Source organism: Opisthocomus hoazin, chromosome 9, assembly GCF_030867145.1.
Source record: "Opisthocomus hoazin isolate bOpiHoa1 chromosome 9, bOpiHoa1.hap1, whole genome shotgun sequence".
Taxonomy (NCBI): Eukaryota; Metazoa; Chordata; class Aves; order Opisthocomiformes; family Opisthocomidae; genus Opisthocomus; species Opisthocomus hoazin.
In genome coordinates, this window is record NC_134422.1 from 28,976,053 (window position 1) to 29,264,410 (window position 288,358).

At 42.4% G+C, this 288,358-nt stretch overlaps 3 protein-coding genes across 18 annotated transcripts; 2 read left to right on the forward strand and 1 right to left on the reverse strand.

Moving 5' to 3' along the window:
- The first annotated feature begins 17,371 nt into the window (after positions 1-17,371).
- Positions 17,372-97,413, forward strand: ABI2 (abl interactor 2). 8 transcript variants are annotated; one of them, XM_075429650.1, is made up of 12 exons: positions 17,373-17,615; positions 52,073-52,240; positions 62,642-62,818; positions 66,632-66,649; positions 73,575-73,672; positions 74,425-74,571; positions 75,590-75,714; positions 76,677-76,853; positions 79,368-79,526; positions 84,691-84,777; positions 85,097-85,270; positions 90,046-97,413. In XM_075429650.1, the coding sequence occupies exons 1-12, from the start codon at positions 17,499-17,501 to the stop codon at positions 90,219-90,221; spliced, it is 1,623 nt and encodes a 540-aa protein (XP_075285765.1). In that variant the 5' UTR covers positions 17,373-17,498; the 3' UTR covers positions 90,222-97,413. The 8 variants fall into 8 exon arrangements, with proteins under 8 accessions (XP_075285768.1, XP_075285765.1, XP_075285767.1 ...); XM_075429652.1 differs by lacking the exon at positions 84,691-84,777; XM_075429651.1 differs by lacking the exon at positions 66,632-66,649.
- A 569-nt stretch (positions 97,414-97,982) lies between these two features.
- Positions 97,983-205,336, reverse strand: RAPH1 (Ras association (RalGDS/AF-6) and pleckstrin homology domains 1). 7 transcript variants are annotated; one of them, XM_075429649.1, is made up of 15 exons: positions 169,593-169,638; positions 163,151-163,270; positions 158,543-158,648; positions 157,143-157,660; positions 139,395-139,469; positions 128,285-128,362; positions 126,937-127,096; positions 123,048-123,169; positions 121,340-121,405; positions 119,742-119,885; positions 118,390-118,500; positions 113,529-113,627; positions 112,771-112,891; positions 111,003-111,145; positions 107,018-108,813 (listed from the first exon to the last, which is right to left on the reverse strand). In XM_075429649.1, exons 1-15 carry the CDS (start codon positions 169,632-169,634, stop codon positions 108,613-108,615), a joined length of 2,106 nt encoding a protein of 701 aa, XP_075285764.1. In that variant the 5' UTR covers positions 169,635-169,638; the 3' UTR covers positions 107,018-108,612. The 7 variants fall into 7 exon arrangements, with proteins under 7 accessions (XP_075285760.1, XP_075285761.1, XP_075285759.1 ...); XM_075429645.1 differs by lacking the exons at positions 107,018-108,813; positions 139,395-139,469; positions 169,593-169,638 and adding exons at positions 97,983-105,995; positions 205,252-205,336; XM_075429646.1 differs by lacking the exons at positions 107,018-108,813; positions 139,395-139,469; positions 169,593-169,638 and adding exons at positions 97,983-105,995; positions 205,229-205,313.
- A 35,640-nt stretch (positions 205,337-240,976) lies between these two features.
- CD28 (CD28 molecule) lies at positions 240,977-274,293 on the forward strand. 3 transcript variants are annotated; one of them, XM_075430354.1, is made up of 4 exons: positions 240,977-241,048; positions 267,970-268,323; positions 268,587-268,705; positions 272,515-274,293. In XM_075430354.1, exons 1-4 carry the CDS (start codon positions 241,021-241,023, stop codon positions 272,653-272,655), a joined length of 642 nt encoding a protein of 213 aa, XP_075286469.1. In that variant the 5' UTR covers positions 240,977-241,020; the 3' UTR covers positions 272,656-274,293. The 3 variants fall into 3 exon arrangements, with proteins under 3 accessions (XP_075286469.1, XP_009944152.2, XP_075286468.1); XM_009945850.2 differs by lacking the exon at positions 240,977-241,048 and adding an exon at positions 261,536-261,659; XM_075430353.1 differs by lacking the exon at positions 240,977-241,048 and adding an exon at positions 261,536-261,659 and having other exon boundaries at positions 272,518-274,293.
- Positions 274,294-288,358: the final 14,065 nt, after the last annotated feature.

Below are 288,358 nucleotides of genomic sequence, written 5' to 3' on the forward strand. Positions count from 1 at the left end.
GCATCAGAAATTGATGACAGATGCTTGCAATTCATTCAACACTGGGTCAGCATGAGACTGGTCATGCAAATACTGGAAAGGGAGAGTGCTGATTTTATAGGGCTCTGGATTAACATTGTACTTAATAACTTAAAAGCCTTTCAAAGAATCCTTTTCCTCCTCCAAAATGGGTGCCAGCCAAAGCAGCATCACATGCCACATGTTCATGTGCTTTTCCCTGCTTCTTTCTTTCTCGTTTGGCCATCAAAGGCCAGCTCCTGAGAGGTTTTTGAGAAGCCCACTGAACAGCTTGTGAGCCAGGAAGCTCTTACCCTGTTGTCTCATTGGAATAATTCCCATATGACTTCCTTTTCAGGGAGTGTTTCTCTTTTTTTTTTTTTTTTTTTTTTTCCCTCTTACACAGGATCACCCTTTACCTGATCTTAGTCTTTTCCCCATATCCCTGACTTCTTTGTTGGCTCCAGTTCCTAGCGCCCTTCCTGCCCGAAAGCTCTGTGGTGGTAGGGGAGGTGTTGCTCGGCCTGCAGCTGTGTGTGCCTGAGCTGCTTTTGCATGCAGCTACCGGCACATCACAGTGCAGGTCGGGAGCGTTGGGCTCCCATTAGAGCTACTTTCTACTGCCTCTGCAGTAAGGGCACACTTTACATAGGGATACATACCTGGTAGCTGCAATTCCCATTTCCACAGACACTGTTCCTTTCACTGGCACCTTCCAGGTCAGGAAATCTGCTGCTCTTATAAAAATGTTTGGGCGCTTGTATTGCTGCCAGGTGCCAGCCTGAATGCTATCCTGTCAGCTCTTACGGGGTTAACATCTGATGCCAGCCTCTGTGGGCACCAGACAGAGAAAATTCTGCTCTTGGGTTTAATGTGTCAGCCCTGCTTTTGGTGGAGCTGTAGAGATTTAGATCCCCTTCAGTGCAGTTTGTGCCGGGGGAGAGGTGAGGTAGAGGTGCTGTTCTACTGCTTTTTGTCTGCTGGGCAGAAAAAGGAAGGTTGTATAGTTCAGCTTGCTTCCTCTCTTGCATTGATTTTATAATGAACTGCAAGAAAGCTCTTGCTAATCTGACCTCCATTTAACTGAAGGTTGGTTGTGTCCCCAGATGGCAATTCTTGTTAGGCTTTGCTTCACTGCTGATGCAGAAAGGCCTGTTTTTTGTGAGGGTTGCAGATGTTTCCTAAACCTTCTGGAGAAATCAGATTTTACTTTAAAGTATCCCTGTTATGCAGAGGAGGCTAAGTTATTGCCTTCTGGGGAAAAAATGGTAGGACAGCACTGTCCTTGGTAAGAACTGGACAAGGAATAGCTGACTGTCATATAATTGAGTGGTTAAGGTCTGCTTTCTTGCAGCCGTGTGGTAGGAGTGAAGCTTTCAGACACCAGAAAAGCTTCCCAAGAATAATTGTCCAGACTTCTGTAGAGCATTTCTCTGCCTTGCTGGGGCTGTATGGGCCAACTGCCTTGCAACAACCCTTCCTCAGTTACAGGAATCAAAAAAGGAAGTAATTCCATATAATTTGTTATTAATTTTCTGTCAGTCTGCATGGGTATCGCGTCCCATAAGACTGTGCTCTCAGTCTGGGCCAGTAACCAAGCATGCTACAGGAGTCTGTGACTGATATAAGGAAAGAATGTGGCCCAAAGTGCTGGAGAAAGCCAACGATTAGTTTGTGTTTGCTCAAAACTGCTGTCAAAAAACCACCCTGACTCATCAGTTAGGGAAATGTGTGGCAGGAAAGGAGGGGGGTAAGGTGCTCTCAACCATTTGTTATGCACTGCTCAGAGTAACACTGAGGTCACGGCCACATTGTTTGCTGAAGCCTGTACGTTTCCATTCCTCACTCTATGTTGGTCGTTTCAAACAGCTTGTCAAGATCTAGTGCAACACTCGTCAGCCCAGCTGTGGGTCCTTTTATTGTGCAGCAAACCCCCTTTTCTGCATGGAAATGTTCATGGATCAGAGCTTTCTCATGAAGTTTTAATCTGTTTTGATTGGAAGCTTGAAATATCAGTTTTGTCCCATTTCTCCTCTCACCCTTTGTCCGGCATGCACTGTCAGCTGGTTTTTTGGCCTGTTTTCCTAAGGAATACTTGTGTTTGTAGAGCGTGCCCCCCTCCCCACTTACGTTTTGCCATTTTCCCCTTTCTTCTCTTCTCACAAGAAGTGACTTCTGAGACCGTGGGCCAAACCAGCTGCATTTGACAGGGATCTGGGTTTGAAATCTCAACACTATTATGTTCTTACAAATTTTGTGGGGGGAAAAAAAAAAAGATGACTGGGCATAGGGAGCCTATGCTCGACGTGTCACAAGATTGCAGCCAAAGGCGAAGCATTGTTCGATGCCAGCCTGGGGAAGAGCCTGAGTCAGCACCTGCACTGTAGCAGAGAGCCAATCTCAGGAGTCCAATCAACAGAGAATAGGGTTTTGTCACTCCTGCCGCTCAGACCCATGCACTAAGGACACATCTGAGGCCTACAGATTCCTGCTGGCTGTAATATGGGAATGCAGGCAAGCATTGCACCTGTGGGAAAAAATGCCTTAGTTTAGGAACAAAGCCACGAGGGGGAGGTTGCTTCTGTAATAAAGGGACTTGCTGCTTTTTATGCTTCATATTCCTGCTCTGCACCAGAAAGCTGCTTCACAAATTCCACAGGATGGTTTTGAAACGCATACAGAAAAGCTGTCATTTCATTCCTTGGACTCCTACTGTAGAACAAGGTTCTGCAGAGGACCTCAAACTCATGGAAGGTAAGAGGCTAAATATATCTCTGTGCCTATGCGACCTGTTGCTCTCGGAAGCAGGCAGCCAGCACAGGTGCCGGGAGCAGTCAGGCCATCGCTAAGCAATTGTCGTGGCTCTTTCTGGCTGACAAAGCCTTATACTTTTGCCACTTGTACTGGTGGCAACTGGTGAGACAGTTGTTAACATAACTTTGAGCAGAGCAGACAGCTTATTGAGGTAGCCTCCCACTACCTCCAAAATATCCATGAATAGTGTTACTTCTAGATTTTAATTAACTTGGGCTGCGTACAGAGCCATTATTGCAAATCAGTAATATCCTCCTGTTCCCAGCAGTTGAAGGACTTACTGGTAATGGCTGTGGCATGCAGCACAGAGTTGAGGGCTGTATGTTTTATTTTCCATCCTTAAATGCAAAGGATGGTCTTGGCAACTTCTGTCCTACTTGCTGCAAAAGTGAATGTTGGTTGTTGGGCAGAGTGGACATTTGCTGATTTAAAATACCTTGGGCAGCTGTCGTGCCAGCTCCCCCATTAGCTGTGCAGTTACCTGAAACTGGGGCTGCTGGCAATCCAAACTGGGAAAACAATGTATCTATCTCACCTGCATAGTTTGTTGGTGAACATTTTGATACTGCTTAACTCACAGGTTAGTAGCATTGCCTTCTCACTCTTTCTGTCTCGGGTGCTGTGCACGTGTTTTTCACTGGCGCGAGGCAATACCTGTAGAGTCTCACCCCTCAGCAGAGCCGTGTATGATCCTCCCAAGGTTTCTGCTGATGCTACAGAAGAGGCTCCCTGGCATTGACCCTTGGATGTGTGACCCCTAGGTATATCCTCAGCAGCAGAGCGGAGTCTACTATTGACTTCCTTTTTGTGCTCAGATCCTCTTGTAGCTTTGGGGCAAAAGGAATGGGGTAGAGCAGTACCTTCATGAAAGCACTGAGCATACAGGACTTCACCCACTTCCCTACCCCCTTCTATCAAGAGTGACAGGGAAGGGGAAAAAAGGCTTCTAGTGAGAAGGAAAATCTTATGCTGCTGGGAAGTGGAACTACTGTAATTACTGTGGCATCTCTTGCTGCTTCTTTCCACTTGTCCAAAGCAGGAATTGCTGGAAATTATTCCAGGCATCTTTCTCTGGAGCCTGAGAGTATGTACCCATCTCTCTCTAGTTGAGCTCAGGACTGTTTTTCAGCAATCACTTTTCAGCTAAACAAAAGGCCTGTTTGACATCTCTTAGGATTCAGTGCCAGGTTTTTGGCGGTAGCAGACGGGGAAGAGGAACTACCACATGCAAGAAAAGAAAAGACAAAAATGTTCTTCACATATGGAGGGTGGGGAAGGAGAGAAGATAAGGGTTTCCATGGCAACATTCCTTGAACATAAGTATTTTTAAATCTGTGTGAATTTTAGCATTCAAAACACAGTTGCGTTTCCCACAAAAAAATTTGGGGGAGGGCTGGAGTGGAAAGAATTTTTTCCCCTACTTTTCAGGTCATTCCTATTTCTTTTACAGAGCAGCCTGAACCTGAGATAAATGAAGAGAGTGCGATTGCTCTGATGTTAATGCTCCTGTAAAGAAAAGCCTTGCTTCCAGGAGGTGAGAAGCATCAGTCACAGTTCTGTATCTGCACCAACATCTCTGGCGCTAGTGCTTGATCATGTCTTTAATGGGAAAAGTAGTTTAAATAGATCAATGCAAGGCCTGTAAAAAGTCAAAGACAAATCGTGCAGGATTCCATATTAAAACTGGTGTAACTTGGAGCAAAATCTTGATTATAATTGACATACAGATAAGCGATAGTAGTGGTGATAAGGTAGCTGAGGCCTTCGCCTTGGCCAAAGAGGAGAGGATGCAGAACTGAAAGGGCAGAGGAACCAGGTAAAATGTGTCCCTGGTGAGTGTCGGGGTTACCCCGATGACAGTGAAACATCGCTGCAGGTGGGCAAATGATGCTCCAGTGACACTGCTAGGCGGGAAATGTTTGCTCTTTATATGGCGTGTCAGTGCTAGGGCCACCTCTGAAGCTTCTCTGCTCCAGTCTCTGCAGTGCTGAGCAACTCATGGGCACTGGCATGCTCTGCTCCCACCTCCCTGTTGGCACCCAGACAGGTCATCGCTGTCACACGCCTGGCAGTGAGACATCCAATGCTGTGCCTGCTTGGCTGCCAACTCTCTAGTCTCACCAAAAAAGGCTTTTTTCTTTTTTTTAAACAGTCGCTTCCAACTCAGTAATGACTCAGACACTGCAGCAAGGGTAAAGCGATCATCTTCCCCTTCAGAGCTTCATGGCAGAAGGCCCTGGGTATCCTCACTAAAAGAGAGCTTGTGGGGCCCTGCCATCAGCTGGGTTCGGTTCTTTAATTTAACTGATGGAACGAGATGCTCCAGCAGTGCTGTGTACCTGCTGGCTCAGGGGCTGTGTTTCAGCAATAGACTAAAAGATTCCCACAAGTACTTTGTGTTCAGAAGCCTTGGGAAGGGGAGCCTAAGAGGGAATGAATAGTCATATATAAAAGAGAAGGTGCTATTCACACAGTAAGGCTCTTGCCCTGACCAAATTTCCCTAGGCCGTGAATCCAGGAAAGGAACAAAAATCCATTGGAACAGTAAGAGAAAAACAGCAAGTCGTATTTGGCCATTTATCTTTTGGGGTGAGGGAGGGGAAGCAAATAAGGGTGTCTGAAAAAACAAAGTTCACATTGTCAAATTGTGGAAATTGGCACTTGGTGGCATTGTTTCATATTGGCTGAGACCCCGGTACAGACTAAGCAAGGCTCAGTTCTAGCTATGGTGACTTTATTACCCTTATCAACTTCCCTACGTCTTCATTGATAAAGCCTACCAGCAGCATGGAAGAAAGCTGCACTTATTGTGTCACTGTTGGACCCTCTGTTGGAATTCGCTGTTGTCAGATATGTTACTTTTCATTCTGGGAATAATAATCATGCCCTGATGTCAGCACTAGCATCAAAATGCATACTCTGGCTTTGTAGTTTCTTGGACTGAAAAGGCACTGACTTGCTCATGCAAGGCTTGTTAGCTGTGAGCTATTGATTATATATGTCATGTTTATTGCATCCTTCCTTTCAGCCCACTGTGGTATTTTGTGCTGCATGCTGGTGCTCTAGCTCCATGCATTTGCCTTACAGCTGAACCCCGGGAGACGCAGGAACTCTGCAGTACCTAAATAACAGAAATGCAGTGACTTCAATACCTGCTCTCAGTATCCAGTATGTCACTAGCTCTTACTCTTGCTCCCTCCTTCTGGGGTGCTTGTAAGTCAGCCTGGTCCAGTGGCGGGGTTCGGGGCTCCCTGGGCATTAGACAGCAGTAACTGGATTGCTGCTGTGTGGGGGCGTGAAGAACTGCTGCCCTGGTGCAACATCTATGAGCATTCTCACATAGCTCTAAGCTTCCACAAATACAGTTTCCAGGCCAAAAGCCCTACCTTCTGGTGGCGTGGCTACCACCTGCCACTGGCCTGCTTTGGGAGAAAGGAGGTTGCCCACTGCGTGGCAGATCAGCTTCTGAACGTGCCCTGGTTCTGAGGTGGCTGTCCTGCTTTTGCAAGCTCTTCCAGGAGCCTCAATGGGGGAAAGGTGCCTTGGGAGGAGGGGAGCGAGCCATGCGAGTTAATGGGAGCTGACAGGGATGCTTGCGAGAATACACCGTTGCGTGTGATGGGAAACCAACTGGACTGATGGTTGCAGCTGCCCCACGTTCATTGGTGAGCAAGATGTTTGGGAACAGGGAGGGTGTTTGAAGCGCTGAGTCCTTCCGCTGTGCAGAATTCATATTAAATGTGCCAGAGCCTGCACCTTGATTTGATGGTATTGTTTTTGTAAAAGGAAGGAGCAAATTGATTGCTTGCTAACAGGCTGCTCTAAATTAACCTCAAACGTGGGCCTGGGCTGGCAAACCTTTGTGTCACTGACTATTATTTATGCTGTGTGCTTGCATTAAATACTGCTGACTATTCATATATTGGCCTAGCGCAGTTGCACTTACATCTTAGTTGTGCCTTTCAGTCATTAGAAACCAAATTTTTGAAGCTGTTTCATGTGTTTGGATTTTGAATATCCCATTAAGCACCTACTTGACTATTTAAATGCCTAGGTGTCTTTCTAAGTCTAGTATTGCCATAACACAAAGGAAAAGGAAATGATATAGAGGGTTTGCTGGATCGGGCCTCCAGTTTCATATCCCAGCAGTGATAACTAGGTAGGGCCTGTAGCTATACATCTACACTATAGTTCATAGTGCACCCCTCTCGTGTTTGAGGAAGCTTGATGGTGACTTTTACAGAGTAAAGGTAAAAATACTGCAAACATACATCCTGTATTAGCCTTTATATATTTTATAGCTGTACTGTTCCAGTGTGGTAAACTGAGCTGAGCAATCACATTTTCTCAATTACCTTCAAGAACTGGAAATTCCTTATCACCTCTATGTTTCTTTCTCCCACTACCTGCAGCACTGGTCTTGAAATCTTCACCACAGCTAAAAATCCTCATTCTGTAAATTAAACTGTGATTTAAAAAAATTTGCAGTGCAGCCTCCTCATGAAACTCCACCAAGTCTTTTGCTGATGTGACTCACTGAATTACTCATGTGGGCAGACATTCAGATAATAAAAGTAGTTAATGGAAAGCTGTGAGAAATACTGCTGGTTCCTGAGGAGGCAGGGGAGGGGGAAGGCTACTGCGGGTGTTTTATCCTAAGAGCTGCTGAATTCACTGAGCTCCCAGGCATTTTTTTAACATAAAGATTTCTCCATTCTGCCTTTTTCTTTGTATAAAACCAACTTGAAAAATCAGATTGGCAGTAGAGGGACAAAAGTACACCAGCTGTATATGTTTGCTCCTCTGCTCCTCTTCCTACATATTAGAGATGATAGCCAGTGTCTGTGCCCCGAAATAATCTCTTTATCCTAGTGATGTATACACTTAAACAACGCTCAATACTCTAATGAGCTCTGGATTCCTGAATCAAGGAGTACAGCTAGCAAGTGGCTAAGTGAGCCCTTTGGTTGGAGGTGTCACACATACTGACAAGGACCAGATTCTTCTGGGATAAATAACAGGCCCCTGAGATCTGGTGTGCAGTCGGTCAGGTAATGCAACTAGGAGGCAGATTTCAATGACATTTCAGTGAGTGCACACTGGAGGAATATGGCACTTCTTGAAGTTTGTGAGGCAGAAAGTTATTCAAGAGTAGTAAGATACTACTTGGATGTGAGAGCCCCTTTATGCAACATGTATGATGGCTTCAAAGAGACCTAGAATTAAGCCAAAACTCGAAGTAGTGGAAGTGGACAAACTGATCCGAGCTGAGGGCTAGCTGGCATTTGCAAAACAACCAGAAGAGTTATCTCTTGGTTCCATGGCTTTAAGGCTGCTAGGTTTTTGAGGGATATGCTGCCGCAAATGGTTGTGTGAGCCCCTTCCAGCAACAGCGATGAGTGTGGAAAGGGAGAGGACACGTGGATGTGCTCATTCCTCATGCAAGATGAGCTGAGAGGGAGACTACGGCTTGACTTGTAAAACAGAGCTGCTGGCACAGAGAAGCAAGGCATGGGTGTTGAGGCTGTGGACCCGAGAAAGTAAGCTGTCAGATTATATTTAGCGAATACATGCTGCAGAAAAGCGCAGAGAAGGAAGGAGGGGAACTAGTGTGTAGCTGGGCCCCATGGGTGGTGAGCACACAGAGCAGGGAATGAGGCTGTTTAGAAAGGATGAATTGCCTTGGTGTTCCCGATTCAAATAAATCTCTGTGTGAGGCCAGTCTGCGCAGACTTGTATAATCACTTTGAACAGCAGAGCTCAGCTTTATTTATCCTTCAGTAATGGCTCAACCCCAGACTCCACTAGGTGAAGGGTGAGCAACCTGTGGCCTTCCAGCCATCCACCTCTGGCCCCACGCGAGGGGTGTCTCCTGCAGCATTCCCACTCCCTATCTGGGGAAGCAGTAGTCTCCTTGAAACCAAGGTCACGAGCTGCTGTACGCCCCAGTTGTACACCCAGCTTGGCCCCAACCCACCAGAAGCTTGTTAGCTAAGGTCGGCATCTGCAAAACAGGTTAAATACCCTGCCCCATTTGAATTCAGGGGTGTGAACACTTTGCTCCATCGTGCTCCCTGGAAAGCTCAGTCCTAATGAGACAAAGATGGAGGAAAAAAAGACCCTATACCTGTATGAGACAGATCAAACCTTGTGTGCTGACACGACAGTCAGTCATTTGGGTCCTGTCTTACATTCCAGAGTTGTGACTTTGACTAGTTTGTAGCAGGATGCATACAGCTTAGGCTCTTAACTCTGTCCTGCTAAAAGCTCACTCGTATGATTCAGAGATGTCTTTGCCTTTGAAATAAATAAGTCCTTTAAGCTCCCTCTCAGAGGAGACAGTGCGGGGAGGCCTGGCTGCCTTCTGTGCATAAATATTCTGTCAAACCAGATTCAGGCTGAGGTGGGTGAGGCTGCTGCGACTGATGGGGAGCCATCAGTCTCCATCTCCTGTTAGGCAGTACTGCATCACTGAGATTTGTGCTGTTACCATACTGTCAAAAATAGCTGTGGGTGAGAGAAAGGGCTGAAATGCTCCTGTGTGGTAGCCAAGTGGGAGGACAGAGCAGTTAGGAGAAGGAGAGAGATGCAGACTGTGATAGTGAAGCTGTGCAAAGAGGAGCTGCCTTCACAGCCTCGTGAAAGGGGATTAGTTGACCAGATGCATGATGGAAGGAGGAAATAATAGAATCATAGAAACATAGAATGCTTTGTGTTGGAAGGGACCTTTAGAGATATCTAGTCCAACCCCCCTCCAGTGAGCAGGGACAACTTGAACTAGACCAGGTTTCTCAGAGCCCCGTCCAGCCTGGCGTTGAATGTTTCCAGGGATGGGGCCTCCACTGCCTCTCTGGGCAACCTGTGCCAGTGTTTCACCACCCTCACTATAAAAAAATTCTCTTATATCGAGTCTAAATCTACCCTCGCTTAGTTTAAAGCCGTTACTCCTTGTCCTATCACAACAGGCCTTGCTAAAAAGATTTTTCCCATCTTTCCTGTAGGCCCCCTTTGGGTACTGGAAGGCTGTTATAAGGTGTCCCCAGAACCTTCTCTTCTCCAGGCTGAACAGCCCCAAGTCTTTCAGCCATTCTTCACAGGAGCAGTGCTCCAGCTCTTGGATCAGTTTTGTGGCCCTCCTCTGGCCCCGTTCCAACAGGTCCATGTCTTTGCTGTGCTGGGGGCTCCAGAGCTGGATGCAGGACTCCAGGTGGGCTCTCACCAGAGCAGAGCAGAGGGGCAGAATCCCCTCCCTCGCCCTGCTGGCCATGCTGCTTCTGATGCAGCCCAGCATGCGGTTGGCCTTGTGGGCTGCAAGCACATAGTGTCGGCTCATGTCCAGCTTTTCATCCACCAGTATCCCCAAGTCCTTCTCGGCAGGGCTGCTCTCCATCCCTTCATCCCCCAGCCTGTATTGATAGCGGGGGTTGCCCTGACCCAGATGTAGGACATTGCACTTGGCCTTGTTGAACCTCATGAGGTTCACACAGGCCCACTTCTCCAGCTTCCCCATGTCCCTCTGGATGGCATCCCATCCTTCTGTCATGTCAACTGCACCACTCAGCTTGGTGTCATCTGCAAACTTGCTGAGGGTGCACTCGATCTTGCTAAGTCACTGATGGAAATGTTAAACAGTACTGGTCCCAGTGTGGACCCCTGAGGGACACCACTTGTCACCGGCGTCCATTTGGACATCAAGCTGCTAACCACTACCATCTGGCTGCGACCTTCCAACCGATTCCTTAGCCACCAAACAGTCCACCCATCAAATCCTTATCTCTCCAATTTAGAGAGAAGGATGTTGTGAGGGACTGTGTCAAAGGCTTTACAGAAGTCCAGATAGATGATACCCATAGCTCTTCACTTGTCTACTGATGTAATCACACCATCGCAGAAAGCCACTAGGTTGGTGAGGCAGGACTTGCCCTTGGTGAAGCCGTGCTGGCTGTCTCGAATCACCTCCCTGGCCTCCATGTGCCTTAGCATATCTTGTAGGAGGATCTGTTCCATGATCTTCCCAGGCACAGAGGTGAGGCTGACAGGTCGGTAGTTCCCAGGGTCCTCCTTCGTGCCCTTGTTAAAAATGAGCACCATGTTTCCCTTTTTCCGGTCACTGGGGACTTCCCCTGACTGCCATGGCCTGTCAGCTATCAAGGAGAGTGGCTTGGCAATGACATCAGCCAATTCCCTCAGGACTCTGGGATGCATCTCGTCAGGTCCCATAGGCTTATGTACGTTCAGGTTCCTCAGGTGGTCACAAACCTGGTCTTCCCTTACAGTGGGAGGGGCTTTGCTCCTCTGGCCTCCGTCTTGCAGTCCATCAACTCGCGAGGGGCAAGGAGAGAGGTTGCCAGTGAAGACAGGCAAAAAAGCTGTTGAGTACCTCAGCTTTCTCCTCGTCTGTTGATACGAGGTCACCATTCTAGTTCGTTGGGGGGCACGCTTTCTTTAACCTTCCTTTTCTGGCTGACATACCTGCAGAAGCCCTTCTTGTTATTCTTAGCATCCCTCGCCAAGTTCAGCTCCAGCCACACTTTGGTCCTCCTGACCCCATCCCTACACAACTGGGCAGCGTCCCTATACTCTGCCCAAGACACCTGTCCCTGCTTCCACTGCCTGTGCAGTTCCCTCTTGCCCTTTAGTTTGACCAGCAGACCTCAACTCAGCCATGCCAGTCTCTCCCCTTTCTTGCCTGACATCTTACACCTGGGGACTGAGAGCTCCTGCACTCTCTGGAAAGCATCCTTAAAGATCTGCCAGCTCTGTTCTGCTCCCTGTCCCTAAGGACCGTTTCGCAGGGGGGTGCTACTAACTCCTTGAAGAGCTGGAATTTGGCTCTTCTAAAATTTAGGGTCCCGACTATACTCCTCGCCTTTCCTATATCCATCCCATATCCATGGAAGATGACTTCACAGATTGATTTGTTATCCTTCCCATGGAAGGGAGTTATGCTAATTCCCGGAACAACACACATTTGTTTGGTGGCTCCTAAGAATGTGCAAGGCCATAAAAAAAACTTTTTAAAATGGTTTATGTGGTTAAAGCATGATTACAAACAGGACAGGATTAAAAAGCTCCAGGGGGCAAGTTCCTGGAGTTACGCAAGTACTGAAAAATCTGAACTTTAGTTACATATAGGAAGAAACAAAGACCTCAGAGAATGGTTCTAACAGTTGTAGCTGCAGAGCAAACTTCCAAATGTGAAAAAAACATAAGTAGGCCAGTAACATCTGCTCCAGTCTGTAGTGAGCTGGAATCAATAGTTGAGAGAGGATTAATTTCCCCATGTGATACTGAAGCACAGGAAGTTCCATCTGAACATGAGGAAGAATTTCTTCCCTTTGAGGGTGACGGAGCCCTGGCACAGGCTGCCCAGGGAGCTTGTGGAGTCTCCTTCTCTGGAGATATTCAAGACCCGCCTGGACAAGGTCCTGTGCAGCCTGCTGTAGGTGACCCTGCTTCGGCAGGAGGGTTGGACTAGATGATCCACAGAGGTCCCTTCCAGCCCCTACCATTCTGTGATTCTGTGATTCTGTGATTCTATGTGCTGTAGTGGAGCATTAATTCCACTATCTACCCTTTAGGGCCTGTCTCCTCAGCAGCCATGGGGGATGCCACAAGGGTCAGGACAGGGTGGGAAAGGACTGGCAGTTGGTCTGGGTTGGCATCTTTGAGGAGGAATACTGGCAGGAAAGAAAAACAAATTAGAGCGGTTCTTTCCTTCCCCCCCTCCCTGAGTGCTTTGTCGTTTGAACCCTTGGACGGAAACTGATGAGCAACTATGCTTTGTGCTGGCTTCTCTTTGAGACCATTTGTTGCCTGTTTTCTTTTATAGTCTGAAATGTTAGAAAGAGATCATTATTTTTCCTATTTAGCTTGACCTCTTCCTCCCTTGGAGAGTTTCTCCCCTTGTACTGGCTCTGTCCTTCTCACACAGTGCTGTGTTGAAATAAAGAGAAAACTTGAAATCCTAGGAAAAAAACCTTGGTGTTTGGAATGAGACGTGTCTAGAACAGACAGTCTGAATCTCTGCAACATGTCCTGTCCCTCCTGGAGGTGCTGTGAGGTATCAGGTGTCAATCATGTGCTGGTTCTGTCTGAGGTGGTTCTGAAAGAGTGATGTTAGGGCAAACACTGCCATGAGATGTACCGGTCCCATCTCCTACCCTTTGGGCAGCAAGCGCTTTACTAAGCTGCAGTTTCTCATAAGCAGAGAGGTCATCTGTGGTTACAGTCTTGATTGCCCAGCAAATTGCTGCGTGCCCGAGGAAGCAGGAGGAGAATGTGCAGCTGCAGGGTGCGTGGGTTTTTGATTCTGTTTTACAGCAAGGACTGGAGGTGGAGTGTTTAAGATGCCTCGGGATCCTGACACCATTCTTCACAGTACTGGATGTGTATGAGCTGCATTCTGTACCATAAGGCCACCCTTGGCATCCTGGAATAGCCTGGGAGTTAAATAAGGTGCTGTTCGCTTCAGGTGCTGTGGATTGTGAGACTGGCAAAGACCTGCCAGCCAGCCAGAGGAAGATCCAGACACTATGTGAGGCGAGCAGGATGGCATAACTTTGTTGAGGGAATGAAGGTACATCAGTTTGTGATTCAGCCCTCCAGTTTTTCCTCCCTTCCCCACCCCTCCAGTAAATGTTACCTACCGGCTAAAGGGCATGGGCCTACGTACCCGGTCAGGAGACATGACCGCATGTCTGGTGTCAGAGTCCTTTGTCCTTTATCCAGCTGCAAATCTGCTCAGCTCCATGTGATGCAGCAAGCACAGGGATTTTTGGCTTTTGTTTCTGCCGTTTACAAAATGTGAAAAAAAAAAAAATAAGGGAAAAATGCTCAGAAATGGGAACCTCATAAAACTAGAGCAGAGTTATTTACACAAGTGAACCGAAAACCTGCAGCAGGATGTGTCAGAGATCTGACCCGGTCATCTGTCTAAGCGGGATGTTTGCTCACGTACCCCGGATGTGGTGATTGTGCTGTTCGCTTTTCCATGTAGCAAAGAAAATGGAAGAGTATTTTGATTGTGATTTCTTACTATGGTGCCAAAAATAGGTGGCCTTTGAGCTATCCCATTATTACTTTTCTCTAATTAAGAACTGGTAATTCAAACTGTGGTATGTGGGACACGCACACAAAGTGCCCAGCTGCAGGATTGCACATGACCAAAGGCTCTGCTTGTCTGTGCAAGTTTTTGTGAGCAGGGGACTCCCTTGGGTGACTGGCAGAGGCAAAAACCTAATACATGCGAGAGAACTTGGAGGAATAGTGGCCTCCCTGTGTTTTTGGATCTTGACCTCCAGTTTGGAGTCTCCAGCTAGATGCTTGCCCTTCTATTTTGTCGTGACTGAACAGCATGTTTAGGTGGAAAATACATTTGCTTCTAAGTCTTGAAGATACTGATCTAAGGGAAAATCTTGCACAAAAGGATTAAAAAAAAGTTGGAAAACTTAAAGTGTGCAATACTGTAATTAGGGCTGAGGGAGCACAAAAACTTAAAATTAGTTTAGCACACCACTTGACAGATGGGAAGTCATTTCTGTAAATTTAGGGAAGTGGTAGTTGGATTCAGTTGGTCTAATTTAAACACTATTTCTAATTATTTTTGGTATGTGTACAGAGGATTATAGGATGGCCATTATTCTGACAGGAGGGCTCTTCATATTTAAATCTAAATCCACAAAAGAGTACCCTATTAAAATGTAAACATGCTGTGATAACAAGCACCTAATTATGCAGACAGGTTAGTCCAGCTAGGCTGCTGAGCTGCTGTGTGCACATATTTCAGATAATGCTTTGTCTTACACCCTAAAAATTGCCGGCAGGGCCACTGAGAGGTCAAGAGGTGCCTGACCCGCAGGTGGAGCTCCCTGTAAGAATGTTTGCTGATGCTGAGTGCAAATCCGAGAGCAGATGAGCTCTCGCAGGTTTCCACTGAAAGCAGGCCTTGATGGCACCCAACAGCACAGAGAGAAGATGACACAATTAGCAGTTCCTCCTCCCTACAGTCTGGTACTGCTAATCCAAGTTAAAACTCCTAACAGCAGCTTCGGAGAACCTTCCTCTTTACATCTTGACAGCTTTCTCCTTTTGCCAAGAGAAAGATCGTGCAAGTTTGCAGGGGAGCGCTGCCAAATGACAGCTTGGCTTCACACCTGAGAAGCAAATGCACGAAGAGGGAAGGGAAGCCTCAGCCTGCCTCCAGCCTGGGAGCGTGAGCGCGAGCAACCCCTGGAGCTGCAGCGGCAGCAGATGTGACACGAGCAGAGTCCAAGCTGAAGCTAGCCATGGAGGAGGGAGCGTGGGGCCCCTGAGCAGAGAGCGAAGGTGTTATTTGTCAGCTGCAGGCCCTTGGGTGAGGTGGAAGGCTGGCTACGGCTGATCCTTGGCGGGGTGGGACAAGGCTCGGAGCTCCATACTGTACAGCAGCCCTTTGTGAGTTGATTTTTTTGGCTTTTCTTCCTGCAGCCCTTGACAAAGGACTTGACAAAGCCCTCGAGCTAAGGCTCAGATCAGCTCTCTCAAAAGGCGCAGTAACAATCAGCAGGGGGGGTGACAACCAGGATTTATTCTTTAACTACAGCAAAATCAATATTTTTGGATGTATAACTCATGGTTTATAAACTCTGGGGGTAGTGGGCAGCAAGAGCGAGGCTACGTGACACTCACTTCTTCAGTCCTTGCTAATTTTCAGGCAGGGAGCACTGGAATCTGTTGCGGGGAGCTGCAGGCAGCCTGACGCTGTGCTAGCATGGCTCTGCGCTGGAGCGTGGCTGCTGGGTGACAGGGTACGGGTGCGCTTCAGCAGTCACCCCTCTTCTCCCTGCACACGTTGTGGTGGGGGGTCTCTAGCAGAGTGCTTTGTGATTCTTAAGCCTTTTTGTGAAATTAAGACTAATACAGCTGTAAAATATGAATTACCCTTGGCACTTTAATTGCCTGTAGTGAAATTAAAACACACAATCAAGTAGCTGAAGTTATGGATTTTAGCCCACATTTAAAAATGGGAGAAAAGTGCTTTGCACAAGAGGGTTTATAAAGCAGTATAATGAACACTGTGCCTGACTCATCCTTCACATGGGAGAACTAAGCAAGCTATGAGGAAATGTCTCCAGGCAGACACCCCTCAGGGCAGGGATTTCTATCTCATTTTTCTTCTAAGGGAAGAAACTTAAAAGGGACTGGCCCAAAGACTACATGTTTGCTGCCTGACCCCACCAGGTGTCTGCAATCTGTTTGTGAGTCCAGCCGTCACCTGGAGGCCAGGCATATCCAGCTGGATGCCTTTGCAGCAGCTTTCAAGGCATGAGAACAACTGTTCCTATAGTTCCAGGTTGGTGTACACAGGCTGCAGCCCTGGATCTCCTCTAGCTGGTGAGTACCATGGAAGAGTCTGTGACATGAAGGCAGGGACAACATCAGGCTGCCGCATCAGAGTATGTAAGGGATGCCAGATAACCCAGGGCTGCGCTACAGAGGCAGCAGGAGCTCTGTGGAGCCCCATGGGAACATGCAGAGTAATTGCAGCTGCAAATCATTCTGGAGAGACACATGAGCTCCCCTGGAGAAAGTTGGGACACTTCTCCCAAGGTGGCTGATCACTTTTTAGGGGTTTTTGTTGTAGGAGAAAGGCTACTTGTATGTTCAGGTGAAGGAATTCAGTGGGAAAGCCTTCCACATTCCTCTGCGGGTGGGCAGTTCCATCACAATTGCAGAGATACCAGGGGACTGGCCTGGGACACAAGGAAGTCAGCGTGAAAGGCAAGAACTGACCGAGCAGACCTCGTAACTCACAGCTTCAGCATTGTGCCTCAGCCACGAGGCTGTCCTTCCTCTTGCTTCTGCTGACCCTTCGTTATATGCTTCTCCCTGTTGAAGTTGAAAAGCTGACTCCTTGGCAGCTGAGATTTCACCCTTCCTCTCGCCCCTGCACCGCAGCAGCTTTTCAGACACAACCCGCACAGAAGAAACACTTTGTTCTCTCTCCGCCGGTGAGAAGAGCTGAGCAGCAGCTCCAGGAGAGGCCGGAGGGCCTGGCCCTTGCCCGCACCGCGGGCAGAGGCCAAGCTTCCAGCGGCACCAGCAGACCTGGCGGCAGACCCACGCTCCGCGACGAGCGCCCACAGCAAGCTGCCGCTGAAGGGAATCAACGCAAAACGATGAGGAAACCGCCGAGGCTTCCTCAAACGCAATCCCCCGTTACTCCGTGGTGTCGGCCCTCCGGACCGGCGCGGCGGCCGGTGCCAGCTCTGGTGCGGGGGCGGCCCTCAGGGCAGCAGCTCGGTGCGGGGCTGCGGGCCGGGCCCCCACCGGCACACGGCCCCTGGGAAAACCACCAACAACCAAGCGGCGGAGGAGCGGCTCGCTCCGGCGGCTCCCGGTGAAGCAGCCGCCCCGGACCCCCGCCGCACAGACCGGAAGTGGGCGCACGGGGGGGGAGGGGGGCTGGGGGGCGGCGGGCGCATGCGCCGAGGAGTCGCCCGGCCGCGCCCCGCCCCCGCCGCGGTGGGGGTCTGGCGCGTTCCCTGCCCGCGGCGCGAGGCCGGGCCCCGGCAGCCGGTAGCGCCCTGGGGTGGGGGGGGGCGGGGGGCGGCGCGCGCGCGCGCGGAGGGGGCAGGGGGCGGAGGGGGACGAGGAGGAGGGACGGACGGACGGACGGACGGACGGAGCGGTGAGAGGATGTGAAGATGGCGGAGCTGCAGATGCTGCTGGAGGAAGAGATCCCGGGGGGGCGCCGGGCCCTGTTCGACAGCTACACGAACCTGGAGCGGGTGGCCGAGTACTGCGAGACCAACTACATCCAGGTGCGGCGGGGCGTGGGCGGGGGGCCGGGCCGCGTCCTTCCCCGCCGCGGGGCCGGCGGGCGGGTGAGGGGAGGGGGGTCGCGTCCCCCGCGGTCCCCTCAGCGGTGGGAGGGTGGCAGCGGCGGCTGCAGCCCGGGGAGGAGGAGGAGGAGGAGGGGGAAGGCTGGTTCACCCCCGGCGTGAACTGCCCCGGCGTGACGAGGCGTTTAAATATTTAAACGGTTTCTAAATTAAACTCCTTCCACTTTGTGAGCGCGTTGGACCTTTATTTCGGGTCGTGTCTCTGTCGCTGCGTCTCGTGCCCGCCTTCCACCCTCCTGACAGGAAGAGTCCGGAACGAACGCGGCGCACCGCGGAGCTGCCTGGGTGCTGTACGAGCAGTGTTGGCGCCTGGTGATCTGGAGCCCCGTGGCATGGGTTTTAATTTAATATAAGCCCGTCGGTGCGGGTTTCCCTTGGCAGGGTGGGCAGCTCCCCAGCGGTGGGTGCGGGGTGAAAGCCCGGTGTGGCAGCGGTGATGCGGGACTGGGGAGAAAGGGGTGAAGCACAAGTTGGTACCGCAGCGCGCGGTTTTCGCGGTGACCGCTCTGAAGCCAGGCTGGCGTTAGGACTTTGGTTTTTACCTTTATTTCTCTTTTTAGTAGAATGAGGTCCCGTGCAACGTGCTCTAGGTGACCCTGCTTCGGCAGGGGGGTTGGACTAGATGATCCCCAGAGCTCCCTTCCAGCCCCTAACATTCTGTGATTTTGTGAAGCCAGGCTGGCGTTAGGACTTTGGTTTTTTGACTTTCTTTCTCTTTTCAGTAGGAAGAGAGGCAAAATATAGTTGGTTTACTTTGATAGTAATTGTAGGGCCAAATAAAAGAGTTCCCTCCAAAACAAACACAAAAAAAAGGGAAAAAAAAAAAAGAGAAAAAAGCCCTTTTAGTTGTGGGTCATTCCTAAGAAGGGTCTGAGGGTGTAGGAAAGAAAGGAGGGGGACAGGGTTGTGGTGTCAGTGTTCAGAGAAGCACAGAGGGTCCCGGTTTTATTTTTGCTTTCAGTCCCCTAAGCGGAGAGTGTTTGTGTGTTTCAAGAGGGCAAGCAGGAATGAGATCTGTGGGGAGGTATTTCTTCCAGTGAAAATGGGAGAGAATATTTAACCAGTGACAGAGGATACTTAAAATGTCCCTGTAAAAAAGCTCTGATGGTTTCTTTCGAATTGTTGAATGACCAGCTGTCCTTTAGAGAGAAGACTTTGCATGTTTTGGGTTGTTTACAAAACATGTCAATTACAGTGAAATTATATAGATGTCTTTTATTATGTAATGACTTTTCCTACATTGAATTAGTATGACTTATGTTCTTTAGGAGACATATATTGAAATATTTTCTTAGAGTCATAACCTGACATATGTGTATTTAAACTTAGGCCTTTTTTGGAAACTGGGAAACTGATTTTTCTGGAATAGGGGAGAGGAGTCTTGGAAGGCAGAACCAGATAGGAAGAAGTAGATGTAGTTTGGTTTTTTTTTTGTTCTTTCCTTGACCTTTTTTTGTGTGCTTCCTATAAACCAAAGTTTATAAAATCTGTATTGGACAGCTCCACTTTTACTGTTTTAATAAAAACTACAGATGAGGACTCTATGCTGTTTTGTACAAATAGAGAACGAAAAAAAGATGGTTATTGCCCCAGACAGCATACAGTCCATAAGGACAGCCTAAGATAATGGGAGATGGATACAGACAGATGGTGAGAGAAGGGGAAGAATGAGGCACTCTTGGTCAGCCTGATGGATTCTGGCCACTGCACAGCAATACCCCAACTGTTGGCAGTTTATCCAAGCATCGTGACAACTGAGAGCTCTAAGGGGGAGGTGAGAATGAAAGAATGGAATTGTGAGTGTTGACTGTGAGGTGCAGTGCGGGTCACAGCATGAACATGTTTAAATTTTAAACAAGTGGGGAATGGAGGACATCAGCTAGGCCATAGGCTCCGGCCTTTGGAGTTGGCTGAGAGACCATGGAGTGGGATTATTGTAGAGAAGAGGTCCCGTGTGAGGGGATTATGGATTTAGTGATGCCAGTGTCCTAGCAACAGATCTGTCAGCAAACCCACCCCACCTTCACAGTGCCAGAGCTGCATAAACTCCGGCACAGGATATGTATACAAAGCTGATTTTTTTTTTTTCTTCTCTGCAAGAGGGGGAATAGGTAAATGGAGATAATTATTGGCTAGTTTGATATTGGTGATTTTGCTTCTAATAATAATTATTATTCCAAAGCTATTATGCCTAGTGAGGTCCAAATCATATTCAAAAACAGTAGCCTTGGATTTTGTGGCGAAGATGGGCTTGCGATTGCTCGGAAGCATGTGGAAGAGTAATCATCCAGAAAGTCATGTAGTGAAGATGGACTAATTTTACTTTGATCCTTTAGTGCTGCATTGTTGACAGAAAGTTTTGTCATGGATATTCTTAAGATCTCCTAGAGGAGGCTCAGAACATGACTGAGATCTGAACTTGATCTGCAGGATGGTGGGCAGTGTGGTGATGGGGGCACTGAAGGCATTACATTGGCCTGTATTTGTCAGTAGACAAGTCGCCCACTTTTCTCTTTGTGCCAGTTGATGCTTTGAGGTTTTATTGTCAAGTACAAAAATTGTTGCAAAAGTCAGTGGAGGCCTAGGTCAGCTTAATAGAGAATTTGAAGTTGAGTCCTACAGTGAATGTGTTTTTTCTCTTTCCCCCATTAGCAACATTGCAGCAGCTTTGAAATAATTGAGCATGTAATGTCTTACATGTGGAAATTGCTAGTTCATGGTAGTAGAGTTGTGGCAGTTGCAACTCATTTGACTTCGCTTATGAAATGAGAAGTCCAGTCTTTAAAGTTTTGGCAGTGTTTATCCAAATTACGATTGAGCTCCATTACTTTAGCAATGGGGAATGTTACATAAATTGTAACCCTTCCCTTGAGTCCAATACAGTAGTGTATCAGAGCACATCAGCTGAAAATTTTGTGGAAAATGATAGGAAATACAGCAAATATATAATAAATGGATCTGCAGCAATGAAAGATGAAAAGCTACTGTTTAGGCAAAAAAAGCTTTTTTCGTTCATTGTTCTTCACCAGTGATTGTCTTTTTAAATTTTCTCACTGGGTAAGTCGGTCTCCCAGCCCTCCGGCCAATCAATTACCTAGTAAGGTCATGTATTTTTCAAGAGACACTACTCTGTTAAATAGGAAAATAAAGTGGTAGAAGAAAAGCTTAAAGTATAATTTCAACTTGCATACTAATTGCTGTAGTTTAACAAATTTTCTGTGATGATGATTCTACTTCAAATAATAATAATGATAATTCATTTTTAAGCATAAATGCATAAAGTGCTCACTTTAATCAAATAAATTTTCTTGCTTAAAAGGTCTTATTCTTCTGATAACTTGGAGAAATCATACAGTTATTTCTACATACTTAAAGAGGAGGGGAAGATAGGCATTTTTATTTGGGAGGATGTTTTTTGTCACAATGTCAGTGATAGGTTAAATTTTATACTGTCTGTTGAGTGCTTTATGTACTACTGCTGTGTCCTCTGTTACCAAGTTCAATCTCAGTCTAAACTGAGCAACAGAGTAATTCTATAAAATTTGATTATCTTTCTGTCATAAAAAAAGTATTTGCAGTCTGCATTGATTTATCTGGGTCTTTCATAAAAAAGCCGAGAACAGTTATACTGAACAGTGTGCCACGCTTACAAAATTTTCATATTCCTGCATTATTTTTCTTCAGGAATATCCTAAAGAAAATTTCTTGTTATCATGGTGTAAATAACAAAACCAAACACTTAAGCTATTTGCACATCTTGTTACTGGTATACTAATATAAATTCCAACACTGTCTTGGCCTGTCAGGTTTCTTTGAGCTTGTGCTGTATAAGTCTATTCTGGAATAGTCTTTTGTTTGTTTCTCATGATCATCACTCTTTTAAAAAATCAGCTTTTCATTTTGTGCAGTGCATGGAGCTTTCTAGAGTAACTGAATGCTTGTGTCTGTTAACTGATTGTTGAAAGAATCAGAAAAAAATTACCAGATGGAGACGTTTCAGCCAGTAAATATCTATCGGGAACAGATTTGGGAGTGGGGGGGGAAGTCCCCCCACCAAAGTTAGCATGCGGAATTGAGTGGAAAGCCAAGCCTCTGTGCCCTGCTCAGCTTTCAGAAGGAGCATAGGATTTCTCTGTGCCGTGTTGTCCAGATTCTTCTAAAAGGCTCTGTATTTCTCAGTTTGTCAAGCTTATTATGCTTCGCTTGTCAGCTCTAGAGACTGAAAAGGAAGAGTGAGCTTCTGATTTTCCTCTCTTCATAGTCCTCAGGTTGCCATGACTGTATTGCATTTTATATACGGAAACAGCCTTCTGGTGTTTGTGAGGGGAAGGATGGGAAGGGGATTTTTATTCCTGTTCTTAATATTCCATCCTTCTGGTTATTAGAAGTACCTGCTTTCAGCTCCTGCAGATAGCTTTACTGAAATAGACATAACTGAAAACTACTTGTTTCTCAGTAATTTTACTACAGTCCCTAGACTGATGAGTTTCGTAGTTGTTTTGCACATATCTGTTAATTTTACTTAGACCTTCTAATCAAAGCCAAGTAGCTGCACATTTGCAAGCATCTTCCAGTAGGCTGAACAAGAGAATAAGGCATATATTAGCAGACTAGTTCTAAATTACAGAAATGGTGGTCCTTTACAAATAGTAACTTAGTGGTTACAGCTTTAGTAATATAATGTGAAATTTCTGTGGGATTGCTTGTAATGACCGGTACCAGTATATAACTTGCATAAGTATATAGGGAATTGCAGGTGTTATGGTTTATAAACAAGTTGAAGAAAGATCTCTAGTCTCTTTACTGAATATGCGTATCACCTTAACAGAGGTGGCTGAGTTAGATTTGTAAAATTTATTTAACCATCAGAAATGTGAGTATCGGGGGAAAGTTGTTTTCAACCTTTCCGTTCCTTAAACTTGTTTCTTTTATAATCCAACTTCAGTGAAGAGGTGATTAAGCTTAACGTTGATGGAACGCTTGTTCTGCAGGCATGAAAGTGGATATTGATTAGCTCCAGTGAATATTAGTGCAGAACTTCAGGAAGATGCTGACAAGTTGAAACTCTTTAAAAATACTAGGAAACTAGAAAACAGCAATAATGGATATATGGACAATACATTTTAGTATCTTACTCCCAAGTGCAATAAATGAATACAAAGGTATATCTGGCCCACCAGGCTATGGTAGGATTTCATCTATGTGATTTGAAGTAGTATGCTGTGGTGGGTTAGCCTTGACTGTCTGCCAGGTGCCCATCAAGCCGCTCTCTCACTCTCTGTCCTCAGCAGAACAACAGGAGAAAGTAAGAAAAAGCAGCTCATGGGTTGAGATGAGGACAGGGAGATCACTCACCAATTACTGTCATGGGTAAAACAGACTCAACTTGGGGAATATTAATTTAATTTATTGACAGTTAGAAACAGAGTAGGATAATGAGAAACAAAACCAAAACTAAAACCACCTTCCCACTCCCCCCCATCTCTTCTTTCTAGGCTCAACTTCACTCCTTCATTTGCAACTCTTCTACCTCCTCCTCCCGAGTGGTGCAAGGGAATGGGGAATGGGGGTTGCGGTCAGTTCATAACACTTTGCTGCTCCTTCCTCCTCACCCTCTTCCCCTGCTCCAGTGTGCTGTCCCTCCCATGGGATACAGTCCTTCACGAAGTGCTCCAACAGGGGTCCTTCCTATGGGCTGCGGTTCTTTCAGAACTGCTCCAGCATGGGTCTTTCCCAAGAGAGTACAGGCCTACAGGAACAGACTGCTCGAGTGTGGGTCTTCCATGGGTCATAGTTCCTGCCAGAAACTTGCTCCTGCATGACTTCTCTCCATAAGCCACAGCTCCTGCCAGGAGCCTGCTCTGGCATGGGCTCTCCACAGGCTGCAGCTTCTTTCAGGGCATATCCACCTGCTCCGATGTGGGGTCCTCCCTGGGCTGCAGGTGGCTATCTGCTCCACTGTGGTCCTACATGGGCTGCAAGGAGACAACCTGTGCCATTGTGGTCTTCTCCACAGGCTGCAGGGGAATCTTGGCTCCAGTTCCTGGAGCATCTCGTTCCCGTCCTCCTTCTCTGACCTTGGTGTCTGCAGGGTTGTTACTCTCACATTTTTCTCACTCACAGCTGCTTCACCATGTTCTTTACCCTTTCTTAATGTGCTGTCACAGAGGTGCCACCAGCACCACTGACTGGCTCAACTTTGGCCAGTGGTGGGTCAGTTTTGGAGCTGGCTAGAACTGGCTCTGTCTGACATGGGGGCATCTCCTGATCTCTTCTCACAGCGTCCACCCCTGCAGCCACCCTGCTAGCAAAACCTTGCCACGTAAACCCAATACACAGGTCGGGGGGGGGGGTGTTACTTCAGTACACTCCATTTCCATTAACCTTTACTTGTGTTTGTCATTATCACTCAATTTCCAACAATCAAGAGAAAATAAGCTTAGTGATTAAGAAGACTGTATGTGGTCACTGTTGTTTTGATTTCAAGAAGTGATGCTTTCTGCAAATTTGAAATAGCTGGCTAAGTAAAAGTCCTACTACTTACTTCAGTGTCTCTCCTCTGGTGCTCTCGTGTTCAGCTTGCAAGTGGTTTCACAATCCACTTTTCTCCATGTTCCCTTTAGGCAGAAGGTGGAAGTAACTAGAAGGTGGACTCTGGTGCTACTATATAGGAACCAGTAGAATCACAGAATGGTTTGGGTTGGAAGGGACCTTTAGAGGTCATCTGGTTCCAACTCCCCTGCCATGGGCAGGGACACCTTCCACTACACCAGGTTGCTCGAAGCCCCATCCAACCTGGCCTTGAACACTGCCAGGGAGGGGGCAGCCACAGCTTCTCTGGGCAACTTGTGCCAGTGCCTCACCACCCTCAGAGTGAAGAATTTCTTTCTTATGTCTAAACCTACCCTCTTTCAGTTTAAAGCCATTGCCCCTTGTCCTGTCACTCCAGGCCCTTGTAAAAAGTCACTATCCAGTAATAACACTAATGATCTTTTTGGGTTCTTTGCTTTTTATTTTTCTCCTTTCCTTTTAGTTACTGTATCTGCGAGTGCCTAAGCTTTAAGGACCTGATAATTTAAAGGAAGGTTGGCAGATACTGTTGCTTGAAGGAGAGAGTTACATAGTCTCCCTTGCATTGTCAGGATGTATAAAAAGAGAAATCTTCTCAAGTGATACCAAATGTTTTCAATATTTGTGACAAAATTAGAAAGAAATACTGAAAGGATGTTGTTTATGTGTCTGATTCTAATTTTCTGAAATAAAATTCCATGGTTCAGTCACAGTATATGCCTTTTGTAGTTGTAACTATATGAAATGATTGCCCATATTGTTATTGCACATCTCTGTACTCAAGGTTTACAGAGAGCTGTTTGTTAGGCTGGTAAGTTTAGTGAGGATAATCTAGATATGGGACCATCTTGTCTGTTTCTTGTTAAGTGAGTGAATGTAGCTGGTAAAGTTGGTGAAGTATTTATCATTCGACCAGTCATCTACTTTTCCTGTGCATTGACTGTGCTGTGTTTTGCCAGGAAAACTAGTTTAATGCATTTAACAGTGACACAAGTTAAACGTGGAGTTCAGGAAGAGCCGGACTGATTCTCTATTGTGTGGAAGTGGAAACAGCATGAGCCATTTTATTAGTGGTAATGGGAGTTGCTGGTGGTAATACTGTATATGTAAGTGTGACAATAAAATTTGTGAATATGCAAGTTGCTAATATAAAGTAAGTGTTGTAACCCTAAACGTTAGTTTAAAGTCGCATTCTGGTTTTTCCCTTCCATAGTTTATTTTCAGATAATGGTTATCGAATAATATTGATCAAGAATTGTAATTCAGAGTAGCAAGCTTCTGCGTCGTACAGTTAATAAGCTCTCTAAAATTTATTGCCTGTTGCTCGTGTTTTACTTGCATTTGCAGCCATTAATCTTTGTGGGTTAGCGCTGTAGGTTTTAAGGCAGGAAGTGGTGCACCGCCATGGTGCACTGTGTTAAGACAAGAACTTCTCCAGTCAGTGCTTTAAGCAAGTGAAATCTTACTCTGTTATGTTCAGCAGAATATTTTATTGGAGAAGAAAACACTGATTTAAGTACAGTGTTTTGCTGCAGATTTTCAGTAGGATCTGTGTCTGGAGTCTGCTGGCCCATTTTTCTTAGATTTTATTTTCAAATATTATGTTTTCACACTTAATCATGCACCTGAAAATAACCTCTTGCTTGGAGATCAAAGTTCTGTAGGTTTGGTTTGATGCCCATACCTGGAACTTTAGTCATTGGGCTTACTCATACTTTATGAAGCAAAACTGCATGTCAGTAGACGAAGTATGTAATCAGCACATTGAATTTAGGTGAATTTCCTCTCTTCAGGGTTCTCACAGGCTAGGTTGGCAATTTTTTCTTGAAGTGAATGAACTAATATGTTCTTACAAATGAGTTGTGCCTATTTCAGTGAGAAATCTTAATTTTCTGGTTCCCAGGTGCAATGAACGAGTTGCTCTGACAAATTTATAGTGATGTGCTGTGAACTATGCACTCTATATATGCTATTCACTTTTTCTGTAGCTTATTTCCCAGTAGATGTCATTTTAATATCTATTTTTAATGATCTTTGTTTGAAACACAAGTGTTTGATATATTATTATTGTTAGTGTTACTGTAGTGAGGTTGTTTTATGCTCAGTGTATTGCAGGGTGAGGAACAAATGCTTGGTTTCGGGTTTTGGTAGCCTATATGTGTTGGTTATATACATAGCCAAAGTCAGTTTTGTGCTGAACTCATAAATTCAGTATTTCTTCTTAAAGTTAAACAATTTTCTAGGTAAATGTGAATGTTTTTATTAGGATATTTTGTAACTTTGCTGTGAATTTGCTGCTTTAATATACAGGAACTCTGTCAAAAGTCTTGAGAATAACTTTTGAGTCTCTTGTCTATTTTTGAGCTGGCTGTGGTTTTGTCAAAGTTGACTTATACCATAGGTCACACCAGGTTTTTAAAAGCATGCTCGTAGAAGATCAGATTATGCCTATTAAAATGCTATTATTAACAGATACTAGCGAAGCCTGAGATGCTTTTGTTTGAAGATGCTTATTTCAGCCTGCATGCCATCATTATCAAACTTATTTTAATTCTTTTCAGTTTTCAAACTGATATTTACAGGAACAAATAGATAAGCTTCAGAAGAACTGTTTCCTGTATTGTGAACTACTGTTCTTTTATGTTTTTATGACTGTGTCATATTACGAATTGTGTTGGAAATAAATAATAAAACAAGCTGATGATCCTGATTTTTGGCGTTTTATTGAAAACATTTTATGGGCAAATTATTGGCAGGTTGATAAATGTTGTTAGAAAGTGGATACTAATTTCTGTTTTTCTTTTTGGTGAATCTTTTTAGTAAAGGATTAGGATAAACCTTGCAAGAATTTCTGTGAGGTTTTGTTTTTTAGTGTTAGTATAAGCACTTTCACTGAGTTCAAGGAAGAAGAAAGTGGTTTAAAGTTGAGTTTTAGAGTTAAAGGAAATCTTTCTATCATAGCTATGTAGAATAAAAATCAGGAATTTTTGCTTTTGAACAGCTTATATGAGGAAGGTTTGAAAAACGTATTTACCTGCTTGTCAGTGTTAAAAAGTTTCACTGAGGGGATTGAGGGTTTCAGAAGACTGCCCCAGTCTTTCCAGCAGTGGAGGGCAGATCGCAATTTTCTCTTTGTCCAGTGCATTACCAGCTGGGTGGTTCTGGCAGCGGCTCTAAATTTTGGTTGGGTGCAGGAACAGTAAGAGGCATTCAGATTATGGTTTACGAAGGCCTGCCCTAGCAGCTTTATGCAGTGTTGAAGTGTTGAGATGGAATGGGCTGCCTGCTGGACCATCCTGAAAAAGGCTGGGTTTTGTAGATTTGAAAACTTGCATTTAAAATCGCTAAGTGCATAAATTCTTCCTGTTGCCCACCTAGAAACCTTTGAAATATAAGATGGCTAGAAGTTAAAGCAGTGCCTGTCAAAACCTGCAAGTATTAGGCTTTGCTGCTGTTTAGGGACAAGATTGCTGAGCTGATCTAACATCTTTCTGCTTCTAGTTCTACCTGTGCGCTTGTCCTGGGTCTGGTCCTTATCTGATCATTTGTGAGCCAGTTCAGTTAGCTAAACTAACAGGAAACTATCTAGGGACAAGAAAAGCATCGTTGCCTTTGCTCAGTGATGGTGGGAGTGTGAAGCGAGGGAGGAGAGGGGAGTGCAATAAGGAAGGAGTGGGACCATCCCTGCTGAGGGCAGTGAACTGTTAGATCGACTGTTCCAGGGTAAGAGAGAAGTTCTTTGAGATACCAGTCATCAAACTTTGTGCAGCAGCAATGCTGTTCGTTAGGCCTGAAAGTTAGTAGTGACAGTGTCAGGTGGTGTTTCTGCCCCCCCCAGTGAAAACTGAGCGGAAAGGGCTGACACTTACTAAACGTGAAGGAGTCATGACAGATAACCTTTAGGTAATATGTGACTTTTGAAAGCAGAATTAGTGCTTGTTTTTCTGTATTGTCTGTCTGCTAGAACTGTGAAAGTCTGTTCCTGGTACTGCTGTTCTTAGCAGACAGGGATATATAAACATAGCTGAAACAGTATTTTTGAGTCTGATCTCTGTATATTTTGTTTCTTAAAGAGACAAAAATTTTCTCTTTAAAAAAAGACATTTATTACTAGAATAGTTAGTATGAATGCAAAGCACACTAATATGTCTTGATTTGCTTTCATAATAATCATTAAATAGTATGTGTTTACTGAATATACAGTGCAAATTCTCAGAACGATTTCAGAGAATGTCCTTTTAAAGTGTACGTTTGATTAGTGCTGGATATTGCAAAGTTCGTAATTCACTCTGATTTTTTAACTAGGTGATAAGTTTGTAAGTTGGCATGAGAAGTGGAGCTTGTTTATAGCTTTATTTGTGAAGCAGAATGTTTGCTGCAGAGTGCACAAGTTTGATGTTTACCTACTCTTTTTATTGTGTAAACAACACAGGAGTGCTGCAACTTGGGGGGAATGTAAATATGTTAAATATCCCAAATTAAATGGTTACCTTGAATCAGTTAACATACATTTATCAGTCTGAAGAGTGTGTGTAGGGGGACAAGCACGAAGTATTTAGCTCAAAGGAGAAAAAACCTTATATAATAGAATACTAAAGATACCATGCCATTAGAGAAAATTTACAGTAATTTTCACTATTTATAAATATATCTAAAAGGAGAAATAATAACCTCTTATTCCTCACACTGCTAACAGCAAAATAGGAGGCTGATGTGGATGACAGATGTTGAGAAAGGTTGAAAAATGCTGTGTGAGCAGAACATCAAAAAAGAAGCTGCTATGTTTGACAGAGAGATCATAAGAATATGCATATAAAGTTGTGAGGAGTGTGAATTATGTACACTGGTTTTCTACTTTTTCTAAGGTAAAGCACATTGATACTAAATTTAATTCGATAATTAATTTGTTAGTTTGGTGGCCTTCTACAATGGAGTTACAGTGTTGGTGGATAAGGGAAGAGCAACTGATGTCATCTGCCTGAACTTGTGCAAAGCATTTGACACTGCCCTTTGTGACATCCTTGTCTCTACACTGCAGAGACATGGATTTGACAGACGGACCACTCGTTGGATAAGGAACTGGCTGGATGGTTGCACTCAAACTGTTGCGATCAATGGCTCAATGTCCAAATGCAGACCAGGGACGAGTGGTTTTTGTCAGGGGTCAGTATAAGGACCCGCGTTGCTGAACATCTTTGTCGGCGACATGGACAGTGGGATTGAGCGCACCCTCAGCAAGTTTGCCAGTCACACCAAGCGGTGTGGTGCGTTTGACACGCTGGAGGGAAGGGATGGCATCAGAGTGACCTTGACAGGCTTGAGAGGTGGGCCTGTGCGAACTTCATGAGGTTCAACAAGGCCAAGTACAAGGTCCTGCATATGAGTTGGGGCAATCCTGAGCCCAAATATAGACTTGGTGGAGAATGGATTGAGAGCAGCCATGAGGAGAAGGACTTGGGGATGTTAGTTGATGAGAAGCTGAACATGACCCGACAATGTGCACACAAAGGCCAACCGCATCCTGGGCTGGATCAGAAGCAGCGTGGCCAGCAGGGTGAGGGAGGGGATTCTGCCCCTCCGCTCTGCTCTGGTGAGAGCCCACCTGGAGTCCTGTGTCCATGTCTGGAGCCCTCAGCACAGGAAAGACATGGAGCTGTTGGAGCAGGTCCAGAGGAGGGCCACAACAATGATCAGAGAGCTGGAGCACCTCTCCTGTGAGGAAAGGCTCAGAGAGTTGGGGCTGTTCAGTCTGGAGAAGAGAAGGCTGCAGGGAGACCTTAGTGTGGCCTTTCACTACCTGAAGGGGCCTACAAGAGAGCTGGAGAGGCACTCTTTACAAGGGCTTGGAGTGATAGGACAAGGGGTAATGGCTTTAAACTGAAAGAGGGTAGGTTTAGACTGGATATAAGAGAGAAATTCTTTACTATGAGGCACTGGCACAGGTTTCCCAGAGCAGCTGTGGCTGCCTCCTCCCTGGCAGTGTTCAAGGCCAGGCTGGATGGGGCTTCGAGCAACCTGGTGTAGTGGAAGGTATCCCTGCCCATGGCAGGGGAGTTGGAACCAGATGACCTCTAAAGGTCCCTTCCAACCCAAACCATTCTATGATTGATTCTATGATAGGTAATGCTATTTAACATTATCTATGGAATTATTACTATGAGTTAAGGTTTAGGATTTAATGGTATTCTAAAAAATGCTAAACAGTTGAAATAAATAATGAGAATATAAGCAGTTCTGTCTTTTTCTTTTGTATGTCTTATCCTTACATTTGTTCTGAATTTGTCCGTGATGGAGTTTTGTGCCCATTATAGGCAGAATTTTGTATAGTCCACTGTAACCCCTTTCACTGGATTGTTTGGGATATTGCTTCTGTTTAATATCATAGTTTCCACATATCTTGTATCCTTTGAAATAGTTATTGCACAAGTTGGTGTTGATTTGGCATTACAAGGAGAGGGAATTAATGTGTCAAGTTGCTCATGTCAGTTAAATAAGATCTGGATAAATTTCATTTGTGGGAAGGCACTAAAGATTTTTATGTGGTGGAGTATGTATGGGGGTGCTGAAATGGTGCTACTGAAAGTAATTGGGTTTTCCCACCATGGCTAATAACTAGAGAACTGGGAGTGGATGGAGTTGTAGAGAAGCATAAAACTGTGAGGTTTCATTTATTTGTTAGTTACAATAAACTAGTGTGCAGTGTTTTCTGACATACTTCTCAGTTTTCTCATTTTATTCAGCTGTTGGTGATCTCAGAAATTATCTTCAAAGATGTAGTCCTGTTTGTCTTCATGTGCTTGGGGAAATGATGCGCATGAGGTACTCTCTCTCAGAAGGGGCAGAATGATTGAGCATGCAGAAGCTCCGAGGAGGAAACTCTGGATAAAGAGAGTAGTGTGTAGTCAGCCTAAACTAGTGAGGATATTGGTTTTGCAGCCTTTTTTGTCAAATTCTCAATGCATTGTCATATGAGCAGTCCTTTCCTAAAAGAAACCAGAAATTCTTTCTGACTATATGTGCATCTGTATATATCAGTCAGTTTGGACAGCAGAAGGTAAGAAGTTATCTGTAGGCTCCGAATCTCTGTTCTAGTTGTCTGGTGGTGGTAATAGTTAATTTAAACCCTCTCCAAACTGAGGACACTTCTATAACCACTTGATGGGATGAGTTCATAGAACTATTGTAAATCGTTACGAAGTTGTGCTTTTAACTTAAATTTTAGGTATTTTTAATACATACACAGTCTTTACATTTGTTTTAGTTAATAATTTGTCATTTAATACAAATACAATAGAGTAAATCCAGTTCTGATGACTGGAGCAAGAGGGAGGGGTAAAAGTCAAATTTTTGTTTTTCTCATTTCTGTGCATAAGTCTATAATAATACGTACCAAATGCAGAGATCCATGAAAACAAAAATTTTCACTCTAATGAGCCTGTTGTAAACAATTGTAGCATTTTAAGACCCCTCATTTAAGTAAGGTTTATAAATTATATGTATTATGCAAGACAGGCTCTTGTGAATTGTCTCACTTGATCAACAGATGGGTAGTTAATGCTGAGGTATATATTATTTAACCATTTATACTTATATAAAAAAAGGTATTTTTCATGAAATGAGCAAGTAGGGAGTACAATGCCAGTGATCAGCTTGTCCTCTGGAACGTCTGTGCTTAAAAGTACTATAAAGAGCAGGGGATTTTGCCTTTGCTTGTTTTCGTGTGATGAACAAAGATTAGTATTTTTCTCGTATTTCACCTTCCATGAAATTTTCTTACCTTTTCTTTAGTGGTGTCTTGTGTTAGGGATCCAGAGAAGAATGGGAGGTTTCTTTGGCCCTGCTGAAGGTTCAAAGCATTGTATTTTACGAACTTTAGCTTCTTTCGTAAGCAGCATGCTCATCTTTTTTAATATTCAGTGTATAATCTCAATCAGATCTTCTGTGTGACATCTTAAAAATGAAAAACAAACTTAAGGAAATTCTTTCTTTTTAGTTTTGAGTTGATTGTAGAAGAAAGCCCCCAAACCAAACCCTAAAACCAAGCCGCATTTCCTTCCATTTTCTGTGCCACCCTTGAGGCTGCTTAATGAGACTGGGAACAGTAGGAGTTTTCCATAAGCAGTATGATGTGTTTTATCATTTGAGGAAGAGAGGTCTTCTGGAGATAAAGCACCAATTTTAGATCTGAAGTTTGTTCTTGGGGTCTACTGCAGAGTTACTATACGTGTGTGACTTCAATTCCCCTGCTGATAAAGGGAACCAAGAATGCTTTTTTTTGTTTTTTTTGGAGGAAGAGAAATGATAGTCATCTTATGGTATTTTTTTGAACTGATGTGACCTTAGTTTTCAGGCCTCTTGGCATTCCCCCGTGGTAAGTGCTATATTCAATGAAACTCCCAGGTCAGCTCTGAAAGGCCAAAATTCTGAGAATGGTACCTGTTGTTTAGGTTCTGCTGGAGGTGCCATTAAGCGAAGTAAAGTCAAGGGACCTGCACAAGAGATCCAGTTTTTAAGAATAAAATGGCAGCATGGGTGCCATCACATCCCAATGGATGTCATCAACAAAACAGCAGCTATGTCTCCACCAACCAGCAAAAAGGAAGCACAGGCCTTCTTAGGTGTTGTGGGTTTTTGTAGGATACACATCCCAAATTACAGCCAGGTTGTAAGTCCTCTGTACCTCGTGACCCGGAAGAAGAATGATTTTGAATGGGGCCCTGAGCAACGACAGGCATTTGAACAGATTAAACGGGAGATAGCTCATGCTGTAGCCTTTGGTCCAGTCCGGTCAGGGCAAGATGTTAAAAACGTGCTCTACACCGCAGCCGGGGAGAATGGCCCAACCTGGAGTCTCTGGCAGAAAACACCAGGGGAGGCTCGAGGTCGACCCCTGGGGTTTTGGAGCCGGGGATACAAAGGATCCGAGGCCCGCTATACTCCCACTGAAAAAGAGATTCTGGCAGCATATGAAGGCGTTCGAGCTGCTTCAGAAGTGGTTGGCACTGAAGCACAGCTCCTCCTAGCTCCACGATTGCCGGTCCTGGGCTGGATGCTCAAAGAGAGGGTCCCCTCTACTCATCATGCCACCGATGCTACGTGGAGTAAGTGAGTCGCGCTGATCACCCAGCGTGCCCGAATGGGAAACCCCAGTCGCCCAGGAATTCTGGAGGTAATCATGGACTGGCCAGAAGGCAAAGATTTTGGAGCATCGCCAGAGGAGGAGGTGACACGTGCTGAAGAGGCCCCACTGTATAACCAGCTGCCAGAAGATAAGAAACAGTATGCCCTGTTCACGGATGGGTCCTGTGGCATTGTGGGGAAGCAGCGGAGGTGGAAGGCTGCTGTATGGAGCCCTACACGACAAGTCGCGGAAACTGCCGAGGGAGAAGGTGAGTCCAGCCAGTTTGCAGAGGTGAAAGCCATCCAGCTGGCTTTAGACATTGCCAGTCGAGAGAAGTGGCCAGTGCTCTATCTTTGCACTGACTCCTGGATGGTGGCCAGTGCTTTATGGGGGTGGCTGCAGCAATGGAAGAAGAACAACTGGCAGCGCAGAGGCAAACCTATCTGGGCTGCCCCATTGTGGCAAGATATTGCTGCCTGGCTAGAGCAGTTGGCTGTAAAAGTCCGTCACATGGATGCCCATGTCCCTAAGAGTCGGGCCACTGAAGAACATCAAAACAACCACCAGGTAGATCAGGCTGCCAAGATTGAAGTGGCTCAGGTGGATCTGGACTGGCAACGTAAGGGTGAATTCTTTATAGCTCGGTGGGCCCATGACACCTCGGGCCACCAAGGAAGAGATGCGACATACAGATGGGGTCGTGACCGAGGGGTGGACTTGACCATGGATACCATGGCACAGGTTATCCATGAATGTGAAACATGCGCTGCAGTCAAGCAAGCCAAGCGGGTAAAGCCTCAGTGGTATGGAGGACAATGGCTAAAATATAAATATGGGGAGGCTTGGCAGATTGACTACATCACACTGCCACAAACCCGTCAAGGCAAGCGCTATGTGCTCACAGTGGTGGAGGCCACCACCGGATGGCTGGAAACCTACCCTGTGCCCCATGCCACCACCCGGAATACCATCCTGGGCCTGGAAAAACAAGTCCTGTGGCGACATGGCACTCCCGAAAGAATTGAGTCGGACAACGGGACCCACTTTTGCAACAGCCTCATAGACACCTGGGCCAAAGAACACAGTATTGAGTGGGTGTATCACATCCCCTACCATGCACCAGCCTCGGGAAAGATCGAGCGGTACAATGGGCTGCTAAAAACCACCTTGAGAGCAATGGGGGGTGGGACTTTCAAAAACTGGGATACTCATTTAGCAAAAGCCACCTGGTTGGTTAACACCAGGGGATCCACCAACCGGGCTGGTCCTGCCCAGTCAAAACCTCAGCACCCCGTAGAAGGGGATAAAGTTCCTGTAGTGCACATGCGGAACATGTTAGGGAAGACAGTTTGGGTTAGTCCTGCCTCGGGCAAAGGCAAGCCCGTCCGCGGGATTGCTTTTGCTCAAGGACCTGGGTGTACCTGGTGGGTAATGCGAAGGGATGGGGAAGTCCGATGTGTACCTCATGGGGATTTGAATTTGGGCGAGAATAGTCCATAAATAAATTGTATAAAGTTAATTGTTAAATAACCCTGACACTGTCTGTTATCACTGTTATAATTGTTATGTGTTGTACCAGTAGTATCATAGTAAGAATCGTCCAGATTAAAGAAGGATGGACTTTTTTGATGAACCTTAGCAGAGCACAGAGATGATGGGACTGGACCTGGTTTGTCAACAACTGGCACCCAGCAACTTCATCAAGATCAACATCTCCTGCAGACTGTGGGCACGGGCTGCACCAGATACATCAGCCGCGAGCTCCAGATGCAGTAAGTGACCGCCCATCACCACACATCACCTCTCCTGCCACGGAAGACCGTTGTGACAGATGGAGCCTGAAGTCATGGATTAAATGAACTCAGTGGACACTTTAGAGTGATGATCCATAGACTAAGGGAATGATATCTGGAGACAGGAGAAGTGGTGGTGATCAACTGGACAATGGGGGACCTGGGCATGACGTAAATGGTATGGAATAAGGGGTGGATAATGTCCTGGGTTCAGCTGGGACAGGGTTAATTTTTCATCAGAAGCCAGGAGGGAAAATAGCCGGGCGGGCTGACCCCACCTGGCCAAACAGAGCTGGGTATTCCCTACCATGTGCCGTCATGCTGGTTCCGGTTAGGGGGAGCTGGGCAGAGGGAAGGCAGTTGTGGCTCGGGAGTGCGAGGTGACGGACGGTGAGAGTTGCTCTCTGTGTTCTGCTATTTTGTGTTGTGTATCCTCCTTATCTGTATCGCTGTTGTTCCTGTTCCCTCTGTTTGCTGTTCTGTTAAACTGCCCTTATCCCGACCCACCAGTTTCTGCCTCTTTCTTTCCATTCTCCTCCGCACGCCGGCGGGGGGAGGGGCGGCCGCGTGGCGCTTTTGTTGCCGGCCGCAGCCAAACTATAACATGGTGGGTTTTTTCTTTTTTGCTGAACAAATAGATGCTGTTCTTTTCATTACATACCTCTGCACAAACCAAATCACAACTTGAGCAGTCATCTGCTTCTACCTAAACAGCTCTTAGGTGATGCTTTTTATCTTGAGATCTCATACTTTACAAATCAGGGTACGTACTGCTCTTGTTTACAAACAGGATGGAAGGCGCTTTTTTTTCCCAAGGACACTTTGTTCTGGATTTGATATGCACTTAAGGCTGTGTTTGAACATAGTCCTTAAAGAATTGTTTGCATATGTTTCTTCTGATGAATATAGGGGGTATTTCCTGTGTTTAGGGACAAGCTGTTGAGTAAGATGACTGGAAGATGGTGAGTGTTACAAAAAAGCCGGTAGCCTGTGTCTGGGAAGATGAGGCATTCTGAAAAATGAAGGAGAGACTTGCTTGTCTGAAAAGCAGCTTGAAAATTCCTGCTTTCTTTGCCTCTCTGTCTTAAAGCCACTCTATCAATTGTGAAACTCTTTCCAGGATAGTTTTTGTTTATTGCCTTAGCTAGATAGATAGAGAGGTGATATTATTTAAACATGTCATGTCAAATGAAAAGGTCATTTGTGCAGTACTTGAATTCATTAGGGTACAGAGAAAAGCCCTTTTTTCTGATAGTAGTAGAACTTGCTGAATATACAGTTGTAACAACCTGTTAGGACAACTTGAAAAGAAATGAATTCACATTAAAGAAACCCTGAAAGAATGTGAGGCAAGAGAACCTTTTGTGACACAGATAAGACACTTGGTGTTTGAAATGTTATTTTGTTGTTGCGTCTCTCTAATGTTTCAATTCTTGTGACAATGAAGAGCTCAGAATTGTCAGAACAAGAACGTTGTTGAAATTGGGTGAATAAGTGAAGTTTGAGACTCATTCTGTGTCCTAATTATGGTAAACACAACGGTGGGGATTCTTCGTACCATGTAATGCAGCACAGAGCTGTTGTGAGAGGAATCTTGTGTTCTTTCACAAGTTTGCAGTGTCATTTTCTGTTTTTGTCCTATAAGCTTTGATTTCCATAACTTCAATGTAACAGTATTGTGTGTTCTAAGCATAATGACGTGAGCAGTCACTATATCACAACATAATGCTTGCAGGTATGCTTGCAAGTTGCAGGCATGCTGCAGTTCGAGTAGGCTGGCTTCAAGACTGCATGTAATACTTGCATCCTTAGTGATGTATTTTATGGTTGAGAGTTCTTCCTATTGTGAGAGTTACCACAGTGCATAAATCTATCTGGTATTGCTGCTTTAGTTGATTATGATGAAATTTGGCCCATATGGGGAACAGCGTTATACTTCATAACTATGAGATTAAAGTTACTGTTTTACTGAAATATACTAATTTAGATTGTATAGCAGGAAGGAATTGTTTTCCTTGTTTGAGACAACCATAGTCTGTACATGACTGTTGAAAATCATGTGTAAAAATTGACCTTTAAGACTATTGAATCTGAAAGTTCATTAGTAGGAATTTTGTCAGGTGAGGATAATAATGGATTTTTTTACTTCATCGAAGTTCTGAATTTAAGTTTTATTGGGCTACTCTGGATGTGGCTGTTGTAGGGGAAAAACGCAGTACTTTCTTAGCTTCTGCCAAGATCTCTGTGACAGATGGTGTCTCGTCTGTCCAATATGAATTCTTCCTGCTCTATAAATATTGATTGGAGAGAAAAAATGGTGTTCCATAGCTTTAAAAAAAATGTATCCTGATTGATATAGGAGTGACTAAGGAATATTTATACAGATCTTGGGCAGAACAGCACCAGTATGTGCAGAAATCAGTATCTGAACAAATCTAAAAGGGCCTGGTAGAAATCTGGCTGACGTTAGACAAATGGAGAAAAGAAAAAATATGCATGTTTTAGGGAAATAATATTAAAATAGTCCCTGCAAGTGCTTTTGTGGTAAAAAATGTTCTTTAGTGGAAGCTGAGGGCTGGAATCTGATTAATACATGTGCAGAGATGGGCAGCTGCTAATTTCTGGGCATTGCAGATGCTCTATATTACTTTCAGAGGCCTTGTCTGATTCATTCGTGTGTGCTTTTCTGAAGCACTCTTTCAGCTTTTGTGATAACCAACTTTTTCGGGACAGACTTGGTAGAACTTCTTGTGAAATTGTATATGCTGCTTATCTTCTTTTTATAATTGCTGTCACTTTTACAGAGCTCTGTCTTGTGTTGGATCCCAAATAACACTGTTGTCAGCTCCTTTGCAAGGTATGCCGATAGAACTGTGCCCTTGGCTGCTGCCTCTACAAGGTCCTGCACAGAGATGTGCTTCTGGGTGTTGGCTGGGATATTGCTGAAGCTGTGTCTTTCAAAGAGTCTTAGCGTGTCATTTTGTGTGGCATTCGCATGAGTTATAATTAAGTGCTGTCTTCAACTGATGTTTAAATGTTAGAACAAAGGAACTTAAACTTTTTAGAAATAGAAACTCTTGTTTGGTGTTGCTGTCATTCTCATGGGGTTAGTCATGTTCATTTAAGTTTATTAACTTCCTATGTTCTTGATTCAAAGAAGGTATTTGGTTCATAATCTATTTTCTTGGGGTTAAAACAACCATATAGAATTCATAGAACTTCTGCTGAGGTGTCCAGTTCCATTATTTTGGCTATCAGGTAATGCCAATGCTTTGCTTGAAGACAACAGTCTCAAACATTCACTGTATGAAATCCTGAATACTATTCTGAAGGGAGTTTCAGAAAAAATGCAGTCTCTTCAGGCTCATCCTGACTTGATGTTCTGAACCATGATCTGTTGTAGCTAAGTAAGAAGACCCTTGCTGCTGGGAGATTATGGGTGTCAAATTCTGGCTTTTCTTTAGCAGATGGAAAACTCTTCATATTGCTAGAGAGAAATTCTGAAATGGCTCTATGTCCTGCAATACAATCATAGTGTTTTCCAGTCTGGGAATGTAACAATTACTGTATGTGGAGAAAAACTTTGCCCAAGTTGGATTTGTTTATCAAGTATATTTTTTTTTATACCTCAGTGTCATACTTCTTAATTCTTAAAAGAAGTAATTGGCTAATTTGCAGAAGTAGTGTTTAAATTGTGGGGAGATGACTGCATTACAGTTTCAGTGTAGTTAATATGGGAGATTAAATGCACATCCTTTTATGCATATAAAATGTTCTTATATTGCTTTAGAAAAAATTGAGTTGCTGCTGGCATGGAACAGTCTCTTTCTGGGCAAAAAGCACTACAATTAGTGTGAAAGTAGGTCATGCTTATGAAAAAGTGTGTGTAAAATACAGATCTCACTGGAAATAATTACAGAAAACTTGATGGTGTGGTGTGAAGTTATATGCTGCAGGTTGAATATAGCAACTTTGCTTGCTGTTCTTGAGCTACATAGCAGTTGACAGAAGGTTTACTTCTAATTTTGGAGTAAATGGACCAAAACTGCTGGTTAAACTGGGAAAAAAAGAGTAACTGCTAATTACAGTGCCTGCGCAAAAGGGGTTTTTTCTGCTTATTTTCTGAGCTTCTTAAATTGTAGCAGCATAGCAAAGTTTGAGTCGAGTTAAAATGAAAAGCCTTCTTCAGCCTTCTGTTTTTTATGTCTTGACAACTCCAAACATGAACAAAATTGATAAACTTTTGAAAACCCCTTATTTCTAGCAGTCTACCCTTGTGAATTAGGCTGGGAGTCCTCTCCTGAGGACATGACTTTTACGTTTATAAAATGCTCGCTAGTTACTCAAGGAGTGCAGAATAGATCTGGAGTTTGGCTAACAGTCTCTGCATATGAGGCTAGAATCCCATTCTCACTCTGCCAATGTTGTGTTTTGTCCAGCACTATGGTAACGGGAGCAAAAGGTTGCAAAAACATTCTTTGCCAGAGAAGTGAGCAGATATGTCTCTCAGGGTGCATAGAGAACAAACCTGTTGAATAAGAAGGAGCTGGTTTTGTTTAGCAGTTTTCAGAGTGAACTTTTACTAACTTTTTTTCACTTCTTTTTGTGACCATAATAGTTTGTTTAGTTAGATTTCATCCTTGGTTCAGTTATGGCTGGGTATCCATTGAGTGTTACCACCACCTTCAGCAGATGGGTAGTATGACAGAGGTCAGCTTTCAGCAGTCTGAACGCGGATATCAAGAACAAATCAACCTGTCATCTGCTCGTTTCTGCTCTCTTTCTGCCAAGTCCTTCCAGTGTGGGCAAGGAAAAAGGCCTGTGAGTTGTGTGGACTGTTGTGATTTATCGGAGTCAGACAAGAGTAAATTTGTGTCTGGCCATGTAATGGGGGTGCAAATATCTGTTTTGGGCAATAGGACTCTGGCATGTAGCATTGGAGGAGCTGGAGACTTTGGCCTTTAGATGGTTCTACATAGGCAAGGAAAGCTGTCCTGTTTGTTTAAAAGCAAAAAAAGAAAGCAGGAGAGATTGGGGAACCTTTCATGGAGAAATGCAGGGAAGCCTCTTTGATTTTTTACTTCTGCGCTTTAGAGCTCATCAGCTGCCACTGCAGCTCTCCCAGGCTCTGCTAATTTGAGCATAAATCTCTAGGTTTAAGTGTTCTAGTATGCTGCCGAGGGTTCTGTTGCCTCCTAGAGGAGTATTGTATGTTGCAGCTGTTGTGTGAGAGTTGCTTATTTTGATCTCTACTTTCTTATACAAAAGAAAAGAATTTTTGTTGTTGTTCTGTCAGATTGCGGGCATGTATCTGAAAACAGTTTGCAGCACCAAATTGGCAGCACCTTTAAAAAGTGCCAATTAAGAATAATTTGAAATTTAACTGGTCACTGTGAAGGTATTTGTATAATCCAAGTGGGGCTGTTTCCTAGAAATGGAAGAGTGATTATGCAGATTCCTGTCCCCAGTTAGTTTAAGCCCTCGCCTCTATCTGCCGTCTTTGAAATGGCGTACTCCTGTTACCTGGTAGCTATGCCAATTTCTATCTCTTAAAGCTTTTTTTGTAGCCTTAATTGTCAAAGGTAGCTATTTAAAATGTAAGAACTTCTAGAATGATAAAATTTTGGGGCATGCTTATGTGAGGAAGTAGGGACAGTGAATGGCAATCGAAAGTCTTGTGTTAATTGACTTGACAATGTGGGAAGAGTTCTGAGGATAACAGGGTTGTATTTGTTGTGGACAGACCGCCGAGGCTTTCCAGCAGCTTGTGTTCCTTGGGCTACCTTACTCCTTTTTACAGTGCCTGGTGAAGTGGGACTCTGCAACACAGCTGAACGGCAGCCTGATGTAGCTGTGGTAACTGATGTGCGTGTCATTCTCAATGTTTGCCTGCCTCTCATTAGGGAGCTATTGGCTGAACAGGGTGTATATCTTCCCCTTATATGCTGCAATTACACTCTGGCAATTACAAGCTGTCCTGCCATCTGACTAATTACATTAGTACATTAGGCTATAAACTGTGATGGTGGATGACATGGCTGCGTGTCCTACTTAGCTTTTCTTGCTAAGAGATTGTAATGTCTGGCAGTGGACACTTGGAAGCAGAACCTCCTGCTGCTGCCACAGATAACTCTGCTTGTGATTGTGAATTAAAGCCATTAGTTGGCCTCAGTCATTGCTATGTAATGAATTGAGAATTTATAGTGGAAGGAAGAAACTGGCAAAGCTGGGAAATAACTCAGATGTTACATCAATCCCTGTAACTAGATAATGTTTTGGGAAGCTGAAATAGATGTCCTTTCTTAGAAATGGTAGATTTTGTCAGTTTTCTTGAGAGAGGTAAAATCTGTTCATCTGATATTGCTAAGGAGAAAACAAGTGATGCAAATAACATTTTTTGTACAGCAGAATGTAATTACTGTATGATTGTAGTTTGTTCTAACTTCTGAATGCCACTTTGCATCTGAAAAGTAACTTTTTCAAATGCTACAATGACTTCTTTTATTTTTATCAAGTAGCTGTAAAATCAAATTTGAGTTGAATTGAATTAATCAATGATTTTTACTTGTACACTCAATGAAAACTAAAGCGTCCTTGGTGAATGAAGAATTGTAGAGCAGCAGATACATGAGATTACGTAGCGTTAAGTCTGCGGATCTTTGCTCTTTCTGAAGGTCTTCGTTCAGCACATTTGCATCGGCATAGTCTCTTATGGCCACAAATATGTTGATTTTGTACTGGTATTGAAGCCAAAATTAGCCTTGTATTTGGAAATCTAATAATAATTATGTTGTTGTATGAACTAGAAAATGATCTACTTTTCTCAGCTCTGTTACTGCAGAAGAGCTAACAGAGTAAGGTGAAGTCTGCATTGATTAACACAGTGAGCAGTGAGTCTTAAATGCACATGGGGAATAGATTTCTCACTGCTGCTTGCTCCTCAAGCAAGAGCTACATCTGATGCTCTAAAGCACTGATGAATAGCTATTAATATAACTACATATTAACTACATTTCACATGCAAATACATTCAAATGCTATCACGCTGTTCCGTTTCTTGTGATCTATCATTTTACCATAACCTTGTCTGGTAGGTTTATATGAATGCAGCATGGGCTGTTTTTTTTCGTTTTTTTTTTTTTTTTGCATAAGCAGGACTTCGGCTCTACTTTCAAAGAATAGGAACTTGCCGGCTTTGGAGAGCAGGACATTTGCATGTGAAAACTGGTTGTCTTTGCTTGTGAGTGTATGGAAATAAATACTAAGTTTGATCCTGACAGTTAAGGGAAACAGATGACAGATTTGTTGCAATGATTCTGACAGCATGAAAATAATGGTGCAAGTCATTACACATGTGCTCGTTCACAGCTATCATTAGTTACCTTTTTCTTTTGGGTGCGGTAGACTGATGCTCTTGTCATAGATTTCAAACCAGTGAGTTAGTTTTGCCCTCACTGGCAGCCTTGAATGCAGTATGTATTTTAAAAAGTTGCTTTTCCATTTAGGAGGTTAGGCTTCATGTGTATTTCTTTGAAAGGTAGCTTTCCTAGCTGTTAATCAAACCTACATTTTGAGGCTCAGCACAGAAATGAAAATATCAAATAAATCAACTGCAATGAAAACAAAAGACTTCAAGTTAATGCTAATGACCTGTTATCAACTGCAGCAGATTACTGATGCTGAGTTTCAGCTGGCTTAAAAATTAGGAAGTCACACTTAAGATCAAGAAATTCTAGTGACATTTATTGTATCATTACAGTTCGAGGGTTTCTGAGAAATTTCCCTTTTGGATGTGCGCTCGCAGTCCAGAAGGCCAACCGCATCCTGGGCTGCATCAGAAGCAGCGTGGGCAGCAGGGTGAGGGAGGGGATCCTGCCACTCTCTTCCAATCTGGTGAGACCCCACCTGGAGTCCTCCATCCAGTTCTGGAGCCCCCAGCACAGGAGAGACATGGACCTGTTGGAGCAGGGCCAGAGGAGGCCACAATAATGATCAGAGAGATGAAACACCTCTGCTGTGAGGAAAGGCTGAGAGAGTTGGGGTTGTTCAGCCTGGAGAAGAGCAGGCTCTGGGGAGACCTTATGGTAGCCTTCCGGTACTTAAAGGGGGCCTACAAGAAAGCTGGAGAGGAACTTTTTACAAGGGCTTGGAGTGATAGGACAAGGGGTAATGGCTACAAACTGAAATAGGGTAGATTTAAATTAGATGTAGGGAAGAAATTCTTTACTCTGAGGTTGGTGAGGCACTGGCACAGGTTGCCCAGAGAAGTTGTGGCTGCCCCCTCCCTGGAAGCGTTCAAGGCCAGGCTGGACGGGGCATTGGGCAACCTGGTCTAGTTGAAGCTGTCCCTGCCTATTGCAGGGAGTTGAACTAGATGCCCTTTAAAGGTCGCTTCCAACCCAAACTATTCTATGTTCCTGTGAATAGTTTATACATTGTAATATTAACAATGGACAGAGAACACAAAAATTTACCCCCAACTCCAAGCACTTTGGAGCTCTGATTATACTAAAGAACATGTAGACTGGGTTTTGCCCTGTGTTCAATATATTAATAGAATACATGGATCCTCCTTCACATTCAAAAGGGAAATTTTGAGGTGTTATGGTAGTTCTATGGCATTTATTGTTTCAGGAGCTCGGTTCTAACATGTCGGTGATTGCTTCTGCTTTTTCATGCTTGTTGACTTGCATGTTACAGACCAACTGCTTACAAATTGCATGGTATATGTTTTTCATGCCGGGAGTGAACGTTTCTGGTAGTGAAGGAGGAGTAAGGAATTTTGTTTAGCAAGTAAGTATTTAATGAGGTAGTTTGTTAAAACAGAAAGCTGTTGTATTTTTCACTGGCGGTTATGTAACTTTTTGGCATGATTTTGGCATAATTATTGGATTAATGATGCTCAGTTTTCTTCTCAGTCATTTTTTTTCTAGCTTACGAAAGGACCTCAGAAACCACTTGGATGGGCTAAGCAAATACCATCTGTGCAGTTGAATAAATGTGTGTAAAATATTTAATTATGGATGAGGCTTTCAGTAACTTCAAGGAATTCAGCAACAATTAAAATGGAGAGGATGATATAAGAGCTCAATCTTCTATTTTTCACAGGAAAACTGAAGTGTGCTTTGTCAGTGTTTCAGTCAGGCACATTCCGTATTTTGTGAATAACACAAGCTTGCTGAACTCTGTGACGTGCAGCTTTTGTTCTTCAGGCTTCTTGAAGCTGATGCAACCTCAACAAAAATCTGAGGGGTTTTGCTTGTTGGTGTTAAGACAAATTCCTGCTTGGGTTTGTATTGACAGTAATCAAAAGAAACAACTGTTATATTGATTAAATGAAACTAATCTTTTGTCTCATTCCTAAAATTCCATTGTTATTTAATGTATGTAACAAAAAAGTATGAATTTTGTTTCACTAAACAGTACTGTTTTGAACAACAGCAAGGGATACTGTACACGTTGGGGAAGTGATTATTAGATTCTGGACACACCTTTCAGTGTAGTTAGTCCCATGTTGAACTGTTTAATCTTAGCTTCCACTTTGACACCTAAATATTACTGCATAAATGTGCTATACACTGAAGAGTTGATTTAAGTATGAATTGAGATTTTTTTGGTTCGGAATTCTTTTTTCTAAGAGATTTTTAGGTTTAGGCCAGTTGTAAGTGATAGTAGCCTCAGGAATGAAAAGCTCTTTTTTTTTTTTACCTTCTCAATTCAACACTAAGTATTGATCTTGGAAGAATTTTTATTATTTTTTGTCATACTGATACTAAACGCAACAACTTGTGTTAATCTCCTGTAATAGGAAACACAATTTCTTTATCATCTCATAGGTCCAGGCTTTTTGGCTCACCTAGTATAATTTGTTGTATAAGTCTTGTTAGCCCAACTGAAAATGTTGAACTTCCAAGATGATGATGACTAGTGGTTAAATAACAATTTTTTTTAGAACTAGAGCAGGAGAGAAATCGAGCTACAATAACCAACTAAAGTGCCAGCAGCTTGTAGCGCTTCCTCTCATGCACCACTTTCAGACCTCTTAGTTAGCTCTTTCCAATTCATAAGAGCTGTATTTTTCTTTTTTAACATGTTGCTGTCTTTGAAGTCTTTCCTCTTTTTCTAATTTGGAAGCATTTGTCACATTTGGTTGCATTTCTTCTTCCATCTAGCAGATGGATATTCTGTAAGTCTTACTATAGTGCTCATGTTGCCTTCATCATTTGTTTCCTTGTAGAATTATTTTCTGCATAAATAGCTGTCTTTTTGTACAAGGTTGTTCAAGTTCTTAACAGTGGCAGAACAGACTTTGTCAATATGTTTTGGCTGATCTCATTTTGGGGTGGGAGAATGAATTAAATTCTCGGTTCCTTTCTAGCCCTGCTTCTTGTGCTCCATATGCATGTAAGATTTCCTTTTACCGTTCATATACCTAAATTATTTTGGCATTTTGCATACCTTACTGAATGTTTTATTCTCTCATCTGCCCCATGCTCTCCATTCCATATAATTTTTCCTTTTTTATAATTTGTTTTTATATTGCATGTATAAGTACAAAAGATGGTTTTTCCCTAGGCAGAAGGAAAAACATGGAGACGTTTAATTCCTAAAGTAAAAGGATATCTTACATGGTCAGAAGTCTAGACCATTTCTTATTCAAATCTGGTAATGTAATTGTGCTGTATAAATTGAACTTTCAGAGTGACTAGAAAAAGTGATGCCTGGGCTCTGCATCCCGACATGAAAAGTAGTCATCTTTGCACTCAGTGCAGGTAGAATTCCACATCCTTTCTAATGCTAGCAATTTGGGTTAGACAGTCCAATATAAAAATGGGAAATATTTTCAGGTGAACATTTGTAGTATCATTCCTGAGCTGTGTTATCCTTAGTGCCCATCTTTGTTTGGATTGGCATGTGGAAGTAGAAACTGTTAACAATTCTCCGGTGTCTGAAAGTGAGCACATTCTTTTGCACTGTGTGTGTAATACATGCCTTTTTGACTGAGTTTGAGGTCTCTGCATTCGTAGCTCACTTAGATAACAGGAGAAGATCAAAGTCATTCAAAAGCCCCAGCTTTGTAGAGAGTAGTCACTGTAGTCTATGTTGTAGTTCTCAGACTGGATCCATCCCATGAAATATTTCCATCTGGTCTATGGTTTTGTTTCTTTTTGTTTTCTGGAGGAGGCAAAACAACTGTTTTAGTAGTGGGTGCTTCCTACAAATGGAGCACATTCTCCAGGGGAGAGCTGGGCAGAGCAACGGCTGCTGCTGTGTCTAGGTGCATGGGGTACCACTTCCAGCTGGAGCAGAGGTAGCCTCTCCCAGCAGTAGCTCACACCACCTTTGCCCCATACGTGGCTGGCAGGAGCATCAGATGAACTCTCTGTGGCAAGTTAGAATGGTGCTCTTACTGCTGAGAGCGGGAGAAAAGGATGCTGCTTTGTCACACATCATGGACCGCCAGATGTGTGCTTTGTGTGGAGAAAAATGGTAAACAGAATAGGTGAGAAGCTGCTGCATGTAAATTGGATAACATAGGCACAGAAGACATGAACGATCCAAACATTTTATCTTTTTGAGGCTGTGAAGATGGTCCATCTGTGATGTTCAAGTATCTTAACATTGGTTGCAAAGTAGAAGCTGGAAGTTTAAGAGGTGGACACACAGCAGCATTCTTAACACAGTTAATGGATAAATATTGAGGGAAACACAAGAGGCACTGTGCACAGGTCTCGTGGAAAAAAAAAAAAAATTGTAGGTAGTGGAGGGCTGGCAAAACCGCCGTGATGCCTGCTTTCCAGCTCTTGTTGCTTTTCTCTAACCAGCAGAGCAACTCGGGACAGTTCTTTCCCTCTTTATTCTTGATTGTGGTCTTCCTTGTGTTTCTGTGGCTATGCAGCGGTTTGGAGGAGGGAAAATTCATCATCTGATTTATGGATCAGATAATTTTCGTTTGAGACTTGCCTCCTGGTCTAATTCACTACAGTGAAGGGAGGGTGCAGTTTGTGTTGGGGACCTCTACTTCCACAGGTACTGCTGAGGGAACTAGAACCTGAGCCTCCATAATATCATAAATAGTTGCTGAAACCGTAATTCAGTAAACACGATTTGTTCTTCCGTTGTGGCATCTATGTGGTTTTGCTAGGGCAAATGTGTGCAAGTTTGCATGGCATAGAAGATACTGGAATTGACTGAAGGGCAATATAACCATTTGTTTCTTAGGTTATTTGTAAACTAGACTAAGTACTCAGTCCTCCATGTGGGCCTACAAATATAATACTGTCACAACTGAATTGGATGTGTTAGGACTAGGAATGAGAGACTGCCTATGTGAGCAGTGTTGTAGAAGACGTATTTGTCAAACAAATGGCTTTGATTTCTTAAATTTAATATCCTTTAAAAAAAAAAAGTACTGATCAAGCTGATGGAACAGTTGGAAGCATTGCTTCCCTAAGAGTGGTGTCTGTTTGGAAGTTATGATGTCCATTTTTTTCATAGGCGTGCAGAATTTTATGTGCTGAGTGTTGAAGATATTTAAAAACTTAAACATGGAGAAGTGTTAATTGGTCCGTTTCACGGCATTTAATTTAGGTCAGGGCACTGAAAATATACTTCCTACCAGTTCTTGATCATACTGACTGCAACATTTCTGAGAACTGAAGGGCTTCAAGGACTTGGGTTAATATCTTTTAAGTGTTCATGTTAACAAGTCTTCATCTTGTTATAATCAACATAGCAGAATATGTTTCTCTTGTTTCCAATATTTACATAGAAACAGTATTCCATCAGTTACTGAAACTACTGTAAAGAGGCTATTAGTTTGATGAGGGCCAAATTAGTATTTTTATCATCTCTAGAGAATTCTGGTAGGTGTGGATGTTGGAGTAACTTTCTGCCTGCCTTACAGTCAAGTATGAAGCATGCTGGCTGGTATTTTGGTGTTAGGAAGATTAGAATATCAGATCATAGTCTGATGAGTGTTATGTTTACTTTACTGATAACTTGAAATCATTATCTTACTTGCAAAAATCCCTGTAGTTACAGAATCACAGAATGGTAGGGGTTGGAAGGGACCTCTGTGGGTCATCTAGTCCAACCCCCCTGCCGAAGCAGGGTCTCCTACAGCAGGCTGCACAGGACCTTGTCCAGGCGGGTCTTGAATATCTCCAGAGAAGGAGACTCCACAAGCTCCCTGGGCAGCCTGTTCCAGTGCTCTGTCACCCTCAGAGGGAAGAAGTTCTTCCTCATGTTCAGACGGAACTTCCTATGCTTCAGTTTGTGCCCATTGCCCCTTATCCTGTCGCTGGGCACCACTGAAAAGAGCTTGGCCCCATCCTCCTGACACCCACCCTGAAGATATTTACAAGCATTTATAAGGTCCCCTCGCAGCCTTCTCTTCTTCAGGCTGAACAAGCCCAGCTCCCTCAGCCTTTCCTCATAGGGGAGATGTTCCAGTCCCCTCACCATCCTTGTAGCCCTCCACTGGACTCTCTCCAGTAGCTCCTCATCTTTCTTGAACTGGGGAGCCCAGAACTGGACAGGGTACTCCAGATGGGGCCTCACTAGGGCAGTGTAGAGGGGAAGGAGAACCTCCCTCGTCCTGCTGGCCGCACTCCTCCTAATGCCCCCCAGGATCCTATTGGCCTTCTTGGCAACCAGGGCACACTGCTGGCTCATGGTTAACCTGTCGTCCACCAGGACACCCAGATCCCTCTCCACAGAGCTGCTCTCCAGCAGGTCCACCCCAAGCCTGTACTGATGGATGGGGTTGTTCCTCCCCAGGTGCAGGACCCTGCATTTGCCTTTGTTGAACCTCATCAGGTTCCTCTCTGCCCAACTCTTCAGCCTATCCAGGTTTTGCTGAATGGCAGCACAGCCTTCTGGTGTATCCACCACTCCTCCCAGTTTGGTGTCATAGTTACATACTCAGTTATTAGTGTACCATTGCCTAAATCCGTTGCTAAGTTTGAGCATGGTAGCAGTTGTAAGCAATATAATTTAATGTCTATCAGGGGTATACATGGAGAGCTTGTTACATAGGAGCATATGATAAGATACCATGTCTGGAGATCTACTTTCCAAGTTAAAAGTTAGAATTTGTGCTGAACATAACTTACTGTTTCAAGTTACATTTGAACTGTCATTTATTATTACATCTCCACAGGGGAACTTTAGATTTGCTATAATGATTCCAGATTCTTTTTCCCAGTCGTTGCGTGAGACTCTAGTTTCCTCTCTCGAAAGTGTTTAGGGCAAACTTCATTGTTTTAAAATGCTGTAATTAATTATTTCTTACTGTTGTGAAATGGCTTAACAACAGTAGGTTCAAATAGTCATTTTAATTTGAAAATTCAACACATTCTGCATCTTTCAGTATACAGGGAGAAAGTTCAAACTTTAATTTTCCTGTGCCAAGTGTGACTGGAGTTTGCTTCAGAGAATTTTGGGCTCTGTATAAAGGCATGCAGAGCACATACTAGTTGTTCAGGTTATCAGCCAAATACACAAACTAGACCTCTCAATCAAAAGAGTTTTTGTGCTAATAACAGTTCTAAATGTGTTCATATGATTGTTGTTTTATAAAATATTTGAAGTGTTTGAACATGCAGTAGCCAGTTCCTTGTTGGTTTGAACTGGTGTGAATGGGGGTGACTTGAATTTAGCTACTGGGTTACATCTTTGGAAGGACTAGCTCTGAACACATGTTCATATTTGTGCTTCTTTAAGCAGTAAAATGATAGCAGAGGCTCATAATTTAAAAAATGATAGATTGTTTTCCTTTTGTTCTGAAACACTTTCACTATTAATGAACAAATTACGGTGTTTGCTGGCTTCTACTCAGCTATTCTGGATGTACAGTGTGCTAATGTAAATCAGCAGTTTCTGCTTCTATAAATAGACTTCACCAGCAGCTGCAGAGCAAAACTGACAAGCTTCTGGTCATTTTTATTACTGCCATTCAGAAATTGTTTGAATAGCTGTGAAAGTGTCTGCTGGTACGTATGCCTGCTGTAGTGGAATTTGCAGACTGAGCTGAGGTTATGAGTAGGGTGAGGGAAAGAAAGAGTGCTTTGATAAGCCAACAGTGTGAGAGCAGAGGCAGAGAGTTCTGTATTCCTTCATTTCGGAGTCCTTAAGATGAGTTTGGAGCTCTTCCCCGTGAAAGATGTTCTATCCAGCTGGCTAAAAGTCATGAGTTCTTAAATGGGGTCTGGGGATAGCATTTATCCAACTTGTTTATAGCTGGGTATAAGGCAGTTTTTACAAGCATGCTCTGTTGGGGAACATCATCACACTGTGCCCTGAGAAGCTGTCTCCTAAAATTTTGGTTCCTTCTGCTGCTGCGTCTGATTTTGTCTGCTGTGTGGGAAAGAAACAGCCAGGCAAGACTGCTTACCTGCCACAGCATTCCTCCCCTCCTGCACCGTTGCCAGAGCTCTTGTATGGCCGAACAGCAACCGCTGCTGCCCTCCTTTCTAGGAGCAGGCTAAGAAGTGGTCCCAGCATGGTCTGCAAGCAGAAGGAATGCTAACAGGCCAAGCAAGTAACCGTTGTTGTTTGTGGACATAGGAGAGGTTGCTAGGAGAGAAAAAGTATTGAATATCTTTCACATGAGTGTTTACTTGAAGTCCTGTGTCTGTGTTTACATGTTTGTTTGGTTTTTATCTTGAAAGCTAGCAGTCGTCTTTTAAGCGTCTTACTACAAGGTCTCAGGAAATGTCTTGGGCTGTAAGAATTATTTTCCTGAAATAGAGATATGCTTACTTTCAGTGTTTCCCAAAGTACATATAATAAAATGGATGGTAGATTCAGCTTGTGCTGAAAGATGTAGAATGTCTTTATATTCCCCCTCTAATAAAGACGCATTTCTTGAATCTTGATACCCAACCTATGTGAATAATATATAAAGGAAAGAAAATCGTGAAATATAGTACTATAATGGCAGGTGGGAGTAGAGAGCATTTGTCAGCTGTTGCTTTAGAAACAGCAACATCAGCCTGTGAGGTGGCTAAAGATCACCCAAAAGTGAAATTCATTGTATTCCAAAGCCTTGGAAACTGGAAAGTTTCTTAACATCTTAATTGTATGTTTTACCAGTGCTTTAATCTGTATTGTTTGTACTGAATTAGATCTTAGCGATGTTAACTATTATTCAAGGAGAAACACAGAACCCTGACAACTAGACTCTTAGCCTATAATTTTTAATGTTGTTTGACAGGTATGTATGTTTTTAAACTTCTAATGGATGTCTTCTGGCTTGATAGCCTAAATAATTTCAGGTGCTCTACTACTAGAAAAGTCGATCACACTAATTCTTCATAGAAGAAACTACTCACAACGTAAAAAGCACAAAACATGTTTAAAAAGAAAACATGGACTTGTTCTTTTTAAAAATGATTCCTCTCACATTTTATTCAGCTACCATTTTAAGGGAGTAATTATAGTTAATTCACTGTGTGTGACCATTTGTGGCATAAATGAGGTCTGAATAATTGGCAGAGATGAGGAATATGGTATTTGGCAGATCCTTGCAGGCTGTTAGGAGATCTAATTGAAGTGCAAAGTTTAGAACAACTAAAGAATAAGTATCTCAGAGGGCTTTTAAAGTTTATTGCTAAAATACAGTATAAAAAGTTGCACTTCAGGTATTTCAAGGAAAGATGAGCATGTTGTATACTAGCTGAATTCCTTTTATAAAGTACAGAAGCTCTTAAAATACAAAGTTAGTATCTTTTGTGGAATGAATTGAAAGGAGGAAAAATGGTAACTTTGATGTAGAATTAGTTTGACTTGTATAATTCTTTGTCCTTTAAAGACAGGCAAAGGGAATTCGTTCCAAGAATCTTTGCGTGAGAGACTTTACTGAATAAATCTTTTATTTCTGCTTTTAGTCAGCAGATAAGCAGCGAGCCCTGGAAGAAACCAAAGCCTACACAACCCAGTCATTAGCAAGCGTAGCCTATCTGATCAACACTTTGGCCAACAATGTTCTCCAAATGCTGGATATCCAGGCATCTCAACTTCGACGCATGGAATCTTCAATCAACCATATTTCACAAGTGAGACTTTTTTCCTGATTTGTTTTCTTTTTTAGTTTTCTGTTTGTTCTTGAAATTACACAGCAAGTGGAACTCTCACCTGACATTTTGTGAATAAGAAAAATAATCACATTCAAAACAGAAGGATGCATTTCTTCTCATAATGTACTTGGTATTTATTGACTACAGGCACTTAAAAGAAAGAAATATGAGATGGATGGTAGAAAACAATACTTATAATCTTTTTACTTTTTCTGTTGTGGTAATACTGACATCTAATGACAAAAGCATAGATGACAAAAATGGTTTGCTCCTGGCTTTTCTTAGTAAAATGTACTTTTCCATGACAGGAACAGAAGGCAAAATTAATGTTTTGAGTTTGTGTGCGGCTGCAGAACTCCTGCCATTGTTTGCAGGTTTTTTGAGCAGCAATAAACTAAGTTACCTTTATCAGGAACCCGTGTCCCATCACCACATTGATGAGAGAATTTTGACTGCCAGGAAGAGCTGAGGATGGCTGATAGATTTATTGGGTGTTTACATGCCAATGATGTATTAAAAGAGAAATTAAGACAATGATAAAGCACTTTCTGTTTTTCTGTTGCTGGAGAGTTGGTTGGCATCCTTACTGAATATTGTGTGTCTAATTTGGCCAATACATTTTGGCTGCTAGGGTTTCTTGGTCTGCATGTGATAATGTCATAAATTAAAATAAAGAATATTGTGATATTTAGAAGGACATTTGGAAGTAGGAGATGTAAAGTAGGAAGTAAGCAGTTTGAGCTGATCTGTTAACTTGCTGGTGCTGAAACGGTTGCTAAACTAGCAGAGGTTTGAACCAGCAAAAAAAGTGAATAATTTTATGCTAGCTTAGTGGGCTGAATTGGCTCACTGAAGGGTCAGATGAATTCCACAGCAGGTGCAAAGGGAAAGGTTGGGGAGGATTTTCCCTTCTGGTAGTAGTACACTATTAGATTGCCTTAGTTGTCTCATGCAACTGCATCCTCAAAAATAAACTGAGAAGTTTGATTTCTTCTGCAACGTGCTTCTTGTTACTCCATGGACAAATTGATTCATTTTTTTTCCCAGAAAATGTCAAAAATTACTCTGTGTATGTGTGCACATATATGTGCTATATATATGCATATAGATATGCTGTGTATGTGTGTATACTTCTATGTGTGTATATGTGTGTGTGCACTTGTGTGTGTATGTATGTGCTTCTTGACATGCTAGTGCCAGCTGACAAGTATTTCAGCTACTTGAGAGCCTCATGCAAAAGTCAGTATATGAATAAAAGGATTCAGAGTTCACTGGATTTTGCATTCTGTAGATGTGGAAAGTTCATTTTGTCATACAGTTTCTATACAGTAGCTTTTGGGGAAAGAGCCGTAGCATTTTAAATTTTTTCCTCCTGAGAAGCTGAGATTTATGCAGATTGAGATGCTAGGTTAGATTGTCTTTGGCATTTATACAAAATGGCTAGTTATTTAAAATGGAGCACTAAATTACCAGCGCCCAACACCTAATGTAGATGTATCTGCCAAAACTTACAGGCTGTACTTGAACAACCAAAAAAAAAAAATTAATTTTTGTTTTTTTAATATTGCTGTAAAACTGAAAATTGAGTTTGGTGTTTTTTAGTTTTGTTTTAGTTTTTTTTGAGTCAGCATCGCAGCATCATCGTAGGACGCTCCCCAAATCTTTATGTAGGATAGGATACCAGAGGAGCAAACAGTATTTGAGTTTCAGATATTACATACACGAAGTGTGTTGATCCAAGGAACTTAATAAAGTTGAATTTAGTATGTTCAGAAATGTTTTCATCCTGTGATATTAATGTTGTAGATGGTTATGTTATCTTTCTTAATTTCACTGGTTATTTTTCTTTTAAAAATGAATTTATTTTGTCACAGTTTCTGTGAAGTAGTTTCTTTTCAGGAAATTTGATTATAGTTCTTCTGGAACAAGCCTCACCTGCAGAAGACTTCCTTGGTCTTTTTTATGTTAGGTGTAAAGTTCAGTGGACTGTTTCTAGTACCACTTAAAATGCCTCATGGTATAGTACGTCATGTCCAAATTATGATTTCAGTCAGTCTGACTTGATATGATGTTGGTAACATAGAACAGAAAAAAGGTTGGTAATTACCCTCTGCTCACAGTGCATTATTGCATTAATGCTTTGGTCAGTATGTGTGGATATTTAAGTTTAGAAAACACTCATGCAAATTATGATACCTGAATGTGTAATCCTGCTTTTAATTCTGATGTGGATTTCCACATATTCTCCAATGAAGGGAGCAAAATCATTTGGCTCTTAGAAAAAAAACTTTTTCAAAAGTGCTTATTTTGTTGAAGTGTATCTCAAACTGGAGGAGACGCAATTAACTTCAGAAGATAAAATATTATAGTTCTCTGTTCATTTATAGAATGCCGATTTATATCACTTGCTATGTTTCCTTCTAAGTGCCAACTTAATAAAAGAACTGAAAAGGAAGCTGATAGTCATTTGTGTTTTTTCAGATTATATGTAGGTCCTGAATAAGGAAATCATTACTATTGAAACTATTTTTATGCAAGTGATTAAATCCTATTGGTTTAATATTTAGGATTACTTTGGTCTGAAAGCTGATGAATCTATTCTTACTTGCCTTCTTGAACCTTGTCCAGAACTAGATGATATGCAGGGTTTCATATTTGGCTGAAAATTTAAATCCTAAATACAGATCATCTGTATAAATATTTATACTTGTTAAAAAAAATGTGTTAAAGTTTTCAATTTAGCAGACACTGCAAAATGTTGCTAACATCCAAAATCTTTAAATTAATCTGGCAGATTTTCAGATTTTAATATTTGTATGCTGAGAAATATTTTTTCAGGTTTAGTTGTAGAATACTCTTAGTTAGCAAGGTCATCTTTAAAACTCTGCTGCTAATTATATAAACAAGCATTTTATCACAAAGGTTAGTGATAATGACGAGTTATCTCCAATAGCACAGCATGATGAAGAAATCTGTTTCATCCTCTTCTTACGGAATCTAACTCACATGATATTGGCTGTGAGAATAGGTATTGAACTGACTGCAGACTTGAACTTCTCTGTAGTCAGCCTGTGGTGCTTAGCTGAACTGTAGCAACATGTGTGAGCTGGCTGGTCCTTGCAGGGAAGTTGACTTGGACCTTCCACTGATAGGTCAGTAAAGCCTTGTAACCATTTTCAGTTGTCTTACTCTTACATGAATAGTTAAACTCTTTCAAAAATGGTAATGCAAGTCTAATTTTCCACAGCATGTATTACCCATTTGTGGAGCAAATAACTTTTCAGCATTTTTGTATCATTATGACCTCTTTCTTTGTGTATAAATCACATGCAGCTTGAGTTGGGGCAATTAAAGTCACATTTCTAACATGTCAAAATCAGACAGTTGCTCATTTTAAAGTAATAATCCGGTTTTCAAGGTAATTTGAAATTAGTTTGTTTAAATTCTATCAATTTAGATTTAAAACAAATAAAAGCCTAGCAACAATATATTTAAGCAACGTTTTCTTCTAAGATTTTTTTAAGCTGAATTTTAATAGCCTAAACTAACAGACTGACATTACAAATTGATAAATTAGAATTTTTTTGACAAGAGGAAGAAATCAAGGCTTCTGGAGATGTTTGCTTCTAAAATTTCACTGCAGTTTAGGCTCTCAAAGTGCTGTTGTGGTTTAACCCCAGCTGGCAACTGAGCACCACACAGCCACTGACTCACTCCCCCCCAGCAGGTTGTGGGGAGAGAATTAAAAGGGTAAAAGTGAGAAAACTTTTGAGCTGAGATAAAAACAATTTAATAATTAAAATAATGATGATGATTATGATGATAAATTGTAATGAAGAGGAAAATAACAAAGAGAGAGAAATCACAGAATCACAGAATGTTAGGGGTTGGAAGGGACCTCTGTGGGTCATCTAGTCCAACCCCCCTGCCGAAGCAGGGTCACCTACAGCAGGCTGCACAGGACCTCGTCCAGGCGGGTTTTGGATATCTCCAGAGAAGGAGACTCCACAAGCTCCCTGGGCAGCCTGTTCCAGTGCTCCGTCACCCTCAGAGGGAAGAAGTTCTTCCTCATGTTCAGATGGAACTTCCTGTGCCTCAGTTTGTGCCCATTGCCCCTTGTCCTGTCGCTGGGCACCACTGAAAAGAGTTTGGCCCCATCCTCCTGACACCCACCCTTCAGATATTTGTAGGCATATCCAGGTCACGCTGAATGGCAGCACAGCCTGCTGGTGTATCCACCACACCTCCCAGTTTGGTGTCATCAGCAAACTTGCTGAGGATACATTCTAACTCTTTATCCAGGTTGTTGATGGAGAAGTTAAACAAGACTGGGCCCAGTACTGACCCCTGGGGGACACCACTAGTTACCGGCCTCCAGCTAGACTCAGCGCCACTGATGACAACCCTCTGAGCTCTGCCATTCAGCCAGTTCCCAATCCACCTCACTGACCACTCATCCAGCCCACACTTCCTGAGCTTCCCTAGGAGGATGTTATGGGAGACAGTGTCAAAAGCCTTGCTGAAGTCTAGGTAGACAACATCCACGGCTCTCCCCTCATCTACCCAGCCAGTCATGCCATCGTAGAAAGCTGTCAGATTGGTCAGGCATGATTTCCCCTTGGTGAATACATGCTGACTACTCCTGATAACCTTATTTTCCTCCACTTGCTTGTTGATGACCTCCAGGATAAGCTGCTCCATCACCTTTCCCGGGATGGAGGTGAGGCTGACCGGCCTGTAGTTCCCTGGGTCCTCTTTCTTGCCCTTTTTGAAGATTGGAGTGACATTGGCCTTTCTCCAGTCCTCGGGCACCTCTCCTGTCGTCCAGGACCTCTCAAAGATGATGGAGAGTGGCTCAGCAATGACATTCACCAGCTCCCTCAGCACTCGTGGGTGTGTTCCATCGAGACCCATGGATTTGTGGGCGTTCAGATCGCTTAAGCGATCCCTCACACAGTCCTCCGCGACCAAGGGAAAGTCATCCTCTCTGTGGGCTTCTTCTCCTACCTCCGGGGCCTGGGATTCTTGAGGGCCTGCCTTGGCACAAAGACTGAAGCAAAGACGACATTCATTAGCTCTGCCTTCTCTGCATCCTCCGTCACCAGGACACCCGCCTCATTCAGCAGCGGCCCCACGTTGTCCCTAGCCTTCCTTTTGCTACTGATGTAGTTGAAGAAGCCCTTCTTGTTGTTTTTGACATCCCTTGTCAGCTTCAATTCCTCGTTGCATCCCTGCACACTCTCACCACATTCCTGTACTCTTCCCAAGTGGCCTGCCCCTCTTTCCACATGCCATGGACCTTTTTCTTCCACCTGATCTGTGCTAGAAGCTCCTTGTTCAACCATGCAGGTCTCCTGCCTCCTTTGCTAGATTTCTTTCTCAGGGGGATGCACCGCTCCTGAGCATGGAGAAAGTAATGTTTAAACAGCGACCAGCACTCTTGGACCCCCCTGCCTTCCAGAGCCCTGGCCCACGGGATTCCTCCCAGTAGCTCCTTGAAGAGGCCAAAGTTAGCCCTCCTGAGGTCCAAGGTTTTGATCCTGCTTATCGCCCTGCTTCCTCCATGCAGGATCCTGAACTCGAGCATTTCATGGTCACTGCAGCCGAGTCTACCTCCAGCCTTCACATCCTCTATCAGTCCCTCCTTGTTTGTTAATACAAGGTCCAGCAGAGCGCCTTTCCTTGTTGGTTCCTCCACCACTTGCATCAGAAAGTTATCATCGATGCTCTGTAGGAACCTCCTGGATTGCGGCTGCCTAGCTGTGTGGTCTTCCCAGCTGATGTCAGGGTGGTTGAAGTCCCCCATGAGAAGCAGGGCCTGTGACTGTGAGGCTGCTTGCAGCTGCCTGTAGAAGGCTTCATCAACTTCCTCCTCCTGGTCAGGTGGCCTGTAGTATACACCCACCATAATGTCACCCATATGAGCCTGTCCCTTAATTCTAACCCATAAGCTCTCAACTCGTTCTTCATCTGCCCCCAGGCCAAGCTCAATGCATTCCAGCTGCTCCTTCGCATATAGAGCAACTCCCCCACCTCTCCGTGTTGGCCTGTCTTTCCTAAAGAGTCTGTAGCCATCCATGACAGCATGCCAGTCATGCGAGTTGTCCCACCACGTTTCTGTGATGGCGACCAAGTTGTAGCTGTCCTGCTGTATACAGGCTTCCAGCTCCTCCCGTTTATTGCCCATGCTATGTGTGTTGGTATAGACAAAGCAAGAGAAGCAAAGCAAGAGAAGTGATGTGAATGAATGCGATTGCTCACCGCCAGCCAGTCCCTGGGCAGCAGTTCCCCGCCATGCTCTCCCCGAGCTTTATATGCTGAGCATGATGTCATATGGGATGGAATATCCCTTTGGTCCGTTGGGGTCAGCTGTCCCGGCTGTGTCACCTCCCAACTTCTTGTGCACCCCCAGCCCATTTGCTGGTTGGGTGGTGGGAGAAGCAGAAGAGGCCTTGACTGTGTAAGTACTGCTCAGCAGTAATGAAAACATCTCTCTATTATCAACGCAGTTTTCAGCACAAAGCCAACACATAGCCCCATACTAGCTACTATGAAGAAAAATAACTCTATCCCAGCCAAAACCAGCACAAGTGCTAACAATACTTCAAGAAATTTCACTTACAGGTAGAAGAGAATATTTGTCAAAACTCTGAGTTCTGTGACTTCTAAGTGAAGTGGTAGATAGTGTTAACTTTGGAATAGTAGAAATGATTTAATGTTTTTTCTATTTTAATCTTTAAAGATCTTGAAGCTGTTTTTATCGAATTCATTATGGAAACTTGATGTTTCAAAATTCAGAAAATTCCTGACTAAAAAAAATGCAATGGTTTGTGCTTTATTTTTCCCCTTAAGCTATCCCTTGCCTTATTGCTGGCATCGTGGAAAGCATATGAAAAGATGATAGTAATGAGCCTAACCTCTAACAAACTGTCATTTAAAAGCTTTTGCCAAAGGTCATGGAGCTGTGAGGAAAAAAAAAAAAGTGTGATAATGCTGTCAGGAGTCTGAAATTTTTTATTAGAAAACAGTGTTTTAAGTTATAGAAGGGCACAGTGTATCCCATCTGCTTTTCTTGACAGACTTTCCAAGCCAGGTGTTTCGTTAGTCCAGCTCTAACCCCCAAAACTTCTCAATAGAAGTTTCTAAACTGCTAAATAAACATTCTGCTAGCATCCTCCCGTCTCACTTAAGGGATTTATGCTAGTACTGGAGGCAATAATTACCTGAATGTTGAGGATAAATGTTTTCATTTTCTTTAGTAGCAGATTAATATTTGTTCCTTTCTCTACTAATCAAATAATTCAGTGTTCCTTTCTGCTGTTTTAGAGATGTGTTAGGATCTTGTGACTCCAGTAGTCTACTAAGCAAGACAGTGAAAATTTCGAAAAACCTGCCAGCAGAGTGCTTTTCAATAAAATTTTATGAGTATATACCAAAATTAGGTGCTGTTTTTATACTCTTAGTCATTCCATAGTGGTTCAAGGTAAAAGAAATGTTCCAAATCATCGTGCAAGAGAATTCTCATTAGATGAGCTTCAGGTTTTAATTGGGTTTTATGCATTTCTCTGTTTTTACTGTAGTCATGCCTCACTGATCACCATAGTCCTAAAGGAAACCAGTTGTACTCACAACTCCTATGAATAATTCAAAAATCATGCTTTTCATTCATGGAAATGGGTTTCCACAGTGCCAAGATACCATCGCAACAGTAACATGTGCATTAAGTATCTGTACTCACATTGTATTTATAGATAATTGCATAAGAAAATACTGAAAGAACATCTTTAAAGTTGCAGAGGTCAAGCACTTGAAATGCAGAGAGAAGAAGAAATCATTTTGCCAGCACAGAACTAATTACTTCTTTCTTTCTGATTTGTAGAAATTAAGGCTCTGAGAGTGTAGTGTCCAACGCATAGACTAGTTTTGAATGACAAGATGCAGACCCATAAGATTTTGATGTTTCAGTACATTGGAAACATCATATAGTATTTGAGGTACAGCTGCAGTAGGAGGTTGTTTAACATCCTAGCAGATGGTTTCAGAGGCCTGTGAGACAAAGAACATACCAAAGTCAGTGTAATGTTTCTGCAGTTCTCTAGTGACATGTCTAGACTACAGGTGAAGTCTGAGAGAATCGTAGAGATTGAATTCTTTAGTGGTATTAAACATGAGACTGTCCTTCAAATTCACATACCATTAGCTTATCAAGAAAGTAAGAAACCTCAACAGATGAGGTGAGGATTCTGTAGACAGTCTCTTTGGTATGACTCCTACTTGTTCCAGAACTTCTCCTTCCACTATGCTGCAAAACCTGTGATGGAAGATAAAATATTGAATCTTACCCTGATGCAGGATGGTACACCTCTGGTACTCTTGCCTGGAACATGTTTATGTGCTGTGTTTGCACTGGTGCTTGTATCATCAATAATGTCATGAGAGCTGTGGAGATCTGATCTGCACTATTGTATTGAGGGATATAGACCTGATCATCACAGGGAGCTTTCAGGAAGGACTTTGGCAAGTTGGCTGGAGAGTGGTTTAGTTGTTAAGCAGTCGTAGAAATATATGTGTTTCTGTTAAGCTTGTATGAACTGTGAATTTCTGCAGAGTTTATATATTGGCCAAATTTGGGTGGGGTTTTGTGAGGGTGATGGAGGATGTGTCCCAGATAGTTTAACTACCCCTGTTAAATTTCAAATCATTGCTCAACAAACTGGAGTTTTCCAAAGAAGAGGGCTGCCAACATATTTTGACCTTGAATAATCTGTTTTTCTGTAGCTCTGTTTTAAGAAATAGCTGCGCAGCTTTACTAGAAGCTATACAGTTCTAGGCAGGTGGTACTAGAGGTGGCAGAAATGTACATGACAAAGCTGTATTCAGTGCTTAATTTTAGCAAAGTTGCAAGATCTTGAAAATACATTTTTGGGAAATGCTACGTAATCTTGATAGGTAGTAATTTAAGCTTCCATATAATGCTCCGGGTATTTGTGGAAGTTCTTCTCTGGAAAGAATGTGAAGAAACAACTTCTTGGAAGTGGGGTTGGGGTTGGGTTTTTTTGGTGGTTTTTTTTTTGTTGTTGTTTTTTTGTTGTTTTGGTTTTTTTTGAGTTTTAAGGGTTTCAGTGGTCACACAAGGTAATACAGGGACTATTTTGCTTGTGTTGCTATCATTAGCGCAAACAAAGGGGTAAAACAGTGTAACCAATCCCACCGCCCCAATGCCTGCCCACAGGAAAAAAAAAAATAAGAAGAGTGTGTTATGAAAATAAGTACTTGTTTGTGTCTGTTCCTTAGTTACTACAGAGCCTGTCTCCTAACTGTGAAAAGTCTTTCTGGTACCATTTGTAATCAATAAAATGGTAACAAGAAATCCTCTGAATGCTTAGAAATCTTAATGGTGATGATTATGGCTGTTCTCTTACTTTTTTTTTTTATCCTGTAGCTACAGTGTTTGTTTGCAACTCTGGCAATTTTGCTATAATGAAAGCTGTTTTGTGAGCAAGGAGTTATTTTTGTTTTAAATGATGCAAGCAACTCTGTGCACCACGATTTAAGAGCTTTTCCTGGAAGGGATAGATAGACTTTTTGGTAACTTTTTCCTAGTCTTGTCACCAAACAAGATTCAAGTACATATTTTGAGGCAATGAATTCTCAGCAAGGCTTTGACTTACACTGGAGTTTCTCCTGTGGTACTCATTGTAATATGAGGAGGGAGGGATTTTCAGTGTTGGCCTTAAGCATTCAAAGTGAAGGCACTGGGCTTAATCACTGGCTTCACTGTGGATAAATCGGTACTGAGCACCTTCTAAAATCTAATCGTTGCTTTGTGATGAGTGATTTGTAATGACTGAAATACCTTGTCGATTTGTCTGAGTGAAATTTTATTCTATCATATGACTACCAGTCCTTGTTTAGCAAACTGGTTTACAGTGTAAGAGAATCTGTTTATAGTTTGTTTTTCACGTCATAAAAGATAAGGTTTGGGAAGGTATCCTTACACTTCATCTAGTTGCAGACTATTTCAAAGATAAGCTTAGAGACCAAATGTAAAATTCAAAAGGATAATTCAAAGAATTGTATAAACCAGTGTCAGTAAATTAATGGGAACTGCTAAGAATGGAACGGAGAAGGAATTTTGCTGAACTGTAAAGAATGAGAGCAACAGAAAACCCAAAGAACCTGTGGCTATTAGTGTGGGTTTAGGGGTTGCAAGTTCAACAGTAAATTGAACAAAGATGATATAATCAAGTCTATGTAGTGATATATTTAGCACAGTATACAGAGATCTTCAAAACGTTGGAACTGATTCAATTTTTTCTTTATACTGACTCTGTATTCAAATGCATACCACTGTTAGTAAATACACTGCGTCTTTTGTAGACGGTGGACATTCACAAAGAGAAAGTTGCTAGAAGAGAAATTGGTATCTTGACTACAAACAAAAACACCTCAAGAACTCACAAAATCATTGCACCAGCTAACTTGGAGCGACCAGTTCGCTACATCAGGAAACCTATTGATTATACAATTCTAGATGATATTGGACATGGAGTGAAGGTAGGTGATATTGTTAAAACAGCCAAACTTGCAAATACATTGTCTTTGTATATTTTCAGAATAACCTGATGCTTTTCATGGTAATATACCAACTTCTCCTTGCCTGGATAGCGTGTCTATAAATGAAAGAGTCCTGTCCAACTTGCAGTTGCCCCTTCCTGTTCCCTAGTGCCAGTGTTTCTAAACCTTGCAAACCCACTGAATCTTATTTCTGAGGCTATTTGGGACTATGGGTCTTACTTTTTAAAATGCTTCTGAATATCTGCTTGTGTGATGCTGCTATTATTGTTTGAATCAGTTGCCAGGGATGTAGCTGGGGACTGAAAGGCTAATGACCGTCACTTTTCTGCCTGAATTAGCACCACAAAGTACGATCCAGCTGTAATGGCCACTGGTTTACTTTGAAGCTCACCCGAAGAAAGGATTTTCATAAGAAGTATTATGTGCTCCTCCTTCTTATCTCAGAGTCAGTTATACCCGTATCCTGTGACGTGCTTTGTTAAAGTGAGCTCTCTACAACTTTTGTGCCATACGGGGTTTCAGAATGGGAATATTGCTGCCAAGTTCGAAGTCAGCTGGTTCTCCCTTTTAAGACTAGGAAAAAAGGAGGAATTTCAGAGCAAAGATCAGACTGAAACACAATTGGTGGCTGTTGCATACATTAGATCAGTGTACACAACAGCCGTCATATCATGTGTGAGATTAGAGATGTAATTTTTAAAAGCACATCCTGAATGTAAGCACAGTCTCAGCAGGTGTGAGCTCATTGTTAACTTGTGCTGCCAGGAAAACAAATACGGAAATGAGAACACTGATGGTGTTAAAGTTCCAGGAGAAGAAAGGTAAATACCACAAAGCGGTGTCATTTTTACGTGACAAACTAACAAATCTGTAAACCTGCCAAGTAGGAGTAATGTAAGATGCTTCTTCCAGTCAAAGTACAACAGAATTTCTTTTGCTTGACACCTAACTTCATTAGGTTATCTGTGTTGTTCAATTTGAACTGTTTGGATAGTCATTTAAATGGCAATAGGTTGTTTAACCAAACTCTTAAAATTCAAATTCTGAACAATGTTATTTAAATGTCTTTCCCAAGCAATTTGAGTCAAGGTGTCCTCAACATCCTGTTCATTAACGTTAAACAGAAGTCTTTTTTCCCCATTTCTTACCAAAAGAGTCAACTTCAGTTTGTAACCCTAAACAGATTTAAGAGACGAGTGACTCTTTAAGCTTGATTTGAAAACCAAACAAAACCAAACAAAAAAACCCCAGCATTAATAACCACATTTTTTACCAGGAAATTACTGTCTGTCTTGTGTTAAAATCTACTGCCTATTCTTACAAATCTTGAATTTATGCAGGTCAGCAGAACTCCTTCTGGATATGGATGGAGCATATTAACCTGTAGGATTACTGTTGCTAATATTTTAATGATTACTTCTGTTCTAATGAGATTGTTTTAGAACTCATTAAAGAATAGTTTTTAATTGCTCTGCAGCACAATCTTGTTTAGCACTGGCTCTAAACCATTTTAATTGGTATCCCACTTGCCTCAATGTAGCAGAATCATATTTTGATGCAATGAATTACGTTCTTCTGAAAGAACATAGTTCATCAAATGGATGATGACTCAAATGTGTATTTGCATCCATTTGTTATGCTTGTGATATGCTTGAAACATCTTATAAATGATATTTACAATGTACTATATTTATCTAGAAAATGAAAAAATATTGTGTACTTGTGAAACAGTAAGCGGAGAACTTGATGTCATGCTATCCATAACGTGAAGATCCATAAATCTATTCCAATCAGGTTAATCCTGTGTTCAGCACAGAAGGAAGAACCACACTCTTGCTGATGGGGAGAAAGTGGCCAGTAGTGCTTGTGAACCTGTTGGTTTTGTTCTGCTTGAGTAACTACAAAATAGTTTACTAGATCTGTGGCTGGAGAACACAGAGAAAAAGAGAAAAAGGGTAGGAGCTTTAAATTTGCCTGTTTATAGCTCTTTATTGCTTGCACTGTGGCATTTTTCCCTTCAAAGAAGTATTCAGAAGGAGTTACTGGCTAAATAGCATTGAAGTTCTAGTTAGCATCAGGGTGCCTCAGTCTGCATTCTTTGTCCTCTTTCTGCTTTTTCTGCTATAGGGCTTCTCCTCTAGCACTTGGACCAGAATGATGCATTGTCAGGATAATCAGAGCTAGGGCAGCAAGCATTCATTGCAACCGCTGAAAAAGATGGCAAACTGTCTGGACAGAGAATCATACAGAAGAAAAAGGGAACATCCTTGGCCAAGAAATCCAGTATGCCATGTTGGCAGAAGTAGTAGTATAGGCACTTGAGCACCTATTCCTTCCATTCAGAAATCCAAAGCATCAGTGGATACCATCTTCAGGAAACGGTGCACTACAATATGTTTTCTTAATAGGTGAGAGAGAATTTAAGTGCCACTGTATCATTCCAGTGGTCTCTCCTCATCTTCCCTCCCTGAGGCTACAATGCTGCAAAAATCTGAAGAACTTTTTGTCTGAAACAGAGTTGCTTTCAATTTTTTCAAATGTTTGCTGAGTTACAAAGTCGTCCAATCTGTTCTTCCCTCCAAAGAGTTCTTTAGTCTAGAAGATGGGGAAAAAAAAAAGTTTGATCCATTCAAAGTGGTGTGTACTAAGGCCCTGTAATGATCAGGCAGTGCTGCTGAGGAAAAGGTCTCAGCTCACGGACGCTCTGATGTAGCTGGGCACTATGTCTGGCCAGTAGAGAAGGACCTGGTTTTCCAGTGTAGCTGCGTGAAGCAGAGACTGTTTAGGTTAATAGATCCGTGGAACTTTAAACTCAAAGACAGGAGATTTTCTAGTAAATCAGATTATGTTTGTTTTTTAATACGTTAGGGTCTATTTATGATCTAAATGGATGAAATGGAGTAGTCGCTCTGGATGCTCCACTGTTGAGAATCTGCATATTTAATATTCAGTGTTACAAAAAGTGTAGGAAATGTAATGATACGTTTAGATAAGCAGAACTGAAAACAGGTCAAACGATATTCAAATGGAAAGACTAGTATTTTTGAAAAAATTATTATGGGGAAAGAAGATACATGGTATTGTGCCAGTAAGATGTAGGACTTTTTGTCAAAAAGCTGTCACTTCGGCTTTAAAGCAAGATTTTGCTGTTGGTTAACGTGTTAATATAGAGTTTAGAAAATACTGCTGTGTGGTGCAGTATCCATATAAAGTGCTGTACTTCCTACAAGACATAATGATTTGCTCTTGATCTTTGTTCAAGACATATCTCATGGCATCAGGTTAAGAGTTAACTAACAGCATTGTCTAGAAAAGAACATGTATTAGCTTAATATTCTAGAGGCTTCTGTTTCAATGAGTTGTAAATATGCTAATGCATGTAACAGCTTAAATGAGTTCAAGGTATTGATATAGGTATTCTTTGACAGCTCAAATAAATTAATCTCTGAAGTTAATCCATCTAGATCTCATGATTTTTTCTAAAAGAAGCTGACTGTTACCACTGTAAGAACTTGAGTAAACAGTGTGCAAGCATTTGAGCATTAATTTTAAGGTGTTGATCTAAAGGCTTTGTGGTTAGTGTATATTAAAAGTCTCAGCTTGAAAGTCTTTTGTTCATGACACATTCTGCTTTAACCACTCTTCCTATGATCTACTGATACATTATTTTGTTAATGCTGAATGCTTAACTTTTTTCTTTCTTTTTCCTTTCTCTTCATATCCTGAAGTTCCAACTAACCTTTCAATGCTTTTTTTCCTTACCTCTTTTATTTGCTCCATTTATGCATTAAGTGGTTGCTTAGATTTAAGGTAAGAAACCACAGGGCTGGATTTCCATTCTTATTCTTCTGAGACTATTACACACGGGGAGATGATTAATATGAATGTTTCTGAATTAAAACAACACCTGCTCTCCCTCCTGTGTATCAGACCTTCTGTTGAATGATTTCATTGCAGATAAACATTTTGTGATATAAATTGATGTATTTATGTAACAGAGCTAACACAGTTCATTTTAAAAGCATTGTGGCAAAATATTGACTGCCTTCAGCGCATCTACCAGATCATTTACAAGGGAGGAATGTTGTGCTAACCTTGTGTAGACAAAAAGATACAGTGAGTAGATAGCAGCTGAATGAGCCTCCCCCTGTGTAATATTCTTTTTATCCTATATACGGTGTAAGTTATGATTTGATTGGGATTAATGTTTCAGTGTGAGATTGTCCAGATAATGGGCTCCAAAGGTGTGTAAAAAATTCAAATCTGTATATTATTTTTTAAAGTTGCAGTATCCATAATTTTTTCAGAAACTGGTAACACTATTGAAATGCTGTGAGGCACTCATGGAAATTTTCACAAATTTGATAGTTGTGTAATATATTTAATAACCCTTAAACAACAAGCTAAGTGATTTATTCAGCTGAATATTAAATAAACAGTGCACAAAGAACTCAGCCTGAAGTATGTCAGATTTTCAAGGATCTTACAGGTTTAAATGTTAGTAGCCTTAGCGGCTGCAGAAGTAGCAATAAAAAGCATCAAATCAATTAGACAAGCAGTTAAATGAAGTTACATGATACTATGCTGGAGTTCATAGCACATCACTTAATAGACAGGTTATAGCCTTTATTGAGTATTGTGGTATCATCATCCTCCTGAAGTGCAGCTGGTTCGGGGAAAGAGGGAACGAAATTTTATTAGTAGCAGCCACAACAGTTTGAGAGGGAACGGTATTTTAGACCATAGAATACTAATATGTAGTGTGAGTATATTAATTAAATGAAGGTCCAAGTTGATGTGAAATATGGAAAATACTTAGTCATGAAAAATGACTGGAAAAAGCTAAAACAAAATCCTGCACATTCCTGTAAAGATCACCTGTAAAACCAGGTATTACTGTAGACATCCCAATGATGTCCCTTTGGGATTGGCCAGATGGTAGTTTTAGTAAGGTATTTAAGTGTATGTAGCACATCTGATCACAATGGAAAATGTTTAATAAATGAGAGATTTCTCGCATGTAATTTGAAATTTATTGTTACATAAGTGTGTGGGGTACAGTATTTCAAGTCACATAGTGTTTAAATGCTTTTTATTTGAGAATTGCAAAATATATCCCTGGCTCGCTCTTTCTGTCCACACAAAGTGGATACTTCTAATGTTGGATATGCCCTATACAGGTTCATGTTGGATGATGTTTTTCACAGTGACCTTAAAAAAAACAGTTTGGAAGCTCCATTTGCCTTGTTGTTCTCTGCAGTTGCAGTTATAAACAAGTAATGACCATCCTAAAAAAGTTGTTTAAATTGTATAATTATAGATTATGTGTAAACTGCCATATCTTTGGCATCATCTGCAGCAATGGTAAGAGTCTCTTCAGCTTTTTAGAGAAAAATTTTTTTTTCTATTTATAAGTTTGGAATGAAAATAACTTTTTTTTTTTATAATGCCAGTTAAAATATTTTTACTAGACTGAACCTAATCAGAAACTTGATTTGGGAAATCACAATATACCAATTAATTTCTCATTGTCACAACACAAGGATTTAAAAAAAAAAAAGAAAGGTAAAAAGCTGTGCAGCACCTCTCAGTGGACACAAGTTATTCTTTAAGTCTCACTATAGTCACTGTGCATCAGCCTGAAAGAAGTAAAAGGTGGTACTAACCCTAGTTCTGTGCAAATAATAATTTTACTTCACTTAGGAGAGATTGGATATGAAGTGTTTAGCCTGCATTTATTTTTCATGGCTGCAGAGAAACCTTAGTCTTAGCTAACAGTTTACAATATTTGACTGACTGTAGCAGGGTAGTGCTTGTGTCTGGGTAGCTTAAATTTAAATTTTAAACAGATTTTTAAAAATTTCTAATTACAAGTCAGAGGAATATCTGTAGCATCTCCCATCAGCAGATCAATTGAATATGACATTGTTAAGCCTTTTTGTATTTACCAGACTTGGTTCTTCAGTTACTTCATGTAGGTGGATGTGGTAAAAACAAGTAAAGTCACTGCTGAAGCTTCTGCTTGTGGTCATTTGCCAAGATAGGGTTGAAATCTAGACATTTCACTTCCATATGAACTGGTTAATCAACTGACAAATGTATGGTTAAATCAGACACGCAGAGCAAGTATTCGAGTGGCTGAACGTTATCTGAAAAGGAATTTACTTTGAGGTAGCAGATGATGGGCCAAAAATCTGTTCATCCCCTGTGTAGTGTTAATAAGATGAAGCAAGGTGTGGGATGGTAGTTTTCGTTCAGTCTGAGGTTGTTTTTTCTGGAATCAGGTATAAAATTGCTCAAGAAGGTTGGGTAGCTGCTTGAAGTTTCTAAATGTTTCTAATTCCATGGAACATCACTGATGGGACACTCTCTCTTACTAGATTTAGGGCAAAAGATGACTCTTTTGACATCCTGAAAGTTCTAGAAAATCTGATGTGACCATAAAGCACCACTGAAAAATTTCTGGGCTGAATCCAACATTGGCTTTAGAAAGTAGCTTCTCCTGAGGTTTGATTGTGTGGAATATCTGATATTCAGGATTTTTGGAAAAAAACCCCACTTTGTTTTGGTAATTGAACTGATAATGAGATGTTCTTCAGAAAAGTAAAAATGAGGATTGAAAACTTTGTTGCGGGGCTGTTTAATCTGGAGAAGAGGAGGCTGAGGGGGGACCTTATTGCTCTCTACAACTACCTGAAAGGAGGTTGTAGTGAGGCAGGTGTTGGTCTCTTCTCCCAGGTAACTAGCGATAGGACGAGAGGCAATGGCCTCAAGTTGCATCAGGGGAGGTTTAGGTTAGATATTAGGAAAAATTTTTTTACTGAAAGAGTGGTCAGGCATTGGAACAGGCTGCCCAGGGAGGTGGTGGAGTCACCGTCCCTGGCGGTGTTTGAAAAACGTGTAGATGTGGCACTTCAGGACATGGTTTAGTAGGCATGGTGGTGCTGGGTGGATGGTTGGATCTGATGATCTTAGAGGTCTTTTCCAACCTATGATTCTAAGTGCCTTACAACTGCGTAAATACACAGTGCATTGTTGCAAATAGCTTTTGCAAGTCTGATGACCAGCTCTTATACGTGACCAGCTATGTATTTCTGCACTCTTCTTCGGTGAATTTTTTTGCTCATGAAGACATTCCCAAGAATTGAATTGAATAAACTTTCTCAGTTTTAACCAGTTTATTTCACTACAAATTTCTTATACAGTGGAGTGCTAAAGAAGCTCAATCTGTTAAATCTTTATAAAAATGTAACTATGAAGGAAATTCAGTCATATATGGGACTGTAAGAGGTGGTGTAATCACTGGGATCTATGAAAAGCTAGTTGCCAAAACTAGAAATTGGACCAATTATTCAAAAAATTAAAATGATCGTTTTCTAAGGACGCTAGTCAGTCGCATATTGTCTTGAAGCTACCACATGTTACCTTTCTAATACTGACACTGTCGCTCAGTATAGAAAATACTGGATGAAATACCATTGTACCCTTTTTAAACAGAATGGTCCATTGTGGTCCATTTCTTTACAGTTCATTTTACGGTTGTTACTGTGGAGTTGGATCTTGGAGCGTCCTCCAGGATGTGTTACTTACCAAGGTTCTCCTTATTTTGTTTATGCAGTTTCTTCCTCAGCAAAACTTCCAATTTCAGCTCCAGTGCTGACAGACTTACAGCTTTGGTAGAATACATTTGCTTTTGTAGTGCAGGTGCTTGCTAATTCACATACAAAAAGCTTCTGCAAGGTATCCAGTTAAAAAAAAAAAAAAAAAAGCATATGCAGCATCTCCCTAGAACTATTCAGTATTCGTCCGTGTAATTTCAGTAGGTAATATTTTCTACTTTTTTACTTCTGTGGGAAGAGGCAAGAAAAAATTGGAAAAATCCCTGCATAAGTTCTGCGTAGACCCTGTGCACTGCTTGTCTGTTCACCGGGTGGTCTTCCTGCTTTTAGAACAGTCAGCTGGGTTTTGGGTTTGTGTTGTTTTGTTTTTTTGTTTTCCCTGAGCTTTGTGCCCAAATCATTACTGCCTCTCTTAATATCTTTCTTTTTTTCAGCACAGTGGTTAGCTGTTTTGGCAGTTGTGAGCAAAGGCAGAGATACTCCTTTGTGTTTCTTGTTGCAGGCTCTGTTTTGCCACAGTTTCCTAAAAGAATCTGCAAGCTCTTAACTACAAACCGACCACAGAGCTGTGGGGTCCTGCAGCCCGCAGTCAAACCAACCAGCACCAGACAGATGCATTCCATGCTTTCACCCTCTAATTAAACCAGGTGCACCTGGATAGTTCCAGCTGTGCGGAGCTAGGGGAGCCATCATCAGAAACAGTGCAACTTCTGGCACATTCCAGTTTACTCCAGAAAACGGATTTTTGAATGTAAATGTGACCTTGAGTTCTAGTGGTTGCTTCGGATTTTAGGAGTTTGTAAGAGGGATGTGTGTGGATGAGGATTTGTGAGTGGAAACTATCTTTACAACCATATGTGCAAAATGGAAAAGGCAACAGAGTAAAGTTTTGCAAGTGGGGGGCATTAATGGGTTTCCTTTTTTTAAATTTTTTTTACTTCTCCTAGTAGAAGTCATCCTAGAAGGGGACAGTTGGAAATATTACAGTGTTTGTATCTCAGCTGAAGTTGCAATTTGTATAGTTTCAAATTTTCTTTTTTTTTTTTTTTCTTTCCTCAAGGCAGTCTCTAAACATTTTTAGTGTCTTGCATGATATTATTTCCACAGATCTGTCCATTTTGATCAGAACTGTTGGAATAATTTTATATTCTTCATTTCTCTTCTGTGATTATATGGCCATAAGTCAAAGGGGAAGTTACTCAGATAGGGTTGTTTAACTTGCAGTAGCCGATCCTAAAGCCATCGATCCTGTCAGATTTGAAGACAGCCCTGTAAACTTTAATTACTTGCTCTTTCAACATTTCAATTTCTTGTTGAAAAGTCCGTTTGAAATACAGCCAGTGACAGTGCAGTGAGTGTTTAATTAAGGTGGGCAGGTTTTGTTTGTTTGTGGTTTTTTTGACAACTCAGATAGGAAGGTGGGTGAAATAGGCGTCTTTAATGAAAAGAGAAAATACAGGGGGTGCTGCAACTTTAAAAAAAATGTCAGATTTTGTGCTATTTCTTAATGTTCCGTGTATAGAATAAAATAAACTTCATTTTACGCTTTCCCTTTTCCCTTCAAGTAGTTGTAGTTCAGTGTTTACCTCATCCCTCATTTGAATTAACTTTAGATTTCTTCTTGCTTAGAGTTGGCTTAAAGGACTTTATAGTGCTGTGCAAATAAATTTTGTCTTAAATTGATATTACAAAGTACTCTTGCACAACTAAATCTAAACATCTATTTTTGAATCTGACAAAAACCAACCTTCCAACGATTGGTTTTGTTTTCCTCCCAGCAGACTGAAAATGTGGTAGCACTGGGATTTTTAGAGCCAGTGGATCAAGTTTCAGTGGATTAAGATACTGTATATGTTACTCTTTACACTGTTCTCAATATTTATAAATTCACAGATCTAAACATTGCCAGGGTTTTAGGCGAGCTGTTATAGTCAAATTTTAAAGGAGTAATTTACCTTTAATGATGTTTGCAAATACTCTTAATGCCTTGATCGCTGTGCCTTTTTTACATGGGAGGTGCGGGCAGTCGGCAAGATTTACATTTTGGAAATAAGAAACACTGTGAAATAGAGCATGACAGGAGCAACAGAAAAAGGAATGTAAGAATACTTATTTAGGTTTGTTGAATATCTCTGTATCTAAGCAGTAGTTTTAGCATTTATAAATCCAAGCTGTTTAACAGAGTCTTGTAAGACCACCACGTACTGATTCCTGTAAGGGTGCATGCATTGAGAGAATTATGCTTGGCTGGCAGTACAGATAAGCAAAATGCCTATATTGGTAACAATTGTTTATGATTCCTAGATTGATCAGTCAGGAATGCAGATGAGTTTTTTAAAGAAGTTAGAGTACATTCTTTTATATAAATGTTACTTCGTTAGTATTTTAACTTGAAAGAGGGGGAGGGGACAATTGCCATTACATCACATCACGTCACTGCTATATATTTTTCTCCCCATCCATTTATTTATTAATTCTTACAGATTAAATTGCCACAGATTTGGTGAGGGAAAGAAAGTACATCTTTGTATTTTTCTCCAGATAGCTTTCTCTCTATGTTTACAGATACATAAATAATATTTACTATAAATATGATCTTAAAAATTTTTGATATTGTAATGTGAAAACATTAAAACATTAATGGATCATATTTGGAGATTACTTTGACTTCTCATTATTTGTATGAATTACATTCAATTGTGGCCTATTAGATAAACCTTAGTATTTTTAAAGAATATTAAAAATTTTTTTTGTAAATTTCCCATTCATTAGTGCAACCAGTAATAACTGCCTTTATCTCAAAAGGTGACTGGGAGGTTTAACAAAGTTAGATACAGTGTCTGTGTTGCCAGTGATTTAATGTTTATGTGATAGCCTAAAGGCAAATTCACTTTTTGTGCATACAATTTTTACAAACCCTATGTAATAAAGAGTCCTTTGAGCGCAACTCTTGACTTCTAGCAGAGTGGAAATTGGATATAAAATGCATGGCCTCTCAATTTTTTTGTTTGTTTAAAGCTTCCCCTACTTAGAGTTAATTGCTAAAGGCTTCTCAGTGTCTCTCCCCCTAGAAACTGAGCTTAGAAGGCCATTTTTCTCCCCGTTCTTTCATGCAGGTCAGCACACAGAATATGAAGATGGGTGGGCTGCCTCGTACAACACCACCCACCCAGAAGCCGCCAAGTCCACCGATGTCAGGAAAAGGAACTATTGGGTAAGTGCAGTTACCGAGTGTGTAAATGGCTTTGGTGAACAAAACAGCAAAAAGGAAAGGTACGTTCTTTTTCTGTAGTGTGGGTTTGGGGGGTTTTCTTTTGTGTTTTTTGTTTTAACCATTCACAAAGATCAAGAGGTGTAATACCCACATCCTCTTTCACTGATTGTGTTTATATACCAGTTAGCACATTTATGCCAGAAGACAGTGGGCATCATCAGCCTTTCCCAACAGGAACCTTTTTATCATTACAGAACACTTACAACTACATGCTTTAGAGTAAAAAGTCATTAACTGTGTGGCTTTGACAGGTGGTGCTAAACAACTGGAAAATTAGTATGTGGCACTGTTAATTATTTGTGCTGTGTGTGATAAAAATACTTAAGTCTATGAAATTGACTTTGACCTTAGGAAAATGTGTTATAACTGGGCTGAATGCTGTTTGTTGATATGTGATTATGTATAGATATACAGACCATGGTGCTTTATTTTAAAACAAGATATTTAACACAAGAAGGGGATGTGCAACACAGAGTTTATGAACAAGAAAAGCATCTGGAGATTGAAAGTACATGAAGAACATCCTTAATTGTTTTTTTTCTCATCCTACAAAATATACTGCAAACTTATAGAATTTTTTTTTTTAGCTCTCTTTACTGATTAGTATGTAGTTAACTTTTAAAGAATGAAAAATCTTTGGTTTTATCTGTATTATCTTAATTTGCTTCTGAAATATGCTTGTCCTTGTGCAGGCGTCACTCTCCCTATCGTACATTGGAGCCAGTACGTCCTCCAGTGGTACCAAATGACTACGTGCCTAGCCCAACACGCAATATGGCTCCCTCACAGCAGAGCCCTGTTAGAACAGCTTCTGTGAATCAGAGGAATCGCACATACAGGTATTCAGTGTAGTCCTGTACAAAGTGGGTTAGTATTGTATAAGCATATGGACAAAAAATGCTATAATAAATATCAGATCCTTCTGCACTTCTACAGCAAAGCTTGCTAATTCATGACATGGACTAGGAACATCATTTGGCATGACAAGAACGTGCTCTAATAAAACCAGAACAGTGAATCATGTTAAGATTGTTCACTTCATCCCCCAGTCACTTTAGTGCTATCAGTTACAAGACTTAATGAATTACTAAAATTGTGAAGTCTTTCAAGTAGGTACATCATGATATTATTTTACAAAATGCTTACAAAACTAGGAAAAGACTTTGTATGTGACTTCTACACGTTGAAGGACTGCATAGTATGCTTATAGGTCACATTTTTGTTTGCACAGTCTTTCATGTTCATAGATGGAATAGCTGAAAAAGAGCATTGTATTTTAAGGATACTGATAACTTCAAACACAGAATAAAGCTGAACTGTGTTACTAAAGGTTCTGCAGAAGGCTAGCCTTTTCTCTAGGATAATAATAGTTTCATGATGTGAGAGGTCTAAATACGTCCCTTGAAATCTTTACTTTTTAAACATCAGGATGGCTAAACAGATGGGCTTAAAATGTAAGAAAATCTGACTTTTACTTTACTATATTACAATTTCCAGATTTCAGTAGTCTGATGTGAAAGCATATAAATCAGAGTCTAAATAGTCTATGCATTTTATAAGTTATAGGAAAAAGGTCTGTATTTGCTCAGTAGGAGTTGTAACAATATTGGAGTAATATGCTGTGGAACAAGGTTCTGGGAGTGTTTCATTTTTGGGCGAGAACTTAAAAACCTGTTGTGTTGTGATCAAAGTGAAGAGTTTTAGGAACACTAAGCTTCATGTAGGCTTATATCATCCTCGTTTCTTTCTTTGGTTCCCTGTTACTTCTCTGAATTAGTAAGGTGCTCCATGAGCGATCTTACGTCTCAGCATGCACGGCAGCATATTCATACCCTGGGTTATTTTGGTTTCTTACAGCAGCAGTGGGAGTAGCGGAGGAAGCCACCCAAGTAGTCGGAGCAGCAGTCGAGAGAACAGTGGAAGTGGAAGTGTGGGTGTTCCTATTGCTGTTCCCACACCATCTCCTCCCAGCGTCTATCCAGGTAAATGGAAACTTGCTGTTCCCCTTTCTGACTCAGCATTAAGCTTTAACACGTGCAAGTCTCCTAAACACAGTGCGGAGTAAACCCCAAGAGAAGTCTCAAAGGTTGTTATCCAGAAATATGCAAGCCTTGAAAATTGCTTGCTGTTGATAGTATGAGCTTGAATCAAGTACTGTCTTTTCTGGGAGTGCCTGATGTGCTCTAATGCTTCTTTTATGTATCAATTTATCATGATTTTTTGCCTGGCTGCCTGCATGTGACTAGGTAGGACACAACAGCCGTTTCAGTGGGCTGGCAGAAACTTTTCCATTGTCCTTCTAAGCAAATAAATATTTTTTCATTGCCTGTTCATGCAGATACATAGAAGCACGCTTTCAGAAAATGAGATGGAATGAGGCAGGCTCAGAGTAGACCTTTAGTACATTAATGCAAGCCTGAGTTGTCACAAAAAGACACTTTTTCAGTGTAATCACCCCAGTCTTTCCAGAAATGGGAAGTGATATTAGCGCTCCTCCTTCCTTTGCTCAGCCCTCTCAGTGAGGAAGAGCGCGTAGTTGGCTTGCAGCGTGGTCTGAAACGCACGATGCTTCTGAACCAAAGAACGCGAAAGTTTTGGCTTTCCTCCTGTGTCTGTGTTACAATTCGTACAACAGCTGAAGGCAGCCGTGCTACAGATAGAAGCGTAAATAACAGGGAGTAAAGACGTCTTTCAAAAGTAACGGCTTGCAGTGAGCAGCTCTGGGTTTTTCCCTTCAGAGCTGGAAGCGGAGCATTTGCCTGACCCGCCCTTACCGGCTGTGCAGGAAGGAGCCTTCCTCGCGCAGCGTCCGTGTCCTCTCTCCTCCCGCCTCCCGGCGGACCGCGCGTCTAACCAGCAGCTAACACCGGGGCGCGGGAGGCTTTCTCTGACCCTCGCTAACGAACCGCCTTATTAACCCCCTCTCCCTCCTCTCTCCGCTCAGCCCCCGCCGGCCCGGCCGGCGCCTCTCCCCTCCCCGCCGCCTCCGCTCCTGCCCCCGCTCCTCCCGCCTCCGCCCCCGCCGCCGCCGCCGCCCCCGACGCTGCTGCCGCGGGCGCGGGGGCTCCGCCCCTCGCTGACGGCTTCGCCTCGCCGCCCCCCCACGCCGTTCCCGCCGCAGGTGAGTGTCCGCTCCGCCGCCGGGCGGGGCTCTGCGTGCGCCAGCGCTGCCGAACGGAGGGAGAGCGCCCGCCGGGAGGGCGGCGGTGGCCGCGGGCAGCCCCCGCTGTGCTGGCTTCGCGAGCAGCGATCGGCTCGTGGGGTTGCGTTCCTGTCGTTACCGATGTTAGTTCATTAGTTACTAGTTGTGATTTTATTGCGGCCTGGATACTGCTCATCTCGTGGAATAATCGGGTTTGGGGGGAGCCAGCACTGATGGTTCTGGGTCTGATTTGTTCTCTTTCAGTAATGGAATAAAAGTGCGTGTAGCAAAGTGTAATTTATATCACTTGTCTCTTCAGTGCTTTCAAATGATGAGTCGCCTTTCAATGAACTGATAAAAAGGGCAATTTTTTTGTGTTCACCGTCAGGTAAAATACAAGTTTTTGTTATGCAGAACAGTACTAAACCCTTTAGGTTTAGTAGGTGGTACTTATGGTGTATATTGCAACTTGCTTTTTTGTTAATGCTAATGAAATCACCCTACATTTTGCATTTTCTCATATGCTGAAGTTGCAGCATATATAGTACTTACTAACCACAACACTTCTCTGCATCAGCTTTTGATGAGGAGTTGCACCTGCGTTGTAAAGGTCTCCTTTAGACTGCCAGTTTCATACATAGCTACCTACACGCTTTGTTACTTTTCATTGCAGCGGAGGCTGGTCACAGTGGTGTGAATCGGTTTGTGCGTTTATTAGTGTTGATCTCGCTTGGTAAAACTTCACCAGGTGCCTGAAGCATTCTTGAAATTGTGTTTAGTTTAAGGTCTTGTGGCTCATATAAAATTAGAAAATCCTAAACACTAGAATCCGTGACTATGACTAGAAGCTTCCAAGCTGTGATTTTGGTGCCAGATGATCCTGATGTTGAAACTACTTTCATGTTTAGAAGATGAACTGTGTCATAAGGGGCCTCAATCGGTTTTCCCTTTTTGATGCACTCAGTTCTTAAGCCATATTGCTTCTGTATTTTTGACAAGTCAAAATCAAGCAGAGATTAATATTTTAATGGCTATAAAGTCACATTCACAATTCCCTAAGAGAAGTGTAAGGTTTTTTAAGATCTTGTGTTTCCCTGTACTGTTAGTTAGGTTGCTAGCATGGCTTCTCTGAAATAAGGATTTGAAGAGACTGGATAATTTACTGCTTATGAGGTTATAGTTTTGGTTCTTAAGGATCTCCCTGTTGCTTCTCTCCTCCCTTCTTTCCAATCACCACCAATATCTACGATTGCATTAAGTAACAAGGAGACAGACACATTGGAAAGAGCTATTAGCAAAAATGTGAAAAAGCCTGTATACTAGATGGATTGCTTCTTAACTGTTCTTCTTCCTCATCTGTAAAAAGTGCATTTTTTAGAATGTACACATCTGTACAAAGCAGGAGGAATGTGAATCTCTAGTTTCGTGCTTTTGCTCTTAAAGGCAAGTAACAGCAAGCAGTTTGCACTTTATTTACTCACCTAGTGTGAAGTACTGCAAAACAATCAAAACATAGTGGAGAGCAATGCAGATTTTTAAAAAATTGGACATTCATTTGTTCTGTTTCCCTATTTACTTCCCTGCATGCATATCTCCTCAACCACAGTGACCACCCCTTCTTCCCTGGTTTTCTTGTAAACTCTGAAATTTACCTCTAGCACAAATGGTGGAGGCAGAATGGTTAGGGAGGGTAATAACCCATATGGGTATAATAAATCCAGTTTACTGTTATATACAGTATATAAGCCGGAGAACTTTATGCGAGCACAGAAGATAGCTTCATGGTCTTGCTTTGTTTATTGCTTGCTTAGTTTCAGGGTCAGTTACTTTGATACAGGAAATGATTAAAATGGAGAACAAGTTTTTAAGGAGTTGTTTCAATTGACAGCTCCCTGAAAGAGTCTTTGAGTATGATTTCATTTGTTCCATCCTTCAAGCAGTTTCTAACATTCTGTTCTCCCCAGGTGATTCTCTGCGTATTTCCTGAACAGCGCTGCGGTAGATGGTACTGTCTTTTTCAGTTGTAGAAAGTAACAGCTGTGAATCTTGGAAATGGCATACAGTTAGTTGGTGTGTGTATGTTGCTTAATCGCTGGACTGTGAACTGTGAAGGTTATTTTTTTGCAGGTTTATAAATAACTAAATTTTCAAGAAGTTTTTATTATACATTATATAAAATGGATAACCAGGCATTATTTTCTTTCGTTTTGAAGCTTTGTAACTTAGACACCTTTGTCCTTTCATACTGGTTTCTGCGAGCAGTGCTGAGTACAGGCAGCTGGGAGAGTTGTTTTTTGTGTTGCTGTTGAGATATCCAGTGTCCTGCCAGCCTGGCAGCTGAACTGGCTGACTGCTCCTAGGATGCAGGCTGGCTTAAAAAAACCAAAATCCTTTCCAAGCCTTTGAGTCTTGAGTGCGGATATAAAAAAGGCAGACACCATTCTTCTCTTTGCTAACAATTTCTCTTTCTATCCATTTCTCTTTCTAACCTAGGTCACCCAGTTCAGTTCTACAGCATGAACAGGCCTGCATCTCGACACACCCCCCCAACAATAGGGGGATCTTTGCCATATCGGCGTCCTCCTTCGATCACATCACAGACAAGCCTTCAGAACCAGATGAACGGAGGACCATTTTATAACCAGAACCCAGGTAGGAAAGTTTTTCTGCTCTGTTGAATTCAACACAGTGGTGAATGGAGTGGCATTCAGATCTCTGAAATCTTATGTTCTGTCCCCATTGCAGATCTTGCAGTTAGTCTCAGGTAGCTTCCAGTGTGTTGCTGGTAGCCATGCTAAAGCTGCAGTCCAAGCACAGAGTGTTCAGCTTCCCTTATGGCAAGCAGCTTGAAACAATACTGGCTTTCTTGCCACATGAATTAGTTTTAATCTCACTGTCCCTGTTAGACAAGCTTTAATCTTTTACTACACCGTGTGTCGTGTATCTTTTTTGGTGTGGAATGAGTATTTGATTTTGCACTAGAACACTGATTCTTCATTAATCAGTCTTTTATGCTTTTTCCTTCTGATTAATGGACAGTTCAAGAAATTGCACTTGTTATACAAGGCATTAGACACCTTAGAGACATGAGTGGTGTTTGGTATTGGATGCAAGGGAGCTCTGTCATCTGCTAAGTCCACAGGTGATGTTATTTTAATCAGAGAATCATAGAGTGGTTTGGAAGGGACCTTATAGACCATCTGGTTCCAACCCCCTGCCATGGGCAGGGACACCTTCCACCAGACCAGAGTTCTCAAAGCCTCATCCAACGTGGCCTTGAACACTTCCAGGGAGAGGGCAGCCGCAGCTTCTCTGGGAAACCTGTGCCAGTGCCTCACCACCCTCAGAGTAAAGCACTTCTTTCCATATCCAATCTAAATCTACCCTCTTTCAGTTTAAAGCCATTACCCCTTGTCCTATCACTCCAAGTTCTTGTAAAAAGTCCCTCTCCAGCTTTCTTGTAAGCCCCCTTTAATTATTGGAAGGCTGCAATAACGTCTTCCCGCAGCCTTCTCTTCTCTAGGCTGAACAGTCCAAACTCTCTCAGCTTTTCCTCACAGGAGAGGTGCTCCAGCCCTCTCTGATCATTGTTGTGTCCCTCCTCTGGCCCTGCTCCAACAGCTCCATGTCTCTCTTGTGCTGAGGGCTCCAGAGCTGGACGGAGGACTCCAGGTGGGCTCTCACCAGAGCAGAGCGGAGGGGCAGAATCCCCTCCCTCACCCTGCTAGCCACGCTGCTTCTGATGCAGCCCAGGATGCGGCTGGCCTTTGTGTGCACATTGTCGGGTCATGTTCAGCTTCTTCTCATCAACCAGCACCCACAAGTCCTTCTCAGCAGGGCTACTCTCAATCCGTTCTCCACTCATCTTATATTTGGGTTTGGGATTGCTTCAACCCATGTCCAGGACCTAATACTTGGCCTCATGAGGTTTGCACAGGCCCACCTCTCAAACCTGTCAAGGTCCTTCTGGATGCCATCCCTTCCTCCAGTGTGCTGACCACACCACACAGCTTGGTGTCATTGGCAAACTTGCTGAGGATGTGCTCAATCCCACTGTCCCCGTCACTGACAAAGATGTTAAACAGCACTGGTCCCCTCACTGATCCCTGAGGAACACCACTCGTCACTGGTCTCCACCTGAACATCAAGCCATTGACTGCAGTTCTTTGAGTGTGACCATTGGTCCATCCATCAAATACATGTCTTTAGTGACAAGGATGTCACGCGTGACAGTGTGAAATGCTTTGCTCCAGTCCAGGTGGGACCATGAATGATGTGTCTTAAAAAGCAGGGTGAGATACCAACAAGGAGTGGCATGTCCTGTGTGTCAGGCAGAGTGCAGTAGCCTTTTATTAAAGGAGTCTTTTTCCCTATGCTTCTGATGTAACATGAAGGTTTTGATACCAGAGTAGAGGAGACTTTATTTTGACAAAGCTCCAGAAAGATGCAGGGGACTTACTGAAGGTTCCTTGTTAGGCAATGCCCTCTTACCAGCAAGACTGAATGTTGACTTGCAGCCACTACAGTGTGTTTATGTTTTGTGGTTGTTGTCATGGTGGTTTTTGGTGTGTTTTTTATTAATTGAACACTGAACTTGGAACTAGGCCAAGTGCTGGAATCTGCATTTAATAGATTTGAACAGGTTCAAATATTACTGCTTGTGAGCTACCCTGCAAAGAGATGTGTGTGCTAAATGTGAGAAGGACATTTATGAATGTCCTTCTGGGGACAGGGTTGTGGAGGAGCTTGTATAACTAAATTGCAGCCCAGTTGCCTGAAATATGTGGTGTTTGTTAAGCACGTTATATGCATATTGAAAGCTGGAGGGGAACAGGCAAGAAGGAAATGGTAATAGCAATAAAAGAAACCTTTCAGGGTTACCTTGGCAGTAAAGAGGGTTTTCAGTATATCCAAAGAGTTTCTGACAACGGTTGCGCATTTCTGCTTTAGCGAAGGGAGAATTCTCTGCAAGCTGCCATTGCATTGTTAATAGGTAATCATAGAAGATGCCAAATAGACTTTAAGTAAGTTACATAACCACAGTTCAGTCTGTGTACCCAAAAAGATGATGATGATTAAGATAATTACTTACTTGAGATGTAAATCACAAACAAAATACTTCAATTATACTGGCATACTTGATACAACATAAATAAGCACTTGTAGTAAGAGACTTTTTTAAATACACCTAGCAGAATACAGAATTTAGTAGCTTTGCGGTTATACTAAACCAAGTTTTTTTTGGCCTGTACCTTGAAAGGAGAAGATGCTCAAGCATGCATAATTGATGAAGACCCTAAGAATGGAGGGACTGCTGTGTCTGTAAGGAGCGGGGTTAGTAGTGACAGGACAGGGGCCGCAATTGCTTCTCAGCATTCCTGAAGAGGGGGAGAAAATGCAAACTTCAGAGGTGAAAAAGAGACTGTGCAACAGGCAGAGGAGTGTGCCAGCTGTAGCTTGTTCTTCTTTGCAGGCTGTTTGGCAACAAAGCAGTACATTTTTTTCACTTCCATTTTTTAGTATGGCGGCCCTGTTCTTTTGAATGACACTTGTAAAATAATTTCTCCACTTCATGGTGAGACCTTTTTAACAACTGAAAAGAAAATATTAAGAAATGCGGACCCTGAATGATCCCAGCATGTCTGTCCCAAAGCCACTCTTGCCAGCTGTGCCACCTAACAAGTGTTTGAACTTTGCAGCCTTAGATACCAATATCTAAGCAGTATAGAGCTCAGCACAGGCTAAAAACCCCGTGGAAGAAACGGCGCAAGTCCTGAGGTGACGGTCTGCACTGCACACTGTTGTATGGCGGAATTCTTCCCAGGCTGAAGCAATCTAGTGGAAGGTGCTCTTGAGCATTTCTGAATTAATTCACAGCAACTGTATAGATGAACTCTTACTCTACCAATGGTCTGTATGGAAGGAGGCTGTGAGGGAACATTTAAGCTGGTGTTCTTCTCATCTTTTGAGGCGGCAGAGATACAGTAAAGTTCTTCTGATGCACTTTATAAACAAAGTCATTATTAATAAATATTTATCAGCTCCTAAAGGTCAAAACTAGCTTAGAGTCATTATATGTCATATAGAGACAGTATAATATGATAGTTGCTGCACTGTGCATAGACTGAAGCACAAACAAAATGGTTAAGATAAACACGGAATGATGTCAGCTAGTGTAAGCTTCACCATTTTGATTAAACTACACAACCCAAACTAAGGGATTTTTTTTTGTATTTGCTTGGAGTGCTTGTGTAGAGTGGTTTATTTTTCTGTCTGGAAAGCCTCATTATTTCTTTCAGAGAAATATAGATAGCACATGAACAAAGTACACTGAAGGGACCTAGGCAGCTGAAGCTAGTCTCATATGATAGATATGAATTGTATGAATCTGTATGACATTGAACAGAGGAGACATTTTGAAACTGAATATTTTTGTAGCATATAGAATTAAAAAGGCAAGGAATGCTGAATTCATGAATATTACTGCATTTCAATGGGACTTCAAGATTCCTTTTCTTGCTTTGAAAAAATGCAAGCCCAAATTTGTTTCCAGCTACTGTGGTTACACTTGAAGGAGTAAATACTCTCAGAAGTCACATCATTCAAGTCAAAGAAGCTGTAATTACAAATGTATTTCATTTTTTCTGAAGAAATATCAATTAAATGGTGAGATAATTGAGCTTGCTTTCTATGGAGGTACAAGGATATTTTTACATCAGAAAGGATGGTTGCTCTATTGTTTTTTTTTTTGTTTGGGGTTTGTGGTTGTGAAAGGAATGTGAATTTGAGTGACAGAAGAAATTCAGAGCACTTCAGATAATAGTTACTGAAATAAGCAAACAGAAGAAATTTTGAGACATAAATTTTAAATGCCCTGGAGTTCTTCTCATTTGCTATGATGATGCGAATTAGTTCTGAAAAATACTACATCATATCTGACAGTTTTCTTACTGGCTCTGGAATTAATCTGAAATTTATTTAGTTCTGTTCTGCAAGCTAAATAAATGTACTGGTACATGAATTGTAGACCTCTTTCCCTCATTCATTTGGACATGACTAAATGTTTTTATATGCCACTACTAACAAAATTATTTAGTTTTGCTTTCCTGAGGTGTGCTTTCTGAAAAATAATCTTGTAACTTGCTTAAAGAATATTACTGCATTACTCTTGCAAAGTGATACTAAAACTAGATAAAATTAGTTAACTATTTTTTTTAATTTAACTAGATAACTGAAACTTTCATTCCTGGCTTAAACCCCAGTTCAGCAGCAGCACAGTGCAGTTTATTCTGCCAGTAAGGTCAGAAGTCCCGTGTTTTCCAAGTATGCTCAGTTCTCAAAGATGTCTTTTTCTGTTTTGTCTAAAATAACTATCTTATTTGGTAGGGGTTTTTTGGCCTGCATCTTGGAGACAACTGGTTGTATCTGTTTTCATTACTAAGGATTCTTGGATGCTGTTACAGAAGTCACCTCTATAAATATCAATTCAATCTGAAAGGTGGAGGATTATGTCAAGAGAGTCCTTTTGATATATTTGTTAGTTAGGTCTGTTCATAAAGAAATATACTTCAGCATGGATTCTTAACCTTATGGAAAAGGGTTGGGTTGGAAATTTTAAAAAGAGAGAAATCTCCTTGAAGTAAGGATTAGGAATATGCTTAAACCACCTGAGCCATTTTTCTTTGAATGTCAGCCTTTTGTCCCAGGTCCTTGGCAGATTGCTACACTGTCTGAGTGGTGATGATGTCTACTTTCCTGTTTGCTGCTTTGTTGTGTGTCTAACTGAATGCTTCTCTCTTTTTAATTTCTGTGGCAGCATCCCTTGCTCCTCCTCCCCCCTCCATCCTACAGGTAACTCCACAGTTACCGCTAATGGGATTTGTGGCCAGAGTTCAAGAAAACAGTAAGTTTGCTGCTCCGTTGTGCTGTGATTTATTACTGGATGTGGCTTTTGTTCTGAGTGGATGGAAGATTTGTCTGTATATAGTCAGAATTCTGCCTTCACTACTGCCTCTGCAAGTTTGTCTGAAATTGTGAAGGGAGGGAAGAGGAAACAATTTTATTGGAGGAACCTGATCCTGCCTTCTCTGAATGTTATTGTGTCTAGTGTATTTCCACAAGTGCTAACTATTGGTGCAACTAAATGGGATAGGGAGTGATACTTCAGCCTGCTACTATGGTTCTAGAGACGTTTTCATAGTTATACTACTGCTTATTTTCAGTTTCAGATACTCCTCCCCCACCACCACCTGTGGATGAGACAGTGTTTGATGAATCTCCACCTCCACCCCCACCTCCAGAGGATTACGAGGAGGAGGAAGCAGCTGTGGTGGAGTACAGTGATCCATATGCTGAGGAGGACCCTCCTTGGGCACCAAGGACCTACTTAGAAAAGGGTAGGTTTAGAGCTGGTAGAGATCATAGAATGCTTTGGGTTGGAAGGGACCTTTAAAGCTCATCTAGCCCAACACCCCTGCAGTGAGCAGAGACATCTTCAACTAGACCAGGTCGCTCAGAGCCCCGTCCAACCTGGCCTTGAATGTTTCCAGGGATGGGGCATCTACCACCTCTCTGGGAAACCTGTGGCAGTGTTTCACCACCCTCACTGTAAAAAATTTCTTCCTTATATCCAGTCTGCAACAGGCCCTGCGAAAAAGTTGTCCCCATCTTTCCTTTGAGGGGGAACAAAAAAGTAAAAAATAACATGGAAGGGGCACTTTCTGCCAAGTCCAGCCCAAAGGAAATATTACTGTTCCTGAAGGAGATGGAGGAATATGTGGAAGGCTTTTTGCTATTCCCCCACCCTCCGTCTTGCTGGTGTGTTTAGTGCAAGGAGTATCCAGGCTTTGCTGACAAGCTGAGACCATTTGTCAAACAAAGTGGCTGACGTACAGGGTGTTTCCATGACTTGCTTTATCTTTTGACCTTTCCGTACCCCTGATTGACAGTAAGTGTCGCTATTATTCTGTTGAGCACACAGACTTGGTGTTTGATTAAAAGCTTGCTTCAGCTTACTTGTGTCAGGGAAGCTTATTTCCATGAGGGAGAATAGGGAATAGAGGGATCTCATATACAAAGTACTCTTCTTGCTATGCAGTTGGGAGGTTATTCCTGATTATTGATGCTAGTTACCTGGCTTCACAAAACCAGGTTTTGGAGTGGAGTTCCTGGTGTTGCATTTCTTTCTTTGGGGGACGATGGCAAACTTCTTGAGGTTGGGACCAGTACATGTCACTTCATCCACTACTGGATGTGCTACATTATTTAATGAACTCCCTCCTGTCAGGCAGTTCTGAGAGTGCACAATATCTGCTCACTTTCATTGTGGTTGATGTATTTTCTGCTTGATGAAGATTGCAGGCATGTTACTTTTTGAGAGGAGAGTGAGTCTCAAGATTTTTCTCTGTATTTTTCCAGGCATAAGACACTCTTTAGCCTAATTCTACATTCGTATCACTGTTTTGTTATGTTTCTGTTATTCCTGCCACCTGGCCCTCAGCAAATCCTTAGTGGCATTTCAGCTAGGAGCAAAAGAGAAGAAAGAGCACCCTGATGCGCATTGCCTGTTCATAGTATCTCATGTGCATGCAAAGAGGGGGGAGGTGTTTGTGGGGAAGAGAAGCCACGAAATCATGTGGCACATGGCCTGGGAAAACAACTTTCTATTTGAAGAAATAATGACATTTGAATTATAGCATACTGTTCTGATCTGCTTTTTCATCTGAATTCTGTGAGGTTGTGAACTAAAATAATTTATATAGGTGCATATATATGCACAGATCTGTTCCATCTCAGCAGGCAGTCCAGGCACTTGTAGTTTGATATTTACAGGGAGAAACACGTGGGATAGCAAAACTGTAACGGGAGATAAGCTGGAGAAAGTCAGGCTTTTAGTAAGAACATTTTTCCTGTAGAAAAGCAAAAGTATACAAAACTAAACATTCTCTCATATTGATGTAGAGTCCAATGCAAAAAACATAATTTTGATCCGTATTTTGAAAACTAGATGACTAAAACATCTAAAAAGTTGGTCTGTTCTCAGAAACACCCACGAAAGTAATAAGAAATTAAAGTGCTTACAGCGTAGGAAGAATTGTTAAATAGTAGTTTTACAATACCAGAAAAAATGAGATATTGACGTAAGTGTGGATTCTGTTGTAGTTGCATGAATAGCCCTACTGATCTTCCGCCCAGGTCTTGAGATTTGACTGCTTTGCTGGAGTTGGGAGAGAAGTGCTTGGCTGTGACTTTTTTTTGTAGCAAACAAGCTTTAAAGTTAAAGAAAAGCCCCATGCTGAAAGAGGACGTTCATACTCAATGCAAATACTTAGCCTGCTGTGAACTAGTTATGCTTTGTCTTCTGCAAAAGAATTATTCCTATAGCAACTCCTTAAGTTCCTGTAAACAGTATTCCATGCCACATGATTGAAAGCGGATACAACTGATGGAAGGAAATGGCTGTTGAAACACTGTTACCCCCAATGAGTAGAGTAGCAATTCCTAGGATTTGTGCTTGTTCTTTTGGTATGACTATTCACTATTTAAGTTCATATGAAAGCATTTCTAATATGATTAGTGCAGATAACCTTTGCAGAAGTGAGAATGTAGAAGCTGGGACACCAAGAAAGGGTCAAATACAGAGGGTTGCTACGTATTGAGATGGGATTCAGTATGATGCTGTTCTGTAGAGGGGGTCATGCAGTGTGGGAGGTATATTTAACATTGAGACATGCTCTAACCTACAGCTGAGGAAGGAAGTGATAGCAGATCCATTCTGAACAGATGGAGAAACTCTTAGGTAGGATGCAGTTACTGGGGAAGTTGAACTTGGGGATGCTACCACATGGCTGTAATGGCAACAGCCAACCAGCAGCGGCCAGGAACGCACACTGGACTTTCCATTGAGCTGTGTGTCTGGGTGTGTGGCGTGAAAAGGTAGGAAAATGTCCCAGCTTTGCAAATCGGGTGAACAAAATGGGTAGCCAGAAGGAAAAATTGCCCTCATTCCACACAGAGAAAGTGTGTGGTCACCGCCATGAGGTGTCAGCTGGATAAGCAGTCTGGCCTATGTTTGTGGTCAGTTTGATGTAACAGAGTTCAGCCAAACTCTGTGTAATTGTCAGAGAACCAAAGATCACTGACTGGAATAATATCAATTTAAATGAATATTTTTCATATCTGCATTGAAATGTGTTCAGCTAGAAACTGGGAGCAGTCGTGGCTCGGTCGCACAGGGAAGGAGCCCACCTCCTGAGTCGATACTGCTGCCTCCTGGTGCAGCTGGAGCCATTTTGCAGTACTTGCTTGGGCTCCTGGTAACTCGTGGTACGTGTGACAAGCTGACAGCGTGAACTGGTGGGACTACAGACAGAAGGATTAAACAGTCCTTTAGAGAGAGGAACGTTGCTAGTACGAAAGTGACAGGCAGGAGGAAGCAAGAGTGATGTAAACACAAAACCAGGCTTCAGCTAATTTTGTGAGAGGCTTAACAAGAAGCAAATTTTCATCACAAACTTAGGTAAGAGTTTCCTATGTGTGGTCATGAAATAATGAAACCATTCAGTATCAGAAGGGACTAGAGTACACTCAAAAATGAGGAAGAAAGGAGTTGGAAGTTACTGTGATCCTTGGATTATTATTGTCAAGAGTGTGAAGAACAGCAGCACAGTGACTCTAGGAAGAAATGTTTTAAAGTGAACAGGTACAGAAGTTAAAAAGGAATTTTGAAGGACTTAATTTCAATGTATCACGTGCTCATATAATGACTTCTGGTTTTCAAGTTAAAGATTTACTCATGTCTCCACTTGTGTTTTGCTTCCTTAGAATGATATGTTTAAAACTAGTTAGAATGAGTTACTTAACAACTGTGCTGGCACAAGTGTAGAGCCAGCAACATGTGTTTTTTAAATATGCTCTGGTCAAATGATACAAATCTCCTGTTTGGGAGATTTATTTAGGAAAAAAAAATCTCTGTACATACTCTGATTCTCCATTGGGATTGATTTGTATATTTTACTTTATAATCTCTTCAGGATCCAGGTTTCTCTAGTAAATATTTGTAGCGATTCCTTTGCTCCCTCAAAAGGAAATGACCTCTTTTTCTTTAGAAAAGAATGATGAGTTTAGTAGGACACTGTGCTCATGAACACATGCTGTTAATTTTTTCACCTTGCTTTGGTTTACAGTATCTTCCCTTCTATCGTCAGTACAAGATTTTCGGATTCTGTTTCAATGTTTTTGTTTTCCATTTTGATTCAATGGCAGCACTGCACGTTTTGTTGCCAAGTGCTGAAAGCGGTGATCGGTGCTATTTGTTAAAGTATTCAGAGTCCGGCATAGCTAGTTTTCCGTATGGAACACATACTGCTAGGACTGAGAATGGAAGAACATATCAGATTGATGTCTATTTTCTGCCATTTCAGGACAGTGCTCTCTCTAATATTTGCCAGCGCTTTATCCAATTTCTTTGACTTTCCTAACAGCTTTTGTGCCTTCAGTAAAATACTCTGCAGCTGTAAGAAAAATGCCCTGATGTAGTAGGCACACATTTTGTTTCAGAGAATTGCCTTACTTCTTCCTAGCTCCAAACTGGGATTTGCCCTCCTTGTCACTGTATACCCTGGGAGTGACTTCTAGCTACTGGGACTGCACATACGCATTGTACAGATTTTACAGCTAAGGTAGATGGCAGTCTGGGATGTTAGCATTGGCTCATTCTTCCTGTGATCCGAAGAGAGGTCTTACTGCTCTCCCTCGTCCGTGTTTTCCTGCTGACTGTTAGTTGTGCAGAGGTCTGGTGTAGCACATACATCTAATACATGGATCTTGCAGTAGGTTTGAGTGGTTGTAGCCATGGGGAGTTACATCCACTTCCTCGTGTCATTCCACACCAAAAGTTTATCATACATTTGTAAACTTTTCCTATGGTGGGTCTGGAAATTGTAGGGATAGAAGAGTTAAAGTAGTCCCGGCTCTCGTGCTTCAAAGTCTGAGCTCTGATGAAAGGGGTTGGAAGAAGCTGCCCCTCTCAGCAGGTCATTCTGCACACACAGAGGTGCCGCAGTGCAGTTCTCTGAGATTGCCTTGAATGTGGAGAACTTTGTACAAGGTAGGTTGATCTTCCTCCTCCTCCCTGTACGTCTCCTAACAGTCACGCTCTGTTCTTTCCTAGTGGTGGCGATCTATGACTACACGAAGGACAAAGAAGATGAGCTCTCATTTCAGGAAGGTGCCATCATTTATGTCATCAAGAAAAATGATGACGGCTGGTATGAGGGGGTCATGAATGGCGTCACGGGGCTCTTCCCAGGGAACTATGTGGAGTCAATCATGCATTACTCGGAGTGAAGACTAGAGGACAGAACACTGCATCTCCTGCTGCAGGAGCTGTCAGGGCTTCCCAGATCTCCACCAGCCTCTGGGGGCCCATCCAGTATAACTGAATGAAGGATAATTGTAACAACCACTCTTTTGGTTTTATTTCTTTTTTTCCCCCTCATTATAAAACAATAGTGATTTGTTTGAACAAATGGCTCTTCTGGCTGCCAGCAGAGGCTATCCTGAACCGTCTGATGTTGAATTTAGCTGACCCATTCATATGTAACAAACTCATTGAGTAGCTGATGCTTCACTCGAATTCTGACTTCTGACAGGCTTTGGGATCTGTCTCAGGAATCCTGTGTGCCCTCGTGGTCCTACCCTTGGCAGCAGCACCTGGCGCTTGGGATGTCCTGGATGCTTGCGGTGAAGGGTTACTGGCCAGTGGACGTCCCTCCTGTTTCTACACTACACTCCGTGCAGCTGGAAGAACAGTCGTGTGCTAGCAAACACTGGGATTTCTGCACAGAGCTCTTCCTGTAACTGACTGCCAGATAGCTGGGCACCTCTTTAGCGTAAACACTTCTGCAGCTGCTCTGCACACGTAGGCTGACACAGGGGCACACGGAGCTGGCGTTCAGTCACTCACCTTTCAGTTTAGACAATTAAGGTGGCTGCAGCCCAGAGGACCCCCACCCCATTTCCTCATCTTCTGAATGCCACAGATTTGTTTTGTGTTCTGCACTGATGTAAATGTGCTCCTCTCCGCAGCGAGCTACTCACCACGGGTGCTGTCGGTTTAAACAGAACGCACAGCTGCCGTTGACGGTGGAGGCAAAACAAAGTTTACAGGTCCTCCTGGGGTCAGAGGATAAACTCTAGGGGCTGTGATCTGAGGTTCAAATCTACTCACGCCTGCTTGCACTAGAGAAACTTACCCCCAACTTCAGTCTTGTGCACAATATTACCATAAAATCCAATCAGGTATTGTAAATTGGCTATTTTGTACTTGATGACTAGATTTGCATATGTACTGTGAGAGCCCTGTGCAGAGGCAGGACAAACGGCAATTGTCGTCTTCGTGTCTGTTGCCAAAATCTCTTCAGTGGAAGTAAAAAGGGCTGTTGTGTGTACTGGTTTCCCATGGAAATCCAAGCAGTAACTAGTAGTAGTCCTAGCTCTTCCCCCAGCCCTCTCCATTGTTTATTATAACGAAATAGATATTTTGAGCTGTACTGGTGGATCTGGGGTGGAGTAATACCAAGTGAAGGCTCTGTAGCCCCTTGTGTTGATAGTTTGCTTTTTCATCTAGTCTCGGTCAAAATGCTGCTCAGTGATTCTGCCTAGCAGATCAGTGTAAGGCGGTGGCTGTACTATTCTGCCCTTAGGAAGGACTAACTGTGATCTTTGGGTAAGCCTCCTGTTGTGGTCCTGTTAGCCTGGAGATTGAGCTGACTGCTGTACCATGAGAGCCTCCTGGGCCAGGGCATCTTGGTGAACAACCTGAGTGTCACCTGGCCAAATTCCAGCTGGTACCAGCAGCAGCTTGTCGAAGGCGAGACAGTTCTGCAGGTGTCTCTGAGACCTGTGTGTAAAACAGAGCAGCGCACAAGAGAGCGCTGCCAGGGCTGGGTTTGTGATGGTGTTGGCCACGATACAGCTAGTTGACCCAGTCCCCTTGCTTGGTAATTAGTGCAATATCAGGATGGAGGTGTGGGCCTGGTGCACACCTGGGCAGGGAGGCACCATGGGTGCTCAGGGGGAAAGAAAGAGGAAACAAACAGGGGAGGTGTGTTTGTGGGGCATGGATGGATGTGATCACCTGCTGTGAGCTTGCAGAAGACTGCGGTAACTCCTGTGACAGTGCGTGAGGAGCTAGTTTGGTTGAAGCCTACAGGAGGTACAACTTTGAAGAAACTGGTGAGAAGATGGAGGTTGCTTTCTCCCCTGCTGAATTGACAGCCGTGTAGCCAAGACACTGTTGTCTTCTTTCTGAAAGCTGACGGTGTTATTGTTTGGGATGAGTGTTAGCCAAAAGAGATACCCTTCTGCCTTCCTGTGTGAAAACTTGTGTCTTGCAGGAAGACTAACAGAAGCCACCATGTTCAGTTCCCTCAGCCCATCCTTTCGCTGGGAGCAAGCCTGGAAATGCCAGCTGCGCAGTCACTGGAATGACTGTTTGTAGTGGCATAGGGCAGGACTACTTTTTGCGCAGCAAGGTGGTGGGTGCAGCCTGGCTAGCGGCCCTGGTGACTGACCAGCGGTACTGCACAAGCCTTTGGTGCTCACAGGGGGGCTGTGTTTTCCCGGCCTGTTGGAGCTTTCCTGGTTTCCCTTGCCCTGGTTGCATTCATGGTAAAGACTGAGCACACGGTGCTGAAATGCATCAAGTTATGGCCCTTAGTGAGTTTGTAAATGAGAGCTGAACCTGATCTCCTTCTATGACCAGGTGACCCGCCTAGTGGATGAAGGAGAGGCTGTGGATGTTGTCTACCTGGACTTTCGTAAGGCCTTTGACACTGTTCCCCACAGCATCCTCCTGGAGAAACTGGCTGCCCATGGTTTGGATGGGTGTACTCTTCACTGGATAAAGAACTGGCTGAATGGCCGAGCGCAGAGAGTGGTGGTGAATGGAATTAAATCCCGCTGGTGGCCGGTCACGAGTGGTGTCCCTCAGGGCTCAGTTTTGGGTCTGGTCTTGTTTAATATCTTTATCAGTGATCTGGATGAGGGGATTGAATGCTCCCTCAGAAAGAGGTATGACACCAAGTTGGGCAGCAGTGTCGGTCTGCTTGAGCGTAGGAAGGCTCTGCAGACGGATGTGGACAGGCTGGATCGATGGGCCGAGGCCAACTCTTTGAGTTTCATCAAGGCCAAATGTCGGGTCCTGCACTATGGTCACAGCAACCCCATGCAACGCTACAGGCTTGGGGGGGAGTGGCTGGAAAGCTGCCTGGTGGAAAAGGACCTTGGGGTGCTGGTCGACAGCCAGCTGAACATGAGCCAGCAGTGTGCCCAGGTGGCCAAGAAGGCCAACGGCATCCTGGCTTGGATCAGGAATAGTGTGGCCAGCAGGAGTAGGGAGGTGATCGTTCCCCTGTACTCGGCGCTGGTGAGGCTGCACCTTGAGCACTGTGTTCAGCTTTGGGTACCTCACTACAAGAAGGACATTGAGGTGCTGGAGCGTGTCCAGAGCAGGGCAATGAGGCTGGTGAGGGGTCTGGAGAACAAGTCTTAGGAGGAGCGGCAGAGGGAGCTGGGGCTGTTTAGTCTGGAGAAGAGGAGGCTGAGGGGGGGGACCTTATTGGTCTCTGCAACTGCCTGAAAGGAGGTTGTAGTGAGGCAGGTGTTGGTCTCTTCTCCCAAGTAACTAGTGATAGGACGAGAGGCAATGGCCTCAAATTGCATCAGGGGAGGTTTAGATTGGATATTAGGAAAATATTTTTTACTGGAAGAGTGGTCAGGCATTGGAACAGGCTGCCCAGGGAGGTGGTGGAGTCCCCATCCCTGGAGGCGTTCAAAAAACATGCAGATGTGGCACTTCAGGACATGGTTTAGTAGGCATGGTGGTGTTGGGTGGATGGTTGGACTTGATGATCTTAGAGGTCTTTTCCAACCTATGATTCTATGATTCTCTCTCCCTGTGCACCCGTGCTCCAGCTGGGAGGTCACGCGTTAGTGAAATCTGTATAAGAGCACATGCTTGAATACTTCTGACAGGTGGGCGGTGATAATGTGGTGCTTCCACCATGTGTGATTGATGCACCCCCCTGTCCTTAGCCTTCATTCAGGTGGTTGGTCATCTTGCACATTTTCTGTCTTGTGAGAGCAGAGTGGTGTGAACGCTGGGATGTGCTGAATGCTTGCTGGAGCTCAGCATGGAAGATGAGGCTGCAAAACCTTGGAAGTGGAATGTGTGAAGCTCCTGAAAGAACTGGCTCTGGTGTGATGGGCCAGGGGTTAGTCTGGTCCCTTGCTGAGAGCATATGGAATTGTTTATCCTGCAGGAGCTGCTGTGGATGGAATTTTTGGGTCACCTCCTGCTGGTTTTATGCTTTATTATGCAGTACTAATGTAAAGAAATCTGTTGAGTTTTATGCATATTTTTTATTTTGTACAGATTTTAATTCTGTGGATTGTTTGGGGATGATGCTATGTAATGGTCATAGACCAGGCCAAGGTAAACAGGCTTTGTATATTAATGTTACATAGATTGCATGTGAGCAAAGTCAGTGAGGGTTGTGTTTCCAGTTTTGTCCCTTGTACTTCTCCTCCTCCAAAACCTTCTCCCCCGCCCCTTTTTAATTTACACATTTACTTTAAAAGGGGATGGAGAACGGAGGGCGGGGGAGAAACACCTCAGTATTTCAAACGGGTGCAGAACATCTCTGCCCTGAGTCCTGCCGCCGCAGCTGAAGGTGCTCAGCACCACCCGCTGTCGCATCAGAAGTGGGTGTACATGCAGGAGAGAGGTGGGGGCAGGAGATGCTCCAGAGGAGCCCAAAGGGTCTGATGCAGCCAAATGCATGTGCTTCTCCCCTCGTGAGAGCTGCCGCGGCGCACAGCAGTCGGCCGGCAGCCCCGGCCCTGCGCTCTGCTGTGCTGTGTCAGATTCCTGCCTTGCTCTGGGGACAGAGCTGTCCGCTGCAGCTGCCTCTCCGCCGTGGGCCTGCTGGAGAGCGGCTCTGTCCCCACATACTGCCCAAGCAGGTTATTTTGGTGCCTTCATTCCAGCCTGAGAGAGATGGCCGAGGTTGCATGTTGTCTCACCTATATTTTTTTTTCCACCTCCCTCTTTTCTCTTTTGCTCCCTCCTTCCCGCCATGATGGAGTCATGTTCTTTGTTTCTCTCCCCGGCGATCGCAGCAGAGGGCTGAGAGGGGCAGGCGAGGCAAGCAGCACCTTCTGTGCTGGAGCACCCCGATGGTGTGCCCATGCCCACTGTCTGGAGTGGGCACCAGGGAGCTGAGGCAATGCCTGGAGACTCGCTGGCCTGACGGGTGAGACGCGGGCGGGCAGCGAGGTGCTGAGGAGCCACTGCTCTCACGGGAGGCCACGGGGTGCGGCAGAGCCACGGGGCTGAGGGCAGATCTTGGTGGGTGTTACCAGCAGCTGATGCCGTGTTCCTTGGCCTTGATGTGTCCTTGCACTTGGTGAGAAGAGGAACAAGTTCAATGGGTTGTTCCTGAAAGCGGTTGGAGATTGCTGCTGGTTTGAACCACAGCTCCCCACAGTACCATTGGGCGCCTGGAAGGCTTAGACCCGCTAGTTCTTGCTAGAGCAGTTTGTTTTCCTTTCACAGCTCCTGGGCATTTTCTTTCTTTGCTGCTGAGGGTTCTTGGTGACAGCCAAAGTTGACATTTGCAGGGATGCAGCTTCTGAAAGGTGGCACTTTTCTCTGGCGTGTTTCAGTTTCTCATGAGCAGAAAGTGAGGCGGCAGGAGGGCTGGTGCTCCTGTGGTGGCAGAGGGTGGGCTGCCTGCCCGGGCTGCGCGCCTGCCCGTGACGCCAGGGGCAGGAGGGCTGCGCGCTGACGCAAACGGTAGAGCTTCTGTGGCCTGTCCCCCCGGCGCTTGATGGCGACTTCGTGCTGCGCCCTTCCCAGCCAGCTCCGCCACATCCTAGCAGGTGCTGCAGAGCTGCCTCTGCTGGAAATGAGCGCTCTTTTTATTAGTTCTGTCTCTGGGCTTCAGGCATAAAGCAAAAGCAAAACTTCCATGTTTTCCTTTCTGGAAAGGATGGGACTTTATGCAAGTTAGTAAAGTGGGAGCATTTACAGGGCTTCTCCTCCCAGAGGTGGGACAGGCCACCCTGCGAAAGAAACGGCAGCTGTGTTCTCGGCAGGGCAGCTTGTTGGGACACTGCTGGAAAGGCCATGGTGCCGTGCCTCCTCCTGGGAGCAGTACTTGCGTTGGGAGCATGGAGTCACTGATGGAGCACTGCGGCATTGCAGGGAGCATTGCAAACCCCACGCAGAGACATCAGTTCCTGCGCTGGCAACAGTGGCAGGAGAAGTGTACAGCACTATTGCGTTCCCTAAGGCCTGTCTTCACAGCCCTCATCTCTAGCGCAGATGGTGGTGTACGCTGAGCACCAGCAGGCAGGTGATGGGCTAGCGCTTATGGGGTGCCACGGGCAAGAATTTGCTGCGCTTACCGGTGCATTCACCTTCCTCACCTTTTGGCATCTCTCAGAGACACTGCCGCATTGTGTGGATAAAGTGGTATTACACAGAGGTCAGACCAGTGCAAGAGGGGCACACTCTGTGGTTGGGCTGCCCCCCAGGAGCTGAAGTCAGTGTGTAGTAACAGTCCTGTTGATCTGCTTTTGATTTTGAAACTGCCAGAATAGCGAGACCCCCACCTCCTGTCCATGGGAGGGCTGCTGAAAGCTTGATGCAGCGAAGATTTGCCAACTGCTGTTACAAAGACTAATTCACAGACCTAATTCACATGGTTGCTGCTGCTTTCATTCAAAAAAACCCACCTGTGTTTGTGCAATCTCCTGCCCCTGCAGGAAGTGTTTTTTTTTCTTTGGTACTCCAAACATATTAATTTTATTAGCACCTTTGCTTATTACAAGAAGTATTACAGAACAGTAAAGTCAGCAGCAGCCTGTCCCCAGCATCCTGCTGAGCACCAGCGTGGTGACTGCTGAAATGTGTGCAGTACCTTTGCTCCCGTTTCTCTTAAAACCTCAGAAGAATCCTACCACTGTTGACTGAGGAGGAAGAGCTGTGTACAAATTCATTTCCATTACAGCGCCTTGCTAAAGTGCTGACACGTCTGAGATTTTTTTGTAAAGAACAAGTGCTTCTTTTCACATTTGAAAAAGTGTCTTTTGCAACTTGCATGGACAAGTAGTTTCTATGAATTCTCTGGAAATGTCAGTGTCTAACATGGATTTTGTCCATGCACTTTTTCTGCAAGCAGATCCCCCACCCCCACCCTGTTTGCGGTCAGAGGAGAAGCAGCACGCTGTGCTTTTGCTGCTGGCACTGCCGACGCAGTGGAGGAGTGCAGAGCCCACTGTCAGTGACCAAGCCTGCAGGACTCTGGGGAGCTGTGCGCCGCCAGTAACGTTTTATTGTGTGTGCCATTTGAACCACCTTCCAGTGAGTGCAAAACCCAATTTTTAAATTTTTTTAATTGTACTTGGAATTAACTGTTGCTGTGTACTAAACCCTCTTGTTACGAGCCCTAAATAAAAAGAACAAAGCACACACCCTGTGTTCCGTGAGCGTGCCCTGCTGCATCACGTTCCTTGACTTTGGCTACAGCCTGTCCAACACGGCGAGGACAGGGCCAGTTGCGCCTGCGGGAGCCCCGTCCCAGAGCAGCTCTGAGCACAGCACTACCCACAGCAAAGGCACCATCACCACTGGTGCAGCGCCTCAAATCTCTCAAATCAGTGGTGCGGGGCCAGCCTGCAAGCACACCCCAGGAGGGGGCGAGCCGAGCTGAACCCCCTCCGCAGCAGCACTTCCCAGCCGTCGGCTGTGCAGGACCCTGCCTGCCTGAGGGAGGAGGCAGATGGAAAAGGTGAGCCTTCACACTGGGTCCTCGTTAGACTGGTGTGCACCGTGTGACTGGTACAGCCAGCTCTGACCCACGGGAAAGGACTGTGCAAAGGAACAAAAAGCAGTTTTATGGAGAGTGAGCATATAAATGGTAACCGGTAGGCCCTCGGATACCTGATCCCTGCAGAGGGGAACCACCAATGTCCTGAGAACACAGTGTGGGTTCTGAACCCGAGAAAAAGGAAAACGGCAAGACAGAGGATTAAAACAGATTATTAAATTTAACTACATCTTTATTGAATTGTGCATATTCCATTGTATAATGATCTATATTGGGTACTCTATAATGTAGTATTTCTTTTGTCCTCTCCCATGCTTAAAAAAGTATATTTATACATATATTTATATATATTTATAATATGGCAAAGCTCCCCCTAACCTGAAGCTATCAGTCTAAAAGAGCTTTGATTTTTCTTTTTGGAAAGGGAAGAAGAGGGGAGGCAATCCCATTGAAAGATAAAATGTGCAATTTTCTTTTTAAAGCAGTAAACATGAATGTATTTACAGCACTCGGCACAAGTTTGCTGCACAGACAAACTATCATTGCAATGACACTTTTTTCTTACATTTGCATCCCTAGCATTATACAGAATATCACCACTGGCTGCTAACAATTGCTGTAAGCCCTAAAACAAACTGCTGCTCCAGTAAATTTCTGGTCCACTGCAGTCCCCTAGAAGGAGACCTAAGATTTGCAATTACAACTCCTGACAAAGCATTTCGTTTTACTTTCAGAAGTACAAGCTCCATAGCGCTGCACCGAATCGGCAGCAGGGAGCCCTGGGCCCAGGTTCATTTGCCAAACGGTCCCTGGCCCCTGCCCCTCGCAGCTGGGCGCTCCGCTGGCAGCCGTGGCTGCAGGCCAGAGGTGCGCAGCCTCCAGCAGCAGCAGCCCTGCTCTGGCCAAACAGCTGCGGCAGAGCGGCAGCACTCAGCGCCCGGCAGCTTCGCCTCTGGAGAGGCTGGGGCAGGCACCTCTGCGCAGCACCTGGACTTTAGCTCTGAATGCATCTTTGGTGCCTTGGGAACCGTGGGACGAAACCACTAGGGGGGTGGTTCAGTTCCCGAGTCTCCTCAGACAAGTTGCCGTGAAGCACTGAATAAGGGAGGGCTTCAAAATCTGTAACTCAAGTCCCTTCTGGCTCATTTCCCTCACTAAATCCCTGCCATGGGGGATTGTTCCTGTAGCACTAGTTCCTGTTCCTCCTTCCAAATGCTCTAGCTCTCGGCACCAAAGCTCCACACTTCTGATGAACAGAGCTGACCCAGTCCCTGCCCTGCCGAGTGCCTCAGAGCACCAAACAGCCATCAACCCAAAGCGCTGTTTTTCCCGTTAGTGGCAATTACTTTAATTTACAGTGTGCGGGACAAGCAGGTGTTGTCACCTCACTTGCAGTTTAGTGTCTTAAACATTTCAAAACTAGACAAAGCCCGTGACTCACTGGAGCACAGGTTAGTGAGTGCTGACCCCTGCAACATAATGCTGCTTTTGTCAGTCTTCATGGGCGGTTTTTTTAAATTGAAGAAGAAAAAATTCAGAAAGGAAAATTACACAGCTTCAGACAAACCTACCATTCCAAAAGAAAAGCTTAAAACCCATCAGCACATGACGAAACCATCTAGGAGCACCAATCCCTGTAGTATTAAATCCTCTCTGGTTTGGAGTCCACCCCAACTGTGTGAGGGAATGCGAAGCATCTCGACTCCCCCCACCTCCAAATGAGGAGCACTGTTTGAAAAAGTATGTAACGCACACCCAGCAATGAAAAAGGGACAAAAACCCCCCAAAACAAATGCACGCACATGTTCTGGCTGCATCCTCACTACCTTCTGTCAGGCATTTATATTGCTTTCCTGGAGCGCAACTGACCTCTAACAGGACTCTGTATTTGTAGTAATACTCGTAAGTAAGACCCACTTATAATCTTTGAAAAGAAACAAATTTCCCTGCAGTGGTACCACTGAAGTACAATTTAGTTCTATACAGTTTTCTGTAATATGCATAAATTGTCTCTTTTGCCCTTCTGCTGTTGAAACGGCACTTTAGGTTCCTGTAACTGTGGGAAAAATAATTTTAGCTCAGAAAACTGGCCACACTTTACCTCTGAGCCGATTTGAGTTACCTGGTTGCCTAAGGGCACAGAAAGAAGAAATCAGAAAACCTTTACATGTGCAAGTCCAGAACAGTAAATCTTAAAATGCACTTGTTGAAGAAACTGCTCGCTCTCCCCCCAGACCTGAAACCAAAGCGATCCAGGGAGCCTGGCTTTGCTTCCCTGCTGTCAGTCACTGCTGCCCTGCAGGAAGCTGCAGAGCAGGTTCAGGAGAGGAGCTCTTTGGCTTTGAGGTTGTGCACCAAGTCAGAGCAAGCAGTGGTGGTTTGCCACAGGAGAAAACCACGGCACAGGGTGAAGCAGGAGCTTTCCTCTTCCACAGAAAGTAACAGGGTTATTTTATTGAGAGCCTTGTGCCTAACCTCCCCCAAGCACAGGTTCTGAAAGCTTAGACAGGAGCCCTGGCCTATCCCCCTCAAACATGTTGCCTATGGTTTGTTTAGAACCTGTGGTTTTTCATTTTTTTAAAGGATTTCTTCTCTTAGTGCTGCTCTAAATCTTAGTTTTCCGTTCCAAAGCAACTCCCGAGACCCCACATTAGAATGAAAGCGCTGGAGAAGACCAGCTCCCTGCTTTCTGCACCTGTGCTGCAGGCACAGAGAAACCTGGCTGAGCAGGAGGACCCTGCTGCTCCCAGAGGTGGATGCTACCGCTGCTTGGCCGAGGAAATGACCACCAGATGGGGACCAGGGTAACAAATGCAGCGGTCAGGCTCTCAGCTGCCCCTGCAGCAGCGGGGCGTTTCCCCAGCACCCACCCTAACAACTGTCAAGGCCACACACTTCATCAGGTAACAACCGTACTCTCAGTATTTTAGGATCAAAGCAGCTGCTGTCTTTGCGTCCAGAGCATGAAAGCTCAGCTCTCCCCTGTTCCTTTTCATAGCGCTGAAAGGATGACAGCCCGTGTTTGTAGCAGGAAGCTTCTTGCTGTGTGTCTGAGATCTGGCCCCTTTGTCTTCTGATTTAAATAAATATAATGGTGGAATTATGAGACCCGTGCACATGGGGAAAAAATAACTTACTTGCAAATAAGGCATAAATACTGACTGTCACAAAACCAGTACACATACTGGAGAAGCAAGTTACAGTAGGGGTTCTCTTAAGCTGAAAAGGCAGCCAGGCTGTCTGAACCACCCTGCAGCCAAATTCCAGTGCTCAGCTGAGAGAAAGCAAGCTGCCGCCACTTGCTGTATTTCTGTATCCCTCCTGGCGTAGGAAGTAAGGAGGAATACGGGGTGCCACCTTTGCTGACTCTCAAGTCTTTTTGCTGCAAACTTAAAGAGCTAAACTTGTGTCTCCCAACAAGCCGCGCAGCGTCCCGCAGTAGGGAGCGTGGATTCATCGTCTAGCGAGAGAGACTGGGCAAATGAGCCTGGGCGCAGGAAAACGCGAACAAAGCTCAAATGCCTCTGACGGAATTGCACTCAGAACACTGCGCTGCCGAGCCCCAAGCCCAGAGGTACCCGCACTGACTGAACCAAAGAGAAGGGACTGGAGCTGACACACACCAGCGGAGCTGTCTTGGGGGAAAGAAGAACAGACGGGGCAAGCGGGATTCCCTGCCGGCTCCCCCGTGGGAGCACCGGACGCACCAGCCCCGGTGCACCTTGCCAGGGCGCAGGACGTCGTCTCCGCTCGCCTGTCTCCAGTGACGTCTGGGGAGTGACGCCTCCAGCCGCGCTCCCGTGGCTGCGGGTGGGTGCGAGCCCCCAGGGCGGCACAGCACCGCGCTGCAGGAGGGCCCACGGCGCCAGTTACGCACCCATGAACCGCAGCGTAGCGTAACAACCCTCCTCTGAAGCTCTTCGCCAGCTACACCGAGCGTGCTTAAAATCAACAATGCAAATGCTTTTAAGGACACTTTATAAGCACAAAAATAGTAGAAATAAAACTGTGAACGATCTGAAAGATACAAAAAAGTGCCTTTCAATAGCAGTGCTTTACAAATGCACACAATGGTATTATACTCTTATTGCTCAAAAAAACTAGTCTGAAATATTAAAACAATTTCCAGAGGTGCTGAAACAGATTTTTAAAAAATCATATGAAACAGGTCAGCAGAGACAGCACCATTAATTTTTCTCTTTTCATGATGCACTTATTTAAAACTATATAGTTATAGATGTGTCATTTTCCCCCTCTAATTAGCAAAGCTTTTTTCCTATTCATAAATTATTCACAAAGATATTTACTATTTGGACTTTTAAAAAAGCACTTTATAAAAAAAAATAGGGAATGTGGGACACTGTCATAATATTTCTTAAATCTATCAGCCTGAATCACTCTAATGAGAGATTCGTTTACATCTTCCTTACATGCTCGAGGATACCGTCAGCTCGGGCTGCCTCCCTTGCTTCATTCTTTGGGGGAAGGAAAGCATATTGCATTTCATTTGGAGAAAAGGTAAGCAAACTGTAGACTCCTCTGCCACCGAGCCATGACAGTATCCCCACGGTGACGAGGGAAGTCGCAACACCCGAGGATGGGGTAGGTACAGTCCGAGCACTTCAGTTCCTTCCCAAAGGCTGCGTACCGCTGCCCTGCAACGAGCAGCACGATACACACCACCACGTACGCGAACGACACTGCCTTATCGCAACGCCCAGACGCGCGGGCAAGACCGCACTACCAAGCTACGCAAGTACAAGAAAAAGGACTCTGGTACTTGATCGGGTGATTGGCTGCGACTCGGTGGCAAACAAAAAAACCAAAGCAAATACGATAGTCTATTTCCTATGCATAAGGGCCCTTAAATTAAATTATTAGCACATGTTATTGCCTCTCAAGGTTGGGGTTTTTTTTCCAGTCTTCTCCCTTGACTGCTAGAAGTGCAACTTTGTAATTAACAGGTTTATGCATTGGTCACAGCGTCTCTGGCGGCTCAAAGAAATGAGAGGGAATTCCCGCTGTGCTTGGCCTGAAATTTCCACACCCTTCTCTCTTTCCAGCAGGGAAAGTTTCCCGACAGTTTCCAATGAACTACAAACAATACTTTCTTTACAGGTTTCCGGACGCTTGTTTTCGTAAAGATAACACATCCTGCCAGGCACAGGTGAGACCTACGCTGTGCATGTCTGCGGAAGAACACAACGCGCTCTGCACAAACCTACCTGTTCGTTCAGGGAAAGAACTGCACGTACAAGCCATGTATCGGCGCGGGTCAGCCGTGGGGTCGCCACCGGCTGCAGGAGTCCTGGCAGCTTTCAGCAGGGGTTGACACAAATGTATTCATCTTGAGCCACGGAAACAAACGATCAAGCCTACTATAAAGTCAGAATGCATAATGGATTGGAATAATGTATATTTATCCTACTTACTGCATGGACAAATAACTTTGAAATAATTTGTAGCAATGTATATTTTTAAACTATTTGGAAGGGAGGGGGAGGCTCTTTATAGTATAAATATATTTCACTCCAGCCCACTATATATAAAATCTATTTTCTTCCTCAGAACATACTCGTTTTCAGTAGTATTACGACCAGAATGTTTTGGTATGTTGCATCTGTCCTTCTCAATCAGTGGACAAGGTACAGTTACTGGCAGAACACCTCAGCTCTGCGCCGTTTACCCACCGCAAACTGCCACCAGGCTTGGAGGGGGGTGTTTGTGTTTTGGGGTTTTTGTCCTTCGTTGCTTTAAAGTGCCCCCTCCATCTTCATCTTTGTGGTAAGATCTGACCAGTTACAGAGTCTGATTCCAGATAATATAGTGACCGAAACAATAAATACGGTTCTACAAAAACATTCTGGTTATCTTCTATAATTGCGACGAAATATATCACAATATATTATATACCTACACTTATAATACATGCACAAACATGTCTCACGTGGACAGACACTACAAAAAAATTCTCTCCCCCCCCTCCCCTAAATGCAGAAAAAGTAAGAAAACGGGGTTTTGGTCCAATCCACAAGAACGGTAAAAGAAACTGGAAGGGTACGTCAATGCCTTGCTACCCACCTTTCCCAATAAAGTATCAACACCCCAAGCCCCCGGCCTTCTCGGCCTAGCCGTGAGGAGAAGGTCTTTACGTTCAGCCTCAGCTGCAGTTGGAGGTCACCTCCTTTGGTGGGGCGACCACTCGCGTCCCCACATCCTCCCCAGGTGGCTGGCCGGTCACGGAGTGGCCCGCAAGTCACAGAGAGCACCGGCCCCTGGTCGCTGACTACCAGTCCCGCGACAGCTTGGTGTTCTGATCCCTTTTGGGAGGCGCTGGGGGTGGCCCCCGCCGTAACGTTGCATAGCCGGATATATGACCGCCCCCGAAGCTGCTCATCTTCTGCTGGTCAGCCAGCAGCTCCGGCGGCGGCGGCGGCAGGGCCATGTCATCCATGGTGGCTGCGGGCTCTGTTCTGGACATCCGCGCGGAGGAGAGGGAGCCATGCCGGGTGATGGACTTCCGCTGCAGTGTCCGGTTGAGGTCTGCCAGGAATCCCGGCTGAACGCTAAGGCTGGACTTGGGCGAAGTGGGCACTTGAGGGCCAGCTGAGCCCGCTGGCTCTGCGACCTCCACCTGCGTCAGCCGAGTGCTGTCATTCCGCTTGGGACGTGTGGGTGGCGGGGCTTTTTTCACAGATGGTTTTGACCACACTTGAGGCTGGGGATTGACAACAGCGACTTTCGGGGAGGTGCTGCCTGAAAACACGGATGGGATCTCAACTGGCGGGAGAGGAAGGTCTATTTCAGGTGGTGGTGGTGGGAAGTCCGAATCAGACGGTGGCGAAGGGAATTCGACCACGGGTTCTTTCCCAGACAGACCCAGAGCCGGCGCCTTGGCTGGGATCCCTCCTTGCGGAAGAACAATGGGCAGGCTCACCCCGGAAAGGTTGAGCTTTCCCGGCTTCGGAGGGGCTGCAGGAGGCGACGACTCCTTGGAAGGAGACCCCGACGGCTCTGGCGGGTGTGCAAATTTGCTGACCAGGCGGTCCACGGAAGGTCTCTTGGACTCATGGTACTCGGTGGAGCTGGAGGACTTGATGCTGGAGTTGCGCTGAGGTGTCGGAGGCGGTTTCTTCCCTCCGGGGCTTGACGTCTTGCCGGTCTTTTTGCCCGGAGACCCCGATTTGTCAGGGGGGGGAGAACCTGCAGAGGAAGCCGGGGAAGGAGGTGGAGGAGGAAACACTAAGCTGCTCTCTGGGGGAGGAGGGGGGAAGTCTGGCGAGGGAGCGGCAGAGGGCTGCCATTTGGGCTTCGCCTTCACGGCCGGCGGTGACTGAGGAGCCCCGCTCAGCGGAAGGGGCTTCAGAGGCGGCGGCTCGGCGGCGGGTGGGGCGGGAGGAGGCGGGAACTGGCTGAGGATCTGCTTCACCACCGACGGCACCGGGGACTGAGGGGACGGAGGAGGCTTCGCGGAGAAGCCCTGCTGCTTTGGGAGCGCGGGCGGGGCGGCGGGCGGCGGGGGCGCCTGCGGGGAGGTGCCGCTGGGCGGTCTCTTCCCCGCCAGGGCCGCGGGAGCCGGCGGGGGGGCGGGGACGTGCGCGGCCCCCGGTGACGGGGCCTTCCCGCCGGGCTGCGGGGGCAGCGCCGCCGCGACGGGCTTCGGGGGTGCCTGGGGCGGCGGGGGCGCGGGCACCGGGGGCGGCGGCGGCGGCGGGGCGGCCGCGGCCTGGCTGGCGGCCGGCGGGACCGGGTGGATCTTGGGGGGGGGCGGCGGCGGCGCGAACTGCGGCACCGCGGGGGCACAGGGCGCCGGCTTCAGCTGCGCCATGGCCGAGCCCGGCGTAGGGGGCGGCGGCGGCGGCGGGGGCGGCGGCACGGCCCCGGCGGGGGGCACCGGCAGCTGCGGCTTTCCCGGGGGCGGGGGAGGCTGCTGCGCGGCGGGGGCCCTGGCGAAGGGCCCGCCGTGCTGGGCAGCGCTCTGCAGCCTGGCGATGGTGCTGTACTTGACGAACAGGGTGGCGGGCGAGGCGGCGGGCGGGGCGGCCTGGCTGGGGAGGGGGGGCGGGGGCGGCGGCGGCGGGGGCGGCGGCGGGGGCGGCGGCGGGGGCGGGGGGGGCAGCGGCGGGGACGGCTGGGACGCTGCGTAGGGGATCGGCACTTTCGTCTGCGGGGACAGCGGGGGGGCGGCGGGCACGAGGGGCCGACCTGCAGGCTCCCCTCGGGCCTACGGGAAGGGGATTTCAGTGGAAGTGGAAAGGGAGAAAAAGGCAGAGAGGGAGGGAGGGAGAGAGGAAGGGAGGGAGAGAGACAGACAAAGAGATTATAAAGTCAAGGTCTAAACGTGCCTGTCATTAAACATTAGATTACAGCATGCAGGAAGTACCCGCAAAACACCGCCGGACCAGGCCTCTCCCGGCCGGGGCCAGCGCAGCACCCTGGCCAGGGCTGGGGCCGGCGGCCGCGCTCAGGGCTGGGCCTGGCCCGGGCCAGCGCAGTGACCCCGACAGAGCACCCCAGAGCCCGACAGGCCGCTACGGGGGGCCAGGCAGAGCCGGAGACTCTGGGCCATCGCCCCGGCTCGGTCAGACCAGAGCTGAAGCACCCGTGGCCGCCCGGAGCGCCTGCCAGGCTTCACGCTGGTTAGCTCGGGCCTTACGCAGCCCGGTGTTACAAACTGCAGAAACCCCCGGCTGCTCCACAACAGGGGAAGAGCAGGCCCTGCGCAGGAATTCCGCTCTGGTATCCAAGACTGGCAAGGAAAAAAATGAGGTCCACGAGGGAGAACTGAGGCTTCCTAGAAAAACTTCCCCAGAAGAAAACGTTTTGAGATCTGCAAAAGACAGTGATCTTGGGCAAGAAGAGCTACACATGCAACTGTTCTGTGAAGCAGAAGAAGACAGGAAAGACAGGGAAAAGCTGACGAAGAGCAGGAGCAAGGGGAAAGCAGCAGGCAATGTTTTAGTCCACTCATCGTGTTTAGCTCAAATTAAATTGTTTCTCTGAAATAGTAAGCCTACATTCCTGTTAAAAATTAAATAGGTAATTGCATTACTCAAGTTTACAAACATCCTCCTAATACAAAGCGTTGTGGCTACAAGCCAAGCTGTGAATTTGACAGCGCACAGCACAGAAACAGGCATTAGAAACGCAATATCGACACGGCAACTGACCACGCTGGGTATCTACACTGCATCAGCAGACACCCTGCCACAAGTTAGCCCAGTTATGCTCGTCTGCACTGTATGAGCAAGCCTGCATATTGCTTTGGTCTGAACACAAGTGCACACAGTTTCTATATGCGCGGAAGAACATCAAAAGGATTAGTCAGAAACAGCAAACAGTGACTTACAACACACGTGGGGGTGTCTCTACCTGTCACATTAGGTGTGGAAGGCAAGAGCGTAACAGTTCTGGAGCTAAATCAAGGTGTTCACATAACAAAACAGGAGAGAATTCTTGAGCTCTTGCATGTGTTAGTCTGTAAATCACCATTCTCCCAATCACCCAGGTTAATGAATTTTCAAGTAGCACCACCTGACCTTAACTGGGCCCTGTATAAGGCACCACGGGTGTGCTGAGCTTCACTTTTGACACCTGAGACAGCAAAAGGCAACAGGAAAAATAAAAGCGGCATAAAATAGACAGAGAGGGAGACCAAGGCACAACAGAACAGCTATCCCTGAATGGCGAGACCTTGGAGAAGCCTGAGTTTGTCACTTCAAACACAAATACTGAGCACACATTTTGATGACTGCTGTAGCATCTATTTGAAATAACGTGTTCAAAATGTAACAAGCAAAACGAGACATAATGAGGTCTTCACTGACCAACTGTGAAGAATGTGAACAGATGAATAAAGTATTCTTAGGGCAAACAGCAATTTTTCAAAAATACGAAGTGGCCAGATCACCTGCACTTTGGGAAAGGTGTTTTTTTAATCTTAGATATATTTGAAACAGACAGGAATTTTCCTCATATCCATTGAAGACAGTAATTTTCACAGTGGGCAAATTAAACACTCAGGACAGGGAAAAATAGTATTGTGCATCTCAGGAAGGGAGCACCTCACATTTCCACAGACTCAGATTAAACTTCCACAACCAGAAACATATTAAGTGATACTTTGTTTATAGAAGAACCTTGAAACAGATCATTGTCCTGCTTCATCCTTTTCACTATGTGATACCCTTCTGTGTATCCTGAAAAACTACTTGTTGCATACTATCAATCCGTATTTGTAACACGCATCTTCATGACTATCTGGAACTCTCAGAAATGCTATAAAAAGAGTAGTATCTATTTTTTAAAATAACTGTGCGCCTTTTTTTTTAAGCTGTTTTTCCTAAGAAGACAATCTTTTGCGATTGATCTGTTTGTCATCTCTTTTGCTATGCCAGTTGCTTTTGGATTGGTTAGCACATTTCAGTCAAACATGTCAGACTGCTAGAAATCTCAATATACTTTCAACTTCAAGAAATTGTTGTGAGGTTACTGGCACCTAGTATATCAGGGAAAAGCAGGCAGAACTGACCCATTTTTAATTTCTTGAGCAGTTAGCCACTGGCCAACCAGTACAAGATCCTGGCTGGCTGGCCAGCATCAGTGTCACCTCCTCACTGAGCCAAGGCATGCTCTGTTCTGCCATGCCTGCTGAAGGGGGTGAGACAAGGGCATCGAGGTGGGAGAGAGCTCTTGCAGAAGGGGAAGGGACATGCTGGACAAGTCTCCCCTAATTCTGCCACTTGCAGCAATCTGCCCGTATGAACTTCTTAAGCCAGCTTTGTCACCAAAGCATTGTGGAGTAACTACCTCTGAAATAACTGTCTGGAGACCAATCTGCCTTAAGTAGTCCAGCTCTGGAGCACTGAGCACAGGAAAGATGTGGACCTGTTGGAGCGGGTCCAGAGGAGGGCCACAAAGATGATCAGAGGGCTGGAGCACTGCTCCTGTGAGGACAGTCTGAGAGAGTTGGGGCTGTTCAGCCTGGAGAAGAGAAGGCTCCGGGGACACCTTATAGCAGCCTTCCAGTACCTAAAGGGGGCCTATAGGAAAGATGGGAAAATCTTTTTATCAAGGCCTGTTGTGATAGGACAAGGAGTAACGGCTAATACAAGGAAGAAATTTTTTACCATGAGGGTGGTGAAACACTGGCACAGGTTGCCCAGAGAGGTGGTAGATGCCCCATCCCTGGAAACATTCAAGGCCAGGCTGGACGGGGCTCTGATCAACCTGGTTTAGTTGCAGGTGCTCATTGCAGGGGGGTTGGGCTAGATGACCTCTAAAGGTCCCTTCCAACCCAAAGCATTCTATGATTCTATGATTCTAAACCAGCATGTCTCAGTACCACTGCAACTGCAACCACCTTTTCATGTAAATTACAATTTCTTTCAACACTGTTGTTTCCTTTCTTGCCACATAGTTAAACATTTTCCACTGCCGGTCTCATTTATGAGTTATTTAGGTTCCTTGGGCCAGACCTGTACAGGATAAAACAGCATGTACTGTAGTTTCACTGAAGGTAAATTTGTCACCAATTGACCCAGAATTATTTAACATGGCTTTGAAAGATAATTTTACACAGTTCATTTCATTTGGATTCTTGAAAGTTTTAGGGCAATCCATTCACCTGTGTTATGCACGAGGAAGAGAAATATACCTTTTCTTGGATTTGTGCATAGAAAGGAATTCAAAATGATGAAATTTTGAAACATGGATGGCCCTCAACAGGGAGCAGCCTGAATATTTTTATAATGGCTTTACTCAGGTAACGTAAAAATTCTTGGGGTTTATTTAAGTGACCAATTGCCAGCAGCACTATGGACTCGATAAGAACAGTAACCCCATTGTCGTAGACTTCAAACTTTTCTTGAATAGCTCACAGAGAGCGCAGCAGCAAGATTTCACATTAAAACCAAAGCTTTAGGAAACAACAACATTACACTTCTCATAGCAGTACTCTTTCACCTCTGTCAGGTACATGCTAGACAAGACTCCAGTGCCCTACCTTTTCCACCTACCCTGCTCCTGCAGAAATGATGCATCCTGTACACATACACAAGGCATCTGCTGATGAACATGCACCAGGTGTTGCACTCATGCAGTAGAAAAATTTGTATCACAATTTAGCAAGATACATTCCTGGGCCGAGTACTACATTGCTATTACAACCAGACAATTTCCAAGCCAGCAGGCACTGCAGAAAAGTTCTGAATTCCAAAGAATACAGCCACATCAGTTTTCACATTGTGCCACGTGTGCTTTCTTATTTGAAAATGTGATGTTGTGTCTTTTTTTTAGTTATTTATCTCATGCACCAATGTCAGGCGTAGTGACCCATGGTTTTAGTCTTAAAAAGCTTGCTTCTCTAGCTTGAACCTGGGGTCTGGGGAAAACTGAAAATTGACAGGAGTGAAGATAGCTTCTCACAGCATCCTGCCAACGTACTTCCACATGTACTGCTGCAGTTAATACTGATTGCACAGCTCTTCAGAAACACGGAAATTCCCTTGAGGCTGACAACAAACCAGTCTAAGTGGCAATTGCGCTGTGTTTGGAAGTATTCTACAGGAACTACACCAGTCAGCTACCACAGAAATGACACAAAAATAACCAAACCTCAACAGACCTGAGCCCCAGGCTTCAATGGGTTAAAAACCCTTTGTAACTCTTGACCAGCAACAGGAGATACCAAATCTGCCTCAGTCCAGAATTGCTCTCAATTTTAGTACTTTTGCTTTGACCATATCTATCTATGGTTACTGTTTCCATTTCAACCAAGTAGAACAGAAAACATTTCACTAAAAACTACTGAAGCTTCTTAAATAGAAATACCTGCCTTCGGGTCTCAGTTATTCACATCTTTACAATGGAAAGATGTGGCTAGTTAACTGGAGGAAGATCTTGGTGAAAGAACTACATTCAACTTGGTAACAGCTGATCTTTTTATTTTGTCTTTATTCAACATTAGTTAATAGGATTCTATGGGAAGGGCTGTATCATGCCTTCAACGAACACAGGGCCTCTGTGCACACCAATAAAAGCAAGAACAGAAGGTTCCAGCATGAATTCCCTGAAAAAGTGATTCCTGAGAAAATAACTGTATGGCAGTGTATGTCAGTAACATTGAGAATAAAAGAGAAGAAATCCCACTCGAGACAGAGGTGGAACAGGTATCACACTGTCTCATACATTTTGTTGGGTGTTGGCTCTCAAACTAAAGTCTTCTTGTTACCTTGCTGGATTCCTCCAGTTGAGTGCCTCGCTTCCAGGCCTCGGAGAACATGGAGCTGACAATACTTTGGGAACGGACATGTCCAGCTGGCTGGGTGTCAGAAACTCCACTGTCAGACTGATTAGAATGATTTGATTGAGATTCTGTTTAGAAGAAAGTTAAGAAACAGTTATGTATGCTTCTGCATGCAAGAGTAAAGTCAGTGTGTTTATAATGCAACTCTGTGTGACATTTATTGGTCACACTCCTTAAATATATTATTAAAGGACATTGTTCCCACTAACTACTGCATAAGCTCTAGCTCGCATCCAGGCCATTGCTGCCTGGCAAACAAAACAGAGCAACAGATCCCTGGTATTAACCAAATCTGAAGCACCACAAAGACCACAGCATGTCAGATATGCTGCAAAGTAAAAATATATGGCAGTTGTGTAGGTTCTGAAACACTCAACAGCTCCCACACTTTGGGAATAGCCCTGTTTCATGCAAGGCATGCAGCCTGCTCTCTCCAGCACTCCTTCCCAGCACAACCTTAGACACAGACACCGGACATAAGGTGAGGACAGGCAAACTACGCCGAGGCAGCAGTCTGCTTCTGATAGCTCCATTCCTCCAGGGAAGAGAAGGAATGATGTGCATCCTGCAACTAACAAACGCGGATGATGCTCTGAGTCCACAGGATATCTTGAGCAGCAGCCACTGCCAGAGCAATCTATCCAGCCTGGCACCTGCTTTCTGTGTAGTCCCAAGCTGTCCTGGGGAAAATGACAATCTAGGCACAGGCTGGACTGTAGCTCTAGCAGAACACTCATGGCTGGTGAGCTGTGGCTCAACTCCCCACAAGAGGAATTTTATCAGAAAACCACCCAGCTTGGATGGAGAAATTGTCAGTAACTGAAAGTTTATCGCTACACCTGGCAAGCTGTTCCAGACAGTTGAAAAAACACGGTGCCTTCCCTGTTAGGCTGCATTTGCTTAGCTCACTCTCACAAGCTACTTTCTGAACCCTTCCCATGAAGTAGCTTTACTTCCTGACCTGTATCTGCGATGGAAAAAACACTTCCCCACAATAACCTGTCTTCAATAATGGAACTTGCCCCTGAGGGTTCAGAGTAACCTGTCAGAGTGTCAGTCAGCTCTGAAGAGTGAAATGAGACTATATAAACCATTCATCAATATTGAAACTGCTATGTGCTACAGAAAAACAGCCCCAGTCCTGCTGAGAGGTAAACAGCAGCGTATTACTGCTGGCACACGCAGTTTGACATGGGAACAGAAACAGTATTTTCAAAGTTTGTCTCTAAAGAGATTGTTTGGATCTTCGCCTTTGGGCAGGGACTATTTCTCGTTTTCCAATTTCAAATATTTCAGTCAACAAAAGCAGTTTAACAGCCACACACACAAGTCTCTATGCATCATTAAAACATAGATTTGATTTCTTTTTTCAGATAGGTGAAGACAGAGGCATCAGGAATTTGAAAGGAAGTTTCCTCTTCTCAGTATCAGAAAAACATTCTTTTTTGGAGCTGAACAAGAAAGCACTGTATGTTCCAAATACATACACCACTGCAAGTACAATAAAATAGGTTTTTATGCGTTTTTGTACATATATATGTTAAACATAAAGTCTGTGTTTTAGACTAAACATAGCATAAAGACTTTGGAGAAACAGTCCATTTCCTTCAATAGTCTCTCCTGAGGTGTCCTGATACCAGCGGATAGAAAAGGTAATTAAATCTTTCTATTATGAGACAGATCACATTATTACCTGGCAAACTAGATGAGCTGGAGCCTGACTTGATACTGGAGCTAGACAAGGAAGTCCAGTCATATGCCGATTCTGTTCTCTTCAGCGCTTCCTGATAGTTCATGTATAGCTGCTTCCCATACTAAGCAAAATGACAGACAAATTTAACACCTGTAGAGGCTGTGTACACTTTTCAGACTGTTGAGCTCCACCTCCGGCTTCTCTATTCCACCTTTTTTCCTCACAGAGAGAAACAACTGTCTCTTTGTTAAGGAGCTCAGGCAACATTAATTCAGTGCAAATCTAGTTTTGTTTTATTTAACCGAAGTGGCAACTCCCTTCCCCCAACCTTTTGCCTTTTTATTCGTGAATTGCTGAAAGAAAGAAAACCAGTTCACTTATGCAAGAAATGGGCCAATGAATAAACTAAGCCAACCTGGGGATCTTAGAAAATAATTGTTTTCTCAATTCCCTTCTTTTCCCGTAAGTCTTCTTTTTAAAATCTGTAAGGGAGCTGGCTAAAATCTAGCCATGATGTCAGTTAGAGAGGTGCATCAGAAACAAGGAAAAAGGGCCCAATTACTGAATTACCACAACAACAAAGTCTAACAATTTTGCTAGGGACTGAAATATGCAAGAAGATTGTGTATTCACCTTCAGAATAGTTAAACAGAGGAAAGTTAGATTTAGCGCATATTTTGCTAAGTAACTGTAAATGGTTTTAAACAGATAACGACAACAACTCATGGAAACAGTGCAGACTGCCTAGAGGAGGTTACCTTAGCAATGCGGATGCCATTGATCCATTGGTGTAGAGTTCTTACATCATCACAGCAAAGGTACTTTATATACTGGGACTTCTTCTGGATCTGAGGATGCTGCAGAAAAATTATTAATCATCATCAATATTTTAATAGCTAGGAATGCAAGTAAAGCCTTTTACCTGTTGAGATCTATACAGACAAACTTAATGCTGGAAGCTCTTCAATAGTATTTCGAGCCCACCTGAAAATGTTAGAGAGTATTTCAGGAGGTGGCAGTGGGGACCGCTTCACACAAAGATTGGCAGTGTGTCCAGTGTGCACTGATTTCAGGTTTGAAACACTAAGAAAGGGTGAATCTTTCAGTATTTTAGTGCTGTACCTTCTATCTACCAACAGTCATCTGTACCTGTAAGGGTCTTTAGAAATCTTTATACACTCGACCCAAATGCTCAGAACAGTCTCAGCTTTTAAAAACCCTTCCAAAACACAAGCAAGGGACTGCCAAAGAGTAGAGCTGTCTCCTTTTACTGCTCTATGGATTAACTCACCACCTGAGGGAGACAACTAATATTTCGCCTTCCTCTCACATTAAAACAAATTGGAGGAAAACACACACACTGGTCTTTGCTTTTGTATGTCTCAAGTGAAACACTACACAAATGACACACTGTTAAGCACAATTCCATTTTCAGCTTTTATAGCCTGCAAGGTACCCACCCTACTGACACCGGGCTATCATCTAAAATACTTGCTGCTCCCACATGCATGTATAAAAAAGAAAAGGTGCTGTATTTATGAATTCAGCAGTCAAGAAAGAAATGTCTATTTTTCAAAAATCAGACACTGGAAATCATTCTGGATGGATTATTCAGTTGTTTCCTGCCCATGCTGTAGAAGTTACATGTCTCACAACTGTCAGGGCAACTTTGAATACTCAAGTTCTTATCATTTCCTCTGTTAGCTTACAGTTCAGTGACACAGAGTTTTGCTAGGTGACCACAGGTATTAACGTTTTACTGCAGACTACCTGAAACACATATCAAAGAACGTTTAGTGTCTTTTCAGAATATTTTCTCCTGTTGTCTTCCAAACATAATTATTTCAAAATGAACACAAACATGTTTATCTCCATAAACAGAATATATATAACTAACTTCATTATGATATCAGATAACTGTTTTCATCTTTCACTACCAGCCTCTTTCACATACATGTTGTATAACAAAGAAGAGTTCTATAGAAGCACACAAAAAATAATTTGCTAACAAGCCATCTTTTTCCTGGACTTGTTAAAAAATTTGGCTACACAGAAGTAAAAGAACCTCTCAGAAATCTAACATTTAGGACCAAGGAGCTAATATTACATACTAGCATACAAACATCATATTTAACAATAGCACAGCACCTGTCTTTCAAGATAAACAAAGGAAGCAAGCATGTAAAGACAAATCCATTCTGGACTTTAGTGACAATCGGCCTTTGAGTTTGTATTTGCCATTCACCTCTCCAAAAACATGTTCACGCTTTGGAGATCTTTCCCAGCTTTGTGAATCTTTGTGGTGGAAAACTCAGTTTCTATTTAAAAAAATACTGTATGGTTTCAATACACTGGTAGTAATAAAAACGACTAATGTAACATTTTAAGAACTGAGGAAGGCAGAACTCAATCCTGCTCAATATCATAATTTGGTGATTCATCAGTTCCACAATGAAAACACAGCTTCACTTTGTCCAAGTTACCTGACTAACTCTTGTGGTGGTGCAGTCCCCTCTCCCCCACCACCTGGCAATCCCAGAACCAGCCAGCATTGTATTCTTGCTTGCACTGCAAGAGCAGTTAGCTGGTGTGACTGGCCACTTTTCTTGCCTTTGAACGCGAGCACTGAGTTGGGATGATCAGGACTCCCTGACTGTACCTGACACCTCTGCTACCTGTTTGGTAAAGGACAGAACGACATGGTCTGAGGAACACCAAAATTACCCTATTGTCGGCACGAATTGCTTCACATGGCCAGGATGGAAACTTACCGACCAAAGTCAATCATCTTGAGACCCTATAAGCAGCGGTACCAAGGAAAGCCCTTTGAGCTCTCCTGGAGCATGGCAGGCTGTGCCCAGTACCCTCTCTCTGGGTGGGATGTCTCTCAGAGCACTTTGAACTTCAAGGTTACCTGGCCTGAACTACAGGGATCCCTCACTCCTTGAGGCTCGACCTTCGCCCATTGAGAAAATCATCTGAAGTGAGTATTTCACTGAACTCGAGGGGCATTTTAACAGGTACCCGTAGCTATGCATATTGTCTCTGTGCGTGTGTGTGTAATTCAAAGCATGATATCCCACTACTGTGACTGCAGTAGTGAATTCTTCTTAATAACTCTGCAGATACTAAATTAACCAGTGATTTATTGCTGCTAAATTTCTGTGATTTTCTCTCTCTAACTGCAAACACACCTTGAATTGCTACTAGATATACCGTTTAGACAGAAAGTGTTGTGGGCTGAGGCTGAGTCTGGATCTAGCTGCACCTAGGCTCCTCTCTGAGAAGGAGTTTAGAAAGCAAGTGGGTCTGTTCTGAACCTTGTGACTCAACGGGGGGGGGGTGTGTGTGTGTGTCTCCCTTACATCTTTCTTCAATCTCTGTATAAATCATTCTATCGCAATCCTACTTCGATTTTGTATTCCATTCATTTGATAAGCAATAGAGTGAACCTTGCCAACGAACTCTGTAAAATCACATTTTAGAAATTTTTGGTAAAATCTTTTCTTCCACATACCTTTGACGGTGATTCTTGAAGCGATCTAACCACCCATCTGCAACAACTCTACCCCATTAATTTACTTAAATAAGCCAATAAGGGACAATTTAGACACATTAAAATTTGACTTTAACATTTTCATGTCTTCATTTGTGCTCAGAATGGCAATACTTTAAAAAAACAAATCTACTTAGAAAAGACTTAGTCGGGTTTACTCTGTGTGGTCAACAAGGCTGAAAAAATAATTCACTCCTGTCCAAATGATGTGCACAGAAAGTGACTTGTAAGCAGAAGAAATCAATTTACTTCAAAGAATTTATAAATACCTACAAACACTGACATTTTTGCTTCTAATTGCATTCAATTAACTGCATCAATAACCTATAAGAACATGGAAAGTATTTCCACTTTCAGCTGTATGCTTTCTCCCTTAACATCATGTTCCATATTTGATATTCAGTGTCTGCCTCTCCGTGGGCCTATTTGCATGTTGCCCTGTCTACTGGAAGATGAAATCATTTTTTTCACACAGTGGATAGGCAGCCACCCACTCCAGCTACATAAAACATTCTAACATACTGACATATGCAACACCACATGAGCTACAAATCCGGCAAGGTAAGAGGTCAAAGGAAAACTGTAAGTGCAACTATAACCATCTCTTGCAACCTGCACCATTTTCAAATCTGCAAAGACACTTTCTACGAACATACTGTGAAAACATGTTTTAAAATAGCTTTGTAGCTAGCTATCTTGCAGGAACCTACACCATTTTGAACACTGCGTGGGAGTCAAGAGAGACTGGGAGATGAGTTAATGCAATTTAAAATAATTTGAAGTACTCAAGTTACTAGCCTCACAGTTTAAGGTCAGGTCACTGCTTTCATAACATTTTTTCTACTTGTTCTTTCTACCTGTCCTTTATACTCAGAAGTTTCTTCCTTTACAGAATGCCCTTTCCCACAGGTTGGGCAATATGGGTAGACATGATTTCCTAATACCAATTTCTGCACAACTCCTACACTCTGAGAAGATGACAGCTCCCTGAAGTTAGCGTTTTAAGGAGTATTATCTCACTGAACCTGGATTGTTGTAAGGTACAGAGTTGCCAAGGGGTAAAAAGGGTCTAGTGTTATGTTTTAGAGTATGATGAACAATTAAATAGACTGGGACTCAGCAGTCTGGAAGTAAGACAATTCAAGGCATTATGAAAGCATTTACAAAGTCATGAGGAGCCTGGAGAACAGGCAACAACCGTTCACTAACTGTTCACTTCCTATACAAGAACTAGGGGGAAACAAAACGGAAAGCAACTGATGGCTCAGAACAAGTAAAAGAGCATACAAGGTGCACCTAACTGCTGCAGCATTCTAAAAGTTTCATGGAATCCCAAAAGAGACAGAGCATATTCAGAGTAAGAATGCACCTAGGGCTACTGAACAGCCAAGATTCACTCTCTGGCTCCCTAAATTTCTAAAGGCTGAAAAAGTACTCTCTGGAAGTACCTCCGCAAGACTGCCCTGGACTCTAATTTTCCCCCTAAGCACCTTATGAAGAAAGGCCACTGTCAGAGAAACCGAGAGTGCTAGATGAATCCAGTAAAGCCATTTTTCTGCCGCTCTCTATGATCTTTTTTCCTCCCCCATCGTAAAAATCCAGAGATCTTCTCTCAAGAGGAGAAAATCTGTCAGCTTCATGAGGAAGAAAGTGATTCATAGCCATTTCTTCCCTCTGCACTAGTCCCCGCATGGCATTTTCTCATTTTTTTACTGTATTTCTGTCAAAAAGGCTCATTGCAACAACTGTGCAGAAAACGTAGTTAAAAATAGCTATGTCATTGCCACTGTAACTTACAGCTATTTAGATTTCTCATGTGCAGAATTAAAATAATTCAGAAATTCGCCCTGAAAACTGACAGGCAGAGTTTTTCAACTGTTATATTAGTATAGGAAGTGTATTCTAAATTATAATCTCTCCCAAGATTAATATTGTGTTAATCAGCTCTTGCTCACAATTAGGAAGTGTAGTTATTGTAAGGGACTAAGATTAGTGTGGAAATGTTTCAAGCTCTTTAATCATACTTTTCAGCATGAGAATTTTTAAAACAACAAAGAACTTACCTTTAGCACTAAACAATAGTCTGTGGGTGCTTTGTACTTGTTCCGATAGTCCTGTCCATAGTAAACATTGACATGATCTAGCTGTAGAAAGCACACGAGATCCCGCGAGACCTATTAAATACAAAAATAATAATTTACAAAGTATTTTTTTAAGAAAACCACATGCACTGACAAAAATCAGTCTAGTGTTAAGATACAATACTAATATAAGGTCTAGTTAAAGTCTAGCATTAGTCTCAATCTGATTCGAAAACTACCAATACAAGAAGGAGATACAGCCATGCATCAACTCTTGCATCAGATGTTCATTTTTAACCGGCATATCCTTTTCCAAATCCAGTCTGGTTTTTTGTGTTTTCTCTGCATTTTGCCTTTTGACAACATTTTACACTGAACTACTAAAGTTTATTCAGAGCTGGTATCAGAAGAAAGTAAGTAAGATTGGTTGACCGGGAACTTTTTAACAGCTACTGGTTACATTTCACCCTGGTAATAATTATAAGGTGTCCAAATTCCAGTGTGACTGTGAGTATAATTCTAATAATGTTTGGCAGTGGTTGTAGAGCACAGAATTTCATCAGGCTATCTTGCACATAGGTTGTTTTAACAAAGCAAAAGGCTGTGGGAAGAACATCTGAGATGTCTTCAACTCTAACAAGAGCTGATGTGCTGACAGAGACTTCTCTTCATTGCCAGCTGTGTGGGAAGTGGACTTTCTGTACTGGGGATCACTTCATGCTGTCAAGACTGATTGATTCACAGACAACTTGAACTCACAGTAGTTCAGCCTTGAAGTTATAATGCATTTGTATCAGCTTTCTATTTACTTTTCCTTATTGATATACACAGAACAGCAGCAAGTGACACTAAAGAAATGGTATTATATTTACCAGTTTCAAGAAACACAGCACAAATTGGTCCAAAAAGAATCTCATTTATATGAACTAACTAAACCAAATAAAATTATGCAGACTGATTGTGGAGTTGATCTGATGTTTTATGATTAGCATTTGCAGTGAAATTTGGTCCTTCATCTGAATTCTGCTTAAGAAGAGACAGCCTCTTAACTCCACCATTTTTCCATTTTTCCTCAAGTGTTTCTGAACATGTAACCCTGAGCTCACTCAAAAAAGCAAACCCTTGTCTTCTTGTATATTTGAAATTGAGGTTACACTCTTCACATCAAGTGCTACCACAGTAATTTACACGATATTTCCATGATCAAGCTGCACTTTTAATTAAGGGATGTGGCACTACGCAAGCCAAAGCCAAGCCAAAAATTGAGGCTGACTCTTGTGCACACAATTTACCAGCAATAAACAGTTCAGGGAAATTGCTTTAAAATAGCATACCTTTGCCTTCCCTTTAGGGACATAGTAGATTCCAGAAGCTCGAAGAAGAAAGTAACGTTTCTTCCAAGACTTCTTACCATCCTCTTTGAGCCACAAAACTCCCTCAATCTCTGGCACAGTTACAGAACTTCCACAGAAACATTCCTGCCAATGAACACAGTGGTTTGGGAAGAGAGAAAGAGACAGAACATACAGCATGCAGTGGTTTGTTTTTAACAACCGAAAATCTGAAATTCTTTATCTAAGGAACACACACGTAACAGGGACAGCTCTTTTTTTCATGCAGTGATACAAATTAGAGATTAGCTGTAGAAGCTGTAAGGTAATTCAGACACATATAATAGTGGAGCTTAGGATTTTCTCAGTGCAAGACCGACAACAAAAATATTAGCAGCTACTGTAAAGATTTTCTAGCCACTGCTTATCAGTAATAGATCCTCCAATGGCTTTACTGGCTTTAAAGTCACGAGGTCACCTCATAGATATAGCCTCGTAAGTCTAAGTATACACAAAACCTAATTACATATCCATCAGATACTGCTATAATTCATTCCATGAGTACTTTGTTGCTACTAACTGCCAACACTACAACTTCTGTTAAGGTTCTATTTATAAAGAGCTAACAGAGGAAAACAAATGCTTTAAATACACTCTAGATTAATATGCAGTATAGAGATTTATGAGTCATCCTAGAAGACAGAAAGACTTAGATAGAATTACAATCCTCTGCATGTCATGGCTTCAAGCATCTTTTTGATCCACAGTAGTCACACAACCACTTATTAAAACTCATATTAATAATATACTAAGAGCATGCACATGCTACTTCTAAGTTAAATTGTACTAAGTATAACTCAAAATTAAATACCCAAAATATTTACTTCTGTGTAAGTACCAAAATCATAATCATTATTCTGGAAATCAAGCAGAAGCTATGACACTTCAGCATGGGTATGTCTCTATAAAAATGTCACAAAACCATTCAGTTTTCAGCTTATGGAGGCTGTGTTTACTGTTTGCTTTATTTGCTCCACACATTTTTTTTGTTGTCCTTAGTTCTCTAAACTATTTAATGTGTTTGATACTAATTGACTTCCTTTTCTGTCACCCACCTTTTAATATTTGGTTGCTTGTTTTAAAATGCAATTGAAGCAATTTTTAACTACTTTGCTTACAAACAAAATTTAAGATACTAACATCAACCAGTCACTGAACAAATGCTATAGAATTTTGTAGAGAATAACAACTTGGCGATTACTAGTAAAAAAAATCTCTACCACCCCAGGTCAAAAAAACAAGAGACAGTTCCGCAAATTTCAACTGTTCTTAGCCATAGTTATAGGTAACCTCGTTTTGATTATCACTGTGTATGGTATTTTAGTTATTAAACAAAATAAAGACACATTTTTATTACCTGATTGTATCTGAAACAGGCTAACACTAAAGTAGCCATTTATCTCGAATGTAACACATTCCATTCACAGTTGTTCCAGAATTACATTCAGCTCCACCCATCAATTTCAATCACTACAACCTTTTAGAGTTTAGCTTCATGCTCTGAAATGACCACTATGCCCTTTTTGTTTTGGCAGTCTTACCTCTAGCAGCACCTCTTTATTTCTGTCTGCCATCTCAGAGGTTTCTTTCTTCCCCAGAAGATAGTTCTGTAACAAGAGAAAGCTTAATATTTCTACAGGCGTCCTAGAATCAAGCCAAATAACATTTCACATTTACATTTCTGTAGCAGTAAGAAAAACCCCAGCTATTATCTAAGGACAACACATTAATTAAACAGAACTTTGTAGTCTAACTGAAACTATTTGTCAGACTGCTAAATAATATATGGAACTAAGTTCTAACCACCTTTTCCAGAAATATCAATCAGTCCATACGCTCATCTTAAGTAACTGCCTCATAACAACATTGTCCCGGCTTTCCACAAAACAAACAGCTGCCTGGTACAATGCATCCATAAATAAAAATACTATGAACTTGAAAATCCCACAATAAAGATATTTTAAAAACTCAGAGATCTTTAAACTTGTTACATACTGCCATTATTTACGTGTTCAAAGAAGCACACACAGAAGCAATGTACTTCTTTCCACCTTGCCCTGACAGTTTTGCTGAATAAAAGTATCTTTGTTTCATGAGGAATTACTACTCCTTCTCTTCTTAAAAGGAGTCTAACCATACACAGGTACTGTATCTTATTAAACAAGAAGTCTTGTACTGTTCTTCAGCTTGGAAAGGACTTGGACAATGAAAATCTTCCTCCTCTTAAGCCCTAGCTCTTGTACTGGAAAAAATTCACAAAGTTTAGACAGTCCAATATTTTAAACCAAGGACAAATACTGGTTTTATGCTGCTACCTCCTTTTTGTTGACTGTGCCTACTGTACGTACTGATAGTAAACGTATCAATTACATGCTTTTAAAAAGAACTTCAGAGTTTTGCTGCAAAGCACTTGAATAAGACCTGGTTTTCAGTTTTCAAAAATCAAGTACACTGATGGTGTCCCAAAGAATGAGCATGCAAAACTGATACTCAGTTTAAAACCAAGAACATACCACATAGATGCCATACAGATATAATCTATGATCCTAAAAGGGAGATCAAGTGGTAATATATCCAGGTTTTTTTCAATTCAAATTCTTCAAAGAGCCATCTTCTGCTTTTCTTTTGTTTTTTCCCTCCACTCTCTTACAGTACTGAAGTGAACATCAAATCCATAGCTGCCATTTGAGAGATGAGAGGCCTCTGAAGCCATCTGAGAGAAGAGGGGCCTTTGGTTTCCTCGCCAGGGAACATGAAACCCAGGTGAACAGAGGCAGGTCCCTGCTCCCACAGAGAGGGACTTATGCTCTATTCTCTTCACCTGCCATTTGACCATGGAGTAGCTATTCTCTCTGATTTTCTCACCCCCTTCTTGCCAGGAACATAAGAATGCACAATGGAGTGGCAATACCTGTCAGCAACTTTCTTGCATATCTACATATTTGAACAGCACTAAGTATTGGTGTAAATATCATGAAACTGTTTGCCTTGATCTCCATTAAAATTATCCACAAACATGTTAGCAAACAGATTGCTTCAGATCATGGTTTTCTGCTAGGGACTTCATTTTGCGCCAACCACAATGTGGATGTACACAGTGCCGAAATGTAAAGTTGCCTATCATTTCAATACATACACAACTATCAAAATAAACGTATAGAAATGAATGCTATCAAAAAAAGTAGGAAACTGCAATCAGGCGTGCATGTGTACACACACACATGCATTCAACATGAACCTCAGGCTTACCTGGGGATTCTTGAAAAGTGCGTATTTCTCTATACGTTCCACAAACATCAGCTTGTTTTGACTATCTCTTGTCCAGTTCAGAAGATTTTCAACTAAATTTTCATGATCCTCAAAGATCCTTTCTGCAGCAACAACAAGACAGCAAATACATTTGAATTTGTCATAATTTGTGACAAAAAGTACTCTGTAATCATATCTGGGAGATAAGGCATATATGGACAGAAAACAGAGTTCAAGGTCTACTAAAATGGGCAAGAAGCTTACACTAAGAAACTGCAAGAACTTAGTCAACTTTCAGACGTGCCTGGTTTAATTTCACTCATACACTCACCCAACACTCTCACTTCTGTCTCTTCAGGCCTATAGTTCCACCAACAGATGAAGTGCTTTGGTTTTTTTTTACCTGACAAAGTCTGCCATCCCAAATGAACACAGCAGACTCAAATGACGACATTTTAAATGTTATGTGTACAAATAAAAAGGTTATCACATTTATACGTACTCTGGCCCACACAATCCCTGGAGGCATTTGTTAGGCATTTTTTTCAGCACAAAATTTGTTTCTACATCCCTGATCGCGACCTCACTCATAAAGTATCAGAAAAAGTAATAGACAATGATCAGCAGGAAAACAAAATGCTTCTGAAATGAAGAACACCCATGGTTAGGGGGGGTGTGGTAGAAGAAATCTGAAAACTGATACTGTCTATTTCTTACAATAAATGATGTATCAGCAATGGCTTCTGAGAACTCTGAGCTTTGACCCTCTGTTGAAACAGCTATCACTAGTACAAGATATTGAACACAGGCAAAAGAGAAGAGAGGAAGAAAAAAGAGGAAAATTTACTGAAATGGTAGAGAAATCTCTGAAAACCCTTATTCTAAAATAAATAAGGAAGAATATATCTTTGGGAAACCACTAGATCAACTTCCTCCTCCTTCCCAAGACACTGAAGTAGAATCTTGCTTTCTGCAATTTGTTCCCTCTTCACGTAGGCCACACAGTGGCATTTCAGCAAATTATTTATTTCAGAATCCTTTGGGATTTGCTTGACCTTTCAATTGCGTCTGAAAGCAGAACATATTTTTTCCCACAAAATCAACTACACCCCATTTTTACAGAGGGTATATGGCACTGATCACATCCAGAGCTTGGAACTATCACTAATGAAGACTGAGATGACAGATGACATCTCAACATATTTGGTAATTAAGAATACTAAGCAGAATGAATGCTACAAAATGTCATCTGCAGGGAATGAACTTAGGTTTGAGATGACAACACAACATTAGTGAGGTCTTGGTGAGATCTTTCTAAGAAGCTTTCAAGTTGCAACTCATGACTTCCATCAAGCTCTATCAGCAACACAGCAATACTGTCTTCCAAGAAAGTAAAAAAGGTGTCGCCTAGCAGAAGAATAAAACAAAAAAACTTCAGAGGACTGTGATACAAAAGCTTAAGTCTCACTGCAGCCTCACTAGTGAAACGGCATAGCTTTCAAAACAGATCAACTGCTGTTACACGAAGAACAGTAACTGAACTCAAACATGAAACAACTTACCGAGTATAATGTACCTATAGTATGTAAAACTGCGCATAGTGCAATGTTCCTATTATTAAACATACTTTCTAAAATTAAAACATTGTAACTCAGATAATTCCTAGACATACTCTGCTCTAACTAAAAAAATGAAAATAACCTTTGTCCCAAGCAAAAGAAATCTTCCAGAGTTATTTCTGTTACAAACTTGCAGGGTAAAAATGGGCAAAGCATTTCATTCTGCATTCTGGAAATAACGTCACTGGGTTCTTCTGGAAGTACATATAAAGCTTCTGGTTAAATCATTAGATAGCAACAGGTGGTCTTCTACTTCAAGTACATGGACCTAAAACAGACTCCTCAAAGAATAGCTAACCACACACATCTGAAGCAGACCACATAAAATGCAACGACAGACTGGAACTCCACAGGCCTCATGCCTTTCTCCGCAGTTTGTCAGCTGAAAGCTTTTACTGCATTTTATTGAACTGTGCAATTAATGAGCAATGAACTGACAAGACAACATGGTAAAATACACTGTGAAGGTAAACAGGCGTTCTGTGTTTCGCTAAAGGAAAATATTATAATAAAGGAGTTCCCTTCTCTTTCATAGGCATTGCCAAAAAAATGTTTCAAAAGATGAGCCACTGTCAAAATAACACAATACAATACACAATAGTACATGTGGCGAGGGCTTTGTTGTAGTATTTTTTCATTTGTTTTTCAAGTTCCAGTATAAAATCTATGAACCAAACAGGCTGCATTTTGGATACTCTTTAAAAGATAAAAAAAAACCTGAAATCTATGAAAAACTACCTAACGGTTGCCCTGCCAAGGACCAAGGAAAGCCAAACTAAAAAATGAAAGAGGAAACTGAATTCTACCCTCTTGCATCTCTCTTAGGTTTATTATGTTGTAGCCTGAATTTGAAATTCTGTAATCATAACAGATGTTGTTCTATAGCTTGAAACTCTTTCAATTCCGCAGTTAAATTCTGTCATTCATATACTTCATGTCATGCATATACTTGCAGAACACCCAACAGAGATTAAGTAACCGTGGTTCCATTTCAAAATAATCTTAATTCAGCCACACTGCTAAATTTAGCTAAACAGAAGTTTATCTTTCTGTCTGCAGTTTAGCCCTTTGTTTCTAACAGAATTTGAAAATATTTTTTCCAGTATTTTTTTGCTTTATTCTTTCCAGGCTGCACAGTGAATAGAAGTGTCTTATGAAAGCAGATCTAGGATGGGGAAGATGTCTGATTCAGCTTTGAGTCCAGGATCCTGCTACCTACACATTCAAAGATTTTTCGGTGACAGAAACATACGACGACTGCAGAACTAGTAAGGTTATTTATTCATACTGTTCTCATGCGTAAAATGTTACAGAATTACACCTCTGCTTTTTATATACCTAATATGGATTTACAAAGAATTTGTACAAATTCATTCTGGTTTCAAAATTGGGCAACTTTAAATTTATTAAAATTTTAAGGTTTTGAGCCTAGTAAGATGATGGTTTTCATATGAAAAGTAGAATATTCAAAGGATACCTCACCCTACAACAGCTTTTTCTGTTTAACAATAAGCAAAGTTAATATGCTATATTGCCTGAAATAGAAAAGGTTTCACCAAAAGAGAGAAGAAATATTAATTTGCATTTTAATTTCAAATCTAATTTGAAATTTAATTAGAAGATATTTGGGTTCATTTCTGGGCTTCTCTTTAGTTAGCAGGTAAGGTGCTTAACAGCTCTCTGATGCAATTCTTCTCTGATAACAGAGATTAATAATATTGTTTTTCTATAATTTTTCCCCTTCTTTTCCATTCAGATGCTATACGCTTCGGCTAAATGAACAACTTACACTGTGGAATGCGCAATGCAGCGCAAAGGAGCTTTAACTGCCCTTAGAGCCATATTGCCAATTGCATTAAAATATTTAACAGAAAAAGAAATGTAGACAACTTTTTGTAATAAGAGCTATTAGGGTCAGCACAAAATACTATTTACAAAGAGGAAAATGGACAGTAAGTTTTTTATCCCTTACCTCTTTCTTCTGTGAGGAACACTCAAAACTAATACGCTCAGTGACTAGACATGAGTAAAATTCCTATATCACATCTTAGAATTTAGACATGCTTTTAATACGAAAGAAGAAAACATTTCCGGATCATTCTGAAACAATATCATTCATGAGCTTTACTACTTTAACGAACATTTACTACATGAATGAATGGGATGATGAACATTACACAAACAAGAATTTACATCATTCGGATGACATAGATATAGACAAGTATTACATCAACAGATAAGAATTATAAATGTTTACAATTATTACTTACCCATTTGCAATTCAGAGATGGTTTCCACCAATGACCAGTCTAAACTGTAACCGCAATGCGATTTGTCCATCAGATTGTCTAACACCTGTCTCACTGTCTGCCTCTCATCCACCATCATTGTTTTTGAGCTGTCATCAGACATATGGACTCTGATCACCAACTATGATGCAGAAAATCAGGGAAACAAGAAGGATTAAATTTCCCACATTTCAAATAAAAACATGTTTTCTAAGGTCTTGTTTCTTCTTCTAAGATCTTGTTAAAATAGCATAAAACAGTAAGTTCATTCAAAACACTCCCTAAAAATGTAAAGTCATAAATCATCGTTAGATATCTGTATCGCGGGCACTTCACAAGATACTGTTCTTCTTCCGTATAAGAGAGCAAATATAAAGGTCTTCCCAATACAATGACAATGTGCTTTAGTTGTGTGTTAAGGAGAAAAAAAATCCCTCCTGCCCAAGTGTCCTGTTCTGATTAATAAAGTGTCTTCATCACAATTTTTCTCACATACTCAGGTGGAACAAACACAGACATAGAGTTCTGCACAACCTTTATACAGAGTCAGAATTTTTCAGATTTGTAATTCAAGCTTTCTGCCTGCTTCCTCCCTATTTTCTGAAAATGTTGATTATGCAAACAATATACCTATACTAAATCTTCTTTTTCTGGAGAGTACGAAGCATTATTGTGAAAGAAATCTGCTTTTAAAACACAATGGCTTTTCATAGGCACTTTAAAGAAGTCACTGTCCAGACAGAAAAATGCAGCCATTTTTTTAACCAACAAAAAACCTGAAGACAACAGATTGTTCTTGCCAATCATCATGCTTCTTTTTTTACACCTTGTTCAGCTGGAAAAGTTAAAACGTACTAGCTGTAATACACTGGTTGGATTGTTAATTCCCATCTTCCAGCCAGGACAGTTTTTCAGCTTTTGATATATAAACACTGAATGTGAAAAAGGCAATTTAAGCTACTGAAAAACTCCAAACATAAAACAAGAATGCTAAATTTCGAGGGAACAATTTATATTCTTTGATAGTGCACCGAGTAATGTCAGTAGACTTTCTCCACTTGGTAACCCCTGTCTGTAGTCTGGAATACTTGTATTCCATTTATCACTGGAAAATCCTATTACGCATAATGAGAAGGGGTCTGTAAAGAAAACAGACCCACATTTTGAATGTGTGACTGCTTAATACACAATCTCAGGAGAACACTGTAGTGTTCCTATTTTATTTAGGTCAACTTACGGGTAGTAGACACAAACGAGAAGAATTTCACTTGCATTTTCCAGCTAAATAAGTACAAAATAAAGATCTTATAAACCAGTATAAATAACTTACCTTTTTCACTTGTGCCTCTTTAATCTTCTCTAATGCAACTCTAATCTTCTCAGCTTTGAGTTTAGCAGCCTGTTCTTCCTAGGGGGACACAACACATAGAATTCCAGTGAACACAAACTTGAGTCTGGTTTTAGCTGGTTTAATTTTGAGACTACCACACTTCAAAACATGAACTGAAATGCTGATTGACCCACCTATAAATCCTCAATTATTTCTTAGTGATGACGAAGACCACTACTTTTTAAGACGAAAAGCATTACTATATATATATATAACGTTCAGAGATACAATTGCCATTATCTCCAAAAGAACATACTGGAGGTATGTATTTTGTACAGACACACCTGGCATTTCTCTCTTCTTCCATCTTGTAAGTAGTCTTGTGCATTGCTACCAAATTTTTTAGCATATCATGTATTTACAGTAATAGATTTGGACAATACATATTCAAGAGTGTACAGTTGAGTACACCCAACACATTCTTGGTTGACCAACATAAAACATAAATAGCACACTGAGAAGTATCAGAATTTAACAGCACACAGCAAGTATGGAAAACAAATCCTACAAATAGGATGCCACACTATGTGCATTGGTTTGGAAGATTTTAAACTATTAAATCCGTTTGCAATAAGTCAGTAGCTTGAACACACGCTTTATCTGATCCAGGCTGTATTTCTCCTTGCTTTATGTATTTTAAGACACATAAAGGAAACAAGCAATATTTTCTTTGATGCTCTTCTAAGTAATCTATTTTTGTTGCAACTGGAAGTGCATTAAAAATGCAGATAATTTAAATATATCTGCTGATGATGAAGAAAACTGTATACTGTAAGACTAGCAATACTGTTTTTTCATTTCCAGAGATTATTAATATTTCTGTTGAAAGTGGATTTCAAATATGCAGCTAAACAAGCAACCAGTCTTTTTAAGATGCCATGTGCAGGTTTCAGACTTCAGAAATCTGAAATTGTGGATGTTCATTGTGGCTCATATCTAAAAGCATCATAATTATTTTAAAATCAACAAACATATTAAATAAGTAAACAAACAAATCCCCTTTAAAATATTCAATCTTCTTTGCAAAGAAAAATTTAGATTTTTCTCAGATCAAAAGTAGCACAGACCATCACAACAACACTCAGCAAGCCACGGACATTTATTTCTGCATTGCTTTCTTGTATGAATGTAAATCATGGTTTCTTTACCATGTGTTTAGATGGTTGTTTTTCTTGTAAACATCAAGATTCAGCTATCCTGAAGGCCACAGAGTTTAAGTTTTCCAGTTCTCAGTGAAGTACTAATATTCCTATCAACTGCTAAAGGGCATTCCCTACGATACTTATTGCACTCTTACTTCACAGCTTTTGCTCCCTCTTGCTTGTGACCATACTAAGCCCCAGAAAAAACATCAGCTAGACGGGACAACAGGCTGCCTTGTGAGAAACATTATACTTTTTAATAAAATGAACCAGTAAGTTGACACGAGCAGAAATAATGTGAGCTTCAAACATTATCTGGGAACTCAATTACCTCAGAACATAGATTTTCACTAGTCTGTAGGGAACTATGGCTTTTTATTCACCACAAAGATGGTGTCATATAGCTTAGAAAGGTTAAATCATATTAGCATTCTACTAAAAACAAACAAACAGTGCCATGATACCTAGAATCATTTAAATGTAAAATACACCCAGAATTCTAAAATATGCTTCCTCTTCCTTAACAATAACCAGTCCCATCTGTAGAAATAAAATATTATTAAACACTGTTTTAAATGCTTCTAAGTTTGTAACAGTGATGCTCACTAGGGATAAGCATAGGCTTGGCGTGCCAAGGCCAGGGGTGAGATTGACAGCCCAGCTCAAGTGTGTTTACAGCAACACACGTAGCATGGGCAATAAACAGGAGGAGCTGGAAGCCATTATACAGCAGGACGGCTACGACTTGGTCGCCATCACAGAAACGTGGTGGGACAACTCCATGACTGGCATGCTGTCATGGATGGCTACAGACTCTTTAGGAAAGACAGGCCAACACGGAGAGGTGGGGGAGTTGCTCTATATGTGACGGAGCAAGTAGAATGCATTGAGCTTGGCCTGGGGGCAAATGAGGAACAAGTTGAAAGCTTGTGGGTTAGAATTAAGGGACAGGCTCATAACGGTGACATTACTGTGGGTGTGTACTACAGGCCACCTGACCAGGAGGAGGAAGTTGATGATGCCTTCTACAGGCAGCTGCAAGCAGCCTCACAGTCACAGGCCCTGGTTCTCATGGGGGACTTCAACCACCCTGACATCAGCTGGGAAGACCATACAGCTAGGCAGCCGCAATCCAGGAGGTTCCTACAGAGCATCGATGATAACTTTCTGATGCAAGTGGTGGAGGAACCAACAAGGAAAGGCGCGCTGCTGGACCTTGTGTTAACAAACAAGGAGGGACTGATAGAGGATGTGAAGGTCGGAGGTAGACTGGGCTGCAGTGACCATGAAATGCTCGAGTTCAGGATCCTGCATGGAGGAAGCAGGGCAATAAGCAGGATCAAAACCCTGGACCTCAGGAGGGCTAACTTTGGCCTCTTCAAGGAGCTACTGGGAGGAATCCCGTGGGCCAGGGCTCTGGAAGGCAGGGGGGTCCAAGAGTGCTGGTCGCTGTTTAAACAACACTTCTTCCATGCACAGGAGCAATGCATCCCCCTGAGAAAGAAATCTAGCAAAGGAGGCAGGAGACCTGCATGGTTAAACAAGGAGCTTCTAGCGGAGATCAGGTGGAAGAAAAAGGTCCATGGAATGTGGAAAGAGGGGCAGGCCACTTGGGAAGAGTACAGAAACGTGGTGAGAGCATGCAGGGATGCGACGAGGAATTGAAGCTGACAAGGGATGTCAAAAACAACAAGAAGGGCTTCTTCAACCACATCAGCAGCAAAAGGAAGGCTAGGGACAACGTGGGGCCGCTGCTGAATGAGGCGGGTGTCCTGGTGATGGAGGATGCAGAGAAGGCAGAGCTACTGAATGCCTTCTTTGCTTCAGTCTTCAGTGCTAAGACTGGCCCTCAGGAATCCCAGGCCCCGGAGGTAAGAGAAGAAGCCTACAAAGAGGACGACTTTCCCTTGGTCGAGGAGGACTGTGTGAGGGATTGCTTAAGCGATCTGGATGTCCACAAATCCATGGGCCCCGATGGAATGCACCCACGAGTGCTGAGGGAGCTGGCGGATGTCATTGCTGAGCCACTCTCCATCATCTTTGAGAGGTCCTGGAGGACAGGAGAGGTGCCCGAGGACTGGAGAAAGGCCAATGTCACTCCAATCTTCAAAAAGGGCAAGAAGGAGGACCCAGGGAACTACAGGCCGGTCAGCCTCACCTCCATCCCGGGAAAGGTGATGGAGCAGCTTATCCTGGAGGCCATCATCAAACAAGTGGAAGAAAAGCAGGTTATCAGGAGTAGTCAGCATGGATTCACCAAGGGGAAATCATACCTGACCAATCTGATAGCTTTCTACGATGACATGACTGGCTGGGTAGACGAAGGGAGAGCCGTGGATGTTGTCCACCTTGACTTCAGCAAGGCTTTCGACACAGTCTCCCATGATATCCTCCTAGGGAAGATGAGGAAGCGTGGGCTGGATGAGTGGTCGGTGAAGTGGATAGAGAACTGGCTGAATGGCAGAACTCAGAGGGTTGTCATCAGCGGCGCTGAGTCTAGTTGGAGGCTGGTGACAAGTGGTGTCCCCCAGGGGTCAGTACTGGGCCCAGTCTTGTTTAACTTCTTCATCAACGACCTGGATGAAGAGTTAGAATGTACCCTCAGCAAGTTTGCTGATGACACCAAACTGGGAGGTGTGGTAGATACACCAGAAGGCTGTGCTGCCATTCAGCGTGACCTGGATAGGCTGGAAAGCTGGGCAGAGAGGAACCTGATGAGGTTCAACAAAGGCAAGTGCAGGGTCCTGCACCTGGGGAGGAACAACCTCATGCACCAGTACAGGCTTGGGGTGGACCTGCTGGAGAGCAGCTCTGCGGAGAGGGACCTGGGCGTCCTGGTGGACAACAGGTTAACCATGAGCCAGCAGTGTGCCCTGGCTGCCAAGAAAGCCAATGGAATCCTGGGGTGCATCAACAAGAGTGTGGCCAGCAGGTCGAGGGAGGTTCTCCTCCCCCTCTACACTGCCCTGGTGAGGCCTCATCTGGAGTACTCTGTCCAGTTCTGGGCTCCCCAGTTCAAGAAAGATGAGGAGCTACTGGAGAGAGTCCAGCGGAGGGCTACAAGGATGATGAGGGGACTGGAACATCTCCCCTACGAGGAGAGGCTTGAGGGAGCTGGGGTTGTTCAGCCTGAAGAAGAGAAGGCTGAGAGGGGACCTAATAAATGCTTATAAATATCTGAAGGGTGGGTGTCAGGAGGATGGGGCCAAGCTCTTTTCAGTGGTGCCCAGTGACAGGACAAGGGCCAATGGGCACAAACTGAGGCACAGGAAGTTCCATCTGAACATGAGGAAGAACTTCTTTCCTCTGAGGGTAACGGAGCACTGGAACAGGCTGCCCAGGGAGGTTGTGGAGTCTCCTCCTCTGGAGATATTCAAGACCCGCCTGGACAAGGTCCTGTGCAGCCTGCTCTAGGTGACCCTGCTTTGGCAGGAGGGTTGGACTAGATGACCCACAGAGGTCCCTTCCAACCCCTACTATTCTGTGATTCTGTGATTAGAGATAAGAAAGAAATTCTTCACTATGAGGCTGGTGAAACACTGGCAGAGGTTGCCCAGAGAAGCTGTGGCTGCCCCCTCCCTGGCAGTGATCAAGGCCAGGTTGGATGGGGCTTCAAGCAACCTGGTCCAGTGGAAGGTGTCCCTGCCCATGGCAGGGGGGTTGGAACTAGATGGTCTATAAGGTCCCTTCCAAACCATTCTTTCTATGCTAAAGGAGACACAAACATACACCCCCTGCATAAAAATACAAAACATAAAGGAGTGCTGTTTCCACCTCTGACAGGAAGAGAATGTTCTCTTTTAGTAGCAGTACACATCACTGTAAAACTGCAACAAATTCCTCACTTTAATGGGACGACTTCTGGAATCATTTTAAAGCTTTGAGTGAGATTACTTTTGGTTATGGAAAACATCACACCTAATTTAAAGAATGTGTATAAAGAATAAGTATAACATACTTCTGTTAAGAACTTGTTCATCCAAAATATCCTAACATATTGTGAACTAAAATTGAAAGAGTACAGGTCTGCAAAGCAGTGGTCTTCAATTCATGACTTTTTCTTCATATTTTTATACCAAAACTCAGTTTTCAATAATTTTAGTCTATACTGGAATATTGGACAGAATAACCCCAAAAAATCCGAAGTTAAGATTTCCTTAATATAATCACAATCACAGTCTCCTGCCCAGTTTCCAGTTGAATGTACAGTTCAAGATATTCCAGCTGTGTTTTAACATTAAATAGGCAAGACAGGTGCTACGACAGAGCTGACCTTGCTGAAATGACTTTATGCCTCATGTTTCTAGGTTGGAGTTTTATTTTTTGTTTCGTTGTACATTTTTAGTGTTATTAACCGACACCTTTTTTACAGAGATCACAAGCAGAATGGAAAAAAGGAGGAAAATTAATTAAGAAAAGTTAGTGTTTAGGAAAGTCAGTAATTAACTTATAAGAGGTACGTAACAAAGTCCACATTTCACTTAAATTAGCAGGGTAGACAGATCACAAGATGCATAAAGAAGTTTCTTTTATATTTAATATTTGAAATTGTTCTCTGAAGTCTTTCTTTGAATGCAGATAAGAAGATAACTAAATACACTTCTGAAGGACTAGAAGTAGGTATCGAGTGTTTATTTTCTCAGCTACAGTCTAGCCTCAGGTAGAAAGGCAATCACCTGATTTGCAAGAACTCTCCTTCCTGCAGAGTTTTTATTGAAACAGATTCCTGTTGCCCGAGAACACCATATTAACATATCAATTTGTACCTAATTCCCCAAAACTTCAAGACATCTTTATTAGCTCCATGTACAATGTATCAATCAGAACATCAACCACATCAGTGAAGTGTCTTCTGTTGGTTGTTTTCATTTACTATATTAAAAAAAAGGAACACTTGAACAAATGTGTATGCGATTAGCACTGGAAGGGGAAAGCTGAGTGAGTGAATATTAACGGCAGTTCTTCTGTATTTCTTGACAAACTCTTTAAAACAGGCATAACACCCCAACCCTAAAAAACAACGTGTGGCAATGGTGGCACAGCCCATTTGCAAACAGTGAACTTGTGTTCACAGTACTAGTTCATGACCACTCTCAAAGCATACGTTTTAGAGCATTTCTTCTCACAATAATGCAGACTATATGTGAGTAAAGCAGGAAAGGAAACAAGACATCACTCCCTTTCAAGGCTCACTAAATGTGAACGTATAGCAGCCACTTTCCTGGTGAGTGGTCCATCCTTCCTCATATAGATTCATCTCATATTTCCTCCTTCTTCCCTCCCAGTACAGAGTTTTCTATACCTCTGGCACATTCATGACTTCTTGTCACCATACAGTATTATGTTAATAAATATGGAAATGCATGTAAAGCAGTAGTATTGTTTGGGGTGTTGTGTCTGAGAATTATTCACCTGAAAAATTTTTAAATATTACAATGACGTTACACTGGGGTAGTGCTGTATTTTTCCTTTGTTCTACTTCTGTGTGCCATTCACAAGCTTTTGGTATTAGAAGCCTAACTCCAACACAGAAGACGGCTTCTGAATGGAAGTTGGAAAGCAGCAGTTATATTTTAAATGCATCTCAAAGTCACACTGGCCCCTGCCACAAGTTCCTACAGAAGAAGTATTTCCCCCCCCCAAGTCTATTAGAGCAAAGAAGGAAGGCCAAGAGATAGATGGCAGTTGCTTATGAACTTGAATGCCTAATGCCGTCTGTGAATCTCTCCAGAACCTCCCTTGTGCTTGATCAAAATTACCCAGTTCTTAAACCTTCCATACTCTCTCCAATGATCTTGGGACATACTACAGCAACATATACTATTTGGCAAAGCCTTAATGCTGCAAGTGTGATGCAAAGAAATTTTCACAGACAAACCTGGCAGAGAGAACCACTGCACAACTTTAACAAGATCAGACTGGAGCCAGTATTGACCCCTGGGGTACACCACTAGTTACTGCCCTCCAAATAGACTTCGTGCCACTGATCACCACCCTCTGGGCCCACTCATTCCGCCAGTTTTCAGTCCACCTCACTGCTTATCCAACCCATACATCAACAGCTTGGCTTTGAGGGTTAGCGCTGAGTGAAAGAGAGCTCCTAGAGGGACCACTGGAGTGACACAGCAATTGGGCAGCCAAAGGCAAACTGGAACAAAAAGATCAGTGCTGCGAAGTAGTTTTTGGTGTGGGCCAGAGGCAGGGGAATTAGTCCAATCTTGAGCCAGAAATTCTGGTTAGTGTTTGCCCCACCATCCAGATTATTAATGAAGATGTTGAAAAATACTGGACCCAGTATTGACCTCTGGGATGCACCATTGGTTAATGGCCTTCAATTAGACTTCATGCCTTTTTGAAGGTATGCTTTAAGGTACGGCAGAATGGAGTCTTATTCAACGTGACATACATTATGCTGCGCCCCCCTGAAAGAATATTCGAACTAGATTTGACAAAGCTAGTAGCGATGAAGAAAAAAACCAAAACACATATGCAAGGAATTTCACTGGCACTTTATCCTCTGAAACATCCATCTGCACTAGATTATCTTCCTGTTGCTTTGTGAATAGGACCAGTCTTCTAAAAGCTCTAGGCCAGGCTTCTCACTGGGACCACCTAAGGCAAAGAGTTATAGGAGACATCGTACTAGATCTGGGACCAAGAAGCAGCAAGAAATGGGAGAGGGGAAAACAAACCAGGAGGAAGAACGGGCCTTAGAAACCACGGTAAGGAAGTTTAAATGGTAGAAAGAAGAATACAACATAACCGATTAGGCACTAGGACTGATTGGTAAGGAGTTTTAGGTGGACAAAAAGCTTGCCTGGTATGCGGAACAGGGTAGAATCACAGATTTGAGAACACAGGCTGCTTGTCTAACAAAGTATCCACAGGAGTTTATTATAATTCCTTTCAAGACAAAGGTGAAGTTAAAACTACACAGGAACGTCACAACCACAGCAGACTAGTACAAAGCAGCTTGCTGAATAAAAATTTCACATAATTATTTTCAGCACTGCACAAAACCCTGCTACTAACCACCTACATGCTTTTTATGCTTTCCAGGTGTGGCCATCACAACTTCCTCAAAAACTGGCTTCAAGATGTTGGAGTTTTAGGATTGTGCTTACATCCTTTGCAGATTAGAAATTAATTGCTGCATTAAACTGCATTAAAAAAAAAACTCAGACAGATGTTTCATTCAAGAATGAGCACATCTGAATCAGACTGACCTAAGATGCACGAAACCAACTTCACAACTGATTTATCCAAATGTCTGAAGGGATTACAGAGTGTAGTAACTAAAATCTACAAAACAGGGGAATTAACATTCATAAGCAGAGTATTTGCCATTCAGGTCAACAACAAAACAAGAATGAAATACTAGATATTTGGAAAGAGAAGGCAGAACACAATTCCTTTTCTCCAGATGCTGACATACATATCTGAAGCATCACATCATTAAATCACTGTCATCTGGCTTCCTGAATATAGTTTCAGCTTCACATGCATCTGAATGGTAGAAGAAATAACTTCAAAATCCAGCACATTACATTTCGATTTCCTATTTTCATGTCCTAAACTGGGATATATTTGAGCCCTATTTAAATATTCACTCAAAATTATTTGCATGTGCTCTGTATTTCACAGCCATAAGCTTAGTTTTCAGTATTCATTTGATTGCTTAATTCCAACTCTATAGGGAAACAAGCTTGCAGACTGACAATAAAGATGCATTGCTTTATTTTCAATATCCAGTAACTTCACTGATATGCTTTCACTTCTTTCTGTTTTCAAAAAAAGGGTTTGAATGCTGTGTGAACAATAACACATAGAACTACGTTTAAAAATGAAGAGACTACCACAATGTATAGACCATTTTCTGTGCTGAGATCTGCCCTACACTGTGACAGGAACTGTGTTTGTGCATGGCTGCAATGCAAAAGGAATCTAGTCCATGACTAGAATTTTTACAATTAGTTCTATTACCAGAGGACAAAAATGGTCTTACCATCCCTCCAAAGTGTCTCCAATCTCAATATAAGAGGTACACAGACCAAAGAAGGGGAAGAACACAAGAAACAATAAGACAGTAAGAAACAGTTGACACACCAGCTTGGAGCTGCAACAAGATCCTACAGCTAACTGATCTAACGCCTTGCTGCAATTGCAAGGAAAAGCCCCATTGATTGGGACTGCTTCTCTCATATTGGGGCTTATCTAATGTTACAGCAAGCTGAAGAGATCTAAGCAGCAAAGTGACTTCCATTTCATCATTTTACTAAAGATATTTCTCTCTGCAGGAGGTCAGAAGAGAACCAGTAAGTATCCACGTCAGGACTGTGTGCTCAGTAGTCAGAAGCAGAGGGCACAGCCGGACTGAGACAGTCCTAAACTGAGCTAACGGCAAACATTACGCGCAGAACATCAGCAATCTCACCACAGGCACCTGATTCAAAGGGCTACGAAGTCTAATACGCCAAGACAAAGATACCTAAATCCAAACATTTAACTTCAGGGGCTTATTAGAATCACTGATATGAGGTAGTCCGTGGTCATATGACACAATGGGCTTCATATTTTATGCATTTTTTTTAATTGAAGTTCCATATGCTAACCAACACTCATCCTGTATATAAATGACCAGAAGAGAGGATACGAAAACACATGGAGATGAAAGAAAATTATGGTTTCTGTTTGTGCCACAGCCGTTGTTAATCTATTTGCAATCAATCAAGGTTTGCTGGTTTGGTGGCTGTTTGCTTTGTTGGGGGTGTGGGAGCAAAGAGCTGATGAGGGGGGAAGGGAAACAGGTATGGAGTTAAATTTTAAGCAAAATAATCACAAGAGCAGAGAATTACTTGGTTTGGGCTGTTTATAGTCCTCTAGAAGACAGCCTGAAAATTTATTGTCAAGATGCATGCTGAGCATTTTGAAAAGAATGTTCAGGTATTTAAGAAGCAGCAGTAAAATAGTTCTACGCTTTTACTGGAAGACAGACTACTTATGCCCAGCAAACTTTACCCTTATTGTTTTGAAGTCAAGGTATATTTTGTCACTTCAGGCTTAACTAAGGTTACTCCTCTGGAGTGTCTATTTTAGAAAAACAACCCAAGGAGTGGTTTGCAGTATGTAGTAGCATCAGACGTATCTGACACCTCAGCTACTGAACATTCAAAGTTTTCTCAACAACGTGAAGCTGTATGTTCTCCATCCCAGCTTGTTTTTTTCATCAATGAGAAGTACAGCTTGCTGCATCCCTCCTACGCGAATTTCAAAAGGAAATACATATAGAAAATGTAATTCTTAAACTGAACCAGAGAAAGCGAACGGCAATTTGAGCTCTCTTAGTACATTACTGACCTCTTTCCTGTAAAGAAAATTAATTTACAGTCAGGATTTGTACATACCTGGCTCATTAGACCACTATCTTACCAAGATATTCTCCCCACATTATATCGAGACAGCATTCAAAATGTTAAAAAAAAAAACCCCTATTACTTACTACAGTTTATCTTCAATACAGCAAGTGAACTTATTTTAAGGATACTACTGCCTTTTACCAGTACTGAATACTCCCACATTTTCCACAGTTGTGATCTTTTTTATTTTTTTAAACTAGCGAATGGGAATAGGAACAAAAGAACTTCTAGCTCAGTACATTTCCTTTTCAGCTAAGGTAGTTTACCTGCTGACATGGCCATTAAGTATTTGCCAAGAACTTGAACACTGATAAATCTGCAGAAACAAACAATAAAATTCAGCCTTTAAAAGCACCTCGGACAATCACGAAAATCACGTAACTAAACGCACTAGTTCCTGGAAAGGGCAGGGGTGGGAGGAGCATAGCACACACCAAAATCATTCTTTCTACATAGAAATAGTCACATACAGGTGGAAAGAAGAAGCATCACCTTGGTCAGCAAATGAGAAGGCTTTCCTGCAATGTTTCTCAGAAGGAGGGAGGTTTCCCTGTCCAAATAGGAGTGCTTGTGCAGAAAGAAAGAGAAAGAACATAAGTCAAAAGAAGTCAGTATAGTAATTTTATAGCGTCTTGATTACAGAAGATAAAGTAGAGTTTAAGGAAAAAAACCCCTACATCTCCACTTTATTTCCCTCCCACAAAAAAACATTAACATGCCCAAATACTACAAGTCTAGCACACTAGTATAAAAGCAGTTGTGCTAATAGAGGACGCTGTTTTAATCTTCTCCTGTACAAAATGTCACCTAATAGAATTAAGAAAAATTTTGCTTACCTGCTACTCGTTTCTTTTCTGCAAGAGACAACTTATTTTTAAAGATATTTAGAACTACAAAAATAAGAAAACATGCACTTACAATGCTTTTCAAAATGCTGTCCAGTCTTCTAAAAAACTGAACACTCTACTTCCCTCAAGCAAATATAAAGCCACTAAAAACTGGTCATCCTGGAGACAAGGAACTGGTTTCATGCTTTCTACACTGGCTGCTGCTTCCATAGTTAAAGAAAAAAAGATGTTACCATAATAATAATTCAAACCTAACTGACAATTTTTTTCTTTTTTTTTTTTTCCGAAAGAACTTCAGTCTCTCTTGCACAGTCCAAATTATATAATCCAAGAAGTTAGAAACAAATGCCCATATTTCTTTTATAAGAGAAATTAGCAGAAAATATTTTTTTATCTGTTTAAAAAGAGGAAGCAAAATCAGTAACAACCAGTAGAGAAGGACTGCTCAAAAGGCAAAAATCAGTTAATGACAGTTAACAGCGTGATTGTCTTCTCCAGCACCTGATACAGAGGAACAACAAAGCCATCAACCCACAGGAATTTGCAGAACCACAATGTCACAAGTCTGCTATGGAAATTAGGCTAATACTGTAGCCCTTCACAGGAGCGTGAAGTATATCTCCTGTGCACCAGCACTGTACTGCAAATTTTGTCCCATGTGGCTGCATCTGTCTCAGTCTTATTTGTGTCGGTCCAACACTATATAGAACAAGGCATGACAACCAAGCAGCCTACTATACTCTTGTTTAATAATTAGCAGCACAGAATCTCCATCTTTTCAGAGCCACAACAAGGTACAGTCTCCTGAAACAAATGAAGAGGCCATGTCTACAACTTCATGCAAGGCAATACCAAGTAGTTTGGTGAATACAGTTCCTGCAGGGGGAGTTTACTTGATGTGACTGCCACATGCTGGGATAAGTAACTAAGCATCTTAATCTGGCCTTAGAAGTTACAGCTCAGAAAAGACTCCACACAGCATCTGAAGTAAAACCTAGGCTCCATCTCAAGCTCCACCTGGTACTTGGCCACTAATACAGACGCCGGTTATGCTACAGACTGAATGAAGATTTTTCTGCCTGCAGATGAATTACCGTCTGTGTCTACACCATAAATTTTAGAAGCACAGCAGTGCTGCCTAGTGACAAATTTTTCACACCTCAAGCACACACTGATGAGAGCTCTGTAATGCAGGACTTGGTATAAATAAAGGGTCTCGTGCATTGCTTCCAGTCATATGGAATTCTCAGATTAGACTTCCAGACATACATAATCATATCATTTGGGACTGATGAACTAGCACATTCCGCTTTTTCTACATACACAGGATTTCCAGGAACTTCAATGATACTCAAGAAATGCTGCCATTTAAAGAACAGTTCATTTACTCAGCCTGAGCAAGCCTGATGCTATGTCAACATTGGTGGTGAATAATACCGCCTTGCCTGACATGAAGGCTCACTGATCATGTCTTTTTATGATTTCTGTTACATGCATTTTTACTCTGAACTGCATCCTTTCCTACACAGAAGCTCTAACTTCACACCAAGCCATTCTAGAATAGTGTCATTACAATGCATTACTACAGAACTTCTGGAATAAATTGGTTTGCTCAATGTAATGCTCAAAAATACACGTAAAAATCCAAAGACAATTTCAAGGAAATTCTTTTAAAGAGTTTCTTGACAGAGTTCTTGTCAGAAAACATGAATTCCAATTAATATAGATCCCTTTTTCTTGGTGAATGGAGCACTGCAGAGAAACAACACTACAATGTACATGTGTAGCGCCTTCCTTAGGGTTTAGCCACCCTCCCTCCTAGGCCTATCAGTCAACAATAGCATCAGGATAAAGAGGGGATACTGAATATCTCCTTAAAGGAAATACTGTTTGCTGGAGCATATTTCTCCTACAAAGGAGTTCAAGGCAAATCGTTTAACCTTCTTCCTATCATTGGTCATTTTGGCTGTTGCCATCTTGCATTTAAGTACAGTGGAACTTTTCTCCACTAAAGAACTTTTATGCTATCCAGAAATGGGAGTGCCATACATTTGTTACAAAGTAATAACCACTGTGGACTTTGCTAATAGTGCTTTCCAGACCTGTAGCAAAACGTAGAAACAGATAACCACAGGACTCGTCTTCTGGAAATCAGGAACAATGGTATTTTGTTGCAACAGGTGTTGGCCATTAAAATGTGAAATAACAGTATGATGACAACTGCCTATGTGAATTTGAGCTGAGGAGACATGTCTAGAAACAGGAAGTCAACAGGTCTTTGCCAGACACCTTTTGTGCATGGCTCCTTCCTACTGCGTAACACGTTCTGCAGTACTGCAGGTACCCAGAAGTTAGAATGAGCAGCAGCAGCAAAGCAACAGGAAAGCCCAAGTTCTAGTAATTCTAGCTTGGCTAAACAACAACTACTTGCACATAACATTTTTAAAATATTTGACCTGCACAAACCATTAGAGAAAGAAAACCAGTTTCACTTTAGAACAACGTGTTACTCTTTCACAGTCCACAGGTCTAAAACATTTAACCTATTTCAAAGGAAAGACTTCAGCTCAAACACAAAGCTTTGAGGTGAACAGATGCTGCCCTTTAATACAGGCTCCTAGGAATATTCCATTGTACAGGGCAAAATAAATACTGTTATTTTTTTCTTAAGAAACTATGATCATGTTGGACCACACAGAGGATCTAAACAGCCCACTCTTCCTCTTTACTTCTGGAGTTCAAATATATATCAAAGCTCTGACAATATAAATGCCTGATCTTTCCAAATAAATTAACCTACTTTTCTGTCCCAAGTATTTTCCCAGATTAAAAATAAACCAATGAAATCTAGAAAACAAAACCAACACATTAACTACTTCTAGGCAGACACTTCTAGTCTTCCACCACGAAAAGTATCTGTTCTTCCACCTGCTCCCATCACAACAAAGAGAACTCATGGCAACAAAGTCCTCTCTCCTCAGGTGCATTATCTTCGGTTCACTTAGGACACAAATCCAATTCCAATTACACAAAGTAGTATGCCCCATCCTGCACACCCCTCCCAATGCAATGATGATTGTTTTGGACCGCTTTCTATCATAACTCCCAGCAGCAATTATTCTAAGTCACACTGAAAACTATGGATGTTAAAATTAATAGTAATTAAAAAATCCTCAAAATACTAAAAAAAGATACGCTGAGGCTGTGGGTTTGTGTGACAAGGTTTTGGTAGTGGGGGTAATACAGGGGTGGCTTCTGTGAGAAGCTGCAAGAAGCTTTCCCCATGTCTGACACAGCCAATGCCAGCCAGCTCTTAGATGGACCCGCTGCTCGCCAAGGCAATCAGCAACAGTGGTAGCACCACTGTGATAACATATTTAAGAAGGGGAGAAACCTGCGGTGAAACAGCAGTCGAAAGAGAGAAGTGAGACTATGTGAGAGAAACAACTCTGCAGACACCTAGGTCGATGAAGGAGGGGGGGAGGAGGTGCGCCAGGCGCCGGAGCAGGGATTTTTCCCCTGCAGCTCATGAAGATGACCATGATGAGGCAGGCTGTGCCCCTGCAGCCCATGAAAGTCCACAGTGGAGCAGATATCCACCTGCCGCCCGTGGAAGACCCCACGCCAGATCAGGGGAATGCCCAAAGGAGGTTGTGACCCTGTGGGGAGCCCGTGCTGGAGCAGGCTCCTGGCAGGACCTATGGACCCATGGGGAGAGGAGCCCACACTGGAGCTGGTTTGCTGGCAGGGCTTGTGACCCTGTGGGGGACCCACCCTGGAGCAGTTTGTGAAAGACTGTTCTCCATGGGAAGGACTCACATAGGAGAGGTTTGTGGAGAACCGTGTGACGTGGGAGGAACTTCACGTCTAGAGCAGGGAAGACTATGAGGAGTCCCCTCCCGAGCAGGAAGGATCAGCATCGTGTGATAAACTGACCACAACCCCATTCCTAGGCATTTATCTAGGCTAAACCAAAACAGCTGATTAGAACATTAACATTCTATAAAATAAAATGTATACCTTTCTCAAGGGATGACAAAACAACCATCCACAGAAGTATGAAGTCCAGAAACATTTTTACGTTAAAAAAATGGTGTATGATGATCAAAAGTATCAGAACTAACAAAAAAGCATATAAATAAGTCTACTAATGTCTCTGTAACAAACTAACTGGTATGGATAACCACAACATAAAAAACTAGATTTGAGTCAAATTAACGTTAACATTTAAAAGTTCTAGATGCTGTTAAGACAAAAAAAAATTTAAATAGTTTTAATGTGTAGTTCATTCAGCAAAGACAGCTAGACGCATGTTTATAAAAACATGGAATATTGTCTTGTTCCAAATTATGTTTTGGACTTCAAAGATTTCCTATATATTTTCTTTGAAGACAGGAATGCAACATCTATTGTCTTGAGGCCTAAATACCAGAAGTTCACGGATCAACTGTTGAATACTGCATTTCACAGTGTTTTCAGAGAACTCAACACCATACTCCTCTTAAATACAAAGTAGCTGTTTATGTCAGAAAGTTTTTTCAATGCTGAAACTTTTTTAAATCCATCACCAACACTACACTTACAAAACACGTTTGCTAAACATGACAGAACAGATGGACTACCAGGAAAATCAAAATCCCTTTCAGATTTTCAGAATATAATGGCTGCACTACATTGAAAGACAAGTAATCCTCTACAGGGCCAAAAGCTGAAGATTTTCTCCCCTATTATCCTTGTTAGCTCCTTTATGAAAAGTTCAGTGGGTTGCTTCAATTTTTGAGGTTCTGAGGTCCTGGGATGAACGTCTGTTTCAAAAAAAAAAAAAAATTCTAAACTAACACTGAATTACTGAGCATTTTATAATTTTTTTTTGCAGACAGTAGCTGATGGGTGGATTTTAAGAAGCACAGATCCTTTTAGAAGAGGTGATAACCTGCGTGGCCTAAGCCAGGTTCTGAAGGATGCAGGCTGTGTAGCCCATTGTGCAGCTGCCACAGGCCAGCAGTTCACAGGTAACACACTATATACATTGCCTCACTACCTCATTTCTTCAATTCCACTTGCACGTTTTTGCAAAATGTGGACAATCATGTTGATATTGAACACTGACTCATTTTCTTGTTACACACCTGATTATCACTTAGTACAGAAGTCGTACAAATTTAGAAAGATTCAATCTCATCACCAAGAGACAGAGTAGTATCAAATTCCTCTAATTTTAAGTTAAGGGCTCAGAATTCACACATGCAAGGTTTAAAAACACTACAATATAGTATGAAAGGTGCCAAATATGTTCTTTACACTGTTAATTTCCAAATAATGAACAAAAACAGGGTGGGAAGCATAAGACAAAAAGATGATCTGGAAATATTATAAGGTATTGTATCTTCTTGTTCTAATGCCTTAAATACGTTAAACAGAAAAACTCCTTTCTGGATAAATATCATCTGTAGGTTCAAAGACATCATTCACTCAAGGTGAGTACAACAGAATAACTTACCTCAGTACATCAAAAAAATCCGCAATGAGAAGACACTGAGGACTTGTGTACATAAATATCTTGCCATGTTTCATTCAAGACTAAAAAATTAACATTAACACACACATCTAATTAAACCAGCTGGTGGCACTCTTGTGCCACTGTTTTGGATTTAATATGACAGTTGAGAAACACTACATAAATCTTTTTTAAAAGCCTCCTTCTGTCCCTAAGCAACAAACTAAAACGAGGGAAACTGAGTAAGCAGTATCCAACAGAGAGCTATACGCTTGCAACACTTTGTTGAAAAGATAACTACTATAGCTTGCATTTCCATTACATCAGTACGTTGAATTCTTCAGACTCCAACTTAAAGAACTAGAATCCATTACTTTCAAAAGAGAACTCAAAAATTAAACACAGTTTAAACATAATTTTTGTAATTTTGTCCCAAAGGAGGACAAAGATGCGAAAGAAGAACCGAAATTTTTCTTTGCAAACTCTTTGAGATGATGTATTCATATGGAATGAGTAAGAGCACACAATATAGAATGATGAACACCTCATTACAAAAAAAAAATAATCAATTTTCTGCTTTCCTTTGCAATGGGTTTTTTTTTACTCTGGAGAAAAGGAGGCTGAGGGGACACCTTATCACTCTCTAGAACTATCTGAAAGGAGGTTGTAGCAAGTCTACAACCAAGAGTGGTGGTCTCCTTTCCCAAGTAACATGTGATTGGACAAGAGGAAATGGCCTCATGTTGCACCAGCGGAGGTTTAGATTGGATATCAGGAAAAATTTCTTCACTGAAAGGAGTATCAAGAATTAGAACAGGTTGCCCAAGGAAGCGGCTGAGTCACCATCCCTGGAGGTATTTAAAATTATGTAGATATGGCGCTTGGGGACATGGTTTAGTGGTGGACTCGGTAATGTTAGGTTAACAGTTGGGCTCAATGATCAAATGGTCTTTTCCAAACTAAATGATTCTACGATTCTATTCTATTCTTTGATTCTATGACTGCCAAGAGCAAAAGAAAAAACGTTAAGTGTATTTTAAGTAGCCTTGCTCAATTAATAACTAGAAAATAGGCAATGATCAGCTTAAGACTAAGAAGTTTGACTGTAATGATACACATGTTACCTTATCGCATTGTTGGGATACTAATGAATTAAACTCAAGTCCGTGATGTGATTTTTTTGTCACAGGCAAATTGATGCAACTATTGACATAAACAGAAGCCATATAAACATGTCATAATAACTTACAGGAGTCAATTCAGCTTCCTCTTCTGGAAAGTTAAATGGGATGCTTGGACTGATTCATGGAATGTCCCACAGAAACAGTAAAAACATAGGAAAATGGACAGGGAAGGATGCAAAAGGGAAAGAGGGGAAAGGAAGAGAGGAGAAAGGGTTTATTACTGCTCAAAAGAAGGAATAAGCAAGCAGTGATCACATTTAAGCAAAGGAAACAAAACTAGATTAAGAAGTTGCAGTGTCCCTCATCCAAATTTCTTAGGCACAAATGATCAATGTCTTGAAGACAAGAGGAGATTCAGGCTCTCTCCTATGGCAAGGGAGAAGATGATAGGATACAAGTATGTTTTCAACCACAGTAAGCGGGGATACAATCAATCTCAGATAAAAGCACTGCAGTAAAACATCTGCAGGCACACACACCACACTTTTTCTACCTGTGTTGAAACCAATGAGAAAATAAACCCAGGAAACAGTCTCTTTGCACACCCACTTGCTCACCAAGACAACAACCGAGAGTTAAATACTCTAAATGCTACAAACAGAAAAAACCATACATTCACTTTATGCAAGTTTATCTACTTCCCATGTCAGTTCCTCCACACCAGTAAATAACAAAATACACTCTGGTGACCATTACTCAGTACATATAAGAAGAATATCCATTTAGTAGAGATTTTTCTTATTTCTAGTTGGTTATACTATTTTAGATCTCTGAGCGCCCTCATACTGTAGTTCACTTAAAAAGAAACGAAGAGGAAGCATTTCTGTAGTTCCATAGTCTTCAGCAGGAGAAGGAATAAAAAAAAGGACTTCCTGTGGCTTAGGACAAAATGTTCATAGTAGTGACAAGCTTCTTTGTGTGAAGTTAAGGGATCAAAAATTGAATATTATGCTACTAAAAAGCAGAGTGCCTAAGTGTCATCCAATGCTTGCTCCTTCTCCTTCAAAAGGTACAGAAGTATTTGTTTCAGGCACGTTAATTTTGGTAACTGAGTTACACAGTTCAGGTTTGACAGATGCAAAAGCGGTTACAGTTATTCTTATCAAAACTTCAGAAAAGGAAAATATACACTTAGAAACGGAAGCAGCAGCATTAGATAATGGAGTTGCCTGACACTTCCACATACAAGATGTGCTTTCAATTGCTTATAAAAATTTTGCCAAGCTACAACCACTCAGGCAGAAATTTTCCATGATTGGTTACTGTTATAGGATGGTTACTAGTCATTCACATTAGATGAAGTATTTCCAAGAGAGGAAGAGAAGGTGCACCTCATTTAAAACACAGGTGTTTTTAAAGATCTCTGCACATCCAACCATGAAACAGATTATTGGCAGTGGTATCCTCAAAGACTTGCTTTGTGCTATCCCATGGGAAGTTACCCAGATTTGTCTGGGCATAAGCTTTTAGAATTGGAGTTGTAGTCCATAAAGTCTCAGTGAAGTCTGAAACATCACAATTAAAAAAACCTCAAGGCTGCATCCTCTCACAGAGCACTGCCCAGCCCTTCAACTGCACACTACTAACCTTGAACAAAAGGTTGGCCAAGTTTGAGAACGCTTGGGTCCATGGTGGGACAGTACAGCAGCCTTCTTGAAATTGCAATGCCTGGCTGCTGCACAGCATATTGGAGCCAGACACGGGAAGCGAGAATCTGGAGCTATTACTCTGTGCTCTCAAGTGGCCAATCCTCCTCCTGGAACTTGTGCAACTCCATTTCACTGCAGGCAACTGGAATTTCCTAACTCTAAATGTTCAACTTTGTAACTTTAAAAAAAAAAGGCAACCAACCAATCAGGACTAAAAACAGTAAATATATATACACTAATTTAGAGTAAGTATTTCTTAACTATTAGGGAACCCAGTTCTGGGAGTTAAAAGTCTAAACCTATCAAAATTCACTGCAATTTAAGAAACATGTCTGTGGACGTTTCAAATTAAGAAACTACTGCACCATGTGTATGAGGTGCACTATTTGCTAGTCCATACACCTCCCAGGTCAGGTTGTGACAGTTCCCTGTCGAACACAAGTTCCTTGGGACACAGCAGGACAGAAATAATTACACAAGCTAGTAAACATTTCAGTTGAAGCTTAGTTTCACTACTGGTTTTAAGAAATTTAAGACTCAGCTGCCACAACAAAGAGGCAGTCCTGACCTTCCCCCAACCATGTGCTCTCACATCTACTGCTTGGACAGCAGTAATTTTAACCATGTGGTCCAGTGGATCAATGAACAACTAATTCAGAAGGATTATTTTTCAGGGAGAACACAAGCTGATTCAAATCACTAGGCAGCTGCACAGATCACTAGTGCCGATACAACATGGGGCAAGACTGCCCAATTCAGCAGTAGCATGGACCTAAATTAGCATAACTCAAATATGAAATCCCAGACAAAGTTTGTTTGGAGGGAGGAGGTATCAAGCAGCAGAGTTTTCAAAAAAGAAACAAAACAGGAAAAAAAATAAGCTGGAGTATAATTTCATGGAAAATGGTTGTCTGATAGATCTAAAAAGAGATGCATTAAGTGGAAGACTGAAAGAATGAAGGGGAAAAAACTCCCCAAACTTTAGTTAAGATTAATTCATGCATAATTGCATCAGAGAAAGACTATCAGATACTTCATCCTGTGAAGGGCTCTACCTGCAGCACAGAAAACAAGACAAAGCAGCCAAGAAACTTAAGGAATAAAAGTACACATAGCTTTAATTGGCTTTGTTTGAATCTGCTGCTTTTTACCCTAAGTACTAACTCTTATTCAAGTAACATTTGCTTATATGTCTGTTGACTACTAAACTATGAATCAGTCCTCAAAAAAAAAGACCACAGACATCAAATCATCCAAAGATCAATCACTAGAAGAAAAAGGTTATACACAGCTGGGCAGTTAAAAGTCACAAATTCACCCTTCTGGTTAAAAGCAGATAAACCATATGAAAAAAATCAAACCTGCATTCATAAAGCAAACCACTGATGTGGCTGGTCTAAAATACTGAATAACTTTTACAAACATGAGACTAATAAATGTCCAACACAGGAAACTAACCAAGGCCGTAAATTTGGTTAACTAAAAATTAAGACTTTTCTTTGTATTTGCAGACAACTTTTATTATACTGTAACAGACTAAACACTAACCAGCATGTGTAGAACTGACAACTAAAAGGCCAGTTCACAGTTGTTTCTTCAGAACATGAAGTCTCATTTTTTGGGTTCAAACTCCTTTACAAACCTCACAAACCCCAGTTTTCATCCTATAAGTCAGAAGTATATGCAACTGAAGGAAACCACATAAATTCTTTTCTCCTCTTTTAAGTTTAATGTTCCACAATTGGCTGCTGTGTTCTTAATTTTTGTCATCTGTTCCAAATTTGATTTTTGGCAATCTGAAGTAAGGACAAACAAGTAATCTGTTGCTAATTTCCTACAGATGTAGTATTTCTTTAATTTAATTAGATGCTGCAGAAAAAGTAAAAGAATTTGTCTTGGTTTTAAGTGGACTGGTATATCTACAAAGAAACTGGCTGTCTTAAAAGCTCCATTAATTAATCACAACTTGTGGAGTAATATCTTCACTAGAAACTGCCACCAAAACATATAACTCCCTGCAGTGCTTTTGAAAAAATTTGGTAACTTTACAAGGCAAGAATTCTCCTTTCTCAACCCAGGTCTAGTGATTTGGTCCAAGACTGCTTCTTCCGAGAGGTACATTGCCTAGATTTACTTGGTCATTGACCTATGGTATTTTGTCTCTTGCAGATGAATCTGGTATGAGTTCCAATCTCTGAGCAACAACCGTTTTCTTAGCTTGTCTGTATCAATGATATAATTTTTTCCTCAATAAATCCTACCATAAACACAAGTATTTTTCTAACATGCTGTGAAGCCGACATGAAAGCAGTGAGATTTATTTTAAAATGTGGTTATTTACACAGCACCCATTCAAACTGTTTTACAACTGATGATTAGAATTCTCTATCACAGACTTCAACATGTATAAAGACGCAGGAGGAGAAGCTAAAAGGACAAGAAAGGTCCCCGGACTGCAGACAGCTTCCATCAGCCACAGCAGCTGCTCTGCTGTTAGCATTACTAATCAAAACGGCACATGTACATACACACACAGAAGTCTAACCATTTTAACAGGGTACGAGCTCAGATGACTACCACTGTCACCAGCTAACATTCTCTTTCTTGTAATAGGCAAGAGTCTACTGCAACTGGAAAGCAAAGGCTGATGAACCTTGAACTGTGTGCCTTCATCTCAGAAGAACAGCTGGGGAACAGAAACTATCAAGTGTTTGGTATCTCCAGAACACCACAATCGAAGAAAGGACAAGCACACTACAGGCAAATTTTAACTGATGTAGTGTGACTCTGCTGGAGACAAGTCATCTCACTACTGCCACACGCAAGGGGCTACCAGGAAAGTTTCTGGAGAAGCAGTTTTAACTGCAGATAAATGCATTTGGCATAGCAGAGTTTAAGTCATTCAATTGCCTGTCCACAAAAGACTCCAACATCACAGAACAACCAGAAAGAACAGAATTCAGGCATAGACAATGCCTTTTGTGTTCATATTTAAGGTAACAAAAAATACCCTAACTGCAATTTCTGAGTTGATACGAGCTTTGCCAGCCAGCTGTGTCAAACAAGACACGAATCATACTGTCCAGCTTCCTGTTCCTTCCAGAGAGGGAATTTTTAAGCTTATTCATCAGTGTGAGGCAAAATTGACAGGCAATCTCAGAAGATAAACATATTCTTACATGTTTTATAGTTCCTGCTACACTTTAATTAGTGTCCTTCTATGTGGAAAGAAGTTACAGGGTAAATTTTAAATTCATGGCTATGAAAAACTGTATTCACTCATCGGAGAATCAAGATTTACCAATACAAGGAAAATGTTTAGGTTCTCATTTCCCTTTCACCTATTTTAAATGTACATACCCCAATTATTAAAAGCTACCATTCCATGCATGTATTTTAAACTTTTAGAATGTCTCCCTTGGATTCAAATTCAAAATTCTTAAAAAAAAAAAAAAAAAAAATCCTTTCCCATCACTTCCTTTGTAGATTTCACAAGTATAACGGGGAAAAAAAATATTAGATGCTAGTTTTGCAAACATTGGGGAGAGTGTATTAGTAATCTTTGGGTTCTAGTGCATCATATGACAAAAATTGTTTTACTATCATGTATAAACTTCATGATGAATAGCCAAGCACATTTGGTTACCAAAATACATAAGTATTGTTTATAATTCATAAACTGATATGTTTATCTCAGAGGATGTTTTGAAAGCCTCCAAAAATCTGGCAAGTGAAGAGTCATTTTGCATGTATTTCAAGAACATCTGAAAACTGGACGGCTCACACTTCTTATGGCAACAAAATTGGAAGCCAAAGTAATGCTTCAAGATGATAGATATGCATAGTTTTCTTTTATTGTTGACTTATTAAAAAACACTTTGTGATTAATAATTGGAAAAAAAGAAAGAGGAAGATATGGTCTAATTTTGTTTCAGATTAAGTCTTTCCATTACCTGTTTTCAGCTTAGGAAAAGGATAACTGGAAACACTCCAGAATACAGTTTGTGTACAAAACTAAAGACATACTAGAACTGGCAGAAAATGAAAATACTTTTATTTTTTAAGAGTCTTTAGAAGAAACTCAAAACAAACGTCTGTCACACCTTGTTTGTTGCGTATCTGTGACTACTCTCACAAATCAGAGACTTAACGTCCTTAGCATCTGCTAACCATACAAAACATGGAACATACGGAAAACTACTCAAATCTTAAGCTCCCAAAATACAAGAGCCAATAACGCTCTATTCCTCCAAGACCTAAAATAGACCACAACTGTTATTTAAATCACCTAGAAATAGTATGTGAGGTTCAGCAATCCAACCCTATTTTAAGACACTGTTGCCCATCAATGGGTTGATTTCTCCACATACAGGAACAGTTAACTGCATTTTCATACGGTGTAACACTTGGTAATCACACATAAAACATGACCTACAATAATCATCTATGGGTAGAAAAGCTTCTGCCACTGCGTAGGAAGTATTATTTTAGTGATAGCATGTCCATACAAGAACCAAAGCAAAATTGCTACGGAACACAAACTTTGTCTTTCCTGACATCCACTTCAAGTTTTCCACTTTATCCCCCAGGAGTTATTAGCCAATACAGATTTGTCTATGTATGCTGAGCTTACATTACAACCACTACTAATTGTCAGGCCCAAAGCACCCTTGTTTTCCCTGAAAGAAATGTTAATGTTTACTGTATTACTGCTGCCTTCTCTGCCAAGTGAAGCAAAGAACCTGCAGTTTTAATGCACTGGCAAGTCCACGTCATGATTTTCACCTCTTATACATCAGGTCTAAAACTACAATGAATTTAAATAAAAGCTAAAAAAAACCCCAAAACAACAACTGCTGTAGCATTACCAACTGCTAAATTATGCATCACTTTCATATGTAAGTCAGAATCTCTCAGTTGTGCAAACTGGGTTACAAACTTAAAAAACTCCACCATGCTAGGGTGGGGGGGCTGGCGGTGTTGTACTGTGCCAGACCAGATGGCAGACTTCCAACTTACCTGCAGCCTCTTCACTGACTATATGCAAGGCAGTAACAATGTCCGTGAATGGTCCCTTTCACCGGTCAGGCATAACTAGCTACGCTACCACGATCAGCACAGTTCTCTATTCTCTCCCCACTACTTTCTTCTTCTATCGCTCTAGCACAGCTCACTGAAAATAGAGACAATTTCTTGGTGGCAGAGGGACTGAAGGAAGAAGGAAAAAAATAACATGGGTGGGTGGAGGGAACAAGTTAGTCATATAGTCATCACTTCCCCTGTAACTCATGCTATTGCATCACTCCTTCGGTCTACATTCAAGTAAAGTAAAGAAACCAAGATGTAAAATGTATGCCACCCATTACACAACTAAAAGCACAGAGGACACGTAACCTACCAATTCAAGGAACTGGAACCTGTTCAAGCAAGGATTTGAGAAATAATTTTGTGAAAGACAAATTTCAATTTAGCAAAAATTATAGGGGGCTGGCGTGGTGTGGAAACAACTTTTCGTATTCAACAATGCTTAGAGGAGACTGAAGACAATAACGTAAGTGCAGACAGACAACACCTATCACCAATACAAGATCTCGAGATTGCAAAGCAATAGTCTTTGAAGACACTCATGTTCACAGCATCCAAAGAGACAATGTTAAGAATTGTTATGATAGGGAGAAAAATATACAAATCACAATGACAACTAATAAAACCATGATTTTAGACAATCCAGGGAATTCCAGGCAACTCTCCTGAAACTGGCATAGAGACGAATTCAGAATGAGAACAAGGATGGTCCTGGCCAACAGGACCACAAAGACTTATCTTCTGTCATGATGCTGATCTATCTTCAGCCCCAGGAAGTTCCTACAACACTGACTGCTAGGAGGAAGAGAAAGACAATGACACTAAGGTGCCTGTCCAATTCCTCAAGCAAAAATCTTTGATTAATCTACTACTACCAATGGGCGTATTCCTGCTCTTCCTTCCAGCCTCCATTTCTTGGCTCCAATCTCCCTACTGCACACCAGCACACATCCGATCCCTCTGAGCCTGTGCTATTCACGCAAGTAACAGAATGAGTCCCAAATAGAAGTGGGAAGTTTTGGTATGTCAAGTACTACTAAAAGCCAAAAAAAATTTCTTTTACAGGATTTCCCTACATTTCCAGGCCAGAGAGCTCTTCAACAGACAGCAGAATTATTCTTATAAGACAGAATACTGAAGTTAGTAATTGCAAAGATTAATTTCCTTTTTCAGACAAGCATTTCCTCATACCAAAACAGTCCTCTGTTTTACTTAGTTTTATTGGAATCACAAGAGGAAGCGCATAACATCAAGCTGCTGAAGAAAGGATGACTTTTTAAAGTACCTATACTGCCTGGAGAGGAGAGAAAGGATCGGTCAAAAGGGCAGTGCTGCCAAGTCACTGACCTCTTTTGTGAGAGTCACAGCAGCAAAGAAAAATTTTAAAGGTCAGCTCAACTACAGAGAGTCTCAATGAAGACAGGTAAAAAGAAAAGAGCTAACCTGAAGCACTATGAGAATATCAAATCTCAAAACAGGTCTGCTACAGCCGTGAAGTAATAGCCTCTCCCACTTTCTGCACTAAAAAAAACTGGGTTTATTTCCCTAAATGGGCACTCGGTCTTCTTCAAACGCTACTTCATCAGAGGGATGTCTGCTATTAGAAACAGCATCGAGTCAACTCTGTGGGTGGAAGGGTAGAATTCAGCCCTACTATGAAGAGGTGTTTTGGTTCATAACCTGGTCATAAAGACTAATAAGCCCCTAAACAGTAATTTTCAGGCACTAAATCAATGAAAAAGAAAATACGCCTCTTTGTTAGTATCCAATGATTCTACCAATGTCAGTATCCAATGATTCTACCAAAGAATCTTGGAGTTTCTGCCCATTTATAAGGTGAATTTCATTGAAAAACCACCACCACAGAATCTGTCAAAGTCCACAGAAAGGTGATTTTCCCCTTTTCCATTCACCAGTGATGAGGAAAAAAAAAAAAGCTGCTTCACAGTAAGAAGTCCCATCACTTAAGAGTTATAATACTGAAAAGTCGAATACTGATTCTGTAAACTTGGGGAAATTTTCTCAGAGTTGGAACCCCTCCCTCAGACTATTGACATTAAAGATAAAGCAAAACCAAAGCAACACTTAATGAGTCTAGAGTTTCTGCTCTCAAATTACCAACACTTTCTGATTACCTCCTTCAAAGGAATCATTCTCATCAACTTATCTGCGCAGAGAAACAATAGCCACATTGTTATGAGAAGCAATCACCGGGTTTACAAAGGCAGCTTTCGCATGTCTTTGTGAGGAAAGCTTTCGGGGGTGATTTTGAGCCTTGCAATCAGTGGCCAAGAGCTGAGAAAGCAACTGAGAAAGCAACTGCAACACTTGCAGCAACATAGATTAGCTTCCTGTGAAGACAAAGCAACTTCTTGACCTCTGTCTCTTGATTCACCAACGTCAAATCACTTAAGCGCAGCAGGTGGTTTGTGATTACTCATGCCATGGGAAGAACTGAAAAATCTGGGAGACAAGCAGGACAATCTTACTGACACCTCAAGCATATCACTCCTGAAATCAGAGCCTAAGATCTAGAGGGAGACCAGCAAAATCAACTGCAGAAAACATCCTGCATTTTTAAAAAATAAGAAATGCAAAATTAAAGTTTTTCTTGTGCTATGCAAGTTACACGAGCAATTCTGATGAAGAAGATTCAAGTAAATCATCTTTGTAGCCTGAGGTGAGACAAAAATGCAATACTGCCTTTCTACATAAAAAAGATATCAGCATGCGTAACAGTCAGAGATCCAAAAAACTAAAAATAAGTCTTGTCATACCACAGCAAGAAAATGATTGACAAAACCAACAATATAACCAATGCTTGTCATAGGCTGACTCCAACACTTAGGCCCAACGCAAAGGTTTGCATTTTCACTTTCTAAAGAGAAAAAGACACATTTCTACCTACCTCTGGTTTGCTTCGCTCCATACAAATCTCCAACAAAAATATACTGAACACCAACTTTTTACACAGTTTACCTAAACTGTCACTCATACATTTCTCAGCATTTTAAATAAAGATTTCAATCTAAGCGTGACCTTGATGAGCTGATCATTAGACTGACCAGCCCGCATCATTCACTCTTTCCATCAGATACACTTTTGCTGCAGATGAGTAGAGGCATGCTTTCAGTGCAGCTCATTCAAAATAGTATTGATTTAGAATAAACTTAGCTTGTTCCAGTTTTCTCATATAAAAGAGAACATGCATATTAGTACAACTGACTTCTGAACAGCCAAGATTTCTGTTTCAGAGAATATTTCTACAAGACAGCTTACAGTTTAAGTTCTCTAAATTCACCGGAACATTTTCCCCATTTCCAGTACTTTCAACATTCCCCAAACTGGCTGTGTTTTTACTGAAAAGTTTCCTCTCTGGCTAAGCGACACCGAGGCACCAAAATCCCAAAGGAAGATCAGCTATTGCTCTGTCCCAGCCCAGTTGTTTTTCTGTGTTGTGCGCTGCTTCAAAAAGTTCTCCCTGTCATACATCAAACAAGATTAAGTAGCAGCAAATTACTGGCATAGTATAGCTCCAGATAGGCACTCATAAACTGCTCCATGTGTTTCAGGTCTTAAGTGTACTGTAACAGGAATGTAGTCTTGTCAGTTCTACTTTCTTTCTTCCACAGTTGTGAGCTCCTCAGATTTAAATTAAAGGGAATACATGAGATTTACTTAGAATAAAAACATTAACTATAACACATTAAAATCCATGACTGGTTTAGGAGGAGGAGGAAGAGATTGGGAAAGCCCTTAAAAAAAACAAAACTAGTACACATTCTTAAAAAAGATACCTTGCAGACAGAACAAAAACAGGGAAAGATGTAGCCATGCAGTCCATGCAAAAGCAATCTTTAATCAACCCACCACTCTGAAGATGTTCAGCTAGGAGTGTGAGCATGGGGGGTAGGGGGGTGGGGGGAGGAGTCTGAAGAAAAAAAGCCCAAACCAAAATCTTGAATTAATGACACTACCTCAGTGACTGGTTGCCCCTGCGATGTCAAGTCCAGCTCCTGAGGTCTTGTCACCTTATCGATATCCAAGGAGTCCATGCTGGAAGCTGCAGAGGTTATGCTGGAACAGGAGGAGTTACTGATTGAGCGCACCTCGGCATCACTCACTGTGCCAGCAGATGCTGTCCTCCTGTGCTGAGCAGTAACTACTGGTTTGGTGTCTTCTGCAACAGACTGTTGGGCTGCCTCATCCATGCTCAAAGAAGCCTTCTCTAACTGTGCAGTGATGTCGTCCAAAGATACGTTGCCATGTGATAGTTTAGTCACCTTACCAGATGAGGAGGATAATCCTTTCATGGTGCTGTGCTTAGTAGAAGGTCGGCTAGCAGGTGGTTTCTGAGCTTTGGATTCTGTGGCAAGGCATTTCACTGCAGCATTGTTTGCTGAATGAGACCCAATGCTGCTGAGCTCCTGCTCTATGGAACAGAGATCAGCCATGAGGGCATCCAGATCCACAGTCTCCCCCTGATTCAGGGCTTCTGCAACAAACAAGAGTTTTCAGTATGTGCAGAGTTACTTCATTTGTCTGCGTAACTCTTCACTTTGTGTTATCAAATTTTACAGTTATTGTAAGGGAGCAAAGGAAGCTGTATTTTCTTTTCCGTATGTATTGCAAAATCTCTGCTTACTGCTAAGCAGAAATTTATTTGCACTACTACTCTTGACCAGTCTAAGAGCAACTAAAAAAAACCAATTATGTAGGTCAAATCCATTTGCTGACAGAAGAAACCTATTAATGCTCAGTTGCATTCTGAAAAGTTTAAACTGCTGTCCTGTGAACAGAATCTAAAAACACATTTGTATAATATCATGCCTCAATTTATAAAAGAAGTGTAGGTGTTTTGCTAAGCATTTTCTACTAAAGCAATGCAAGGTATGTAACACTGCTTTAAAAAACCCCACAAAACACTATACACATACTCAAGTCTTTAAATTTATGCTTCCTGTATTACAACCTGGGGAAGCTAATTTAAGACAAGGAAAAATATGATTTTTTGTTTAACATGAAAGCATTCTATAGCTATATTCCTGCATCCTGTCCCATGAAGCAAGATGCATTTTCTTCCCGTTTAACAGACATATGAATTCATTCTTTCATGAGATCAGATCCCAGAACGTGTCTTTCTGTACAAATGCTAGACTACAATTCTCAGATACTATGTGCTGCAAAACAATACTGCTTTATGACACTCGAAATTCCATGCCATCAAACCGCAATGCCTTCAGCAAACATGTCCTCATTTCAGTTAGAAGTGTATTTAAGTGTTCTTGTATTTTACAATGTGTTCATTTATAGCTGGAACAGGTTTTTTCCAAATAATAATAAACTAATACTTGAGGGGGTAAATAATTCAACAAACCATTTAAATTGTACATGGAGAAGCGATACGAGAAGTTGGCAAGATTGGTTTCCTGACGGAGAGGTGATCTCTTCACCGGTGCCACAGGCTTGTCTGTATCCAAACTCTGAAAAAGACAAAAAAAAGCAGCTTTTTTCAGGTTTTAGACTGAAAAAATACGTCACCATAACACAGAGATTTAGCTTCAGATATTCAGCGGAGAAAACATCTTAAACACATTCTGGGTTTTTTTAGAATCAAAAGGACCAAATCATATTCCAAATGCATTTTTAAGTGGTCTTACAATACTAGCTCATTCTGCAACACAGACAGCTGGCTTAATTGTAACAACTCCTCCACAGCAAATTACAAAAGTATCTAATGCATTCAAACTGTGTAACCCTCTCTAAGAAATGCATCATTAGCTTATGAGTGTAATCATGACATAAGCACACAAAAGCATTCAATGAAGAATTCTATTTTATTAAAAGAGATTTTAAATTGGCTAAATTCAGACATTTTTCTCAATAAAACTTTCTGTGAAAAATTTTGAAGTCTGAAAGCAAATCCCACCCAGTTTATGTAGGATAAATTTTTTTAGAAATAACTAAAATAGGTTTAAAAAAAAAGGAAAAGAGACAAGACATTTTTCTACCCAATAAATTGAATTTTTCTGTTACGAAGGCTAATATGGGCATATTATAATAAGTATCAGCTTTTTTGTAAGTAGCAAGCAGTAGGGCAGTATGATCCAGCTGGTGACCCAAGAGGTGCATGACAGCGTCTGGGGCTGCTGCCCCCGGAATGATAAGTATTATACGGGGAATCTAGCTCTTGCTGTCGCTGAGGCTTGGCAGGCATGTAGAGGGTTTGAATTTAAGCAATGCTTGTACTGATAAAGCTTTCCTGAAGATATGCTTCTCTGAAAGAAAAGCATCTTCTAGCTCCAACAGAACAAAATTTCTCACCTAAGGTTTTTACTTCCATTTTCTACACCTTTACCCAAGCCTTTGCTAAAATTCAAATGCACTATTCCCCCCCCACCTCCAATATTTATTTTTGCTGAACTTCCTTCCCTCCTCAATTTGGCTTGAATGCCAAAAAAAAAAAAAAAAAAAAAAAAAACAAAAAAACCAACACTTTAATAGAAAGTCAAACACCACTTAATGAGGAGAAGGCACTGATGCAGCTTTGTCTTCTGTCAGGTGGAAAAAACCTCACGTCTAGCACCTCTGATGGAGCATTGTCCCACACAGAATAGCTGAACATCCTCCCCTCCTCTCCCCCCCCCAATCTATCTATAACCCTACAGGCAGCAGTGAAACTGGAGACAGAAGAGGCAAGTTAGGGCTCATTCCTTCAGACTGAGCCCATAGACTGCCACAAAAGGCTTCTTGTAAAGCAAAAATATTCTGGTTAAAAGCATCTAAAATGTGTTACTGAGTTTCATAATCATTAGGTTATTTCACATCCTTGGAAACACATGTGATATCCCCTCACGATTATCAGAGCACATTCTCCATAAGACATTAGGACATCAAACTAGCAGTTTGGGGAACTGCTGAAAACTGCAACAGCACCAAACAGCTTAGTTCTGAATGACATGAGAAGCAAGGTAAGACTTTCTTCATTTGACTTGCACTATACAGCAGGATAACTACAACAGGATAAATGTTAATGCATTCTGCATCAGCACCAAACACTGCTCATGTGTGCTGCAAATTTTGTGACTACATTTTCTAATGCTTTTATTAGACCAACAGTTAAAGAGGGCAAAGGGAATTCAAATCATCTCATGGGCATCTTAACAATTACAAATCTTTTAAAGAGCACTTCCATCTGGAAAGGAATCTGGGTCTTACTTTCATTCCCCCCCAAAATGAACATTTAGGAGACCTAAAAAGGAAGTTAAAAGTTCCAGGAACTTAGGGACCAAAAACCTTTCCTCCTATCCAACTGACAAATAGCAACAAATGCTGAGACTACCGGAGAACGCATGTTGGAGCTCATTAGCTCTAATCACTCCCCTTTACTGGGACTTTATTGGGACAGCTGCATCAAGACATAATTATTTTCCAAACAAATGAACTGAGACATGACTAACTGTGTTAACTGTATGAAGTCATTCAAAGTTTTAGGGGAAATGTCATTTCCCAGTAGTGGCAAAAGACAGAAGGGCAACTGCCAGGCCATGTTGCAGACTGCATTGTTGTACAACAATATGACAGTGAGACACAAATAATGTGGACACTCCCCCTAACATCTGTTCGTAGGTTTTAAGAATTTTGTATGGATCAGCACACAAATTGAGACATCACCTAAAAATCTGTATGTCAATAATGTAGCTGTAAGCCCCAAGCAAAGTATGCTTATATCTCTAAGCTGCTCATACCTGAAAAAAACAAGGCAGCGAACAAAAGGTCTAAGACCAATTACCCATTGTGCTCCTCTGTGAAGATCTTCACTTGAGGTAATTTGCAGAGCCCATGCCTTCAAAAAGGCTCCCAATTACCACTAAAAATCCTTCACAGGAAGTTAAAAAAACAACAAGAATTACGATATACAGATTTATTTCACACTGTCTTCCATTCATCTCAAAAGGCAAGATTCTTTATTGCCCTGCATGCACAAGTTCAGGAAAAAAAAAATCATTTTCCCCTAGAGTGCTATCTACATGTAGATCTTGCAGGCAGAGATTTAACCAGAAGATAACAGAGATAAGCCTGAAATTTAAATGCTGTCACGTGATCGGGGAGAGCAGTGGATGTCGTCTAAATGTGGGCTAGATGAGTGGTCAGCGAGGTGGATAGAGAACTGGCTGAATGGCCGAGCTCAGAGGGCTGTGGTCAGCAGCGCAGAGTCTGGTTGGAGACCTGTAGCTCGTGGTGTTGCCTAGGGGTCAGCACTCAGCCCAGTCTTGTTCAACCTACTGATCAACGACCTGGCAGAAGGGACAGAGTGTATTCTCAGCAAGTTCGCTGATGACATCAAACTGGGAGGAGTGGTGGATACACCAGAAGGCTGTGCTGCCTGCCATTCAGTGAGACCTGGACAGGCTGGAGAGTTAGGCAGAGAGGAACCTGATGAAGTTCAACAAAGACAAGTGCAGGGTCCTGCACCTGGGGAGGAACAACCCCATGCACCAGTACAGGCTTGGGGCAGACCTGCTGGAGAGCAGCTCTGTGGAGAGGGACCTGGGTGTCCTGGTGGATGACAGGTTAACCATGAGCCAGCAGTGTGCCCTGGTTGCCAAGAAAGCTAATAGGATCCTGGGGTGCATTAAGAGGAGTGTAGCCAGCAGGTCAAGGGAGGTTCTCCTCCCCCTCTACACTGCCCTGGTGAGGCCTCATCTGGAGTACTCTGACCAGTTCTGGGCTCCCCAGTTCAAGAAAGATGAGGAGCTACTGGAGAGAGTCCAGCGGAGGGCTACGAGGATGATGAGGGGACTGGAGCATCTCTCCTACGAGGAAAGGCTGAGGGAGCTGGGCTTGTTCAGCCTGAAGAAGAGAAGGCTGAGAGGGACCTTATAAATGCTTATAAATATCTTCAGGGTGGGTGTTAAGAGGATGGGGCCAGACTCTTTTCAGTGGTGCCCAGTGACAGGACAAGGGCCAATGGGCACAAATTGAAGCATAGAAGTTCCATCTGAACATGAAGAAGAATTTCTTCACTCTGAGGGTGATAGAGCACTGAAATAGGTTGCCCAGATGGGCTGCGGAGTCTCCTTCTCTGGAGATACTCAAAACCTGCCTGGATGAGGTCCTGTGCAGCCTGCTGTAGGTGACCCTACTTTGGCAGGGGGGTTGGACTAGATGATCTCCAGAGGTCCCTTCCAACCCCTACCATTCTGTGATTAGCTCAATTTTCCTTCAGTCTTTGGGTAAGATGAAGATGAGAAAAGCTGCCTCTTCTCTAGCTTACTGAAACTTGAAGTATCATAGCTTTGCTTAAGTCTAAGTGACAGAGAGGGAGAAGATTAAACAGGTTATTCAGGAGACCCAACTCACACAGCTGAAAAACAACCATAGCAGGCAGTCACAGAGAAATGGCTTATCACCCCAGGAGTCTGGCATACCATGCAAAACACAAGATCTGCTTGTGAAGAAAAGGAAAAGCACTAGAAGGAAGGAAGTGAGAAATGTCCTATCAGCTGCCTCTGATGCAGGAAGAGTACACTGGAATAATGGTGAGTTCTCTAGAATGTATCAGGGCACCTCACCACGTCATCAGCAGCAACATTCACAATTTCTTGCTCCTTATTGCTGTTCAGGTGCAAGAAATAAGTGCTGTCATAGCTGCACAATGTCGAACCATATGTTTGGAGATACAGCCTACCTCTAGCCAGCTAAAGTCAGTGTTTCTCTATGTATGAGGACAAAATACCAATGTCATAGTTGTCAGAAGGAATCATACCCTTTGGGAAAGGTGAAACTCAAAGGCTGTGAAAAATGAATTTACTAACTTTGAGATGGGGAAAACAAGCCAATTTAGAAACCTTTAAAGAATACTGAGCTGGTCACGTGTTACAGTCTATCTTGCTGCAAGTGGACACGATAAGCAGTTGGCATCCAACTGAAAACAAACATGTAATAAAGAATTATTCTGTGAGATGGTCGAAACCTTCCTAACCTGTGTGAGTTTGTCCAGTTCCCCCAGCCAGGCCCCAAACATCTTGTCCAGATCCTGATCTTCCTTATCACTATCTTCTTCTGCACCATGGTCAAGTTCTTCATCTGATAATTGCTCCATCTGAAAAAAATAGAAGTTTGATACTCAAACTGTATCAGTATCTAAGAAAACCAGTGTCAGCTACTAAGTTTCTGAAAAAGTGTTCTGAAGTCAAAGCACATGTCTGTCCATAAGCTTTATAAAAACTGCATACATTCACAGTTTATTACCCTGCTCACAAGTAAAGAGTTAGTGTGAAAGCTGCAATGGATAATTACAAAGCCATTCTTGCAGCTCACTCTCGTCAGAACCATGCAGAAAAAGATAAAGAACAGAGTCCACAATATTTATTACACCATTAGGTATTATTTCATGGTAGCTTTGCACGTGCATTCATTACTAGCTATTGACAACAAAGTCTATTGACTTTACATTACACAATTCAACTCTTGTCCAAGGAATTCAGCTGACCATAGTTAAGCAACACCATTCAACCCACAGGAAGTGCAGTCTCACTGCACTCCAAATAGCTGACTCCACACATCTGTAAACAGAAATGCTTAAACAGGCCACAGAGAATGCCAGCAATACGTCCCATGAGACAGTTTAAATCTTGGACACTGTCCAGATGACTTCAGTGATACTGCACAATTTTTACCCAACAAAGAAACTTCTCCCTGGAAGCAAAGAGTCACCATTACAGCTATCAGACCCTCCTTCATTCAACAAATTTGAGTGACCAAGATAAACACTAAAGGTTCTCCAAAGGTTATCTGTTATCACCTCAAAGGAAATTAACTTTTTGTTAAACAAGCCTCTGTTCTCTTCCCCAAACAAGTCCTCCAAGCCCCTTATACGGAGGTAAGACATACATGCCTACCTTGGTACATCCACACTGTTAAACCCAGCATCTGGATCAGAAAGAGAACTTACAGACTTGGGGGGAAAACAACATAGGCAACAATTTGAGAGTGACTAGGCACTACAGAAGAATAAATCCCAGAGATACGCTATAGAACGTTCAGCGAAATGTGAGAACAGATCACCACCAAGAGCTACACAAAAAATTAACTGTGTGCTGTACAGCTTGATCTGGTTGAGCCATGGGTTACGTAACAATTTGCTACACAGCTTTCTGCAAGCACCAGTTTGAGTTTCGTAGATTTAAAAGCAAACTTGCTAAATGCTAGTCTTCAGAAAAAGACATCTTGGTCTGAAAGATGTTGCAGAGTTGAACTCATGAAAGATGTTACAAAAAATGATAAAGGTGATCTTGGAGAAAAACTGTTCAATCTGGTTTTGATTTTATATGACAACACTTTATGCAAAAAATCTCTATGATTTAAAAATAGCCTTTTGTTCTACTTATATATTGCTTATATTATACTTTGTCGCGAAAAAATAATCAGGTAATAAGAGACTTCAGGAGTGATATACAATTCTGAGGTCATTAGAAGCCAGTGCCTCCCACCAATGCAAGATACTGCCATCGAGGTGCTCCAGGCAAAGGTTCTTCAGTCTCCTACTGCGATTTTTACTTTTGTGGGAGAGCACAATGCTCACCTTAAAAGGGGCAGTAATATTAAAGCTAAACTGCCGTGGCATACTGCACCGAGCAATCATTGCACAGATTAAATTCATCATCTGAATCTCATTTCTTCCAACGCTGTTCTGAATCCTGTAAAGTACTTCCAGCACTCCAGGGAAGGGAAGGAAGCTCTTCCTAAAATTTGAAAGTGAAGCCGAAATCCAAAAAATGCCAATATGCTTATGTAATAGAGCTGCATCCTTCCACCAAGACCACACTGGTTTTTACATTCTGCAAGTCAAACACACATGCCTTTCCCTGCAAGATTCCTCTCCATGATGTCACCTGAAAGCCCTCCGACATACAGAAATGGAGACAGCAGGGTAGCAGCAACTCATACTCTACCTGAACTTCTGCAAAATAAACAGAAGCTGGATTCCACTTTCACACCCCTTCAAAGCTTTGCTTTACTACTCCTTAGGCTTTTACATGGACCAGAAATACTGTAAATTCAAGGCAAAACACACTATACTCACAGTGACATGGTCAGGCTGCTGTATCAGTGTTTGCATTTGACAACATAGCATTCCTCAATGTCTCCATACACTTGAAGACACTTCAATTTTTATTTGAAGGCTAAGGGAAGCTATTAAAAGCATGCCTTAGGAAATGTAACTATGAACTGGCAAATTAAATAAATAGAAACTGTGATATAAAACAGACAGAGCTCGGTATTTACAGATACTTCACACTGCTAGCCCTTCCCTCTTTGAGCTGTTTTGCCACTTTACAGTTAGACAGGACTTGTTTCGCAGTGCGTTCATTCTATGGCACTGTTCATAACATCCTTTCACTAAGAGAGAAGCTTGTTCTTTTTACTTGTATTTCTGAGGATCTAAGCTATGGAAAGAAAGCAGCATTCTCAATTTCCTATAAACTGTTGCTTCAGCTATTTTAACTTGGCATCAGAGACACTGCTTTAGTTCCAGTTATGCTGAAGACAGAATTAGCAGCCTAAAGAAAAATTTAACAAGTAAAGCACTGTTGTGTCAGTAAGTCTGGCACTAAACCCTGGAGCATTTGCCAGCTCCCTGCAGTCCCCACCCAAGCTTCCTAACGTCAGCTGCATTCCCTATGAGCCTGTCAACGTTTGCTTGCAAACGGCACACAGAGGATAGTGTCTCACTTCAGAAACGGCTAATATTAACTTGCTAGCTCTGTAAAAGCAATCTCTCTTAGCACAAGCTCCAATACTGGAAGAAGATATCCCAAAGGACATTAATTAAAGGATTAATTCAATAAATTAAGTCAGAGACAAAATGCTCAGATAACAGTTTCTGAACTTTTTGACATAAGAACTCCAAACAGGAACAACTAAAAAAGACGGCACGTTCTAATTAAAAAGCTTGAAATTTTCCTTTTTACAGCCGTTTTCTTTCTCAGTGTTGTTGATCACAGCAAATATGAACCATACTTTAGCAAATCATGACCTAACTAGGAGATATCACAACCTTTCCAGAGATATGACATTTTTATTTATAACAAGAAAGAAAAATGGCGTAAGTTTAAGGGGGGAGGGTTTGGTGGTTTTTGTGTATATTCTGTTTTGTTGGGTTTATTTTTTTTTTTTTAGAAGAAGTCATTTAGAACTAAATTAGATCTAAGAAATGGGAAAGGAGTAACTGTTCCAGTGTGACAACATGAAGTAAGCCACTTACATTCCTAACGCTTTTGCAGGCAGCAGAGTTTAAGTAGCTGTTGCTTCTGCTTAGCTCATACCAGGTGAAGTGCCAAAGTAATTTTAGGATTCAAGTTATTTTTCAACACTTCACATTCTATTCTGTTCAAGTGTATGTCAGAAGAGAACTTTACAAAAATGAGCAGCATCATTCTGGGATACCTAGATAAAACAGGGTACCAACACGGTATAGTCTTCCATACGCAAGTAAGGCTTCCTGCATGAAAGTGTGGTCTATGCACTATTTCATTATCCACTATGGACTGCAGTAGTCAACTTTATCTGTTTGAAATGCTATTTAAACAGGCAGACCCATAATCGCTGTAAGTCAACTGTCTAGTTTCCAGAACAGTTTATTAGGTTTGTTCACCATTAAGTGCATGAAGTATTTGAATACTGTTTTACAAAAAACTACCTAGGCTGTCATTAGAAGTCACCAGTCACAACATTTAATCGTAACCTACTATTTTAATTACACTGTGAGGAAAAAACCTTGCCAATAATTCAAAAAGAAAAAAGAAACATTTACTGTTTCAAGTTGATTCTTATGCAAGCCATTGTACCTTTTAGTAAGCCAGGACAAGCAAGAGATGATGTGGTATCAAAACACATAAGGAAACATGAAAAGCCCAAGAACAATGCTTAAAAAATACCATTTTCACATTTTAAAGAAAGGACACCATCGCAGAATTCTGAAACTAACAAACTGCTGTCATCAGAAAGTAACAGCTGATCTTTGGACAGAGGTGAGCTATAATCGAAAGTGTCTCTCACTGAGACCCCACTCTGCAGAATTGCACTTTGAGACTGTAGTTCCTATTTTAAACCAACCCAGTGCAAGACAACAGGAAATTTTATTATATTAACACTATTTCCTTGCAATGGAAACACTCAGTACTGAAAAAAAGGAGTTGTACAAGAATCAGACTGCAGGATTTGTCTACACCACACTTAAGTAACGATAGAAAGATTATCAGAGAAACAAAAATAGATTTCTGAGTCCAACTGCAAATGCCAATGTGCTTAAAGGGTCAGCAACAAGAATGTGTTTATTCACTATAATTTCAGAAGCACTGTAATAAGCATTTTGAACTAGAGTTGCTTAAGTATGTTCAAAGACAACCAACAGCATAAAACCCCAAAATGAAAACAAACTATCTCTTTCAGGCAACTGATGTTTCCACCCCCAACCTTTCCTACTGTTTAAACACAAGCTTGTACAAGCTCATGTTTGTTACTGAACTAAGGAGTCTCCTCTTAAAAACAACTATGGAATTTGTTAAAGATCTGTTATAGGGATGCAGCAGACAATACACAAACATTCAAAACACCATCAGAACAAGTAACTGGATTTCTGCATTTTAAAATCTAGCCTCGGCAACCAAAAGGAACTACATGGCATACTCTGGTTTGGAAAACATACTCTGTTTGGAAATCAGAGTTTTTCTTCTATTTGTGACCATCCACATGTCATCATGCCAGTATCCATTTCTGTTTAAGAAGCTGTATATGACAGAACACTACAGTAGTATACTGTACAAGCACACCAGCATAGTGTGCACACGTAAATACAGGAGTAAGATTCTAGCAGATTTTCACCTATAATACTTGTTCACCTGACTGCTTAAAGAAATAAGGTTACTTACACAGAAAAAAATTGAAATGCTTTCACAAAACTGACAGCCAAAGCTCACATCTACATTTCTACATATCTTGAATTTCTGGTAAACAACGAAAGGCAGTCTGAGCACATAAATTATTTGTTTCATATCAATACTCTGTCCACATGACAGGGACCAATCAAATCCAGCATGCTTTTCAGTAAAAAATTAGAAAGTCTTCTGCTATAGCTGACACTAACATCCCTCCTTTGAATTAAATACTGCAGCACACTAAGCCAATGATACAGTGCAGATAATTTGCTTATAGTATTTCCATGTTTCTTCTTAATAAGCATAAAGTATTCTGAAATTAACTACTCCTGGAAGAAAGATTTGGAGGGGGATTAGAAAGTTACGGGAAATTCTTTGTGCATTATTCAGTGTCCTATAACTCAGTTTACATTAAGAGTAATCTAGATGAAAACCTGAACAAAAGAGCATTTGTTTTCTTTAGCTTCAAACAGCACAGGTACTAGCTGAATACCTCCCAAGGCCCCTACAGCACACAGACATTCCAACGCCTCTCAAATTCAAACACCGAGGTACAAATCTGTCAGCCAAAAAATTCAAATTCAAAATATTCCAAATAAAAATCTCATCTCAAGTGAAATCCTCCCTCAATGTACTATTTTGAGCCAACTTTGAGGGTTTTTTTTCTTATTTTAAACCATGCTTCAGGCAATAGTTTTCCAGGTTTGTGGTCAGGCAATGCGGTGAAAACACACTGAATGCTTGATAAAAGATAAAGCTTCAGCCGCTTCAGTAAAAGCAAAGAGACCTTTTATAACAAATAACATCACATGTTTCTGAAATTACTCAGGCAATAATTTTAATAAAATTCTGCATTTATGCATTATACAAAGATAACACCTGCTGCCAAATTTAAAAAGCCAAATAATGTCTGTGCACTCTTTTGTACCAGTTTAACAGGCAAACCTATTTATACAATGCAGCTTTAAAATGGAAAATATCGAATCTATACTTTGCACCCATGAAGAGATTCACATACTAGAAGTACTGTGAGTGACCTGATGAGGTTCTGGACAGCAATATCTACCTGCCTCAGTGTAAGATCCAAGAAAGAAATAGTCGCACCTAATCACACACCAACAGATTCAAGATACAATTAAAGTTTATAAAGCATTCATAGTTACTAATGTATTACAAAACTGGGTCACTGGATTATTAAGGAATGTGACAACCTTTGATTCAAGTCTACTACCTGTTTCCTGCCCTTCTTTCCCTCCCTCCCCAATTTACTAAGGATGTTTTCTTTATATGAACACATTTCTGTCAAAATTCAATTGATTTATCCTGTCAAACTCAACTGCATTCCAACGATCAAAGAAGCAAGGGACTCATCATTACTTTAGAAAATTGACTTTATTTAATGCCTTACTTCTTTCTTAAAATTAATTAATTAGTAGCAATTTGGAAATTGGGTTGGCAAAAAGGAACGAACTAATGTTTACGCACATGGTATTCTTTAAGCTGTTCTTCAAAATTAAAACATGGCATTGGGCTTTATCAATGAATCCTCTTCAAACACAGGAAGTCAAGAGCAGAGCATGAAATCTATAAGACCTGTTCAAAGCAACTGGGAGAAGGGAGACAAATAATTACAGAATACATAAAAAAGTTTAAAAACAATGTGCAGTTTGAGCATGTTTCATTTTCAAGTCTTTTACTTCATGTCAGGCAGCTGGTGTGGACTGCAGAATTCTAGTAAGTATGAAAACCAGGCACCCTCACTGTACGGCCTTATTCTTAGGTTTAGCTGGGAGGTGCAACACTGGACAGCCCACAGTATTCCCTCCGGTAGCCACGGATCTGTGCAACATGCAAGAATGTATCTTTGAAACCACAGGAAAGAAATCTTCATGTCAGAAAACGCATGTTTTGAATTGAGGACAGGCTAGAGTTTCAATAAAATATCAAGATCGAGTTTCAACAGAAGATCAATTAAAGCTGCTGAAAGTTATCCAGTCAAACATATGCAGTGTAATTTCTAAAACTCTGACTAAAATTAAGCACATGCCTGTACAAGAACTTGCCTTTGCCTCTAGCTGTTTGTATTTTAAGCCCAGTTATAACAACCACCTTTTCACCAAGCTCTTAAAAAGCTTTCTTTACATTATCTCTAAGTTTGTAACATAAATATTTTTAGCAACACAACTGAACACAAAAAGCTTACATACACTTTAGCAACTGCTAATGAAACAACTGTTTGAAAAAGCAACCAGAAGAAGAAAAAAGTCTTAATCAGGTATCAGATGATAACATCAAAGCAAACTGGATCACTGTTCCTGGAATCCCCCAAAATACATCAGCGCTGTCGCTGTAAATACAGGTCTTCTGAAACTCAGTGCTGTTCATGAAAGCACTGTTATGCTTTTCAGATTATAACAGGCTATTCAACTACTACCCCCAGAGATTCTAACCAGGAAAATCAAACACACCACAGTTACTCCCTGGGCTTCCACAGATTCAGCACCAAACCTTTAGACGAAGCAGACAGTATGTTGAGCGGGGATATGACAACACAGTACAGTTCACACACAATACAAATATCAAAGAATAAAGCTCTCTTTAGCTAGCAGCATGAAGAAACAGAAAAACATAACTCTCCATATTCACACCCACTGAAGCTACCGACTCCCTGTGTCTTTCATCATTAGTTGTACACTCCCCCTCCAACTTTAGTTGACAAAACATCCTGGTTTAGCTTGGCTGGACACCAGGTGCCCACCAAAGCTGCTCAGTCACTGCCCCTCCTCAGCTGGACAGGGGAGGAAAAATACGAGAAAAGGCTCATGGGTCGAGACACACAGAGAGAGAGATCACTCACCAATTACCATCACAGCCAAAACAGGCTCGACTTGGGGAAATGAGTTTAATTTATCACCAATCAGATCAGCGTAGGATAATGAGAAATAAATCGAAATCTTAAAAACACCTTCCCCCCATCCCTCCCCTCTTCCCAGGCTCAACTTTACTCCCGAATTCTCTGCCTCCTCCCCTCAAGCAACACAGGGGGACAGGGAAGGGAGGCTGCAGTCAGGCCATCACAAATTCTCTCTGTCAATCCTTCCGCCTCACACTCTTCCCCTGATCCCACATGGGTCCTTCCCACAGGCTGCAGCCCTTCACAAACTGCTCCAGTGTGGATCCCTTCAGGAAGAGGCTGCTCTAGCGTGGGTCCCCCATGGGGTCACAAGCCCTGCCAGCAAACCTGCTCCAGCGTGAGCTCCTCTCCCCATGGGTCCACAGGTCCTGCCAGGAGCCTGCTCCAGTGCGGGCTCCCCATGGGGTCACAGGGTCCTTCAGGCACCCCCCTGCCCCGGCATGGGGTCCTCCCCAGGCTGCAGGTGGAGATCTGCTCCACCATGAACCTCCATGGGCTGCAGGGGCACAGCCTGCCTCATCAATGTCTTCATCTGGCTGCAGGGGAATCTCTGCTCCAGTGCCTGGAGCAACTCCTCCTCCTCCTTCTTCACTGACCTTGGTGTTTGCAGAATTGGTTCTCTCACAGTCTCATTCCTCTCTTCTGCTGCAACTTGCCATTAGAAAGGGGTTCCCCCCCCCCCCCCCTTCTCAAATATGCTATCCCGGAGGCTCTACCACAATCGCTGATGGGCTCAGCCTTGGCCAGCAGTGGGTCCATCTTGGAGCCAGCTGGCATTGGCTCCACTGGACATAGTGGAAGCTTCTTCCAGAAGCCATTCCTGTAGCCTCCCCCACTACCAAAACCTTGCCATGCAAAGCCAATACACACAAGCACCCAAAATTTCACAAAACAAATTGAAGATACTAGAATGTTTACTTCATCATCTTGATTTCTAACAAACAACGGGAAATACTTCTGATGTGCCACAGCAAAACCACCTACAAAATACACACCCACCCCTTCTGTGTTTGAAAGATTGAACAGAGAAGTAAAATGCAAAGTGGATGAAGCAGAAATCTACCCTATATTTCACAGGATTGATTTCTCATTATCACTTAAACTATCTTTGTATTATTAATACTATTTATATTGACTCTAGCTTTCGACAAATGCACCCCAGAATTTTAAATTAGTCTCCATAGGGTGACCCCTTGTATACTGCAACACATTTAAAAGATCTTTCTTCCTGCAAGAGAGGGGACACATCAAAATTACTGAAACGTCCACTGAAGAATCTAATTGCATCTGAAATTTGCGCTGCTGAGAAGGCACACAGTAAAACCTTTATTCCCTCCAATATATTTCAGTGCCCGTCTCACATCTAGCCAAACAGATGTTGCCTTGAAAAGAAGGGGCTTTATCAATCATTGTGTCCTATTTCCTGAACCAAGATTCCAGCCAGAGCACCAAAGTGGACACTGAATTAATTCCCATAAAAAGAGCGTCCTAGATTACATCATGTCTCACAGCAGAATCTTTATGGAGACAACCTGAAGACAGCTCTAAAAAACTGCTTAGCCAGAGAGCATAAAAACAAAAGCTGCCTCAGCTAAAATATTTTTCAAGCAGAGGATAAAATATAAGTGTTCTCTAAAACAACGACACTCACTAGTTGCAGCGGTCAGCATCTTAATCTCATCAGCTAAGACTAGAGAATTTTCAGTTTGAAAACAGAGTGAGCTTATGAAAGCTAAGAAAATGTATTATATATTACTTTATATATATTATTATATTGATATATTATAGCTTTAAATCTATATTCTAGTCTGCCTTCAGTAGGCAGAGATGTACTTAAAAACATACATTAGCTCCAATTTTCCAGAATCTTCATTATCCAGTTATCGTAAGACAAACACTATTGTAGCAGCTCTTCCCATTCAGTTTTAGCTTTGGAACAATGTCCAAAAAAAAAAAAGACTAATAAACATTATCAAGTTGATGCAGAGAGAGAGGTATAAATAAGTTCAATACAGTAACTTGAAGATGTGAATGTCAGTGACGTTAAAAAAAAATTTACAAATCTTTTTAAAACATTAGTAAGTAGACAGAGGATGCATTTTGTATTATAAATGAAACAAAAATACCTCATAGCATCCACAACTTTGACAAAAGACAGTTAAATGTCCGGAAAATGTTTCATAGTGTAGTTAAGCTTTATTACACAATTTGACAATGTACAAATACAAAGTTTTAAGGGGGTTATGCATGCTTGACTCCAGACAACACATACTTTGAACATGCTCATGACAGTATTTGAAGAGGACAAACACACAATCAGGTCAATCCGTCTTAGAAGTTTTTAGAAAAATGGCAAATTTTGCTCGACTAAGTGATCATTAAAAAAGCACCTCTTATCCACTAAAGAACCCCAAGTGACTCAACAAGTTCTGCTATTTCAGCCCCGAGTTTTACTTTTAGAAGAATCCTTCGTACAAATCCTCAAGATCACACTTTCTGTATGTCGCAGGCCATGAAACTTCCCCCAGGTTGAAGGTTGATGAAGCCTCTACAATAAGTGAAAAATTAAGCAAAATAAATTTCAGATGCCTCTACCAGGTGATTCTCAGTCCATTCGTATTAGGAAAAAGATAAGCCCTCAGACATTTCTTGCCAATTTGATCAGACGGATAGAGGCGGAACAGATTTCAGCCAACTCTAGACACTAGTCTGCGTACACAGCAAGACAGACCATGCAAGCATCTCAGAATGAGGATTCCCTACCTCAGATCACTGGGCTCCTTGCTCCGATTTCCCAATTTCAGCTCTGGCCACACATTTCAGGAAAATGTAACACTCCTAAATATTTCATTAATTGTGAAGCAGGGAGGAGACGTGCAGCAGCATGGGAAGAAGACAAACGTTCCTGATCACAGTAAGCAACTCACTTCAGTCCTGAAGCATCATATTCAATTCAATTACAGTTATTATCCTAATACACAGCTGCAAATGATATGAGAACACTAAGGGCAATGTAGGCAATCCTTCTGTCCCCAGAGTACACAAAGGAAGTGGATGAGAGATCTAGAAGTGCACGTCTCCTAATGACGTAGTAGGCTCACACATACCAATCGGCCAGCCTGAAGCTCCACTAAAGCTCATATAGAATCACAGAATGGTAGGGGTTGGAAGGGACCTCTGTGGGTCATCTAGTCCAACCCCCCTGCCGAAGCAGGGTCATCTACGGCAGGCTGCAAAGGACCGTGTCCAGGCAGGGCCTGAATATCTCCAGAGAAGGAGACTCCACAGCCTCCCTGGGCAGCCTGTGCCAGGGCTCCGTCACCCTCAGAGGGAAGAAGTTCTTCCTCATGTTCAGATGGAACTTCCTATGCTTCAGTTTGTGCCCGTTGCCCCTTGTCCTGTCGCTGGGCACCACCGAAAAAGAGTTTGGTCCCATCCTCCTGACACCCACCCTGAAGATATTTATAAGCGTATATTAGGTCCCCTCGCTGCCTTCTCTTCTCCAGGCTGAACAAGCCCAACTCCCTCAGACTCTCCTCGTAGGAGAGATGCTCCAGTCCCCTCACCATCCTCGTAGCCCTCCGCTGGACACTCTCCAGTAGCTCTTCATCTTTCTTGAACTGGGGAGCCCAGAACTGGACAGAGTACTCCAGATGGGGCCTCACTAGGGCAGTGTAGAACCTTTAGAAAAGGAAATACAGAACTTAGATGTCTGAACTTTCACTGAAACTTCCCAAGGGCTTAATGATTCAAGTAAAAATGCAAGCCTTTAACATTTTTGTATGCATTTATCATCAAAACTACACCAGACATATTGGAAGAATGAAGGAAGGAAGATTTCCATGTTACAGATAGGGGCCAATGCAAGGAATACAAAGCAAAGTGCTCATGGTTTGGGAAGACAGAACAAGGAAAATTGCCTACATGCATAACTATCTTCAGCTACATTCTGCATATAAGAACAGAACATAAAATCTGACTAAAAAAGCACAGAAATATGCATGGTATTTTACACAACCAGTTAAAGGACTACTTTGCAATGAGGACAACATTTCAAGACGTACTACTAGCAACAGTCCAAATGATGATCCAAATGTCTAACAGTTTTCTAATAAAATGGTACCTAATTCTGCTATGTCTCATTTGGCCTTCTCTTCCCTCTATACCTGCTAATGTTGACTGAATTGTAACAGAAGAAAAAAAAAATCAAAACTAAGCAATAACAGACAACAAAATCAAGGCTGTCTTACTCTGTAGGAGTGCCACACAACAGCCTTCAAAAGAAGGATCCAACCCAGACATGAGCAAACCATCTTGTTGTGATGCAGATCTACCTTCATCCTTCTCCCTCTCGGGCAGCATACAGTACCGCCCCTGGCCTGGCTGTTCAAAATGCAGGTTGCATTGACTATTCTATTTGCAGGCAAAGGAAAAAGAGGTACTTCTATGTGAGTGCAATTGGTAAGGAAGCCTAGTGAATGGGAAACTTATTTCAGGATCAGCACGTGACTGAACCAAGATGCATGAAACTGCATGAAGGGATGTGCACTCTGTAGGAGGGGATGTCTCAAACAATACATGAAAAGAGACACAGCAGGAAAGAATGGCTTTGTATACATCCATAGTTAAACTTCATAGACACTGAAAAACACTTGTGAGCTGGAAACTACTACCAACACTAAACTAACCACTAATTTAATAACTCAACAGAAGAAGGTGAGACCAGCCTGCGCGCAGGTGCTGTACATTCATGCCATTCTGGCCACTCCCTGAATGATAGCTCCACAGGTATCCCATCTACCACGCTGCCCTATAGAACTTCAATCCAGAAAAGCACTAAAAGGCATCAGGTAAACTAATTTACTTGAGCTTACTTGCCTCTTGCAAATTCATCCACTCCAGAAAAGATTATGTAGTCTCTCTTCTCCATCAGTAGACTAAGAATGGTGATAAAGTTTGTTACAATATTTGGCCTTACACATAGATCCCAGGAAACACCCAAATATTCTTGTAGCTGTGGCCCAGTAATAATAATCGCCAGGCTGACAGCAGCACTTTCAGGCTCACCCTACACTTGTTAAGAGAAGAACTACTTGCCAACCAATCACTACAAAATTCACACCCCTTCACAGACCGGTCTATCCTGCCCTGTGTACAGGGTCTTTTTCCACCAGGAATAAATACTCAAAGAAATTAGTTTTTACACATATACCAGACTATCTTGCAACTACAAGAAAGCAAAATAAAGCAAGTAACTGCCAACTACCTGTAAAAGCTGGACATCTTAACAGTGCTTACAGAAGATAGTAAATATAAAGGATCAAATCAACCATGAGGAGGTAGGTGTAAGAAAATCATTTAGGTTTCAGGTCAAATTACAATGCAGGTGAGAATATTTCCTCATAAGACTCTGAGCCACACTATATTTCAGTACAGTTAACTAATTTTTACTCAAGGGACCCTCTCAGAGGTTAAAAATAATCACTATGCCAATGCTCACTTAAGATACCACACTAGACACTGGCAACCTGTATGATGTGGGTGCTATCTAGACTCAGAAGCAGTAGCCAAATCCCTTTCAACAAGAACCTAGCAACAGCCTATAAACCACGGTTCAAAAAAAAAGGAAGAGTAGTGTTTTCGCTATGATAAATAAACAGCAGTCTTTACAGCTTGCTTTATACAAACTTTTGTAACAGGGTATATATTCTTTACACTAACCTCAGCTGCAATAGTCTGGAAGTTGATTTAGGATTTCTGATATGAATTAAGATTACATTGTGAAGAGCTGCATGTCACTATAGCTGGAACTACCATCTCCAGGAAAAAAAAAAAAAAAATAAACCCCCCCCCAACTATGTATTTTTCAGAAAACCCACAAATAAATGTTTGATACACCTTAAATACATAGGTATTTCATTCCTGGCATGTATGAGTCAACACATTTTGATGGTTATAGTTAGTGATCACAAAACTGCATAACCTTAAGAAAGGGCACTTGGGGAAAAAAAAGTGCTTAGGGAAATAATCTTTTGGCTGAAACATCATCAAAGGAGGAAAAAGTATATGCAATTTAGAAGACATCCGATTTACTTTAAACCCACTCCTCACAAGCTGAGCAAAAGAATAAAAACAACAGCAGTGGCTTAAACAAAAAACAAACATATCTAAAGAACAGGCTACTCCATCCTAATTACATATTTTAAGCCACTAGTAAAACCATATTTAAGTACTTAAATTGGCAGTCAATTTTCATCCTCCAACTTCATTGCAAACTGCAAGCAGGGACATAAAACCCCTCTCTATTCCCATCCCTCTTTTTCATCACCAACCTCTGCGCAGAGGATGTCAGTCTACTGAGGTGTGAGGCAGATGACGGCAGCCACTCCAATGAAGGAAAAAAATGGATGTACGGTACTGCAACATGATGTACCAGAAAAGAAGAAAATACTATGTAAAGAGAGGTTTTTCCATGGAAAAGCTGTGCCTTGTGGGAGGCTTGGAAGGACTGCACAGAGGAGGGCCTTGGGAGTCCAGGAAAAAGACTGATGTGGGGCATGGACAGAGGTAAGTCCTAGCAGTCAAGACTGGAAAGAAAGGCTGGAAGTTAGCAGGAATGGGGCAGTTTTCTGACAGGAAAGGGGAGGCGATCATGTGGCAGTAAACCAATCCTGCTCATTCGATAATGATGTGAGGCACCTAGGCTGATGGGGCCCTTGCCACACAATGCCATTTGAGAGCAACTCTGTAGCATGAAAAGGAGAAAGTACAGACAACTCCTGCACAATATGGATGTAGGTGGAAAAACATGTTTATGAATCTCGCAACCGTCGGAGACCACTGCTTCGAGAGAGAGTACTTTATCAGCATCATCCCTTTGGTCGCTGCTGAACAAGACTGGTGTCCTGTTGATGGAGGATGCAGAGCTACTGAATGCCGCCTTTGCTTCAATCTTCAGTGCCAAGGCAGGCCCTCAGGAATCCCAGGCCCCGGAGGTAGGAGAAGCAGCCCACAGAGAGGATGACTTTCCCTTGCTCGAGGAGGACTGCGTGAGGGATCACTTAAGCAATCTGAATGCCCACAAATCCATTAGCCCAGATGGAATGCACCCATGAGTGCTGAGGGAGCTGGCGGATGTCATTGCTGAGCCACTCGCCATCATCTTTGAAAGGTCCTGGAGGACAGGAGAGGTGCCCAAGGACAGCAGAAAAGCCAATGTCACTCCAGTCTTCAAAAAGGGCAAGAAGGAGGACCCAGGGAACTACAGCCCAGTCAGCCTCACCTCCATCCTGGGAAAGATGATGGAGCAGCTTATCCTGGAGGTCATCATCAAGGAAGTGGAGGAAAAGAAGGTTATCAGTAGTAGACAATACGGATTCACAAAGGGGAAATCATGCCTGACCAATCTGATAGCTTTCTACGATGAAATGACTGGCTGGTAGATGAGGGGAGAGCCGTGGATGTTGTCTACCTAGACTTCAGCAAGGCTTTTGACACTGTCTCCCATAACATCCTCCTAGGGAAGCTCAGGAAGTGTGGGCTGGATGAGTGGTCAGTGAGGTGGATTGAGAACTGGCTGAATGGCAGAGCTCAGAGGGTTGACATCAGCGGCGTGGAGTCTAGTTGGAGGCCTGTAACTAGTGGTGTTCCCCAGGGCTCAGTACTCGGCCCAGTCTTGTTCAACTTCTTCATCAATGACCTGGATGAAGAGTTAAGAGTGAACAAGAAAATATCTGAAGGGTGGGTGTCAGGAGGATGGGGCCAAACTCTTTTCAGTGGTGCCCAGTGACAGGACAAGGGGCAACGGGCACAAACTGAAGCATACGAAGTTCCGTCTGAACATGAGGAAGAACTTCTTCACTCTGAGGGTGACGGAGCACTGGCACAGGTTGCCCAGGGAGGCTGTGGAGTCTCCTTCTCTGGAGATATTCAGGCCCTTCCTGGACGCGGTCCTGTGCAGTCTGCTGTAGGTGACCCTGCTTTGGCAGGAGGGTTGGACTAGATGACCCACAGAGGTCCCTTCCAAACCCTAACATTCTGTGATTCTGTGGGTCTTGAAGGTGACCAGGTACAATTTCAGATCCCCATAAACCTGACACGCAACAAGATGACAGAAAGCCAACTTCCTGCTGCATAAACTGCAACTCATCATTTTCCTTGTTGATACTGGAAGAATCTAAATACAAATTTTGACAACCCCACCAGGAAAAAAAAAAAAAAAACCACCAACAACAAAAATTCCCTTGAAGGAAGTCCTACACTTGCACCACTCTTTCTTAGCACTTGCTCTTTTCCTCAAAATGTGAGAAGCCATTCCAGAAGTGATTTTAGTCCACAAAGCAACTTTTGAGAGACATCTGGTTGAGCACGGTGCCAAAGCCTGTAACAATTCCACCACCACTATTCTCTGGTAAAGCCTGCACAAATTACTCGCAAGGAGAAAGTCTGTGAGCAGATGTAGAAAGGCATGTTCCTCATCGATAAAGGCTGAAAGTAGAACTTGGTCCTTTTTTGCCATTTTATCAGAATGTCACTGAAACATACTCCAAAGTTGCTTAAAAAAAAAAATATATATATATATTTTCTTCATCTGAGATTTTGCTCCTACTATCAATTCAATATCCTTTCCATGGAAGGATGGTTTAACTATCTTAAACCAGGAAGTCCACATAATAACTCAAACCAGTATCAGCAATTTGAGGTATAAAGCTATGACATTAGTCACAGGTTGCTAACAGGAATCTAAGCATTGCATACTGAGCACTGACCTTAATCTCTATCTTACAAGCCTCATGAAACTCAAAAATTTTGTTTTTAAATTAATTTTGTATACTTAAGATGTGGCCTAAAGATATATGTTCATACTGAAAAGCTGCATTACTTCAGTTTCTAAACAAATCTTGGTAGCAGAGAGTGAGGGAGGGAACCGGAGGAAAACACCTGTTCTGGACTGTACTCCCTGGAAAAAAGCACCTAAAGCAAGAAAGCAGACTCAACATAAAAAAGCTTTGTTATGTCAAAGGTTAGAGCAGTCTAAAAGCCAGTTAAGCAACAACTGATGCATGCCAAAAGAACTTTATCTAGAATTTAATTGTAGAGATAAAGACCAAATGTATATATTTAACACAGAATCAATGCTTTAAAGCACACTTTCTTGAAAGAGTAAGAAAATCAGCTTCCATAGCAAAAAGGAAGAAAGGAACTGTAAGTCATGCCACTGAGGAAGTGAACATGAAACTTCTATGCAGTAGGACAACCATGGAAGGTGGGGCTGACAGCTGGGCCTTGTTAAAGTAGGACTTTAAACAGCAGGATTTAAATTAATGGGATTAGTCCAGAATTCCTAAGAAACACTGATCACATCCTAAGCTGCAGAGGCCTTGTCTAAACAGCTCAGCACCTGAGTGACATGAACAACTACTGTAATGTCTGCTGCCACCACACTTGGTAGCTTTGCGAAAGGAACTTTTCTTACGTATGAAAACTAAAGACAGTAGGGTGCGTTGCTACTGCAACTGTGGGGAATAAAACAAAACAAATTAAGTGTGTCAGACTCCATACTGCCACTCATAAGCATAACTTTCATGACTTCTTCCAAAAGGTTTATTGATTAAAACTAATCCCCCCACAACTTTTAAACTAATGAGTGTTGTCTTCAGCAAAGAATAATCCTAAGCAGGTGGCTAACCACAGCTATTATACACACAGACATACGTATACACAGTGTATCTCACATTACATGTTGCTTATAAACACACTTGGAAGTCGTACCACTCAGTATTCAATTATTCACAGAACCATAGAATGGTTGGGATTGGAAGGGACCTCAAAGCTCATCTAGTTCTAGTCTCCCTGCCATGGGCAGGGACACCTTCCACCAGACCAGGCTGCTCAAAGCCCGGTCCAACCTGGCCTTGAACACTGCCAGGCAGTGGGCAGGCACAGCTTCTCTGGGCAGCCTGTGCCAGGGCCTCATCAACCTCAGAGTAAAGAACTTCTCTCTTATATCCAGTCTAAACCTACCCGCTTTCAGTTTAAAGCCATTACCTCTTGTCAAAAGTCCCTCTCCAGATCCCTTGTAGGCCTCCTTTAAGTACTGGAAGGCTGTGATGAGGTCTCCCCAGAACCTTCTCTTCTCCAGGCTGAACAGCCCCAACTCTCTGAGCCTTTCCTCACAGGAGAGGTGCTCCAGTCCTCTGATCATTTTTTGTGGCCCTCCTCTGGACCCGCTCCAACAGCTCCATGTCTCTCCTGTGCTGAGGGCTCCAGAGCTGGACGCAGGACTCCAGGTGGGCTCTCACCAGAGCAGAGCGGAGGGGCAGAATCCCCTCCCTCGCCCTGCTGCCCACGCTGCCTCTGATGCAGCCCAGGATGCGGTTGGCCTTCTGGGCTGTGAGTGCACACTGTCAGATCACGTCTGGAGTACCCTGTCCAGTTCTGGGCTCCCCAGTTCAAGAAAGATGAGGAGCTACTGGAGAGAGTCCAGCGGAGGGCTACGAGGATGGTGAGGGGACTGGAGCATCTCTCCTAGAAGGAGAGGCTGAGGGAGCTGGGCTTGTTCAGCCTGAAGAAGAAAAGGCAGAGAGGGGACCTTAGAAATACTTATAAATATCTCAAGGCTGGGTGTCAGGAGGATGGGGCCAAGCTCTTTTCAGTAGTGCCCAGCGACAGGACAAGGGGCAATGGGCACAAACTGAAGCATAGGAAGTTCCATCTGAACATGAGGAAGAACTTCTTCACTCTGAGGGTGACGGAGCACTGGCACAGGCTGCCCAGGGAGGTTGTGGAGTCTCCTCCTCTGGAGATATTCAAGACCCGCCTGGACAAGGTCCTGTGCAGCCTGCTGTGGGTGACCCTGCTTCGGCAGGAGGGTTGGACTAGATGACCCACAGAGGTCCCTTCCAAACCCTACTACTACTATTCTGTGATTCTCGTCAATCAGCTCCCCCAAGTCCTTCTCAGGGCTGCTCTCAATCCATTCTCCACCCAGCCTGTATTTGGGCTCGGGATTGCCCCGACCCATGTGCAGGACCTTGCACTTGGCGTTGCTGAACTTCAGGAGGTTTGCATGGGCCCACCCCTCAAGCCTGTCAAAGTCCATTTGGATGGCAATTATTCTTGTCTCTCATCTAAATTTGATGCTGTGGTAAGTCGATAAACCAAGATAATACAGATTTAGATGATGAGAAAAAATGAACACCAAAAGCTGATTAAAATAAATTTGAAGGTTAAAAAAAGCATTTGTTAAAGTTACAATTTTTAGATCAGACTAATAGAATTTATGGCTTGTTTTAAAGCCATCTGAACATAACATGCGTATTTGTTTTCCGTGCAACTTTTTTTTTTTTTAAATACAGAAAGTGAATGAATCTTTTTGAACACCAAGGCTTCTTAGCAAGGGTCACACTGACTGAAAAGTACCGTACAACAGTCATTTCCATGCTAAGAAACACAAGTTCATAGGGATAGTAATGAGATACTCTATGGCATTCCTGAGTCTGGGGGACAGCTACCCTCCTGTCACAACTGAATCGTGAACAGCAAGAGTCCCTGTAGCTTTCAAGAAGTTAAGAATGGTACTCTACAGGATGGCTCATGGGCTTCACCACGCAACACTGTCCTACAGAACCCTGAGCAGCAAAATGCAGGATTACTTCTTTTGATAGCAACTACCCTTTGACTGCCATGCTTCCCAGCAGTCACAGAGCCTCTCCTCCATAACACTGGATTTATTTGGAACATGCTACTTAGTAAAAAGTCATAGGTGAATTCAGCTTGTCTGTATCACAAGACAGAGAGGGGCACAACTTTAAAAATAGTTGACAGACTACATTCAAGTTGCCCAGGAAAACCAAAGCTGGGAGCAAGCTGTGCGATATGCTAAAGGTAGTAGATCATTTGCACTTGCTCCTTCAGAAAGAAATTCACCTACAAGCACACATTGGGCTGTGCATACCCAACCATTCCAGTCACATAGGAAAGGAGGGGCTGCAGCACACGCTTCCTCCGTCTTCCTTCCTATCCGCTCCTGGGATAAATATACCTACTGCCTGTTCAGATAAAGAAGCTGAGCATCAAGATGTTAAGATACTTCCAACACCAATTCCTCCATTTTGTTCTACTCTCAGGAACACACTATTGTGAAAGGGACAGCCTACCTCCTAGCTGCATTACTCTACAAGATCAACTCATTCACCAAACACACCTACAACTATCTCAGCTGGGTAAATCTACAAACACTTATTTTTAGCAAAGTATTTGAGACATTCAGGCAATTTATTATTGTTATTGGCATTTAAGAGCTGCAGGATATTAAAAAAAAAAATAAAACCAACACAGTTTGGATGGATGTTTTCTTCGCATTTAGAGAACACTGACAACTGGCTCGGAGGCAACAAAGCTTTCTGTTCCAGAGCCAGTTTTCTACAGCCCTTTCCAAAGGAGTTTTTGAAAAGATGTTTCTACCACTACCTGATGTCTTTTGCCTTTAAGTTCCTGTTCTTACAGTTTAAAACAACAGCTCACATGTTTAAGCTTGAGCCAGCCTAAAACCTCACTGCTGTCAAGAAGAGGAGTCCCCTTCCCCTCCATCCACTAGCACTTTGCTCCAGAACATCACTGAGCCTGCTCAACCTTCTAAACCACCAGAAAATTCACTCAACACTCCAAACACCAAAATAATCTTTCCGCTGAGTTAGCAAGCAGAAACAGATTACGCTTTGAATGGACAAATACTAGAGCCAACACATTCTTTTCAGTTGATCCTAGACAGTTGGGAGAAGGGACAGAAAGGACCAAGGGGACTTGCCCTTTCTGGCAGCAGCAAGTTCACCTGCAACAGGCTTACCTGCAACTCCATGTCTAGCTCAGAGTGTACCAGAAAAAAAATCAGTCACTTGGCTTATGATCTTGAGTTCATAATAAAAAAGGCTACATTTCCAATTAATACAGAGAAAATTTCAAATGCTACCTACTATAGGGCATATGCAAACACACATGCATGACACTGAAAAAGTTATAATTTCACTGCATTTGCATTTATTTGTATTGAAATTGGATCAGTTTTACCAAATCAGTAAAGACAAGTTTTATTACTCTAGCTACAAACATATTTAAAGTTTGTACTTTTCATCACAAGCATTTAACACTTTAGTACTTTTCAGATATAAAGTTAACCCCTAGAGAAGACTACATTTAAACAGAAGTTGGAACAATTTTAAAAAAATAGAGCATTACTATCCATAACTACACTAACAATTCTGAATTCAGAAAACTTCCAGCACTAACTCTGCAGCACTGAGGCACTGATACAAAAACACAGCATGCACGTGCCATTACAGAGAACTTTCAAATTAAGAGGATAAATACAGAAATGGTGTTTTCCCTGTTACACTTTTTTATTTAATACTTACAAGCATTGGTCAGACATTTCTAAAATCTAAAAAACTTCTTTCACAAGCACAGGACCTTGCATATACCTGTGGAATTGGTGGTCCCAGAACAAGCCCAAAGGCAACACATGTAAGCATGTCTGTGCTTGTAAATATGTGTGTATACATATAAAGTTTAAAAGTACACTATTTATAAAATAATGAAAGAAAATAAAACTATCTTGCCAATGTAAGTTACTTCTTCACTAGTCTGTAACATTTGTGCATGAGTAAAGTCACAGCTCTGTTAAAATGCATCACAGAACTGACTACATAAATGTACAAATGAATACTTGTTGCAACACAAATTCCACTAAACAGTAAAATTTGAAAGGAAGGGCTGACATTTTAACAGGATTGTAACTGTTGCACAGTTTTCTCAAATTGTCAGGAACAAACAAGACATTCTTTTTCTAGATGTAAACACTCCTTTGCCACATGAAATGGTATGAAGAAATGGCATGAGTCTGCATCAAGGGAAGCTGGACATTAGAAAAAGGTTCTTCACTGAGAGGGTGGTCGGTCACTGGAACAGGCTCAACAGGGAAGTGGTCACGCCATCAAGCCTGTCAGAATTCAAGGAGCATCTGGATGATGCTCTTAAGTCATATGATTTAGTTTCAGGTAGTCCTGCGAGGAGCAGGGAGTTGCAAGGAGATTCTATGAATACCTCATTTGGGTACGGCTATAACTGTGCAGTTTTCTACCAATTCCATGAAGTTAAAGTCACTTTGATTTTTCATTATCTGAAGCACACATTAGCTAGGTGATATAGGTTGCCTCTCCTGCCAGTGTAAGAAACATTCTGTAGTCTTCATACAAAAATTAAGCCATGATACACAAGCTGACATTTGTTTCAAAGTTCATATATGGCTTTATTCAGATGGGTATGCACAATCTGCTGGCACCACCAGCACGTAGCTGACTGCCTCCAACTCTGCTGTGAGTAATGGGAAGTGGGGTGACCAGCCTCAGGCATACAACACAGTACCCTTCCTCCTGCCTCCCTTCACAGCCTTCCGGACTACAGTACGTGCTTTCTAAACTATTATGTGCCAATAACCGCACCTGTGTTTTGGGGTTTGTTGTTTTTTTTTCAAAAGCCAAAAAGATATAAGCATGAACGGTTAATGTCAAACCATAATATTTTCAGAGACATCTAAATTCAGTTCTTTCATAAGAATACTTCAGAAAGAAAAAAAACACCACTCATAATTCCAAGCAACGAATATTAAGGGCTCACAAAAATGTGTGATGACCAGATATTAACAGTGCCAAGCTAAGTCTGAAGTATCTCAGGCAAAGTATGAATTTTCTAATCTTCTCCCCACATTGTCTAAGTCAAGACTGCAAAATTCCTTCAGAATAACACTTTTAAAATATCTTCTGCTAGACCTTTACTTAGTGTAAAGAGTACTTACAAGAACACTCTGCTGTAGATCCCTGAACACCTTAACTCTAAGCTTTTAAATAGAACCCTAACTGCAACTACAGACACTTTTTGTTTTTCAGTGTTTGAAATGATCTTTCTCTTATGGAAAGATGAAGGGGGACCCTGTATTCTGTTTCCTGGAGAAGGAAGTACGACCACTTCCCATTGTCCTTCTCCAGCACAGACACAGCTCACTAGCACACGTTCCTTTCCCTAAACCAAGTAACACCTTGGAAATGTTTGGTTTTAACACGTGTACACAGCTCAGTACTTAAAACAAGGGTACCAGCCACCTACACACTGGGCTAAGGCTATGGTTTTTCATGATACACTGTGCAAACAGCTTGTTGCCATTGAAAGCAAAGTCTTTGTCTTCTGAATATCTGGCTCTAAAGGCGATTATGGAACATATTTATTATGTTGGAGCGGGTCCAGAGGAGGGCCACAAAAATGATCAGAGAGCTGGAGCACCTCTCCTGTGAGGGAAGTCTGAGAGAGTTGGGGCTGTTCAGCCTGGAGAAGAGAAGGCTCTGGGGAGACCTTATGGTAGCCTTCCAGTCCTTAAAGGAGGCCTACAAGAGAGCTGGAGAGGGACTTTTTACAAGAACTTGGGAGTGATAGAACAAGGGGTAATGGCTTTAAACTGAAAGAGGGTAGATTTAGACTGGATATGGAAAGAAGTTCTTTAGTCTGAGGTTGGTGAGGCACTGGCACGGTTTGCTCAGAGCAGCTGTGGCTGCCTCCTCCCTGGAAGTGTTCAAGGCCAGGTTGGACGGGGCTCTGAGCACCCCAGTCTAGTGGAAGGTGTCACTGCCCATGGCAGAGGGGTTGGAACCAGATGGTCTAGAAGGTCCCCTCCAACCCAAATCATTCTATGATTATTCTTTTGTTATATAACCAATAATAAAACCCACAAACTCCAGAAAACTTCAAGTAATCAACGGTTCATCAAGAAACAAATGTTTCTGTCTCTTCTTCCCATCACATCTTAATATCAAAAGCCATCAAGGCTCATTCTTTCCTGAAGTCAATGGAAAAATGGAAAACTTTGCAAGAAGACTGACTTACAGATCACTCTTCTCCACTAGTCAGATATTTTTATTTCTTCAGCTTTCCCTGCTACGAATGTGTTGATACCACCAAAATATTGTTTGAACAAAGAAAAACAACCAAATAACAAAAAACCCACCTTTTACAGACATATTGATACTATATTATTGTTAAAAAACCCAACCCTTTTACAGATGTATTATTTTATTCTCAATACACACTACCTGTTTTCCCCTGCAGAACATAAAAATTCATGTCTTCATACGCAAACAATTACGTGCAATTTCTAACCATTAAAAATTACTTAGAAAAACAGGGCTAAAAACAAGCTTATACTGTAATGCATACTGAATTTGCATCATGGTCTAAGAGCCATGCCCTTCCTAAGGCAAAATACTACCTCGATTTACAGTATGACTGCAGCCAGTCTCAGTTCCTTTCCAAAATCCTCAAGCCTGTGTCCATAAGGCTGATCACCAGTGCTGTCATTTCTTTCGGTACAATTTGGAAAGCAGCCGGAAACAGGGCTCGCAACAAATAAAGAAATACTTGACATACACAAACAAAACAGAACCTACTGTCCACTCTCAGCCCATTTTTGAAGTCCGACTAAGTACGGTCTATCACCACTTAACCATAGTGAACTCCTCCCAGGATTAAGGGTATTCCGGTCAAGAACTCTCACAGATGAGTGTTTTTCTGCTACATAAAACCAGGACAAACTCTTATTCTAGACATACATTCTTCTGGCAGGACTAGGGGAGGAGGTTACATCTAGTTCACAGAGAATTAGGTCACTCATTTCATAAGCAAATACAAACTGCACATTGAATTTTATAAGCATTTCATAGGTACTCTCCCTCAACAGAAATTTGGAAGAGATTTATCACAAATTCTGCATACAGCTAGACTAATTATAAATGCAGGAGGAAGGAAGTTCGTATTTACAACCTCAGTCAAACAAAAAAACATTATATCATTTTAACAGCTGTGTAACAATTTGGCAAGCCTCAGAATGAAGTTTTTTCCTGAACATCCCAAAAGAACAATTATTTTTGCTTCCTCAAAAATATCATTTTGTTTGATATAAAGACCTCTCTAAGGATTGAGCCAGATGAATAAACTACAGAATACAACACTACAAGTGGAACGTGTACCACACTGACTACTTTTTACTGCTAAAGCAGCTGTACCGAGTTGACCACACGGTATAAGGAATGTCATTTGTGACACTAGAAATGGTAATTACTTGGACCACATTCACATCTTGTTAAGGACAAGGGCTAGCAAGAAAGAACTGATCTGCATCAATTTGCTGTAGCCAAAATGAGACACAAAGCAGCAAAAGTAGCTGTTTAAAATGTACGTGACAGCTACCAGTTCAAAAGCCACATTACAGTAAGTCTCTTAAATCATTAGCACCTCAATATTTAAAAGCAAAATAATTTCCAAGTTGTGTTTGTCTGTTGGACTATGAAAAATCTGATGCATATGTTTGTGGAACATTTCAGTAGTCTACAGTCTCATTTCCTCGGATTGCTAGCAGTGAGGTGTGAATTGGCTGGAAGATTTCTTTAGTTTCATTTTTTCTAGAAAAGATTATTACGCTTGAATCCTAGCTCTCTATCTCACACAGAATTAAATCAAAAGAGCAGCACCGTGAAAGGATTTACAATGAAGTTTAAAAATACATTATTTCATGGCTTTTATTGGTTTTCTATCTTCTTCACACCTCTAAACACCCATTCAGGTCGAAGTCTTGCTGGCAACTTCTTCCTATTATCTTTCCAAAGGATTTATAAAGTTTTGCTGATAGGAGCTACAGCCTAGCATACCTTAAAGAGTCAGCTTGTGACAAATCAGAACATGTTTACAAGCCAAAAAGAGAAATCATATTTGTAGTGTTATAAATTTCATTCCACTGGGAGCTTTCTGCACATTCTCCCTGCATCCAAACACATCTCTGCAGTAAGGGTAGCTTGTAATTACTAACATATATAATTAAATCCCTATGTATACTTATTTATTAACAACTTCTGCCAGTGACCAAGTCCAGACTGTAAAGGAACGTTGCATTTGATAATGCCACATATTTGTTTCCATCAGCAGGAGGGGCACACTGGAATGAAATGGAACTTCTTCTTTGGAGGTCCTGAAATCTATACAGGTGATGGATCACATCCATCTTCACCCTTCAGAATTAGAGAAGTCATTTCCATCTCAAAGATGAGGTATTGCAGCTCTTACTGTTACATCACTACCTCTGCTTTTTCTTTCTCTTTTGCATTCACAGGAAGCATGTTAAAGTGCATTCATACAGGTCAGGGCATTCATGTTCACTTACACCACAACAGGTAGTTCACTAATTCTAAAGCATGCGGAGGGATGGGTAGAGAACATGGTCCTGTAGCTAAAAATGCAGCCCTTTTGTCAAGGTATGCGCTGACCTCCTTCTCAACAGTAAGAGCAGACCTAAAACTGTAAGGAAACTGTTTGGTTCCTGATCATCAAAAGAAACAAGGGACTTCTTAAAAGCTGGAAAATTAGGGCAAGGTAGAATTCCAGCTTTACAACTAGTATAACACATCAGTAAAACCAACAAACACAATGAAATCTAATTTTAAAATGGATAGTCTAACTTTAGTAAAACATTTTCACAACGCGATCAGTGCTTTTTTATTTTAAGCCTAGCATCCAAGAACACTTTCATCAATGCTCTTCAGGAGAGCTACTAGCAGTGTAACAGGGCTTGTGCCACACTAGACTTCAGATGAAAATGTTTCATGAGGAAAACGGGTTTTCACACTGCAGCCTGACAAAAGACAAGCTGGTTGGTTCTACGCATAAACAAGGGAAGCTGACTTTGGGCCTTTAAGATAAAGTAATAGAGTCCATCCTAAGACGGACAAGGCATTCGAATTTTCATAGCACATAGATGTAATCAGGAGAGGAAGAAGAGATCAAATTATGTTATTTGTGACTCAGCAGCTGAAAGGATTTGACCTAATTCAAAGCAACAGTTTTTAAACAGGTTGAACGATAACAAACCATTTCATAAAAAAATAAAATATCCACCAACACCTAGGCTTAACAATCCCTGAGCATTTCTGGTGCATTTAATCTCTATATACTTTTGTATAAATTGGAACATTGAGAAGTTGATTGCCAAATTGATTTTGCAAGTTGGGGTGGGACAAAAATCAGACTTTAAATCAGGTCAAGGACAACCCAAACATTTAATAAAGTATACAAGAAAAGTTTAGAAAAATCCTCTATTCTTGTTGACGCTACTATGTAAAATATTTCACATGCTGTGTCCAAAATAACCTCAGGATATAAGTAAATATATTAAAAAAAAAACACTAGTTAACAATGTCATGTCTAAACACAGAAATCATCCAAAATTCAGTTCATAGGTCGTGCTGTATAAGAATTAGATGAAAGGTATAAACACAGTTTTAAAACTCTACTAATTTTTATTACAAATAAAATTAATGTTCATAAATTAGGCTTTTTCCACTGTCAAGTCCTGCAAAAGCTTCTAGGACTGCTGAAGTGACTAATTCCAGTCACTTCATTATGGCACTGGAGATTTCTTGATGCAGAACTCCCACATAAGTATAAACACATCATCACTCTCCCCCTCCATAATCAAGTACTGAAAGGAGCCAGAAGACCTCTACTTCGCATTGTAAGAACACGGTTAAGGCTCAACTATTTGCAGGGTACAGCAGAAAATCCAAGCAATTTGTATGTGCAAAGTCAGAAAATCCAAGTTTCTCTACATAAGTCCTCTGATTTGTCTAAAACAAATGATGTTGTCTTTCTCCAAGAGGAAGTGATAGCAGAAAGAAGAAACATAGTGTTAAAAAGTGAAGAAATATTAGGCTTCTAATAGCGTATTTGGGATTGGCATTACACACATACAAAAGACAGTATGAAGTTTAAAATTTAATTTTGCAAGTCAAAGACCAGAACATCGAAAAGTTTTTTCTTAAAAAAAGAAAAAAACCAACCAAACAAAAAAACAGAAACAACAACAACAAAATCAACCACGAGACTTTGTAAGAAAGAAAAGTAAAGAAAAACAAATGAGAAAAGCCCACCTTCTGCAGGAAAAAGAAAAGCAAGCCCAAAAGTCAGTGGAAGAAAGTGGAGAAAGATTTCCACACATTGCTGTTGTTGCAGTGCTAAGCATTGCTAGTCACATGGACCCAGGATCGATTGCTGGTACTCACTGCTATCACTATCTAGCTGCAACTGTAGCAACTGTATTAGAGAGGCCAGAAAGCCAGACAGGAAAAAAACTTTACTTTTATTTACACCTGTATACTTTTTGCACACTTGCTCATAAAAAGCACTGGACAAGAGGCAGGTAGTATTACCAAGGTAATGCATTACTAAAAGCCCTCATATACTTGCGTCTCAATAAAGAAGTCTTTAGAACATTTCCACACAGAACACAGTCAGGTTTTGGGGCTGGGTTTTTTTTGATTAAACGACTTATACCCAAGCTAGGTTTTAAATTGTGGTGGTGAAGCTGAAGCAACTTCTGTTCTCATACAGCTGGATCTGCCATTCTGTTGAAAATGCTGCTCTGCATTTGACAGAAATTCTGCAACACACATTGAAGGATGATACACGTAAATAGAATAAATAAGGAAGCAACTATCTGGGCAATTTTCCCATCATATTGAAGGAAGTCGCACAAATAACTCAGTCTTACTGAACTTTGAGAAAGCTGAAGATATAGGTCATGTTGCTTTGCTCTCCTCCTACTGGTCAGCAGTATTCTAAAATCTTAACCTCACATTCTGACATTGCCTGAATACACAGCAGTGCAGCAAAAGCCTGACAGAACTGTAACCAGTGCAAGGCTAGTGTAATAACCACTCTTCGAAAGACTGGTCATCAAGCCGCACGTGGAAATTTTAGTCAAGAAACTGGTTCAAGTTCATTATTTACTGGACAGTAGCTAGAACCATCAGCAGTGAATAACTCAACAACTAGGTGTTAGTATGCTGTAACATCAGATGCAGCTGTTCTGTCAAAGCTGCCAGCAGACCTTCACACTTAAGGGAACCGACTGGCTATGGTCCCATGGCAATCCCGCTGAGAATGACTATCAGGAATCCTCGCCTGGCTGCTAGCACTATTACTTTGTCACTGTCTCTACCCATTCAGTGCAATCACTTACGAGATCTGAAGATGAAACAGCTCAATCCCACACCAGAGCGTGCCCCACAACATTATTTATGAAGAAATACCTCTACAAATATGGGGTGCATCCTAAGACTTTATCTATTCCTGGTCTCCACGTTTCGTCTGATGTTACAGCCTTCTCTCAGAAGAACACAGTCAAGATAATACATCTGTGGAATCATCCATAGCCTTCTGTGCTAAGTAGTAAGTAAATTCTTACAGTACCTCTAAACCTGACAGTTTATATTTTTTTAAAATGCAGCAAAGGCACAGAACACAAATTCTCAGCCACTTTTTCAATTCCTGTGCATCATCTAAAGAATTTCTCCCAGCTGAGGAGAATATGCACAAAGCATAGGACTAGCACAGCTAATCACACTATCCAACCTCCCCCCACATGCATTTTGAGACAGCGAACACCAAGAACAATATTCTGTCCAGTTCTCTACAGATGTAGTATCTATCTCCTGTGAGACAATTCTAGCCAGTAAAACTTCAGAGCACACATGCAAACACAAGCCAAAGTACAGGCCAGAACTGAGCACAGAAAAAAGGATTTTTCTACCTATCCAGTTTGAAATCAAGCAGTACTTCAGCAGCAAACGTTCCAAGACGAATACCCAAAAAGAGGACAAGAGAGCTACACATACAACTTTCAGAACTACTCATTGTCTGCAACTCTGCTGGAGAACTGGGAGACTCTATAAAGAAAAAACCATGCATGTAACAAGACAGCAGAAAAAGTGTGGCTCAAAGATGACAAGGACAGCATTTAATCCATAATATAATGCTTCCTCTGTGGTAGACCTAACTTCCTCTTTTCAAATAATGTCCTATTCCTCAAGATAGAGGAATATAAAAGATCAGCAATACACTGAGGGCACAAATCAATTTTTTACAGAATGCAGAGTCATGGATAGCATTTCAGTGCTTATTCTGCTCATCTTTGGAAAGAAAAAGATCAGAGTTAGTTACAAACAGATTTTCTGAACATGAGCGATAAAATATATTAAGCATAGTGGCAAGAAAAGTATGAAAACTACATAGTTACCAAACCCCATTCCATTAAATACTAGGCTACCCCATGCACAGGAAGATCATTGGTGTTTACCTGTGTTGAAATACAAGATTCAAACTGAATGTTCAAACTAGTTCCATGTAACTACACAGACAATTCTTGATGCACAAGGACCAGACTGCTGCTGCCCCTCCGCCCCCCAGTGAAATGTTACTAATCATATTATAGATGCAAGCAAAAATTCAGAAATTACTAAAGAAATATTAAGTAAACTCAGGACTTCTTTTACTAGACCTTCAATTCCCCCACCAAGTAGTGTTCTTTAGTTTAACAGATGACTCCATCACAGCACTACAGTTATCCACAATGAGTCATGCCAGGCAAAATTTCAAATTTTCTTTTCAAAAAGGAACTAATAACATAACATTTTAATTGGTTAACCATCTACATATTCCAAATTCTATTTAAGAAAAACCAAACAACTTCATACCCTATATACTACTGTTTTGAAGAATGGTTGTCATTACACTCCAAAAAGTTCTCTACTTCAGTCTGCATATCTTCGAATAAACAGACACGATAAAAGGCGATGTCTGAAGATGCATACTTTATATACAGTATCCAGATAAAAAAACGATATATGAATATATTGAATATATGTTAGTTCCATATTCCTGTTAATAATAACGCCTGAATCACGCTAAAATACCAACATTTTACAGAAGGCAACCCAGCAAAAGTCATTTTAGGAATGAAGAAGCAGCTGCTGATTTTATCAGTAGGCTATGCCTTCTCAACTCTTATGGCACATTGTTACATAGTGAAAGCATGCGCAGTTGTAAACCCAAACATTTAAATCCATACTGGAAAGCAAAAAGAATGCAGACAATGTAAGGTCAGCTGTAATTTTTAACATTTTCATAAGAGAACAACTGGCCCTTTATCTTGCTTTTCAACTCATTCTAAAGTAGAAAAATAAAGATTTAGGCAGCTTTAACTGAAACAATGTACTACACAAGACATATTGGTATCCTGTAACATTTTATCATGATTCATCAGACCAGGTATATAGAAGTGTTGTTCTCAAATGCTCACAGCCTGTCAAGAGTTCTATCAGAGTATGCCAGACTAACCTTATCTCAGAAAGTTAATAATGAGCATAAATACAGAAAACTAAAAAGTTCTGGCCTTCTAGTTTGAGGTGAGCTACATTTTAAACAAAAGGAAGAACATCTACCTTCAAGACAGAAAAAAACTGGAGAGGTGGAATCCAAGCTCAGAAGGTAAGGGTTTTGTTATGCTCTACAAAATTGAGAAACTAAAAATTGTAGGAAGACATGCCTTCAAAGCACATTCTCCTCTTTTACAAACACTTTATACCTATTTTACTACTCTTTTCAGGTTCACTTCTCACCTCTCAAATATTAATGCACCTTTTATTTTACAGTGTATGAAGTCATGAGGTTGGCCCATGGTCACATTACACAGGGACATAACAAATTATGTTGTCATCTTCAAAATAAGAAAGTATACACTTGACAAGAATTAGTGTAAAACATTAACCATCAGAAGGTACTACATATGTGGAATAATACAATAACATGCTTTATGTACTGCACTCACATCAGTCTTTAGGCCAGAAAGCAAGAGTAGTTCAATTTAAATCCCTTTCGTGACAATGATAGCAGACAGCCTGTACATTAAATCAAAGTAATTTGTGTCAAGTGACAATGTTTTTTTTCCTACATTACGTGTATTTTAAATTTAAAGGCCACACAAACCTAATATACTTTTGAAGGATCTAGGCCCAGGAAAAAAAAAAAAACCCACATAAAGTCACTCCCCAAACTTTTGGGCGTAACAATCTATCCAAGCTAACTTCCTACACGACACCTGTAAATATATTAAATACCTGGTATTTGGTTGTGGAGAATGAAGATTAAGTGATACCTCTTTTCAAAAAGAGATGCCCAAGTTACCACATTTCAGAAAGGAAACCACTGAAGTTGAAAGTGCACAGTCTGAAAATACTTTGTTTGCTCTACACTGGACTTTCAACCCCACAAAGGACGCTCGTCGTTCCAGGAATATTCCATTCCAGTTGATAAAAGATAATTTAAGATTTATCATTACAAAGTAGTAATAACTAATTCCAAGGGCTTTTTTTTTTATTTAAAATTGTTGGTGGTGACCTTCTGGAGTTTCTGCACAGATTCAAGTTAATAGGAATAAGCAGTATCAAAATAAAAAGTTTCATTCAAGCTAATAACAAGCACTTGAGTGAGGTTTTTTGGGGGGGTTGTTTTCTATTTTATTTTTAACAAGAAAGTCTCTGACCTGCATTAATCATGACAGCAACCACAAAAGGTTAAGCTGTACGCTGCACTATCAACTGGAGTTCAGTTAATACAGAGCACCCTTCATAAAGACACTGTATGTTTCACTTTAAGACCTGTGACGCAGATATGTGGTTCCTCCAAAAAATTTCACCCATTACCCTACTGCATCATTTTTCTGTTCTGCCAACTGCCAGAAGGGAAGACAACACTCATACTTTTCTATGGGGCCCTCCTTCTCCTTCCACATAACTGCTGAAAATGAGACTTCTCACTTCTGCTTTGCTTCTTAGAAAGAACCTCCGAGGTCTCTAATCCAGAACACCTGAACATTTCTTTAGGAAAAGAATTCCCTTCCTTCCTCCCCGGGCAGTACTTTACTGTTGGTGCTCACATCAATCTCACAAACAGCCTTTCAGCTTCACAGAACTGATCATAAGATCCTCCCTAATTTACTTATTGATAGACATACCTGAGTGGAGGTGAAAGAAAAAGTGATCTTCTGTTACCCAGCTTCAGGCAGAGTTGCCTTCCTGACCTGTGGCATGCTCAGAGATGGCCAAAGGAATTCACAAGTTTTAGTCTGTAATACTACCTTGCAAAGTTACCAGTGAGTGAAAACTATTGGCTTTCCCCCTTTCTGCCCCTAAATAAAATGCCACTAGATACAAGTGCTTTTGTTAAGCCGTCAGACACAACTACTGTTAACTAAAATCCAAACTACTATAAATGTTGATTAAATACACACAACAAACTCACAGACTGGTTTTCCAGGAATAGAGTGCAATCATTCATGTTTCTATCAAAGCCACTCAGAACTACACGTCCAAGTAAAAGGTCATTTTCTTAAGTCATGCATTAAAGAGGTAAGTGACAACTTCCTTGGAGAACAGAGGTCTGTAAGGTATTTTTCTTTAAAGCTCAGAACAACTTAAAGAGGTTTTTCACTATGGGGATATATTTTTTTTAAATGCACTGTAAAACACATTTGTGTAAAAGGTCTTTAGTCACCTGTGAAGAAGAACGATTACAGGCACCTGGGAAGTCCAAACTTGCATTGGTATATCAAAACAAAACAGATTTCAACAATGATTAACTCAATTTTAAATGGTGCAACAAGATCACTGTGATCCTTCCAGCAAGGAGAAAAGCAGGAAGCAAAATTACTAAGGACAAATAAATAGAGGTTGGAATGTTTGGCTTCTGGCATGGAATCAAAAATCCTATGCAAGATGCCTCATCACTATACAGGCACGAACTAGGCAAGTCAGAATGAAACCAAAACCAACCATACATGAGCAGGACACTGCCTAGGAGCAGCCAACAGTGCAATACCAAAGACTGACGCTTTATTTTAAGTCTACACACAATCCATCAGTAATGCACCTCCCGCAGAACAACTGGGAGGAACCTCCCTGGGCGGTGAACGTTGCCCTCGCTTCTGTTGGAAGCTAGAGAAGATATGCCAATTATTTCACACAGGGCGCCTTGTCCTTGAAGACAGTTTCAGAGTTAACACAAATTTAAGAACTTTGGATCTTCGCTTATCTTTGTATATTCCCAGCCAATGATATGAGAAAGCCTGAGGGAACACTGCCACAGTCACAATGAAATGGTTTCACATTTGTTAGAGTACTTCCCACCTAACTCAACACTTCTTGTTCTAAACCATGAAGAGAAGGAGTAACAAGCAATGAGCTCAGACCCAAAATAGAAAAAACACACAACTAAAATTAAGGCAATCAGTATGCAAGTACAGTATTTCTGCAACACTAATAAGCTTCCCACGCCAATTTCACCTTTGGAAGATCATCATTAAGCTGCAAAAAATCAGTCTCATTCATGAGATGTTTGAAAACATCTTGAAAACTTACTGTTTTCAATATTGAGCTAGAACCCATCCCAGTTTTGTAAACAAGCTCGCCTAAATAAGTAAAGATAACATTTGTCATTTAGACATGAAAACAAATTCTTTTACAAAATCATAGTGCAGAGTATTTCCTACAACAGATTCTGAAACCCTGGATAGATGTCTTTTAATACTCTGAACATGCAAATAGCAGCCTGGAAGGGAGTTTGTCTTTATTTTTAAAAATCCTTTTACATCCCAGAGATGAAAGAACCTTTAATTTTGCAAAACTATATAATCATGGTCTAAGAAGATGTATGCAAGGATGTAGCTTCTTCCTCTCTCAACAGCTCCCCAAAGGTAGAACCTTTCACTGCAACTCATCACGCCTCTTACCAATTAGGCATGCTGTGGATCATGCTGTAAACGGGATCACAGAACTTCTGTGCATTAAATCTCACCAGTGGCTCTTCAAGAGTATTTTTTACACACAACAGATTAGTGATCACTAAAGCTAAATTACACCTAAGGATATTTCTGCAAGGGAAAAGCATGTTGGGGGGGGGGGAAGTGTGTTGTCTGTAATCTTAATTGCTTCTCTTTCACTCTTTTTAAAACAATTTCATTAAGAGACCTACTAGAAAAAACTCTGAGCAGAACATACAGTTCTTGAGACTGGGTCAGCACTGTCAGAGATGCAAGCAGGGAGAACTGCAAACCTTTGGCTATTCCAGGCATAGCAAACGCATCTGTACAGAGATTAATAAGTGGAAAAAGTTTATAAACAACTCATGGAGCAGTTATACTTCCTTCAAAGAACCTGCACATTTGTTTTGCTAATGCTATCTTCAGTAACATCTACAACAAAGTCTCAGTGACATCTCATCATGAAGAGATGGCAAGAGGAAAGACAGAAAGCCAACAAGCGTGTACAGAAGCTGTTTCTTTCTGAACGTTTGTCTTTTCACTAATGGTGTATCACAAGGAAGCAACCTGAGTTAAAGGTAAGCGTACCACTACAAATCTACAAGCCCTTTAACAGAGAAGAAAATCTGTCAAACAGTTTCAGTATACTTTCTCAGTGATTACACCAATCAAACAGGCGTTTTAGACAAAGAGATATTTCATCATAATAATCAATGAAATTATTTAAAAGAAATCCAGAGACATTAAAAAAAACCACTAATTTATTTTCATCACTGATTGAAACAACGCAGTTGGGGCAAAACTATCTTAGCACCATCTGTAAGTTCCAAAAGAATGAAATTCCATACCAAAGAACCCCTTATGAATTCTATGTTGTAAAGGTAGCATTTTTCACAGTATGCAGTAACTCACTCAACTTTTAATGGTGCACTTAGCAGGAAATTTTATGATATATATTGAAGGGATTTAACTGCAAAGGTGATATGAGAGCAAGAATTCAACCCTTTGAGACGTGATTATTTTATCATCAATGCTACATATTCATTATATACACTTCTAACACTAACAACATAGCCTTCAAAATCCAATTTTACAAGCAAATGATGCAAATGTACCAATTACAGTTTCAGTGAGGCTAGTAATTAAGTCTTTTGGACACTTCTGAAAATACTTTTCCTTTTACAATGACTAACTGGATTTCAGAAAATATAGTAAAATTTTGCATGGAGTAATCCTTGAGGAGGAGTTTGCAGTGCTTCCTCAACGAACCTGCAGAGGTTTCCACAAGTCACTGATCCACGATGGAAGGATAGCAGAGGCAGAAACTACTTGCTTGACAACAGTTTTAGTTTAGGGGAGCACTTTTACCAGGACTCTGTAACCAAATTCAGACATTAAGACTATGATGACATAGAATGAACTACCTGTTCTGTGCTAAAGATGGCTGTTCTTCATGCAGAAAAGTGGTAACAACTGACAAAATTTGCATCAAGATGAAGTCTATCCATGTATCATCGGAAAGCAACAAGCTCTACTTGGAGCTTTTCTTTAGGGAGCAAACTACTAAGCCATTCCTTCCTAGTGGAAGAGTCAGAGAGGCAACAATTAAAAAAACCAAAACCGACTACAAGAAGTGACCGTACTGCACAGTGCAGTTATACCTTTTTTTAGTTGTCTTTAACCCAATATTAAGGACAAAAAGATACGCCAGGAATACTACAGGTCCTATAAAACAGCAAACTGGTAAGTCTTTGGGGAAAGGGAAGGAGAAGATGAGATAATCACAGCACTGGCAGTAACAAAGGCAAAAGCCACAGGCAGTGGACTTCAGCTCTCACACAAACAGAAGTTTCTGTCATTCTCTATGCAACAGCTCCCAAAGCTTTTGGAAGGGTAAGGTTATCGAAGAGGATGAAGGATGCCAATTAGTCCCCTCCAGCTCCTTTCTGTATATAAGTTTTATTTAGCATATTTTTCCACTTCATATATGCATTTGAGAGAAATGATCAGGTTCTCTCATTCAACTTCTCCAAGACTTTAGATGAAAGTGCAATACTGACAAAAGGAATAAACTGATCAGAGCCATGAAAGTGTAGAGTGGTGCCACTTCTTGCTCCTGTTTCTCTCTAATCCTGATCTGCTAGAAATCAGCTACTGTGCCATAATTAACAGCAGGAAACAGTACAGTGGTGTGACAGCTGAAGCAAAAGAGCGCTCTGTTTTAGTACATGAACACAACTTGCCATTCTAAACACACTGACAGAGTACTGACACCCTTACACAGTACAAGACCATTTCAGCAGATGTCAAATACTACAATTAAAACAATACGTTAACATTCCAATAAGGGATGAGATTTAAGATAATTTCACACAAGATAAAAACAATCCTCATTCAGTTTACCATTTGCTCTATGCAACATAGTGCATTTTTTATCAGCAACAACTTGAGTTATTCAACACTTTAAAATATTTACTCAAGAAAAGTAAATATATCATAACAGTTTTGCTACTGAGTATAGTAATTCCCTCACCAGACTCACTATAATATTTTTGCATTAAAACTTTCATCTAGACACTGCTCTCCTTAAAAAGAAAGGCCAGAGGCAATGAAGATTCAATCACGTTTCTGATTACATCAATTTAAATTAATCTGATTAATTTCTGAGACTAGAAAGTCAGTAACAGCTAAAAAATATGCTCTGTGACTAAAAAATTTAAGAACTATTTCTATAGTAGCTCTGGAATTCCTCCTCTCCCCCAGTCCTGTCTACAGAACTCAACAAACTCAATATGAAATAAGACAACAAGAAGTAATTTTCCTAATATTGAACCTCAGGCTAGTTCCAAATCCTCATGCACATCATCTTCCTCCATACAATTCCTAACAAATAAAGTGACAGCTCACAGAACAACACATTTCAAGTGCTCTTCATTAACAGATGTACTAAAAAAAAGCAAGCTCAACAAAAATATTATTCTATGTAATATCTTGCATTGAACACTTCAACCAAAGCCTGTCCTAGCAAATAATTAAAATTACTACTTAGGACAAAATAGAGAAGTGACTTTAACTCGTTGAAAAGTAAAAAAAAAAAAAAAAAAAAAAAAAAATCAGCCAATGTATCTGGATCAAGTTGCATAAAAAGTATGCTGCAGCTACTTTTCTTTGTTGTTGGAAGATTTTTGACTACGAGGATGATTATTAGCAACCTGAACCTTCAAGGAATTTTACTCATCTTTCTCACAGGGACTGACGTGCTTAATTGGAGAGTTATTACTAATTTCTAATATTAGCCTCTTGAAAATAACATGCCTTTTTCAACGAACACAGTTTTTAAGTGATGATAATGCTTGCAGATTAACAAGAAGAAACTTAAATCCCTTGCCAATCTGAAAAACAATTATAAAAGGCAATTATAGCGCAAATTTCTTCACTGGCATTCCCTAACCTTGTAGGCATTCCTAAAGGTGAAGAGCATTCAAGCTGTGTACTCACTCCAAATCTGTGACTGCCAATCATGATAGAGATATTTATTGAATAGAAGGACAACTTTGTTTTTCTAAGTTACATTTCCTTAAACAAAATTAACCTTCCACATAGAAATACATTAAACATGACTACTCAGCAGTCTGCTGTCATTTCTGCATATTATTAAACCTTAGCAATAAAATGGATCTGGATTGCCCCTTTTTATAAGGCTTGTTTATCCAAGATTGCCCGATTCAGCTGTAAATCAACATATGTTTTCTTCCAGCAGTTGCAGAGAAGTGGTGTGAAACATCAGAAAATAAGCATCCAGCAGTGTCTGGTTTATCGTTGGGGGCTGAAATACAAGCTGGACATTCTTGGCTTTGGTAAGTGCCTGTAACAAGTTCTAGATTTAATCAGCAGGGTCCTCGGTAGGAACAGATGTTAACGGAAAGCTGTGAAGCACATTATTTCAGTTCTACTTGAAAATGAAGTAACAAAACTATTGTTTAACATAACAGAAAAGGCGGTGTGATTATTTTGCAACCTTTGGCTTCATTTGTAATGCAAGGATTTTGGATTTTTCTGCTATTAAGAATGTGATCTAAATTACTTAACGGCTGGGATCTTCAGCACTATTCTTCTTAGTATTTACCTAACTGGCTTAGTCACTCAGATTTAACTCTGTCCCAGTTTGATAGATTTTTTTTTTTTTTTGCCCTCCCTCCAGTGGCTGAAAGACATTTGAAGAAGTAAGGCAACTTAAACAATCAGTAAAGATCAGATTAATACAACATAAAGACATTGAATTAAGACACAAAGAAATAACTATTTCTGGCTAGAAAAGCGGGCTGATTTTATCAAAAATCTTGATGCTGAAGGAAGAGATAAAGGAGCACATGTCCATATTCTTGCAAATTCAAATAAGGAAGCAACACACCATATCTTTACAGCTAAAAAATTACTCAGTGGTTTGGGGGAAGGGAGAAATGAGGCAATGTCCACACATTCTGACACTCAGAAGACTGAGACAACTTCTTGAAAAATAAAGCCTCTTAAGATCAATCATATTGAACCATTACGTACAGAAGTTACCACAGCAGTCTCACACACTCCTTTAAACCAACAGGTGTTCTCTGTGCCATGGCTTGCCTTAAGAAAGGAACTCGCTGCAATACGCAGGAAGTTCAAACCAGTTTATGCCAAGGCACAACTCCCCTGGAAAAAAACTATTTTAAATTCAAATCTGAAGGCAGTGGTCTCAAGATATTACACAAGCGAGCCAGACTGAAGATTTCATAAAATGTGTCAGCGTCCCTTTCCACATTATTTTCTATATTCTTTTGAGAGATTAACAGCTGGTAAACTACACTGCTTTCCTGAACTGTGGCTTATCTCTTAGCAATACTTATCTCTCTGCCATCCCATGCCAAATCAGATAAACAGTGGCAGAAGGACTTTTCATTGCATGTCATAGGAGTCTAAAAACCAAGTCATTTTAAGGAAGTATCTATCTGAAAATTAAATTTGTGGGAGAGAAATTCCTTAGTGCCACTTACCTCCTTGCTCTAAGAAAGCAAAAAGCCTCCCTAATGTGGATTCCGGTAAGGTAATTTGAGCGTCACCCACTGATACAAAAAACCATGTACCAACTTAGGTGCAAAAAAAACGTTCTATATTCCACTGTTCGCCACACCCACCCAAGAAGTACACAAGCGTATTAAATATGGACACATCTATATCTTTTATGTGACTTATGTGCAAAGTATTCCCTAGAACTGGAATTTATGACCTATAATTCCATCCTTCGAGATGATTAGCAAGTGATTTTTCTGTTCCTCTATTTTCATAGGAAACTTCTCAGCAGAGAAAAGCTGATTACATAGACGGTAAAATACGAAGATTTCATGTTTTAGACACATTGTGTAAATAAACATCTAAGTTCATTCATCAATAAACATCTAAATTAATTTTTCTGCTCAAAGGTGTTTTACAAGCTAATCTGTCCCTGCCTGGAGGACAGGGGAGACAGTGGCAACAGTCGAACAGAGGCAATTTGATTAAGGTGGAGCGGGTGTGATTCCACAGCCTCAGAAACAGCAGTTCCCCATTCCTCCATCATGTGAATGGCAATATAAAGATATCAGCCATATGAAACTTGCGCCAATCCGAGTGCACCTCTACTCCTCCAGTCAAGGAGGAATTATACCGCTCATACTGGCGATTGTCCCCTTCTGAACACCTACAACCAGGTAAAAACATGAAAAGGCTTGGAATACCAGTAAAAATGATAGAATGCAAAGACAATGCCCTAACACACAGGTGACTATTTTCTGCCACACAAGATGACAAATCCAAAAGAAATAAAACCTTCCAAAATTAACAGGTAAGTCATTGGCTTCTTAAAGCAACTCACATTCATGCAGGAGAAAAATAAGTATACCTATATAAATTTTTCACAGGTCATGTGACACTCATGTACACAGACACTCCTCTCTTCCCTCCCACCAGCAATGATTTTCCCCATGCAAAAAAAAAAAAAAAAAAAATAAAAAAAATACACCACTCTCCCCATCTTCATGGAAACCACCGCAGACACCAGCCGTGCTCGGGAGGCTCCTCGCACGCCCGCCTGCCCTCGGCCCGTCGCACGGCCACGCAGCTTCACACATTGCGGGGCGTCTTTTTTCTCCCTCCCCCAAAACAAAGCACAGACCCCCAGGGCCTCCCCCTCCGCCCGGGAGGGAGGATCCCGGCCTGCCGCGCTCCCCGGGGCGGCTCGGCGCTGCCCGCCCGCAAAGTGGGGGCCCCCCCGGGCTGACGCCTTCTGCCCGCCACGGGCGACAGCCCCCCGCACCCCGGCTCGCCGCACCGCGCCCCCGAGAAGTGACGTACGCGGGTAAAGCCGAGGGCGGGGGTGAACACACGCACAAAACCCCTTTGCCAGCCATCAGCGCCGCAAAGCCTGTTGCGACACCCCCCTCCCCCCCCCCCGGCGATGCCCGGGGCGCGGAGGGAAGAGACCGCTGGTCCCTCTCCCGCCCCCTCGCTCCCGCCCTCCCCGGCCGCAGCGGTCGCGCCGCGGCCCCCGCCCTACCGCCGGGCTGAGGGGACGCGGCAGGAAACGCCGCTGCCCGCCACCCGCCCGCTCTCCCCCCCGGAATAACCGGCGAGAGGGCAGCGCCGCCACTCACCTTGCCCCGGCTCCGGGGAAGCCCCCGGGGGGCAGTGGCCACCTCCCGCGAAACCGAGAGGCGCGGCGGCGGGCACGCTCCCGCTCGCTGCTGCCGGCGGCGGCACCCGGGCTCGGCTCCGCCTGCAGACCCCCGCGGCACCGCCTCCCGCCGCCGCTAATGGTGGCCGCCGCACACCGGCTCCCGCGGCCGCTCCCTTCCTTTCCCGCTCCTTGTTTCCGCCGAGCGCGGAACCGCCTCCGCCCAGCTGCCGGAGCACGTCCCTGCCCGGCAGCGCCCGGCACCGCAGACACCGCTCCCTCCACGCCGCTACCGCCCCGCCGCCGCTCCGGGCTGCCCCCCCCGCCGCTCACTTCCGGCGCGCAAGGCCGCACCTCGCCCCGCCCCGCCGGGCCCACCGCCAGCGCCCGGGGGGCGCCGAGGCCCCGCGGCAGCCGTGAGGCGGTGGGGCGCGGCGCTAGGGCGCCCTGAGGAGCGCCGCCACCCCCGGGGCCGCTGGCTCCCGCCCGGGCGGTCGCGCTGCCGAGCCTGGCGGGGCAGGTCCGCCCGGTCCGCGTTCGCCGGCCGCGCCCCGAGCAGCCGGCGGCGCGGAGCACCCGGTGCGGCTCCGTACGCAGCTGCGGGCGCTGGGGGACGCTGCCCGCCCCGCGCCGGTCACCGAGGGTCTCTGCGGGCAGCGAGCCGCCAAATCCCGGCAGCCCCGCGGGAACCCTCGGTCGCGCGTCCCGCGGAGGCGGCGGCGGCTGCCCCGTACCCGCCGCGCTCCCCGCCGCGCTCCCGCCCCTGCTTCTCGTCCTACCGCGGCTCCAGGGCCGAGCTCACCGCGATCGCCCCGAGGGGCCGCCCCGCCGCGCGCGGCCGTGCGGGGCACGCTCGCGTGCTCAGGGCTTGCTGCGGGGGTGCTCCCAGGCGGTGCCGGCGGGGACCGGGGCGGGCGGGCAGCCGCAGCGGGCGGGCTCCGCGCCGGAGGGCTGCGTGCGAGCGCCGGCGGCTGCTGCGCTGCTGAGGGGACCGGCTGACCGGGGGCTGTCAGTCGGCGGGGGCAGACGCAGCGCGCAGAGCCGGCTCTGCAGACGCGAGCTGGCAGGCAGAGAAAACGGGTTTCATGTGCACGTACACTTCAGTAACTGGAAAGGCGAAGTTCACGCATAGAAATCTCAAGTATGCAGAAAATCTTTGCTATATGAATTACCCTAAGCATGTAATCACTTCCGAATTTTGGACAACATAATAAAACGTTGACAATTAACGATATCCCAGACAAGCTGAGATCAGTTACGGATGCAGAAATATCAGACTGGTCCAATTGCAACTCTGAATTTCTTTTATAAATTATCAGTATGGGATAACAATCCATGCATTCATCACCGAGAGACTACAGTAGCCTTTGGAGTTGCAAATACAGCCATTTTAATCCAACCATTCAAAATAATGGAGCACTACTGCTACACTGCTTCATAGTTTGTGGAAATGTTCCATGATTAATAAATGTCTGGGCTCACATTCTTTAATAAAAGTGGCAAGTACTTCAATTTTCAGTGCCGTTCTGCGCTTGCTGAGTATTGGCAGTGAGAGCCAGCGGTGATGATGAATCTGATGTTATCCGCAGGTTTAGACTGTGTCTCCAGGTTCTGTTAATCCCAACCATGCTTTCCTAGTGACCCTGAAGGGATTAGAACGACAACACCTTGCCCAGCAGCAGGTTTGAGACTCACAGAGTAAGCACAGCGAGGGCACAGGCACTACAAGCAGCAGCTCGGGTGTGCCATGCCCGGGCCCATTCCGCAGCTCCGTGGCAGCTCCAGCTACGCCTAACCCAGCACAGAAGGGCTGCCCAGACACCTTCAGCACCGCAGCAGCTCAGGAACGGCGTGGCCATGAAGTGTGCAAAGCTTCCGATGCTCACCTAACAAACTGTGTCAAAAGGAAAAAGAGGCTGCAGCTGACGAATGCAAACTCTGCTTTTGGCACGTGGAAATGTGCAATCCTTTAGATCAAACTTGCTAAGTTGCCCTGAGCCTAAGCAGACAACAGACAACACAGTTTAATGCAGGGTGGAGATCAGAGCCAGACCATTTTAAGCCTGAGGACCAGACTGGATCTGTGTGTGTGTCCTACAGAACCACTACCCAATTACATACATCACTTGCTAATGTAAAATCATCCCCCGGGCCAGGGAAATAGTACACACCTGCAGCAGACACTGGGTAAGGTTTTCAAAGGCATAGGGGATTTAGTCATACATCTGCCAATGAAGCTAATGCTTATGGTAAAAGCTGATGAAATAATAGGAATAGTTAAGCCTTTTGAGTAGGTGAAAAGGTCAGTTTAAATTTATATCTGCTTCCAAATAAGAAAGGATAAAATTGATCATTGTTTTTAATCAGGGCAATAATTCCATGGCTATTGACCTTCCTTCTCCCTAAATATTGTCTATCAATCTTGAATTTAAGTATGGCTAAGTAGCATTGGCAGCTGAGTTTAACTTTGAATCCTTCAAAGGTTTTCTTTTCTGTATTTAAATAACTCTGAACAAGAAAACATAAATAAACAAAGGTTACGTAGGCTTTTGGATCATTGGACAGTTTGGGGAATTTCCATAAAGGACACACCAGGCAAAGGCGGGAAACATGACAGTTCAAAATAAAGACAAAACCAACAACTCCCACCTTGATTGCTTTGTTGGACCCAAACAATCTCAATGACTTGTGCAGCAGAAATTTCACATTTTGGTGAAGACCAGCTGGGTCTGATCCAGATTCTGTCAATCGAAACTATATATATATATATATATATATATATGTGCATATATAGATACATCTATACATGCAGCTATCCCATCATGCAACTTTGAGCACCCATGACCCCTGCCAGCGCTAACAAGAAGAGCAGTCTGACTGTTTCCACCTGCTTCTTTATCAAATTTTTGCCCACTAAAGTGTTCAAGGCACAAAATCATTAAAAAGCCTTTCCTGTGCATCAATAGCTTGCTCAACCTACACTGTATCTACTGCTGCTCAGCTAGTGATAATGGCATTTCCAAATGGGAGTTATGACGAAGTATTACAGTATTCCTTAGCAACAGGTATAGCACCCATAGCCATTAACATAAATAATTCAGCTCATGCAGCCTATACGTTAAAAATGTCTTTTCTGAGATCTTATCTACTGTTCGGAGTAAACAAGCATGTCCTGAAGAGGACCTGACCTTGAAGCAACAGGTGTAATGACAACAGTAGCCCATAATAGGAATGCAGACTTGGACAGGAACTTCTGGGCTTTCAAGCCAGCCAGCATGATACATAACCCATTGCAGAAACTGCTCGTGCTCTGGGTTCAGGCTGCTAAGTGTTCTCAGGGCTACTGTTCTTCTTAGGAAAGGCTGCTGCTATTTGCATGTGGGAACAAGTTCAAACAGAGGAGCACCACAAACAGTGGAACCAAAACATCATTTTCATGAGTGTAAATCAGGAAAATCTCGACTAATTCCAGCTAAAGTACTGCTGATGATTTACAGTGGGATGACAGCTTTGAATCCAAAGCACAGAATGGCTGTGAATGAAAATATGACCAATCTCTTCTTTATGGACTTTCCCTTCATTCGACCTCTAAGAACTAGAGAAGTACTGTTTTCCAGTTTCTCAGGTGATGATTTAAAGCACAGAGAGAATAAGCCCTACGATCAGAATGGAAGTCTTGTCCGTAGCCAAGGTCTGAATTCTGCTCTCAGCAATGCCAAACCAGTCCCTTCCTTGGGAGATCACTCTTCATCATAGACGCATTGGCTGGTACTCTTTTTATGGAAGTGCCAGCATTACCATAATACAAACCAGCAAATAATCTCCCTACAGCATTCATTATCATTATCCCTCTTTTTAGTGAAAACTCAACCCATCCCATCACACATCTCAATAAATCAGCAGGGCTAACACTTGGCAAGAAAACATTTCTTCTTGACCTGCAAAGCAATCAGCTTTTGTTGCTGAAGCAGGAAGCTTGTTTGTCCCCTGCATTGTTGTAATCTAGCGCGTGCAGCTGCAAATGTTGTCTTTGCTCACAAAGCTTCCTAAAGCCCTGTTTTAATTCTACCAAACTCTTTGCCTTGATGACTGCCTATAGCAATTGGATTCCATAGACAGAAAATATTCTGTGTAAAGTAGTATTGAAAATGTGTTCTGGAAGGTTTTCCTCTGTGAATTGGGGCATAGAGGCTGCAACTGACTGACTTCACTAGACACTTGATGATGTTGGATCTTATGTGAAATTCCCCTTTCTTCCATGATTTATATTACACTCCATTATTCTTTATTCCTCACAGCTGACTTTGTGGTTCCTTTTTAGGTCCTCTGAGGAAAATCCTGGCCCTCATGAATGTATCTGAGCACACGTGCAGCCATGCACATAAATATAGGGAAGCAACAGCACACACAAAGACTAGGATCTTCCAATATACAGGGCACCACAGGGACTCTCTGGACTCTCCTCCCAGGCTGAAGTCAGTGATTGATTTTAATGGGAGCAGGGCTGGGCTAATGCTGGCACTTTGGAAAATCCCACCCAAGGGATTCAGCAATATTGAAAGTGCCTGAGGCAGGTTAACTGTGGGGAATTTCCACTAATGGGGAATGGCACAATTGTCTTTATTAATTCTCCTTCTCCAAAGTGCAATTAGAATGTATGTATTTTTAAACATTTAGGGAAAAAAAAGTAAAATATTTCTACTTCTAGAGATTCTTACTGAGAGGCAGATAAATGAGTGGCTTTCTGCAGCACAGTTACAGGCTTAAGATCTATCACGCCCCCAAGATCTATTAATACGCTCTAGATGCTTTTCTTTTTCCTTCATCTGACTTAGTATAATTACCAGGGAAAATAATGTAACTGTGGGTCGCAATCACAGTATTTATACTGGCCATTCATAAAACAAGATTTTTCATCATCTTCTTGAAGATGGGAGGAGCCAATACTTTTCTATCTACAGTACCTTTAAAACCAAGAGAAAAATATCTCAGCAGTGAAGACAAATTGGAAAGGGCCCATTAGCATAGGAAAAAAAAAAGGTGACATGAAGTGGAATGAGGTGCCAACAACAGCAAGGGGGAAGATGTAAACAAATGCTAATGTAGAGGACACTGACTGTCATGGTCAGTTTTTGGTGAAGTCACAACCTGGTAAAGTCGGCCAGTCTGAAAAAATGAGGCCAACGCTATGGCAGCAACTTTGCAAACAACTCTGCAAATGACTACAGCCCAAAGTATCTTTGCTTTCTTTGAGTGATGCCTCTGAAAATTCTGAGATTACTCATTTGTAAGAATTATGAGGTTCTGGCACATAAAACACTTAAAAGACAATCAGTGATTCTTTTCCACACATTCACTCAAACAACACTAGAATTCTCAGCATAGGAGCAAACACCACACATAAATTCAAAAGCATTACAACATCCCATTTGCTATGGTATAACGGCAGAGGTTTGGTCATTAACACCACAGTGAAATGACAGAAGTATACCAGAAGTTTTGCAGATATGAGAACCATTGCTTTACACAGAAAAAAAACAAAACAAAAAACAAACCAAGTCCGCAATATGTTTAAAATACTGAGAGAGGTGAGCGGAAGAGTGGGGTGGGAAAAGAAATTGTGTTTGTTTCTGCTTGCTGCCTCTACTTTGCAGCTCAAATTTGTCTTGTAGTTCTGACGAAAAGTTCTTCTTTTGTTGCATGACTTTTTTGGTGTGGCCTTACTGACTCTTTAGGCGTGAGGGCTCTGCTTGATATCAAACTGGAAGAGTCCCAGGACAATCCAGGGGTCTGGATTAGGCATTCGTCGGGGTCAGGCTGGAAAGCACTTCTCAGAAGGGCTCAGGAGTTCATGTGGTCCATGTTGCCATTACAGAGCAAGGCATAAGAGAAGCAACAAGTAGTCATTCACCTTCCAGATTACTTTTAACCTTCTGTTTTCACTTCCTCCGTGACAACCTTTCTCATTTTGTGCTGAAAGGTTCTACTTCATCTCACTTCAGAAGTGACATCTTTTGCTTGCTGAGTTAGAAAAAAGTTTTAATGTAAATGTTGAAAGTGTCTTTCCTTCAAGACCAAACACTTTATAAGCAGTTAATCCTCATTACAGAATAATTACCTGCTAAATCTGATTTAATAATTATTAACGTATAAGCGATTTTATGAATGTGCAATAAGAGTTATCGGTCACATTGCTGTCTGAGATAGAACTGAATTTTGGCGCTTCTCCTGCTGCACTGTGAAAATCCAATATACTACAGTTCACTTCCTTTTTTTATAGAGTGAAATATTGTAAGTTCAGTCAAACTTACTTATCCCCTGGCCGTAATTGCAGGGGGAAGCTTTGTGTGGATGTACTGCAGCAATATAGTACAGTTTCTGGAGCTGCCAGGATAGATGTACACATCTCTGGTATACTCCGTGCTGGCGCTACTGTTTGTTTTTCTAGTTCCTGTTATCTGTCCTTTCCCAGCTATCTTCAGCCGTGTCTTGTCCTCAGATCTCGTTCCGGATAGTGACTTGCTCAAGTGGGCTTTTTTTTTCTTTCAGGAGCCAGCTGGCATCAGTCAAGTTACAAGACTGAGTAGAAAGTACAGCTTTCCCCAGAAGTTCTGTGTTATTTAACTGTATCAAATGTTTACAGAGCAGAACTGGTTTTTTCCTGTCATTTTTGTGCATATGTGAAATATTTGACATATGCCTTTTATATCATACATCAGGATTTACTGGAATTTCTGCCTTGACCACTGAAGTGACATTGGCTGGCCTTTCACATTTTTTTAAAGAAGTAGTTTAAACTGGTGCAGTTGTCCTTTAACTAGTGAGTGACAAGAGATAGTTGTGGGAAGCGTCAGATTCATTGTTGAACAGCTGTAGATGAATGGACAGTAGATGTTTGAACAGTAGATTTCAGCTGTTTTCTCCTTGTATTTTGAAACTTACAATTTATTTCAAAACTCTCGTTCTGAAGTGAAAAGTGGCAAATAAACATTTCAGCATGTTTAACATGGTCCGTGTGATATTTCTGGATTTATGACAGAGAGCTGTCATGATTTTTTGAATAATTTTAGTGATGACGTAGGAAAAATTAAATGGTACTTCAGAATAACTTTGAAGATTTTTATTCAAGATTTGATGGGCAAAAATCCAAGCAATCCTCATTAGTAATTCTTTCGGAGAAAATTTCCTCCTTGAATCTTTATGTGTACTTTAGATGTAGATGACTTGGGAGCATCTGTTTAGGAAAATTCCACTGCCTTAGCTATCAGCGTGATTTCTCTCTTAGTCTAAGAGACACATGCACACTGTTATGTACAGGCACTCCCATACACATAATGTACGTTTGCATGTAATTTGTACTGAAGTACTCAGGGATTACCTTTAACAAAACGAAGAGTGGGATTAAGTGAACATATAGTGTTAAGAAAGCTGGAAATAAAATCCTCCTCCATCTTACTCTGCCACACATATTGCTTATTAGAGGATTACTTCCAAGCCTGTGTGGACAAGCTTTCTGAGGAAGGAATGGACAGGAACAAAGTTTCACAGGTTGGTACTGGTTATCAGGGAAATTCTGCTAAATTACACTGTCTAGGTGGAAGGTACTTTGTCTTCTGTTAGAATCTTGAAACTAATTTTTCACTTGTACTGTATCAATATGGACATGTAGAGAAAGAGAGAACCTAGTGGTTTCTTTTGACTCATAATCATATTGCGGCGGATAGTTCTTCTGTAAGTCAGACTACAGTCATAACTGGATGCTGCCTTCTTATTAAATGCCTTTTTATAAATATGATCAGAAAGTTCATAAGCCTACACTGAACTGACAGATTTTCAGCCAGATAAAATTTATATTTTATTAAAAATTTATATTCAGCCTTCTATAAATTTACTTTTAAAAGTTATTTGTAATATTAGATTTAAACCCCACAGTTTTCCTGATTATTTACCTGACAACTAGTCCTAAAATAGATACAAAAGATTTGAAACATCTATTGCATACACCAACAAGTAGCAAACTGGATATCACAGTATGAAAATAGGACAGAGCCCCTTGTCCCCCGGCAACTGTGTGCCTGTGCATTGAGCTAGTGTAGCCAGTTCATGGGTAGCAACCTCAGTGAGTTCTTCCAGATCGTAATTTGGAATTCACCTTAATGGGACTTCTCTTTCTAGAGCTGTATGTATGCTAGGTTATTCTGCAGTCTTGCTGCTTCCTCCAGATTCTCCCAGAGATCCATTCATGTTAACCAATTTGCCCGGTAGACACTCTTCATGTAAGTTTTGAATCCTTGTAAAACTCAGCAAAGTCGAACCATTTCCTCCTCTTCTCCTGTAAGTACAAGCTGTCTTCTCCTTTGTGTCCGAAAGTAAACTCCCTGGACAAATACATGAAGCCACTGCATGGTCCCTTACAAACGTCTTCCATATGTGCTCCATTTTGACATCTGTAAAGTTCAGAACGCCACCACAGCAACCAGTAAGAAAACAAATGTCTCAAAATAGCAATCTAGCAGTGCTGACAGTGCACAAAATCTGTGTGTGCAACTGCCTGTTTTTATCTTTGCTATTCTTGTCCTTCCTTTCCCATTTCCTCCACTGGATATTCTTCCACTTTTTGTATTGTGTCAAAACTGACTGTCAGCTCTTTAGTAAGACATACGTCCCCTGTTACGTATGTGTGAATATCTGGCACAGAAGAGCGCTGAGAGCAGAGACAGGACCTGGGTTACCACACCCCCACTGCTGCCTGGGGTGGCAATACGGGCTCATGCAGCAGGCAGCAAATCCCACGGACTCAGGGACAGATCTGTGGCCCTAGTGATGGCCAGCCTGCAAGCAGTACGCCTGGTGCCGTTGGACACAGCGGACAGCTGGTCTGGTCAAAGTGGCCAGACTGGAGATGCCCAGCTATCGAGCTACCTGGCCCGAGTGGCAGCTCCCGCAGGGCTGCTTCAGCAGCTCCAGACAGGTAGCCCCATCCGTCTTCTTCCACCAGGACAAAATTTTTGCACAGGAGCCTGTGTTTGGTGACAATACAAACAATAAGTGATACAAAAAATCCCGGTCTTTCCAGGGACTTACCCCTGCTGATTTACACCAGCATTGGAGCACACTCGAGGTGACCGGCTGTGCTCCAGCCGCACCAGGAAAGTTGCCCGGGCTGCAGCTGCAGGTCTGCCCGCGGGGCAGGCTGTGCTGGGGTGGGTCACGGCTCTCCCGGCTGGGCTGCACGCCTGCGGCAGCAGGCAGGTATCCTGCACTGCCCGCTTCTCTGCTGCGACTGCGGAGCCGCGGCTTGGTGGGGAGTGCCAGGCCCGTGACGGCTGCAGGAGGATGCGGCAAGGGTCTTCGTGCAGTGGCTGCTTCCTCTGCCAGCCAAAAAATGGTGGTGGGTAGGGTCTGTGCAGCTGGGCCAGGCCGGGGGAGTGGTGATGATTACTGCTGTGTCTCCTTTAAATAGTTTATGAGAGGTGCTCACTTTGCTTTTGGTTTTACAACCAACCAGAAATCAGCTCCTGCAGCACCCCATATGTTTTTTGTCTTTTTTTTCGCTTAGGTATGTTTATTGTATGGGTTATTAAGGATCCAGCGATGACTACCTCATGGGTTTGTTGTGTACACTGTCAAAGATAGGAGACTGAGCCCAACATCGGTCTTTAAAACATTACGGTTGTGTCTGAAAAGTCAGAAAAAATGGGAGTATGATTTGTTCTGAGCTATTCTTACACCATTGTAGACAATTCTAGCTAGCTAAATAGAAATCCTGTCACTAAATACAAGTGTGAAATTGCAAACAGATCCTCAGCACGCCAAGACCACATCACTATAGCTCCAGATTTCCCTTTCAATGAGTAACCTAGTAGTGCCTAGTGTTAAGCAGCTGATAGCAGGACTGCTGTTACCTGCTCCCTGGTCATCTGACTGCCCCTGCACACATCCACCTTTCAGCATGTAACAGTGGACTCACAGGAACCCTGGGGCATGCTGACGGAAGAAGCATAACTTCTCTTCCAGAAGGGAATGTAACCAAGCCTGAATTACTGCTGGTCAGAATGTTGTGTGCAGGACAGTGTAAGTAAGACGTATTGAAGCTCAGACCTATCCGTTGGACACAAATGTCCTCACTCTTTCAGAAGACTTCAAAGAGACAAATTCTCCCTCTGCTACATCCTTAGGTCTCAAAAATCCTTCCTAACCCCACCTGCCCCCTCACCATTTTACCCTTGCTCTCTGAAAGGTATGTCTAATTTATTTTCTGTTTGTGTTCAGCCCATGTTGAGACATCTTAGTTTTGCAACATCCACTCCAGTTTCAAGGTTCAGACTATTTGCAGCCTTCCATAAATGCTTCTCACTTCAAGATTTCTATATCCAAATGGCTCCCTAAGTGTTGATATATTTGTTGCCTCCTTTGAACCTAAAGAATCCACAGATGGCAAGGAGATGTATGCAAACAACATATCCTGCTAATTGTCTCTGAAAGTCTAAGATCAAGGCTGAGACCACTAAAAGCCTGTGCCATTAGATGAGTATCAATCAGAGAAAGGAAATTTTGGCAGCATTTATAATGCTAACATATATGAGAGTATCCTAAGAGGAAAGTATTTTGGTCACTGTAATACTGAACTAGTGTAAGCTATATGGGTTAAAGTATATTTGTTTTCCTTTGTATGAGTTGTCTCTCCAGTAGGACAACGCTTTTGAACAATTGGCAAATTCAATCTAGCACAGAGCCGGCACGTTGTCTCCTTTTACACGCATCAAGCATCACGTGGGATGAGCGCAATAAATCTAGATTAGAGTTGAGAAGCAGTGCTCATTTTTAATTTTCTAGTGTTATTTAGTTTGTGATACAGTCCAAATATGGCTGGAACGCAGTGTGTGTATTTAACTTTGCTATGTATTTAGCTTTGCCTTTCCCACTGAAATGTGTCATCTGTACTAAAGAGAACAGCTCTGCAGCACAAATTCCCTTCTAAGTAGTAATTGCAATATAAAAATGACATCACTCTCTCTGTAAGTAACATTTTTTTAAAATGTTTATGAAATTCTTTATTCTACATAAAAATAAAAAGGACTATTTTAAATTGATGTGGTTTTGTTATTTGCTTCTGCAAAATCAGCCTTAAATAAATACTTATAACAGCATGCAAAATAGGGCTGGAAGAGAGTAGGCCAACGGTACTTCTTAATGGAAGTGATTTTCTGCTAAAGCTGAAGCAGAACTGCATGAAGCTAGAAAAGGTCTCAAACCCAGCTGCTTAAAGTTAGGAATCTATGTGTCAATGACTAAATAAAATGGCCTGGTTTTCCAAAATGGTTGGCAGGCACCCACATTTCTCATTGAAATCAACAGGCATTGCATATGCTTAACACCCTGGAAAATTAGGCCACTTCTATTTAGGAGTTTAAATGTGACATTTGGAGCTTACATTTCATCTCCTAGAGCTAAAATATTAAGCCAGAGTACCTAAAGCCTATTTTAAAGTAGGATGTCTGATCTAATGGTACAGGTTACAGCTAACTAAGAGAAACAATTCTTCTGCTGACCTCCCCATGCCTCCAAAAATATTAGCCATATACTGAGATACCTTAACTGTAGCCTAGATTTCTAGCAGAGAAACTTATTTTGAGAACTCTTCTTGGAAACCCTTCTGAACAAGAATGTTCCTCATGGATATGAGCCCTGGTAGTCACCATTTTCACAAGCAAGAACACGTTTGAGTGCAATTGTTGTCAAAATAAGGCTTTTGCTGTTTGGTCTATTTAGTTTTAAACTATAACAGAAAAAGTAGCTGTGCATCTTCCATCCTGGGCAGAGAGGTACCATTGCCCTCTGAGAAGAGCTGGGGGCCTGGAGCCTCTGTGCTCTGCTGACCTGTTGTGTGGACTTCCACGCTGGGGAAGGCTGAGGGTTTGGGGGAAAGCACCTCTCACAGGCAGTGCAGAATTGGCATAGTCATTCAGTCACACTGCCCAAGTTGTTTCCCAGTAAACACCTGGCCAAAAGTAAACACAAGTAAAAGAGTTTCCTTGCTTCTAATTCATGAAATAGAAACTTTATTTGCTTCTCACTGCTTGACCTGGGAGGCTAAACAGGTGAGCCAATCCACTTTTCTGGTTAGCCATTACTATAGTGACTGTCTCCTCTTGAGGGAACAGAGGGAGAGGTACTGGGTCTTAGTTTCCACTTTGTTCTGAAAAAGGATCAAGGACCACTTCCCTCCGGTCCTTGAGATCCTTGTGCCTGCATTGGTACCAGGAAAAATCATTATGTGACAGGGTGGAATGTGGCTTCATCTTCCCGTTTGTCGCATGGTGCATTGAAAGAGAGTGCGAGTAGCCACAGCACTACTTTGTCAATCACCACCATATGTTAGAGTCCATTCTCTCACCATTATGAAAGAACAATGGATTATTACTTCAAACATTAATCAGAGCATCATACACAGCTCTGCTCATGGCTGCCAGCCTTTATGGATGCAGAATCCCAGTCCTTGCTGGACACTTTGGCCTGTGTTAAGGTATTATGAGTACCTGCAAAATCACAGGCCAGCCCCTGCAGTGCTGTGTAGCTAGTTCAGGGCCTAGCAGCAGCAGCAGTGCAGCCATGGGGGTGTGGAGATTGTCCTCTGTAGCTAGTTTAAAGCTAAAATTGCAGTCACAGTGTTTCTGGAGGCTCAGTGATGCTCCTGCATCTGCACAGCTACCTTTAGTATGAACTTCGAGCATGTAGGCCATTTAATTTGCATGTTACAAAAAGAAAAAGTCCCTTGAACAAATTCAAGCTCTTTCAAAGAATTTATCTCATCACCACTCCTTATTTTTAAAAGTCCTGGCAAGCAAGAGATTCCTCTACGCAACACTTGCTGTTTTCATTTATTTTCCCCAGCTCCAAGACCTGATGGTCACAGCCCCCTCTCCCTGGATTGTCTGGTGGAAGGGAATTGAAGAAGATCACTACAATGCATGCTCTGTTTCTGTGTGACTTGAAAAAGGATTTAAATGGCAAAGTACTGCAGAGAGATTGCAAAAGTCTGAATGTTATTTTTTAAATGACTTGGACAGTGCCCATGGTAGAAAGTTCTGGATCTTCTAAAGGCCAAGACTTCCCCAGTTGTGTAAACATGCTCTCAGAAGGCAGCTGTGTGTTCGATCACCACTGTGCTATCCACAAGTGGGGAAGGCTGGGGTTCATGTGTCCTGCAAACGCCTGACTCCAACCCACTTAAATTAGGAAAGACTCTTGCTGATTTTCATGGGTGTTAGACCAGATCTTACCTGTGAGCAGCAGTGAGTGTATGTGTGACCCACATTTGAGAATGAGGTCTGCTGGCTACATTTTCCAGGTAAAGACTGAGTACCGGTGGGAACCGTGATGACAATGCAGGCTCACTAGAGCAGGCTCTGAGCACTGTGCATGACTGTAATCTGCCTCAAGCCATGACCTGCATTTTCAGAAATCTTTCTGACATTAATTTATCCTTTCAACACATCTGCAGGAAAAACTCTATGATTAGCTTACAGCAAAAGAAGTGTCCAGAGAGGCAGAGTTGCATTTGCAGGTGCTGAAGAGCTGAAACTCCTGAGGAGTGGGAAAAACAGCTGAGAGTGTACCTTCTCTCTGAAAAAATCAGGCTTCTACTTACTTCTATCCACAAAGCGATTCTGTCTCAAAGCCAGAATTAAAACTCCAAAGTTCCTGGCTTAGACCAAAACCCCAATGTGGGATAGTGTTTCATTATAGAAGTTCTTTATCTACTGAAATTATTTAAAGGCAGGAAGTGTTATCTGTGGCTAGGATTAATCATCTCTGTCGCATAGCCTGTCTCCTGAACGAGAGATTAAGGCACAGTGTAGCTGCCTGACAGGCAAGAAGCATGGTATGGATTTTGTTAATTTCTGTGGTAAGAAGCAAAGCCAAGTAAATTGCACAATGCGTGGCACGTTGGGACACTGTCAGCCAGCAATACCTCAGCGAAGGCTGCTCATGGTGCCAGACGACAGATGGAAATGGACAAGAAAAATTCTGTCACGCCCCAACATCCAAGTCTACCATGCTGCAAAGGGAGAATGACCAAAACGTTGGACATTCAGCAGACAGGAGGCAGCTTCCCCTTTTCTTGCCAAACTTCTGTGTTCCCTCAAGAAAAAATGAGAGTGAAAGAAAAGCAGGGCACCACGCAGAGACAGAGCAAACACACGGAATGGCAACACCAAAGATGCTGGTGGAGGAGCAGAGACAAAGCAGCAGAAAATGTGGTAGCTTGATTTGGCATTTGCTGCCTTGTGTGCTCAGTCAGCCCCAGGCACCTTGACCACACACAGCAGGCACACAGAAAAGGCACAGCAAGACCTGACCACTGAGCATCCTCTCTGGGCTCTTGTCATGCTGCCAAATTGCAGATATAGTGCATTGCCCTTTCTGCACATTCACAGAGGAGGGGAACTTCTGACAACGAGCCGGGGTAAGATTTTACTCGTTTAACTTGAAGGAAGGAGGTCATCACACATATCTTTTTGTCTCCCCAGATGAGGCTGCCTCGTCTGCTCTGCTATTTGTATAGCCGTCTACACAGCTGAAATATTTGCATTTTTTTCCTGGGCACTGCAGCCAGTGCACCACTATTTGAGCTGGTAAGATGCCAGACTCTTACTCAGTTGTACGAGGGAGCTGGTGGTCTAGTCGGCTTTGTTATGTTATTGTCGGCAACAGCAGCAGGATAGCAGACACCACCACCGAGATCATCAAAGAGCACATTCACTCTTAAGAAAAAAAAAGAATAAGCTGGGTCATAAATTCCACCACAAATCTATTTCTAGCCAAAAATAATATCTATTATTATCAGGACATGTATGATAGAAAAAGGTCAGGGCTTGACCTGCTCTTGTTGGATGATATGATGTGCTGCAGTTAGTAATGATATGATTGGAGCCATATGGGATCTCCAGAAAATTATGTGCTAATTACACATTAATGTGATCAGTTCATATGTGCCTAACAACTAGCTCTCTAGTGCTGCTGTACAGTTTATTCCCCAGCAGATTGACTACATGTGAGAACTTCAGAGATAAATACAGGCTTTTGCTATTTGAAGAAAAAGGAATCTGAGTGGGCTGACTCACCTTTTTTTCACCTTAAATTGGTGATGGGGTTCTTAATTTCAAATAAGAATTATTCCTGTTCTGGTGGGGGAGAAGACATTTTTGGAATTATAAGAGAACAGAGCACTGTCTTGTGTGCTACAGCCTGAGAGTAACAGAACAGGATCAACCCAGTGCAAACATCCCCCGTTAATCTTAGCAGGACATGCAAAGATTATTTTTAATCCTTTGAGTGCTTTGTACCTTTAAGACAGTATTTCTGAAACCAAGAAGCACTCACTGTAACATTAAGTATTGATTACTTACTACACAGCTCGCATTCCAAATGTTTTTGTGGTATAGGACTGAATTAACGCAGTTTGTATTTTCACTCTGCTCTTCCTTAAAGGTCTCAAGTTTCAGTGAACCGATGGGCAGCTTAGAGCTCTGACACACTTCTCAGCCATCCTTATACACCATTTGGAAGGGTTGGGTGGTAGCTGACATCCCTTCGGGTCCCTGATGCCACAGGCTCAGACACTGGAGCTGCATCGGAGCAGGCAACGAAACGGCAGCCTGCTTGCACTTTGAAGGGCTGCACCAGTCAAGCAGAACTGTTCAATGCATTCATTACATGCTATGTTCGGAGAGTGCACGCAGGATCTCAGAGTACTGACTGGCAGCTCAGCTTTGCTTCATCCTCAGCATGCCTAATGAAAATAAGGTGTATCTTCTATACTACAGCAGACATGACAACTGAAACTGTGCCTCAAGACACAGCTGGCCTTCTCTGCGTTATTTTTTCCCCTGTGCTGCTTTAGTCTTTTCATCCAGCTCCTTCTGGGCAGCAGGCTGTGTGCATGTGTTTCTCTGCAGATACCATTGTTCCCTGCCTTTGAAGCGCCTGCATGTTGTAGTTTGCTCTTTTCATCACTCCTCCCCGTGTAACTAGAGGGGCGGATGCTTTCTAGATAAGGACTGGGAAATGGTGGAATGTATAGGTCTAGGAAGCACAATCAAATAAAATGAAAGCTGGGACTGACCCTTGAAATTTCACTGCAAACATTTTTATGCATGCAAGTGGCTTAGTCGACTTCAGAGAGGCTGCTAGTGCTCGTGAAGAATATCTGTGTAGATGAGACAGCAAGATGGACCGTCCATTTACTGCTATGATAACGTAACTGGCTTGAGGCTGCTAGGAGATCATGATAAAGGATGTCTCAGAAAGACAGCAAGTTCATAAAGTGTTTCATTTTAAGGCATGTTGAGAATTATTAGCAGAGCAGCTGTAGATTTTTATATCATTTCGTAATACTTGGGATGTGGCATTTTGAAATTAAAACCCTCTTTGTGGCTGACTTTTTGTCACGTACACCATGGCCAACAGTCCACCTTTTGCAGAGCATTCTCTGACAAAGTGAGTCTGCACAAAGGCTCAGATACCTGTGAAGGGTAAGGACTTTTACAGCGCAAAACTGTTTTCGAAGAAGAAAGTTAGGTGGGTTTGCCAGATTGAACTAACCAGCTCTGAGGAAGAAACAGCCTGTGTTTCTGCATCCCTGCAGCAGAAGGGCTGAGACATTCCCAGGCGTGGCCCTGGCAAAGCCCATTGCCCACGTATGTCTGGAATGAATGCCAGCTGCCTCCACGTCGTCTCACTCAGACATTGCAACGCTGTACAGTCAAAGCCACCAGGACTCACAAAGAGCTCCCCAAATGCTCTCAGGGGAAAGTGATCTAGGACCTTTTGCTCCTGAAAAAAGAGACCCCTGAAACTGGAGTCTCATTACTAGAGGAGAAAAGAGCCCTTTGACTGAAGACAGAACCTGCAAATTCTTTACACTTTCACTCCTCCTGGAACTCCTGGGCATTTCGCCTCAGCCACTAATTCTTCCAAACTCAGTCACTGTAAATTTAGAACTCATTGCAATCACTTTAAACGACAAGATGGGCACATGGAAGCGAATAGCTGTAACATAACTGCTAGGTCACAGAAAGGTTAAGGCCACACACCTAGATTCAGCCAAAAAACCTACCTTCTTCCAGCAGAGATATGAAATAGGTTCCACATTGTGTGAACCTGGGAAAACCACTGAATCATTTCTTATTTTAGTTTCCTCACCTCTGAATAAGGAAACCTTTTTGCGGGGAGGGGCTTAGCTTAGAGATCATAGAAAGCTTCTACTGTGAAGGAAAATAGGACAAGCATATGACAAGCATACATGAAGCAGTAAGCCCAGCTTACCTATAGTTGGCTTGTAAATAATCAGCAACTTCCAGTGAAGATATTAAAATCAATGATATCTTCACACATACAGGAAGGCCCTTTTGAGGCTCAGCCACTAAACAGGACCTTGTAAAAACATTACATTCCTATGAAAAACAAGTTTGGACACTGATAAACACTGCTGGAAAATTACACTTTATCAGGCAGAGTGAGAAGCATTAGATCGTTAATCTCTTATGCCTTCAAAGATCTTGTCCACTTGTAAATGAAAAACCGTTATCACAGAGGCAGGGAATCCACCTTTTCAGTGGATTAACTGCTGGCTACCTAATGTCTTTTGTTCATATGCCAAAGCCTGTGCAGGATAGTGTCCTCTCTTCTCCCTCCCAAAATACTGCTAGAGATAAAGCAAGCAACTGGTTCTTGAGAGCTTCAGCTGCCTGCAGGCCATCCTGTCTGAGCCACCTGTGAAACCAGTCATTTTACCTTCTCTTATGCTTCCTGCAGCAGAAGGCAGGTTCATACAGGCTCCCCTGGTGTGCCCCTGCATATCTCCCTCTCCCCCTTCAACTGCAGTAATACCTTCGCCTGATATTTTTGTTTGCGTGGGCTACAAACCAGCACGCAGCCTGCCCAGGACTGCAGGGCTGGGGGCCAAGCACTGCTGAAGCATTGCTCCCTATTCTGGTGCTTGCCTATGCAGCTCGGGGACACCACCTGTCCCTTCCCTCTCCTCCCCGAGGTTCATTCCAACCCCTACCCACCCACACCTTAATCTAGTATCTGGCATTTAGATTTGACTGACTTTCGAAGTAAATGGGTCAGGTTATTTAGAATAGGCTGCTGGGCTGTGACTGCAGCTCTTCACATGCTGAGTCACCCTGGCAGCAGATGTCATCTGCTTCTCGTTTGAGGGAGAGGCACATAATGAATTAAAAATGCAATGTGCACTGCTAAAATCTTACACAGCTGTGTTCAGTAGGGATCAGTGGGAGTAACAAGACAGTCAAATTACAGGGGGTTCTACTATGAAGACAGAAATTTAGGGGAAAAGCTTATTTCAGTTCTCCACATGTGCTTCAGTGAACTGGCTAAATATAGAACACCCAAACGACTGGAAAAGCAAAGGAAATGGAGACCCAGGAAAAATAAGTCACTGATGGTGGTGCAGGAAATACTTCTGAATGAAACCACTTCCGTTGCAGCCTTTGTAATGTTCTCAGAAGACCACAGTCCTAAAAAATCAGTCATTCCTGGGCTTGAGTGTAACATTGGCTTTACACTGTTGACAAGGAAACACAAGGGATCTGTGTGGCAGTAGGGTAAACTGTGTTTGTTTTTACAGACATGTATAAAAATACACATCACTAGAAAATCAAAGCAACAGCCACAACAGAGCAAAGACTTTCCATAGGAGACAGAGAGCTTAATTCTCTGAGAGCCAGTGACCCCAGCTGCTCTCGGAGCTGAGAACGTCACTGGCTCTCAAGACCTGACCCAGAAGAACGGAAATCAGGGCTGCATTTCATTATTTTGGCACAAAGGCCTTCAACAGCTGCAACTAAGGTTAACGAACTGCAAGCAAACTTCCAGAGGCACAAACTGCATCAGTCCTCCCTCAGAATCAGGCATTTTTGTGTCCCTGAAAATCTATCAAACCCATTGCAAAAACCAAGTCCTTTGTATGTGGCTCAAGCTGCTGAAGTGGAAGAGACACCCTGAGTAAGCACAGGTCAAATGGGGTTAAGCTTTCTTTCTTCAAAGCATTATCTGGAAAGGATTATGAATCCAGCAGCAGCACTGGCCATGAAATGTGCTCAGATGAATTCATGGTGTCTTCAAGCAAAAAGTTTGTTCTCTATTCCTCTAAGTGTATTTGTTCTTCTAGGTGTTTATGGCACTTACGGGCAGTTGACACTGGAAAAAGCCCACACTTCTAGACTTGTATTTTTTGAAAAGAGGGAGGTTTTTACTGAAACATTTGCCTATGTTTTTCACAGAAAAGAAACAAATTGTTTTCTGCTGGATTGAAACTTCTGTAAGTGCAGCCTGTTGGCTGACTAGCTTGGTTAACGGTTACATCCCCATTTCACTCTTCCTACATGGCACTGCAAGTTCAGAAAGAAAAAGTTTTTAACCTTAAAACAGTCTTAGTTGTCACTGTAAAACTTCTCCCTCATTCCTGCCCCTTTACCTCACCTTCAGCCCACTATTTCACTCCAATTTACATCAATAGGATTTGAAGAGAGGGAAACTGAGCACTGTTTAGTCTTTTATGACCTTTAAGATGAAGACTTTAAATGTTATTATAAGATTAAAGAAAAAGATCTGTAGGGATAACTAGGGGATTTGGAATACCTAGATCCAATGACCAAGCTGTGAGGCAGTAATTTCCCAGAATGTGGCTTGGAAATGCCCTCCATGCGATGCAGAAACCCCCCCAAACCTGGGTGACTCACATGAATGAGGTCTGTACAGCTCTGTACAGCTTCATTTTCCCACAGCCCACCTCTGTGCCAACACAGCCCCCGCAGGAGCCAAGATCTCAGGGCTTCCCACATGCTGTTGGGAGGCAAATTTCACACAGTGGAACTGGAAAGCATTTCAGATCACACCATGAGCTTTGGATTATTTTAATTTTCTGTTTTTTCCTACTGAGATCTATTAATTAGGACATTTGACTAGACTGGAGAAAAAAATCTTAGGAAAGTAGGCTCCAGGGAACTATCTCAACTTAGTTGGCAAAAGAGCAAATTAGCTCACGGGTGACTTCTGTCTTCCTTTCCAATGGTATTTGCTCTTTCCAGGCTTGGGAGTCTGTTTCATGTTTACCAGAATAAAAGCTATAATATTATCGAAATCAACGTAAGTAATTTAAGAAGGCGTGCAGCAGATTTCTTCTTCAAATAGTCATGGATTACGTGGTCCTGCCTGTGAATTTTCTCCGGAGAGAATGGCACAGACTGCAACCTTGCCCTAAGTTTCCAGTGGTTTGTTCTGCCAAGGGCGGGACGCAGACTGGCCGCAGTGCCCCTCTCCTGCCAGAGGGCTGTAGTTGCTGTCACCCTCGTCGTCTGCGAGGAGCACTGGAATACAGAGTCCCTTGCTCCAAAGTGATCCTAAGTCAACCCTGGCGCAGCAGACAGGAGATATTCACACCCAGCATTTTGGTTTGAGGCCTGTTCTGCATAAAAGGACTTTTCTTTAAAATATGATACTTGAGTGGAGTAATGAGCAGCACACGTTAAAAATGTCTAGGCCAGTTTCCAATGCACTCCCTCCCAGTGAGACGTACCGTATGCAGGAGTGTTATATAGCTTGATTACCGTAGCACAGATGAATCCCATGACACTGTCTGTATTATCAGGGAAGAAGTGCCCAGGAAACACAACCTTGAGCCCCATTCAGTTCTGGTTTAAGCACCTGCATCTTCATTTTCTTTGATTATTTATTTTGCAGCCGAGAGTTGAAACCTAATCAGCACTCCCTGTTCTCACTGCTTATATAACAACTTTCTCCACTCCTCCTCTCCTTCTGTAGGCTTTACTTTCACAAAAAAAGCAGGATGCAAATATTCTTCTAAAAACGCAAGTTGCCTAAGTTTTACTACCTGCTATGGGATATGGGGCAGTGGGATATCACAATTTGAGCAATCAGGGCAAGTACAGAGGACCCAAAGACATATAAGTTCTGCCTGATGGCACTAAGTCTGATGGCACTAAGTCTGACTTTGGGCATAGTTAAATCAAGGTACAATGTGCTTGGCACTTTATTTGTTGCAATTTTCTCTTCTCTTTCTTGCTATTTGGACTCAGTGCCTCTATGCATCTAGCTGTTGTTAAACAGCCAGTGGGTGATTTTCCACATTCTTTCAGTTCTCAAAGTTACATCACTGAAGCTATTTTCCTTGGATGAGTTTCATCAGTGTGGACTGTTGACTACCTTCTCAATCTGTTTTCCTGCCAGTGTGAACATTTTTCTCAAGGGAGCTCCCTCCTGTAGTGGTGCAAGTGTTGTAGGTGGCTGCTGGGAGGTGTCTAAGTGTCTTCTGTGAAGTAACCGGAGGTGTCAAAGAAAAGAAATTCAGGCTACTCTGAAAATGGCCTGCACTGTCAGTAGCAAATGTGAGACAAACTGCAAGCTCAAAAGTCTGCTTTCTTGTGAGAGGGCTTAGTAAGAACATAGAAATTCAGTCAGTGAGGGGATGAGAAGGCCCCTGGTGCCAGCAAACTGGGAAAGTTCATACAATGTGGTTCAATCACTCTTGCTTTCTCATATTAGAGATATAGAGCTTACAGTTTTGCAAGAGTCCTAGGAGATTACATGGTTCTCAAGAAATTAAAACATCCAGTAATAGTAAATTGGCCCTAACTACTGCTTTCAAAGAGAGTGCTTCCTTCTCCTCCCTTTTCTCTCCATCTTACAAAACCAACATGGTCAAATTTATGATTTGTTGTGAGAGGCCCTAGTTTAAAATTAGAGCCATAGGAAGCCATTTAAACCTTCAGCACAAGAAAAACTGGCTGACAGTCATCGTGGGTTTATAGGGCAGCACTAAAAGCTAGCACACAAAGTATCCAGCGTTTCAAATAGCTCATTCACAAAATCTGTGTACTACATTCTGGAGGGAATGAAATCCTGTTTGCCTTTTGGGAGTTGTCACATTGAAGCCAATTGGATTACTCATTTGTTTGAGGCAAGCAGGATTTAACCCTCCAAGAAACAAAATGGATTTGCTAAATGAAAGGGATTAGGTTTTTCTATATAATTCTGTGTTTAAAAAAAAAAAAAAAAGACTTAAGGCATCTCTCCCCCTTCTCTTTTTTTGGTGCAATACGAGCAAGAAGCTGAACAGGACTCTTCTGTGCCCTGTGCATCTTAATTTTAGTTGCCAGCTTCTTTGCCTTGCCATGTTTAAATCAGCATGCTAATGCTAATGAATGCTTTTCAGAATGCAGGTCGTACCAGGCTGAATTGGTTTGGTAGGGTGGGGCTGCTCTTGCTTTGGTGTTTGAGACAGGGTATACTGTTTGGTCTTAGATCCAGACTATCTTGTGGTGGATTTAAAGTTGGGCATGGTTTCTGATTTGGCAGTGCTAGAGGCTTGTGAGCCAGCTGCAGGTTTTTGCCATTCTTGGGATGGGCTGATACTGGAAAACAGTCTGCCTGTTGTGATGGTTCAGAAGAGAACAGATCAAGTGGTTGATCCTTTCTCGAAAATGAAATGAAGCTTGCGTTCAAAGTCTCTGGGTGAGCTCTGCATTTGGATTCATTCAGCACAGAAGCAACTTCTGTAGCAAAGTGGATAGTTAGGCAACAGGTCCTGTTGCACTGAAAGAAATTTCATCCCCTGAATCAACACGCATGAGGAAGTAAAGTTGCCCTTCTATGAATCGACAGCTTCTGCATGTCTGGAGTTAAAGAAATTGCAACTACATTGCTCTACATCTCCTACCTTTAGTAATCCTTCCCGAACACCCAAGACAAAAGCCACTCAGCAATCCTAGATTTCCATGATCTTCCTGGAAGATGCACGTGCTTCCAGTTGCATCCTCTGTCATAGCCAGCGTACATCCCACACAGATACAGAAGTGCTTCTCTTCTGTCAGTATAGCTAAAAGGAGTTTCACTGAGAGAGGACAGACTGCAGACTTTCAGTATGAATGTTTCTGAATCTGAGCAGTATGAATCTGTTACTGATTGTAATGCTATCTCTGAATTAGTTCTTATTCCTTCCCCAATTCAGGGAGACCCAACAGAGGAGTGGCTTCACAGCAGACAGTCTCTTCAATCAATGCTAAAAAGTTTTGGATGTTATGACAGTTCTTACCAAGGCCACGATTCAATGCAGGAGGAGGCAGCGTATATGGGGAAGAGATTTACATGCACATTAGTTCTCTACGTAAATCTGTCTCTGTCCTGAAAAACAGCTGTGAGCTGCACAGACCCAGGATAGCTGTAAGACAGAGAGGGTGGAAGATTTATTTCATTTAATACTTTAGCAATGATGTTATTTATCTGCCAGATGACAGACCTCTCGGTGGCAAGGATTTCATGTTCAACCAGACCGTCATTTGAAGTAGCCTGAAAAGTTTGCAGTCTGCTATGCAAATAAGAGAAAGAGAGAAAAGTTTGCTCAGAAACAGCTGTAACCCATGAAGAGCAAAACAAAATCCACTCTGGCAATCCACTCTGAGTCCAGCTACTACAGTCTGCACAGCAGATTAATAACCTCTGTTTTCCCCCCCAGAAGCCTCTGTTTTACCCGCCAGAAGCCTCTGTTTTACCCATGCTCGTAGCAAGGAGGAGCAGAAGGCATTAACTGAGAAGCAAGTGAGGTCAAAGATGGCTGTTCTGAATAAGCAGAACGATCAACTGTGCTGCAGGCTAAATCCGGGTTAGTGTAATAGATCCCTTGGACGTCACCACTTTTTCATGTTGCTGCTCAGGCAGCCAAAGCCTATGGCCTCTGTTGCTGAGGAACAGACAGTGCAGGGCTGCTTACACCTCTGCTGTACTAATTATTTTTGCACTGCTGCCGAAAACATCTGCTCTGTGATGACAGTCTGGGTTGTCACATCATCAGACAAGGTATCAGGAAAATGCAACTTTCCTCCCATGAATCTCTAAACACCTCAGAGACAGAGCTAAAGAAGTTCAGTCATGAGAAAATCTCCCATGTTGTCACAACAAGTGTTATAGTGTTGACCTGTGGATTTTCCACCATTAGTGACAGGAGGCAGCAGGAAAGGCTTGTGCTTGCTTCAGAGGAACGAGGAAAGCACTGCATATGAGGGGATGCAGCAGCTGGTGGGACCAAGAACTGAGGCTCTGTAAAACATGGGAGATGCTCTGCTCTGCTGGACGCTGTACCCGGTCCTCAGAGAGTTACCCAAGGAGAGAACCATGCCCACCCACCGCCAGCACTGAGGCTGCTCCCGCGATAGGCTCTTGCCCAGCTGAGTGCTGACCCGCCCTGCAGCCTGGGCAGGGCTCAGGCGTTTGCCCCCCGCAGGGTTTCCCTTCTTGGCTCTGCTGCCCCGAGGCACAGAGGCACCAGATGTGGTACAGGCAAAGCCCGCCTCAAGACTGGCCTCATCTACATTCAAAGCCAGACGTGGGCGATGCTGCCTGGGGATTGCATTAAACTGTTTACTTTTTCTTCTAATCTATCAGAAGACTTTGCCAAGGTATCTTCGAATGCGGCAGAAGTGCCTGTTATTCTTGGACCTTACTGGTGTCCTTAGCTCCTGTAAATTACAGGAAGGGTGAGCGACACAGAGTGTGCATTATCTTTTAGAGAGGCATTTTATTATAGCGGTGCCAAGCTAGAAGAAAGCATGAAAAGAGCAAAGCAGGCAGTGAGTATTATTTGAGTTGTTGCACTGTTCAAGGCTTGAAAAGGCTTGCTCTGAGCCATTGTCAAATGACCCCTGCTTTCAGTGTGGCTGGGTGGATATTCCCTACTGTAGGGCTGCTGGGCTGAATCCAGCCCTAAATCTTTGAGAACAGAGCTGCTGTGAAGAGTGACACACAGCTTTCTTCTACATGGGAATAGCAAGACAAGAGTAGCTTAAAAAAAATAGGTCAGAATCTTTCTATTTTAACTACTCATCAAGAAATAAAGAGGTGCAGCTTGTTTTGTCTGGTTTGCATTTCCACATTTGTGAGGAGCGTCCCGGTGGTGGTGGCATCGGCAGCCTCCACTCCCAGGCACCCTCTAAGCGGTGAGGCCACCCAGGGCTGCCCTGCGGTGCTGCGCGCAGCCTGGCCCCTCGCAGGGTCCCGCGCCCGGAGCTCCCGCTTCCTGGGGAGCAGCGATACGCCTAGGAAAATGTTTGCAATAAGTAAGAAATGCTCTTACAGCTTTTGCTTTGTTGATGTTAAGTATCTGCCAGGTTGTTCTGGTACAGAAAAAATCACAGTATCAGATCAAATTCACTAATAGCAAAATCCTATTAACTCTGCATTTTCTCACCATACAAAGGCTAGTCATGGGATCCCTGGTAACAGTAGTCTTATTCTGCAGAGCAGATCTTATTTTACATTCTTGGGGCCAGTCACTCAATTGATGTAAGTAAGTTTATCTCCAAGTTGTAGCTACCCGGATTTATATCAGCTGCAAAGCTGACCCTCTGTTAATTGCACATGTTACAATTCTCCGGAAATTCTGTTGCCACAGACTGCAATAAAAAAGCATTTTCTGGTGGTGAAAGGTCAGTAAACAGATCTGAGATGAAACAGTCTCTTTGTGATTATGGTTACGCTTTAAGAATGATTTTGTCCTTCCGCAAACAGCACACACACACACGGTCTGCCTAGGAGTTTTGAACAAAAATGCTTGTGCACAATGACCACAAATAAAACAATAAATTGTTTCCACTTTTAAGCACAATTGTTGTGCCTGACTTTAAATCTGTCCATCTACATGCAATTTGTCCTCCTAGGAGCTGCTGCTGATTACTTGCTTATTTCCTTCACTCATGGCTCATAAGACCATCCCCAGGGCAACGCCTGTTAATTTCTAATTTAGCCTGGTTTAACTAGCTCAGTTGTTCAGCAACTCTTAGACAGACAGACCTAGATTTCTGGACTTGCTTTTCCTCAAGCCAGCTGCAAGCAGGCTGAAGGTGAAGAGCCTGTAATCATTGAAGTGCAATATCAGTTTACAGGCCCGTGCCTGCACCCTTCCTGGAGCTGGACAGTCTGGCGGGGACAAGTGTGTTGCTGGTGGCAGGGCAGGGGCAAACAGCCGCTCCAGCTGGTACAGAACGGCTCATCTTCCTAGCCTGAGCTGGCCTAGTTTTTCATACAGCACTGTCACTGTTTCAACCTCATCTGCTGTGCCCATCAGAAATGCTGAAGTGACAGTCTGGAGACCATAGATTTGTTCCACCCCATAAGGGGCAGCAGCAGGACAAGCACCGTTGACCCACGTGGCCTGGAGGGTTTTTCCCGAGGCCGGCCAGTATTGGCCACCCTTCAGACAGCTTGCTCATGAGGAGCTGCGCAACAGCCCATGGCAGTGACAGACAGTCCAGGAGGAGACCAGCAGCACGCTTGAGCTGCTCTGAGCATCGGGATACTCCATGCCTTTGGTGTCTCCTCTTTGCCTGCCAGGATGCCACCTTCCATTTACGTCCCATTCTCCCAGAGACACATGCGGCAGAGGCTCGGATATGGACCCTGCGAATGCCAGGTACTGTCCCATCCAAACCTGTGTCTGCCCCACCAAGTAAACCTTACTATGCTATTAACATCCTGTGTTCCTTCCACCCTTCGTGCCCACCCTGTTTAAGCCCTTTTTACACAGCTCAGAGCCTGCTCCAGACCTACGGAAGCCATGCATGCAAGTGCCTGTCAGGCAGCTTGCTATGCGATGATCTCATGCGTTGGAGCAGGGTCTGTCGTTTTACTTGACTGGAGGCTGTTTCCCTTACTCTGACCTTACCAGCGAGCATTTCCAGCAATCACCAAAAATTTCTTGTAGCACACCAAGCGGGTGGCAGAGGACGACTGTGAGAAACACACACACATATTCATTAGTCTTCGGAAAGAAGAGAGAGCTAAAAGCAGCAGCAGACATTACTACTTAAGATTTCCTCCGTGGGTTTCTAACTTGATGGTATGTAATGAGAAGAGACTTTGTGAAACAGAAAGAAAATAATTAGATCCCTTAAGTTTTTGCATCTAAATTGATGCAGACACTATGAATACGTGTTAGCCTAAGAACTCCACAGGCATCTGCAATTTCAGAGCCACTTCAGATTTTACAAATCACAGAATCTACTCTGGATTTTCATCAGAAGTATTAGCATTGATTTCTTACTAAACCTCTCTCTAGTTGCATAAGGGAATAGATTTAATATTCTTTTTCCCTGTTTTGGGTTGGTATGATGGAGGTATGATTTATTTGTCCTTGTAAGAACCCACAATTAAAGTACAGATTGATTACACAATGTCTGACATAGCTGCAGATTCTAGGCATTGCAAGTTGGTTCTGAACCTAGGGAGTATGACTCAGCTGAGATTGCACACGGTTTAGTGCTATATGGCAGGAATTTATGGGACATACTTGGAAGCAGAAATCAGATTAAAGGAGAGGATTATTATTTTTTGCTTCATAAATATGAACATAAATAAGGCTGTACATAGATTTTCTGCATTAGTTGAGGGAAAGGATTATGAACACTTCCTCTAAGCGATGGCATTATTAAATGTTCACTTGACACGTGAAAAGATTTATTCTGTTATATTAAAAAAAATACACAGTTATTAGGCCAAACTGTCCTGTATTATTTCAAATGTTTGCCACATGCATGGAAAATAATTAGAGCACAATTAAATATGGAGAATTCGATTGGCATATGAATAGTTCTGAATTCCTTCTTTGGGCTTCAATTTCAAAAATTACCACAGAGTGCCACCAATTTAACAGTAGAACTAACCCATCAATAAAGCAAAGATAGTATTCCCTCAGGCACTGCAAACACATTTCAATATGGAAGCATATTTCAGCCTCAGGCTTCCAAGAAACACTTACATAGGATGGGGAGAAAATGGCTGTAAAATGTCAGCTACCGTGATGGTCTTTTTAATAAGCGAGGAAGTAACCTGAACCTGTTTTGCCTTCAGATCTGGATTTACCTGTGTCATAAGGAATGACAGAAAGCCTTTACTGGGAGTTATTCCAAAAAATATGTAGAGGCTGAATTCAGTCCTTTTCCTGTCCAACACTTGCTGAGACTTTATTAGCCAGCATTGTTCACATCTGCTTACAGAGAGCACACCAGAGGAGCATGTGATCCAGCTGTTGCTATGGTATCTAGTGGGATTTTAAGAGAACAACAGAAGAATCAGTGGCAAGAACCCCTCCAGCTGACACCTGAGTTAAAGTGACATTGCCAAAAATTATGACTTCAATATACTTAACCTTTGTTTGTCAGGTTTTTCTGCAGGAACCGAGTATTTAGCACCCCAGCGAGAATTAAGAGCACCTGGAGCCTCTGGGGGGGAAGGATGACAATACCAATAATACCGTCATGCGATTTCTTTTTAAATGCCTCCTTAATTTAGCAGAATGACATGTGCTTTAAACTGAGCTCTGAAAACATTCAGTAAGTCTAGTTCATCATCAGTGCAAGAGGACAGATACCTAGTTCATTACAGAAATCAATGTCTAGGCAAGGGCACAACAGCTAGCACCTTGAACCAACCTTTCCTTGTCTCCACCTCATTCCTGTCAGACTATAGATAACAGAAAGACACCAAAACCTTGTTCCCCAGATACTTCCCAAAGCAATACTGCTCACCCTAGTGCCCTGCTGCTGCGTTATGGATACAGCCTATCAGAAAAACAGACATACAGAATGAGGTACACACAAAAGTCTGTTTTGGGGACTGTTTTTCCACCTTCTTCTTCAAACAGAGTTTTTCCAAGAGCTGTCAACTAATAAGTAACAAAATTCCAATGAGTGTTTTTTTGGCCAAGAACAATACGCAGCCTTTTGTGAGCCAGCCAGCAATGTGGAGTCTGCAAAGCCTCAGGAGACAGGGCTTTCCCCTTGTTTCTGCTGGTACTTCCCTTCAGTGGGTCGGTCAGAAATACTGGGGTAATTGTTCTGGCTTAGTTGCATGCCTGTGGCCAGCCAGGCTCAGCCTGTGAGAATCTGTTTCGTGAAAGTGAAAACAATGTATTACGCATGGAGTATCGCTTGCTCTGGGCCCTAGAAGACATCCGTGGATAGGAGAGTACCTATTTGAGATGATGTTATTTTTGGTCATAACGTGGCTGTGAAGCAGCTATCTTTGCTCCTGCGGAAGTTTTCTGTTTCTGCCATCCCATCCTTGAAGTCTCGGGGGTACTTTCTAGGGCTGGGCATTAGCCTACAGCCACCCAGCATGCTCTGAGGTGGAGGGACTCTTGAGGCAAAAGCCCCACAGAGGCCAGAGCAATGAGCACCTGGGGAGCTCCGTCTGCGGTGTTGTTCTACCCACCTGCCAGGGGAGGCTATAAATCTCCCCACTGAATTCCTGTCTTTCCCCTCTGCCATGGCATGGGGTGACTGTTGTAGTGTCCAGGAGAGCCTACAGAACTGGCCACTGCACAGTGCCCTGGCTGGTTCTTGGGAACCAGTGTACTGAGGGTTGCCTGTGTCCCCCCAGCTGGGAAGAGGTGAGGTTTGGGATTTCACCTAGTTGTGGATGAAGATTCAAACAGAGCTGATTTTGTCCTAATGCTTCCTCCATTTCAAGCATTAGCCTTGATGACAATAACCTCCGAGAGCCACCACCATGTCCACTGTGTAGCTGCAGAACTACTGTGTGTTCCTTGCAAAGACAGAGGTTAGAAATGATGCTAATAAAAGAACAACGCATCCTGTGTTGGACAAAAATAATCAAAGAATCTGCTTTCCTAACTTGAAAACAGATAGTTTGCTCTGCCAAAGCTAGGAGAGGGCTTAAAGAGTATTTCTTCTCCCTGGTTCCTTTTGAATGTTATAGACTTCATGAATTAATCAGGAGAATACTTGGTGTAGTAGGTGGAGATATGAGAGGCTGTTTATGTTCAGCAGGAACACAAAATGCTTTGTAAAACTAATCTATAAAACAAAGACTTGCAAGAATTGTATGCAGTTTAATAGCTCACTTATACAACTTGATGATAAAATATGCATAATCCAATATTATATGGCTTTTTTTCCCCCCAACAGAATATGAATAATTTAAGAATTTTTTTTTTTACCACAAACCTTTTGCCATGACCCAGTGAAATATTATCATCCTAGAATATTGGCCTGCAAACCAAATCAGGAGGCATCCCACTCTGCACACATAGTCTTACTGCACATATGCAACAGGACAGCAGGGCTGGGCTAAGAGCTTGGATAAGAAGAAGTGGCTCTCGTATGCTCCCAAGATATTTCTTGTAACTGGCCTCTGAATGTTCATCTGCTAATTCCACAGTAGAGGAAGGCTGTAACTTTCAGTAACCCGGAAAGAGGCACTTCATGGCAACACTCCTCAGTTCAGTAGTGCAGACAAGCTGGCTTATCAAAATACTGATACAGAAGCAACAGAAAAGAAGTTTGGGAAGTTCTGCTGAAGGGCTGTTCAGTGTGCTTGTGAGCGGCGTGAGCAGAAGGCAGGAAACTCTGCCACAGTCTGGCTGCTGCCTAGGTCGTGTCTGCCCCTCGCTCTGCCCCCAACCATTCAAGCTCTCTTCCACTGTGTCTGGCACTAAACCTTTGTTTGCAAGCTTCTTCCTGTTGGTTCCCACAGAATGCTAAAGTCTGTCTTTTTCCTTACTTTTGATTAATTTTCGTCAACTAGGGGAAAATCACGGCCTTCCCTCAAAAAGGGAGACCTTTACCAGGGACACTACTGAAGGTGGGAATTTGTTCCTGATATCCAGTTCTTATCTTTCTTTTTTATACAGAAGCTACTTAATTGCACTGTCTGTCGGTATCACAAGTGACTATTTCCAGTCCATTTTTTTCACTTTGTCTATGTAGGCCTCGGCTTTCTTTGCCTAAAACTTTCAATGAGCAGAAGTGCTTTTCAATAAGAAAAGCTGTTTAAGCCACGAGAATTTTCTCTGACTTCTTTTTCTGTACAGCCCATGGACGACTTCTCTTCCCTTATCCTCTACACCTTTATATTTGCCTTTCTGTGCTTCTGCTGCTCAGCCTACGCACTAGTGTGATCTCACCTCTGCTACATTTACTAGTCGTTTCCTCCTGCCCCTTGCAATCTCATATCCCTTCATTCCCCACATGCCAGCTCCCTACGTCTCTGCATATGCAGTAGGCTCCTATTGCCATTTCCACATATACAGTGGAAGGTTACAAATGCATATATTGATCCAATCAGCTCTTGAGCTGCTGTTCAGCTGCAGACATCTCAGTCTCTCATTATTCCAGTGGGCATGTGGAATAGAAACCTCTTGACATGGGAGAATGTGAAGGTCTAGATTGGCATGAACAAACTAGTCAAAGGTGACACCGTACACGCCCTGTATGTCCCCACATGTACTCTCATGTCTATTTTAAATTCCTACTCATTTGGAGACCAAGAATATTGCTCTCAATAAATAATTTGCTTGGAAAACTTCCTTTGTAGTTGTGGTGGCTTAGCGAACATTGCTCAGTTACCCTGAACTATTTCCTTAGTTACATTTTTATTAAGTTGCCCAGAGTGTCTTGAGTATGAGGTAGGTTCCCAGGAATTACAGATTAACACCACCAGGGTTTCCCTGGAGATTTCGGAACATGAAAGGGCAAATTGCTGGTGTACAGAAGGCAAACTCCTGTTATGGCAACATGTTCACAGCTGTTATGAAGAGAGGCAAAGCCTTACAAAGTGAGGTCAATAAACCAGACAGTAAATCAAGTTTATGAAAGTCGTGACTGGTGGGACTACATCAAAATGTTATCTGGGAAATGTATGACCGCCATGGATGAAATAACTTTTGTCTCAGGAAGGCAGGTGGAAGAGACTGATTTAATCTGTTGAGAAGCAGGGAAGAAACACTGAATATTGATACTTTGGGAACTGGCTATGGACTAAATAACAGTGAGAGTCAGAGGCAAACAATGTGTAGTGGCAACACACACAAGGCTCTTTTTAAAAGTTCTTATGTGACGTAAATGGAAATGAAGTTTTGCAAAGAGGCTTTTTCTTCTGGAGAATCCCACTTTATTTTTTTTTTTGTTTTATACTTTCTAGAGCTCATAGTGTGTTCTGTTTGCCAAATGTATCTACCTATTGCTCAGTGAGAAGCAATTTTTTTTTCAATATGGAGAGCAGGTGATATTAAGAAGGAATTCTGAGCATGGCGGCAGGGAAGTTAAATATGTTGAATCTTTGTACCAACTTTCACATATGGCTTTCAGAATTAGCTTAGTTGAACATATCCTTCTGTTTGGAACTTAAATTTCAGTTAGTTCAATTTACAATAACTAATGGTTAAAAAGACAAATAATAAAGATAGTAAGTCAAATTATTCTCTTTACAAATACTTGAAACAGGCCTGAAATCTGGTAACAGAATGTGGTGATTTACTTGAAAAGTAAGTGCGCAGCTGGCTGGTTTATCAGAAACAAATGATCCTTCCCCTGTGCTCACTAACTTCCTCTGAAAGCCGTAACTGTTGCTGTTTCGCAGCGAGATACTCTGAATACAAAGAACAGAGTGTTAAATGGCTGTGTTCCAAGCACACATGGTTGTGGCTTTGTTATGACCTCACTACATATGATGTGAGGCAGCGTTCTTAAGGAGCAGCAATGGCTTTTATTAGACCAATATAATTGGAAAACCGGGCAAGTTTTCTTCAAGTCTAGAATAAAAGCAGTTGCACTCAAGCTAAACACAGATTGAGAATAATTGCTGTGAATTTAATTTTCAAACTTCTGTAAGATTCTTTGTTTGCAGTTGCCTTAAAATTTGCAGGTCCCTAATAAAGAATTAATTTCAGCTCCAAATTTGAGTGTCTGTCTGATTTCTCTGCATACAACAGTTCACCGCCTGGCAGCTGTTTTAATCTGCAGGCGTTAATAGCACATGTTTTATAAAGACCGCTTATCGTACAGCACTCAGGGTATAAAATGTACTCAGCTGACACAAGTGTACTGAAGTTCCAACCCCAAGGAGTGCAGGCATTTTTAAAACTTATTCCTTATAGCCTATGGCTATGAGTAAATTGTCTTTGTAGCTGGGTTGGAGTTCAGGCTTGTTCCCCAAGCTGAGTGCTGTGGAAAGCTATAGAAGTCTACAGAAACAAGACCAAACTGGAAGGACCACAAATTAGAAGAGGAAAAGGAGGGACGTGCCAATGAGCCCTGTAACCTGTTTCTTCCCTGGCGGGTGCCTGGCGTGCGCAACCATGAAGGGTTCACTACTCTGCAGATGCACACATTTCAAGGGTGGTATGTGTTGCCCTCGGCTACTGGAAACCCCACCTAAAGCAAAGGAGTCATCCATCCTAAAAGCATTAATTCTGGCAGATCCAGTCCAAGTTCTCTGATCAAACAGTGACAGCGCAAATTACTGTGAGTGGTGCCAGTTCTATCTGTGCTTCAAGGGAACAGCAAAGCACCATTATTTGAATTACACATTAGGTCCCCAGCCTTCATGAAACCCTTAGTAAAGGCTCTCAAAACTTCATATCCCTAAAAGTAGGAGATGAAATAAAAAGAAACACAAAGGAGAGGGGAAAGAAAAGACCTCTACCAAATGAGAAGGACATATTAGACTTTGTTTCTCTGAAGAATGCTGTCTGCCAGGTTGGTGTAAAATGCTGGTGTTCAAACACACACCTGCCCATTTAAAGTTCAGGCTGTACAACAACGCTTAGCTAACAGATGTTTCTGAATGTAAAAGGACACTATTGTCTGCAGGTCTTGCATGCTCCAATGGTATCTAGCCATTAAAATCAAATTACAGAATCAGGAAGAACCCAATCTCATGTAGCAACATCTGTAGGATCCAGAAGTGAAGCAAGAGCCATTTGTAATCCTCCTGCTTGTCTTAAGTGCTACATCATATTACACCAAGGTTTTCTGTAGATGCTGCAAGCACAACAAGGAAACAACAAAACAAAGGAGAAAGGAAGCAGTAGAACTTAAAAAACTGTGTTCGGTGTGTCTGGTCTTTACAACAGTCACTATTACGTACACACACTCACCCATCTTACCTGTCTCTCCCGAGTCAAAGACTAAATCAGATTCAGCCAGAAGGTGGCCTAATTAGATTGCTTTTATATTCAAGGCAGCACCACCTGGAGTCATTAACACTGTAAATTACAGGAGTTCTCTCATGACAAAGCACTGAAGTGCTTGATGAATAGGAGGAGGCAGAGCAGAGTGGCTTTAGAAATCAAGACAGAAGGAATCAGAAGAGCTTCTGTGGCTGCATCTCAGTGGGTTTTATGAAGCAACGTTATATATTCAGAATAAGAGGATGGTGTGGACAACAGAAAACATCGGCATGGATAGTGTTTATGCTTTATGGACTCAGCATGAAATTTTAGGGTCTAAAAGTGCCTTCATTTTCAAAATAGAGGGGGGAAAAAGAGAAAGGTTTCTCAAATATATGATATTTTTAATACCAAACAACAGTGCTATAAGGATATCTTATCAAAATGCCTGGATCACACGTAGTTCCTGGCTCCTCATTTCTCTGAGAAAGTTCCAGTATGACACGGGAGCAGAAGAGAAAGGCAGAGTCTTTGACTGTTATTGCTGCTTTTCAGAGGTATGGAAGCACTAAGATGTTGCACAGCAAACCCCTTACCAGGGACTGGTGATATGGCATGTCCAACTTTAACCACTTTTGCAAGGCCTTGCTTTGATGCATCTACAGATGTACCCAGAAATCAAGCTGCTACTCAGGAAACATCCTCACCAGGAGCTTTATTTACAAAGCGCTCAGGCAAAGCACAACTGTGAGAAGTCTGACACCGGGAAGAGCACAATGGCAGCAAACAGATGTTTAGGTTAGCCGCTCCATACGTGAAGCAGGTATGAACCAGAAAATGAAGTAGATATAGGACAGCATCTAGAAGAAAAAGAAAGGCACAAATGTAGGAGTGTGTCTGAGAATGGAGTAGAAAATATTTAGCCAAATTATTTGAAATGGTGGTTTTTTATTAGAAAGCCAACACAGCTATAGATCAGAGAACTGAAATTCCACGTACAGGATATTATTTGCATAACTCTAGTTTCCAAATGATGGAAGTATGGGATCTTTTTTAAGACTAATAAGAGGTGTGTGACCCTGCCACACCTTCCGTCACGTGGCAGATGATCTCCCATCATCCTGGGCAAGAACAGACTTCTGTGTTTTGCAGTGTGGGATTTGATGGAGACAAATGGAAAAAAAAAATTATATAAAGCTTGGGGATGCACTTTCAACATGAGCTAACTTTGTTTCACAGAACAGTAATGATCACACAGATGACACTGAAGGCCAGACTCTGCAGCCTGTATGAGGACACAGTGGTGAGGTACAGAACAAGCCTGGAAGAAGTGGATTTTGAGAAAAAATGAGGCATTTTTTACAAGACCTGGCTTCCCACGCGGTAAATGATGTGGTTGTTTTGGAAACTATTTTTTAAAAAAATGGTGCAAATTAGATCTTTTGGTATTTTTCTTTGATTCAGTTTCCCTTTGCATCTTCACTGCTAAATGTTACGTAATTTGAAATAAGTAATAGTCAGTTCCACTGTGTTTGCCAAAGATATTACAAAGCACAGAAGGGTTGTCATGGAAACAGAAATTCTTAAGTGAAGCAACTGAATCCCTAAAATATTTAAGCAACACTTACTCTGCAGGACAAACATGAAGTAGAATATTTGCAACAAGAAGCTAGGTTGGAGTTTCTCATGCTGAAATTGAAAAAGAAAATAAACCAAAACTCTTCTCAGGAGATACAACCAAGTGACTGCTAGACGTGTTTAAATGAGAAGAAATGTGCACAGCCACTTTCTTGTCTACACAAGGACATGTCAACTCATCACAGAAAAAGAAATAAGCATAGCTACATCAGCGACTTTCGCCTGCTTCCTGGCTGAAGTGGTGTGACATGTCTTTTCTGACGAGGAAAGCAGGTTTCTCTGGGTGGTTCAAACCATCAAGCAGAGTGAACTGTTTCTTCATTTTGTCTCCCATTTCTTTTTGAGTGACTGCTTAACTTGCTGAGTTGATGCAGTTGATAATATGGAAAGGCACAGGTGCCTGCTGAGAGGACACTAAAGAGGTAGCTCAGACCTAGAAAAATCTAATTCCTACCTAGTATTGTTTCAACACCAACACTTCTCAGACCTGAAATAGTATAATGGGCAGTGGCCAAAGGCAGCCTTTCAATTGCCTTTTCCATCACACTTAATTAAGCTAGCTTTGACCTGGTAATTACACCTACAAGCAAAAACGATGTGTTTTGTGGGACAAAAACTGCCTAGCTGAACTCAAGTGAGTGTAGCCACTAAACTCTCTGTGTCCAGCATTGCTGGGAAATATTAGGAAATTAATTTTGAGCAGGTTTCCAGTCTTTCCCATTTCTCCTGACCCTTATTGTTCCTTTCTGACGGGTTTCTTTTTATTTTTCTTCTCTCTTTGTATCATCAAGTCATTTTCTCTCCTCACTTTGCACTAAGCAGCAAGGGGAGGATACCAGGGAGTCAGAAGAAAGGAGCAAAACACAGGCTGAAAAGAAGAAAGCAGAAATGGAAATCTGAACAGATGTCTCAAGCAAAACTCCCATGGACCGTCACTGGGATATCTGCCCAAGTAAGGGAGCATGGGGAGGGCAGGAAATGGCCTAGAGAGATCTTTAAAATATTGCAGAGCTTGTAGTTAATTCAGATCAAGTGTTCCTGGGGACAGTTTTTGGTAATGAGGAGAATGTACTGAAGGTGTAGGAGGGGCACATAGTTTTTGCAGTATCGCTGCTTTCCCAGGCTCTCTCGAGCCTGTCGTTTTGAGAGCTATGTTTTAACCCTCAGGAGAACACCAACTGCAGAACGAAAAGGTTTGGTGTAAGATAATTTATGGCAGGCCAAATACCACAAATTTATCCATTTGGCCTTATAATAAACCCCCCACTGATTAATATAGCTTCTAAAAGTTACTGATAAAGGAGCCCTGCATTCCCTGAAAACACTGAACAGTTAGAGGGCTGCAGCTCTGAGAGCTAATATCCACAACACGCATAATGGCAGTGCCTCGCCACCGCTGGATGCTAATTGACAGAGAAAAGGAGGAGACAGGCAGTAAGTAAAGGTTCCTCATCTGACAACTGCCTACCCCCACATCAACCACTGATAGCTGATACCTGTCACCCAATGCAGGGGAATATGGGACCCTAAAGTTGTCACACCTTGGCAGCCCCACAGTAAATTCGTGTCCTCTCTTAATCCTGGCTTCCTTCTCCCTCTCCCTTCTGCATCCACCTCCAACTTCCTCTCCTTGTTTTCATGGCTCCAAATGGTTCAAACCTTGCCTCCCTTTTTCCTTTTTTCATTCCTGATGAAGGCTTCTCCACGTCTCTCAAACAACGTCAAGTCCTTTTTAGCACTGGTGTTTACACCTCCCAGTAGCAGCTTGCTCCTCCTCTCTTCTTCACACGCCAAACTTCTAGCTCTTCTTTATGTTTATTCTGCTTGACAATCTCTCTTTCACACAGCATTGACAGTAATGCTGCTCCCGCAAAACACGAGTGTCTCAGCACTCATTCCATTATTTTGTGAAAGGTTCTTACAAGTTTGAAAAGTCAGTGGTTATCTCACACAGCTCAGGGAACTGACTGGCTTTTTAAAGCCCTGATCTCTGTGTATGTGCAGATTAAATGCAAGGGTCTACTTTCTGAGCCACGCACAACAGGGCTTCAGGGGAACAAGTGAGCAATTATACAGTGACTCGGCCAGTGTATCACTGCGACAGGTCCTCTGGGCTACTCAAGTAGTCCAGAGTGGTCAGGGTGCATTGTGTTCTGGGTACAAAGGCCTTCCTCTCCCACGCACTCCTGATGCTGTTCTTGCACCCTGGGAGCTGCGGAACAGACCAGCAGAATCACCCTGATCACCCGCAGCCTCTGCTCCACGAGGTTACCCCGAGCGGTCACTGTGAGGGTAACAGACCGCTGTCCTAGGGACGTGCAGCACACACAAACCACCGCGCTCGGAATCCGGGTCTGGATTTCATAACTCACATGAGTCTCTGCAGTCCTTGCCAGCCTTAAAGTTGATGGATCTTTTAAGCAGGGTCACACTTGGACTGAGCTGGCCTTAGCACAAAGAGGGCACTAATTAAGCAGTTCTACGAATAATAAAAACTTTTTATTAGTTACTGGGCCTAGACAACACATGCAGCTCCCACAAAGCCCTCTCTTCTCCTCTGCATGTGCAAACACTGTAATTTTTGTATTATGCTGATTCAGTAATGGTTCATTTGGTAATCATTAATTAACTGAAACACTCACGTCCAACAGCAGCATAGTATCTCATCTCTGCACCTTCAGAAACCCTGAAGAGATGATTACAAAGCCTCAAGCCCTCAGAAATGCCAAGAGTCTGGAAATCCATTTGTTTTAAATGAAACTAAAGACGAATCCTTCCCCTGAAATGCTCAGCTTGTTCTGAATGCCTGTTTAAATCAAATACAGATCTGCTCTGTTCTTTCTGCAGAGCCGTTTGTCTGCTCAGAGACAGACAACAGAATGCTGCAACAGAAGTGCCTGCACATCTCCACATAAAACAAACCCCACACCCAGGTCTGTGATCAGTTGGGTGTCGCAGGGGATGAGGAGGTATTTTAACAATGCTGTGGCTTATTGGAAGAGAAAGAAGGGGAGGAAGTGGAGAAGGCATGGGGGACAGAAATAGTAGAACAGATTTTTCATTATGAGGATGACATTTACAAATACCATTCCCTTTGGGTGAGGTTACGTTTAAGCTAGACAGCTCAGACAATATTAAAACTGAGATAAGGCTTTATTTCTGAAGTGCTTCTCTTCTGAGGAACCTGAAACACTTTCACGGAAGCATGAATTAAGCCTCACAGCAGCAGTGTGTATGAAGCAACGATTATTCCTCATTTAGTAGATGGGGTATAAGAATGCAAAGAGGTCACGTGAGTGGTTCAAGGGCGTACAGGAAGTCTGTGGCACAGCACCGAAATAGAATCCAGACCTCTTGACTCCTAGACTTATACTTTAACCACAAACTCATCCTGCTTCCCTTAAATATTCAAGAAGTTGAAAGCCACGCAAGATCAACAAGTCAAAGATCTGAGCGATGCTTGTCTTAGATTTTGTAAGTATATACCTAAAATAGTATATGCATAGACAGGAAAATATAATTATCTGGGGCATTTCATAGTAATTGTAGTATAAATGGCAAATCTGTTTTCTTTCTTGGTGTGCTGCTGGAGTAGGACTCCCCGAGTTCATTCTTGTTCCCAGCTTGGAAAGGATTTCAGGAATTGGAGCTGGGAGAAGACAATTAGTGCATGTTTGTTGACCTGGACCTTTCTTACTTCAATCAATGAGAGATTTACAATTAAAATAAATAAATATGCATAAGTGTTTTGTGCTCTGCTAAAGATGATGCTACAAGGAGAATGCAGGAGCAAAGGATGAGTTGTTTTATCTGTAGTAAAACTTCTACAGGGTTTAAAAAAAGATGATAAATTGTAACAGAAAGAAACAACAAAGAAGTCTGGAAAGATTGGTGCTTTTTATTATGTTTGAATGGAGGCATGGCAGCAAAGATCCCTATTTCTGAAGCGTAATTCTTCAGTGTTACACGGGAAAGGCTACTCTCAGGAGACATTTCTAAAATGAAAAGTTGCTCGTGTTTTCACTGATTAACGCTTAAAATATGTCTTCTGGGTTCAATTCACTACCCTAAAGCATCACACAAAGAAGGCAATTTTAGAGTAGTCTAACCTTTCATGACTAAGGAAAAAAAAACAACCCAGTTGTGTTCTCCAGTGTTCGATCACTGTGCAGGTTTGTGTGACACTGGCTATTTACTGTTGGTCTGCAACAAGGCCCTTCACAGAGACTGGTATGTGCTCTTTACTGAGATATCTTTGAATTCCAAGGCACAGCTGCATCTCCAGTACTGTTAGTTTGGTCAGAAGGTATTAGTCTCAAAATCAGGGAGAGACAAAAAACATTTGCCTCCCCTAAGTGATTGGTCTTGGGTGAGGACTCGTAACAGTAAAATAAAAGAGAAAAAGGCGAGACCTCTTTCTTTTCCGTTTTGTTTTGTTTTCTAGCTATGGTATTTAAGGCCTATTTGTCTGAATGCGTTTGTGTTCTGGGTCCCAATTTCTAGCCTCACTGTTTCACAGTGGTACTTTAAAACACACTTAATAGATTCCTTTTAATTGCTCAGTTCCCTTAGTGAGCAGCCTATTGCACTCAGCAATTGAAACACCAAATTAAACAAGACACCAATACTTCAAAAGCCGTGCTCCAGTTCAGAGATATGCAGAAAAAAGCTAATTTCTCAGCAGGTCCTTGGACCTGGAAGAAGTGCTCTTCATAGAGGGGTAAAGACTGACCTGCTTTTTGCCTCATTCCAAAGGAAAGGAGAGCTGCGGCTGGGCTGGCATGGGAGCCCAGTCCAAGCATATTGGTTGCATGCCGGACTTCCTCCCCACACAGAAGCAGTTCCTGGTTTTATCCGTATCGATATGCAGCAAGATATGGATCAACAAACATGAAGAGAAGAGAACCAGCACAAGGCCAAGCTACCAGAACAGCCACATCCATTAGACATCTCCCCAGAGCAGAATTGCCACTATTCATTAAGCCATGGCCATTGCTTGTTATTGCTGAGTTTATATTGCTTCATTGGGCTTTTCCAATTGTACAGGAACACAATGTCTAAGGATTTGCTGGCGGATGGGATAGATTCATTTTCAAATCACAACTAATCTATGCTAGGCAGACAGGCAGTTGAGGATAATTTATATTAAAGAGAAATTGCACAGACACATTCAGGTAGCAGCCAACGAAATGAAGACTTATACATCACTGACTTCTGAAATTTCGTCCTTTTCCAAAGCCCCATCCTGAGGCTATACTGTGTGATTTGAGGGCAGTACCCTAGCTGTGTTTATTCTGTGGGCTGCAGGTTAGAAAATGGTGCTTTTTGCTGCTCAGAGTCATTCATAACTTCAAGCTTGATGCTCATCATAGTCCTGCAAGCAGGTGAACCTCTAAGCTAGGATCCCTTGCAGTCTAATGGCAACATGAATTACATGGATTTACTAATGAGATGTTATAGGAAACTGACAGAGGTACTTCATACAGAGAAGTAATCTGCCAAGATAAAATAAACATGGAGCTGAACCTTTGTACAAAACTCATTGCAAACCTGAAACAAGCTTTCCGTCATATGTTATCTGTTTTTAATTAGGGAAAATACAGTACGGGGCAGGTTTTCTAAACAGCATGTATTTGTCTCTGTGTTACAGATAAAATTCTGTGGCTCCAAAGTGAACTAGAATTTCACAAACCTTAACTGGCAATAAGAAAGAGACTAAAGACATACACGGAATGTTCTATGTTCACAGCATTAAAGGATATGAACTTTGCTGTTGTGGTGCTATGACTCAAATCACTAAGGTGCTGAAAAGCCAGAGGGGCTCTCTTGCTGCATGGATCTGCACTTGCACCAAGAGAATGATGATATTGTACCGTGACACATCAGTATACTCAAGAGGTAGCATCAAATAGTGAGAAAAGGTCACACTGTATCTGATTCAAAACTGGTAGAAAATAGTACCTTGAAGATCCCCACTGCACTCGGCAGAGGAGGTCTGAGTAAGTATGTGGAACACAACAGCACTCTGACAAGCACTAATTCTTCTGTTACAGTCATTGTTGTTGCCTGGTGCAGTACCAAAAAGCCAGGAAGAACAGGGATCACTTCATGTGGGATTTTTATTTTTCCTCTTAGTAGCACAATCCCATTTTTTTAAAAGACATTTGATTAATTAACTTTGTAGGTAAAAGCCAGTGAATGATATTTCATTTATGCCTTGCGGATTTAACAATCATTTTAATCACATTAATCACCCAGAAAAATCTTCCTTGATACTGTCATTGGGCAATATTGTTTCCATATCATTTCCAGAAGTTGCAGAACAGCTAAAATACATCTGCTACCTATGATTATCTTGACGTGTCCTATGACTTGTATTGCAATCATGTCTAGGTAACCTGACATAGATTGTGTTCCTCTGGGCTGGCTAGTTCTTGGCACAGAAACATCCTTGCCCAAAGGGTTGTGAGAAATGGGAGAGAGTGAAGAAGATCACTGAGACTTTCAGGCCCAGGTCCTCAGACTTTTCTTTACCATGAAATGACACAGCAGTATTTTCCTCTGTTACCATGGCATTCTGCAAACAACTCCAGCACACTAGCTAGAAATGAAGTGGGCAAACCTCTAAAAGTTTGGCAGTTTGAATAAACATCTGCAAGGATCTGGCTGAACTTGGGGACAGGTTGTCCTTTGCAAAAGAAACCACAGAAATTGATAGAGACACACCCCTTTTCTAAGGGCCTCTGCAGAGTCTAGAGGAAAGGGTATGAGGCAAATAAGATCTATATTCAGAAAAGGAGAGAGGCGGGGGAGTGGCTGGAAAAAAAGTGTCCCATGGCAGGGAACCCTGTACAGTGCTGAAAGGTAGGAGGGAATAGAAAACAAAGAGATTAATGGAGGAGATCAGAGAGAGAGGTGCTTTCTATTCCACAAAGAAGAGCACAATGCATATTATATTGCAGATGACAACTGCAGTGTCTTATGTATCATGGTGTGGTCATACAATCATGGGCATCTTTCCATGGAACCTCTTGGAAGGCTTCCAGGTCTGTGGTCTTGGAGAAGGGCAGGTTCTCACGGAAGATATTACCAGTTGCAAGAGAAGCAGGGACCACAGAGCTGTAAGTTGAAGATATTAACGATCTGCAGTCTGGGCAAAATTTAGGAGTTCATTTAGGAAACCACTGGCGGCTGAAAGAAGCAGAGCGAACCCTGCTAGAACATTAAATCACAAATAGCTGGAGTTGTCTAACTTTCCTAAGGCTACTCTTACTTTTGTTCCTAAAGCTTCCTATCACAGGTTATGTGAAAGTTTAAGTCCGCCTCTTGGGTTGGGATGGGCATCTTTTTTCATATAAGACATAAATTGCTTCAGGCAGTGCCTCCATTTCCAGGAAGAGGTGCTGTTCAGAAGGGACATCCAGCAATCACAGTGACAGTGGGGCCATTGGCCAGCCTCCTCTCCTGGGTGACTCGGCTGAATGCGGCAGTGTCAGATGCCTTGCATCTGTGTGTTCCCATTCTTGTGCCATTACGTACACATCCTAGTCTCAGCTGAGGCTGCAAGCAGAAAAAACCCAAAATACCACAACAGCAGCTGTTTTTGTTGGATTGTAAAGAACTGAAACCCAAGAGAACTGGAAATCTTCAAATAAAGCTTTTTCCCATAAAAAAAAGACTTCCAGATGCATGAGCCCTGAGTGTGAACAAGCAATGTTTGGCTAGTAAGCTTGCCTTTTTGATGACTGCCACTTGCCATTTGATTTGTAATAAATATGTAATAACTTGCTGAATACCACAGTAACTCCTGAGAACATTAATGGAAGATTTGGTGGTAAAAGTCTGTATAATTTCATTGGAGGGCCACCATCAACCTGACCGCATATTTTAGCAGGGTTTCCTTCCCTGGATAGATTGTTCTTGAATAAAAAATTCCAAAACTGAGAACAATCCTTACTAAAAACTTTAATGGGTTTAACAAGCCAGTGAGCAAGTAGTATGATGCTCAAAACTACATGTGATGTGTAGTTTGTTAATTTTACCAGACAGACAAGGAACCTCCTTTCATGTGAATTATTTCAAAGGAAACCAGGTCATTTGTTCCACAGGTGGCAGGATGCCGTGCACAAATCTTCTCCCTGCATTTATGATCTTACAGTAAGGCAAAGAGGCCTCCCCTACACAAGATTCACAAAGCTTTACAGTGCCGTATCTGCTCACCGTGATGTGTTATACACTTTCCAAAGGCCATAGAAAAAGGGGTGTGAGGGGATCGTGATCCAAAGCAGGATTTCTATATCACCTAAACTGCTCAAGATGGATGTCTAACTAGTCAAAAGCCTCCAGCACTTCTCTGCTTGGGTACTCTTGCCTTTAGAAAGCTTTTCCTGATGCTGAATTTACAGATTCACAGAATTACACAGAATCACAGAATGTTAGGGGTTGGAAGGGACCTCTGTGGGTCATCTAGTCCAACCCCCCTCCTGAAGCAGGGTCACCTACAGCAGGCTGCACAGGACCGCATCCAGGCGGGTCTTGAATATCTCCAGAGAAGGGGACTCCACAACCTCCCTGGGCAGCCTGTTCCAGTGCTCCGTCACCCTCAGAGTGAAGAAATTCTTCCTCATGTTCAGAAAGAACTTCCTACGCTTCAGTTTGTGCCCTTTGGCCCTTATCCTGTCACTGGGCACCACTGAAAAGAGTTTGGCCCCATCCTCCTGACACTCACCCTTCAGATATTTATAAGCATTTATAAGGTCCCCTCTCAGCCTTCTCTTCTTCAGGCTGAACAAGCCCAGCTCCCTCAGCCTCTCCTTGTAGGAGAGATGCTCCTTCCAGCTGGGCACAGCATTTTGGCTAAAAAGTGGCCCAGCCACTACTCACTACTCTGGCTAAGGCACGACTGATGCGGAACCAAGCAGAAGGACAACCTCACATAATGTTCAGTCCAGTCTCCCAGGTTGTGCAGTGTGGTGTTTCCTTTTCTCATGGTGTTTCCTTTTCTCATGGTATTAGCGATTCATGTTAGCCTGTGATCCGTGAATGGGTCCTCACAGATCTTTTTTTTTTTCTTCTGCAGAGCTGCTCTCTCACCTGTTGTTCCTCACTGCATACTCGTGCCGCAGACTGCTCCTGCACGGCTAGTGAACCTTGTACTTTGTGGGCTTTGTGTAAGACCAGTTCTACGGTTTCTTCACTTTTTTACAGTTTGCATTCTATCCCCCAACATGCCTGCAGTTTCTCCCACCCAGGGCTGTGTGGCGATTTAAAAAGCAGACTCTATTCATCATCCAAATTATTAATGAAAGTAATGAACAGTGCCAGGCCAGACCAGGCTCCTGGGGAACTCGGAACTGAGGAGCTCAGTTTATCTTCCTATTTTGACACCAAGTTGTCTGTAACTAACGAGCCTTGTTTCCAATCAGTTTGATACCCACTTTTCATCTGGCCATATTTCTCTTCCTTGTTTACATAAAGCTCTGCCAAAAGCCTTATGAAATCAAGATATATGGCATTTACTGCTTCTCCCTGTCAGCATGGTAAGGATTACCTCATCAAATGATGAAATTAGATGGTTTGACACAGTCTGTTCTTCAGAAAGCCATGCTTTTTTCCTCTAGGTACTTATGAATAATGGCTTGAGTAATCTTTCCAGTATTTTTGCAGAAACTGAAATAAGTTGATCTCTCTGTAATGCTCTGACTCTTCTTTCTCCCTTTCTTAAAGACAAGTATTACATTTGCCCTCTTCCCTTCTTTGACATCTCACCTTTCCTGAGAGAACCACAAATGGTTCTGAAATTACATCAGGTAATTCTCCAAGTATTCTGGGCTATAATTCATCAAGCCCAGTTAATTTGAGTATAGTTGGCTTCTTTATGCCCTTTCCAACCCGTTCTCTCCTTGTCCTAGGTGCAGATATACTGCTTTGCTGTGGTGTCAGTTGTGTGGGTTACCTGCCCACAGCTGCTCCTAAGCCCCCGAGACAAAACCGGCACATGGCTTTCTCAGTAACATTTCCCCTTTCTGTTCAGTAATTAGCCATTTGCCTGGGATTTGTTTTACTCCAAGCTTACCCGCAGAAGTGTTTCTTGTTACCTTTTAGGAAATTTGCTCACTTTGCCTCATTTTGTGCTCTTTCTTTTGTGTTTCAGTCCTATCTGCTAGTGCCACACTTGTATACTCCTCATCAGTAATCCTCTAGCTTCTTAACACCTATCTTCTCTTTCTTAGCAGGCTTTCCCTTACATCTGCCCAGAGCAAGATCTTCTCAAGCAAACTTCTGAATGTTTAAAAATATGCCTTCCTGAGGTCTATACTCTTTCTTGTGCTGTCTTCCTCTCCTTCAGTTTCCAAAGGAAGGCCATGGAAGATGGAAGCAGTTAGCTCCTCTGAAAACAAGACTTTAACTGTGTTTTCACTATTCTGATCACAAGGTCAGCATTTTAACTGTACAGCAAGAAGAGCTCTAGGCCTCCTGTTTCTTCAGCATTAATGTAGAGACATTTTCTGCCAGACTGCGTTACAGTGTGAATGCCTCTCAAGCTTTCTTCTCTGTGCGTGGTATCTGATGCAAGGTGCACAGAGTGCTTTGTGGACATTTTCAGAAGTTGGCAGCATCTTCAGCTGCTAAAGCCTCTTGTGCTTCTAGTCCCCACCAGGAGAATACAGTCTCATATTGTCAGGGTTTTCACAAATGCTACGGAGACAGCTGATTATGTCATCCCCAGACATATTTGGTCTTGCTGGGAAACATACAGCTGTCTCCATGGGGTTTTAGCCACACCCGTTAAAGTGCGTTTACCCAGGTATAAATCACTAATGCCAACTGCCCACAGCATAGCACCACTGTATCTTTCTGAAACTGTGTTCCATTTGAACACATCTGCTACCGAATAGCAAAGGTGGCTGTGAAAATTTAGATGACAAACTAGAGAAGACTTGGGCGTGTGCTCTGTGGTGAGAGGGCATGCTTAGAAGGCTTTAGGCCTTACGGTTTCAAGAGCCAAACTTAGCATATTTTTCAAGTTCCGAACCATTTGGATTAGAAACTGATCTCAAGCCTTTCAGCTAGTTCCTACACCTACGACAAGTGAGATGATATGCCTGGAAGTCATCAAAATTCAGCTCATGTCTGTCTTACTTGAACAACCGTGATGCTGACGGAACAACCACAAATGAAAGAACAAATCAACAACCTAATCTACATCCTTCCAGCATCACTTCCTAAAATGTGATGTAACCACATAAGCATACCACAGCCTATAGCTTACATGTCTCGCACAAAACCTGAGCACCTGCAAACATTAGGGAGCATAAATCTAAAGTTAAAATCTGTAGCTTTACATTAACTGAAGAACACATACATCTCTTGCCTTGTTTTCACATTCTGTCCAGAACTAGAAGCAGGATTAGCTAGTTATTCCAAGACAAAAAAAGCAAAAAGAAATTATAAAATTTCTGACCAGGATGGAATATAGCAGAAACCAAAGTGTGGGGAGACAGTCTTCTCACATGATCTGCAATCCAGACTTACTAGCTTAATAGAATTCAATAGGTCAAATAATGAGCTGGAATGAAATCCTGGCCCAGTGAAATCCATGGCAAAACTCCCACTGATTTTTCTGGGGCCAGGATTTCAGTCTGGCCAAACCATGTCCATATGCTGACCTTATTCAAAAGTGGCAAATGTCATGCAGTGCTTTATACACAAATATCTTCATATTCAGACAAACTGGAATGTTTTTGGGCAAGGAAATCTACCCGGGGTGACTTTGCTGTCAGGTCAAAATGGGCTTTGGAGACACTGTCCCCACCGTAGGTGAAAGTATGGACAAAGGAATACTCTGCAGCGCAGGCAGATAGTGGCCAAGTAGGGTGCTCTGTGGAGTTATGGATTTTGGTATGAAAGCCCATGACTCCCTAGATCCATGAGAGTTATGTTATTCTCAGCAAGACACAATGAGCTCAGATGCTGCTCAGCAACAGAAGAGGTTTCCCTGTTGTGCAGATTAACAGAGGCTGGTGCTGTTTGGAAGAGATGAGTCAGGTTTTCTGGAACTCACATATCCACCCGCAGCACCTGGGCCCCAGATAGTTTGCTCTCTCCCAGTTGCTTAGCCTGCAATCACTGCTGTCCTTCAGTGGATGGGTCAGTAACGAACAGGCATTCCTAGCACGGGTGAAACCTGAGTCTAGACTGTGGAGTTGTTCCTTCTGCTCTGAAATCTATACTGCTGTTTTAGACTTAAACCAATACTTCACCACTTCAGCTGATGACAGGTGAACAATATACTCCACCTTACTCTGCCTGTTGGTGCCTGACTTGTGTACAGCGCGTGCTCTTCTCATTTCCTGCCAGTGTTTACTGCCAGGCTGCAGCAAGAACTCAAGTGCTCCTGTGCTGTCTCTTGCTCTCCACACCTTTGTGGGCTTCTGCCTGTGCAGAACCGATGTTGGCTCTGGTGCTCTGATATTAGATCAGGTTCAACGCACTATTTTAAGCTAATGAACAAATGAAAACTAGCATAACCTATCCTCAGGGATGAAACAACGAGCCAAGAGCAGATATTGAAATATCACAGTCATGATGTCAGTTAAACCTCTTTACAAAACAGTCAAGTGGAAAGGCTGAAAAGGAAGGTTGCCCTTCTCTTCCAAGACAGGTCAAATAAAGACCTAATACTCCTTCTCCTTCCCATCATTGCAGGACTACTAGACATTGTTCTTTTTCAAACTATTTCCCTGATATAATCAAAGATATTTAGATTCTTTGCACAGGTTTACTGCCCTCACACTGTTAATCCCCTCTAGGCATTCAGAAAAAGAGGAATCTATTTCTACTAGCTTTATTAGTGCAATGCAATTTTCCCAGAACCAGAGCTTGTTTATAGTAATAAGTGATTCATTTAATTTAGTCCATTTTCTCCTACTTGTGACTTGACCTTCACATCATCCTGACTTCTGTGTTGTAGAATTAATTGTAAATATTCACCAAACAGATTATACAAATGCATTTGAATTGATGAGTTGTTTGCAGTCCAATGTCTTCGAAAATACCCACTTTATTTTTTACCCTCAAGGTTATGTGGCTTGTTGCCTAATTCACAGGCCATTGTTTCTGACAGAGAAATTAAAACTTTTAAAATAGGAGAATAATGATGAAAGTGTATCAGTTACTGAGTGCCCCTGTATGATGATCTTCCAGATTAATATTAATTTGTGTTTAAAATTGTTTACAAAATGTTTAGGACTCACAAATAAATTGTTAAACTAACATCTTAAACAAACATGACCCCTGGAAACCAGGAGTGAGATCTAATCATGAGAATAGTCACAGATCACTTCCTTCTTGTTCCAAAAGTTCTGCTGCTTACTAATTTGTCTTTTATCCTACAGGACTGCTCTGTGAAAACCTCCAAGGGTATTTCATGTAATACAAAACCCACATACAACTAATCATGGAAATTCGACTAATACTAAGGGAAATTTGACTGAACAGACAAAATATTACGTGGAATAATTTGCTTTGTAAAAAACATTTACAAAATTACTTCCAATTATGAAAGGAGGATTGAACTAATGAGTGTCTTTCTGATAACCCACATGGACACTTGGGAGACTCGTGAGAAGATTTCTTAATAAAAGTGTGTGCAAGTACCTTAAGAGGGAGAATTAAGGCTAATGGTGTCATCAGCCATACTCTGTTGAAGACAAGGAAAAATGGCGAAGAAAACTCCATGTATCTGAGGCGTAAAAGTAAAAGCTCAGAAATTTAATCATGAACTCCAATTTTATCGTAAAACCCTTAGCAGACTTGGCTAGAAAAATGTGCTTTAATTTTTATAAACTCTCAGACTGTCCTGAACTCAGAAAAATCAGACTTTTAACATTGCTTTTAATAACCTTCAAAGCCTAGTGAGATATTAAAATTTTATTGTATTTTATTATAATGTGAAATATTATCCAGACAGCTGCAATAAGCAACATGTAGCAGGACCTCTTCACGGCCAAACTTTGTGTATAGGAAAAGATGAGATTATTCTGGTTTTATTATGAAGGAATTCATATTTTTCTGAGATAGTAGCAATGTGAAGTGGAAGACCACATACCCAGCTTTCTAATCCTAATAATTGCCTACTGGCTCAGCTACAAGTTTCCTAGGTAGTTCTAGCACATGTTGTTTGGTTATAAGTCAGTTTTGGGATAATCTCTGGTTTGAGGGCCAGGTTCAGCCTGTAAGAACAATACACCCACTCTGCAGTCTGCTGTCACTTTCCCACGAGCTGTTTAGTGGTGGTCACGCAGGTCAGCCACGCCATACGCCAGTCAAAGGACAGCAAAATGCCCGTTCACATTAACAGGCTGTGCACATGCCTGTTGGTTCATGTGGTGAGGCATAAGCCCGTATTATCACGTGCCATTGGCACGTCTGAGTCACCAACACTCACTGGCTCCAAGTCCTAAGATACGTTAGGAGAGACACCTAATCATTCAGCGCCCATGTGGCTCCTTAATGGACTTTATGGCTTGCACCAGTAGACAGACTGGACACCTCCGAAATAAAGCATGGAAATATTTTCTGCTTCTTGTGTGGATGTGACTTCTAATACACCATCATATCATTTTCTTCTCCTCCTCTTTAAACCAGCAAGGATTCCTGCCCTCTGAACCCACCAAGATCTTCTGTAAACAGCAAAATGTTTTCAAATTCCCGTTTAAAGGAATACTGATGTGTTGAATAAAAGCAGGATTTCTTTTCTAAGAAAAAATACATTATAAAATTAATAAGTACTAGTCGCAACTCACATGCATACGCAAATGAGCAATCAGATGCTTCCTACTGTGAGTTGAAAAGCGCTTCCTCCTGCTTTAAGCTCTTTTCACAGTTAAGAATCAGGAATTTTGGTCCCTAGGTCCTGTGTGGAAATATTTAAAACTCTTTCTAATGTATTTATGATGTTTTCCTGTGCAGCCCAGCACAGACATTTCCAGTGTGCTATGACTCAGTAGTTTATTTGAAGTTGCAGAAATACAATGAAAAGCCTGTTTCTCATAGTATTTTGGCAGAAAACAACTCTGTGGGCTGGTGTTGGCAACACCACAGTCTAAGAATAGGGCACTTCTCAGGCAGAAAGTTGTTGAATTTGGACATAAACTAGGTTTGCCTAGGCGTAAAGAAGCCACTGTCTTCAGGGAAAGGAGTAATTTGGAAATGCTTATCCTACACATTAGAGTGCGTTAGTGTCTACCAAAATAATTATTTCCTGTAAGGGCTACTCGGAATGAAGTAATCTCAAAGAACGTATTCCATTGTACAAGCGAGGTCACTGGGCAGCCCCCCCGACATTTCCTCAAAGGGGCTCTCATTGTATGGAGTGCATTATTCTAGTTTTAATTGTTCATAAACATGAGTAACGCTTCCTTCCAAGTTTGTGTAAATGGGAAGAACTATAAACGGATGGTTCTTCACCATACACGTACCATGCTGACAGCACTACTACCATTTTTATAAAATGTAGCATTTGGGTGAGACAAAAAGTAACACAACAACGAGGAAGTGAAAGAGTTAAAGCATTTTAAAATGGGCCTGATCATGGTAGCCTGAAAACCTAGCATTCTGAGCTGAGCCTGAGCTGTCCTTTTTCTGCTGAACCCAGTGGAGGTGGAAGGGTTTTCTCTAGCTGTGGCTTTACCCATAAATACAGGCTATGATGTAGATTGTTCTCTACAAATGAATGCAATGCAGGCAATTCCCTAGAAACCCCAGCTACAGCATTCCCTTACTACGGGTAATGTTTGCCAAGTGCCTCAAGTGTCTACACCGCCAGTTTGATTTGATTCTTATTTCACCCCAGGGCTCTGGTTTCCTGATTATCCATACTGTTCACGTGCTGCTTTTGGCAGCAGTAATTTTGGTCAATTATTTCTCTCCAAAAGGAAATGCTGGCTGGCACAGCTGGCAGACCAGCCAACTCCAGACATATCGCATTGGATGTGCACTGCCCAGGCTCGGACTTCTGCTCTATGCGACTGCTGTTCAGCACAGCCTCAGCAAGCCTGCCTCCCTCAGCAGCCCATTACAGACCCTCAGACCCTCTTTGAATGATGCTCCCTATTATTTAAAAATGCTTGTAGTGTTCTTGCAGTGCTCATCGATATCTTTCGTTTTCAGCATGATAAAGGAAAGGGAAATAAATTCTTTCCCTCTTAAAGTATGCGGCAATCTGAACTCCCTTCTATAATGGGCACCATTGCTTCATTGCTATCTCCTTCATGGCTTTACTGGCTATTTCCCAACTTTTCCCATACCCCTCTCCTTAGGCAGGACAGAAGATCACTGGCCTGTCATTCACTGGAGAAATGGAAGAGCTAGCCGAGCTGCCTCCAGCTGCCTGGCAGCAGCTCCAAAACAGAGACCTAGAAGCGCTAAGGATTATTTTTTCCTGGCTCTCTTTGCTCTCCCAGTCCCAAGCTTCATGTCCTCAGCTGAAGTAAACTGCAACAATTTTGTCAACTTCCATGGCCATATGCAGGGGTCTCACTCACCTTTTCTACCCAAGAGAAACAAGAAGCAGGCAGTGCTGTTAACAGAGATTATTCTCCCTCTCACCTTAATCTGAAAACTCTTTTATTGCAGAATATTTAGCATACACGTACTCACCTGTGGGCTTTATTTCAGGTGTTCCTACCTAAACATGTGACCTCCAATGAAACAGCAGCCATCTGTCATATTACAGGCAGGTGACAGATGAAGTTAATCATGCAGCTTGGAGCCATTCCCTCTCTGCCCATTTATCCACCTCCTTTGAGACTTGTTCTAACAGTCCAAATCAGGAACAGGTACAGCCAGAAGAAACAGTTACGACTTTAAAACTTGGATGAGATTTTTAACTTGAAAAGAGCCAGGAATGTACATGTGTGAACTCCTGCCGCTTCCCCAGCAAACACTAGTGAACAGCTTCCAGCTACTGGCATTAAAAATAATCAGACTGTCAGGGAAATGTTTCTTTCCCCACATAGGGAGGTCTTCCCTCAAGCTCTTTTACGCATGTGTTTGATGGTAGCGCTTAGTCCTATATTAGTGACACATTTATAGGCTGCTATCTTGAGGGCTGGAAACAAAAATTTCACATCTTTCCAAAAAAAAAAAAAAAAAAGCTCCCCTTCCACTGTGACATGTCATATTAAGTTCTGGCCCTGGAAGTTTCCTATGTACCAGACATCAGCTGCAACATTTTAAGGTACAGAAAACCAACTTAAAATTCCCTCTGAAGGAGTATATTGATTTTCCCTTCTAAGTGTGATGGTTATATTTGTGGTATGAAGGCATCTGGACTCACAGAAAGAAGAGTCTGAGAAGACTCACAACACAGTGAAAATTCACGAGTGTGCAAGGGAAAAAATAACACTGAATGGAGGCTGTCAGAAAGCCAATCTCGGAAGCTAGAGAGCACAGGGATACTCGAAGAGGTTCCTAGCTCTGCCACTAACCTGAGGTATGTCCTCGGGCGTGTCCCTTCACCTTGCTGTGATTCCATTTGCCATCTGTAAAGTGAAGATAACAACATTTAACTTTATGAAGTGCTCCAGATGACAAATGCAGCATAGCTCCTTAGGGTTAGATTACTGGACACAGTACAGGGTGAATAACACAGATCATTCATTGTCTCCCTAGTTAGGAATAACGTTACTATTTGTTAAACTCTCTCTGTCACCCCACTTCTGCATCTGTACGGCAGCTAGTTAAAGCACAATACTTGTAACAAAGATGTGAAAATATCAACCTTCCATGTTTACAAAGTATGCATAGCACTATTCATAGCAAATCATTACTAGCAGTGGCAATGGAAGAATAAAGACGTTTTAAGATTTGCAGTTGTAGGGATGAAAGCATTTACTCTAGCAGTTGACAACATACAAGCATTAAGAACAAGCATAATAAAGCCTACCTAGACTACTCGCTCAAGGTCTGTGTTATGACTCTTCATGGCGAGGAAGAGAGAGGAAGATTCTCTCAGACAACTGTTAAATGTAGTCTCTCTACAGAGCTGCAGGATAGTCCAGGGAACTCAAAATTAGTTGTCTGTAGTAGTTAAATGGAAATGTTAGTGACCTACTGTTCTCCCGTTAGACTGGAGTCCTCAGGAACAAATGATAGCATACTGTTGCAATTACTCTTCTAGCATGCATGTACATTTTTATTTGCCTGACAACAGGAGTACATGCTGGGAACAATTATTGCACTATACAACTTCCAGTGATTGAAGGGACACTTCACTTGTTTTAAAAGTAGCTTCCAAACTATGCACTTGTTTAATCGTAACAAATTTGTAATCTCTTTGTTGACTTTAACAGCTGAACACTTGGCTCCGGATACCTGTGCCACTACTTCTTCATTCTTTAGCACAAACTGGCAGCCTGCTTGGGATTTCTTGGGACAGTTTTAAAGACACCCAGATAATCCTCTGAGAAATCATACTAGATTGTATCAGCGTTTCTCTAAAATTCAGGTCATAGCTCCTGTCAGCTGTTGGTTTTCTAACAGTAGGCATGAAAAGCTACAATCAAATACCCGGACTGTTGTTTCATTTACATACTGTGATGAGTAAAAATCCCAAGCCCACAGTCTAGATTCTTGTGTAGCCTGAAAACTCATTTACAAACCTCTCTTTTACTTCTCTTGGACTGCAATTTCAGCCATTTTGTGGCGGGATGGAAACCTGGTCATATTGCACTTTTAGTGCTCTCAGTGCTCTCTCAGCTCTAGCTCCACTGAAATTATAATGTTAGTCTGGATTTCCATCACTGTGACAGCAAGCAGGGCCTGTCTGCCAGCATACAGACAGACTCAACAGACTGAAATCAGAATGGAAAATTGGGTAAGAATAGAAGTGAATGGTGCCTGAAGTAATGCTACTGCAGAACATCCTTGGGTAATGCTCAGCATATAGAACGAGAGATACTTAGCAAGATGGAAGGATAACAAAAAAATAAGAGTAAGGGCCTACTGGGGGACATTTTCAGCAATTTCTTTTCCCTAGATAAACTTTTCTGTGGTTTGTCCTAAGTGCAAGATGGTTTACTGAAAGCTATAATATCTTCTTCCCCTACCCTCATGATAACTTTGGCAACAGAAAAAAATCATACATGTGAAGTGACAAAGTCAAGTATCTAAGTGATCGGAAATGAATTGTTTAAATTAGAGCAAGAGCTGCAACTTGGAGACGGAAAAGAGCCTTCTATTTTTTCTTCCCATTCCACTTGGGAACACAATGATGATTTGTGCCCTTTTAAAATCCTAGAAAACCAAGAAGTGCAGATGAGCCAAGAGCTATTTTTGGGGGAAAAAAGTGCCCTTCCTTACTCCAGAGATCAAAGAGGAAACCATTAGGCAAAACTAAACAAGACTGAAGAACCAGAGGCTCTGGAAAGGGGAATACTGGTACTGCTGTTCATCAGCACAGAGAGAAATCATACAACACATCTTCGTCTCTAGGGACACAGCGGATAATTTCTCAGTGGCCCGTCTCCCCTCTCCTCTATTCCACCAGTCCAGTCCCTGTTTACAATCAGTGTCTTGGTCTGTCCTCACCATGGGAGAGGCACATGAGGAGCAAAATGGGAAGAAATGCGTCCACAGCCACACTGAAGAGAGTGCGCACTGTTCCCTCTTGGTTTCTGTTAGTGGTATTCCCAGAGCAGAGTCCCTTCCGACACCACTGTTTCCACAATCAGGTTTCCATCTGAACGGTGCCAACATATGCCAGTGAAACGAATGACAGTAGCTCTCTCTCTGCAACACACTCTGCTAATTCTGTGATGAGGGCAGAATGTACTCTCTGTGCATTTCCAGTCCTTATCCCAAACGCAGAAAGGATCTGACAGCCACAATGCAGATGCATGCGGCAGGCTCGATAAATATTGTGCAGGTTTGGTTACCTGAGCCAGAAGATGTGACAACAGTGGCTTTCATCTCCGAGACAGGGCAGTTCAGAAAAAAGATACTGCATTTTGTGACTTTATTGGGGGGTTCTCACTTCAAGTCCAACTGGGACTATTTAATTGATAACTGCAGGTATGCTTACATGGCTCAAATAAAGTTTCAGGATATTTATCTAGAAACCACAAAGATGGGCTAAGAAAGAGAGAATCTGAGTATTTTTGTGGTTTTTATTTTTTAAGTACAAGGAAATTTCAAAACTTTCAGTATTGCAGGCAATTTACATCAATTACAAAACAAAAGAATATTGTTAAAATTCCTAGATTGCAAATGGATATACCAGCTGAAGCCGCTCTTAGATTGCATACATAATTTCTGATAGAACGTGGCCTAAAGACCTCAGATACTAAGGCAAAAGGAAGAACAGATCATAGCTCCTCATCCCTTTCTCTAACAGCCCAATTTTCTTGAAAGTTTTCCTGCTAAACACCTCCCCTTTTCTCTCAAATAAATTACAGATAGTGACAGTCATTCATACAGTTAAATATTTCTATTTTGGTGGACAAAAGTAAATAGTTAGTAACCAGAGTTCCTCACAGTTACAAATGCCATTATCTGGCTCTCACAACCCTGCTGTTTAAAGGGGAGAGATGACCTTGATCTTGCACGGCAAAGAAGAGGGGGCATTTACCAGGTGAGTTGAAGAGAAAAACTTTAAATAAGAAGACCTCTAGTGAAAACACTGATTGAGAAGCGTGCTTGCTGCATGCTGCCTTTATTTAGATGTCAGTTGGATTACAGTTGTGCTTATTTGGGATTTTTTTCAAAAAGGGAAGATAGACCAGATCAACTGTTTCTTGCACTGTTTGGTCTGCATGTAGGCAGCAAGCAGATGCAGAAAAATTAAAATGAGCAAACCTAGATCATCTACTGCCAAAATCTGTCAGCATCCCCAGGGGCTGGGAAGGCAGGCAGAAGCAAGCCGGCAGGCCAAGAGGGGAAGGTTTCTGTTCCTAGGAGCGAGGAGAGGTAGAGCTTCCTGAGCACACGACTTCCTGAGGGGCCAGAGTTGGCCACCAGGAACTTGGAAACTGCTGGTTGCTTCTACGATGATGACGATAACAGCATACATCTGTATGTACTCTTAGTAGAGAAACAGCGCTGCACCTCTAGGGAAGTCCATTTCTCCCTGAGAGGAGCAACCTTGCAGAGCCCTAAACACAAACACACCTCTTGTAGTACAGGGACAAGAGTCCCTATTTGTGAAAGGCAAGCTTCCACTAACTTTTAGGTGTTACTGAGCCTTGCAGAGGCAACTTCCTAAGGCTAAAGTCATCAAACAAGTTAACTTCCTGTTCAAGCGTTGCCATTACAGTGGTTTCACTTGGCTGTGTATCATGTGCTGCGGAGGGAGGAGGAGGAGGAGGAGGAGGAGGAGAGAAGTTGCGTGAGCAGCCGAAGGCGCAGCCTGGCTTCCCGGGGAAGGAAGGCTGGTGGCGCGGGCCCCGGGGGACGTGGCAGTGCCTGGAGTGGGTGGGGACAAGGCGTCGGGCCCACCATCAGCACCATGCTCCTGGGGATCCTCATGGTGCTCTGCTTCATCCCCACTGCTGAGGTAACAGGTAACAAACCCCCCCACATTTCAGTCCTTTCCACTGTTTTTCCTCACTTTGATCATCGGGGGGAGAAGGTCTAGTATTGCTTTGAATTAATTTTGCACAAATTATTCTGTGTTTGGATGAAAGGGAGAGACAGAGCATACTGCTAAGACTGCACATGGATAAACTTGATATAACTAAGAGGCTGATTGTTTTCCTGCTAAAATTATCCCTCCAAGATAAGAGCCAGGAGCTTTCTTTTAATCCGATTTCTCTTTAGATGCATTTGGAAATTGCATGCACAGATAGAGGGGGGTTTATTTCACCTTCCCCATGGGCTTCACAAATTTTGCTCACAAGTGCCTTTTCTCAGGGGCAGGGGGGCTGAGCAGCCCTGGTGCCGGTGCTTCTCCTGGGGCAGCCTCTCCACGACCCCCAAGTCTCCTGAGTGGAGCTCCAGGCCCCACCACGGCCCGGCTCTGTGTGATGGGCTGCAGAGCTGAGTCCACCCACATCCTCACAGAAATAGCAAATAACAAGACTTAAAGCAGAGCTGCTTACTGAGCTCCAAGATGGGAGGATGGGAATTGCCGAGTTTCTGGTTTTTGCATTGTTAAAAGTTTATTGATACTTACTAAATATCTAGCTTCTTTCTGAAAAGATCTTCAACAACAAAAAATATGTATCTGTGATTTTGAAATCCTGAGTCTTAGTGAATGTTTGAGAATCTTCAGTTGTGGCTGAGAGCATTTTGTCTTGGTGTTGTCTTGCTGATGCAGTGTTTGTATGTTCAAAGTTAACCTGTCTTTTCAAGGGGTGCATCAAAATGTAAAGCAAGGCGAGGGATGATGGCTTTTGCTAGGACAACGTTGAGACAATTTTTCAAACCGTTGGCCTGTGAACTGTTGTTACTGGGTCTTCTCCAAATATCAATGTTTCGTATTTACAGGGAAGTTACAAACAGGAACAAAAATCTGTTTTCCGTACAAAACTTTTCACATATAGAAAGTCTTTAAAGAGTTGCTTTTTCTAATACGAGAGATAAACTGAATCTATTTTTTCCTTATTTCTGCCTTATTTTTCTATAATTATTTTCCTCAGTGGAGGCATTATAATTCGCATGATACCATGATCTACATGTCTTTAAGGGATCATAGAGTTTTTCTTCCCTGTCCTTTTCCCATGTTTATAATTCTGTGTCTGCAATATCATAATTATTTCCACAGCGGGCCCCTGGGTTGTCAGAGAAGACACTGATCCCAGGAGGCGATAAGTATCAGCAGTGGGCTAACAGTTCTAAAAACATTTCCATGAGGTGTGAACAGCTTTTAAGCAACTCTTTTCAACTAAAGCAAAATAAAATAGTGTGTGGTTATCAGACACAGGGGTTATGCCATGGCTCTAGAGACATTTATACGCTTGCTTTGCATGAAGAACATGAGTTTCTCCAATAGCTTCACTGGGACTGTTCAACAGCTTAAAGAGAAGCACATGAGGTCAGTTGCCTTTCAGGGCTCTCATCTTTTTCCCATAGCCTTTCTCCACCCCTTCATTTTGATTGAGATGATTGATCCTTAGTACATGGAAAATATTAAGGCAGTTCAAAACCCTGCAGGACTTCCTCAAGACATAAAGTGTATTGTAGGCCTCAGATATTTTGTTTTTGGGAAGAAACAGATCTTGTCCCATTCTGCTGTTGTTAGACCATACCAGTGGGTGCTGCAGATTGAGTTTGAATCATTGAAAGGGACTTAAAAGATCAGTTTGTTCATTTCCCTTTTGCAGAAATATTAATGAGCACAAAGCTTGTCCTCCCTCTCTTTTTGTTGGCTAAATAATTACCTTGCTGGGATCTGTCAGAGAGGCAGCTAGATCAAGTTGCCTGTCCCATGTATTTTGTGAAATAAGTAATATAAGTTTGTTCCCACTGCAGCGTACCACAAACGACCTAATCTTTTTACTACCCATATAACCTTCTGGCTTATGTCTCTGGGTGTTAAAATCAGCCTCTAACCCACTAAGATTACCAGAATGCAGAAGATGTATGAGGCAAGGTTAGCTGAGATTAGGATTACACCAAAAAATTCTTGTTTAAAAAACAAAGAGTAATATCACAAACTGACAAGAAAAATCCCTCTGCTCACACTGGGTTTGTTTAAAGCAAGAGCGTCACCTGGGCTTTATGTAGCACTATGCTTCCTGCAGTACTCACACCAAAGTAGGAAAGATTAGCAGAAAGCAAGTCTAAAACGGCTAGAAGGGGCAGATCGCTCCAGCTGCACATTATACATGCAGCTGGGGACCTAAAACCAAAGTAAAAGAAAGGTCCTTGTACCTGGGAAAGAAGAGTAAAGGTGATCAAAGAACAGACCAGCAGCAGCAAAAATGGAATAGCTTTGTTTATAACATAGCTGTGTGTCTTTCTGTCTGTTCATTAAATAAACTCCTTTCAGGTTTTCCCCTATCCCTCCAGTGAATTTGGTGGGTCATTTCTTTACCATGCTTTTAGAAATCCCAGCTTCTCCCAGATTCCTTGCTCTGGCAAATAGCTCCTTGAAGTCAACTGGCATCGAAATGAAAGAAAGGAGAGTACAAAATATTTTTAGCAGAATATTTTTTTCCAGTAGCTGATGATGATTCATGGAAAGTTCTGGAAAAAAAACCCTCAAAATAGTTATTTTTCTGTACTTTGTCATCTCTATTTCACTTTCTTGGCAAACAAGAAAGAAAGAAAAAAAACTTCAATGAAGTTTTGCTTGCATCAGGGCTTCAAGACTAAAGAGTCAATATTTTACATAAATTATATATAGATTACATTTTTTTCATGATGCGAAAAACGCTCACATGTGATTATAACAAGTGTCTAGCACGACAAATAAGGTATAAAAAAGATTAATAAATATTTAGAGATCTTACACACCATTGCATATAAATGCTAAGATCCTGAGAAATGTTGCAGCCTGTGCACACTGAATTAAATGATTTTACATTTTTAGACTTCACAGCTTGTTGAAACTGTAGACAATGATTTTTCACAACTGCCATTTTCTTGGCTGGGTAAGGGCAAGATATAGATATTTATTCCTATGCAGCATGACTGAACACAGCTCTGGAAATGGCAATCATAACCCTATTTAGGGGAAAGCATACACTAATGGAAACACATACTAAATGTTTCAGAGGTTCACCATTTTAGCAAACTCAAAGCGACACTTACGAGAAAAACTGTCTCCGTGAAGGCAAAAGCAGCCACAGCCTGTGCTTGCTCAGAATGGTCGAGATCCTACTAAGAATATAATGAAATCCTATTCAGATCACAAGTGAAGTAAGGGATGCTTGGCCTTACTCTGTTTTCCCTGTGAAATTAGTACACATTTTGGCATGATTGACTTTCTTCAATTCGAAAAACAATCCAAGCCCAGAGGAGGAGGAGCAGGGCCGGTCTAGCACGCCTGTGGGGTAAGCATGCCTTGCCCCTGCTGGCACTGCAGACCAACCAATTCACTTGGTGCTAATTAGCTCCTATAAATGAAAGACAAATATCTCCCTTAATCAATTTAGAATTGAAGTAATAGAGCCACTTTGTGAAAGCAGATTTTGGTGCTTAGCTTAAATCACGTAGGAGCAGTCTTCTTTTGATGATCCATAAATAAATTTTTTCCCACTGCTCAGCCATCCTGCATCCCAACATCAGTAGCATGCAGGCTGGGTTATCAACACCCAGCCTGCATGCCAAGGCCAACAGACCAGACCATAAATCCAAGAGGCAGAAAGAAGTTGAAGGAACTACTTTTTTATCTGGGTGTATCAAAAGAGACTAGTTGCCAGTTGGCACAATGTCACGGCAGGGACCCAAATAGTCCAAAGCTGTAGTTAAATAGTGGACCTCAAGGCATGAAGCTGTATACTAAACATCAGGAATCCAGATTAGCTGACAACAGCAAAAGGTGGAGGTAAGTCATTGAGGTCAGACATTGAGTCTAAATAACATTTGAAGGTGGTCCCTCAGTGATAAGATTTTCAGTGTTCTTTGTCTTTCCTCTGGCCATAGCGAAAATCTGATCAGGTTGAGCAATAAACATCCATTAGTTTTCTGTAACTACTCGCAGTGAAAAACAGGCAAGCACTTTTCTGAAGTGCCATGCTTCTGCAAGTGTCTGTTCCGAGATGCCTATTTTAGTTGTAAGCTCTGAGACAGAAGAGGTCTCTTCTGAAGGTGTATTCAGTCCCTGTGACGATCAGGGTTGTAGTGGTGGGCACTATCGCAGTGCAAATCAGAAGAATAACTCTGTCTCTAGTGAGATGTGTAGAATCCTGCTGTGCTAAAGGTAGAACAGTTCTACCTCAGACTTGCACGTTGCTACTTAGGCCAACAAAAATATGATCAAATACCTTGTCTAAAGGGGTGGAATCCAAAACTCACCCCTTACTAGAATGCCATATAAGCCTATGCGAGAGCTTTTGTCGGAAAATGCTGATTCGATGAAACTGAAATGTTTTGCTGAAATGTCTTCATTTCGATGAAAATTCACCACAGGCAGCACCCCAAGTAGCAGCCTGCCTTGTCTGTTATTAATCCGCTGTTCAGTTCCAGGATTCCAAGATCCATGTCTCTTTCTGCTGGAAAGCCTGGAAATGCTCATTCTTCATCAAAACACAAAGGTTCATAGTGTCTGGGTTCCCTGCAAACATGGGATTTCAGAACTGTGATGAGCTCTGCTCCACCCTCACACTAGCTATGTTGAACAAAGGGGCACACAGATAATGGACTACAATCTTCCTTTGCTAAAGACGAGGCAGTAGAGCATTCTCTGTCTCATGTCTTCTTGCTCTCCCAAGAAGAAAGGGCTGGTAAACAAGACTTCCAGTGAGAAAATTAACAACTTCAGCAACTTCATGGGTTGGGCTGGTAACTGGAGAATCTGCTAGCCGTGGGTTGTTTTCACTGCACGCACCCTACCACTACTCCTGGCCATCTCATGCATCTCTTTGGGTTTACTTTAGTCTCTGGATCACGTTCATCCCAAGGGAGTATCCTACTCAAGAGGGTGGGGTACTCTATCTTCTTGCACAGGTGTGAACACAGGAACTGTAGCCATTTGGTCCTAAATATTGTTAAACATGGCAAAATACTTGTTTTCTGGGCATTCTGGATCTGGCCTCCTTCCCATTCCATTTCCCTTACTAGCCTTTTTTAAGTCTCATCACATGGATAAAGTAGGAAGAATATAGGTTTTGCAGGAGAATTTGAGGACAAGAGATAAGATTGTCATTCTCACAACCACAGCAATTCTCAGGGATCTGTAAGAGGCTACTAAGACCTTGTATGAGTTGAGCTTGCATGAAGACTTCTGCAGTGACATACGCACACGAAAGGGCTGTCGTTAGTTCTGACAAGTTCCTAGCTTAAAAGCCAAAACTTCTTTCCTCTTACTTACGGGTCATCACTTGAAAAATAGGGCCTCATTTGTACAGGATGATTTTCCTGGGAAGAAGTTGTCTTTTTGCATAGTCGTTGTAGTGTTTCATTGTTTGGCAGATGGTAGCACAGAGGTCTACATATCAGAAAACATTTCCTGTTTATGTATCAGTCCAGTCAATCCGAATTGAATTATACCTTCATGTGATATGCTTTTTGCAGGCCATTCAAGTGCTAAGTGCCAATGCAGTGCCAAATTAGTCAGCTCCTGAGTCCTTTGAGAGATTAAGAATCTACTACAACTTCTAGCTAGAGAAATGACTTATTTTACATTAAAATGATAGCAGTTCATGCTTTTAGTGCTCATCGTCCAAGGTCCAAACCCTTGAAATGGTTCAGCAAGTTCCACCTTCAAACTCTTCAAGTCTGTACTTGGATTAAAAAACAAGTGTATAAATAATAGTCTCTTACGTGACTGCTAAACTAAGCATTTAATTCCTGGTATTTTCACTCCATAAATGCCCCCTGGGAATCTGCTTGCTAAGGAAAGCATAGACTAAGGTGGCCTTACATACACACACACGCAGAGTAGCCCTCTGAGCCCTGACATTAAATCTTCATCACATGGGCCACTTTCTGTACTAGTGTTCTGACTCTGAAGAAAAACACTCATGACCTCACAGTGTCCCCTAGTGACTATGTAATTATTTATGTAGCGGGGGGGTTGCTGCAACAAGGGCTCCTGTGAGAAACTGCTTCTGCAGCTTGGTGGTTACGTACTCCCCAGTAGGGAGTGTCATCAGGGGAGAGGAAATATGGAGAAGCGTTGCACGGGAGGATGTGTGGTTCTAAAGTCTCATACTGTATTTTATAAACAAGTGTTTTTCTCACTTTCTCCGCTCCCCTCCCTTCCAGAAAACAAGATTTTAGTGGCTCAGCGTCCTTTGCTCACTGTAGCGAACAAAACTGCAACTCTAGTCTGCAACTACACATACAATGGAACAGGGAAAGAATTTCGAGCTTCGCTGCACAAAGGAACAGACAGTGCAGTTGAAGTTTGCTTTATTTCATGGAACACAACCAAAATTAGCAGTAATTCAAATAAAGAATTCAACTGCCAGGGGATTCATGATAAAGACAAAGTCATCTTTAATCTTTGGAATATGAGTGCCAGCCAAACCGACATCTACTTCTGCAAAATTGAGGCCATGTATCCACCTCCGTATGTCTACAATGAGAAGAGCAATGGGACCGTCATTCACGTGAAAGGTAAGCTGGGAAATCTGCATGGGTCAGTATCCTCCCTATAAACACTCCCTACATGATGGCTTGAGGCAGTTTCCTCCAAAAAAAAACCAAAACAACAACTTGGGTTGCCTGGTAAAACTACATTCCTGCTCCTGATGTCCTGAAGAAGACATCTTGAAGTGATGATTAATACAAATGGCACATTGGAACAAGGAGTAAAAAGCAAAGATTAAAGGTTTTTGCTTTCATGTACTTAAAAGTTTTCTTTGTTCTTTTCCTTAAAGAGACACCCATCCAAACACAAGAGCCTCAGTCTGCAATTTCTTTGTGGATTATGGCGGCAGTGACTGGAGTTCTTGCTTTCTACAGTATGCTAATAACTGCAGTTTTTATTAATTATTGGGTAAGAAATTACTATTTTCCTTTGCTCTGTGTGCTCTTTGTCCCTAGCTCATTTCTCAGGCTATACTTGCCATGTTTACCAATGACAGACCTCACTTCAGGATCACAGTTATTCTTCACCCCAGCTATATATGCGTACCCATGCTATGGCCCAAAAGAGTTGAAACACCAGGTTGGCAGTCAGGCCTCTGCAGTAGACCCCTAAAGCAAATAGTAGTGCGAGAGACACAGGTAGGGACAGAGTGTATCCTAAGCAAGTTTGCTGATGACACAAAAATGGGAGTAGTGGTGGATACACCAGAAGGCCATGCTGCCATCCAGCAAGACCTGGACAGGGTGGAGAGGAACCTCATTAAATTCAACAAGGCCAAGTGTAGGGTCCTGCACCAGAGGAGGAACAACCCCAGGCACCAGTAGAGGCCAGGGGCTGACCTGCTGGAGAGCAGCTGTATGGAGAGGGACCTGGGTGTCCTGGTGGATGACAAGTTGACCATGAGCCAGCAGCGTGCCCTGGCTGCCAAGAAGGCCAATGGGATCCTGGGATGCATTAAGAAGAGTGTGGCCAGCAGGTCAAGGGAGGTTCTCCTCCCCCTCTACTCTGCCCTAGTGAGGCCATATGCGTCTTGTCCCAGTTCTGGGCTCCCCAGTCCAAGAAAGATGAGGAGCTACTGGAGAGAGTCCAGCGGAGGGCTACGAGGATGGTGAGGGGACTGGAGCATCTCTCCTATGAGGAAAGGCTGAGGGAGCTGAGCTTGTTCAGCCTGAAGAAGAGAAGGCTGAGAGGGGATCTAATAAATGCTTATAAATACCTGAAGGGTGGGTGTCAGGAGGATGGGGCCAAACTCTTTTCAGTGGTGCGCAGTGACAGGACAAGGGTAACAGGCACAGACTGAAGCAGAGGAAGTTCCAGCTGAACACAAATAAAAACCTTACTTTGAGGGTGACAGTGCACTGGAGCAGGCTGTGCAGAGAGGTTGTGGAGTCTCCTTCTCTGGAGATATATTCAAAACCCACCTGGACAAGGTCCTGTGCAACCCGCTGTAGGTGACCCTGCTTGGGCAGGGGGGTTGGACTAGATGACCCTCAGAGGTCCCCTCCAACCCCTCCAATTCTGTGATAGTGTTGGCAGCACACCAGCAATACTGGGACACTGTCTCTAGCTCTGCCAATTGTCCCTGTCAGGGAAACATAGCACTATAAGCATTCCTGGCAAAACCCTTTGAGACTATACTGACAGAAGGAGCTCACCCACAGTAAAACAATCCTTAGGGAGCCCTCAGCTGGCCCAAGACCATCTGCACTGATGTCTTGTGGCTATCCAGCAATTCCCTTGAGTACCCACTATGTCTGGCAGCTTGACTGCAAGGGAATAGGAGCACCAGGATCTCAGCAGTCCCTCATCTGCCTCTGTACATTAACCCTAAGAAAACTGAGACATTCTTATGGCTCATTATTTTTGCTTTCTAATGTCTCTGTAGAGTTGGCTGGCCCAGGTCACATCCAGTTCTGCCTGTTAGAGCAAAGAGAAAGCGAGGTGTGATGCAGAGGCAGCAGAAGGACATTCTCCTATGCAAGTCTTAGGATCGTGATTTCCCAGAGCTGATTTACATTACTTAATCCATGTGGGAAAGATGTGAACGATGACCACAGAGAGCTCTGTTCCCGGCATTCTGCCTTTCCCCTGTATCTTTGCCATTAAATAGCGATTTTCAACACATTACCGGGTAACCTATAAAAAGGGCTCAGAGTCCTTGACAGGTTAAATGTTACATGTGTACAGAAAGCTACTCTCACTGCTAGCTGAAGCTTGAGATCTGTTAAATGTTTCACAAAAATACGCTTGCTCAGTATATGGCCATTCCTAATGGAAAACAATCAAATGGGGCATTGAAGCAGGAAAGCACAAAGGCAGGTTAAGTGGTCCTTCTTTGTGCCTTACTGCAGAGGCTGACCCCGAAGAGAGCTGAGAGGATGACAGCAAACGGCTGCTGGTGCTACAGTGCTGTGCTACAGTGGCTGTGCCCTGATGAGATACCGTAGCTTCAAATCCACCATTTAGAATCTGAAACATTTTCTCTCTGCTATATTCGTTTGGTAGCTAATGGCTACGCACTTTGCTACTAACATGTCTGCCCCCAGCAAGAGCAACAAGGCTGCATCGCGATGTGCGCTGTTTGCTGCATCAATTTTTACCTGCTGTTATTGCTGCTGGTGTTATTCTCCTGATAATACGTAGGCTAAGCGTGGATGGATTTAGAATGTTGCTGAATGTAAATACAGCTGCCTAGAAGACGTTGTGAATTGGAAGAAAAGGTCCTAAAATATGATACTTGAAGCCTATTTCACTTCAGTTCGCATAAGAAGCTAAAAATTTGTCTATTCTCAGAGTTCTGCCTTCCCTGGAGGAAAACTGCTTTCCTCTTCAAAAGTAGCGGTCTTTGATCCGGTGACAATCCAGCATTCACTCACGCTAGCAAAACCTCTTTCTCTCTTGCAAAATTACCGCTTAGGTGAATCCAGAGTCTTATATTAGGGAGAGGAACATGTACAGGTAAAGCTTTTATATCTAATGATTTACATACATTGACTGCATTGCATGGTTTAAGCAGTATGTAACTTACATTCAACTCCTTGCATATATAAAACATTAATATCAAAAAGCTTAAAATGTTTCATAGTAACTGCCCCACTATGCATGTATAGCATAATTCAGCCATCAGATTTTCTAATGCAAACCTCCTTCAGTTTCACAGCACCACAAGTATATTAGAGCATATGCAAATATTTATGTACTTAGGAAGGAAATTTCAATAAAAATGAGAATGCAAAAGAAGGTATGATCAGAATTAAGGAAAAACCATGGAAGCACTTAGCCTCTGATTAATAAAGCCTTAAACTAAGCAAAAACACCAATCTTGCATACAGCCAGCAACAGTCAGGGGTTCAAATGCTGCTGCAGCCACAAACTTCCTCTGTAATTATAGGCAAATTATTTCACCTGTCTTCTGTTACTCTTCTTTCTGACAGAGAGGCTGCCTCCCTTGTCTCACAGGGGCATTATAAGGCAGGAATTCAACAGCGGAAAAGAGATTTTTGAGTCCCAGATAGTGAGACAGAAAAGATTAACATGAGTTCTGATTTCTTTTGCCCCTTGAAGGAAGGCGCAGAATAACATATACATTGCCCATTCCTGCTGTAAATTGTAGTCCAACCATGATACACATAGCCTGGGCTGATTTTTCCTGCTCTTATTCTGCATGAGTTCAGGTAATTTCTTTTGTTCTCCTGATAAATGAGGACAGCCTTCAGTGAAACTGTATTGCTTCTGCTGAGTCATTCCACAGCTGAGAATTGATGGTGAGAGGCATCAGTTTGTATCCTTGGTTTGCAGCATTCCTTTACCTGGAGAACTAACACTGTGAATCTCTCAGCAATATAAGCTGGAGACTTGCATTTAGGCTGGGCAAATTCCATAGATTATTTTATGAGGATGCGTGTTTTAATTCTTTCGTAAATGTATTTAAACCTGAGGGCTGCCTTATAAATGTGCCAGCTTCCCTGAACCAGGGCCTAGGGCCAGAACTGTCAGCAGTTAATACGAGAATTGGGTGAGACAATTTGTTAATTCAGCGAAGGAAAAATTAATAAAATCCATTATTAACTTCTCTTAGGTCTTATTAACAGTCAAACCCCCTGTGTTCCAAGGATCTCTGTTACCTTTCTTCTTTTCCCTTTTTGAACATTCACTCCAGGCAGGACAGACTAATTTGCAGAAAAGTTTTCACACTTCTCTTCCCCATTCTCCCACAGCAGAAATCAAAAAAAAAAATGTACCATCAGAGTGACTACATGAACATGACTCCCCGGCATCCACCATACCAGAAGAACAAGGGTTACCCCTCCTATGCGCCAACACGTGACTACACTGCATACCGGTCCTGGCAGCCGTGACACCCATCGGTAGCCTCGTGTGCTTCTAGGCAGTCACTTGCTCTTGGACGTGGAAGGACAGCCTCTCATTTTCTCATCATGTTTGTCGTTATTGATCACAGATACCTACACCATAGCAAGTATTGGCTAAACTTTGATATACTATACTAAAAGAAAAAACAAACAAACATAAGGCGGGGGCGGAGAAAAAAGGATCTCCATGATGGTTGAAAATGAGATACAGCTTGTGTTGAGGGTTGTCAGTAAGTAAGACAGAAAGATGGCACCAAACCTCAGAGTTGGTCTCCTCCTAACACTTGTAGTTTTGCTCCGCTGTTGGGAAAACCAGAACTTCTGACCTTTCCCAATAACTGCTGCCTTAGATTTAAACCTTATTTTCCTTTCTTGTATGTCTAATCCTCATAAACCCTTGTTGTAGTTATATCAGGCAACATGTTAAAAAAAAAGAAGAATCCCTTCTTCCCTATAGACCAGGGCACAGTTTGAAGTTCAAAACACATGCTTGAAAGAAAGAGGGAAAAGTCAGCCAGAAGGCATCACAAGCTATTAGGCTGTGGCAAAAATGGGCTGCCAGGACAAATCAAGCTGATGATAGAAAACGACTAAACTTTCAACTTGTGAGTCCTTAGGTTGGACACTTTGTAAATGTTCCTAAGGCCATTTGAAGTCATGAGCAAGCAGCTCCACAGAGTGAGAAAGTAATCAACCTGAAGACAAAATCAAGACAAGCAGGAGAGGAAGAAAGATCTGTTGTTGTCATGAAGAGCCCCACTTCTGTTTTGTTTGCTCCTACAGCAAGGGGACACAACATCATATGGGAAGCATTAGAAGACACAGACGTCAGATTCTGAGGAGAGCTTTACTTCCATATTTGAAATTTTGTTTCTGTCCAAAAGACATTCTGCTGAGTCCTCCTGAAAATCCACGCATATCTTCTACACCTAGGTTGTACCACAGCTCTTTTGAAAATCTGGGTCCAGTAATGAGCAATTAAAGATTCCTTGAATTTTTTTCCACAACACAAGCACCCACTTATTGGGAGGTGAGAGCGTCCTTTGTTCCCACCATTGTGATTTGGACCTGCAAGTGCTCAGCTGTCTGCAGGGACTGCTCTGGGCACTTCGAGGAGCTTTGTGTTGACTGGAGGTTACCTTTCTATCTGAAGATTTTCTTCAGGAATGCTCCATGCTGGAGTAGGACAAAGTCTTCAGCAAAACCTTCTTCATTCCTTCAATTAAGCATGTTTACATTAACAAGACATCCTACACTGTAATTGGGGTTGTCTTGGCATAAAATCCCTTTGCATACTGAGGAGATGGGGTTTATTTTATAGGGACTACTAAAAAATAATAAATCAATAAAAAATAAATCCATATTCCCACCTTGAAATAAAATTGGGATCGTACAACATTTACTTTCCTCCAAATTGGGGTAAGATGATTCCTTCTCTCCTTGAGGGGACTTGACAAAAGTAGAGACGTGGAAGTGTGGCAACAATCTGTTTTGATTACTCAACACAAGAAAAAAACTTTGGCACTTCCAAATCGGAAGTTTTGTTGGAGTTTGCTGACTGGGCCCCAAACCATTCATTCTGAGTCATATTGCCATGTTCCAGGAGGGTGCTGTGCCACCTCCAGACAGCGATGAAGTGCCTGCTGTCCCCGAGCCAGGGACAGCTCGGCCAGGGCAGGGCGCAGAGCCCACAGCGGCAACAGCAAGCGAGGCCTGAGTGTCCACTGCCACAAGGCAGTGCTGTGCATTTGGCATGGGACTGCGGTCTTGGGCTGAGCAGGCCCCGACAGCTTTGCTCTGGGTCAGTTCAGAAAAACCAAAAGCTTATGATTGGGTTGAAGAACTTCAAAGCAAAGTGGTTTTATTTATTTCTTCTCCTTTCAGCCCCCCAAGGCTGACATTTTTCCACATACATTTTTTACATTTTTTTCCCCCGAAAAGCCCCTTACTACGCCTTTGTACTACAGCCGAGGCAGCAAAGAGAAGGCACAGGGGGTGGAGAAGAAGGAGCCAGGCAAGGCCTGTGGCAGTCCCGGCACGGTCCCAGCTTGGCCCTCCTTGCTGGCACTGACTGGGGGGCTGCCACCTTCCTCCTCACTTGGAGGGGAGAAGTGGATGATCCTGTGCCAGGGGCATCCAGCCACTCCTGGCAGAGAGCAGCAGGCTGGGCACAGTCCTCCATCAGGGTACAGCACTGTCTCGCCATGCTCCGTGCCATCTACCAGTGTTGTCATCCTTTAACACAACATGAACAAGTGCTCTGGTTACAATACACTGTGAACAAATCACATCTTCTAGTGCAAATGTAAGGTGAGATGGCAAATGTGTATCAAAAGCATAAAACAGGGGAAATGTTCTTTCTTTAAACTTCATATATATATATTTAGATACAGATGTATCTATTTCTTTATATTTATATTTCTTACAGTTTTTTTATACTTTTTGCAATCTCCTTCTAAAATTATTAAATAGTTACAGTAAATTAAATCCTGAATAAATGCATTGGGCCTGAGACTAGTCAGAAGAAAGTATTACTTTCTAAAGCACTTGTTGGTATAATTTGCTTTCCTTCCCCTAACACTTTTGTAATTTCCGTATTTAAAACATACTGATAGCTCCCAGGACATGATATTGGAAAGTAAGTCTTGGAACCCCTGGAATGAGTATTAATTTATTTGACTGACCAAATAGAAAGGGAGACACAGGGAAACATCCTAAACATATAATGAAAAAAATGAGGAAAACCGGGACAGGAGAGGCCCCAGCGCTGTATTAAAATGGACATCGCCACTATATTAAAGCACTGTAGGGACACAAATTACAGGCTGTTGGAAATGAGATATCAGTATATACCTTCTACCCACCACTGTAAGGGACTAAAAGTGTTTGCAGAGAAGCAACCCAGTTAAGCCTGGAGTCAGGCTCTGCATATGTGGATTAGCATACATGACAAACAGAGCAATCCTAATTTATTCCATCTGGTTTTAGGCAATGCAGAACACGCCAGGACAGCCCTGACCGTCCCTGGCCCTGCCTTTGGGGTCTATATGCTGTTTACGGGATGATGTAAAGAGAAACCTCCCTCTGTTGCTGCTCCGAACTTGGAAACTGGCCCTCATAGAGGGCAGCAAGAGATTAACAGGGTTTTCTGGCTTGCACAGAGGTCTTCATTCAAATGCAAATATAATCCTGCTGAAGAGTGATTTCATTTCATTCTCCGTTCCCTCACTTTTGGATCTCAGTGTCAAACAAACATCTGATCTGCAGTCATCATATCGGAACGGCAATCAACGTGTGTTGCGAAGGGTCAACCAAGGGTTGTGCAGCTCCAGCGCCCTGCATGCTGATTCCTGTTCTGCACTTCTCCAGCACAGCACAAAACAACAACCTGGCTCATCTGTGCTGCCAGGAGCCAAGCCCCTAGGAGACGAATGCTGAGGAGGCAGCCTGTGCTATCTTTGCAGTATCTTGAACCTTCATCATTGGGGTTATCGGGTTTACTAAAGCCAAAAGTCTCAGACATTCCTTCTAGTTTGAATCCTCCAAATTCCAATACCCTCCTCCTCTATCAGATTTTTCAGAATGCCTCTTCTTTCTTCTGCAGCTATAAACATGAACCCCACACGTCTGTCAAACAATATCACATCTTCCTTCTTGGCGTATCATCTCTTACTTTTGTTTCTATGCCAGACTGAGCAGTTCAGGAACTCACCCAATTTGTTAATCTCTAACACCATTGTGCAACCTTCCACACGTATCCCTGACTAGTTATTTGCTTCACAAAGACTGTCTTGTATGCCACATTCCTCTTCGGTTTGGGGCAAGGAGTGGCCACAAGAGACTGGAGCCATGTGGTGACTGGATAGGTACTGGTTTTCTGTTTGAAAGATTTGGGGTCTTTCACCCCCTTGGTTTTTCCTATCATTTTCAGATTTTCAGTCATGCCGAACAACCACGTGGGAATCCCAGACACCACGTGCTTCCCACAGTGCATTTAATTTCCGTACATTTAATTTCCTGTACATAGAAGACTTTTGGCTGTTGCTGAGTTCATTATGCCTGTTGACATGCCCTGACAGCAGAAGCAACTTTGGCTACTGATGGTATGTTTGATGCTAATAAATAACGTGGTACAAAAAGCTTGAATTTTAGGAGCACATAAGCAAAGGCTTCAGTGCTAAAGATCAAATGTTTCCACTTACAGCAAGGCTTTTGCTGTGTGACTGGAAAATATTTTATTCAAGATGAATCACAGACCAAGACATAATTTTGTTAGTCACTCCGACTAACCAGAAAACAGGTTAGAGTAATGAGTACAATATCAGCTTTGTTAAGGTCCAGTAAAGAGTGGGAAGGACTGAAAACAACACTAGGCAGTAATTTGTAGGCAAAGTGTCTATAAGTGGCTGTGAGAGGGAAACATTACTAGCTGCTTATCTTGATGCAAATGGATTGTTCTTCACAATTAGGTGCTTTTGTTAGAGCATCACATTACAGTATGTTACTATTCCAGCCTCAAGGGCATGCAGATAGTCTGATGAGGCCAATTTGGCTGACAAAGTATTAGGAGGCTGCCAATTCCGTACAAACCCATTAGCAAAGATACAAAATATTGAATGGTCTCAAATTCATGGTGCGTTTTCAGGATTTTATTTTACTGGATCTCCAGGATCAAGGCACTGGTTCTTACTTTTTCTCCTTTTTTAGTTAAGAAAAATGAAACGTACAATGATTTTCAGAACCCATAAACTTACCAGCAGCACTTCAGTTTTGGGCAGCCAGCTCTGTCTGATTCATCTGACCATTGAAATGACCAGGAATTTTCAAATGCCACAGTTTTCCTAGGCATTATATCATTATGTGGCCACATCATTCCTCTGCCTCACTGGCTTTTTATTCCTTCAGGGGAACTATTCTGGATCAGGTTGAAACGTTCTCATGGGCTGGAACAACTCTAGTTTTTCAGTCAGGAAAGATTACTCTCTAACCAGCAAAAGCAGAGACACAAACAAACAAGTAACAGTACAGTTCGATGGAAATGAACATAGTGGTTTCAATCTGGTAGGAGGATCAAATGAGCTTTTTACAAAATCCTTTCACTCTAAAATAAAGCAGCTGAAGAAATTACATACTAAAGCACCTTAAAAGACAAGAGACCAGGTTGCAAAACGCAGCAAAGGCAGGAAACGCCAGGAGGAAGCTTCCCGACCCAGACTCCGTCCTGTCCCCTCGTGTGACCAGAGTGGCTCCTCAGTGACAACTGCCCGCTCCCTGCCTGCTCCCCGGGCGGGCACTGCGCAGAGCTGCTGCTGCGCTCCTCTGCCTGCTCCCTGCCTGCGAGCTGCCTGCGAGCTGCTGCTCGGCTCCCCTGCAGCGGGCACCAGGCTCTGCAGTGAGAGGCTCCAGGTATCGTCCCAGCGGGCACTCCGCTGGCGACGCTGCAGGAACGGCGTCCAAGCGACATCTCAAGGCCCTCATATGGAGGGCTGTAGCAGGACACAGTCACCAATCAGGCTATCTCGGATACCAGCTAAGTCAAGCCCAACAACTTTGTCAGTGCCCGATTAAATCAGATCACCCTGTTGTGAGTCATAATGAACTGATTTTCCTGCTAGCTTGCTGCCTGTGACAGCCCTCGGGCTACTTTAATCTTCAAACACCAGCGGTCAAGATAAGAGCTGGTATTTTTTCTGCTTGTGAAAATCACGAAGTAGGCTACTTGCATTTCTTCCTGGGCTTCCCAGCATCCCCCAGCCAAGTCAAAACGGCATGCAGAAAAGAAATTGTTTCTCTGTTGGCATAGCTCATCAGCTCCTGATGCACAGGGACGGAGGCTGAAGTCCAGGGCAGAATGTCACCTTTGGGAGCATTACCCCAGCTAGCTCCTTCTCTCATTAGCAGGATGCTGAAGTAATGCCAATGTTTTTTCTTAACAAGGGCAAAAAAGTATGAGACGATGAAGATACAGGAAAGGACAGCAAGGGAATAATCTCTTCCTCTGCTGCAGACACACAGAGCTGACACTAATTTCAAATCCAGCCCTGTGACGGAACAATCCACCACTACGGATGGGAGAAGCAAAAGGGGTTAAATGAGAAACCACTCTGAAACCACTTCAGTGAAACTCTGGAGCAGGCCCTCAGGGAATGGAAACCAACGAACCAGCTGCAGAATGCACTATGCAAAGCAGACACTTCTGCCTCTCCCCGGCCATATACTAGAAATAACAATATTAAAAACACCCTGGTCCTTCTTTGTTCAAGCAGTACTTTTGACTGCATAGGCTGCCGTGCATCAAGGAGAAACTAGCTGCATTGATGGTGAAAGCCAGGTTCGGTCTTGTACGTGGACTTGGGCGCACTGTTGAGTCCCAGGAAACTCCTGAGATGAAAGCAGCAAATAGTATTCATAGGGCAATGGCCAAGCAAACCACAGCAGGCTGGAAAGCAGGATGGATGAATGGCTGACTGCAGGAAAAGTGGAGTTAAGTGACTCCAGGGCTTGTCTCCAGCAGCTAGAGAAATGCATTAGTTTGGACTGCAGCTCCAGTGAATTTCCTCCAATAAAAACAGCCCTTGGAAGGATGAAGGTTCTGTGGTTATTTCCTGAGATTTAAGTCAAAATAACTACGCATATACACTTAACCAAAAAAGATTTTAAAAATATACTTATTTCTACCTTTTGTCCTTTCTGAACTAAAGGATTACTTGCTTACAAACCCCACAAGTAACCTGCAGTATAAGGTTTTAAAATAAGAGTGTTCCTTTCTTGTTACACTTACTTTTTTTTTTTATTAAGAAGTTTCTGTTGAGTTCTGCAATCTGATTTCAAACCACTGAGGCAGAGAGGCAAAATGAGGACTGGAGTATAAGCAGAGGATATATGTAATGCAGCGCAGCACTGCATGGCAGTACCCACACACTGTGAAAGACAGCAGGCGCAAAACGAAGTTCAAAGAGTCCATAGGTTACATGAGCAACTTGGTGAAGAAATGTCAGTTAGAAACGAGCAGCAGAAAACAGCTCTGTTTTCCTATTGCTGTGGCTTTGCTTGGTGACGATGACATACAAAGATTAAGTGTAACTGCATGAACTCCAGTTGTTTATCTCCTTTATTATCATCTCCAGTAAGTGGAGGAGATGTGTGGGTGTCACCTGCAAAAAAAAAAAAAAGTTGCATTTCTGAGAGAAAAACATCTGCAGATCAGAGAAGGCAAATGGTCTTGTTTAATTCATGCATATCCAGTTTCCTTCCCATCACTAATCTGCAGCACCAAATTTAGTCTCCTGCATTTCCTTAGCTTTAACTGTGCTGAGAGAGAGTGCAAGAGAAAGGGAGACAGAGAGATTTGAGCAATATCAAGTGCCCAGAATGACTGCAGATCACCGAGGTCATTTGTAAATCACTAAGATAGCCTGGCTCTCAGGGCATGGAGTTTGATTATCCCTCCCCTCTCCTCCCATCTGCTGAACTATGGGGATTTGCAACAAGAAAAACTATCTATCTGCCCTGCAATCAATTTACAGAAGAACATTTTGTTGAGGCTGCTATTGAGGGATGCTAGCAGCAACTGGAAGCCCTGGGTCACCACCCATGGCACGAGTGTTAGCATCTGTGTAGAATATGTAGAAGCCGTGGTTCTTCTGTGCTTGCATGTTTATGTCTGCGACACAGAGTGAATCTCTGCGCGCTGCTAAACACTGCTTGCTGCATACATTGCACAGAAATCACTATTTTAAGAAAGATTTAAAGCAAAGGCATCTCCTCATGGGAACTACTGAGAGATACTTTGTGTACGGACATGCAAACAACTGTACAAATACAGATGCAAGCTTCTGTCTTTTGTCCCCATCATTATGTATATATGTAAAAATAAAATAAAGAAAACCAGTGAACATATGTCTTGAAGTGCACATCAAGCACAGTATGCTCATTGGGTCCAAGATATCTCTAGATTAATGATGCTTGACTTGACTGTGTGCTGACTTGCCTGGGTCAGCTCACCAGCCTCTGAGATATAAAAAGTATGAGAAAAATGAAAAATTATAAATTCAGAGTATCTGTATTTAAAAATAAAACTTTATTCCACCTGCAAATTTGCTGTAATTTGCTCTAGCCCTGGATTTAACATATATTCATAAGACTCTCCCTTTTATCACTAAGCCTCATGCGAACACTGAAGACCAAACCTTTTCGACTGCAGATCAGAGTGGATTCCCTGTGGCTCTGCTACAGCTGTTGTAATCATCAAACAAGAGCGCACATCGCACTCTTCTTGTCCCCCAGCTACAGCCCAAGCAAATCAAGGACCTGAGTAATCCTTCTCACCCAAGTGCAATATATGACATTCACTTTCCCCACTAAACAGACCTCTTTACAAAAATCAAACTCACTTGTTCTCGATAGCTGCCATAATGAATTCTTGGTCAATAATGATTAATTCCTTGTTCTTGCAAACAACAAGTTCTTGTGTCCGTTTACTGAGGGGGTGAATCCAGTTGACGTTAGTATCATTAGTTGTGTGAGGAAGTTGCACATCTGTGCAACTTGCTGTGGGAGTGTCTTCTTCCCTCATACAAATGCTGGGTTGCAATCTGGGTCAACAAACTGATGTTTTGCACTTATGACTAGAGAACAACACATGAAAAATACCAGAACCAAAGACCTGTGAAATCTGTGGCACTGATCAGTCTGGTGCTGCCTCTCGTTGAATGGCATGAGCACCAGCAGCTGAGTATCATTCTCGGATCAGTTAGGAGTGAGTTCATGCTGTAATCGCTCCTGGTTTAGGATCTCAGATGCATATAGCCTGCAAAGGCACAGCAAAATACGAACGGATCCAAGGCAGGTAGAAAACACAGGGAAGCAACACGTTCAACTTGCCAAAGGCAAACAGCGTTTGTGCTAGGAACAGGAAACCAAGAGGCAGTGCAAAGGATGTTGCGGGTGTTGGAAGGGCCACCACTGTAGTTACTGTGCAGCCCCGGGTGACTCATCATCACTGTGAAGGCTGGCTTGCACTCAGGTGTCCCTCCTCCCCCGGCTGGAGGCGGTGGGCTCGTCCTGCCTGGCCTCTCCAAGCTTCATCACTGCTAGTATATCACCTGGAAAGCACTTGGGCTGGCACTGTGCTGGGCTAGAAGTGGTACTGGTGACATACACAGACTGCACGTGTGACACACACAGGAGTGATGTGCCAGTCCCTGCCTGAGATGATTAAAAATGAAAAAAAAGAAACGAAGGTGGAAGCAGAGGCATGGTGCTCATGCACACATGTGAAGCTGAGCAGCTGTGAGGACGGAAAGCACAGCTCGGCCATTCTTCACACCACTTGTAAATTGTATCCACCGCACCACATCACGTGTGCGTGTGCATCTTGTGGAGGACCATCTGCTCCACAGGAACAAGAGGAACTAGTGGCTTGAGCCAGGAAATGCCCAGTCTGGTCACAGCTGGAGTTTCACTTCTGCCAACAAGACCCAAGCTGCAGAGCACAAAGGCTGCTTTTATATTCCATGCATTTCTCCCATTCTCCTTCACCTTGCACCACAGGCACCTGCCAGCACATGTGTCTGTGTGTCCTGTGTGGATCTGCGTGCTTCTCAGGAGCAGAAGGATCTAATCCCTGTCTGATCACTTGTAGACTTCGGGACTTTGTTCTAAGGAGTTTTCCTGTGGTCACAGAGTTGCCCAACTCTCACAGACTTTCCATAACCCAAGATGTCCCCTAGCACTTATGGACAGAGGATGACAACCTTCGGTTATCAGAAGACAGGGTATGGAAGCACATGTCCATTTAGAAAGGAGATGGCATATCTTCTGTTGTGGGAGGGAAGGAGTAAAGGGGCATGGCAGTGCACTGCTGTAAGGGAGTATGGCAAACTAAAGGCAGCAGAAAGTCAAAGATCTGTGTCAGAATTTGTGCCGGCAAGCTGGAGCCTCACGAATATCGTCTGTCCCATTGCTCTTCAGGAAAGATCAGGAACATACCTCATTACACAGCAAAGAGGCAAGCGGAGGTGATGCGTGTGTCTTGGGAGCAAAAGGTTCATTCAGACTGACTCGCATTTTTTATTCCTCATGAAGATTTCCAGGGTATTGACAGGGCATCCTTGGCATACTTTCCCTCTGCAAACTGTGGAAGTTGGTTTGCAGACCAAGAATAAATTAGCCTGTGATTTATTCTTGCACAGATTACAAGCACATTCATGTACAGCAAGAATAAAGACATGCTTGCCCAAAACACTGAATACTACTATGTGTATTACCCTGCAACATACCTGCCACTCTCTAGAATAGACTGAAGTCTGTTCCTTTGTCTATTCCTGCAGATGCCCTGAAGCTCATTGAATCTCTGGGTAGATAAGAAGCTGGTCAAAGATACTTTCTGTCCCTACAACTCCACGACTTGTAGCCAAGATCAACTGGACTGAGGGGTCATCGGAAAGACGTGGCAGAAGCAGTGTAATGTAGAGATGACACAGTGAAGCAGAGATAGATAAGCTTTATCCTCAGTACTGCCTCTGAGCTTTCATTGGCACTTCCCCTGTATCTTCCCTGTTGAGACTGTGGGCTCGTTGGGCTATGTGTTAGTAGCCACGACATTTCTGTACAGTACCTGGGACCCCAAATCCTGGTCAAGTTCCTCATATGGTCGTACAATTGACAGTCATAACTTTAGAAGGTGTTATATCTGATCCTTGTCCCTTCCTCAGCGAATGTGAACACTAAGAGCTCTGTGTGTGGGGAAAGTATAAAAACAAACCTGCAAACTTGCAGGGGCTGGGACAGAAACACATAACTGTTCTTGTTTTCTTCCTTCCATACATTTCACTTCCTTTCTGATGGGCCTCTTACCTACCACTTGGAACACATCTGGCCATCAGGGCTGTGGTCTTACCAGAGGTTATTTTTTTTAGCTTGTCACTTATTTATATGGCTACACAAGTCATCATCAAAGGGAAGTCAAGAAAGCAGTATCAACAGAGCGCTCTGTAAGTGATATCTCTGATTTCACAACCCAGAAACCACAGGTGATCCCCTCACACTGCATTCAAGCACAGCACTGCTCTGAAGCAGTTCTATTGAGGGAGAGAATTGCTGATGCTTGACTCACAAGAAATTTGCAATATCACAATTCTGGGGTGATACAAGGAGGGGGAACAGAGTGCATTTCAAGCACACACAGACAAGCCAGAAGACAAATGAATGTTTCTCAAAGGGCAAAAGCAAACTCTTTTATGGTTCTCTCGCCCCACCTCAACCCCTCAAATTAGAACACACTGAAAATGCTTTTCCACATGGGGAACATGGGTATATGGTTGGGAGGGGGTAAACATATACACATATAGTCAGTTCTGTGAGTATATAACGTTTCTTTTAGAGTTATGCCAGTAAGCTTTTCTATTTTCCCAGCTTTGCTCAGTGTAGGGTCTCCTTGCACAAAGAGTCCATGCTGCTCAGTGACTGCCGATTGCCCTGTTCTCTGGTTGGCAAAGTGTGACCCTTTCTAAAGGAAAAAAACATGCCTGAAGAAACTTGCGATTTGAATGCGTCAGTCAGCCCTCTTGCGAACTGGGGTTTGCTAACTCTCTTGCCTCATCCTGGAGGACCCAGAACTCTTGAGGCTTTTTGCCTGCATTTTGTGTCAGAACATGAACACACAGACCTATGCTCCATCTGGCAGTGGTGTCTTGTTTCCAACAAACCTAGCTGCTCCAGTGGAAGATATTAAGCCTTCATGATGGACCAGCTTGTCCTGAAAGAAATATGTTTCTATCATTAGTTAGCAATCATGTTTAACAGGAGCTTTGAGAAATAATCTTTATGATTTCCATTTTCTGCAGCTGCAATCATTGTGATCACAAATACACTTTTATATTACAGTAATAATCAAAGATCTGGTTTTTTACCCTGAAGCTGAAAAGTGGGAAATAGAATACAAGAGAATGTAAGAAATTGTAATGTGATTGGTGCATGTGGCTGTTTGCTTTTAAATTGGGTGTATAACCAAGGAAAAGGGGATGAAAAGAAAGGAATATATATTGTTACTGCTTTTCAGGCTTAGCTGGTTTTGTTTTCAGCCAAGAACAAGTTTAATGCTCAAGAAGAAGAAAACATTTTACGTGTCTCTGCTACACAACAGTGAACTGTCAGTGATGACCCTTTGGGGTTTACACTGGTGCAAGAACACGAAATTTAGAACTGGAGCCATCATTTTTTTTCATAACAGCACATATAACCTGCCACAGGCAGCAATCTTCAGAGGGGTGTCTCCAGCTTCTGGCTAATTGGTTGAACAGTCTCTCTCTTCCCAGGCTACAGACACTTTCATTAACTTCCCCTCTGCTCCCATGTATCTCTCCTGGAGAGCTTTGGCAGGATGTTGTCAGATGCATGTGAGGGAGAGATTTCTTTGCACTGAAAGGAAGAGCTGATCCCATTTTCTTTCCCTGACAAACCATGGTGCTTTCTCCCGCCAGCGTGTGACTCAGGCAGAACTGGGCTCTGCATTTTATGCCTCACTCTGACCTTGACTGCAGCATTGTATCCACTTCATTCATTAATTGCAACAGTCCTCTTTACTGCAAGCTGTAAAAGGGGAGTAATAAACCTAACGGCATTATATACTGTAGACTCCGGCTCACGTTGTTACTTATTCTCTCAAAGCAGAGACTGCTCAGGAGAAGGGATTGCTGCTTAATTAACCTCCTTCTGCAGTAAGGAAGCCTTGGCCATTGGATCATGTTAATTCAGATTTCAACACTGATGCTCTATTATCAAATATCTTTTATTTCAAAGGAACCCTCCCTTCCTTAGATCAAAGCAAATTTGTCATCTCCAGTCCATTGGGCTCCAGGTTCCAGCTGCGCTTGCAAATATTCACTGACAGGATAAGGAAATTGGTTACAGTGATGCTGAATGAAAGCACAAGTATTGTGTCCTCTTTGCAATATCAGCACACGCTGGTATTTGTTTAGCAAATACTGAATCTCACTGGTGACATCAACTGTAGGAGGAGATACCTCTACATTAGAGGAGGAATCTCATTCTCTAGGGAAATAGTATGGCAACACCTAAGTTGGTTTGAAGGACTAGTACAAAACTACAAGCACAGAAGCTGTCTAGTGGTTCTTTTGCCCTCAAATCTGAGGTCACTCTCCTGAAGCAGAACCCTCTTCATGTGGCTTGGTGAGTCCTGTGCACAGAGAGGACAGCCATTTGAAGAAGGGTTCCTTCAAAACCTTAGAAGAAATTTCGCCATTCACTCGGCAACAGCTTGGGTCCTGAGCAGGTGAAAAGTCTTGCTGTGGAGAGCGAGACAGGCAAAGAACAGCTGCACATTCAGAACAACCTTCTGTTACCAACAAGCAAAAGAAGGACAAACAGAAGCTCTTCAAGAAATCAGATACTCTAAAGCAACAAAACCACAAATCAATATGGGAACCCTGTTCCCCCCAGACAAGTACCTGAAAATGATTTAAATAAATCAGGAACTCCTTAGCCACCAGATGTACAAACAGAGACCAGTTCAGACACTACAAGGCTGAACTATGCACGCCACCTAAATAACCCATTAAGTTTTTAGGACATGGATTCTCTTCAGAGCCCTTGAGTTCTCCATACACTTTGAAAGAGCCCCATATGAGGCCAAAATGTCAGGTCATCTTATCTTTCCCCTGCTAAATAAAACAAATATTTTTGCAAGAAGTTTGCAGATGCTGTTACTTAAAAAGTATTTCAGGGGACAGGTTGAAGCTTGAGCCATTAATCTAAATGGAGAGCTTGACTGTTAACCTTTTATTTCTTTCACACGGCAAGGAGGATGGAGAGAAAATGGAAGTTGCTCCATTATCTCAAAGCTAAAATGGCAACCCTTACCCGTGTGAAATCTGTTTCCTTTTCTACTGTGTTGTTTTAGGTTATGAAGGGTATGCTCCAGTATGGAGCAACTCCAACGCTGCAAAAAAAACCAACCCATGAGATCTTTTTAGTGGTGTACATGTCTGTGCAGTCTGATGTATCTGCAAACCATACTGAATTATCTGATTAGAAAGTGTGAAAAAACAAAGGCAGCCTGCAGTGAAAAAATGAGACCCTGTGCAGAATCCATCTGCCAGCAAAGCAATTAATAAAATGGACTTCTTAGAACAGCAGTGACTGTCATTTGTGTATGACACTCAGTGGGCTATGGTTTCCTCAGATAATACGCATTGCAGCTCTTGGAGAAGACCGTGTGATGATCACTATGTAACTGACTACATTTTCAACAGTTAGCACTAATTTAATCCCGAGCTAAGCTATTTAACAGGTGTGAAAGAGCGTAAGGGTTTACTCTCAACACAGAGAGCGGGGCAGAAAGACCTGTGTGTTATTTCCTGTAATTGTGTTTCTCAGAAGGTTTGTGGGCACGTATCTCCCTCCTATGGTGCACAGTAAAGTAACACCCTAGTGGAAGATATGAGAGATTTGTTGTGGCAAAAAACAAAAAATGGCAAAGAGACGTCAGTGAAGGAACAAAAATACTTAATAAATCTCATGGGAGATAATGTGTTTCCTTTGCTTCTCCATTTCATTATACAATCATCCCATAGTGTAAATATAATTGCTGTCTCCTATACCTGAGCACCTTGTATTCACGACTATTTTGCCCTAGAAACACTTCAGCCCCTGATTTGATGTCAAACCTCCATGATCTTCTCTGAACTCAATTCTTTCATTCCTACCAGACTGATCCTGTTTGTTACCAGGACTATGCAGAGACCCGCTGCCCCATTTTCCTAGTTGCTTTGTTTATTCACAAAAATGACATGATTGTAAGTTTCCAGTCCATGTGTTTAAAACGACCTGTATTTCAGTTATTTTATGTAGATCTATATTTGACACTCACTGCAGTAAGTCCATACTCATGGCCAACGACAGAGAGCCTGAAGAAGGGGGGTTCATCTCGTCTAACTTCTGACATCTTCAGTAAGCAGACGATTTCTCTCTGCTGATTTGAAGGAGTCTCTGGAGAACTACCTTCAATGCAGACACCTGCATCAGCTAGCAGCCTGCCTCGGGCAGTTCCCAGAGAAAAATCTTCCCATCTCTTGCACTCCAGTCTACCTTCTGTTTGGTTTGTCTTCTGTCTGAGCTGGCTACTCTGCCAGAAATCCTAGGAGAATAATATCATTGGCCTAGTCTACAACATCAGCTGGAAAGGAAGAGTGATCTGGGCAGGGAGTAGCAAGATATCACTGCTTGACATTCTTCTGTAGAAGAGTGGGTTTTTCCTCATAAGTGGATAGAAAACTGCTTGCTGCTTCTCCAAGTGCTGTTGTGACCTCCAGCCCCACTGATGAGAGTGGTGGGGCCTTTCCTAATTGCCAGAGAGGCTCTCAGTGGCCGTTCCTGTCTGCTGTCACCCAGACCTGTATATTAACCAAGTGACTGCAAAAGCAAGACTCATCTGCTTCACATCTGATGTGACTTTTGCCTAAGAAAGACTGGTCAAGATGGTGCAGAAAATCCAGATTAGAGGAGAAATCCTTCTGGTGCAGAATTCTTCATTCTTTGTCAGAGTGAAGGGAGCTATCTTCAAAGGAAGCAGTGTCCCCTGCATACGCACACGTCCCCTCCCTGGATAAAGCCATATTATTCAACAGCTTCAAAAGAAACTTCTATTTTAAGAGCAGAAATGTCTCAACTT

Bases quoted from the DNA above. Each gene is read 5' to 3' on its own strand.
- ABI2 (XM_075429650.1), top strand. From the start codon at position 17,499: ATGGCGGAGCTGCAGATGCTGCTGGAGGAAGAGATCCCGGGGGGGCGC. The intron at 74,572-75,589 runs GTATTCAGTGTA...GGTTTCTTACAG, and splicing joins CAGAGGAATCGCACATACAG to CAGCAGTGGGAGTAGCGGAG. The intron at 85,271-90,045 runs GTAGGTTTAGAG...GTTCTTTCCTAG, and splicing joins AAGGACCTACTTAGAAAAGG to TGGTGGCGATCTATGACTAC.
- RAPH1 (XM_075429643.1), bottom strand. From the start codon at position 169,634: ATGCCATGTTTTAATTTTGAAGAACAGCTTAAAGAATACCAT. The intron at 113,628-118,389 runs GTAAGTTCTTTG...ATTTTTCTGCAG, and splicing joins ACTATTGTTTAGTGCTAAAG to CATCCTCAGATCCAGAAGAA. The intron at 111,146-112,770 runs GTAATAATGTGA...TCTTCTAAACAG, and splicing joins CAGCTCATCTAGTTTGCCAG to AATCTCAATCAAATCATTCT.
- CD28 (XM_009945850.2), top strand. From the start codon at position 261,605: ATGCTCCTGGGGATCCTCATGGTGCTCTGCTTCATCCCCACTGCTGAG. The intron at 261,660-267,969 runs GTAACAAACCCC...CCTCCCTTCCAG, and splicing joins CCCCACTGCTGAGGTAACAG to AAAACAAGATTTTAGTGGCT. The intron at 268,324-268,586 runs GTAAGCTGGGAA...TTTTCCTTAAAG, and splicing joins GACCGTCATTCACGTGAAAG to AGACACCCATCCAAACACAA.